This window comes from Amblyomma mixtum, chromosome 4 (genome assembly GCF_055824585.1).
Source record: "Amblyomma mixtum isolate Tamu chromosome 4, ASM5582458v1, whole genome shotgun sequence".
Lineage (NCBI taxonomy): Eukaryota > Metazoa > Arthropoda > Arachnida > Ixodida > Ixodidae > Amblyomma > Amblyomma mixtum.
The window spans coordinates 8,658,822-8,937,180 of record NC_143015.1 but is presented as its reverse complement, the minus strand read 5'-3'; the positions used below and the strand labels follow the sequence as shown (position 1 = coordinate 8,937,180).

The following is a 278,359-nucleotide window of genomic DNA, read 5'->3' as shown; positions in this document are numbered from 1 at the left end:
GCAGGCCGGAAAAGGTTATCACGCCTTGTTGTTTCAGAAGATGAACCCCGCACAAAAGTTGCGAAAACTCTATGGAAATGTTGGATATAAAGTCTTTTGCAATGAATAATTTGCAGTACATAATAAATTTTAGTGGCGAGAAACAGATTGCATGTGGTCGCCCTGCCAAAAAATCGAGAGACCATGGGGCACAAAACTCTCAGCATAGCACTGAATAGTTAGCGCGCGGTCTTTCCAGTAATGTGCGCTGTGCTTATAAGCATTCAAAGGAACACCAATGTACTTTGGTGGTGTATGTGTGCATTGTATACCAGCATATTTGGCAGGTGTCGTTCCACGCATACCAAACCAGATACCACAACTCCTAGAACAATTAATTCAAGCTCCTGACACTGAACTTCCGTTAAACGAATAACCTCATTGATGCTTGGTTTACCAGACCAGAAAAACGCGAGGTCATCCGCATAGGCTAACACCTTCAGTTTGTGACCCATAATACGAAAGCAATTGACAGCTGCACTGTTTATAACACTTAAAGTGCCTCCGAGTACAATGCGAACAGAAGCGGAGACAGCACAGAGCCCTGTTTCACAGAGGACTGAGTTTGAACTGGTTGTGAGAGACAGCCATTAACAATCAAGTGCATTGAACAGTTTTTGTAACAAAGGTGTATATCAGTAGGAAGAACTGAACCAAGATTGACGTGATTTAGAAAAAAGAAACGAATGGGACATCCGGTCGAACGCCTTTGCAAGGTCAATTTGCCGATAAAATTCCGATAGCCGATAAAATTCCAGCGCTCTTATCAGCATTTTCACTTGGACCTTTGCGGTCACGAGGGGTCGCACACGCAGTTAAAATCACCCATGAGTAAGACATACCGGTCACAGTCTAGAAGAGTTGCCATACCCGGAAAGGAAATTGCTCGCTGAACCCGATTATTTGAAGCATACACGTTGACGAACCTCCACAATTCACCATGCAACTGAAAGTCGCAACATTTCGTGAGCCCTTCTGTGTCAACCTGGTACATAAAGTCAGAAACAGAGAGACTCTTTTTGAAGGACAGAAAGCAGCCCGCCGAAAGGCCTACCGAGTGCGAGACACAGTCTACTGAATTTTATCGACCATATTTTCTTTGCGGCAACCGATAGCTCTTTAGTCAAATTACCGTTTAGCCAGCTGTGGTGCCAAGAAGTGCGGTAGAACATTTTAAAATAGAATTTATTGATGTGGGAACATCTGTATGAGATGGTAGTCTCATCTGGCAACCATCTGGATTTCCGCCGCGCGGCGACAAACATGGCGGCGCACGTCGAAGCCGGACCTCTCGCTTCGGACTGAATTCTCGTTGTTGCTGCCTTTTTCAGTGCGTTCACTGGCCATAAATGGGGCGCCGGTCTTTCGCTTCGTCTCATCTCGCCTATAAGAAAACATATAAGAGATAAATTTGCTTTATTTTAATAATTAGAGTGACGATTCTGACGCTCCTAGGCTTAAGTGGAGAGTCGGTTTGTTTACAGCAATGGTTCCCGTCCTGACAATCAGATGGCGCCACTATAGGCTGAGTTTATTTTTGCGTCTCTGCTAGCATACGCTGAACTAAAAGTGGGAATGTGCCTGCCTTTTGCGTACGTGTAGCTATAAATATTCATGTGATTCACAGAAAAAGCGAGCGGTACGCCTTCGACAGTTTACTAGAACAAAACGTGCGCGTCTCTGACATTGGGGCATACAAACGGTGCGTAGTATATTCACTTATGCTTCTACAAAAAAAGACTACCACCTTCTTGAACAAAATGGACGTTTGGGGTCGCCACCATGCATTTTTACGCGACTTTTAACGCCGAAATAAAATATAAATTCCTGCCTAAACCGGGAGCAGTTCCCTCGTTATTGATGTTATAGGGTGCCAACTACCAGAATATGCCATTTATGCACTCATCTCGGTGAGTAGACTGGCCCTTTAAGAAAGGCCGCAGGGCCACCTCTGTATCCAATTCACGTTCGATCTTAGTCTCTTGAGCAGTAACAATGTCTAGCCGAGTGCCTGTAAACAATCGGCGCAACTGGACCTGTTTCTGCCTAGACCGGTGCCCACAGATGTCGAGCGTGGCGACGATCAACTGCTGGACGTTCGCCATGGCGACCAACGTGCATGTAACTCAATCATCCGCGATGTCGGGTGCCAATCCGGAAGGTGAGACATCCCTAGAGAATATTTTCTCCTCGATCTGAAGCGCCGAGGAGATTTCTTCGTCTTTGACTTCAGACGGCGGGACCTGTGTTTGGATGCAGGAGCGGCGTCCTCCTGAGGAGGAGGCAGAACTCGGTGACACGCCACGCTTCCAGGACACAGTTGAACTTGGCACACAGCCCCACACTTGCCCTCAGGGAGTGAGCTGACAGGCTGGCAAGCAGCCACATGACGAGCGAGGCGCCTTAGCTTTCCCGCTGATTGATGGCAAACTCGCTTCACTTCACTTTATTACCTTAAAGGCCCCCCAGGATTGGGGGTATTACATAAGGGGTGGGTTACATTGAAAAATCAGATTGAGTAAATAAAGAAAAAACGTAAGGTACAAATATTATTCGCTGTTAAAGGTATCTACTAAACAGTTCGCGAATGTTGATGGGCAGGTGATTGCGGCGATGTCGTGTGGAAGGCCGTTCCAGTCCCTGGCTGAGCGTGGAAAGAATGACGATGCAAATGTAGTTGTACGCATACATGGCCGGGCTACTTGAAGGGGATGACCAATGCGAAGGGAAATGCGTGCCGACGGATTTATGTAGGGCGGACGACGAAGTGAGCTTCCTCTTCTGCGGGAATGAATGAACACGGTCCTAACGTACTTCCACCCCTCAGGGAAACGGAAGCACCTTGGTTACTGTACTTTTGACTTCGTAAATGCATCCGCCAGTCAGACCGCTGTCTCTTATATGCGGATCTGTCACGCGCAGAAATTGCAACTACATCCGTTTCATGGCCCATGGTGATTCTAGAGCACGTCAGCATTAAGTGCTCACCGTAAAAAACATGATCGCTTTCCACAAACTAGCGTGAATTTCTCCACAAGCCAGGAACGGCAATACATTTTCAAAGCTGCGAATTATTTATTTATTTAACCATACTGCAGGCCAATGCTTTGGCCCTAGCAGGAGGGGCATTTCACAAACAATGCAAGTAAGAAGGCTACAAAAACAAAAGAAAAATGTCCAGAAATTCAACACTGGTTTGGTTTGGTTGGTTTGGTTTATGGGGTTTAACGTCCCAAAGCGGCTAAGGCTATGAGAGACGCCGTAGTGGAGGGCTATTAAGTCTGGCAACAAATGAATACAACGTAAAGGGGCATTAATATAGAAAGAGTGAGAAAATGACATGGTACAGTGCAAGAATACAGTGCAAATCAAGGCGCCTCTACTTGGGAAAAAAAAGACATTCCAGTTCTGATAGAAAGTTGTTGGATTCAAAAATGCTCGGTGGTAGTTTGTTCCATTCATTCACTGTTTTGGGGAAAAAACTGTTCTGGTAAGAATTGGTTTTTGCAAAAATCGGAGCCAGTGTGTATTGTGTAGTGTGCCTTGTTCACCTGGTGGTAGCTTTCTGAATGCAGTCTGGAAGTTTAAACGGGACTTTACTTGACAAAAATTTATGAAGGAGCAGAAGTCGATTTATTTTCCGGCGTATTGCTAATGTTGGAATTTTATGTTCTTGCATGAGTAGTGAAGGAGAATCTAGTCTTCTATATTTTCCAAATATAAACCAGTCTCGATCTTATACATGTGTTATAGGCTAAAAGTTTTGTTCTGACGGGAGCATTTTTAAGCTTTCGTTTCAAAAAGCATAATTTTTGAAAAGCGGAAGCACAAATATCTGTGATATGAATGGACCATGATAGATTATTTGTGAGGGTTATTCCTAGATACTTATATTTATCAACTACAGAGATCACAGTCTTTCCTATTTCGTATGTGAATATGCTGGGGTGTTTCTTTCTTGTAACGCGGAGCAGAACAGTTTTTTCCCCGTTTAATTCCATGCCCCACTCTTGACACCAAAGATCAATAGCATTCCAGGCAGCCTGTAGAGAAGTGTGGTCTTCCGTGCTCGAGATCTTTTTAAAAACAACACAATCATCTGCGAATAACCTGATTGAAACATCATTCGGTAAAACATCTACTAGATCATTTATATAAAGTAAAAATAACAATGGTCCCAGAACACTTCCCTGGGGAACTCCGGAGGTAACAGAAAGCATGCCGGATGAGTAATCTTTAATTTGAACAAATTGTTGTCTGTCTCTAAGATAAGCATAAATCCATCCTATTATGTCAGACGGAAGACCAAGGCGCTGCAACTTGAACAATAATTTACCATGAGGCACTTTGTCAAAGGCCTTGCAGAAATCTAAAAACAACACATCTAACTGGCCAGAAGTGTCAAGAATACTCAAAAATTCATGAACTGTTGAGACCAACTGTGTGACAGTAGACAGGCCTTTTCTAAAACCATGCTGGTAAGCGGAAAGTGTGTTTTGCTCAGCAAGGAATTTCTGAAGGTAACTTGCTATAACATGCTCCAGCAACTTACAACATTGACTAGTGATAGAAACTGGGCGATAGTTCGTTACTAAGAGGCGACTCCCTTTTTTATGTATAGGTACAATGCGTGCCTTTCGCCAGTCATCTGGTATATCACATGAACTCACTGATAAGTTAAAAAGATCCGTAAGGAATCCAGAAACCTGCTCTGCATAGCGTCTCAGAAACAAATTAGGAATGCCATCAGGTCCACCAGATTTCCTGGTATTGACATTCAAAACCATCGCCAGAACACCCTCGCGCGTGATGACAATTTCTTGTGAAGAAACAGATGCGGGTGATCTATGCACAAATTCATCCGGTTCAGAGAATACACTTTGAAAGTAGCGATTAAAACTTTCTGCTATGCTACAAGGGTTAGTCAGTGTTCTGTCATCGACCTTTATTTTCGAAAGGTCTGTTTTAGTTTGCCCAAGAAATCGCCAGAATTTTGAAGGGTCACTTTTAATAAACTCCTCCAACCTGTAACTGAAAAAATTATTTCTGGCTTGCTTAATCATTGTCAATAAATTGTTCTTCAGAAGTTTTAGCCGCTCACTTTCTGTCTTGGCCTTCTTCCGCATTCGTTTTATTTTGCGCCCACAGTGAATTATCTCTCTCGTAATCCATGGGTTTGAGCGACGTTTACGCACTTTTTTTGATGGAATAAAATTTTCTACACAATATGTGACTGTATTACGAAACAACTGCCATGCGCTTTCAACGTTAGTCACCGGAACGCAAAGGTGAGTATCCAAATAGTCTATTATTTCCACATCATTGGCTCGATTAAAATCCTTAACGAAGTTTTCTGCAGAAGTGTTTTTCTGCTTATCAAGAGCCCTAGCCCACGTGAAAAAAATTAGTTCATGATCTGAAATTCCAGTCTCAACGGATACATTTCCACTGCAAAAAAATTCACTAACGAACAGAAGGTCAAGGACTGAATTCTCTCTTGTGTTTACTTTTACTACTTGATCCAGGTTAAGAGAAAGCATGATGTCCAGAAGCGCGTCCGAAGAAGTGGAGCATCCATAATTAAGGTCGTTCCAATTAATACTTGGCAAATTGAAGTCTCCGGTGATTATTAAATTTTTTCCTTGCAGCTTTACAACTTCATCATATAACTGAATCATGTAATCGTCTTTTGAATCAGGACAGCAGTAAACCGTGACAAGAACAAAAGTCACTCCCGACCACACCACTCTTAAGAATAAACTTTCGTGATTGTGGATTTGATCAAGAACGTCTATGTTAATTCCCCTTTTCGCGATGACTGCTACACCACCGCCCCGAGAGCCTCTATCTCTTCTATACAACTGATAAGCTGGTGGAACTATTTCATCGTCATGAATCCACTCGTTCAACCAAGTTTCAGTGATAACGCAAAGATGGGGGGCATACAGCAACAAAAGATTTTCAAGCTTATCTGCTTTATTTACGATACTGCGAGCATTTAGAGACAGCAAGCGTAGTTGGCAAGGCTCTGACTGCTAGCTAGAAGAAGATAGCCTTTTCGGTTTCGGCAGCTCTTTTCTGGTGTTCAACGCGTCATCCCAAAGAAAGGTCTTGTCGCCGATTCTAAGTTTATCGTATGCAAGTGACACCTTTTCCTTAGCGTCTCTTTCACGTTTAGAACTGTCCCAAAGCGACTTGCGTTTCCTTAACGTGTCTGCGCAATAATCCTGCTGAATATAAGTGTTTGTTCCCTTCAGTTTTTTTTTTTGCGTTTAACAAGACGGCTTGCTTCTCTCGGAAATCTTGGAAAGAAAGAATAATTGGTCGATTTGGTTTAGGCTTTCCAAGTCTATGAATACGAGCGACAGACGAACAGGTAACGCCCAGTTTATGCTCGAATGTTTCTGTTATAACTTTATTTCTTAAGTCGGCTTCTGTTTCGTCAGGTATATCTGCGATTCCGACAACAATTAAGTTCCATCTGCGACTTCTATCTTCCAGATCGACTAATTTTGCATGCTGCGATTGGAGAGTCACCTGTATGTCTGTTAAAGCTGAGCTGACACCCTCGTTCGAAATAATCTTTCCCTGCATCTCGTTTACTTTGCTCTCGAGGTCTGTCAAACGCACACCAAAACTGTGTATTAGTGTCTCTGTGTTCTCCAGTCGTGTTTTCAAGTCAGCTATGTCTGACCTAATAGTCTGCCTAAGAGTCTGAAGCATTTCCTCTATTGCTGGTCCAGGATTTTCTTCCACGTCTCCGCAAACAAGTAATTTCAAAACACAAAAACAGTCATATGCAATACTCAAGCACTTCTGTGGGCGCGGCACAACAATGAGAAATCGGTTATCGCTCCGTAGACAAGAACTATAACTAACCTGAAGGGTGAAAGCAAAACGCATGGTGAGCGTCCTTTGCTCGGCCCTTTCGCCGCGCCCACTGAAGATGTCCGGTAGCGGTGCAGTCTTTATAGGCAGGCTTCCTGATGACGTAAGAGAACCATGGCTTGATGCAAATAGCAGTGGTGCCTCGATGACGATGTAGTTCTGTCCATGATCCGCATTGATTCCTGTAGCCGTTGACGCTGGTGGCGGCTCGGACGTATGCAAGGACCACGTACCGACCTTCATAAACACGCCCTCTTGCTTAGTGCAGCAATATACTTATGATGGTGATGTCCAGGGTCACACCCCTTTGGAACGGGCGGTCACGTTGTTGTTTGCTTGCGAATCGAGGGCAGCGCGAGATGAGCGAGGACAGGAGTTTCTAGAACTTTCCCCGTCTTCGGTCTGTTGTCGCGTTCGGCACACCCCTCACGTGACCTTTCCGTCCGCGCTGCGGTCCGTCCTGTGGACAGTGACGTTCTAGAAGACCGTGGTTACCGCTTCAAACAAATACGGTCACGTGGTGGGTTCACCAATAATGGCATGGTTTCACCGCAAGATATCGTATCAAGAAATTTTCAGTGCCAAATTAAAATTATATATTTTTTCGTTTCCTCTGATATCGCACTGCTCTTTTTACAATATGGTACTTTCTTTTCGAATATAATTTCATGACACGTGTTTCCGCCGGTAATTAATATGTCAGTCCCTTTATTTGGTACAGACCTCGACGTTCCATATAAGCCGCACATATCTCCCAGTATCCAGCGACCTAAGCTCCGATTGCCAGTAACCTGTGTTCATACCAGCACTGTTTCGTTAATCACATATGGCACCTGGTGACGCAGTCCCAGTTGCTCTGGGACTGGGTATACTAGCGAATAACGACGAGTAGGGCCAGAAAGAAGAAAAATGCCAAAAATCCCCTTTATTTTGAAGAAAACGCTGGTGCAAGTCCCGACATACTGCAAGAGGCACAGTCACTCGAGGCGCAACGCTGGCACAGTGCAATCCATGAGGATTTTGCAGCCTTCCGATTTCCGTGGGTCACACACATGAAGGCATGCTGATGTTTTGCTCCATCTGATCGGCGGCCATGTCTTGATACAGCTCACATTACAGTAGTCGCGGGATCCATGACGGGTTGTCTATCAGTGACTTGACGACGTCGCATACCTTGAGAGCCATCTCTAAGCTCATGCCCATGGTATCTACCAGGTAATCCTCAGTAAAGAGAGACAAAGCTTCATTGGTTAGCTGTTGACGGAATTCTTCGGCACATCCTCCGCAGCTTGGAATTTTCTCGATGTAGGCCACAGCCTCCTCCACCGTCCAGCCGCTCGGTTTCTCGGCAGCCAGCAAAGCTAGATGCTCCAGCAGGTTTTCCACTTTCTTGGGGTCAGCCATCTTCCCCTCAGGATTGGAGTCGGCAGACATGTTGTCCGGGATCCAGACAACTGGCGTGGTAAGGATCCTGAAGCCATAGAGTTCCTGCGTAGAGTAAATATGCCGAGTCTAGATCTAGAGCTCCACATTCATGCAACAGCAGTGGCAGCCATTATGGCAACTCATCTCAGTAGCCAAATTATAGTGCCAGTGTATTCTAGGCACTATGTCCAAATATTGCAATAAAGACTAAATACAGGGTGTACTCAATAGCGTCCTCCAAATTATAGTGTCAGTATAATCTAAGCACAATGAAAAAATATTGCTGCGCAGACAAAATACTGTGCATACTCACCGGCGTCCTTCTCACAGTACGCGATCACGTGACCTAACTAGTACCGTGATAGCAGCGTTGATCACGTGGTGCTCAAATGGGCAAATTTTTATTCTCCTCAATTATACTTAAGCGGGAACCGTGCCAGAAATTTTTTCACTGGGGAGGCGCGGAGAATTAATCTTTGCACAGGCATATGATGGCTGCGTGACTATTAAGGCCTTTAATACCTCATACTGTCGTTAGCAGCCGTGTCGGCAGATGTGTCGGCAGATGTGTCCGCGTTTCGGTTACGTGCCTGATATGGGCATATGCCAATCTTTACTTAATCGATGCTTAATCGATGACATTCGAATGATATCGGAACGCGATTTAAGGCATTTTATGTTAATTGCATTATAATTAACGTTTCTAGTCAGACCAGATAAATAAATAAAAATTTGGCAGTGGCTTAGCTCGGTTAAGATTGGTTATCAGAAGCGCAAAGGCAACACCCAATGCATAGTTTCGTCGTCTTCACTCATTCGGCTGCTGCCACTGGCCGTGGACGCGGCCAAAAGCCGCTTTTCGGCTTCTTTTAAGGCAAAAGCCTTTTATGCTTCATACTCTCCTCACCAACACGTGTCAGCAAATGTGTTTGCGTCTCGGGTGCATGCCTTATATGGGCATATGCCAATCAATAGCCAATCGATACTTAATCGGGTGCAAATCAAAAGACATCGGAACATGATATAAAGGGATTTCGTGATTATATCATCGTACTTAATGGCTAAATGACTAATTGGTATTTAGTAGTAGTTAAAAAGTGGCATGTGGGACTGTGCACTGCGCCTGTACCTTAACACTAATTAATCAGTGTACTAGTTAAGGTCACATTAACTATCACTAAACATACATTAACTAGTATCACGAAATGTGGAAGTCATGCTTAACTATCATTAACATTCATTAATAGTTGGGCGCTTCTAGATGTCTAGAGAGTTCCATCACCTGTTAGGTGAGTGCCAGGACGTGATGGATGGCATTAGAACAAATGGTAAAGACCAATTAGCATAATTAACATTTCTAGTCAGACCACATAAATAAATAAAACCGAGTAGGAAATTGGTCGAGTTGGGGAATCGAAACAGGGTCTCCGGAGTGGGAGAGCAGCACGGAGTGGGAGACGAGCACGCTAACCACTCCGCCATGCCAGCTCGATGGTTTGGAATGAACAAAGGCGCGTCTAGTAGATACAGTGTCTTCGTTCACTCCCATTTCTCCCTTCCCGTTACGGCGAGGTTCAGGTTTCCAGCGAAATATGCGAGAGATACATTCCCTTCCCTCCAAGATTCAGGGGCTACTTTGACGATGTAAAGTGCGCGAGGCGAAAGCCTTTCCACACAACCTTGGCGGCACGGCCGTTGGCACACACGAGGCGGCTATGGGGCGACTTGGTTTGGCTAGCCATGACTAATTGGGTCATGATAAATGGCTTATTATTCATGATTGGTTGTTGACTAACTAGTCATGATTAGTTAATGACTAACTAGTCGTGACTAGTTAAGTGATGACTGGTTCATGACTAGCTAGTCATGAATAATTAGTTTATGACAAACTAGTCATGATTGGTTAATGATGAACTAGTGATGTCTGTTTAATGACTAGCTAGTGATGACTAACCAACCATGACTAGTCATGACTAACCAGTCATTAACCAGTCGTAACTTGTCATGACTGGTTAATGACTAGTCATGAGTGATTAATGACTAACTAATGACTAACCAGTCATGAATGGTTCGTCATCACTAGTTAGTCATTAACCAATCAAGACTAACTAGTCATGAGTGGTTAACGACTAGTTCAAATGCCAAATGAGTAGTTAATGACTTCAAATGCCAAAGGCCCTGGTTCGATTCTCAGTGTTGCGTGTTGTTGCGACTGAGAGAAGGATGAAAAGGAAATTGCACGGGCCTGCCAACTGGCTCCAGCCGAGCCACCACCGCTGCCACGTGCAGAGAGAGGTGGTGGTGCTGAAAAACATTTATAGTGCAATAAATATTTACAGAGAGGTGATTGGGGTAGGCCCTATTGGCCCTTTCCCCTAACATTACTAGGTGGAGCCCCTATTCCGGGACCCCATTGGCAAGCAACGCCGCTCGCGTCCGGTGAACTAAGCCCTCTTGGGTCTTTAGGTCCTGACAGCCGAGCAGGGCCGCCTCCCAGTCCTCTCTGGTGGGGTTGGGGGGGAATAGATGGGTTTGATTGACACGCCCAAACCATGTGGAAGGTGTCAGCCACCTCCCCACAGAACTGGCACGTGCCATCAAAGGATGCGTTGAAATGTTTAAGTACCGCCGGGCACAGTACAGTGTTAGTAAGAATTTTGATGAGGAGGCGCTCGTCAGTGCGATCCAATCCCTTACAAGGGGCCGGGTAGCGCCGGTGCTCCTCCTTGTAATAATCGGTGATGTGTTTGAATGTACGTAAGGGACAGATTGTCTGATTGGGAGTAGGCGTCCAAGGACAGGGAGACCGGGCAGAGTGTGCGCGGGCGGCCTGATCGGCCGGTTCGTTTCCCTGGAGGCCCTGGTGACCGGGGGCCCAAATCAGGTTGCTTGTAGTTGGATCTTCGCATCGGCAGCTATATTCCAATATGCGCTAGGCAAGGGGGGGAGCCCAGCCCAACTCATAGTTCCGACAGGCCCCTCGCGAGTCGGTGATGATGTGTTTCGACTTGGGAGTAGTGAGAGCCAGAGCAATGGCAATCTCCTCCGTGTGTGTTGCGCTGTAGGCTTTGAAAGTGAGCCCGTTAACTGTGTTTGTGTTGTGTACGACTGCGGCCGTGTACCACACCCCGTGGTGTGGGCCGGCAACGTCCACGTAATACACGTGTTGTTGGTTACCATGGTATCGCGCCAACGCTTCCGCGCGCGCCTGGCGACGACCGCTATGGTCTTCTCTGGACATGTTGCGGGGAAGGGGTCGGACCCGGAGGGCGCGTCTCCAGGGTTCTGGCACTCTCTCCCTTTCCTCAATATGGTAGTAATGTTTGATGTGTAGCCGGTCCAAGAGGCGGCGACCGGACGTGGTCTGTGCAAGACGCGTGTATTGGTTGACTAAGTGGGCTTCTCGAAGCTCCCGGAATGTGTTTACCACGCCCAAGGCCAGAAGTCGCTGGTTGGACGTGGTGACCGGGAGGTCGAGAGCCCGCTTGATGACTTTCCTGTGGATGACCTCCAGTTGGTCATCATCATGTTTGCGCAGGTGCAAGTAGGGGGTTGGGTAGAGGATTCTACTCGTTACGAAAGCATGGGCAAGCCGCAGTGCATCCTTGCTTCGTAATCCGCCCCGCTTGTTGGAGACCCGGCGGACCATGCGGCCCACCTGGTCTCCCAATGTGCGAAGTTTGGCTAGGGTAGTGTCGACCCTGCGTTGATGGTGTATGTAGAGACCAAGGACGCGGATCTCCTTGGACTCCCGGATCGGTCCCGAGGGGAGACTGATTCAAAGCGGAGTTGTGTCCCGAGGGGAGGGACGTATGTGCACAAATTCTGATTTAGATGGGGCGCACTGGAGTCCGCAGTAGGCCGCGTAGTCGTCGACTAGGGTCGCCGCTGCTCGCAGGCAGGATTCCATGTGGCCCAGGTTACCTTGCTTGGCCCAGGTTGTAATGTCATCCGCATAAAGCGCGTGATGTATCCCAGGCAAAGAAGACAATTTGGAGGGAAGATGAAGCATTGCCAAATTGAAGAGGAGGGGAGACAGGACCGCGCCTTGAGGTGTTCCTCTCGAGCCGATGGTGTATGGCCCGTGTTGCGCATCTTGTATGCGTATGTAGGCTTGACGGTCTGTAAGAAATTATTTTATGTAGTTGAATGTTTGGTGGCCACAGTTGGTGTTACTGAGGTGGTCCAGGATTACTTCGTGTTTGACGTTGTCGAATGCGCCTTTAAGGTCCAAGGCCAGAACCACCTTGTCGTTGTGGGGACATTCGACAGGATCTAAGATGTCGTGGTGAAGCTGCAGAAGTATATCCTGCGCAGACTTGTGAGGGCGAAAACCGAACATGGTGTCCGCGAAAGTGTGCTGTGTTTCGAGAAAATCGGAGAGTCTGTCGCGCACCATCGTCTCCATCAGCTTGCCGACACAAGACGTGAAGGGGATGGGGCGAAGGTTCTCCACATCAATAGGCTTGCCGGCCTTCGGAATAAAGGTCACGAGAGCCGATTTCCAATCGAGAGGGAGAGGAGTCTCTCCGCCCAAATGCTATTGATGAGGAGCGCGGCGTAGGCTGCGTCGGGAAGGTTGGCCAAGAGCTTGACCGTAACCTTGTCTCGCCCGGGTGCAGTGCCCCGCTTCATTTTGCTTAAGGCTGCCCGGAGGTTGTAGAGTTGGAAAGGCTTGTCCAGCTCCGTGTTCTCTTCGCCTGCATACGAGTACGCCGCCTGCCGGGGGTCCTTAGTGGTGCACAGGTATCGATCCCTGAGCGTGTGCGCTAGCTGTTTTGTCGTTCCTGTAAAGTTGTGCAAGGCCCTATGTAATTGGCGTTGGGTTTCCGTGCGTGTTTGTATTGGATCGATGAGAGCGCGGAACAGGCGCCACGTGTTGCGGCCAGACATCTGGCGAGCAGCCGCGTTGCACCGGTCCACCCAGTTAGTGTCGGCTAGCTGTGTAGCATATTCCGCTGCCTGTTGTGTGAGTTCGAGGATGCGGTTCTTTAGGCGTCTGTTATGTTTCTGTTTCTTCCATCGCTTCGTGAGGCTGCGACGGGCCTCCCAAAGGTGGAGAAGGTGGTTGTCCACGTCTGTTTGTGTTTCTGTGAGCTGTATCTGCTGTTCGTGTTGTGTGAGTGTAGACGTGAGCGATCTGGACCAGGCGCCGTATCCCGACTGGAGGGGGTCTACGATAAGTAGAGGGGTGCGGAAAGTCGTCCAGTCAGGGATACAAGCTTGTTTTAGTGGGCCTTTCATGGGACGCATGTAAATGGTTGTGTTGATTATACAGTGATCACTACCTAGAGTGTCCTCTGTATTCAGCCAGTCGGCATTGCGTATGTTACGTGTAAATGTGAGGTCCGGGCAAGTATCTCGTTGAATGGAATTGCCGACAGGTGTTGGGTTGGCGGGGTCAGTGTGCAGGGTGAGTCCAAGTGTGGAAAGAAGTTCCGCAAGCTTCCTCCCAGGGGTATCCCCATAGCCTGCTCGGGGCGTTGAAATCGCCGACGATTAGGGGGGATCCCTACCCGCCACCTGCATAGCTTGAGTGAAAATTTCATTGAACGTGACGTTCTTAGGTTTCGGTGGGCAGTAAATGTTTAGAATGTGTACAGGTGGGTCAGACCGCTTTAGGGGCAGCACTGAAACTATCGTGTATGGGAAAGACGGTGTTGTGGGAAGTGTGACCTCCTGCGCAGTGTATCGCTTGTGAACAAGTATACATGTCTGCGGGTTGTGTTGAAATGTAGTGTAGTTTGTGAGTTTGGCACCGGCGCCGGGTTCCTGAAGGGCAACCACGGCGACGAGGAACTCAAGGTTCTCAAGATAGAGGCGGAGATGAGTCCGCTTCTTGTGGTTCTTGAGACCTCGGCAGTTCCACTGCGTTGGTGTAAGCGGCTGAGTTGTTCTTGCTCGCGACTTAGGGTTAGGGTCCATGGTCGGAGGCGGAGGGTGGGGTCACGTTGTTAAGACTCCCCAGTCCGCTAGTGCCCGGCGCAGACGTGCAGGAGTCTTCCGAAAAGTCAAACTCATCGGGAATAGCTCTATTGAATTTTGAGGGGCGGTTAGCGTCCCTGATGGGTCCTACGCGTTTAAGGACGCGCGGATTGTCTTTTATCTAGGGGTGTGCGAATATTCGAAATTTTCGAATATATTTACCCCGGGATCACTCGTCCTTCTCTGGACGCCCTCTCGCAGCGTCGGTCTTTCCGAGAAGCTCCTTTCGCACTACCGTGGCCCTTACCGTGTCGTGCGCCGTGCTACCGACGTGAACTATGAAATTGCTCCCCTTGAAACCTCGCCATCGTCCTCTGGCGCCACCACCGACATCGTCCACGTCTGTCGCCTTAAACCTTATCACGACGCCCATACGTCGCCGCCCTAACGCCGAGACGGCGTTTCAGCAGCCGGGGGTCCTGATGCGGGTAGACGACGACGACAAAGAGCGATGGCACGAGTGGGAGTGGGAAGAGTTGAAGAGGACAACGAAGTTCGGACTGTGTTCTCGGTGCCGCTCGCAGCTGTTCTTGTCTATTTGTAAATATCTGTAAATATATTCTTTCCTGCAACAATATTTCGAATATTATATTTTTAGTATTCGAATTCGATTCGAAATCCAAGTATTCGTGTTGTTTCGAATATTCGATCCGACACGAATATTCGTATCTAGCCGAATATTCATTGTGAACACCGGCGTTCATTTCGGTCCGCAAGCCCTATCGACAGATATATAACAACATGGCGGCGCCTACACGGAAGGAAAATTCTTTCTTCCTCCAAGGGCCATGCCGTAGCTGACTGCGCTGGTGAGCTTTTTTGTGGCTATACCTGCGAAGCTGGTGTAGTCAGAGCTGTGCACGAAGTACCTTGCAATACGTGCCAGGTCAGTGCCAAGTGAGAGGCCATTTTCTGTGGCTGGAGGAGTCGTTTCAGTTAGAAGGGAACTACTTCTGTCTGACCATGTGGTGCAGCTGGTTTTCCTTCACGACAACCTTTTACGTCATCCCAGCAACGCACTTTTGTGCTCATAGCAAGCTAGCCTTAATCAATGCTGTGTACTAGCCATCTTCTCTGATATTTCCACTCTTCTAAGAAAAATGTTCGAGACTTTGATACTTTTTGTGCAGCCACACACACCTTTTGTGTTCATTTAATCATCGATAGTTGAACTGTGATGTTCTTAGGTGCCCAAATAAATGTTTTGTAGTGATTAAATGCGTATGTCCCTGATTATTCGATATTCGATTCGATATTCGGAACTAAGTATTCGTATTCGATTCGTATTCGAAAAATTTGATATTCGCACACCCCTACTTTTATCCATTTTTGGATAATGTGCGTTACGGCTTGTGTCACCTGTGCGATGACACTCTCCACCTGACGCGCGATGGTATCATGGATAATTTTGGGGAGGTCACCCGGGTCTCCATGGCCGCGGCAAGACTCTCCACAGGAGGAGGGATCTCCCTGTCTGTTATGTTTTCTGCCTCGTCGCTCGACGCGGGCGGAGTATGGAATTGGGATTTGAGCGAGTTAAGCTCGCTGGCTAGTTTTCCGTTTTGAGCTCGCAAGAGGGCGAGCTCGCGCTTGAGTTCCTGCGTCTCGGCGGTTCTGGTGGGGGAGGAGGGGAAGGAGAGGAGGCGACCCTCGCCCAGCTGCCTACCTAGGGTTGGTTGCAGTTCAAAGATCAGAGGAAACAGAAAACGGAAAGAAAAGACGCGCGTCGCAGCAACAACCGCTTCCGCCGAAGCGGACGCTGGCTGAAAAAAAAATGGCTGAGGCTTAACTTGGTTAAGCCTGGAGAATGCGAAGCATCATCGTGTCGCGTAATTTGGAGGCGCACAACCACAGCGACGGCGCGAGGTGGGCCCCCGTTTCTCCACTGTCGTGACGTCATCGTGTCACGTGGTGTGACGTCGTTGTCGTGACGTCATCGTGTCATGTGGTGTGACGTCGTGTCACGTGATTTCGAGGCGCACCACCACAGCGACGGCGCGAGGTGGGCCCCCGTTTCTCCACTGTCGTGACGTCATCGTGTCACGTGGTGTGACGTCATGTATCACGTGATTTGGAGGCGGATAACCACGGTGAAGGGCTGAAGTGGTAGCTAAAGTAGTATGCTTCCCATAAAAAATTCAGGGGGCACTTTGGCTCTCTAAAGTGCTGCAAGGCGAAAGCGTTTACTGGCGCACTGTTTGTTTTTATTTACTTTTTATTTTTCATATTTTGTTTTTTTTGCTCCTTTTGTTACTGTTATTGTTTTTTATTTTCACATCTTATTTTTATTCTGTTTTATTTTAGTTTTTTTCTTATTTTCATTTTTCCTTTTCTTGACTTTACTCCTTTTAGTTTATTTATGAAGCCCATGCATCCACTAGATGCGCCTTTATTCATGCTGGAACCTTGAGCCTTTTAAGCAGTGACGCCGAAAGGCGGACGAATCTGCCGACGCGTCTGTCGACACGGCTGCCGACGCGTCTGTCGACACTCCTGCCGACGCGTCTGTCTACACTCCTGCCGACGCGTTTGTCGACACTTCTGCCGACGCGTCTGCTAACGACAGTATGAGGCATTAAAGGCTGTCGCCTTAAAACAGATAAACGGCTGAAGCCGCGATTTGTCACCACCTCCCCCATTCGATTCTGAGCCTCGACACGGTTTTTTTATGGTAGTGACGCCGAAACGCGGACACATTTGTCGACACGGCTGCTGACACGGCTGCCGACACGGCTGTCGACACGGCTGCTAACGACAGTATAAGGCATTAAAGGCTTTCGCCTTAAAAACCAATTTACCGACGAGCAAGGCGTATACAGCCGAACGGACGACGGCGTTCTGTGAACTCCCTGGCAGCCTGCAAAAGCTGCGGAGAGTATGCTAACCTCAACCACATCATGCGGGCCTGAAGTAAGAACCCTTTCAGCGGAATAACCTGTGGCAACAAAAGTTGCTCACAGAGAGAGCTGACCAGGTCGCCGACATCCGAGAGATCAAGGCCCCCAAGCGACAGTAGCCCGCCTGCGCCAGAAGAGAGCCTTCCTCTTCAAAGGCTATAAATAAAGCTTATTCTCTCTTTCTCTCCCTGGCAGCGTTGCAGGACGCTCTCGCGTTCCACTCCTACTGGCGAAGCTTATCATCCTATCCACTCATCAGTGACACAAGCAGCAACACCGCGCTTGAGGCTTTCGCCTCACCGCACTTTAGGTCAACCAAGTGCCCCCCCTGAATTTTTCTTCCCTTACGGCGCGGTTCGGGTGTCCATCGAGACATGAGTGACAGGCGTCGCTTCCTTTCCGTGACATCACTCGGTCGCGGCATGCGGCATATGCGAAACTCCGCTCCAACCCTCGTAGTGAAGCTTTTCGCTTTAAACCGAGTAGGAAATTGGTCGAGTTGGGGAATCGAACCAGAGCCTCCGGAGTGCGAGACGAGCACGGTAACCACTCCGCCATGCCAGCTCGATGGTTTGGAATGAACAAAGGCACGTCTAGTGAATACGGTGTCTTCGTTCACTCAAATCTTCCTCCCTTTGTTTTTGATGTTGCGACTGAGAGAAAGAAAACATAATCTACAGCTGGTATGACGTCACAGTGGCAGTAGCGCCACAGTTGCGCGGCCCGGCGTAACTGCAGCCGGGCTATCTGGAGGAGCGAGTTGGTCGCCCATATTCACTCCGCTAAAGGTTAAACGTAACTGCGGCCGGGTCACGCATAGGCTTGAAAGTGCGAGTAGTATTAAGGCTTTTAATGCCTCATCGTTGTAAGCAGGAGTTCTCTACAGAAATGTCACGCTTTTAAATTGGTCGAAATGGTCGTGACGTCACAGTGCGCGAATTTCAAATGGGGCCAATTGCATTTTGGCTAGCAACTATGCAGCCAATTAAAGGGATGGTATAGTGATGCTCCCACTAAGTGGGACGGAGTTTTGTTAATTAGTTAATTGACCAATTAGCCTAATTAACCTTTCTGGTCAGACCAGATAAGTAAATACAACCGGGTAGGAAATTGGTCGAGTTGGGGGAATCGAACCAGGGTCTCCGGAGTGCGAGACGAGCACGCTAGCAACTCCGCCATGCAAGCTTGATGGTTTGGAATAAACAAAGGCGCGTTTAGTGAATACGGTGTCTTCGTTAACTCCCATCTTCCTCCCAACCCTGCAATCCCCCCTCACCCCAACCCAATCCGGGAGGACTGGGAGGCGACCCTGATCGGCTGCTCTGACCTGCAGACCCAACGGGACTTGGTCGCGCGAGCCCGGGTGGCGGCCGACGCCACTGGCGTCCCGAACAAGGGACCTCCACCCGGTATTTGTAACGGCTGGCCCCCTCTGGGTCAGCTCATGCATAACCTCCAGTAGTGTATGTGTAAATAAATGTTTTCCACCAGCATCCCTTCTCTTACGGTGAGGTTCAGGTGTTCAACGAGATATGTGAGGCATACATTTCCTTTCCTCAAAAACCAATTTACCGACGAGCAAGGCGTAGAGCCGAACGGCCGATGGCGTTCTGTGGACTTCCTAGCAGCGTTGCAAGACGCTGTCGCGTTCCACTCAGAGGCGAAGCATAAAACCTTAACCACACATCAGTGAGACAAGAAGCAACACTGCACTTAAGGCTTCCGCCTCACCGCACTTTAGGTCAACAAAGTGCCCCCCTGAATTTTTGCTTTCGCAATAAAAATTCATGGGGGCACTTTGCTGACCTAAAGTGCGGTGAGGCGAAAGCCTTAAGCGCGGTGTTGCTGCTTGTCTCACTGATGTGTGGTTAAGGTGTTAAGCTTCGCCTCTAAGAGTGGAATGCGATCGCGTCTTGCAACGCTGCCAGGGAGTCCACAGAACGCCCTCGCCCATTCGGCTCTACGCCTAGCTGGACGGTAAATTTGTTTTTCAGGAAAGGCAATGTATCTCTCGCATATCTCGGTGGACACCTGACCTCGCCTTAAGGGAAGGGAGGAAGATGGGAGTGAACGATGACGCCGTGTTAGCTAGACGCGCCTTTGTTCATTCCAACCCTGCTGAAAAAAGTTGTATGATGCAATAAACTCATACAGTTTATCATACAAATATCGTAGACTTATCATACAAATCATAGAAAATTGGCAAATGTCATACATTTCTGTAAAATCATACAGTCATCATAGAGATGACATAGAAATCACACAAATTGTATAATATATCATTCAGATTGAATGATATTCTATGATGAAACCTCTATGAGGTTATTGCTTCATAGAACTTTTTTTCAGCACGGAAACCAACGAGCTGGCATGCCAGTGTGGTTAGCGTGCCGGTCTCACACACCGGAGACCCTGGTTCGATTCCCCAACTCGACCAATTTCTTACTTCGTTTTATGTATTTATGTGGTCTGACTGGAAAGGTTAATTAGGCTGATTGGTCTTTACCATTGTTCCAATGCCATGCATCATGTCCTGTAACTCAGCTGTCAAGTGATAAAACACTCTTGAATGTTCGACACAATGTCTGTGAAACGTCTGGAAACGTCTGTTAATGATGGTTAGTGATAGTTCAGCATGACACACATTACGCGATACTAGTCAGTGCATGGTTAGTGATAGTCAACGTGACCTTGACTAGTACACTGATTAATTAGCGTTAGTTAAGGTACGCCCAGTGCAGAGTCCCACGTCTTAACTCCTGCTAATTACTAATTAATCATTTAGACATTAAATACAATGATATAATCATAGAATCCCTTTATATCGTGTTCCGCTGTCTCGAGTGCACCCGATTAAGTACCGATTGGCTATTGATTGGCATATGCCCATATAAGGCCTGCATCCGAAACGCAGACACATTTGCTAACACGTCTTGGTCACGACAGTATGAAGCATTAAAGGCTTTTGCCTTAAAATGCGTCTGCTTGCGAAACGGTAGCTCAGAGGCTGTGGCGGTGTTGCCGGCGATGCGATCGAATACTCTGGAAAGCGGGCCGTTACTGGTTACGCCGCTAAAGGCACGTCCTGTCGGATATCCTCTTTGTAGAGTCAGTATACTAAGCTCCTCGATTTACGCTATGGTCGCTTTAGCAAAGTGCATTGGAAGAAGCTCACCGGAGGGCCTTTGCTTGTCTCCGCCAGTGGTGAACAAAGCGGCGGCGTTCCTGTCGTCTGCTCTTGAACGCGTTGCTATAGCGTTGCTGAGGTCGTCTGCAAACTGCAGTGGTAAGTTGCGTTGAAACGAATCTTTAGTGCCAAAATATTTGTTTTCGGTTACTTATTCAGTCGGCTGACAGTGATTTCGGCGAAAAAATTCGACCGCTTGAAAACGTTCGTACGCCGTGGTGACCCACCCATTTCTGACGGCGCTGCGGTCGGAGATTCGGAAAGCGGCAGACACATGGGCGCATTCGTTTTTCAAGCGCGGACCGCCCGGGACTGCTTGCGGGCTCGAGTCCTGCATATGATTTTCTTGGTCAGCCCGAAAACTCCGCCCACCAATCAGAAAGCTGCCCGCATCGCCATAGCAACACGTTCGTTTTTCGCTTCTGCCTGTCCGCTGGCTACTTGGGGCTGCGAGGAAGTCAGCAGACGACAGCTGCCCGGAAAGTGAAGCGCAGCGCTAGCAGCCATATTGAGTTAGACTCTGTGTGCATTTTGTGTAATTTTCGTGTTCCTGGAGGACGATTTCGTGCGTTAAACCTTCACACGAGCTCTGCAGCTGCTCTGTGACCCACCCTAAGACTTTTTGTTCTGTCATCTTCGTTTTGTTTTCTTGAAATCCACCACACACGGACGCGCGTTCGGAGCTGCGAGCGCGTATTGCTTGCTCGTGTCGTCAAGAGGTTCCTGTTCGCTTGTTTCGCGACCAGGGGGGTAAAGCCAGTGGCGGTCCTAAGGGGGGGGGGGGGACGTCCGTTTTCGGAGTCTCATACGGCGAGATGTGATTTCTGACGCAGAAATGGTTGGTTGGTTGGTTGGTTTATGAGGTTTAACGTCCCAAAGCGACTAAGGCTATGAGAGACGCCGTAGTGGAGGGCTCCGGAAATTTCGACCACCTGGGGTTCTTTAACGTGCACTGACATCGCACAGTACACGGGCCTCTAGAATTTCTCCTCCAAAGAAATTCCACCGCCGCGGCCGGGATAGATAGAACCCGCGTCTTTCGGGTTCGATCCCGGCCGCGGCGGTGGAGAGCTTTTTTCTTCTGTGATGCGTCAAGTAGTCCCCTACTTTGTACGTTCATCGTGTTATCCGCTGCCTTATTTCACGCAATTCTCCGCTCTACAGGTTTATGTATTTATTTATTTTAGTACCTCAAATGCCCCAAAGAAGGGGCATTACATGAGGGGTGGGTTGTACAGAAATATCATCAAAAAACGAACATATTCTGTACAATGCCAACATAACGGTTCAAAATACAAATGAAACAGGCAAACAGCTCAGAAAAACACAATGCAGAAAGCTCAAATGCTTTCGGATACAAAAGAAAAAAGTTAGCTGAGTGATTGCGAAAGCAAGCCTGAGTGATTGCGAAAGCAATAGCTCCCTGGCTGCGCTTGGCTCTGCTGGTGGTTTGGCATGCACTCGTAGCCGAACGGATTGTTCGTGAAGCGTTTCTCAATCTCACGCGTATCAGACTCAAACTCGCCGACTCTCATCTCTTGTTCTTTCCGTCTTTGAGCCATAATGTCGCCGCATCGGTTCACCACAACGTTTTACTTCTCTGCATACGTCTTTCTTCTTTTAGCAAGACGTTCTTCTCTCCGGTCCGGTGGCTCTTCTACACGGCGCTTTCTTCTGCGGTAATTATATCGCTCTGCACTACTCATAGACGATTCTTCAGCATTCAGAGTCCATGAAAGTACTCTCGCTCACTGAACTTGTAGAACGCCGCCGGGCTCGCCATTCTGCGGCATAGGCGCGTTGCTTAGCCAACCGCTCTTGCCTTTCTTCATCTGTCTCCTCGGCACGGCGGCGGCATTTGCGCGCAGCACGTCGCTCCAGCGACGCCTTGTACAACTCCTCAGACATGAGTAAGCGGAGTGCGCCTGCGGCGCCCCGTGTATCCTCTCCTAGCGAGCGCCCTCACGCGGCGGGCCGAGGAGGCCGTCACGTGGTAGCCGCCGCGCCGAGCGAAGGAACGACTACGGCCGAAGAGACGAGTTGGGGTCCCTGCTCTGATGATGATGATGATAACTTTATTTTCCGCCAGATAAGGAAGCCCCCTACTCCCCGTCCGCGGCACGCAGGCCTTGGTGACGGGGTCCGGGACCTCCGCGATTAGAAGCAGGCGAAGAGGTCCTGATTACTCGCGGCTTCTTCCGCCAGGCAGATGGCTTGTTGCTGTGAAGCAGGGGCCTCGCTCCGCAGCAGGGCTTCCCAGGTTTCTCGACAATTTATGCTTTCGTTAGCCCCTGTGGAGCTAGCGCATTCCCAGATTATGTGGTCGAGGGTCCCTCTCGCCCCACAGTGCTTGCACTTATCGTTTTCTTTTTCTCTATGAACATGATATGCCCAGACCGGGTTTACGAAGTTCCCAGCTTGGAGGCGTCGCCATGCGATTGCCTCCCTATTGTTTAGACTTTTATCCGGTGGTGGCACCAGTCTCCTCTGTAACCTATAATTTTCAACAATTTCCGCATAATTTTGCAGACGCTCGTCCATGTTCTGGCAGTCGGGCGGCTCCACACCTACCCGGAAGTAGAGAGCTCGGGCTAACTCGTGGGCCGCGTCGTTGCCAGGAATGGACGCGTGTGCGCGGGTCCAAATGAGGCTAACTTTTCTGTTTAGCTGTCTACTGGCTAGAATCCTTGCCGCTTCCGGCGAGATCCCACCCTTTCCAAAATTATAGATGGCCGTTTTGCTATCGCTAAATATAAAATTGGCTTCCGTTCCAACGCAAGCGAGCGCTATCGCAACTTCTTCAGCTGTTTCCACGTTGCGGCTTCTAATGGTGGCTGCCGATACGGGGGCACCGCGGCCGTCGACCACTGAGGCGACCGCCGCACCCGACTTGCCACTTGCTGCGTCCACGTACGCAACGGACTTGCTGTCCATCGGATCGAAGCGTCTGATAAATGCTTGTGCCCTCTTCTCCCTCCTTTCATTGTTGAATATGGGATGCATGTTACGAGGGAGTGGGGGAATGATTAGATTTTCTCGGCAGTCCTGCGGAATGCCCGATTTGACTCGTAGTCCCCTATCTGTTTGCAGGCCTACCATTTCAAGGATGGCTCTGCCTGTGGTTGTTCGGCTTAATCTTTCGAGCTGTGAAATTCTGACAGCCTCCGCTATTTCGTCCCAGGTATTGTGCCCTCCCATAGAGAGCAGCTTCTCTGTGGAGGTGCTAATCGGTAAGCCCAGGGCCCTCTTTATGCACCGTCGAATGAGCGAGTCTAGTTTCTTCTTCTCCTCAGCCCTAATGTTTAAGAAAGGTGTGGCATAACTCACGCGGCTTATTACGTATGCTTGAGTTAGTTTAAGCAAGCTTCTTTCCCTCAGGCCTCGTCCTTTCAGCGCGACCCTTCTAAATATGCCAAGGGCTTGCGTGGCAAATCCCTCGAGCCTTTTGAGTGTCACATCATTACATCCATTATCCTGAATAAATAGCCCTAAAATTCTGATTTGATCTACCTTTGGAACTGGTTTCCCGTCTACTTTAATGTCAAATTTCCAGTTGCGCTTGCATCGGAGTGACTTCGGGTTATAGACGAATAATTCTGATTTTTTGCGGAGAGCATGAGAGACCCCTACTGGCCGCATAGTCGACGACAGTGTCCGCCGCAGCCTGCGGGCGCTCCTCGATACTCGCATCTAGAGTTCCTGTATATGCTCGGAGCAGAGTTGCGCGAAGGTCCGCCATCATGTTCTAAGCTGTGCGGGAAAGCCACTTCTCGTACGTACAGGGGCTGCGTAGCTTGCTGTGTAGGGCTCTTGGGCTTTTTTTGTTCTCCTTTAAATAGATTGACTTGATGGCAAGTTTCTAAACGTAACGCTGAAAACTAATCTGTGATTTGCCCAGGGTGTGCATACAGCACGAAAAAAAAATCGCCAAAGGTTAACAGCAAATCGTAATCATGACAAACTGACGAAAAAAGACTGGAAACGGCCTGCGAGTTTTTTTTTTTCTTTCTGGAACTAGTAATTTCAGAAGAACAAGCAGTTCCGTTCCAGATGAGACAGCGTCTGTCCCATCCTGTCTTCCTGCGTGCACGTCTTAAGAACAAAAAGAGTATAGCGATGAATTACTTTTTTTCACAACTAGCACAGCCGTGTGTTCTGTACGAGTTATGCGCGGAAAATACGAAAACGCATCTCTCTAGAACCACATTAAAATAATTGTGCAACTTGTAGGCAAGCAGACTAAAGCAATGGGAATGCATTGAACGAGGCGAGTCTGACATAACGAAAAAATTAACACTCAATTGCTTGAAGGAATCATATTCTTAGCGGTAAGAAACAGACACAACACCAAGATACACACACACAGGACACAGGTATCTTGGTGTTGTGTCTGTTTCTTACCGCTAAGAATATGATTCCTTCAAGCCGTTACCAACTAGCCCAACTTAATGTTTTAACTCAATTGCTTGCCCAACACATTTCACAAAATGTACCCAGTTGCTAAATGCAGTGATAGTTCGGATCTTTAAAGGACCTTGAAAGTACTCTTACACGTAGATCTTATTTAACTTTCCTCATTTTTTATCGAAAAGCACTATCGTTTCACCTTAGTTATTAAATTGCAAATGTTGTTGATTACTGTGGTAGGTTTTCGTGCCTGCTTCATCCTTATTGCTCGGAAAAACTAATTTAATGTTCCGCTTTGCATTTTTGTACTCCTTCTTCGTAGATTCGGCTTAGTTCGCAGTATCAAAACATTTCGCGACTCCTGGATTTTTTTAAAGCCGGGGTTATAGGCTGATTTGCTGTCTTCTAGCTGAAATTATTCGCGCCATCAAGATTTGCGACACTTGTTTACATGCCATTTTTGCCTATCCTATCGTCACATCTCTCACTTAATCCTTTTTTAGATTGTTTTTAAGGGCATTTTTACTAAGAACAATACTTTATAGCGTAGGCAGACAAATGGTTTAGGGGGGTTTAACTGCCCAAAGCGACTCAGGCTATGACAGGGAACAGTACATGGCCTCTAGAATTTCGGCTCCATCGAAATTCGACAGCCGCGGCCGGGATCGAACCCGCGTCATTCGGGTCAGCAGCCGAGAGCTATAACCACTAAGCCACCGCAGCGGCTGCATAGGCAAATTAAATGTTTATGCAGGTGAGACTGGCATCGAAATGTAGCAAAACTTTGCATGGAATTTGCTTCTTGAACATTCATTGTCCCTTATATTTCACCTCGAACCATCACTACAGAAGGCTCGAAGCAGCAGTAGAGTAAGCAGAGCCTGCCCTAGTGAAGGGCCAAAGAGTTGCAGATGCAGACTGTAAATTCTGTACAATTTTAATGCAGTGATATGATACAAATACTGCTTCGAGGGACAGGTATAGGCTCAAACTAGTATCCATAAAAGGACACTAAGTGAAAGATATAGACAAACAAGATTTTCGTTGCCTGTTCCTTATTTGATAATGTGTGTAAGTTAGAAAAAAAAACTAGTGATTTGTTCAAGGTAAACAAATGTCGACAGATGAAAAATGTTTTTACCAATACAATTCTGATCTCGCTGTCGAAACAGGCAAATGTTGGTTGTGATGGCACTGGTAGATCGTGAAACATGTTAGAAATTTCTATTTATTCATCAGTACAGTAAGCCTTTCAAAGCCGCAAACAGGAGAGGTTCATTCTCAAGAGCCACTTGAGGCGCCGACGCACTTCGGCCGCCGACCTTCCACATGGCACTGCGTAAAACGCTTTGCCGTTTCCCTGTGCGATTGCTGCAGTTTGGCGCACTGCACCCAGTCATAGCTGACGAGTGCATCCGTCACTGCCACTTCAGAACACCAAACCTGACGCCACAGGTGTGCACGGAAAACAAATGAATGTAGCCGACGGCGCGGGCACACATGAAGCGTGGAGCTGACAGCTCGCTCGGCGCTGCACCTGTGAAGTCAGCTTCTCCGCGGAGGGTAGAACACACGACGTCACGAAAATCATGTGACCGCCTCTCGGCGAATGGCGTTCGGAGCGGCGAGGGAAAACAGACGCGCAACTCTGCTACCTATGGTAGCATACAGGAACTCTACTCGCATCGCTCCCTTGGTTAATCGAGAGGTTGATGTCATCCGCATACATACTGAAATTTAGCCCCTCTAGGCTCCGCAGAGCTTCGGGGAGGGCCCTCATTGCCACGTTGAAGAGGAGCGGGGAGAGAACCGAGCCCTGCGGCGTGCCCCTGCTCCCTAACTTCAGTGTGCGAGACTCTATGTCTTGAAACTTCATGCAGGCACTTCTGCCTGACAGAAAGTCCTTGATGTAATCGTATGTTCGCGCGCCTACCCCAATTTCATGGAGACCTCGGAGGATTGCTTCGTGCTTGACATTATCAAAAGCCTTTGCCAAGTCTAGGCCGAGGATTACTTTGGCGTCTCTAGAACGCGAATCGATTATGTCATGTTTCAGACGGAGCATAACGTCCAACCTGTATGACATCAATCGCTTGCCGCCGTTCGCAGGTGGTTGACCGGCCGCGAATCTCTAGCTGCGGCGAACTGAAGAGCCGACTTGGTGCCCCATCTCTCGCTCTGGTATGACGTCAGTAGTCACATGACCGACCACCGACCGTGAAGGGTAGGCTGCGGTACCGCGAAGAGGCGACACCTGGCGTAGCATTGCTTTCGCAATAAAGCACGTGACAGCGTGCGCTGTCACGTGCTTGAGCTGAGGATCATAAGTGTGCCTCTTTTCCGTCTGATAAACAGTCGTATAGTGCTCATGTGTTGTCCTTCTTCTCGTGCCGTTGTCGTTGCGCGGCCGTTCATTTCAACAGTGTTAATTAATGTAACAGTAACTAAGGCCTCATACTGCCGTTAGCAGCCGTATCGGCAGATTTGTCTGCGTGTCGGCGTCGCTACTTAAAAAGGAACTGCGTCGAGGCTGGGAATCGAACCAGGGCCTTTGGCATTTGAAGTGGAGACGCTACCACTTGGCCAAAAAGGCTTTTTTTTCTGTATTTTCGAGACTAACATGAGCACAATAAAAACACTTGAGCTACACTTGAGCTGACACGGTTGAAGTTAAAATTTCTTGAATTTGACTAGATCACCTAGCAGTGTTACCCACTGGGGTTGGTCAGGCTGCGCCTGGTAACATTCCCGCAGATAAACAGCGCTTTCAACATTGTTCTCACGTGTACTACGAGTGTTAATATCCGCATGCCTTACTTGCATTCGCGTTTTCCACAAGCTGTGGAGGCCAAGTAGCATTAATAAGTCATAGGGTACCTCTTCGTGATCAACTGGTAGAAATCTGATACCATAAGGGTGCAGTGGTAGTTCTTTCTGGATGGTTCTCTGCAGGACACCCCAGAAAAATATGGCGTCCCAGCAGTCCAGGAAAACATCTTCAATTGTCTCGGGCTCCTTACAGAGTCACGGGACAAAGGTTCCTTTTTCATGAAGCCAGGTTTTAACGGGTAGTGTTTTAGAGTGGAATTTGAAAAAGAATGTTTTGACTGTCGGCCGAACCGCCATCTTTTTCACCCGTTTTAAACATCCTTCCCTGGGCCTCCACGGTAAGGTGCACGACACAAAGGTGGCGGCAGCATAATTTCAACCAGATCCTTATACAGCTTCTTTTTGGGAACATTACGCAGGTATTGTAGTGAAAAACGCACTTCCAACAACTTGAAGGAAAGAAGAACCTCGCGCAAATGTCCGTTTACAGCACCAGACATGTTTTCACATGATGACACTGTGATTCCGGGGAGCAGCCTTTGCAACCGAAATTGCAGTACAGTTCTCAAAAATATGTCATTTTTATCACGAAGGAAATTAAAGCGTAACGCCACTTGACGCAAAAACAAATTAACCATTCCAATGCCACCGCTTTTGACTGAAATAAATAAGTTTGTTCGCCCGTATTTCTCCCAGGTCGACGCCAAAAGAAAAACTGCAAACACTCGATGGATTTTTTTATTATTGCTACGCGACGCACAGAGCACATTCATGACGTGCCATATCTTAGAAATCAGGAAAACATTGCACACAAAGGCACGTGAAAAGATTGACAGCTCCCTTCCTTGCCACGCGTCCGCTTTCTCTCTTCCCTTAACGTCTCTTCGTTCCATTGTGTGCTGGGTTCGCGATAACATTTTAGGGGCACCCCAAGGTACCGCGTCCGCAAGTGTCAGTCTATTGCAGTCGAGAAACAAATTGTGGTGAAACATCCCATTCCCTATGCCAATATCCGGAGCTTTTTTCCCAGTTCACCTGTCACGAATGCTGTCTCTGCGCAAAAACTCGACCACGAAGGCTCAAGGTTTGCGCACGAATAAAGGCGCATCTAGTGAATGCATGGGTTTCATAAATAAAATAGAAAGAATAAAAAAAGATAAGAAAATAAAAAGAAACAAAAAGAAATAAGCAAAGGAACAAATAAAGAGTAAAATAAAAATAAACAATAAAATAAGAAGAGAAACAAAAATAAAAAATAAACAAAAACAGTGCGCCAGGAAAAGCTTTCCCCTTGCAGCACTTTAGAGAGCCAAAGTGCACCCCGAATTTTTCACGGCATTCGGCTTTCTTAACGCCATTGTCTCAATCTGCTTGGAAGAGTACAGATTGGTGCTACTTATAAAGAATGTAGGTGTTCTTGCTTAAATGCGTTTTTAAGGCGAAAGCCTTTACTGGCTCATGGTCGCAGTGTCAGTCCGTGCTTGCGGTGTGTAAGACTGTTGTAACTAATACTGTAAGGTAATACTGTTGTAAGACAGTATTACCTTACTAGACAATGTGACTTACTAGCTGCAGGAAACTGGTGTGACAAATGGTAAATGTGTGTAAATATTGCTATGTGTAAAGGTTGCATTTCCATAGACGCTCCAACTTAATACCACTAGCTATTTTATCTGCGGTTCTCGTTTACTTGATACTAAAGCACACAAATATCTTGGATTACACCTGTCTGACGATCTTTCGTGGTCAACGCATATCAAACACATCACTGCAGCATCAAGCCGATCCCTTGGCTATCTCTAACGCTCAATGAAGTTTGCCCCAGCACATGTAAATTTACTAGCCTATATCACGTTAATGAGCTGAAAATTAGAATATGCAGCCGCCATGTCGAACCCGCATGAGGAATACCTTTCTGAGAGCATAGAAAGTATCGAAATCACGCCTTTAGATTTGTTCATTCCGAATATTCATCCTACACAAGTGTAACCGATCTGAAGAACCGATCCAGCTTGCCATTATTAATGCACCGTCGAAAACTAGCCAGTTCAGCCATTTATCACCGTTTCTGCTATTCATTTTTGCTAAGTGTCTGCATCACAAAACACCCTGTTTTCAGCTCGTCACAAAAGCAGCCAACAGGTGTCATGCCCTTGCCCCAAAACACAAGCATTTGCGCTGTCTCTCTTCATCCGAACAGCAAAAGGTCGGAACGGCCTTCACAATGCCGCTGTCATCTTAGAAGACACGCTTGCACTCCACACACACGCGAACCCTTGTCACAACAACAGATACGCCCACCCTCGACACTCGCCTGGCCCACCTTTGGGAGGCCCACCATAGCATCCTAGAGCGCTGGAAGGGGCAAAAGCTCAATCGGACCCTTAAAAAGCGGCTGGCCGCGCTGCAAACACAAATTACTGAGCACGCTGAGGAGCTCTGCCGATCAAACTGGGGTCAGATTTGCGACAGTTTGGCTGGCAATCTGTCCTCCAAACGTAGCTGGCAACTCCTCCGTCACCTAATTGACCCCACGCAATCCAAAACAGCCACACAACACCACGTCACACGCCTTATACACAAGACCGGCCTTTCTCCTGACGCACTCATTATTATACTTAGAAACACACATACAACTCCCGGTACCTCAAACCCCCTGCCCCCCTATACAGGCGCCCCGAATGCCAACCTCGACGCAGAGATCACGGAGACAGAAGTCAGAGCGGCCCTCCTGACTCTCCGTTCTAACTCCACCCCAGGAGTTGACCGGATCTCTAATGCCATGCTCCGCAATTTGGACGATCAATCGATCGCCCAGCTCACGGAGTACTTCAACAAATGCTGGCAGGAGGGCACTCTTCCCCAATCATGGCGTCACGCCAAAATCATATTCATACCAAAGCCCCACAAACCACTTACACCCTCAAATCTCCGTCCCATTTCACTAACCTCATGCCTAGGCAAGCTTTTCGAACACGTCGCACTCGCTCGACTCACCCAACACATGGCGGAGCAAGACCTCTACCCGCACAGCATGGTGGGCTTCCGTCCCCATCTGTCAGCACAGGACGCCATGCTCCAACTCACGCAGGACATTTTTGACCCCCTCATTCCGGGTCACACAAAAGCTGTCTTAGCCTTGGATCTCTCCAAGGCCTTTGATCGCCTGGACCATCAAGCGATCATGGCGGCTCTCTCCCCCTTGAACATAGGTGAACGTATGTACACCTATATTCAAACATTCCTTACTAACCGCACGGCCGAAATTCACTTCGGTCCCCACATCTCCCCCCCATACACCCTTAGTGGGGTCGGAACCCCCCAGGGGTCCGTCCTCTCCCCTTTCCTCTTCAATGCCACTCTCATTCCCCTTGCCCACAAGCTACAAACCATCCCTCACCTTCGGCATACACTCTATGCCGATGATATCACGCTATGGACCACCCATGGCAGTGATGGAGACATAGAGAACACCCTACAGTCCGCGGCTATCCTCAACCAAACGCATGCGCGGAGTATCGGACTCTCCTGCTCACCGGAGAAGTCGGAGCTCCTCATAATCCGCCCCACAGCACGAAACTGTCCCACAGCCCCCATCACCGTGACACTGGAAAACCGGCCCATCCCGGAGGTAAACACTCTCCGGGTACTTGGCCTCCACATCCAGAACAACGGGAAAAACACACTCACCATACGGAAACTCAAGCAGACAACTGTGTCGATATCACACCTAATCCGCCGCGTTTCTGCACACCACCGGGGCATGAAGGAGCATGACCTATGTCGTCTCATTCATGCCTTCGTCCTCAGCCGCTTTATCTTCACGCTCCCCTACCTGAAACTCCAGGCTAGGGAAATCTCCACCCTGGATGCCATGATTCGAACAGCAATTAAGACAGCATTACACCTACCCCAAAATACCTCAACCGAAAAACTCTTTCAACTAGGCCTGCACAATACGATAGGGGAGCTTATTGAGGCCCACCGACAGACACAATACATACGTCTCGCGAGAACCACCACCGGGAGACACATCCTACACACCCTCGGTATACGCCTACCAGTTACCGATCCCACACAGCTCCAGGTACCCCGCCTCATTCACCGCGATTTATTTATTAAACCTCGACCCAAAAACATGCATCCCACCTACCACGAACCCCGCCGCAGAGCTCGCGCACGGGCACTCCACAAATACTATGGCACGGAACCGTATGCCGTTTGGGTGGATGCCGCATGCACGGGCGAGGACGCGGTTGTCGCCATCACGAACCCCTCCCTCCAACCCATTGCCACACTTCACATAACCCCTACTGCCACTTCGGAGGAGGCCGAAGAGGCCGCCATTGCCCTGGCCATCACCCGCACGGAGGCGCGATATATACTGTCAGATTCCAAAACTGCCATACTAAATTTTGCTCGCGGGAGAGTTCACGTCCCTGCATTTCGCATACTGGACTCCCTCGCCGCGCACCCGCCCCGCCATGTGGAGCTGATATGGGTGCCTGCCCACTCCGGGAATCCCGGAAACGAGGCCGCCAACGCTTTAGCCCGAGTTTCTCTCAACCGGGCACCGGCGGCCTCCGACCTGGGGTTCTCGCGGGAGCGCATGCACTCATTCAGTGAAATGACGCAGGCCTACAAAGCCGAGCGTCGGCTCTACCCCCCACCTCATCCTTCCCTCGACAATTACCATCAGACACTTTGGAGGCGGCTCCAAACACGCACTTTGCCCTCCCCTTATATACGCTCGCGATATCACCCAGTCCACACGAACCCTTCCTGTACCCTCTGCCACCACCCCAAAGCCACCCTCGACCATATTCTTTTCCTCTGCCCGGCGGATCCTCCCCCGCGGGGCCTGGAGCACCTTACCTCATGGGAGGCTTGGGAGACCCTACTGCGCTCCGAGGACCCGGCCAAGCAAGCCATCGCCACCGGCCGGGCTGCCAGCGTCATGAGCCTCCGGAACATGAACGTTTGAGTGCAGTGGGGCCGTGCGGGGGCCCAAGGACCGACGTGTCCAAAACTCCCTTGTTATAAATAAAGTTTTCATCATCATCATCATTCAAAGATAAGATTAAATCCTTAGACACATTTTATGTTTTCGTGTACCTTTCCCCTCTAACGTTGACCTATTGCACTTTGTTTTACTATGCGGTTTTTACTGTTCTCTAATCCGTTATTGAATTCTTACTTACCGTTCAGCGCTTCTTCCTGTCTTTTATTCGTCTCGTTTTATTGCGAAAGCAATACTGCTAGCACTTTTCTGCCGTCGGTGGAGGTCGTTACTTCACTCCGGCGCAGCTGCGGCGCACGACCACGTGACAGCGTGACGTCACGACCAGAGGAGAGGCAACAAAGACGCTTGAAGGGGACGATGCCCCAGAGATAGTTGATAGCAAACTGCTTCACATGTGGGAGGCAAAACATGGCATGGAGCGCAGACTAAAGATGCAAAAATGGAACCGTAATCTTAGGAGGGTCGCTAGACATAACAAGGAAATTGAAAATTATGCGAACAAAACTGGCGTAGCAGGTGTGACGAGATGGAAGGGAGCATGAGCCTTTCCAGAACGTGGGGTCTGCTGAGACACCTGTTATATCTGACCAATTCAAAAACCCAATCGGGAATCACATTATCAAAAGCCAGGCACGCATTTGAGGGAACAGATGCGGAAATTATGCACAAACTAAGCAACATGTACATTGGTGATACCCATAGTACCACCCTCCCAGAATACGACGGCGCTCCAAAGGAGGAGCTCGACGCACCCATCACGGAGGCTGAGGTCAGGGCAGAAATATTGGGGCTAAAAACGAAATGGGCTCCGGGTCCTGACGGGATAAGTAACAAAATTTTAAGAAACCTAGACAACGACTCCATCAGCGCTCTGACGGAGTACATGCAAGAAATTTGGACTAAAGGTCACCTGCCTCGACAGTGGAAGTCGGTAATCCCAAAGCCGGCTAAACCCCCTAAACTGGAAAATTTAAGACCTATTTCCCTCGCCTCATGCATGGGAAAATTGATGGAGCGCGTAGTCCAGACCAGACTGACGCTCTTTATGGAGCAAAACGATCCGTGGCCGCACGAGATGGTCGGCTTCCGACCGGGCTTGTGCATGCAGGACGTTCGGCCTAGTCTGGGAGTCTCAGCGAGCTCCTTGTAGGTGATGAGGGGGTCTATGTCTCCGGGTAGCGGGGTCTCTACGGCCGCTCGGGTGTATACATCTCGAGCGAGGCGATGGGCAGCCTCATTGTCTGCTAGACCCTCATGAGCTGGAACCCAGATGACTGAAACCTCCCGGTTTAACGGGTGCTTCCTCAGTAGACTGGTCGCCTGCCTGGAAATTAGGCTTTCGCCGAAGTTCCTAACAGCCGTCTTATTGTCTGAGAGAATAGTTTTGGCTCTGGTACCTGTACATGCTAGCGCTATCACAGCCCCTTCAGCTATAAAAGCGTTACGCGTATTAATGGACACAATCACCTTCTGGGTGTGGTTCCCATCTACCACCGCTATGACTGCGGCCCCTTCTAGCCAGCGGGCAGCATCGCAACAGGCTGATTCCTGAGGAGGGTCTTTCATTAGTTTACTGTGAATAAACTTTGCTCTATGGCCCCTTCGTTCCTTGTCATGGATCGGGTGCATATTCTTAGGAATCGGTGCAATTTTGGATAGTTTCCGCGTTTCAAGCCGTAGTTCTTGTGTTTTTCGGCCCGCTACAGTGGAGTTGAGCCGCCAGATCTGCGCCTCCGTGACCGCTTTGGCAATCTCTTCCCAGGTATTATGCACTCCCACAGCTAGAAGCTTCTCTGTCGATATATTGGGGGGGGGGGGGGGGGGGGGGTGATGCCTAAAGCCCTTTTGAATGACGTTCTGATCATTATGTCGAACTTCTCCGCTTCGCCAGGATTGAGATTTAGAATGAGAGTGGCATAAGCTGTCCTGCTGATTATGAAGGCACGAGCCAGCCTTATTAGGTTGAAATCCCACAGGAGTGGAAAATCTGCAAATATGTCCTTATTCCTAAATCAGGCAATACATTTACACTATCCAACATGAGGTCCATATCTCTCACCTCTTGTCTGGGAAAGCTCATGGAAAAAGTGTCCAACTAAGAATCTCTCGACATATGGAAACCAAGGAACTGTGGCCACTGGAGATGGTAGGGTACAGGCCGGGATTAAGTGCCCAGGATGTCATGCTCAGATTATAGCACGACATCCTGGACGCTCCTGAGGACGACAAATCATATCGAGCCATCATAGGACTTGATTTCGCTAAGGCTTTCGATAATGTTGAGCACAGAGCGGTTCTCGAAGGCCTCAACTCGGCTGGAGTTGAATATTTTGCACGCCGCACAATATGGTACTCTTAAGATGAACACGCGAATGCTGTCGGCGCGCATCGAAGCGCTGGTGCGTTCGAAACGGCCGTGGATCCATTTTCAGAGAAAAGTTGCACATGCTCAAAGAGACATGGAAGTGCTGCTTTGCGTTGTCTACCACGTCAACGCGCGAATGTGTCGGACACACTAGCGCTCCGAAGACCACGCCCGCGCACTCACGAGTTCACCCCAAACGCGGATCATGATGAATCAAAATTTATTGGGTCCGAATAAATCTCTCGAGCACGCAGGCACCAGACGGGGTGGTTCCCTAGTTACGCGACCCATATGTCCCCAGCAGCTCCTGGCCCCTGTCCGTCAGTGCGAGCTGAATCGGTGGGGCGGGGCTGGATAACAAGACTTCGTGCACAGTCGCCAGGCACGCAACTCAGTCACCTGAGTTGAAGTGAGGGTACGAGCATGTTATGTTCTACGCGCTGACCTCCATACCAGGCAGGTGGACCGCGAGGCAGTGCTGTAATAAATAAGTTGCAGAGGAGACGAACCTGGGGAGGAGTGCTTTATTGAAAGATCGATATTTACGTTCAGATTATGGTAAGTCTACACGCTCCTGTTAGGACCCCTTTTGTAAAAGGTTATTGGAATCCAGGCTGTAGAAGAGCGCAAACTTGCGATTCTCAAAACGTGTGAGAATCCAAACTTCATTTCAGACGCGGGGAAACCGCCACAGACTTCACATGCAAAACGCGTTGGGAGAGCGAGAAGCTCCCGTGGGCGGAATACCCCCGACGACCGCTGCCCACTTCACCTGCAGCATTCACACACACGTGTCTGGACGGGGCAGTGCACGTGTCCACAAGGCAATTTATGCGCGCACACCAAACTGCAAAAGTTTCGCAGCTGTAACGGTCTACGTACAAAGGTCTTCGGCTCACGCGAAGCGCGGTGTTGACTAGCCTAGTGAAGCTACTCGCTTCAAAAAAAAAAAAAGATCAGCGTGTGCATTAGTGCAAAGACACCAAATAGCTTCCCGCAACGAAAAAAAAGACAGCGTCAGCGGCCTACCCCTTTAACAGTAACACTTGAAGGCCACAAGTGCCCTGGCGGCGACGTTTCAATGCTGCTCCGCATCTCCATAGAACTCGCCCATGTGGTTTCCGCTTGAGGAGAAGGCGTAGCAGAAGGCCACGAAAAAAAGCCTGTCTTCCATGAGGCTCCATTTCGCTCAATAAATGTCAGGCTAGCGTCGGATTAAGCCAAGCCTGTAGGCCTTTAAGGCGGCCTGAAGAGCTTTTGTGCAGGGCATCGTCAGTCTCGTTGGCTTCAGTGACGAAGTTGTAACGAGCCACTTGGTGCTGGTGTTTAGGGGGCGCGTAGAAGAGTTCGCCGAGAACTTCACCTGCAAGCAGGCTCCCCGCACCGCCGTAGTTGACTGTCGGCGGCAGGCCCGGATGGTACACAGGGAACACGAAGTACTCTTCGGAAGCTGTTAGTGCGCCATGCACGCTCCATCTGTGGCTCAGCACGGACCTGGGCTTCAAGATGTTGCTCGGGTCATGCTGCTGCAGCCTCCACTGAACTTTCATCAGTTTCACCCAGCTGTTGAAAACGCTGATCCCAGGGGTGGGCTCGGGCAATACGCTGGCAAGATAGTTTTCCACATACAACTGAGAGGTTTCCTTCCTGGCGGTCATGTGGAGCATAGCACCGCTGCGGCGCATCGCGACACCAAGCAGAACGTCTCGGATGCCTTGAATCAGAGTGTCGGCTCCTAGATCTTTGGGAAGAAGGCTGGACCAGGCCACGCCGGTTCTGCTTTCAACCTCCACTAGGCTTCGGCGGGTGTGCGATGACCAAGGAAGACCAAGGAGTTGAAGTGTGGCTTCAGCGATTTCCCGGTGTGCCATCCAGCCTAGCTCGGTAACGACGCGAAGCCCCACGCTGAGGGTCAGCGCTTCCGCGTCTCGGACTTGAGCCCCAGACTGGAGACCATATGGTGGTGCTGCCTCCAGCCGTCACACACAAATGTGTAGAAATTTTCGCATGGGTCTTTAGGGCAGCTGAGGGAAGATTCTATGCCAGCGTTGTACATCAGGTACGCCGCATTGTCGCAGTCAGGGAAAAGGGGCAGATCCGCGTGGTCGGTCTGCAGCCTTGGGGTAGTGCCGCGGAAAAAATCTCTGTGCTGGACGCGAATCCACAGCTTAACTATCAGATAGATGACTGCAGTGACGACGTCTTCAAGTGTCGCTGTTAGCAGGGCCACCTTAATCCACAGGCTCGGACCGCAGTTTGTCTGGCGAGCGAACACTTCAAGAGCGCCGTGATCCTGCGTGCGAGAAAAACGAAAAGCGTAAATTTTCACTGCCTCATAGATGCCCGCGATAGATTAGTGGTGCGGGCGAGGCGCATTATCTGATTTCTTTAAAACGCCTCAAATTATGTTCTGCCCTGCCTCATCAGAGCTTGGAACTAATGGAATATCTTTCTATTTGATTCGTCGAATGAATCAAACAGCACATGTTCAAGATTATTTAAAAGAGGCTATTAAATTCGGAAATTTTCGAATAATTTCCAAATAATTGGCATGAAGTAGAAATAAGCCAAGCCGTAGTTTTCTTCGTCGACTGTTTCAACAGATGGGCCCACTCCTACGCCTCACAGCTCTCTGCCGCCATCTTTCTGCGCGGGAGGCAGAGTTGTCGCGACATGATCCATTCGATTGGCGGTTTCATAATGCTCATACATGGCCTCCAAGATTGGGTGACACAGCAGGGCTTAGGCAGGTTTAGCAAACCCTACTTTTTACTCCCGATCCCGGAGGTCATGGCTCAAATGTTGCTCTGGCTTCTCTCATCTACCTAGTTGTGGCGCTGTCATCAGTAACTAAAGGTAATTTTCCCATATGCATAACATGACGGTCAGTTATTGTACTGGCTTCGTGTAGTCTACCCCTCACTGGAGATTACTTTTGCATCCTTGGACAGCTATGGCTACTCCACAAGTTAGAGACGTACCGCAACTGCCGTTAGCACTTTCGCACGGTTATTCGTTTCGTACGATTATTCGCACTAGTAGGGAATATTTGTAATAATATTCTAATCGTATTCAATTAGGTGCTATCACAATTCGGTTCATATTCTATTCAGTTTAGCAATACTATTCGTATTCGACTTAATTTTTAAAAGTCATATCTGCACCCCCCCCCCCCCCCCCCCCCCCCCCGCGCCACGTATAGTAGGATACAACAAAAAAAAAAGAGTTGTTGACACTAGGCCACCGTTCGAGGCGTCCTGCATTTCAACAGAAAATGAAATCGTTTTAATGTTTGACTTTAGTAAAGAAGCCAGGTATCAGAATTCTAGACCCTGATAATTTTTTCTTTTGATTAGTTTGTTATCTAGGCAGGAAAAAAAATTGTCAATGAAGTACTTCTTTTGTCCAGAAGGATATCAGAGCAGCGGTCCTGAATGTGGGCGGAGCTTCACTGCAGACTTAAGTTGTATCCGACTATGGTTACCTTATTTAGACTCTTTGCGCAAAATTTTAAACACAACAATGGGCGAAGGGGCAAAAGGGGAGGGAATGATCCTATTTACACAAAGCATTTCTAGAAACATTTTTCCACAGAAAATAGGGCTTAGTGCCATTTTACGATTTAGATAATTTCCCGCTTTAGAAACTTGAGAAGGGGAGTGGTCACCCCTCCCAGCACCCTCCTCTTAATTCCACTCTTAGCGTTTTGCTAATGGCGGGCTCAATGGGAGTCAGAAGGCTATACGCTCTTGGGATCCTCCCTTCCCAGCTCTACAAATGCTGGTGAAATTCGAAAAGTAGTCCAGGAATAAGCCTTCTCTGTCCTGGACAGTAAAGTGCTCATTCAACAAAACCAGAGTGCTTATGTAGACAGCACAAGATTGCCGCAGTCGGATGCATGCCAACAGCGTCCCTATAGTCGGCAACTCCGTTTCGAATATAAAGCATGAACGACTGCACTGTGCCGATGATACGGTCACTTCACCTCCCGCCTTTTCGTCGATATGGTTCCCTGCCAAACAAAGGCTGAAAATGGCATCCGTTGCCGGGCGTCGCCGAGCACGATTTTCCTGTTCGGAACTCTCCAACTCGGACCGTCTTGTAATGGCTACATGGGCGAAGTGTCCCGTCACTTATTCGCTGTCAACCGTTCAAAGCACGCTGGATGAGCTAGAAATAAAAACTCTAAGTCGACCCTCGGCGGATCGTTTGAATGCGTAAGCAGCCAAACGTTCGTTATATTCGAAGCTGACACTAAAATTCCTTATATCCGAGGTGGCATACTTATGTTCGTTGTATCCGAGGTCAGCACATTAAGGTTCCCATATCCAAGGTTAGCACAAGAAAGGTCGTTATATCCGAGGTGGCATACTGTTGCTTGCCACGGTGGGACGATGGCACCTGCCCACCGGTTCGTGGGAATTCACCCTTCCTTCACCAAGCTGCTGAGAGACGGCGGTCGCCATTTCTGCTTGCACAGACTTGTCTGATGCTCACGCATTAGTGGTCTTCAGTGCCCTGACACGTGAGAAGAAATGCCGCCCTACCGAAAACACCCGCCCGGTCAATATTATCCTTGGCCAGAGAAAACGCGGAAGTTCTCGTTTAAGTCACACAATGCCGTCAACGACGCCTGTTACTACGGATAAGGCCCCTCACTCAGCTGACTAAGAAGTTAAAGCAGACGACGCTGTAACGACTCTCGGCCGAGCGGCGATTCTCTTCGTAGAGAAGGACGGCTGACCGAACTGTCATACCGGTCGCGATGAGGTCAAGAAATTGCCCGCGGTTTAGCTCTGGTTAAACCTGGAGGATAGCGAAAGCAACATCTGCGCGTAGCCATACATTGCCCCCAGTCTCGCCCGTTTCGCGTGCCCTTGCACCAGGGGGGTAAAGCTGAGCTCGCAAAGCGGTCCACGCATGTAAGTCGCCATCTTGAACGCCATCTTATAACACACTATTGTGGCCAGCACAGTTTTTTTCTCGCAAAGTCAAGGATGGGTGAAGTTTGAACTTGAATTCGGAAAACTGCGGTAGAGATAATAATTATATGTCACTCTTACGCGTATTTTCAATGTTTTAAACACATTTTGTAATCTTTAGCATACTTATTGTGGTCATTTCTTTTAATATCGGACGATTGCGAACATGTTCATGAGTGAACTGAATAAACGCTCTCGGAGTTTCGGTTTTAAACTTCGGCTTTCGAACTTGATTTCAAGGCACTTAATTCAAGGAGCTGCATACGATAAGGAGTCACTCGCGCTCTCGTTCACCGCGATGCCACCTTCGTGCGTTGATGCATGGCAAAAGCTCCAAAAGGATCGGGCACTTTGCATCATTTGTGAGTAAACTTTTGAAGAGATACATATGCACATTTCACGACAACTGTGTACTGTAAAGCGTGTGAATGAAAATCTTCCGCTCTTGGAACTCTAACGGCGGATGACACCAAGCGAATGAACCTTGCAGCCATTTACTTTTTCACGGCATTCGACTTTCTTAACGCCATTGCCTCAATCTGCTTGACAGAGAACACATTGGCGATACTTATAAAGGATGCAGGTGTTCTTGCTTAAATGCGTTTTATTACGATTTTCATCACTAATGCCTGCGGTATAATTAAGGTAACACTGTTGAAATGAACGGCCGCGCAATGACAACGGCACAAGAAGGACATGCGCAGTCTACCAACTGTTTATTTTACGGAAAAGAGGCACACTGATCCTCAGCTCAAGCATTTGACAGCGCATTATTGCTCCGAACACAGCCAGTGGCAGGAAATCCGCATGTAAACAAGACAGCATACATGTAATCGCAGGACCCTTCTTATCCCGTGCGTATAAAGTACTTGCGGCACTAGCTTCTCATGGGTTTTGAAATCAAACAGAGGAATAAAAAATATCTCAGCAAAAAAGCAGTGTCACACATTAGAAGCAAAGCAGTCATAAACCTAAAAAAACCAACACGAAAATAACAAAACCCCACCACAACAACCAACCAAGCACCCACAATTTAATGCGCACAATGCTGGACATGAAACGAAGGTTTCTCGAGCGGTACATGACGTTTCATGCATTTCTGCCTCCACCTTGTTTCACTCGTTCGTGATGAAGCTCTGAGCGTTGCTGCGTACGAAAAATCCCATTATGAGCTCGTCTCGAGCCAGAACAGACACGGCACCGTTTTCCTCGGCGAAGGAGAAAGATAAAAAAAAAAAACGCGAGAGGCCCGCGGTACTCTAACAAACCTTCGACATTTAATATAACAAAACGCTGAACATTCAAAACAAACCAGGCAGAGTAGTTGCTCCATTTACCTTGGGCATTCGTTTCCTTTGCGGATTGTGTTCGCCCTTTTGGGGCCAAAGCAAATTTCCGACGTGTATTTGCACTCGACAGCAGAGGACACGCAAAATCCCGTGTGCTCTACAGACGAAATACACTACAGCGCGTCACAATCGCGGTACTAGCCTTCAAATAACAATTCAGAAGTCACAAGCCACCTATATGAAATTACAGTCGGTATGCGACACTGCATACTATTGAGAACGATCCAAACGCGACGATTTTGCCGTTGTTTACAGCAGTTTAAGAGCAGTCGAGAGCTACTCTGCATACCGCCATCTTCCCACGGACTACGTTGCCAGGTTCCAACTCCGTTCTTTGCCCAGATTTAGAAAGTGACAAAACAGCTGGCAACACACGCAAACCGTTGTGTGATGGCTGCGTTCATGCGTTGCCCACTGGAATGCATGGGCTCAATGGGCAGCTTTCCCTCTAGAGTTGGTTGTATTAACTCTATGTCTTCAACGACCATGCGCGAGAAGCAAGCGACGTCACTACGCACAGCTGGCGTGCCTCGCCGCGCGCGCTCTCCTTCCTTTCCTTAAAAAAATTCAGGGGGCACTTTGACTGTCTAAAGTGCGTAGAGGCGAAAGCGTTTTCCGCACCATTTTGCCTATGTGACACTGGTGACGTCACCACTGGATGACGTCGCACATAATTGATGACGAAGTAATGACAAATTACTAATTAGTCGCTGAAACTGATAAATGCCTAAATACTAACTGCTAATTAATGACGCTAAAGCTTCGCCTTTCAGAGTGGAACGCGGCAGCGTGCTGTAGCGCTGCCAGGCAGTCCACGGAACGCCACCACCCGTGCGGCGCGATGGCTTGCCCTTTGAACGCAACGCTTTTTTGAGGGAAGGAAATGGCGCAGTAATTATCTGTCATCTCGGTGGGCACCCGAACCGCACCGTACAGGAAGGGAGGAACGCCACCACCCGTTCGGCGCGATGCCTTGCCCTTTGAACGCAACACTTTTTGAGGAAAGGAAATGGCGCAGTAACTCTGTCATCTCGGTGGATACCTGAACTGTACCTTACAGGTAGGGAGAAAGTGGGAGTGGAGGAAGAGAGAAAGGGGGGCCGTAATGATGAAACTGAAAATCGTATTTGAGGTAAGGAAATGTTATGTTTATCGCGCATATAGCATGAAAGCAATTCTAGATCGCGTATTCGTTCGCCGACGTGAACACATTTTTCACACTACGGAATGCTGTGTAAGCGACGAGTTCGTCGCGGTTAGAAATGCAAGCTTGCCTGCATTACTTGCGTACGGCATCGGCAGTGCATGAAGGGAAGTTTTCTCGAACCTAGTATCGTTCATAGCGCACTTGCTACTTGCAGCGCGTTCCTAATGCCTCTTGAGCCGCCGCAGTGGCTCAGTGGTTATAGTGCTCGGCTGCTAACTCGAAAGGCACGGGTTCGATCCCTGCCGCGGCGGTGGCATTTCGATGGAGGCGATATTCTACAGGCCTGTCTACACTGTGATGTCAGTGCACGTTAAAGAACCTCAGGGGTCAAAATTTTCGGAGCCCGTCACTACGGCGTCTCTCATAGCCTAAGTCGCTTTGAGACGTTAGACCCCATAAACCAACCAAACCTTGAGCCGGCCTCTCGTCCGTATGAGCACAGACAACGTAGCCAGCACAAGCATCAATTTCCTGACTTATAGACTTATCGACAGCAGCCACGACCTGTTCCATACCTCGTCTCCCGTTCGAAGCCCTCGCTGGTCACGCGCCGCGGATGAAGACGCTCCGGCGGCGACGTCACCCTGGGTTGCGTTCCGGGCCACAGGCCGCCAAGACCTCCATCGAAGACGAATCAGCTCACGGATGCTGCGATGACGGGGCAGGGGACACCTCTGCGACGTCATGATGCCCCGACCACCCCACAAGGCTTCCAAGTCAGAGTCCGCAGAGCCGGTCGTGGGTCCACTGCGTGCAGCGTTCGGCACCTCGTCGCCCAGGGGGACGTTGCCGAATCCAATCATTTCGGCGGTGCGCTTGGGCATGGCTCTCGCTGTGTTGCACCAACTCGAAGGTGCTCGCTCTCGGGAAGTGCCTCTCCAGCCTCTGCTGATCTTGCCCTCCCTCTGTCAGATGAGGTCAAGGTGCTGCTGCTGCTGCTTCGTGCGCCGGGTGCTTCGACGAAGCGCGTGGCGCCTGCGCTCTCGTGGTCTTCTTTTCTGCGGAATGATTGAGAATCCTCCTGGCGGTAAAATCAGGAGTTACAGAGACCTTGAAACCACAAGGTTTAAAAATGATGCCCTTTGCCTATGTGCTGCAGGTTCTCCTCTGTGCGAGGAAGGAAATGCAGGTGATGCACAGAAAAAATTCAGAGGGCACTTTAGCTCTCTAAAGTGCTGCAAGGCGAAATCCTTTCCTGGCGCGCTGTTTGTTTTTTTTTCGATTATTTTTTATTTTTCACATTTCATTTTTTAATTTTTTATTTCTGCCTATTTTATTAATTTTTTATTTCTTTTATTATAGATATGAAATCCATGCATTTACTAGATGCGCCTTTATTCACTCTGGAACCTGAGCCTTCGTGGCGGAGTGGTAGCGTATCCAGTTCAAATGCCAAAGGGCCCGATTCGATTCCTAGCCTCAACACAGGTTTTGTATTGCGAAAGCAATACTACGCTTATGAACCGCCTTTCACGTAGCGGCGGTCGGTAGCCACGTTTGACCTTTAGAATGACCTCTGACGTCATACCAGGGTGAGAGATGGGCTACCAAGTCGAGTCTTCGCGCAGTGGCGGCCGGTAGCCACGCGTGACATTTAGAATGACCTCTGACGTCATGCCTTGCCTTGTGACATAGCGTGACGTCATACCAGGAGCGAGAGATGGGCTAACAACTCGGCTCGTCTCGCAGCGGCATCCGGTAGCCACGCGTGACCAGCAGACGCGGCGCACTGCGTTCCTTCAGTAGGCCGCGCGCCGCGTTCCGTCCATTAGAGGCGCTGCGCTCGCTTTCGCAACCTACCAGGCTTAACCAAAGCTAAGCCCCCGCCAATCTTTTATTGCGAAAGCAATACTACTCGCACTTTCAACCCTTCGCGTGACCCAGGCGCAGTTACGTTTGACCTATAGCGGAGGGAATATGGGTGACCAACTTGCTCCTTCTGATAGCCCGGCTGCAGTTACGCCGCGCCGCGCACCTGTGGCGCTACTGCCGCTGTGACGTCATCCCAGCTGTAGATTGTTTTCTTTCTCTCAGTCGCAACAACATCAAAAAGAAAATATAAAAAAAATTACCGGAGACGCTTTGAGTCGTCGCGCAGCGGCAGCCGGTAGCCACGTGTAACCTGTAGACGCGGCGCAATGCGTTCCAAGACGCTTTCAGTCGTCGCGCAGCGGCGGCCGGTAGCCACGCGTGGCCTACAGACGCGGCGCACTGCGTTCCAAGACGCTTTCAGTCGCGCAGCGGCGGCCGGTAGCCACGCGTGACCTGTAGACGCGGTGCACTGCGTTCCTTCAGTTGGGGGCGCTGCGCTTTTGCTTTCGCAACCTACCAGGCTTAACCAAAGCTAAGCCCCCGCCAATTTTTTTCGCATTGATCGAACGCACGGCGTTGCTTCCGAGTCGCGGTGTCCATGGCTTGCGTCGTCTGCTAGCACATGACAGCGGCCTGGTACGGTTACCGAGGGGGAGCCCGGCTCCGGCGGCGAGTCCGCAAGCAGCCTGTACCATGTCACACCCGACAAAAGCACCAGGAATCCCATCAGCGCAAGTGTTTGGCGCCGCAGCCACACCACCGCCCTTTTCTTTCTTCGACCCAAGCGCAGGGCAGGAAGGCGCACTAAGAGCTTCATCACTGACGCAGTGCATTTCCGTTGTGTACTCATCCAGGCACTGGCGATCCACATCTGCAGACAGTTGCCCCGCCGTGGGAGGCTTACGCTGCAGATTAGGACCTGGATCAGACACGATGCGATGAGTTGGTGATTCAGCGGGTGCAACGGCTGACATGCCACGAGCAGCATCCAAAAATTCTGTCTCGTGCTCCTGCAGAGTGTCGTCCACTGCACGGGTGCCACTGCGGAGCTTATCGGCTTACGACACAATGCACTCCTCTGAAGTATGGCCAAATCGGCGACAATCATCCCACCGGGGAGTACGATAGTGACGGCGCATATGCCCAACCTTGTGGCAACGGAGACTCAAAGGAGGCCTGCCTGGAATTAACATAAGAAGTACTTGAAACTGGGCTTGTTGGTGCATATTCGTGAAAGACATGAGAGCGCAAAACGGGGACACAGACGAGGAAGGGAACAGGACGAGCGCTGCACTTTCAACAGGATTTATTCAGGGAAGAACGTTTAAATAGCCTTTGCTCTTATCCATGCTCTTGATCGCAGACAATCGCCTCTCACAGATACGCATCAAGAAACAGCATTTCACTGTGGCGAAGAACAACTGACGTGTCACTAATACAACTATCACCTCGCTTCTTGATATAGAAGGCTTCCACAAGCTCACGTTCAGTCCTATCTCGGCTTTTCAATAGCACTTTGCAATCATATAGTCGAGGCTTGCAGGCTACACGCTTCTCTTTCGAGCAGGCTTGGCAGTGGTCTGGAAGATGTCCTCTCTTGTTTAAAGAATTCTTGTGTTCAAGCAGGCGCTCATTAAGACAACGGCCGGTTTGTCCAACGTACACCTTGCCGCATGTAAGCGGGAACTCATAGACTACTGCTTTCTTGCAGCCAACATGTGGCATTCGGTGTCTGATGGTGCACTCTTCTACTTCAGACTCATAGGAACATAAGCTCTGGTTTTTCTATTGATGTAGAAGATCTTTTCTACTCTGTTCCGCATGTACATCTCTATTCTGCAGTGCGTAATTGCATTGACAGAAATGGAGCCACTGCTTTTCAAAACGCTACCGGTTTGAATGTGGACAATTTTTTGTCATTACTTGAGTTTTATCTCAAGGCCACTTTTATTGACTTTAATGACCAAACGTATCTACAAAAAAGGGGCATTTGTATTGGCTCGTGTGTCGCCCCGGTACTCTGTAATATGTTTTTATCTGAGATTGACCGCTCCTTGAGTGAAGAACTTGACACGGATTGTATAGTCCACGTTTTTAGGTATGTAGACGATTACCTGGTCCTTTTGGCAGATAACGATTTTACTTTTGACGAAGCAGTAGCTGATGTTTTAGGTACGTTTGGTCGGAATAGCATGGGTCTCACCTTCACACACGAACTGCCTAGCAGTAATAACAAATTACAGTTTTTAGATCTCACCCTAACCTTCCACCCTTCACACGTTTGCTGGCAGTACTGTCCACGCGCAAAGAAAGATTTGTTGCCTTTCCATTCGAACCATTCTAAGACCGTTAAGAGGGCTATCGCTTCCCAGTGCTTAGCTTCCGCACTAAAGAAGTCTTGCCACCATGCCATGCACGCAAGCTATGCTTCCCAGGTGTCCAGGCTGCAGAAAGCAGGCTTCCCGGCTTCCCTGGTTCTCTCCGTGGCGCAGACCTTGCTGAAAAAGCTGAAGGGCAGCAAGGAAAACAACCGACCTCAAGAAAAAAAGCAGGCAAGGCCGGAAGTTGTACCTTACGTACACCACACTTCTCATAACCTGAAGAAGGTGGCCAATAAGTATGGCGTCGATGTGGTATTTTCAGCGCCGCGAAAACTCGCCGGAATGTGTTCACGGATTGGAAGAACAAAAGTAGAAGAGTGCACCATCAGACACCGAATGCCACATGTTGGCTGCAAGAAAGCAGTAGTCTATGAGTTCCCGCTTACATGCGGCAAGGTGTACGTTGGACAAACCGGCCGTTGTCTTAATGAGCGCCTGCTTGAACACAAGAATTCTTTAAACAAGAGAGGACATCTTCCAGACCACTGCCAAGCCTGCTCGAAAGAGAAGCGTGTAGCCTGCAAGCCTCGACTATATGATTGCAAAGTGCTATTGAAAAGCCGAGATAGGACTGAACGTGAGCTTGTGGAAGCCTTCTATATCAAGAAGGGAGGTGATAGTTGTATTAGTGACACGCCAGTTGTTCTTCGCCACAGTGAAATGCTGTTTCTTGATGCGTATCTGTGAGAGGCGATTGTCTGCGATCAAGAGCATGGATAAGAGCAAAGGCTATTTAAACGTTCTTCCCTGAATAAATCCTGTTGAAAGTGCAGCGCTCGTCCTGTTCCCTTCCTCGTCCGTGTCCCCGTTTTGCGCTCTCATGGAATTAACATGACTGAATTAAAGACTAAACTGCGCGATTAAGACACCAGGGAGACACATTCACGACACTTAGAAGCGCACACTGACTTTTTTATTTTTTATTTATTTACTTAGATTTCTGCAGCGCCAAGAAGGCATAATTGCAGGGGGGAATATATGCATAAACAATCAATTGTACAGCATGTGCCAACCTTTTGTACAGTATAGGAAAGAATGGATGGCAGAGGATGAAAAAGAGCGTCAACAGAGCATTCACATCAGTCAGTTGGTCGGGAAAGGACAAGAAGAGGAAAAGCAGGAAAGCATCAGGTGAACATGCGTGTACATCACAGTTCCGACAACAGTGCTCGGAACTTTGCTTCCGACTGGCATTCAGCAATACTGTGAGACAGCTTATTCCATTAATTGATGGCGTGCCGAAAGAAAGAGTGTTTGAACACGTTAGTGCGGCATTTTATTTCACGCATTTTCCGGTCGTGGTCGCGCCTTCTGGATACAAAATGGGAGGGGCAGCAGATTAGTTTCGGGTTTAATAGCAGCTTTCTTGAAATAAATGCGGTAAAGGAATTCTAATTTTATTCGTAAACGGCGCTCCTCCAGAGAGTCCCAGTTCAGCTCTTTCTTAATACTGTTGCTTCTATAATTAAAAGAATATTTATTGGTAACAAACCGCGGTCCACGATTCTGCGCAGATTGTGCAGGCGTACTCCACATTTGGCCTGATGTTAGTGAAGTATAAAAGTTTTTAACCTTCTGAGGAGCGTCCTGAAAATTCCTTTTTAAAAAAATTACCATTCTAGATGCCTTTGCCGATATATATTTTTCAGGAAAACGCAAGCCGTATTTAAACGCTCTCTGTGACAAGCGGCTACATTGCACAAGATAAACTCGAGATTATGCCATCTTCGAATTCAACACTAAAACATGAAAAACAGAAGTGAAGCTATCAGTGGGCTGGCCCTCCCTATCAAACAAGTTCAGACATGAACCAACTAGCCCGAAAAATCCTTTTGGAAAAAAAAAACCAGGCTTTGTACACCGCAAACTATCAAGAGATAAGGTACGTCGTTGACAGTGACGCCATGAGCAAGAGTCAGTGCAATGTCTCTATTGAAAGTGCGCATCCCCTCCATTTCCGAAACTCTCCAGTGCTCCACTGTGATGGATGCAACTTTTCTGCAAGCCCGAAGGGCGTCACGAATGTAGATATCTTCTAGGTGTTTTGCGAGCCATAAAAGCTTTAGCTTGACGGTCATCTATTCTGGGTGGATGACCGTACTACGACGGTTTTTCACCAGTAACTCCCCGGAGTACACGAGCTTAGCTTAGGCTGACGCTGTCTTGCAGGTTGCCGTCACACGTGTGACATCTGGAACTGTCCAACGGAACTGACTTCACTTAAATCTACGACACCGGGTAAGGCATCTCTAAAGTCTTCGGCACGATGGGGACGGCTAGCAAGGTCGGCATGTAGAAAATGGGAGTTCAATACAAGCTTACCAGCTGGTAGACGGGGCAGAACTGTACGATAAATGATATTATACTGGCAGCAGACGCCGCAACAGTACCTCGGTCTGTGGCCGATTTATCCATTTCAGCGGACGTCATCATAAACGTGCTGTTGTTGATGATGATGATGATGATGTCCTCAAGCTAGCTTAATGGCACATACCCACGGCGGGGGATTGGCCAGGGTGCATAGCGGATACAAACGCACTCGTGTACAGGGAATGGGGTATTTTGATAATTTTGGGACACAATGCTAGAATTTCTACAAAACAATACGGAGAAGGAAAAGTAGTGAATTCACATTCTAGCGCAGGAATCTATCAGATGAAATTATATAATCGTGAATATAATCGCACACTGGTTTCAGGGTATCCCTTGGCGCTTGCCCCCCGAAGGATAGGAGAATCGGAATAGATAGAGGAAGCCCGAGCCGAGCGAGGGGGATCTCCAAGTAAATTATACGGAGAGCAGCGAGCCGCCGGCAGGAGAGGTAAAAATGTTCTATAGACTCAATTTCGCCACAAGACTCACAAAGGTTGGATGTCGAACACCCCGATCGGCATAAATAAAGATTTAGCTGCGGTATCCTGCAGCGCAAAAGGGTCATGGACACCTCACATTGCCTCGAACTGCACACCCGCACACTCCAAGGAAATGCCAGGTGTTGAAAATCAGCTGCAGCAAGGAGAGGCTCATGGTTCAAGGAGTGGAGACGCTGGTATCGCTGAAAGCGTGCTAGAGTCAAGTAAACAGTATTTGGGACGAAAGGGACAATAGGTCCATCAAGGGCAGACTTTGCTAAAAACTCAGCCCTCTCATTAGAAACAATGCCACAGTGCCCAGGGACCCAGTGAAAGCGTACTTCTGTAACATGTGGAGGAATAAAAAATTGAAGGGAACGGCTCATAGGAGTATCCCTCGAGTTTTCGAGCGCTGTCAAAACAGAAAGGTTGTCTGAGAGTATAATAACCCGAGTGATACTGCAGGGAATCCTTATTAAGGCCAACTCAATGGCCAGAAACTCTGCTACAAAAATAGGGGTATAATCAGGTGCCCGAAATGAGTAGCTCCAATCAAGAGCCCGTGAGCAAATGCCAATAGCTGCCTTTTCATTTTGCTGGGAGGCATCTGTATAAACGGCAATATGGTTAGGGAAATTGTCTAGGTACTTGTCTATGAGCCCATTGAACACATTGGCGGGCAGGTTCTTAGCATTCCTTGGGAGGGTGTTGTCAAAGAAGACTGCCGTACCAGCCCACCTGTGGTTGACTAGCACTAAAGATCTCATTGACACAGAAATATTTGGCAGCAGGGAATTAGTGAACACCACCTGAGGGAGCTTATACCGAGGTCAGGTAGTACCAAAGAAGAGAGTTGGGTTCGTTGTAAATATAGGGTTGGCCAACCCAGGAACAGACTCCAAAGACCTTAAAAATGTCCGCACAGTGATGAGCTCAAACTGCGAATTGAGATCAGGTATCCGCGCCTCCAAGTACAACACAGCATTAGCCACTGTTTTAGGCAGACCTAAGCAAAGGCGCAGAGCGCGTCGCTCCATAACAAACAGGGGTTCTCGCTTGTAGTTTGGGCACCCAGAAAAGAGAACGGAGCCGAATTCAAGTATTGGCCGTGCATAAGTCTTGTAAAGAAGGAGTAGAGTGTCCCGTCGCATACCGAATTTTTTGTTGCTGATCCTCACCAACCGGCCAAGGTGTTGGTTGGTTGGTTGGTTGGCGTCAAGTAGAATGGCACATACCGACTACGGGGGAGTGGCCAAGACACAGGCGGTGAACTGTTGGAATGATTAGGAGTTTTAGAGGAAAAGGAATATTAATAGGGTATAGGCTGACAATTTGGACGACGCAACGAAAGGGGTCCTGTTAGCAGGGAGATCGAAGATGGGATGCCGGCTTTATGTGCAAGTTTGAATGCATCATATGGAATGGTTCAATTTTGTATTGGCTGAAAGACAGACAGGGAAAAAAATAAAAAAATAAAATAAAATAAAATAAATAATAATAATAAATGAACTGTTTGATAATAAAAAAAAATGAAAACAAATAGAAAAGTAAATAAATAAAATTAATATTAGCATGGGAGTCGCTGTGTTTCTAGAAGAAATTTTTGAACTGCACAGCGCGCACTCCTGTTGCTTCGTCCAAGCGAAGTAGCGCCAAAGGAAAGAACAACCTCAGTGGACACAGGCAGACCCAGCTGGTGAAACGGAATTTCTAATAGGCGCCTCCTCAAAGAAGAGAATCGGCGGCAGAACAGCAGGTAGTGATCCACTGTCTCAGGCTCGGCACAAAATGGGCACAGTGGAGAAACCGCCAGACCAGATCTGTGAAGGTAGAAATTTAGCAGAGGAACTCGGCATCGCAAACGCGTGAAAGAGACCTCCAGTCTGCGCGAACTCCAGTCTTTGCTGCTCCAAGGGTGCAGAAGGTGCTGATATTCGGGAGATGAAGTAAGCGCCGAGGCTGAAAATTCCTGAAATATTGTGTAACTGCGAAACCTCTCCGCAGCTGTATATGCGCAGGTTGTCAGGACAGCAATTATTGGGCCACAGAGAGAGGCCCTTCCTAATGAATCAGCAACCTCATTTAACTGAATGCCCACATGACCCGGTACCCAAAGCAACCTCACCGAATTTAGATGGAGCGGGATCAGCTGCTTAAAGAGGCGTAATGCCCGAGACTCAGAGGGTGATGATAATGAAAAGCAAATAGATAGAGAGTCCGTCATAACCATGACTTGGGAAAGGGTGTTAGCCTTTGAACGCCGTCTTCGTCTTTCTCCCTTTAGGCTATGCGCTCTGAGGACATCATCATCATCATCATCTATGCGCTCTCCAGTGCACAGCGCGTGAGTGTCGTGCAGTTTATCACAAGTCGCCGGTAAGCCTGGTCGCCGCAGCCAACACGCCTCGTGATAAACTGCATCACACTCTCGCGCTGTGCACTGGAGAGCGTCGTCTTCATCAACTTTCATCTGCTCCATCCGGCGGCACTGCCAGCTCACCGTCGTCTTCTACGCAACACAAATTCGTGCTTTCACTCCGATTCGAATGTAGTAAACATTCTTTGTAGATTTTTGATTGTGTTTCTATGTCCTGCCTCTAAGGTCTAGAAACTGGAACGACACAACGCGAAAACACGTGACTACAGGGGAAAAAAAACACAGACACTGCGCTGGCTTACAACTGGGTGCATTTCATGTGAGAAAGCATTAAATACAGAAAGCACGCCCAAGAAAAAACAGAGCACACAACTGATCTCATTTGCTGGTATCAAAGAAAGCTGCTTCATTCTTTGACAAATGAAGAGACGGTTCGCTCAGGCATCCACCTCCTCTGTGGTGGATTATAAAGGCTTCATATCTGGCTGCCGTATGTGCGCAGCACTTTGCACTGCCCGAAATGAGCAGTTCATTTTTTCCCGACGCCATAGTGCTCTGGAATGGCCTTCCCGACAACATAATAACATGCTCCGATCGCCACCTTTTCCGCGAGAAACTGGCTAATCACTTCTCATAAACATATTCAAACTGCGACACCGAAGTGCCAACTGTTCCTTGTTTTCTTTTTGTATGTATATTTCTCGCTTTTAGTTTGTATATTATGGTACTCTTTTTGTACCCCGTGTATTTTTCCCCTTTCTTTTTTTTTCTTTTTTTTGTGTTCTCTGCCACTACCTTCCAACCTGTATGTACGCCCCCCCTTATGTAATGCCTTCGGGCCTTTAAGGGACAAATAAATGAAATGAAATGAAATGAGGAATGCAGCTGCATGTAGTCACGTGTTTGGAAAAGCAACAGCTTTGCTATTCCTCTAGTCATCTGCATGCTCTCTTTATGATTTGGAAAAAAGGTATTACAAATCAAAACAAAAATCACGAGGTGCGGCTAGATACAGCTACCTTTCATGATGTATAATTAATGAGTCGCACATTTGTGCTCAGTCTTACAAGTATAATAGGCCTCTGACACCTACTTAGTCAATTGGTTAGGATGCGGAACAAAATTGTCGTTTGATCTAAAAAAAGCTCACATCCTTTACATTCACTACAATGCTTTGCTAGATTTGAAGAAAGTTATGTTCCCAAATATACATTGGGCTCGTAGAAGCTTACAGGAGAGTGGAATTTTGCAGTGTACCTGTTTTCACATGTGGGGTACTGGTTTACGTGTTTCACTGCATTGCCCCTTGCCCTGTCGTGCACATTACTAGAGTGCAGGCCAACAGTAGAACAGTTTCCATTTGTGTTCAGTGTTGACATCAAGGGTCTTTTCTAAGAGATGATAATCATCAACACTTCGCTTATGCTTGTGGTGTTTCTGTGATTTTTTTTTAGAGCTGATATCTTTTTATCTTGCTTCGACCTTTGTCGCTTGGAGTAGCCGTTTGTTTATTAAAAAAATTGTTGCAGGCATTGGTTCAATAAGTAGCTCCAGTCATTAGTGCATTTTTCTCTTTAGTGTTTATAGGTGCATTGATAACAACTTAAGCTTAACTCATTGCAATGAGTACTATGTTTTCATTCTCTCATTACTCTTCTACAGTGACACATAATTTTTTTTTTGTATTTTTGACGACGAGTGCAATTGTGCATGCACATCCTGGGAGTCTGCAGCGATGGCCTAATTTCTTAAAGCGCCGGGAAAGGAAGCTGCCCTCTTTACGCCAGCTGTAGTGCAGTCCCGCTCAGGGATGTTTTTTTTCATCATCGCTTCGAGGAGCGACAGACCACATGGCATTTGGTTTTGAGCCAAGCACAATTATTGGTTTTAAGAGCGTTAGCTATTATTACTTACGTTTGTCAAGGACGCGTTTGTCTGCAACGAAGGTCAGAGTGACCAAAACAGTAACCACATGACCAGACTAGCAACAGTGGGTGCATAGCGCTTCACTTAATACTTACAGTTTTAGTCCGTTATATATATACGAGCTGATAAAACATTAATGCGGCCAAAGTTAGAGTACGCGTCTGCCATCTGGGACCCCACTCAACTTAACCTAACCAACTGTACTGAACTTGCCCAAAATCGCGCCGTTCGATTCATCTATTCAAACTACTCATACTCCACCAATGTTACTTCCCTCAAAAATAATACATGCCTACCTAACCTCATGCAACGCCGTACAGTTGCAAGGCTATGCTTGTATCACAAAATGTATCACAAATTTTCTTACAACTTTCCTATCCAGCCTGCTCAACGTTCTTCAGCCCGCACAAGCCACCACAAGGCCATTTACCCACCTCCTGCTCGCACCGTGACCCACTTCATTCCTTTTCATCCAAACAGCGTGTGGCTAGAACTGTCTTCCCACAAGTACCATCCTTCATACAAATCCGGACCATTTGAAGAAAGCCGTCGAAACAATGTGTTATTAACACAAGTTTGCTAGCCCACCCCTCATGTAATGACCTCACCCGAAGGCCCTTGAGGTATTTGTAATAAATAAATAAATAAATAAATAAATAAATAAATAAATAAATAAATAAATAAATAAATAAATGCGCCAGTATGGCAGGCATTGAAGTGGTACACCCCGCCCCGGGACCACCATTTGCATAAAATTTAGGGGCCACCCATTTGACGCAGAATGTTACAAGTGGTGTCAAATGACTTCGCATGTTCCTGAAGATAAAACTACTCATTGCAATGAAGCGCAAAATATGTGTGCGATTTGCAACGATGACCTTCAGCTGGCCATTACGGCCGAACCGTTTGTCGCAGGGGGTTCCGGTTGGCGTCAAACGATTCGTAGTGCTGTGATGCACACATTTATCAAATTTATAAAATGATATAACGAGGAAATGTACCGGTTATAGCGAAGGTGGCCGTAAATCGCAATAATAGTGCAAAATCCATGAGGTAGATGGCGCTGCTTGTGTCTAAGAAGGTTGGGAAGAAAATTGGGATTATAGTCAGTTGGAACTGCTCATCGCTACAAAAATGAAACAAGTGAAAGGAGTTAACCGCTGGAGAGGAAAGAGGAAGCCACGAAGCTGGTGGAATATGGAAATTAAGGAGGCCATCGAACAACGACGGGTGGCTTCAAGGGAACACAGAGAAGCAAAGAGGGCGCAGTTATCTGTAGAGGAAATAGGAAAAAAATGGGAATCTTATCGACAAAAGAAACAGCAAGTTCAGGTCCTAGTCCAGGCTAAAATAAAGCAGTCCTCTGATAAATGGCTGGCTGAAGTTCGCGAGGCAAATAAAGGGGGGCCAAGAAAATTCTGGAACCATATAAGCTGGTTGGGAAAAACAAATAAAAGAACGCAGGAACAGATGCTGAGGGAGAATGTTTAGAGGGAGACGATGCTGTGGACTACATTACGTCATTTATAGCTGCGTCTTTTAGCGACGCCAATGGGGTAATCTCCCCAAGTGAGGCGGCAACACAGGACAGCACAAAAGGGAACAGCTTAGAACTGACTAGTCTTAACTGGGAAAAGGCGGAAGCGAATATTTCTAAAACCACATCCGCAGGGATAGACGAAATTCCTATTAAGCTGATTAATGAACTTGGCCCAAGAAGCAAGGACGCGCTGATAAAAGCATTGGAGGCAGTCATAACAAATCAGCAAATTCCGCACAGCTGGAGACAGAGTAAAATGAATTTGACTTATAAAGGGAAAGGAGATAAGATGAACATAAAATCCATCCGTCCGATTACGATAACATCTGTTATGTACAGGCTGGCAACGCAGGCGGTGAAATTAAAAATGCAGTCATGGGTAGAAGGGAATATGATACTCGGAGAACTTCAGAATGGGTTCAGAAGGGGTAGGCGGTTAGATGATAGCCTGTTCGTGCTTACCCAATGCATAGAAATAGCTAAGGCGGAAAATAGACCTCTGTTTATAGCCTTTCTGGACATAAGCGGTGCATACGATAACGTGAACAGGGAACTCCTGTGGAGCATATTGAAAGATTTAGGTATTGGTGATGAGGTAATTGATTTTCTGCAGGAAATCTACCGAGATATTGAAGTTGAAATTACATGGGAAGGGAAAAAAAGTACCACAACTGTGGGGGTGCACAAAGGATTAAGGCAAGGTTGTCCTCTATCACTGCTGCTGTTCATGCTTTACGTGATAAATATGGAAAGAAGGCTAGAAGAAAGTAATCTGGGTCATAATCTATCGTACAGATTAGGCGGAAATGTAGTTGAGCAGCGACTCCCGGGTTTAATGTATGCGGATGATATTGTACTGTTAGCAGATAGCCAGGAAGATTTACAAACTTTGGTTAATTGCTGTGGAGACGAAGGAGACGCTCTAGGATTCAGTTTTAGCGCAACTAAATCAGGTGTGATGATTTTTAACGATACAACTGATCAGGTGCTTACAATACAAGGCCACGAAATACCCAAAGTGGTCGAATACAAATACCTCGGGATATGGCTAAACGAAGGGCAGATATACACGGAAAAGCATGAACAGGCTCTTAGGGCAAAAGGACGAAGAGACTCCGGGATAATGAAACATAGGGCATTATGGGGGTACAACAAATATGAAGTACTAAGAGGTATTTGGAAAGGAATAATGGTGCCGGGACTTACTTTCGGCAATGCGGTTCTGTGCTTAAGGGCAGAAGTTCAGTCGAGATTAGACGTAAATCGGAGAGCTGTTGGAAGATTAGCACTAGGTGTCACGACAAAACCACAAACGAGGCAATACAAGGGGATATGGGCTGGGCATCGTTCGAGGCACGGGAAGCTAAGAGTAAAATACTATATGAAGAACGCCTGAGGAAATTGGACGATAACAGATGGGCAGCTAAGGTATTTAAATATTTATACAGAAAAAACGTTGACTCACAGTGGCGGAAAAGAACTAGAAAACTAACCAGTAAGTATGCCGGTCATGAGGATGGAGAAAGAAAGAGCATTAAACGACAGGTTAAAAACGCGGAAGTTAAAAATTGGATGAATTCAATGGAAAAGAAACATAATGTAGAACTATATCGATTCTGGAAAAGGCAGATCAGGAAAGAATTTTTCTATGATAACTCAAGAGGCAGTGCCCTACTTTTAGAAGCTAGATCAGGGTGTCTTAGAACGCGCAGCTACAAAAAGAAATTTAACGAAGATGATGACACATGTGCAGTGTGTGGTAGATCTGTGTTAACAATTGAACACCTCATAATCAAATGTGATGGTATCCATCCGGATGTCGATGCAGGCACAGTCACTCTTTCTGAGGCCCTAGGGTTTAAAGATAACATTGGTCATGTAAATAAATCTGCAGTGGAAGTCAGCAAAAAGCGATTGGAGGATTGGTGGCTGAAAAGCAGAGATGTGGCATAAGGTTAGAATTGTAAGAAACCGTAGGCAAAGGTGATGGAGAATCTTAATGATAATTGCCAACACAGTAAACAAAAAAAATAATAAATAAAGAAAAGCTGAGCATGGTGGCAATTGCCACCACCCCGTTTCAAAGGGGGCGCTCCTATCCATCCATCCATCCATACATCCAAGGTTGGTTGGTTTGTTTCCGGAAAGGAAACATCCGTGGATGTTTGGATTTGGTCTCCACCATGTTTGCTGGGCATTTCTTGAGGAAAGAGAAGAGCATAATTATTCTCTCACCTCTCAGTGGTCGCCTCAACCACGCCTGGGGATGGGATGAAGGAGGGAGTGAAAGAAGGAAGAAAGAAAGAGGTGCTGTAGTGTAGGGTTTTGGTAACTTTATTTGTATGAATATTAAGCGGTGTCCTCGTCCAAGAGCATTGGAGGCTGCTGCCGCTTAGGCCCTGATGAGCGGGTTCCTCTGGTCGTCCAGGTCCAGGCTGGACGCACCTCCCTCTGCTCATGTGTCAGGTTTGATATTTTTTGTATTGCTTGGTTTTTACAATGAGAGCTGTAATAGCTTTATACGTGCCATTTTGTAAAAGCATTTATGGGATACAACGGCAGCCCTGTAAAAGCCGACCCTCATGGAGTGATTTTCCTGACAATAACTGGTGAGCAGCCACCCAATCGTCGGTCAAGCCAGGCTAGATATTGCTCATTCTAAAACAGCGCAATAAAGACACGGACGACAGGAAGAGACGTACAAACAGGCGCTGACTCACAACTAGGAATTTATTACAGAGGCACCCCCTTATATAAAGTGGGCGCGCAAAAAAACTGAAAGTATTGCGAAAAGACACATAAGCAGAGGGAGTGAAATAATCAAAGCATACTTGTCGTCAAAGGTTTCACAGATTGGCAGAAAGATACATCACTTCTTTGTCAGATAAAAACACTGATGGCACACTGACACATGTATCTTTATTGAATGCTATGTTAAACGCCTCAATCACTTCCCTGTTGAGTTTATCTGCATGCCGGGCTAAGAGGTTGCAGTGCTCTAATTCAGCCTCACATTTCTCAGATTCTGGGTGGCAGGCGCTACATGTTTTGCCATGTGCGGTGAGGTGTCCTTTTGAACCCGTTCTCATATCATTATTGTGCTCGCGCAACCGGTCATTCAGGCATCTGCCCGTCTGCCCGATGTACTTTTTACCGCATTTCATTGGAATGGAATTGATGACTTCTTTTTTCGTATGAAACAAACTGTTTTTGGTGTTTAGTTTTGCAAGTTCGGGCTTTGTTGGGTGCAGGGTTAACACGGGTGCATATCGTGGACACCTTTTCAGGAGCGGAGAAGACCACCTTCACTTTGGCACGATTCATAATCTTTTTAAGATTATGAGAGAGTGTGTGGCAATACGAGATGACGGCTACTTTTTGTTTGCTTTTTATTGCGAAAGCAATACTGCTCGCAGTTTGAGCCCTTCAGCGTCGTCCCGGCGGTGTAACCACCTTTGACCTTTAGCATGACCTCCGCTGTGACGTCACGCCAGACGGAGAGAGACAGAGCACCAACTCGTCTCGTCGCGGTCGTCCCAGCGTAACCACGGTGTGCCGAGCAGCAGCTGCGCGCCGCTGCCGCAAGGAGGCGCTCGCTGTGATGACGTCACTCCAGACGGAGAGAGACAGAGCCCCAACTCGTCTCGTCGCGGTCGTCCCAGCGTAACCACGGTGCGCCGAGCAGCAGCTGCGCGCCGCTGCCGCGAGGAGGCGCTCGCTGTGATGACGTCACGCCAGACGGAGAGAGACAGAGCCCCAACTCGTCTCGTCGCGGCCGTCCCAGCGTAACCACGGTGCGCCGAGCAGCAGCTGCGCGCCGCTGCCGCGAGGAGGTGCTCGCTGTGATGACGTCACGCCAGAGGGAGATATATCAGGCTGCGACCCGGCTCGTCGCTCGCAGCAACTAAGAGGGAGTATCTGTTCTCGTTTCGGCGAGCGCGGCTTCGGCCGCTTATCCGATTTTTTCAGCAGCGTCCGCTCCGGCGGACGCAGTTGTTGCTGCGACGCGCGTCTTTTCTTCCCTTTTTCTCTTTCCTCTGATCTCTTACCTCTCCTCTATCTGCACGTGGCAGCGGTGGTGGCTTGGCTAGAGCCAGTAGCAGGCCCGTGCAATTTCCTTTTCATCCTTCTCTCAGTCACAACAACAACAACAATTCGCAGTCGTCCCGGCGTAACCACGCTGTGCGTTTCAGCCAGGCCATGTCGTCTGACATACACAAGGCAAGGCTGCAACGATTCGCTCAAGCTAGGAAACGATGGCGGGCTGAAGAAACGGATGAAGTTGCTTTTGCAATTTCCGGGCTTAACCAAGCTGAGCCTCTGCCAATTTTTTCTTGCTGCTGAGCGAGGACAATTTCATTAGCTTTCGTTGCCATTTCATTGCTACGCGGAGGTCTCCATAAACAGTTGTGGAGGGCAGAAAGGCAGTCGACGACCTGAGGCTTTGTGAACGCACACACTCAGCGTCGTCGTCTTCAAGAGCACCGATAGTCACTTCTTTGTCAGTGGGTAACACTAACCCCACGGGGAAGTCACCGCCTCGATGAGGGCGAAGCGGGCGAGGTGGAGTGGGAATAGTATGCCTCCAGGCGGGCAACGTGCTCTATTTCGAAGGTGCAGCCGGGGGGTCGTGGGATGGAGCGGTGAAATCTCGTAGGTCACATCGGTCATGTGGCGTAAAACACAGTCAGGGCCCGTGTAACGAGGCACAAGTTTTGCGCGCAAGTCCACACGAAGGGAAGGGAGCCAGAGGAGGACGAGGGAGCCGGGAGGATAGTGCACATCACGATAGATGCTGTCGGTGCTTTTGTGAACATTGAGAGGCAGAGTCGGTGACGAGCAGTTTCTGCCGGGCGGCGGGGCGTCCTGAGGTAAGCAGACCGCGTGTGTGGCACCGGCGTGGGGGGCGAGATCAAGGCACTTTGGCAGTGGCAGCGGCGGCGTACAGACATTCCGTGACCGAGTTCGTCTATTTTACAGGAGCGCTGCCCGAGCTTTGGAAACGACCGCGGAGCCTACTCATCGGCTACATCGCTGTTCCAAGCGTTCAGGGCAACCGTATTTCAAGTCCTGGCGGGATTCTCCCCTGCTGCCATCTGTCTTCACTGAATTGAGCTTCGTCTGCTGCTTATCGGCTTCATCAGGGGGGCGTTCGTTTTCCAGTGCACTGCAGTCACTTTGGCAGTGGCAGCGGCGGCGTACAGACATTCCGTGACCGAGTTCGTCTATTTTACAGGAGCGCTGCCCGAGCTTTGGAAACGACCGCGGAGCCTACTCATCGGCTACATCGCTGTTCCAAGCGTTCAGAGCAACCGTATTTCAAGTCCTGGCGGGATTCTCCCCTGCTGCCATCTGTCTTCACTGAATTGAGCTTCGTCTGCTGCTTATCGGCTTCATCAGGGGGGCGTTCGTTTTCCAGTGCACTGCAGTCACTTTGGCAGTGGCAGCGGCGGCAAGGTCAATTGAAATAGATCGCGAAGCCGGAGCTCGAATGCGGTCCAGAACCAAGTGCTAGCGACATCAAATTAGGGGTGGAACTAAAGCGCCAAAATGAAATGAGTGGACAAACACGACTAGAAGAGGAAAATAATTAGGACATATTTTGTGTTTCAAAAGCATTCAAAAACAATTGCAGTGATTCCTTTTTAAAATGTTTTAGTTGTGTGCATTATGTTAGAAAGTATAGCGCTTGCTTAGTAAAAATTTATGACAGCGTTCGCTCAGAGTAGCGGCAATGGCAGCGGGACGATGCCAAGGTTGACGGTGCTCTGATGTAATACCCTGGTCATATCTTCCGACCATTCTGCTATAGTGCCTAGAATATGCAGTATTCTAGGCACTATAATTCTGCTTGCTTTTGTTTGAAACTCGATTCTGCTAGCCCTACTTTTTCCTCGTTGCTTGTTGCTCGAGTTCTTGGTGTGCATCGTTCGTGTACAGTTTCCGCTTTTCCCTTTTGCCAGCGCTTCTATTAGCTTCGTTCCGTTGGGTGCGGTTCTGTCGCTTTTGCCCCCAAAGGGCATCGTCTGTGGCCATGGCGCCCCCGTACGCAAAAAAGAGGTGTGCGGTTGCACGATGTGCGAGCGATAACCTGTCTGGCGGCGTCACATTTCATCGCTTCAGCGCGACACCTGCGACATTCAGCGCGACACCTGAGGTGAGGACGAAGGAAAAAGGCACAACGAGAACTGACTACCTAAAAATAGCGTTGGTGGTCGGCACTCGTCGTGTCTTCGTTCTTCGTTCTCGTGTCGGGTGTCGCGCTGAAGCGCCGCGGCGTTCAGCAGTTTATTTTCCCGCCAAGCAGCACCTGACGCTGACGTCCCGTATATGACGTCACTAAAACACGTGACTTCGACGCCGCGTTTTTGTTTTAATTATGACGTCACTTTTTAGTTGTCCACGCATTTCGAAGACAGCGCTGGCTGCGCACCACAAGCCGTCATGTTTTGAACGTATGGGCTTCTATGCAGCCTACGCTACCATAGTACATCTACCTTGGCGGCGGCGTACAGACATTCCGTGACCGAGTTCGTCTATTTTACAGGAGCGCTGCCCGAGCTTTGGAAACGACCGCGGAGCCTACTCATCGGCTACATCGCTGTTCCAAGCGTTCAGAGCAACCGTATTTCAAGTCCTGGCGGGATTCTCCCCTGCTGCCATCTGTCTTCACTGAATTGAGCTTCGTCTGCTGCTTATCGGCTTCATCAGGGGGGCGTTCGTTTTACAGTGCACTGCAGTCACTTTGGCAGTGGCAGCGGCGGCGTACAGACATTCCGTGACCGAGTTCGTCTATTTTACAGGTTGGTGGGCATTTATACTTATCACTGTTAAGGCTACCTATAGTTTTCGTCTTTGCTGCTGCTGCCGCTGCCATGATACTGTAGTGCGAGTGTCACCTTACTTCGTTGCCTATAGTACTTTATCCTCTGTTGTAGTCCCGAGCAATGCCGGAGAATACTATTTGTATTGCATGTAAAGAGAACCTTGATGATGGCGACGAGTGTATCACTTGTGACGAATGCAGTTGCAGTTACCACAATGGAAACTGTTCTGGAGGTTATGTAAAAAGTACAAAGGGGAAAGCCTCCAAGACCACATGGAAGTGTCCGACTTGCATACTTGCCAGAACCAGAGGGGGAAAGTCGAATGAAAAGTCGAAAAATGAACAGGCATGTGAGCACAAGGCTGAACTATCGCAAATCAACGCCAAGTTAACTGTTCTCTTGAAGATGAAAGAGAAAGTCGACGCTCTAAGTAGCTTGAAAGAAGTTATAGAAAGTCTTGAACAGTCAGTGCAGATGATGTCAGCCAAGTATGACGAGCTTCTAGAAACGCAAAAACGACACGATACGGAAATACAAAATCTGAACAAACGTCTTGAAGTCGTAGAATCGGTGGGATCTGAGGCTGAGGTGGGTCGATCGAAAAGGCAAATAAATGACCTTGAACAGTATGGACGACGCCAGAATCTTGAGATCCATGGTCTGAAATACACTGAGAACGAAAACGTGTTGGCTGTTGTGAACGACCTTGCATTGTCTTTGAGCCTTGAACCGGTCACTGAGAGTGAAATTGAAGGTGTGCACAAACTTCCTCACAGGAAAAATGAGGACAAAACGCCTCCTGTGCTGATCTGCTTTGTCAGCCGGAAAACAAAAGATCAATGGCTAGCAAAAGTAAAGGATCTGAAAGCTAAGCAATCAGACATACGCCTTTTTGACAACCTGACAGCCTTCAACAGGCGACTCTTGTGGCTGGCACGTTCAAAGGCAAAGCAGTGTGGCTACCAGTATACCTGGCAGAGAAGTGGCAAAATATTTGTCAGGAACAGAACCGGAGAGAATGCAATCTGCATTGCTTGCGAAGACGACTTGGTAAACATTCGGTAGCCTTAGGTTTTCACGCGCGCTGATCTTCTGTGGGAAAAAAGAAACCTATCATGACCTATTTTGATATTGATTCTTTCAATAAGTACATGCTGAATTCTGGAAAGTCTCTCAACAATTCTCTCAGTTTTTTTCATTTAAACGCACGAAGCCTGCAAAACAAAATAGATGAAATGGTTGTGTTGCTGTCAACTTTGAGGTTAAAGTGGGATGTATTAGTATTTTCTGAAACCTGGTTTAGCAATGATAATGATGCTCCTAACTGATAATTATAAAGGCGTATCTTTGGCGCGACAACAGAAAAGAGGAGGGGGCTTATCAATTTATTTGAGGAATGAAATCGGCTATCACTGTTAACCTGAATGCTGTGAAATGAATGAAGATGTAGAAGCTTTGTCTTTGTGCTGCGGAAAAATTGTTGTTATAGGTATATACAGACCGCCTTCAGGTTCGGTATCTGCGTTTTGTAACCTTGTTGAAAGAACTTTGGAATATGTCTCTCTTAATAATTATGAAGTGGTTTTTCTTGGTGATATAAATGTTGATATTCTGGGTCAAACGTCCGTTACGAGAAATTTGCTAGATTTGTACAACAGCTATGGATTTGTGAACTTAATTTCCTCACCAACAAGAGTTACTGACAACTCTGAAACGCTTATTGATGTGTGCTTTACGAATATTTGCACTAGTGATGTCCCGGATGGCGTTTTGACATTAAGCATTAGTGACCATATGCCTATATTCTGTATAGTTCCGAGTCAACCAAAACAACACAGGAGTAAACCGGAATCTTCCACATTTAGAAGAATTGATGAAAACAGCTTATCAGAGTTTCGACGTCTTTGTGCTAGCACAGATTGGAGTAATATTTTAAGACAGGAGGATGCATGCCAATCGTACACAAATTTTATATCTACTATTCAAGAACACTACAATACTGCATTTCCGCAAGCAACGCGCAGAACTCATAGAAAATCAAGAAAGCCGTGGATTTCAAAACAACTGTATGACCGCATACAGGAAAAGAACAGACTTTTTTTCTCGTTTTGTGAGAACAAAATACACTGACATTCTCCGTCAATTCAAAACGTTCCCCAATAAGTTAGGCGCTGACATAACAAAAGCAAGAAGTGATTATTACGCGAGAAAGTTCTCCATGTCTGATGGCTCGAAGGGAACATGGAATACACTTAACGATCTTCTAGGTAAAAATAGAACCAACGCACCCGTCTCACTCCACATTCATGGCGCGAACTATGATGGCGGTGACCTAGCAAATGAATTTAATGGGCATTTCTTATCTGTTTTTCCGCCAAAATCAACTGATGGTCCACATCAAGATGCCTCAGTCTATATAACCAGTAAACAAAGTAATTCCATGTTTTTGTTACCATGCACTTACTCAGAAATATTTACCATTATTCACTCCTTACGCAGTAATAGTGCTCCAGGTGTCGATGGCATAGCTCCAGTCCCGATCAAGAAAGTAGCAGATGTCATTGCGATACCATTAGCACATATAGTTAACCTAATGTTCACGACAGGCACATTTCCACATCAGTTGAAAATAGCTCGTGTCACTGCCATTCACAAAGGGGGTGACATTAATGATTTAAATAATTATCGGCCGATCTCCATTCTTTCAGTTTTTTCTAGGATTGCAGAACTTGCAATCAACACACGTCTTTCTCAATATCTCGACAAAAACCATGTCATCTCCAAGCAACAGTACGGATTTCAAAAAAACAAAACAACTGAGGCCGCCTTACTGGAAATCAAAGAAAAGCTAATTGAAAACATAGAAAATAAACTGCTAACAGTTGGCATATTCCTTGATATGAGGAAAGTGTTTGACTCGGTTAACCATAAGATATTGCTTGAAAAAATGCAGTGTTATGGAATACGCGGCGTTCCTTTAACCTTATTTGCTCGCTGCCTTGACAACCGATCTCAAACAACTATCATTAACGGTATTTCATCTGGGATCGGTCAGATTGTGTCTGGTGTGCCACAGGGCTCCGTTCTAGGACCAACGTTGTTCTTATTATATATTAATGATATCGTCAACCTTCGTCCAGCAGACAACATTATAATCTATGCAGACGATACTAACGTATTTTTTTCAGGACAAGAAGTAATATTTTGCAAGCAGCCTCCAATAGTTGGTTATCCCAATTGTCTGTTTGGTTAAAATCAAATAGGTTAGAACTTAATGTTAGGAAAACAAAGTACATACTGTTTAGAGCCAAAAATAAGGAAGTTCCGAACAACTTCCAAATTCACTTCGAACATAACTCGTGTCAGCTATAACTCGTGTCAGCTCTACAATGTTCCTTGAAGTCATTTTTGAAGAACATTTACTCTGGACAGATCATGTAAACTACGTTTGCACTAAAATGGCTCGCTCTGTTGGTATCCTAAATAAATTTCGCACAATACTGCCTCGAAAATTCAAACTACAAATTTATTTCTCTCTAGTCTTTTCGCATGTACAATATTGTTTGTTGATCTGGGGAACGACTACCTCAACCAATCTTGTGAAAGTACTTACTTTACAAAAAAGAGCTGTACGAGCGATTGATAATTTACATTACAGTGAGAGCACGGGTCCTTCCTTCCTCAACCATAGACTGCTAACCATCACGGCGGCTTACCACAAGAAGCTTGCTGTTTATATCAGAAACCTTATGAAAGGAAACTGGCAGACTTTCGAGAGCGCATATTTAATTGCCCAAACAGCATACAGTCTTAGGCACCCTCAATACCATGCATCAAAATCCCGTACAAACTATGCGTTCCAAAAACGAACTCACATAATTCCTCATACATTAAACACCTATCCATATTTAACAGAATTGTCACTACAAAATATGTCCGAGGTCAGATTTAGGAAAACTGTTCATGAATATTTTTGTTATAGCTAGTTGTGGTGTGTTTTTACCTAATCAGTTTTTGTCTTTGTTATGTTTTGATCTTAGTTTTGTTGTGCTTAGCTCTATGCATGCCTGATCTCTGTTTCGTTGTCAATATATCCGCTGCTTTTCTAGTTTCTGTTACTTATGGAAACTTTGTACCATTGCCAAGTGCCACTTTGTTTTTTTTTTACATGGGGAGGGCAGGCCTCTGTCAGGCGCTACTAGGCGCCTTTAGCTTGCTCTCCCTTGTTTGCAGTCTCTGTACTGGCCAAACAAAAACCAATAAATGAAATGAAAAGTTATCCAGTGGGGAGGGGGTGTCACTAGAGAGGCAAACACTACACAAACTACGTCGTGTGAGAGGATTGTTGTTGGAGCAGGCTACTCCTTGGAGCAGCGAAGTAGGTGGAGCAGGCTAATGCATTGCACACTCGCTGCAAAAGGGTGGTGATTCTCCAAAGATCGCTCCCGCCTCTGACCGCAGTGGACGGCCACGCTGCAGTCATCGGAGGCGTTGAGGAATGCAGGGTGCGTGCTAGGGGTCGCCCATTGCCGCGAACTGCACCGCCGCGAACACCGCTTCCAACAGCGGCATCAGTAGGGCCGTGAAGCTGCGCAAAAGACTTGCGATGCGCCGCCGCTGCAGCAGTTCCACAAGATGGTGTGGGCACGCCGAGGTGCGCGGGAAAGCTGCCGTGAATCCGTAGGTACAAAGTCCACGACAGCCCTTTGATGAAAGCAAGAGCTGGCTCGCGCTGTGGCTTGTGCGCGAACGACTGGGCGCTGCGCGAATAAGAGTACACAACGTGGCTTCCGTCCGGCGAGGAAGCGACGGGAGGCCATTACTGCACCTCTGGTAGACAGCGCCGCAGCGAGGACCGCCAACAGTCGGAGATGCCGGCAGGGACCGCCGCAATGTGCTGACGTTGTGCGGCAGCAGGGAAACCGCTAGAAGACGGGCACGCTGGTGACTGCCGCCTCCGGTGGCACGAAGAAAAGCACATCGCTGTCGCCTGCCTGCGGGGAGGAGGCAACGGCCCACGTGCGAGAAACGCATGCGCCGAGAGAGATGCCGGGTTAACCTCTTCCTTAGGCTGTTCGAACGAAACTGTTGTTTATCACTCAGAACGACGTGTGCATGAGCAAAACCTTCTTTCACTGCAGCTTGTGGCACGAGGAAGAGAGAAAAAAAGCGATCAATCGATTTTTATTTATTGTTGAAAATTATTGGTCCCGAAGTATTATACCCAGTTACCTTTCTGGGACCAAATTGCATGATTCATTTGTGTTGCTGCTTAGCACGCCCGAAAAAACGTTTCTATAACCCTCAGTGGGAGCACTGCCTTTTTGAAGCGAAAGCTTCACTATGGGCCCTCGTGCTTCAATCGCTGGGTGCCTAGTTTTGACCTTCACTTTAGGGGTCAAACCACGAAAAGAAGAAAAGGAAATTCAATCAATACCCGTGACTGGGAGTCGAACCTGCGGCTGCGCATACAGATCGCCTTTAAGGACCGCTCAGCGAGACCTCCAGACTAGTGGCACATCGACACACTAGTGGCAAATAGTGGCACATCGACACATCGGCACATCGAAATAGTGGCACATCGACACACTAGACGAGAAAAAAGTCAATTCGGAGGAAATAGCAAATACATCGAAAGTATTACGCTGCAGAAAAGGAATTCGAATCACAAGCTAACAAAACAAAGCGCCATTTTTATTCTGAAATTCTTCCGAACATGATGAAAACTAATCCTAAAGAATTCTGGAATACGATTAACTCAAAGCGCTCTCAGCCATTGAAACTGTACGACAGCCAGAATTGTCCGATTCCAGACAGTCAAGCAGCCGAAGAACTTAACACCGCATTTTGCTCTGTTTTCACAAAAGAACCTGATCATAATTTACCAGATTTTCCCCAGTGCCACCATTCATTCATGTCCGACATCACTTTTAATGCCTCCGGTATAGCCAAAATAATTGAATCACTAAAGCTAACATCCTCATCCGGAGTTGATGGTATCAACACTAAAGTACTAAAAAGCACAAAAACTGTTGTAAGTGTGATCCTATGCAATATTTTTCAGCAGTCATTGTAATCAGGAGTGGTGCCGGAAGACTGGAAAGTGGGCAAAATAGTTCCAGTCCCGAAAAAAGGTCCTTCACATTTATGTTCCAGTTATCGTCCCATTTATTTATTTATTTATTTATTTATTTATTTATTTATTTATTTATACAAATACCTCACAGGTTCCACACTTGGAACATTGTGTGAGGGGAGGGGTTACAATATTTAGCAGACAAAAGATGGTACAAGGTGGAAAGAACAAAAGTAAACAATATTAAATACATTGGACTGCAAACAATTATTACACCGTACTTAAACAAAAACGTAATATATTGACACAGAGGAAAAAAACAGCAAACAAATAGCGGCACTGCATGGATTTGACAACACATACGAACACAATTTATGTACAATATCATGGATGCATGAAGGTGGTCAATTCGTTTTTGAAGATTAATGGGTCACGTATGGTAGCAATGCAATCCGGAAGGCCATTCCAACACTTGATAGCACGTGGCAAAGCAGAAGAATTAAACGCGAGTGTTCGGCCGAATAGACGTTGGAAGCTAAGATTATTATGTAGGCGACGTGAAGTGCGCATTGGGCGTGTAAGTGGCAGTGTGGACGCGTGACGACTGTATATTAGTTTCTGTAGTAAGCAAAGAAGTGCGATATCCCTACGTGTCTGTAAACTTGTTAGCGACAAAGATAACTTGATGCTTGTTACGCTTGAATGGCGGTTGTAGTCGTGAGAAATAAAACGCGCTGCACGGTTCTGAATTGCTTCGAGTGAATGAATTAAATAAGCCTGATGTGGTGACCAGATGGCTGATGCATATTCTAGTTGGGGACGGACAAATGTTAAGTATGCTAGCTTGCGGGTAGAAACAGGTGCGCTATGAAGATTTCTTTTCAGGTAGCCAAGCGTGCGCGATGCTTTGGCAGTTATGCATTGAATATGTTCCGCCCAAGAAAGATTAGAGGTTAGATAAACGCCAAGGTATTTATAGGAAGACGTGCGGGATAGCGTGACACTGTTAAGGGAATAAGTGAATAGCGAGTTTGAATGCTTCCGGCTAACTGTCATGATTTTACATTTGTCAGTATTAAGTGTCATTTGCCATGATGTGCACCAGTTAGTTACACATTCAAGGTCCTGCTGAAGAATTGCATGGTCAGTGGTTGAGCGGATTTCGCGATAAATTATGCAGTCATCGGCGAACAGTCGGACTGATGATGTAAGATGCGATGGCAGGTCATTTATGAAAATTGAAAATAATAAGGGACCGAGAACACTTCCCTGAGGGACGCCAGAAGTGACGTCACTAAGGGGTGATGAAAAGTTGTTTGTTACCGTGAACTGCTTACGAAAAGATATGAAGTTCCGGATCCAGGAGACAGTTAGCGAGTCTAAATTAAGCGACGATATTTTAGCTATAAGGCGACAATGGGCAACACGGTCAAACGCTCTGGAAAAGTCAATGAATATGCAGTCAGTCTGGTAGTTTTCATCCATGTTCTTGAATAAATCACTGGTAAGTTCAATTAGCTGTGTATCACAGGAAAACCCTTTTCTGAATCCGTGCTGGCGTGGGAAAAAGAAATCATTGTTCTCGAGATGGCGCGCGACGTTAGATGCAACGATATGTTCAAGTAACTTACATGGAATACTCGTTAGTGATATGGGGCGGTAGTTACTAACTGTGTTTTTGTCGCCAGATTTGTAAACAGGGATTATTTTGCCAATCTTCCAGTCATAAGGAATTTCGCCGGTTGCTAAAGATTGCCTGAAAATATGACACAGAATGATACTAGAGGGATGTATGGTGTGTTTGAGAATTTTTGTATTTATTCCGTCTACCCCTGAGGAAGTTGATACCTTAAGACTGTTAATTAGAGATGCTACGCCTTCTGCTGTTATATCTATTGTAGTCATGAATGGGTAATTGAGTTCTTGGGGTTGAGGTAGGTTGGAATAGTCTTCGGTAGTGAATACTGATGTGAAGTAGTCATTAAACGTGACTGGACAGTTCTCTTGGGGTATTGGACATTTGTTTTCATCAAGCAATGAAATGGTGTCCGACGTGCGTGACGGGGAAATTGTTTTCCAAAATTTTGCGGGGTTATTTTTTATGAGCGATTGAAGGTCCTGTGATAAAAATTTATGTTTGGCCTTCCGGATGGCATGGCAGTATGATGCTTCACACAGTCTGTGCTCAGCATGCGCAGAATCAGTGCGCAATCGTTTCGCGGCTCTGAAAAGACGTTTATTCTTGTTTTTCAATGCTCGTAAGGAATTGTTGTACCAAGGTTTAGATATGTTGACCCGTAATGTTATTCTCGGAATGTGTTTGCGCACCAGTTTCGCTATTTTTTCTTTGAACAAAGTCCAGTTTTCGTTAACAGACCGGGATGAAAAATCACGCGCAAAAATTTCGGAGAAATGCTCGAGACAACGATTAATAGCGTCAAAGTCAGCCTTCCTGTAATTTAGAATCTGTTTTGGTTGGGTGCGGCGTGAGTAATAAGGGGCATTAATCGATAACTGAAGAAGCTGATGATCACTGAACCCGTCATTATAAGATATATCACTAACCCTCTCTGGAGCAGATGATAAAATAAGGTCTAAAATATTAGCATCGCGTGTTGGAGCATTGACTAGTTGAACAAAAGAAAAGTCGAGTGTTAGCTGCATGAACTCATTAGAGGCAGATGAATGTGAACATAGGTTCAGCCAATCAATGTCTGGGTAATTAAAATCCCCGAACAAGAAAATGTCAGATTTAGGAAATCTGGTTCGAATAGCCGTGATATTGTCATGTAGGTCAGCGACAAACGTGGCAGGGGAGTCCGGGGGCCTGTAGCAGATGCCTAAGACAGTGTTACCGAGGCGGGATGCTATTGCTACCCATATGATTTCCAGTTCACATGGAATATCCACAAGGAAAGACAAAATGTTATTATTAACTGCAATTAATACTCCGCCGCCCCTTTTGCTTATTCTATCTTTTCGGTAAATTTGAAATCCGTTGCTATCAGGCAGAAGTTCCTCGTCAGCGATATCTGGACGCAACCACGTTTCCGTTAAAAGTAGTATATTACAGTTGCTATTATCAAGATATGAGCAGAGTTCGGTGCGTTTAGGAAGAAGGCTGCGTATGTTAGTGAATGTCAAATGGAGAGGTGGGCTTGGAATGCTATCTATAGGCGACTGGATCGTGTTTTTGGTAACACGTGCATTGCTTCGGCATCTTAGCTATCGTGAGACTTCTATTACTTGGTCAGTGTCAGAGTCGTACATGTATACTGAATCACCCATGCGCAGTTTGTCTACGCTGAGCTTGTAGGCCGTTTTTTAAGATTTGGCAAATTCCAAGAGCTTTTTCCTGGCGAGCTTTTTCACTAACAAGTGTTTGTTCCAAGGTAATGGAACACGCCCTCTACTCTCACATAGTAAAATTTTTAATATCTGTTAATTTTTTCAATCCTAGACAACATGGCTTTCGCAAGGGCCTCTCATGTGATACACAGTTAGCTTCATTCATAAATGACTTAAGCTCTAACCTAGACCTGAACATACCTGTAGACGCGCTGCAGATTTCGAAAATGCCTTCGATAAAGTTCCCCATCAGAGGCTACTACTTAAACTCTCAAGATTGTGCATTAACCCCCTTGTATTAGATTGTATTTCTAATTTCCTTACGAGCCGAAAGCAATTTGTGTACGCTAACAACCGCTCCTCGTCTTTTTCTCCAGTTCTCTCCGGAGTCCCCCAAGGTACAGTACTCGGACCATTGCTGTTTCTAATTTATATTAATGACCTGCCTAGTAACATATCCTCTAACATCCGCCTTTTCGCAGACGACTGCGTATTTTATCGCCCCATCCACACCACCTCTGACTCTAGAATTTTACAGGATGACCTTAAACGAATTGAAACTTAGTGCGACAAATGGTTAATGTGCCTAAACACTAAGAAAATGTCTTTGCTTTCCTTTCACCGTCGGAAAAACTATCAGGCATCAAGTTACACCATTTGTGGCTCGGTAATCTCATCTGTCCACTCTTACAAATACCTTGGTGTCACCCTTTCAGATACACTAACCTGGTCAGAGCATATAATGAACATTACTAACGAAGCCAATCGCACTCTTGGTTGTCTCCGTCGAAACTTGCGCCTAGCCTCTGCATCCGTGAAAACACTTACTTATCTTACATTTATCAGACCTAAAATAGAATACGCATGCTCAGTCTGGAATCCCCATCAAGCTAATCTTTCTAACACCCTCGAGGCTCTACAAAATCGCGCTGCAAGGTTTATTTTCTCAGACTACTCCTATCATTCCAGTGTCACTGCACTCAAATCACGGGCTAATCTTACTAATCTTGAAAAGCGACGCTGCATCTTCAGGCTGTGCCTTTTTCACAAGTTCTACCATACGCCACTCAATGTTTCAGCAATCTTACCACTTCATCGACAGTCAAGCCGCACCAGTCATCCTAAAGCCGTCTATCCGCCCCCAGCACAGACCACAGCCCATCTTCGTTCGTTTTTTGTTCATACCGCTCGGGACTGGAACAAACTGCCTGTCTACGCTGTGCACCACTCCGACCCACATTCCTTCAAGACTGCCATCGAACCACTCTTCACTTGAACATTATGCCCATCCCTCATGTAATACCCCACACCAAGGGGCATTTGAGGTGCTAATAATAAATAAACATAATAACACAACACATCTAAGCAATAAAGAACTAGAAAAGATGCAGTGAACAACACAGCACTAAGAGTGAGTATATAGCACTCCAGGTCATACTCGCTCTGGGCATACAATTCTTTTAGGTGTACAGAAATGGTCTTTGGCAGAAACAACAGATTCATGATGTCGGTCCATCATGCGTGTTTTCCACAGGCTCTGTAATCCAATTAAAAATAACACATCTAAGGGCTCATCAACAAATGGTAGTGCAGTGAGGAATAGTACAGGATGCGGCGTCAAATTAAGTCTTTTTTTTCAGCGTCCATTGCATGATGTCCCAGAAAAGTATTGCATCTTTATAATGGATGAAACAATGGTCAATCGTTTCAGGAGCATCACAAAGGCGACAGTTCACTGTAGACACGAAAATACTTTTTTCTCTAGCCATGTTTTAACTGGTAATGTCTCAGTGTGTAGCTTAAAGAAAAATGTTTTGCACGTGGCAAGAGGGGCATTCTACATGCTCTCTTGAGGACGTCACGTCCCGGTAAACCAAAATACACAGAGCGGTACAGTGGCGCAGGAAAATGCATACAGATTAAGTCCTTATACAATCGTTTCCTCGACGCCGAAAAAAGGAACTCGGGGGGGGGGGGGGGGGAGGGGGGGGGGAGGAACAAGTAGGAAATGAACAGACAAATACACCTCATGCATGAATCCACACAAACACGGACGATCAGAAGCATTAGAAGACAGAGTGATACTCAGTAAAGCATGAACTAAATTTATTTGCAGCAATGCCCGCATTATTGGGTGTGTAGCGTCTCAGAAAAACATGAAACGTGAAACCACCTGTAGAGCATACAGGTGGACTAAACCGAGGCCACCAGTGCTCACAGGCCCGGGAAAGGTTATCGCGCCTTGTTTCAAAAGACGAACCCCGCACAAAAGTTGCGAAAATTCTGTGGAGACGCTGGATATAAAGTCTTGTGCAATGAATAATTCGCAGTACATAATAGATTTTAGTGGCGAGAAACAGATGGTATGTGGTCGCCCTGCCAAAAATCGAGAATCCATGGGGCACAAAAGTCTCAGCATAGAGCTGAATAGTTGCCACGGGGTCTTTCCAGTAATGTGCACTCTGCCTATAGCAATCAAAGGAACAGCAAAGTACTTTGGCGGTGTATGCGTCCATTGTATACTAGCATATTCGGCAGGTGTCGTTCCTCATATACCAAGCCAGAAACAACGACTCTTAAAACGATTAATTCGAGCTCCTGAAACTGAACCAAAGCCTTCCGTTAAACGAATAACCTCAACGATGTTTGGTTTACCAGAGCAGGAAAACGCGAGGTCATCCGCACAGGCTAACACCTTCAGTTTGTGACCCATAATACGAAAGCGATGGACAGCTGCACTGCTTATAACACTTAGACACAGTGGCTCCAAGTACAATGCGAACAGAAGCGGAGACAGCACACAGCCCTGTTTCACAGAGGACTGAATTTGAACTGGTTGTTAGAGACAGCTATTAACAATCAAGTGCATTGAACAGTTTTTGCAACAAAGGCATATCCCAGTGGAAGAAACTGAACCAAGATTGACGTGATTTAGAAGAGAAAAAAGAAACGAATGGGACTCCCGATCGAACACTTTTGCGAGGTCAATTTGCAGCAGTGGTGAAATTATATTACCAGCGGATATAGAGGAGCGACCCGAAGTCGCCCCCCGCTTAACGGCGGCCGCTATCACTTGGGCAGCGACGGCGTCTTCAGCCAGCTGGAGGAGCTTGATCTGTGTCCCCGGGTCGGGGCTGAGCAATAGAGCCTCCCCATGATCAGAGTCGGTAATGAATCGACTCGCGGGTAGGGACTGCGGGCAGTTCCAAATCATATGATTTAGATCGGCCTTCGCATCACAATTTCTGCATTTGTCTGAGTAGATTCCTTCCGAATAGAAGCTACACAATTGGAGATTTGGATAGGTGTTAGTTTGAAGTTTACGGCAGTCTTTGCCCTGTTGCTTGGAGAGCGTTTTATTTGCTGGGGGGAATCTGAGTCTTGCAAGCTTGCAGTGCTGCAGGATTTCTCTGTAAGAAAACAACCTGTCCTTGCCGGAGTATAGGGCGGGTGGGCTACACGACCCAGCTCGGCGGGACAGTTCTCGAGCTAGGTTATGAGCCGCCTCATTACGAGCAAAGGAGGCATGAGCAGGCGTCCAGAATAGGCGAATGCGCCGCGTGGGCTGATAATTTAGCAGAATCCGTGCTGCTCGTGGGGAGGTTCTTCCAAACGTGTAGTTACGTATCGCCAATTTTGAGTCGCTGACAATGGTTTCTACCGAGGATCCCGCAATGGCTAGAGCAATGGCTGTTGCTTCTCCAACATGTGTGTGCTGAGTGCGTATAGTGCCCCCAGTTATGAGTGTACCACGTCCCGTCGTGACCACAGCTAGTGCAACACTGTGCTCGCTATATGTAAATTAGATTGTATGGACCAACCGCTCAAGCCATATGTTTGATGAGGTCCAATCAAAGTAGCCATTGCAAGCTGTAGCCGATTTGAGAGGGCTTTAGCGAAGATCTTGCTATCAACATTAGAAAGCGTGATAGGTCTCTAGCCGTCTGGAAATCGTAGTAGTTTTTCCTTATCGTCAGTTTTCGGAATTAAGACAGTATAACTTTTGGTAACTGACTGTGTCAAAAAACCAACATCAATACTATGCCCGAAAATTGGAGTAGGACAGGGGGTAACACAGATTTAAAGGTCTTATAAAGTTCCCCTGAGAGGCCATCAGGACCTGGCGTTTTCGAAAGCGGTGACCGATGAATTGCATCTTCCAATTCACCCAAGGTTATAGGACCAATTATTATTTCTCAGTCATCCTCAGAAAGCGGGGAACCATACACACCCAGCGCACTACATGAACATCATCAGCAGTGCTTTAAAGCGGCAGCAAAAAGCGAGGTGTAGTATTTTGAAAACTCGGTTACTATTTCATCTCTACTTGTGACCACGGTACCCCCGCAGTAGAGCTCAGAGACTCGCTTGGTACTGATGTGCCGACGCTCATCAGGCAAGGCCTGTCTAGTTGGGTCCTCACAGAGCAAAGCACGATTACTGCGGGATCGTACACTGGCCTCTCGAAAGCATTCTGCATCAAACCATTGAAGGTGACACTTTACACTTGCAATTTCTTCTGTGTGCAACCCTGGAGCCTCGCCTTCAAGTTCGTGCAAATTCTAAAGGCTCTGAAGCAGCCGTTTCTTCTCACCATGCTTAAAGTAAGACTTCATATGGAGCCGATCTTAATAGCTACGCCACGAAATTCCTGCTTAAACACCTCCCAAGCTGAAAGTAATGGGACTGACCAAGCAAGATTCCAAAGCTGTCCTGACTCAGTGCTTGAAGTCCTCATTTAGAGTTAAGCTTCCACGGTGACCACTGTGGCTTAAGTTTAGGACGGGCACATTCTCCAATCCGCGCAATGACCATGGCATGATCAAAGAAAGAAACAGGCCTGACTTCGCACGAAATACGCCTTTTAAGTAGCTTTGCGGAAACGTAAATCCGATCTAAGCATGAATGCGAGGCTCCTCTAATAAATGTGAAGGCGGATGACGATCTGGCATCAACTAATCATCCATCATCCATGAGTAAGACATACCGGTCACAGTCTAGAAGAGTTGCCATACCCTCAAAGGAGATTGCTCGCTGCACCCGATTATTCGAAGCATACACGTTGACGAACCTCCACGATTCACCATGCAACCGAAAGTCGCAACATATCATGCGCCCTTCTGTGTCAACCTGGTACATAAAGTCAGAAGCAGAGAGACTCTTTTTGAAGAACAGAAAGCAGCCCGCCGAAAGGCCTACCGAGTGTGACACACAGACATTGTAATCTATAAAGAAAGGCCGCAGGGCCACCTCTGTATCCAATTCCCGTTCGATCTTATAGTCTCTTGAACAGCAACAATGTCTAGCCGAGTGCCTGTCAACAATCGGCGCAACCGCACCTGTTTCTGCCCAGACCGGTGCCCACAGATGTCGAGCGTGGCGACGATCAACTGCTGGACGTTCGCCATGGCGACCAACGTGCATGTAACTCAATCATCCGCGATGTCGGGTGCCAATACGGAAGGTGCGACATCCCTAGGGCATCTTTTCTCCTCGATCTGAAGCGCCGAGGAGATTTCTTGGTCTTTGACTCCAGACGGCGGGACCTGTGCTTGGATGCATGCAGGGGTGGCGTCCTCCTGAGTGGAGGCAGAACTCGCGTGACACGCCACGCTTCTAGGACACAGTTGAACGTGGCACATCCGCCCCACACTTGCCGTCAGGGAGTGAGCTGACAGGCTGGCAAGCAGCCGCGTGGCGAGCTTAGCCTTCGCTTTCCCGCTGATTGATGGCAAGGTCGCCGATGTCATTATCTGCGGGAATGAATGAACACGGTCCTAACGTACTTCCATCCTTCGGGAATACCGAATCACTTTGGTTACTCTACTCATCACTCCGTAAATGCATCCATGAGTCAGACTGCTTTCTCATATACGCGGATCTGTCACACGCAGAGATTGCAACAACATCGGTTTCATGGCCCATGGTGATTCTAGAGCACGTCAGTATTAAGTGCCCACCGTGAAAAACGTGATCGCTTTCCGCAAACCAGCGCGAATTTCGCCACAAGCCAGGAACGGCAATACATTTTCAAAGCTCTAAATTATGCTCGGACTCATGCAAGGACCACGTACCGACCTTCATAAACACGCCCTCCTGCTCAGTGCAGTAGGATACCTATGATGGTGATGCCCACGTTCACACCCGTTTGGAAGGGGCGGTTACGTTGTTGGGTTTGAGCGAGGACAGCAGTTCATAGAATCCTCCCCGTCTTCGGTCTGTTCTCGCGTACGGCACGCCACTCACGTGACCATTCGGTCCGCGCTCCGGTCCGTCCTGTGGACAGTGACGTTCTAGAAGACCGTGGTTACCGCTTCAAACAAATACGGTCACGTGGTGGGTTCACCAATAATGGCATGGTTTCACCGCAAGATTCCGTATCTTAAGCGATTTGCAGTGCCAAATTAAAATTATATATTTTTGTTCCCTCTGATATCGCCCTGCTCTTCTTACAATAAGGTACTTTTTCTCGAATATAATTTCATGACACGTGTTTCGGTCAGTAATTAATATGTCAGTCCCTTTATTTGGTACAGACCTCGACGTTCCATAAAAGCTTCCCAGTATCCTTCGACCTAAGCTCCGATTGCCAGTAACCTGCGTTCATACCAACACTGTTTCGTTAATCACATATGGCACCTGGTGACGCAGTCCCAGTTGGTCTGGGACTGGGTGTACTAGCGAATATCGACGAGCAGGGCCAGAAAGAAGACAAATGCAAAAATCCTCTTTATTTTGAAGAAAACTTGGCTGCGAGTCCCGACGTACTGCAAGCGGCGAAGTCACTTGAGGCGCAACGCTGACACAGTGCAATTCATCAGGATTTTGAAGCCCTCCAATTTCCGTGGGTCACGCATGAAGGTAAGCTGACGACCTGCTCCATCTGGTCGGTGGCCATGTCTTGATACAGCTCACATTACACTAGTGGCGGGATCCATGACAGGTCGTCTATCAGTGACCAGACGACGTTGCATACCTTGAGAGCCATCTCTAAGCCCATGGTATCTAGCAGGTAATCCTCATCAAGCAGAAACAAATCATTGCCGGTTAGCTGCTTACGGAATTCTTCGGCACATCCTCCGCAGCTTGGAAGTTTCTCGATGTAGGCAACAGCCTCCTCAACCGTCCAGCCACTCGGTTTCTCGGCAGCCAGCAAAGCAAAATGCTCCAGCAGGTTTTCCACTTTGTTGGGGTCAGCCGTGTTCTCCTCAGGATCAGAGTCGACAGACATGCTGTCCGGTATCCAGGCAACTGCCGTGGTAAGTAAGGTTCCCGAAGCATGAGGGCTCCTGCGTAGAGTAAATACGCGGAGTCTAGATTTACAGCTCCACATTCATGCAACAGCAGTGGCAGCCATTATGGAAACGTATCTTAGTAGCCAAATTATAGTGCCATTGTATTCTAGGCACTATGGCCAAATATTACCATGCAGACTAAATACCGGGCGTACTTAATAGCGTCTTCCAAATTATAGTTTCAGTGTAATCTAAGCACTATGACAAAATATTGCTGCGCAGACAAAATACTGCGCCTACTGACCGGCGTCCTTCTCAGAGTACGCGATCACGTGACCTAACCAGTACCGCGATAGCAGCGTTGCAAGGCTTTTAAGATCACGTGGTGCTCAAATGGGCAAAAAAATACTCTACTTAATTATACTTAAGCGGGAACCGCGCCAGAAAATTTTTCACTGGAGAGGCGCGGAGAATTAATCTTTGTACAGGCATATGATGGCTGCGTGACTATTACGGCGACAGCCTTTAATGCCTCATACTGTTGTTAGCAGCCGTGTCGGCCGATGTGCCGGCAGATGTGTCCGCGTTTCTGTTTCGTGCCTTATATGGGCATATGGCAATCTTTAGAATGATAGAATGATATCTGAAGGCGATTCAAGGTATTCTATGATAATTCCTTGATAATTAACATTTCTAGTCAGACGAGATAAATAAATAAAAATTAGGCAGTTGCTTAGCTCGGTTAAGCCTGGATATCAGAAGCGAAAAGGCCCCACCCAATGCGTAGTTTTCGTCGTCTTCACTCATTTGCCTGCTGTTTATGTCCGCGGACGCGGCCAAAAGCCGCTGTTCGGCTTCTTTTCGACGTCGTTCAGCGAGGCGTTCTTCCCGATCTTGGGGCGTTTCGGCCGCTCGTTTAGCTTTGAGCTTTTCATCGCTGCTTTTCAGCCAACTCCCGAGCTATATCTCCTGGATCGGCCGAACTCCCAGCTTTTCTGCGTCGTCTAGCAGCAGCCTCACTCTCTTCTTCCATGGTGAATGCGCACGCCTATTCTCTGGCAAGCGCATGCGTAGTAACCGTGGTAAACACGCGGCTACAGGAATGAACAAAGGCGCGTCTAGTGAATACGGTGCTGTCTCGGTCACGTTACGCTTGCTCCAAACGAACTCATACCCCAACCCCTGGCGCATGAAGAACATCGACCCAGACTACGACGGACAACATGTTTGTGACCAGTGCAGTGAACGTGTAGACTTGACCCATATGCTGCGTGGTTGTGCATCAAATGACGCCTACGCCGAGAACAAGGAACATTGGGACAAAGTACTCAAAAGTGCTTCACTATACACGACCAGCTTCGGGCTGTCCAGGAGGCCCGTAAGGCGGCGGAGAGCTTCGGGCTCTCTGTACCGACGTGGGAGCTGCCCTCTACACCTGGCGCCTAGCCGAGTGTCCTTCAGGACCCCTACTGTGGGACATGAAGTTTTACCACCACCAGAAGGGTGCTTTATAGACATGTACTGTGGTGTCCATTCCTTTCGGGTGTACACCAAGATACGAGAGATAGGCATTTCCTTTCCTTAAAACCAATTTTCATTTCATTTCATTTCCCCTTACGGCGCGGTTCGGGTGTCTACCGAGATATGAGAGAGAGACAGGCGTCGTTTCCTTTCCTTAAAACCAATTTTCTTTCCATGTTCCAAATTCCCGTATAGCGCGGTTCGGGTCTTCACCGAGATATGACACATGGTGGTTTCCTTAAAACCAATTTTCATTTCATTTTGAGGCGAACGCCTTTGACGCCTCATACTTTCGTTAGCAGCCGTTTCGGCGGATGTGTCCGCGTTTCGGTTACGTGCCTTACATCGGCATATGCAAATCGTTACTTAATATATGGCATTCGAATGATATCGGAACGCGATTTAAGGCATTCTATGATAATTGCGTGCTAATTAATGACAAATTTAGTATATATTAGTAAATAAATAAAACCGGGTAGGAAATTCGTCGAGTTGGGGAATCGAACCAGGGTCTCCGGAGTGCGAGACGACCACGCTAACCACTCCGCCATGCCAACTCGATAGTTTGGAATGAACAAAGGCGCGTCTAGTGAATACGATGTCTTCGTTCATTCCCATCTTCCTTCCTTCCCGTTACGGCGGGGGTCAGCGAGAATATGCGAGACAGATGCATTTCCTTTGCTCAAAAACCAATTTACCGACGAGCAAGGCGTAGAACCGAACGGGCGATGGCGTTCTGTGGACTCCCTGGAAGCGTTGCAACACGCTGTCGCGTTACACTCTTACAGGCGAAGCTTATCATCTTAACCACGCATCAGTGGCAATTCACCGACGAGCAAGGCGTAGAACCGAACGGGCGATGGCGTTCTGTGGACTCCCTGGCAGCGTTGCAAGACGCTGTCGCGTTATACTCTTAGAGGCGAAGCTTATCTTAACTACAGATCAGTGACAATTTATCGACGAGCAAGGCGTAGAACCGAACGGGCGATGGCGTTCTGTGGACTCCCTGGCAGCGTTGCAAGACGCTGTCGCGTTATACTCTTAGAGGCGAAGCTTATCTTAACTACAGATCAGTGACAATTTATCGACGAGCAAGGCGTAGAACCGAACGGGCGATGGCGTTCTGTGGACTCCCTGGCAGCGTTGCAAGACGCTGTCGCGTTATACTCTTAGAGGCGAAGCTTATCTTAACTACAGATCAGTGACAATTTATCGACGAGCAAGGCGTAGAACCGAACGGGCGATGGCGTTCTGTGGACTCCCTGGCAGCGTTGCAAGACGCTTTCGCGTTATACTCTTAGAGGCGAAGCTTATCTTAACTACAGATCAGTGACAATTTATCGACGAGCAAGGCGTAGAACCGAACGGGCGATGGCGTTCTGTGGACTCCCTGGCAGCGTTGCAAGACGCTGTCGCGTTATACTCTTAGAGGCGAAGCTTATCTTAACTACAGATCAGTGACAATTTATCGACGAGCAAGGCGTAGAACCGAACGGGCGATGGCGTTCTGTGGACTCCCTGGCAGCGTTGCAAAACGCTTTCGCGTTATACTCTTAGAGGCGAAGCTTATCTTAACTACAGATCAGTGACAATTTATCGACGAGCAAGGCGTAGAACCGAACGGGCGATGGCGTTCTGTGGACTCCCTGGCAGCGTTGCAAGACGCTGTCGCGTTATACTCTTAGAGGCGAAGCTTATCTTAACTACAGATCAGTGACAATTTATCGACGAGCAAGGCGTAGAACCGAACGGGCGATGGCGTTCTGTGGACTCCCTGGCAGCGTTGCAAGACGCTGTCGCGTTATACTCTTAGAGGCGAAGCTTATCTTAACTACAGATCAGTGACAATTTATCGACGAGCAAGGCGTAGAACCGAACGGGCGATGGCGTTCTGTGGACTCCCTGGCAGCGTTGCAAGACGCTGTCGCGTTATACTCTTAGAGGCGAAGCTTATCTTAACTACAGATCAGTGACAATTTATCGACGAGCAAGGCGTAGAACCGAACGGGCGATGGCGTTCTGTGGACTCCCTGGCAGCGTTGCAAGACGCTGTCGCGTTATACTCTTAGAGGCGAAGCTTATCTTAACTACAGATCAGTGACAATTTATCGACGAGCAAGGCGTAGAACCGAACGGGCGATGGCGTTCTGTGGACTCCCTGGCAGCGTTGCAAGACGCTTTCGCGTTACACTCTTAGAGGTGGTAGTGTAAAACATTTATTTATACTATATACAGAGGTATTGCTTGGACCGTGCTTGAAGGGCCCGGCCCTCACAATCACTAGGAGGGATCCCTAGTCCGGGACCCCTGTGGCCTGCGCGGCGGCCCGGGCTCTTGCACCAGGGCTCGTTGGTCCTGGAGAGTTGAGCAGCCGAGCAGAGCAGCCTCTCAGTCCTCTCGGGTGGGGTGGGAAAGCAGGATTGGCAGGGCATGCCCACACCACGTGATACGCGTCCGCAAACACTTCCCCACAGTGTGGACACTCGCCCGAAAAGGCCGAATTGAAATGTTTGAGCACTGCCGGGCACAGTACCGTGTTGGTGAAGAGGCGAAGTAGCCAACGCTCCTCTGCCTTCTTGAGGCCTTTACAGGGTGGTGGGTATCGGCCGTGAGCGTTTGGATACAGGAGAGAGATCTCCCGAAAAGTAATAGCCGGATTAAAATCAGTAGCCGGATCAGGCGGCGAGAGAGGCGATGCCCGGTGGTTAATCGCGCGGCGGGTAGTGTCCGCTACCTTATTTCCCTCTATCCCCTCATGTGCTGGGACCCAGATGATGGTGCGCCGGGTTGGAAAATCCCGGTACTCACAACTGTGTAAAATTTGTAAACCACGATCTGGAATTTGGCCCTGTTCAAAATTGCGGCAAGCTTCCCTTGAGTCGGTGATAATGACTCGGGACGCTGGATCCGCAGCTGCAAGTGCGATAGCAACTTCCTCCGCGAATGTAATGTTGGGGGCAAGGAAGGTGAGGCCCTGAACTGGGTTGTTTGGGTGGACAACGGCAGCCATGTACCAACCCCCATGGTGTGGACCGGCCGCGTCCGTGTAAAATACCCCTGGTCGAGCACCATACTGCTTAGAAGGGAATCTTATCATCTTAACTACACATCAGTGACAATTTACCGACGAGCAAGGCGTAGAACCGAACGGGCCGTGGCGTTCTGTGGACTCCCTGGCAGCATTGCAAGACGCTGTCGCGTTACAGTCTTAGAGGTGAAGCTTATCATCTTAACCACACATCAGAGACACTTTACCGACGAGCAAGGCGTAGAACCGAACCGGAGATGGCATTCTGTGGACTCCCTGACAGCGTTGCAAGACGCTGTCGCGTTACACTTTTAGAGGGGAAGCTTATCATCTTAACTACACATCAGTGACAATTTACCGACGAGCAAGGCGTAGAACCGAACGAGCGATGGTTTTCAGTGGACACCCTGGCAGCGTTGCAAGACGTTGTCGCGTTACACTCGAGAAGCTTAACGTGTTAACCCCACATGAGTGACACAAGCAGCAAAACCGCGCCTGAGGCTTTCGCCTCACCGCACTTTAGGTCAGAAAAGTGCCCCCATGAATTTTGTTTGTCCCTTCCCCTCGCGTCCCCTTGGCGGCGTCGCTGAATTTCAGCGCTTGTTGAGCCTCGTTTTGAGGAGGCATCGTAGAGGCTAACAAACACAACTTCCTCGCCGCGCTTTTCCACCATTCTTCCTGGGACACACTGGCAGCGACTGCATCCATTGCCCCCCGCTCCCCAAAGTACCGACTCAAGTGTAGGACTCACCGGCCTCGTCCGCGCCGTTGGAGCAGTAGCTTCGTAAGTGGGAGGGATGTGGAACGCAGTCAAGATCTTCAACCGCACAAGCAGTGTACGAAAATTCTACGGAATCCAGACTCTACACTTCCAGGCGAGGATCCGCTACGAAACTTGAGGGACGCGCTTCTTAGCCGGGTTGTGTGCCCGTCGATAACAGCACCGCAACTCGAGCGGACTAGCTAGCTGATTGGGTAGGTTAAGAAACAATGCGAACAAAGCTTGCATCCCTTGTTGCTACCGGCTATCCTGCGCAGTGTCCTTGACACTTCGATTAGCGTCCATGGCAGCGTGATGTACCCTTCTGTCACTACTCGTAAGCGCTGCCCTTGATAGCGACCTCTTAAATCACTGATAGGATATCATGATGTATGACTGGCAACCGCTCACGATCGGCCCTTAAAGTAGAGCGAACTAAACCATCACCAGGGTAGTTGTTGTTGTTGTTAGCCTTTGAAAGAATGCTAACAACTACTACTACCCTGGTACGTGTCTGCTGCATGGCACGCGCAGTGCGTGCAGTTTTCGTCCTCCTCTTAGTATGCAGGACCAACGTTCTGTTAATAACAATGACACTGATATGACAGCTTAGCGCAATAAATGCGATCATGAGTCCTATCTTTGTTCCCTTCGTAGGTGCGCATAATCTAGGCAATCAAACACCAGAAGTGGCTTTTTAGCTTCAGTGATTGCCAAGCGATTGGTGCAGGCACTTGGCAGTGTACAGTCTCTCCGTGCTACTGGTGAACGAAGCGGCGGCGTTGAAGTCAGCTGTAGTTGCCCACTCTTGAACGCGTTGCCGAGTCTGTCTGCAATTAGAGTTGCCTTAGGGCTGCATACCTGGTGCATCAAAACACAAAAAACATTAATAGTTTTTTTGTTTCCGCAACCAGTAGTGATTTAGGTAAAAAAATATTGGCGGGGGCTTAGCTTTGGTTAAGCCTGGTAAGTTGCGAAAGCAAAAGCGCAGCGCCTCCAACTGAAGGAACGCAGTGCGCCACGTCTACAGGTCACACGTGGCTACCGGCCGCCGCTGCGCGACGACTCAAAGCGTGTTCGGATTTTGTTTTTGATGTTGTTGCGACTGAGAGAAAGAAAACGTAATCTACAGCTGGTATGACGTCACAGCGGCAGTAGCGCCACAGTTGCGCAGCGCGGCGTAACTGCAGCCGGGCTATTTGAAGGAGCGAGTTGGTCGCCCATATTCACTCCGCTAAAGGTTAAACGTAACTGCGGCTGGGTCACGCGAAGGCTTGAAAGTGCGAGTAGTATTAAGGCTTTTAATACCTCATCGTTGTAAGCAGGAGTTGTCTACAGAAATATCACGCTTTTCAATTGGTCGAAATGGTGATGACGTCACAGTGCGCGCATTTCAAATGGGACCAATTGTATTTTGGCTAGTAACTATGAAGCCAATTAAAGGGATGGTATAGTGATGCTCCAACTAAGTAGGACGGAGTTTTGTTAATTAGTTAATTGACCAATTAGCCTAATTAACCTTTCTCGTCAGACCAGATAAGTAAATAAAACCGGGTAGGAAATTGGTCGAGTTGGGGGAATCGAACCAGGGTCTCCGGAGTGCGAGACGAGCGCGCTAGCAACTCCGCCATGCGAGCTTGATGGTTTAGAATAAACAAAGGCGCGTTTAGTGAATACGGTGTCTTCGTTCACTCTCATGTTCCTCCTTCTCTTACGGCGAGGTTCAGGTGTCCACCGAGATATGTGAGACATACATATCTCGAGACAAGCAGCAACACTGCGCTTAAGGCTTCCGCCTCACCGCACTTGACGGGGGCGCTGCGAGCGCGTGGTGTGACCAGATGTGCGGTGTATCGGCTCCTGTTATTTTCCCCAGGAACCGTGGAACTTTTCGTGTGACCCCACCGAAATCGCTACTATCACCTTCCCAACATCGAGAGGAACCTGCAAGTACTGGTCCTGAGCAGGTAGGCCCAAAACTGGCTGTTTTATGGCAATTTTTCATCATCGCCACGCCGCGGAACGCTAAACCTGCCGAAGGTTAGCCTCGATTCCGTAGGCGCGGGAACTTCCCCGAAGCCACCGCATTATGGCGACCACTACCCAACGCGGCTATGATCCAACTGCAATGGCTTGGACTGAAATCGACATCCAACAGCCTGAAGACAACTCTCCGCCCATCGAAGATGAAGGCCTCTTTACGCTGATTTCAATGCGCAAGCGGGCCCAGCGTCCCAAGACATCCAAGGGCGGCGCATCGATGGCGTCGCTCAAATCAACACAGGCACCCGGCAGCGATCGCGCTTCGCTGCCGCTGTATAACAAGACTGCTCTTTGGCGTCCGCAAGAGACGCCGAAAATGAACTCCGAAGACATCATTGTAGTTCTCAAGCCAAGGAAAACCATGGACCTTAAGGCGATTTTCCGGCACGGCGAGTTGGGAGCGGCTATTGCCCAGTATGTGGGAGGAGACGCTGGCGCCGCGCTCAGCATATGGCCAGTCTGGACCCAGAACCTCGTGGTTTGTGGAACTCAAAACATCGACGCAGCAAATAAGTTGACTAAAGACTTTGACCTCAAGACCGGAGCGGACTCCCATCCATTTCGGGGCCACGTGAAGCTTAATGGTGAGATGTGCCGGGGTGTGATCAGTGTGCGGGCTGATGAGACGACGGCTACCCTCAAGAATAAGGTGCAGTGGCGCGGAGGTGAGATAGCCTTTGTGCGCAAACTGGGAAACACAAATGTGGCGGTGCTCACCTTTGTGGGCCGCAAGGTGCCCCGCTACGTGCATTACAATTGTGAATGCACACTTGTGCGAGAATATAAACGGACGATCCCTGCATGCTACCGCTGCGGGACCATCGGCCACCGGGTCGACAACTGCCCACACCCGGACATCGGAAGATGTGGATTTTGCGGGAATAACGTAGGAGCCTCCGAGCAAGGTTTAAAAGAACATGACTGCACCCCATGCTGCATGGTCTGCGGGCAGGCCCATTTGACTGGCTCCGCGGATTGCAAGATCAAGTTTCGGCGTCTCCAACGATCGAGACCGCTAGCCCAGAAGCAACAAGCGGGTCAACCAAGCAAGCCAGGCAAGTCGCCTATGAACAAGACGGGAAAGTCCGACAAAACTGCCGGGCAACAAGGAAGCGGAAACCAACCACCTCCAGCTTCTAAAAAGGCAAAATCCGGGACCGGGGCCAAGCCGCCAGCTTTCCAAGCCGGGGATTCCCCCCCCCCCCCCTTGGCAACAACCCACCCTCAACATCAAAGGTAAGCAACTGGGCGGGTGTCGCCTCTATTTCCTCTCCCTCCCCTTCCCCTCTCGAACTTGAGCTGAGAAAAGAGCTAGCGTTTCTCAAAAATCAGAACGCGCAGCTACAATCCCAAGTCAACGCATTACAAAACGCTAGGGCAGAGCCACCTGTCTCTGAAACAATGGAGGACGCTGGTGAACCGGCGTCTGCGTGCTCGAGCGTCGCTCCGTCAAGTGCTCCGCTCACTGCAAATATGGAAAGCCGCATGACGGATATTGAGAAAAATGTGGCCGATCACATGGCCCAACTACCAGCGATTATTACACAAATTATCCAAACACAAATGCAGCAGCTGGTAACAACCATAACTCAGCAACTAACTGTGTCCATTACTCAGCAAGCACCCAAAACATTAAAGCCTGGATACAGACTAGCCCAAAATTATTTAGGCGCGCAGGACCCGTAAAGGAAGTAGGCCGCCCATCCAAAATTTGCCGCGACGCTATTGAGGAAGAGAATGAGGATAACCTCCTCGCTACGGTGCAGAACACCAATGCAGTGAGTGGGGTGAGCCAGCCAGCCTCTAGCCTTCATCATGGCTCAGGGCAGTAAACGGACACCTCATAAAACAAAACAGGAACCTTTGGGCGTAATACAATGGAATTGTAGAGGTTTTCGCGACCACGCGAAACGAGCACACCTACGCCTTTACCTAGAAACACTAGAATTTCTTGCCGCCATCGTCGCGCTTCAAGAACCTGGGGCTTCAGCAAAAATTTCTGGATATAACACATTTCAGCGGGACCCATCCACCTGTATCCTTGTACATAAGTCGTACACAGCACAGGAGGTAGACCTCGACATAGATATAACATACTCGTACACTATGGTCACCGTGTTACCCCTGCGACGCTCTGACCCCCTGTACACACACTGAATATATACTGTCCACCAAAGCTAAAACATATTACTTTTTCAGATATCTTCAGCCGGGCACTGAAGATAGCGGGTCGGGACCCATTATTGATTGTGGGCGATTTCAATGCCCCCAACCAATTATGGGGCTACAAAAAGGGGGAGGCGCGAGGTAGAAAGCTAGCGGAGCTTATCTCTACGCTAGGCATCACCCTCCAGACCGACCCAGCACATCCCACACGAATGGGAAACTCTGTGACTCGGGACACGTGTCCTGATCTCACACTTTCCAAACACATCCAACACGTGGAATGGAACAATACAGAAGACACGCTAGGCAGTGACCACTGCATCATTAACACACTAATTCACACGCGGCCTCTCAAAAGGCCACTCACACAGGCTCGACTCCCAGACTGGCAGGCTTTCAGAAAGTCCCTGCCCACAACCAGCCTGGTTAAATATGGATACGAGCAGTGGGCCCAAACACTTATGACAACACTCAAGAAACACGAAACACAGATACAAACTACGGAGGACTGCCCAGCGGTGGACAACCATCTACTCCACATCTGGGAAGCCCGCCGCAGTCTCACGAAACGTTGGAAAAGACAGAAACATAACAGAACACTCAAGAAGCGCATCCTAGATCTCACTCACAAAGCAGCTCAGTATGCCTCAAAACTTGCTGACGCCAACTGGATAGATCGCTGTAACAGGGCTGCCAGGCAGATGTCCGGGAAGAACACTTGGAGGCTTTTCCGCAGCCTTATAGACCCCGCGCAGACCCGGGGCGAAACACAGCGCCACTTACAACGAGCACTTCATAATTTCAAGGGCAGCACAACACAACTCGCAGACACACTCAGGGACAAGTATCTCTGCTGCAAACAGGACCCTTGTGGTCAGGAGTATCTTTACGCAGGCAAAGATAATCCTGAGTTAGACGAACCGTTCCAACTCTTTCACCTCAAGGCAGCCCTGGCTAAAATGAGAAGGGGCACTGCGCCTGGACGGGACAAGGTCACAGTCAAGCTTCTGGCCAATCTCCCCGACCAGGCGTATGAGGCCCTTCTGGAATACATCAACACTATATGGAAGGGCGAAACCCCGCTCCCTCTAGACTGGAAAACATCTCTAGTAACCTTCATCCCCAAGGCGGGAAAGGAAATCAACACAGACAACTTGAGGCCTATCTCGCTCACCTCGTGTGTGGGCAAGTTAATGGAGACAATGGTGCGGGATAGGCTCTCCGAATACTTGGAACAACGGAATACGTTTCCAGACACTATGTTCGGCTTTCGCCCACATAAGTCGGCACAGGACATACTCCTCCAACTCAACAGAGACATAATACAACCAGTTGAACATCCACATAATGACAAGGTCGTCCTTGCCTTAGACTTGAAAGGAGCCTTCGACAATATCAAACACAGCGTCATACTGACACACCTCAGTGAAACCCACTGTGGCCGCAACACTTTCAACTATATCAAAGACTTTCTCACCCATCGAACAGCATTAATCAAAATCCAAGAGGCAGAATACGGTCCGTATCAAATGGGTACGCGGGGGACACCACAAGGCGCGGTGCTATCCCCCCTACTCTTTAATTTGGCGATGCTCCATCTCCCGGACCAGTTGGAGGGTATTGACGGAATACGGCATGCGCTGTATGCCGATGATATCACGATCTGGGCCACAGAGGGAAACTTAGGGCGCATGGAGGAATGCCTGCAAACAGCCGCTCACGTAGTGGATCGCTACGCAGGGCACTGTGGTCTCCAATGCGCACCCAGCAAATCTGAATTTGTACACCTTAGGGCATCACCTAAGGACAATACCAAAATACATCTCTCCTTAACAAGTGGCCCCATACATGAGGCCAAAGAAATTCGAATACTCGGACTCTTCATCAATAGCCAAAGAAGAGTAGACACAACATTGCACAAGCTCCGCAAAATTGGAGACCAGGTGGGCCGTATGGTCCGTCGCGTCTCCAATAAGAGAGGGGGTTTGCGAAGCAAGGATGCAGTTCGGCTGGCCCATGCTTTCGTTATCAGCCGAATTCTCTATTCGGTCCCTTATCTACACTTGCGGAAGCACGACGAAGACAAAGTTGAGGTAATACTCCGTAAAATGATGAAGAGGGCACTTGACCTTCCTGTCTCCACCTCCAATGCGAGACTTCTTGCATTGGGAGTGGTGAACACCTTTCAGGAGCTCAAGGAAGCCCATCTCACAAATCAATACACGAGGCTAGCCCAAACGAAGTCGGGCCGGGACTTGCTAGCCCGGCTTCACATCCAACACGATTTCCACATTCAGGAGCGGGTCCGAGTGCCCGAACTCTGGAGACGCGCCGTCAGAGTTCGACCCCTCCCCACTAAGATGGATAAGGAAGACCATAGTGGTCGTCGCCAGGCTAGGGCGGAAGCCTTAGCGCGCCACTATGGCAACAAGCAAGGTGTCTACTACGTAGATGTAGCCGGGCCGACCAACGGGGGGTGGTACACTGCCGCGGTCATACATCAAGAAATACAGGTGGATGGTCTGTCCTTTCAAGCCCCAGGCACAACACAAGCTGAAGAGGTTGCTATCGCCCTAGCTGCTTCTGATACCAAATCAAAACACATCATAACTGATTCGCGTTCGGCGTGTAAAAATTATGAGACTGGCTGGATAACTCCACTAGCTGAACGAATATTAAGGAACTGCAGCCGAGACACCGATCCTACTCCCCGCTGCATAGTTTGGACTCCGGGCCATCAGGGCCTAGCAGGAAACGAAGCTGCAGACGCGGCGGCCCGAGCACTCATTCACCGGGCGTTCCCATTGGCTCCTGAGCACCTGAAACCTGAAGGTGGCTCTTTACTCTCGTTCAAAGACATAACATCTTATTATAAGGATAGGCACCGCGTGTACCCAGCCCCTGCAAAGGGACTGGGGAAAGCAAACGAACGCGTTCTACTTAGACTATTCACTAATACAATGCTGTGCCCGGCAGTATTAAAACATTTCGATCCCGCGTTCACTGGCAGGTGCAAACACTGTGGCGAGGTGGCTGACACCTACCACATGGTTTGGGCTTGCCAGCGCAACTCAGCTCTCTCCCCCCACCCCAACCCTACCAGAGAGGAATGGGAGGCGGCCCTGCTTGGCTGCTCGGACCTTCAGGCCCAAAAGGCTTTGGTCAAGAGGGCTAAGCTGGCGGCTTCGACCAATGGGGTCCCGGAATAGGGACTCCACCAATTGCGGGGCTCTTTAAGAAAGCCTCACCTCTTTTATTAAATAAAGGCTTTTCATCATCATCATCACCGCACTTTAGGTGAACAAAGTGCCCCCCCCCCCTCCCTGAATTTTTGCTTTCGCAATAAAAATTCATGGGGGGACATTGCTGACCTAAAGTGCGGTGAGGCGAAAGCCTTAAGCGCGCTGTTGCTGCTTGTCTCACTGATGTGTGGTTAAGATGTTAAGCTTCGCCTCTAAGAGTGGAACGCTAGCGCCTTGCAACGCTGCCAGGGAGTCCACAAAACGCCATCGCCCATTCGGCTCTACGCCTTGCTCGACGGTAAATTTGTTTTTGAGGAAAGGCAATGTATCTCTCTCGCATATCTCGGTGGACACCTGAACCTCGCCTTAAAGGAAGGGAGGAAGATGGGAGTGAACGATGACGCCGCATTAGCTAGACGCGCCGTTGTTGATTCCAACCCTGCTGAAAAAAGTTGTATGACGCAATAAACTCATACAGTTTATCATACATATATCGTAGACTTATACAAATCATAGAAAGTTATACAAAATCATACAGTCATCGTAGAGATGACATAGAATATCATACGTATTGTATAAAATATCATTCAGATTGAATGTTATTCTATGATGAAGGCTGTATGAGGTTATTGCATCATAGAACTTTTTTTCAGCTCGGAAACCAACGAGCTGGCATGGCGGTGTGGTTAGCGTGCCGGTCTCACATTCCGGAGACCTTGGTTCGATTCCCCAAATCGACCAATTTCTTACCCCGTTTTATGTATTTATGTGGTGTGACTAGAAAGGTTAATTAGGCTAATTGGTCTTTAGCATTGTTCTAATGGCATCCATCATGTCCTGTAACTCACGTGTCAAGTGATAAAAGTCTTGAATGTTCGACACAATTGAGAGTTTTAGTATAGCGTTAGCGTGATAGCGGACCTAAGGGAAATTACGTTAGCGTGCCGCAAGCAACTTACCCCACAGATAGTAGAGAGTTTTAGTATAGCGTTAGCGTGATAGCGGACCTAAGGGAAATTACGTTAGCGTGCCGCAAGCAACTTATCCCCACAGACAGTTTTAGTATAGCGTTTTGAAAACGTTAAACGCCATCTGCTTGACGTGGATGCGAATGGTCCTTCTAAAATAGTCGACACGGCCGCTAACTTGCCAAATTATAATATTTCCGAGTTTTTTATACGAATTATTAGTGCAGTGTTCATTTTCGTCTGCAAATTGACCCCGAAATTACAATAAAATGAAATAAAAACATAAAACAGTGGCGCCATCTAGTAAAGGCACTGTTAACTACAAGCCGTTGGAGCAAGAATATTTATTTTTGTTATTTATTTACATGACGTCTAATGTTCAAAAAACTTACGTAAATTTAATATAAACTCTTTTTCATAATTTAAGTTCATAAAACATCGCGAAAAACCTCCAAATCTATTTTTGTCTCGTTCCAGACGTTTTTGCTAGGTTTCTGCCAACGTTTTTAGATCCCGTTCAGTTTGCAAGCTCCCCCGCGCCGCGCCCGAGAAAGCGGCCCCCGTCCGCTTCCACTCACCACGCGGCGCTGCTGTCGCTGTCGGCCCGGAGGCGCCGGAGCGCTCGCGCTTGGCAGTTGCTGTGACAGCCTGTTCTCATCCGCGATAACATTGGGAGCGAACACGTCGAACTCAAATTTGCTGTACTTTTGGAGCTGTCACGTTGAAACTTCAGCCTCATGGTTAAAGAAATGTTTCACCTGGCTAGTAAGGGTGAGATAAAGAGCAGGCTGATGCCAGTTCGCAAAAAAACCAATCGTTTGCATTGCGCTTTATCGCATCACGTTTGCGACGTTTAGCGCTGATGATATGCGTATGTTGGAGTAGAGCTATCAATATTTCTTCGGGAGAATGCACGAAACATTAATGAAAGGATAAAACTAGCGATGTTCCGCTTCTAGATCAGTCACGAAATTCCGCGCTATATTATCAACGAAGCACCGCACATGCGAGCAGCATTTTGCACGTTCTTTAGAATTCCAATTTCCGAGAACACAAGTATAAACGCAGACACACTTAGCTGGATGCAGGGAGGGAATAACTATAGAAGAGCTTTTTATTTGCAGTGATAGCACAGACAGGAGCAGCGTACTGCACTTTCATTTTTAGAATGTTAATTTCATTGAACACAGACAAGCATTAAATGCAGACACACTAAGTCGGAAGCACGGAGGGAATGGCTACTTGAAGGCGAGCTTTTTTATTTGCAATGACAATATTTCTCTGTTCTCTAGCCGACGGTTCACGTCTCTCGTCTAGAAGTGGATGCGTGTCACTATGACAAAATGCAGCACTTGGCATGTAAAAGTGGCCATATGCTCTGCACATCCAAGCCGAACAAGGTTTTGCAATTCAAGCTCGTCTAGCAGCTCCCAAAAAACGTCCCTTTCAAAAACAGGACCTTCCTTCAAAGAAATCGGGATTGCTTTGTTTACAATGTTGGTAAACTCTAGCATCTTTTTGGTGGGATGCTTTAAGCACCCTTGCTTGAAGCTTTTTTATACTGTAAGATAAGCGTCACTGCCAACAACTGGCACAGGACAGCTGATATCTTCCATGCTGATATCTGCTGGCTGCTCCAAATCAGGCGGCGGTGACCATGGCGTAGACGCGAAGGGCCACGCCGGTCGGGCAAACAGCGTGGCGAGCGCCACCGCACGGAAGGAAACGGAAAGGCGACAATCCGCGCACCGCAGCTTTCAAACTGAAAGGGATCTAAAAACGTTGGTTTCTGCTGCGTTTCGGGCCGTTGCAGACGGTAGCAGTGCAGCTTGAGTTTCCATTAGGCTTGCGCGCTCCAGAATCGAGAGCGTATCTCAAAAACTGGGCTGAATTGCAGCTTAAACTTTATCGTCGAAGCAAGGTAAGTCATAGCGAAAACCAACAACACCAGTAGTTACCGGTAAACATGCCGACCGGAATCGCAAGAGCTGCTGAATCGGCTGAAGCGGGCGGCTCTCGCTTGAAAGGACGCCGCCATGTTTCCACGCTAAGGGCGCAAAAGCCGCAACGCTAAATTCTGAAAATTGCGTGCGTACGCTAACGCTATTAGACAGTTTTAGTATAGCGTACGCAAAACCTTTGCGTACGCAATAAAATAGCGGATGTAGAATGCGCATGCGCAGAACGCTAAAAGAAGCTTAGCGTTTAGCGTACGCACGCAATTTTCTGGAAATAGCGTAGCGTCTTTGCGGGGCTTGCGGAGACAACATGGCGGCGCCCTGTTTGCCCGCTTCGGTTCTAAAATACCTCGTCATTGAGTTATTCGGGCGCTCAACTGGCAATAAATGATGGTATTCGCTTCCGCTTTCTGTCGTTTCACTGGGACGCAATGCTATGTGCGATAACTTGCCGGTACTTTTGAGATAGCAGTCCGTTTTCAAGCCCGTAAGCCTAACGACAGGTTGTGTACACTGTCGTCATGGCAACGGCCATTTTTAGCACTTCTCAGAAGTTTTAGTTTCGTTTTCGTACACGTGACAACCATGGCCGCTAACCGCGCGCGCTTTTCGGTGGCGGATGACATAGAGCTTTTGCGCGAGGTTCACGAATGCAACCCATTCGCAAACCCGCTCAAGTGGGCCGAAATCGCAAGAACTCTTGGCGAGTATTCGGCAAAGGCGTTCACAGCTCGCGCTGTGCGCGAACGTGCCGAGCTGCTGCTGAGCCAGTACGCGGCCAACGATCGTGTGAACCTGCGCAAGTAAGTTGTTTTGATTGCATGAAAAGATAGTCGAAACGTGAAGAGTGCCAAAGTTTCAAGCTGTTCCCGTACACGCAGGTCTGGAACTGAAGAACAGTACAGCGAAAGGGAACAGTTATTGCAAGAGATAATAGATATAGTGAGGGAGGGCGGGCATAAAATTAGAGCGCCTCGGCGAGCAAGGCCTGAAACCCCAGTGCCAGCAAAGCGCATCCCTGGAGCACGGGCTCGGGATTTTGCTGCGGATGGCGTCGTATTGGATGTCACTGATGACAGCCTGTTGCAACCGAGTAAGTATGCGGCCATCTAGTCATTAAATTTACATGACATTTGGATTTTTGCGCTCCACTTCAGGCAGCCAAGATGACTCGGGCGCGTCACGGGTTCAGCTCTTCGTAATCGACGAAGATGGCAATATGAATCTGCAGCAGCTAGAGGGGCCCTTGGAGCAGTTTTCCCCCCGCGCCAGCCTACCGGACGCTGACGGGAGCAGTGATCGGGAGCCTGCTGCAGCAGCTTCTGAGAGCCAGTCTTCGTGCGAAGCCACTACTTCCTCACGGCCAGCTGCCCGAAGTGAGCTGCAGCGAGGTAAGCGGGGTCTACACATTTAATACTTTTGCAAGACGTGTTCTTATAGAAATAAACAGCCCTGCAAAAAGATGATGCACCTTTTCAACGCGAGGCATTGTGGTGCATCAGTTGCACAGAAATTATTAGTACAAGCTGGTTGCACCTATAAATATTTCCACGAACCAAAACTCCAAAGGGTTACATTATTGCAACTTATAACAAAATAACCACTTCACAATGAACTTCACAAGAAGAATAGATTTTATCTATTCTATTCTATTCTTATCTATTCTTCTATTCACAAGAAGAATAGAAGAATAGATAGCAGATTTTCTTGGACAAAACAATTGTCTAACTAATGCACAGCATGGCTTCAGACGAGGATTTTCCACTGCCACTCAGCTAGTACAAACTATACATGATTTTGCGCAGGCAATAAATGAAGGAAAGCAGACTGACGCTATATTTATGGACTTTAAAAAAGCATTTGATAAAGTTTCGCATAACAAGCTTCTTCACAAATTAGGTAATGTACTAAAAAATGACAAATTACTCGCATGGATTACAGCCTACTTAAGAAACCGTCGTCAGTTTGTAGTAGTAAATAATTCCCCTTCTCCTCCAGTTCCTGTTGATTCCGGCGTTCCCCAAGGATCTGTTCTTGGGCCACTCCTCTTCTTGATTTTTATTAATGACATTGTCGATAACATCTCAGTTTCTGTTAGATTGTATGCTGACGATTGTGTGTTATATGAAAAGATTACTACTACTGAGGACCAAGTACGGTTAAATGACGATTTCACTAAGATAATAACATGGTGTGACCAATGGCAAATGTGCGTTAATTATGATAAAACAGTGTTCATGCGTATAACCCAGAAAAAGAAGCCTCTTTTGTTTAACTATACTGCTAAAAACAAAGTTCTCTCTCAAGTGAATACTTACAAATACCTGGGTCTGCGGATCTGCAATAACCTCTCCTGGACAGAGCACGTTGACAACGTTACAGCTAATGCCCTACGCAAACTATTTTTCCTCCGACGTGCTCTGAAGCTCGGCCCCGCCAGTGTACGTTCACTTTCATATAACACTATTATTCGCCCTATGTTAGAATATGCCGTCATAATCTGGGATCCTTTCACTAAATCTAACATTGCTAAATTAGACAGAGTCCAAAAGAAAGCAGCACGGTTTATTTACAATTCATATAACCGCACATCTATCACTGCACTTCTTAATCAAAGTGGTTTGCTTCCAGTCTCTCACAGAAATCGCATCTGTCGTCTAAAATTTTTATTTCAGTTAATCAATGGTCAGTACAATATTGACACATCCGATATTATATCGTTCTCCTCAGGGTACAACACAAGACAACGCCATGATTTTACAGTAACACCATTAAACGCACGAATTAACACCTTTAAGTACTCCTTTTTCCCCAGAACGATTACAGACTGGAATAATCTAACTAATGATGCAGTAACCCAAACTTCACTAAAAAGGTTTGAAAGCCACCTTTAACTTTTTTTTATAATGTCGTACCGCTACATTTCTGTGTTTCATTTGTACTTTTTGCAATTGTGTTCTTGATCTTAAATTGTTGATCAATTGTTCTTGTAGGGTTTGCTTGTTCCTGAGGTCGTTTTTGTTGTTTCCAGAATTTATGTATTGTGTGCCCACCCTGCGAAGGTCTTGTAAAAGATCGCAGTATCAATAAATAAAATAAAAAATAAAAATTAATCAGCAAGGTCTTGGTTGTCATTGATTACTTGAGGTGGTCTGCACCACTTGTTTTTACTATACCAGAATTAAACTTAGACTAAGTTTTATTTATATCAATTAGATCAGAGGGCTCATTGTAGGTACTTAGAACTGCAGTGATACAGACAAGCTAGGGTTTCTGTGCAGTGGGCTATGAGGTGTAGCATGAATTACTAAGTTATCTTTCGCTGCCTGCATTCTTCTGCTGTGTGAAGTGAAAGTGCCACTAAAAATGTAGCATCTCATGATCTGCCAGAATCAATTCTTCACTAGCTGAATATGGATGGACTGCTGTCACTATGACTGAGGCAAAATTAGCAGGCCTTAATACTGATTGAAATATGCACTCTGAAATAGTTATTGCAAAACAGAACCAACTTGAGCAGGAAGTCATGCAGCTAGAGATTATACGAAGGCTTGATGCCAAATGAGAATGAGACAAGTGCATTCTTCTCAAGTGCATAGCAATACACTGTTGACTGTAAGCAATGCGAGGATTATATGGCACATTATATAGAGGTTCGCCACTCGAGAGCTTTTTTTTATTATCTCCAATATCAGCGTTGTTATTCTGGTCACAAACGTGTACACATGAGCCCTAAATCTTGCTCGACAACAAGAACATTGTTTGGATTTCCGAGAGACAAACACAAAGAAACACGGAAATTTGTAGGACTTTGGTGTTAGTTTGGCTCAATTAACCTTTCTAAAATCCCTGGAATCAAAAATTGAACACAAATCAAGGGGAAGTGAAAGCATAGCTCGTTTAATCACATACATGACACTGAAGGGTAACAAAATGAATGATTCTTTTCTCAGGAGTGATAACACCAGTACACCTGGGACGTGACAGTGAAAAACATTGAGGCATGCAGGCTTCACCACTTTGACCCAAAAAGCATTTACTACATTACTTTTCAAGTAAGAGGGATGTCAGCAAAGGAGCTGTATTCTTTGTTGCCTTTGATCCGCATTCTTCAGACCTTTCCGTGAGAGTGATGCCGACTCGTGAGGCATTCCATTTCACATTGGCCTCACATGCGAAGGGTTGCTCGTGTGCCAGCTATGTTAATAACAGTGGTTTCACCTGTGTTTCTAAATTTTAGCTCATGTGTATGAAGTTCCTGTGATGTAATTTGCATTAGTTGCATGCTTAACAGGTTTTGTGAATTGTCCTCTGCAGGGAAAAGGAAGCAAGACAGTATAGATTATGAGTTTCTAGAGAAGAGGATGAGGCATGATATGCTGATGAAAGAAAAAGATAATCTAATCGAATCACGGCGTTTGGCTCTTGAGGAGAGCCGGCTTGCGTGGGAAAGGGAGCGAACCCTCACTGAGGTGCGTTTGAAGGAGGCGGAAGCAAGCCGCAAAGCAGAAAAGCATGCAGCACAGCTTAAGATGCAAGAAGAACTGCTACAGCAGCTTGCAGAAGAACGTCATCGCTCTGCAGCCCAACATCAGGCAATGATGAACGTCGTGGACCGCCTGCTTACAAAAATAAATAAACTGTAGTCCACAAAGACAACTGTGGGAAAGTGCAATGTCCTACACAAACAGGTTCATTCTATACCACTCCTTATTTCACCTGCAAGACGTGTACTTTCATTACCTTCATTAGTGTGACTGCACATGAGGAAAAGACCCATTCACTTAGTCCCTTCAAGCACTGTGTCAAGGTTATGTGGATACAAGCTAAACATTGTTACAGTCGTGCCTCTTTAATATGAACACTTTGGTTCCCGAGCAAACGAATCGCAAAGAAAAAAATACGTGTTATGGTTAAGGTATGGTTCTGTGCATAATGGGGATCATTGAAGCCGAGATGAGACACAGTTTTGGGATTTCCAAAGTGTATTATCCTGAGTGCCATTACACTCAAAATAATGTACCATTTCACGTGTGTAGGGATATGTGTATATGCTTCATGGCGTCTCATGGCCAGACGAACTGGTTCCTTCTACATCTGTTCACATCCCAGGGCCTCACGACTCTGTCGGCTAAGAGCTGCTGAATTAGAATACCTACTTTCCTTCAGAGCCGTTTATGCAATATGGCAAATGGTAAGGGAGCGCAGACTTAGCAACCTTTCACTTTAAAGCCCCTATGGGCTCTGAGCATTTTTCTTTGTGCATTCACCACACAGCGAGTTTCCATATTAACAAGGTATGAACACATTAAAAAAAGTTTAATCCCCAGAAAAGTTGTCCATAATTCATGTCGTCCATATTAACAGGAGTCATATTAATGAGGCAGGACTGTTGTTCTCTCAGCAGGTTTGATTGGTGCTTGAAGGGATTAGAGTGGCATTTTATGTAGCAGATGGGGTCAAGTAAGTCTTCAGCAATGGAGGGCACAGGCCAAAGTATGAAGACACCTGACTGCCATACATGCAGGTGTGGCAGTTGGTGAGAATAGTCCCAGCTTTGTACATCTGTGCCACCTGTTGTCTCAGAAGCTTCTGGTTCTTTTTGAAATCTAAAAATGCGAATTCTGCGGCGACCTTCCCAAATCCCCATTCAACCGCTAGCCGAACTTGGCTCATCGCATGGTTAAACGCCTGCTGACGAGGTGTCAGGAAAGCACCTCCGTAGGGCTTCAGCAACAGTGGTTTCAACGGATACGCCGGATCTCCGTAGATAACAAAGTTCTCCTCGCTGGCAAGCTTTTCAATTTTGGAGTATGCACCACTTGCCTCCAGTATTCCTGCAACACAAAAACGCACATAAAGGCACGTGCACAGAAACCTAAAACTAGAGCCATTCCTGTAGTCAAAGTACATAGCACCCTTGCAATAAGGTTAGCTCTGAACACTTTTAGGGCTCCTGAAATCAATCTGGCTTTGGAACACGTCACTCTGTCACTAAGTGCAACTTGTAGTAGGATAGATTCTATGTTTTTGTCCGCCAGGTCATGAGTTTCAAAGCTGTAACACGTTGCAGCAGATTACACAACCATAATTGCGTAATCTAGCCCAGTGACTTACCTGCATCATGTCGTCTTCCAGGATAAGGTCCATCTAGTTGGCACACGATACCATTCGGACACATCAGTGATTGATATTTCACGCAGTGCATTCTTTTGTGTCCCGAAAAGTAGTCCTGCTGGTTCCTTTTGGGACGACATATGGCACGGGCAGTGCCATCAATGAATCCAACACAGTTTGACAGAGGTGCACCTTTGTTTTTGACAGCCTGTAGCAACAAAAAATGATTAATCAATAACCGTGTGGGGCATACATGAACCTTCAGACCATAACAAACCATAAATGTGAGCTTTTACAATTTTAGCACAACACACTGTGGTAATGGAACCTGCACGATAAAATCAGAAATTGCGTTATAAATTATTTCCTCGGCTCAGGCAAATTGCATGCGGCGATCCATACCGACTGATCTAATGCTTCATCTTTGGTTACAGCCAAAGAAAGATGAAGAGCGCACTGCTGCCCCCGCACCATATAGTAAACTCACACTGCTAAGGTGTAAGGTTTCTATTTAATTAATACGTTTTGGCGGGCTAATTGGTTAAGCATCTTGAATAAACAGCGCGAACGAAGACGAGCACAAAAGACAAGAAAACGGACGACACAGCGCTGATGTGATTGCTAATATTGTGTGTGTGTGTGTTGTGTTGGGTTTTATGGCACATAGGCAGCTAAGGCCATCATGCGCCAAGCACAAGGTATGGAAAATGTTTTCTGCGGGATTTAATAAATATGTGGAACGTGATCAGTGCTGTAAAGGGCCTAAAAAGTTTAACTACCTAGTAATAACAGAGAAGACGAGATCTAGCAATGGCTAATGGTAAAAGCTTTAAAAAGGTCAGGTAGCCTCAGCGGCCATCCTAATATTGTAGTGTCTCACATTTATGGACCGTTGCGACGTGGAACTATTGACACTTTCGCAATATGTCTAATTTTTGGAGTGATAAAATTCAAGGGGCACTTTGGCTCTCTAAAGTGCTGCAAGGCCTGGAACGGAGCGCCTTTCCTGGCGCACTGTTTGTTTGGTTTTTTATTTTATTTTTTTATTTTTATTCTTATTGTTTTTATATCTTACATTTAACATTTACTTTCTTTTTGTTTCTTTTCCTTTAGTTTTTATCTATTCTTCTATTTTATTTTTCATTTTATTATTTGTTTTATTATTTTTTATTCCTTTTATTTTATTTACGAAACCCATGCGTTCACTAATGCCAAAGGCCCTGGTTCGATTCCCAGTATTCCCAGTACGAGGCATTAAAGGCTTTCGCCTTAAAACTGACTTACATTAGCGAATTCCCTGAGAGTGGGAGAGGAAAGCCACTGATGGTTGTTAATGTCATTCAAAAGGTGCCCGAAGTTGGTGACGATGTGGTTGAGCATTTTCGATGTTATGCTCGACATGACCGAAGTGTGCCTCCCGAAGATGAGCTCTAGGTCGCACCATCGATTGGGGTACGCCAGCCGACGAAGGGTGAGGCAGAGTGCTTCGCGGCCAGGCACCTTGACGTTCTGGGCACTAATAACAGTGTCCGGCACCATCACAGCACATAGCAGTTCGGTAATGTCGTCTTTTTCAAACCGAAATTGCTGCTTGAATAAGGAGCTCTCGATGTTGTCTATGTCCAGCAGTCCGTGGCGGGAACGGTATCGCAGTAGCTCCGACTCCCGTTGGCGCCTCATTTCGTACTCCAAGTAGTCCACTGAAAAATCTCCTCTCAGTAACCATCGCTCCGCATGCGGCAACATGAGGTCGTCGATTTCCGCCCAAGTGAGCACAGAGAGGAGGCGATGATCGCACAGGATGCTTGAAGGCATGTCGTGAAGGCTGGGGAAATCACCCGAAATAGCAGAGGTTACAGACAAAAACGAAAAAGCGCGCGCTTTGAGAGTTTGGCTTGGTTTGGATCAAAACGACCTCAAATTTTTTTTTTCGATGTGTGGTGGCGCTAGGTACTTACCCAAACGGGGCTGAACCTGGATGTTGTATGTCTACTTAGCGCCTATTGCGGAACGGTCCGCAAACGCTCACCTAAAAGTGTTGATCGCGCTTTGAATTTAGCGTACGCAAACATCTTGCGTGTTGCGTACGCAAAAAACGGAAACGCTATACTAAAACTGTCTATTTCCCCGTTAGCGTTCTGCGCATGCGCACTCTGGACCCGCTATTCCGCTATGCACGCAATCACGCAAAGCCCGCAATACTAAAACTCTCTAGTTTTAGTATAGCGTTCTGAAAACGTTAAACGCCACCTACTTGACATGGATGCGAACGGTCCTTCTAAAACGGTCGACACTGCCGCTACCTTGCCAAAATATAATATTTCCGAGTTTTTTTAAACGAATTATTACAGTAGTGCTTATTTTCGTCTGCAAAATGACCCGGAAATTTAAATAAAATGAAAAAACAAACAAAGCAGTGGCGCCATCTAGTCAAGGCAATGTTAACTACAAGCCGTTCGAGCAAGAATATTTGCCATCGCATGACGTGTAATGTAAAAAAAAAGCTGTTTGAAATTTAATATAAACTCGCTTCACATCAGTTCAGTCCATAAAACACTGCGAAAAAGCTCCATATCTATTTTTGTTTCGTTCCGGACGTTTGTGCTAGGCATGGAGGAAAGAAGGAAAAGAGGAGAGGCTGCTACGTCACATTTTTTGAAGCCGGAAGCGAGGGCTCCGCCATGACACTTGGCCATTTTCTCAGCCAATGGCATGCGAGCGCCGCGAAGATCACCGCGAGCGGCGCGAGCAGACGATTTCGCCGCGCCAGGCTGTCGGCAGCTGTCAGACACTGCGGAAAGTGAGACTTCTGCTCCCATTGACAACAAAGACGCTGCGATGCCCAGCTGCTGCGTTCCTGGATGTTGGTCGCGCACGCCAGGACAAGAACCGGGCGTCACTTTCCACACGTAAGTATACTGCATTTTGTTTTCGTATTTAATTGACTGCGTAATGAGTAAAATGCATGCTCGCAGAACATAACGCACGACACGGCGTGAACGTGGTATTCGTACCGCCCCGGCCTTATTGGTGGCTCTTTGTCCGAGTGCAGTGAATAATTGTTTTCAAACAGGTTTCCGAAAGATCCAGAGCGAAGGAGGCAGTGGACTGAGGCCGTTAGACCAGGCCAAAGCGACTGGGAACCAGCAAAATGGACCTGCGTATGTTCAAAACATTTTCTGCCCGAGCACTTCGATCAGATGTCGCCGCTCGTAGTTCGTATACGTGCGGATGCCGTCCCCCTTCAGGTGAGGAACCACCTCGATAGATTCTCAAGATATTGGAAAGAAATGCTCTTATTGAGAAGGTGTATAGCTTGACTGCATGTATGCTTTCAATATGACGTTGTAGGTGTTCGTGCAAGAAATAGAATGATTTGCGAATAAATGGCTTTAGCTAGACGTTATGATCGAGTAGCGCGGCTACAGTATTCCCGACCTGATAAAAAGTAATTGTGTCATTACTGCTAAACTGGCTGCGGTTTATATATGGCTCTGATGAAATTCTGCTTACTGTACATGATTATTTATTTATTAGCTTACGCACTCCCTCATTAGAAGAAAATAAAAAGAGATACTTGTCATCTATAGCATCGAGCACACCACAGTTTCTTTGGGGCATCATTTCCATTTGATATTATTACTTGTAGTGTGCAAATGTTTTCGCCTAGCAGTAATCTGTATGGCGGTGCATATTTTTGTTGTTATCTCGGCCATAGCGCCTGGGAAGTGTCACTGTTTTATAACTAGAGAGCACTGTGATTCCTTAAAACTATAGTTCGTTTACAAAGGAGATCATAAAGAAGTTTCATAAGGCATATAGAGCACCGTACGTATTTGCTCGCGTAATTTGCGTACGTTTTTTCTTCAATTAGGGCTCCAAAAAGAGGGTGCGCGATTTACGCGCAAGCGAGTCATCCGAACACGTCCTAAAAAAAAAAAGGTTGGCACCCCTCGCTGGCAAACAAAAAGGTTGACTCGTCCGCCCCGCCCCCGCGGGGTGGCATGACGGCACGTGCTTAGCTCAAAGCAATAAACGCGCAAAGATTCAATCGCGAAGTCAGCAGTGGGAGGAGATAACGGGCAATAAAACGGGGCCCTTGCGTGTGGCCCGGCTGACTAGCGGCAAACCGTATAGCAAACGGTACGGTAGAGTTTTGGATTTGGGGCGCGCGCAGCTGTTCGTCCGGGATAGCGACCGCCAGCGCGAGCAAGCCGGGTAAACGGCGCAGAGTTCGCACCCGCGTATACATGCTGGTGGTCTGGCTCAGCATAGTGCGCAAAATATGCGAGTATTTTTTTAATCCGGTCAAATGTTTGAACTTTTTGGGGTGCACAATCTAAGTGCGAGCGCAAATTACACGAGTAAATACTGTAAATGTCTGACTTTGTCAAAATAAAATTCTATTCAAATGGCCGCTCACAATTTAGAGTACATTATAACCTGTCATACTGAGTATTGAAAAGAATAGCTTTGTAATGTGAATGCGTCATGTACGCCACCGACTTAGGCTCATGCTTGATGGCAGTCACTGTCAGTTTTTTCAAGAGTAGTCAGGGCTTTGATTTAGCTTGATTGCTACTGAATCAACCAGAAATTACCTGCTTCCTAAAATCAGATTTTTCTCTTTTGTGGTAAATGAACGATACGCGCATTTTCAAAAAGAAGTCAGTTAAGTAACATCAGCAGTACATGTCCAGAGTGCAAATGCTAGTTCTTGTTCATGAATCTATATGCTGTAGCTTCACAGATGGACATGTACTATTGGTCACTGATGTTCAAGAATAAGGGCTGCAGTTGGCAGTCTCCCAGAGCTTTCTTTAGCGTGCCTGCACTACTGTCCTTTATGGTACAGGGTGACTGAAGTATCGTACTTTGTAAAAATATGGAGTGCATGTTTTTCATACTATAGAAGCCGGAATAATCAAGAGAGTAATTAGTGTACCATACTTACAATTTTAGTTCTAAATATTCAACACAACTGAAGGTGATTTTGACCTTTCAAACTAGTAGTGTCAAAAGGGGGTGATCATCCCACTGCATGCAGCAACAGAGTAACCACTAGCATATAAGTTCTAGCATATAAGGGGATTCTTTACCATCCAACATTTTTAAGAGCAAAGATTTTGTGAAAGGACTAGAAAGCCAAATTTTGCATACTTAACATATCCTGTTTTCCTTCCAGAAGAGTTATTTGTGATGCATTTTGCATTCATATCATACATGAGGTGTGTTGTTGCCATTTATTACCCAATGTTAGTTTTATCATATAGTTGTTCTTTTAAGAAATGTGTTGTTTCCCATGGGTTCTTCCTCGCATTGTATATGTTCTTCTTGTTGTATGCTACATTTGTATGCCCATCCTGCTTGGGCCAAAACATTGGCCTGCAGTATATGTAAATAAATAAAAAATATAAGTTTTGCAACATGCAACAAATTCATGTTCTTAAATGATGAAAACACTTCCACATGCACTTGGTACATATGCATACAGAGGAAAACCTTATCATTCTACCAGCCGCAATTTGTACACTATATTAATCATTCTTTAGCTGTCATCATGCCTTAGTTGTGCACAGCTCAAATGCCCGTCTTATGTGCAGACTATGTTGGTTGGCTAGTGGTTTTGACAAGTATAAAACAGCATGTGCGCACAAGTACCACATAGCACACAACAAACAGAACAGAAAACTATGCTATTTCTATACTGTTCCAGGCTAGGCAGATAAGAGTCTAATACAACAATGCAACAATAGAAATAGTGTCAGCAGGGTACTCTCTTTCTTTGCATATATTACAGAAAGGAATACATGAAGCAGAAGGGAGGGAAATGATTCACTTTTTCCACCAGCTGGGACAACTATTACCAATTTTTCAAGTCACTTCCACACAGTGCTCCAATTACTTTGCATTTACATTGCTTAAATTTTATCAACTTTGCGATGCAGAAACAACTACCGAGAAATGAAAGCTTTCCCACAATTGGGAAAGAATGGTCCACAAATATTTTTCTGTCTCAAAGCCCTCATTTACTGCCTTCCTATGTTTTTACTCTCTCTGATCGAATAGTTCATGGTTGCAAAGTGATGTGATTCAGTTGTGCATTTCTTCTTCTTTCTAGTATATTTGTTGAATCCTTTTTATGTGTGTTCTCCTTCCATACACGAGTGTTATCACTTTTGTTAAAAGATTTTGCTTGCTTCACGTAGCAAGCTATGTTTTGTAATATGTGTTGTGCTGTATCAAACCTTTTTAAGGCTCATAATTTGATTTTCCAATAAACTACAAATTTTGGACTTCACTAATGCGTTTAATCAGCTGAATGCAAGAAACTGCAACTCGGCGAGGTGGTCGCAGGTCGACTCGGCATCTCGGTAAACGGTAAGTTGCGAGGTACAGTCTTTGTAAAAAGTTTAGAGCCCAGGGGGTTCACTTCCAAACTTTATAATGGGACTCCAGGAGCATTCATGTATCTACCTATTGCAGGAGGCAGTAGCAGAAATCTTCTTATGTCCAGGAAATTTGGAGCGCTAGATATCCATTAAGAACGACAGAGTGTGGCTAAAAAGAAAACCCTCCTTGGCTCCAAACTTTTGACAAAGGCTGTACACTCAATCTTACAATGGCATGGCCTTACACTTCACCACCCTTAAGCGCAAATGTTTTAAACCTAACACTGCGCATCCTAAACCCGGCTATGTGTCCTTACGCTCGCACAACAGCACTCGATCGAGACAGCCGCGCGGATCGGTCGATCCACAGGGTCCATATCGGAGAAAACTTGCACGCAGTTGACATGTCGCTCGCACAGCGTACAGTAAACAGATATGGTACGCTTCAGACTGCTTCGCGTATCGCTTTGCTGACGGATACCATTGGATGCGGCGCGGCTTTCCTGGCACTGCACGCTTCGGTGAGCACAGCGCGGCCCACGCATATCGATCGCCAACAATTGTGACCGTCATGCATAGGGGAATGTAGACGCAAAGGGTATACTTACAAGGACACGGTCTGGACGAGTTTGTATTTATTCGTGGTTAAAACAGCGCGGGAAAAATACACAAAAATGAAGGAACACGCAGAACACGTATACATACCCAAAACAAGCGCCGACTCCCAAATGGCTTTTTCTTCCCTCGCTGCTGTAACCATATAAACCAGCGTGTCACCGTCGTCTATCGCTTTATGAGCCGTCGGCACTGTCAATTTCTCCTTGGAACAAGACTAGCAGCGTTGAGGGACGCAACCGCACAAAACGCGAAGCCGAAAAAGAATAGCGAAGCTGCAGCGCCAAGCCTTTTCACAGAAAGCTGTCGCGGGCTTCCAAAACAACCGCTTTCGTCAAGACGGCATCCTGAATGAACTAAGCGCACATCAATGAAGACCGGCACCGACTACAGGCCTCTGGAACTTTGTGCCTCCCGCGGACCACAACGATTGAATAAAAATGCGAATTTCCAACTCTACTCGACCGGCTCTGCCGACATGGGTGATGCGTGAAGCAGACGACGCCGCTGCGCCCAACGCTGCTATTGGCTGCGCCGCTGGCCAAGGAATCCCAGTAGGCCTTGCGAAACCACGTGACTTCCTCCACGTTTTTTGTAACGCGGCTCGGATAGCGAGGGCCTCTCCTATGGTTTCCTTCCTCCATGGTGCTAGGTTTCGGCCAACGTTTATAAATAAAGACAGTTGGAAAACTCTCTCCGGGTATGCGGCCCCTTTCTGTCGCCGATTTCATCTCAAAGAGATGCGAGCGCCATCTCTTGGGTGGTGGGAGTACCGCGTTTGTTTTCTATGGCCTCCGTGACCAGCTCAAGCATCTAACACCGCGCTTAATCTCAGAGGCCACGATTTCTCTTCACCGCCGCGGCGCCCATTGACTGCGCTTGGTCACTGTTCGCTGCGCGAATGATTAACGTTAGTTCGCGCCTCGCATCGTCTGTGCCGGGGGCGGCTGCTTCTAGCCGCGCTCATCTACGAATTGCGAAGTCCGCGTGCGCTCCACGTCTGGGGTACGTGAGGACAGGATGCTCGAGGTTGAGTTTTTGGCTGTAAATATCGGAAAAAACTGGAAGCCCTTCTTTCCGCGGTTTAAAGAAACATGACGTACCGCTTGCCTCTTCGTAGTTTATGTTGATAATATTCCTCGGGCGGGTAATATTCCTTAGATACGTTATTTTTTTTAACGGACGCGAGCCATCTCCTTCCGACGCTCCTCAAGATGTGTAAACACTGCAATATCCCAGCAGACCTCCTTCATATGGTTTGGACTTGTCCACGACAACACATGCCAACACCCACACAACATACCCGGGAGGCTCGTCTACGCAGCTCTACCCTAGAAGACCAACGAACGCTCATCGGTCTCGCTCTAGAGGCTGCCAGATTCCAAGGAGTCTTGGCCGACCCCTAGATCTGGGCCTTCGGCCCCTTGACTGTTTTAATAAATGTTTACCAACCAACCAACTGGCAGTAGCAGACGACGCGCTCATCCTAAAGCGACCGCAGCGCCACCGCCTAGACGGCGATCGCGTGGGGCCGCTTTGCTCCCTGGCTCGCCGGCGCAGTTTCCCAACTGTCTTTATCTAGAAACGTTGGTTTCGGCTGCCTTTCGGGCAGTTGCAGACGGTAGCAGTGCAGCTGGAGGTCCCATTAGGCTTGCACGCTCCAAAATCGAGAGCGTGGCTCAAAAACTGGACTGAATGGCAGCTTATACTTTATCGTCGAAGCAAGGTAAGTCATAGCGAAAAGCAACTACACCAGTAGTTGCCGGTAAACGTGCCGACCGGAATCGCAAGGACTGCTGAATCGGCTGAAGCGGGCGACTCTCGCTTGGGAGGACGCCGCCATGTTTTCCCGCTAAACACGCAAAAGCCGCACCGCTAACTTCTGAAAATTGCGTGCGTCTGCTAACGCTATTTTACCGGTAGCGTTCTGCGCATGCGCACTTTGGACCCGCTATTCCGCTATGCACGCAATTACGCAAAGCCCGCAATACTAAAACTCTCTAATATCTGTGAAACGTCTGGAAACGTCTGTTAATGACGTTTAGTGAGAGTTAAGCATGACGCACATTACGCAATACTAGTCAATGCATGTTTAGTGATAGTCAACATGACCTTAACTAGTACACTGATTAATTAGTGTTAGTTAAGGTACAGGCCCAGTGCACAGTCCCACGTCTTTACTACTGCTCATTACTAATTAGTCATTTAGACATTAAGTAAAATGATATAATCATGGAATCCCTTTATATCATGTTCCGCTGTCTCGATTGCACCCGATTAAGTACCGATTGGCTATTGATTGGCATATGCCCATATAAGGCATGCATCCGAAACGCGGACACATTTGCTAACACGTCTTGGTGACGACAGTATGAGGCATTAAAGGCTTTCGCCTTAAAATGCGTCTGCTTGCGAAACTAACTCAGACGCTATGGCGGTATTGCCGGCGATGCGATCGAATACTCTGGAAAGCGGGCCGCTACTGGTTACGCCGCTAAAGGCACGTCCTGTCGGCTATCCTCTTTATAGAGTCAGTATACTAAGCTCCTCGGGTTACGCTATGGTCGCTTTAGCAAAGTGAAAGTGATTTAGAAGAAGCTCACCTTTCCTTGTCCCCGCCAGTGGCGAACGAAGCGGCGGCGTTCCTGTCGTCAGCTTTTGAACGCGTTGCAGCGTTGCCAACGTTTCTAGATAAAGACAGTTGGGAAACTGCGCCGGCGAGCCAGGGAGCAAAGCGGCCCCACGCGATCGCCGTCTAGGCGGTGGCGCTGCGGTCGCTTTAGGATGAGCGCGTCGTCTGCTACTGCCAGTTGGTTGGTTGGTAAACATTTATTAAAACAGTCAAGGGGCCGAAGGCCCAGATCTAGGGGTCGGCCAAGACTCCTTGGAATCTGGCAGCCTCTAGAGCGAGACCGATGAGCGTTCGTTGGTCTTCTAGGGTAGAGCTGCGTAGACGAGCCTCCCGGGTATGTTGTGTGGGTGTTGGCATGTGTTGTCGTGGACAAGTCCAAACCATATGAAGGAGGTCTGCTGGGATATTGCAGTGTTTACACATCTTGAGGAGCGTCGGAAGGAGATGGCTCGCGTCCGTTAAAAAAAATAACGTATCTAAGGAATATTACCCGCCCGAGGAATATTATCAACATAAACTACGAAGAGGCAAGCGGTACGTCATGTTTCTTTAAACCGCGGAAAGAAGGGCTTCCAGTTTTTTCCGATATTTACAGCCAAAAACTCAACCTCGAGCATCCTGTCCTCACGTACCCCAGACGTGGGGCGCACGCGGACTTCGCAATTCGTAGATGAGCGCGGCTAGAAGCAGCCGCCCCCGGCACAGACGATGCGAGGCGCGAACTAACGTTAATCATTCGCGCAGCGAACAGTGACCAAGCGCAGTCAATGGGCGCCGCGGCGGTGAAGAGAAATCGTGGCCTCTGAGATTAAGCGCGGTGTTAGATGCTTGAGCTGGTCACGGAGGCCATAGAAAACAAACGCGGTACTCCCACCACCCAAGAGATGGCGCTCGCATCTCTTTGAGATGAAATCGGCGACAGAAAGGGGCCGCATACCCGGAGAGAGTTTTCCAACTGTCTTAAACGTTGGCGTTGCTGAGATCGTCTGCAAACAGAATTGGTAACTTGCGTTGCAACGAATCTCTAGTGCCAAAATATTTGCTTTCGGTTACTTATTCAGTCAGCTGACAGTTATTTCGCCGAAAAAATTCGACCGCTTGAAAACGCCCGAACGCCGTGGTGACCCACCCGTTTCTGACGGCGCTGCGATCGGAGATTCGGAAAGCGGCAGACACTGGGCGCATTCGTTTTTCAAGCGCGGACTGCCCGGGACTGCTTACGGACTCGAGTTTCGGCATACGATTTTATTGGTCAGCCCGAAAGCTCCGCGAACCAGTCAGAAAGCTGCCCGCATCGTCATAGCAACGCGTTCGGTTTTCGCTTATGCCTGTCCGCGGGCTACTTGGGGCTGCGAGGAAGTCAGCAGACGACAGCTGCCCGGAAAGTGAAGCGCAGCGCTAGGAGCCATATTGAGTCAGACTCTGTGTGCATCTTGCGCACCTTTCGTGTTCCCGGAGGACGATTGTGTGCGCTAAAACCTTCACATTAGCTCCGCAGCTGCTTTCTGAGCCGCCGTAAGACTTTTTTCTCCTTCCATCTTCGTTCTATTTTCTTGAAATCCATTACACACGGACGCGCATTCGGAGCTGCGAGCACGTATTAAGGCGGAAGCCTTTAATGCAGCATACTGTCGTTAGCAGCCGTGTCGGCAGATTTGTCTGCGGTTCAGTGACACTACTTAAAAAGGAACTGCGTCGAGGCTGGGAATTTAGCCAGGGCCTTTGGCGTTTCAAGCGGCGACGCTACCACTCCGCCACGAAGGCCAAAGGTTTGAGCATGAATAAAGGCGCATCTGGTTGGTTGCGGTTGCAACTGAGAGAAAGATGAAAAGGAAAGTGCATGGGCCTGCCAACTGGCTCAGGTCGAGCCACCACCGCTGCCACGTGCGCCTCTTTCCTGTTCTGTGTTTCCTTCCTGTTTCGTCCTTTTTTGGGCGTACGACATTCTTTCAAGACGATGTACCAACTAACCCGTCAAAAAGTTCTAAGACAGAAGAGAGTTGAAAGATAAGAGGACAGAATAAAAGAGAGAGTAAACACGCGCGTCGGAACAACCGCGTCCGCCGGAACGGACGCTGGCTGAGAAATAGATACACGGCCGCAGCTCGAAGGCTGCAAACCGTTTCATCAATAGAATAAAAATAAAAATAAAAACAATAAAAAAATAAGAAAATAAACAAAAAATGGAAGAAATGATAAATAAAAAATAAAAACAGCAAAAAAAGGGTTATGAGAAACACACACAAAAAACAAACAGTGCGCCAGGAAACGCTTTCGCCTTGCAGCACAAGTGCCCCCTGAATTTTGCTCTCTGGTGTCATCAAGAGGTTCTTGTTCGCTAGTTTTGCGACGCAGGAAGGTAAAGCTGAGCTATAGTGGATAGAATTAGGCACTATAGCTGAGCTAGCAAAGCGGTCCACGCATGTAAGTCGCTGTCTTGGACGCCATCTTACAACACACTATTGGGGTGAGCACAGTTTTTTTTCGTAAAGACAAGGATGGGTGAAGTTTGAACTGGAATTTGGAAAACTGCGGCAGAGAGAATAATTACATATCACTATTGCGCGTATTATCAATGTTTTAAACACATTTTGTACTCTGCCCCGCCGCGGTGGCTCAGTGGTTACGGCGCTCGGCTGCTGACCCGAAAGACGCGGGTTCGATCCCGGCCGCGGCGGCTGAATTTCTTGAAGGCGAAATTCTAGAGGCCCGTGTTCTGTGCGATGTCAGTGCACGTTAAAGAACCCCAGGTGGTCGAAATTTCCGGAGCCCTTCACTACGGCGTCTCTCATAGCCTCAGTCGCTTTGGTACGTTAAACCCCAATAAACCAACCAACATTTTGTACTCTTTAGCATACTGATTGTTGTCATTTTTTTTTACTATCAGACGATTGTGAACATATTCACGACTAAACTGACTAAACACTCGCGGAGTTTCAGTTATAAATTTCTGCTTTCGAAACTGATTTCAGATTGCATAAGCTATGGGATCAAGACAATGCAAGGAACTGCATGAGAGTCATGTGCGTTCGCGTGCACCGCGATGCCACCTTCGTGCGTTGATGCATGGTAAAAGATCGGGCATTTCGCATCATTTGTGAGTAAACGTGGGGAGTGATACATATGCACATTTCGAGACAACTGTGAACTGCAAGGCGCGTGAACCAAAATCTCCCGCTCTCAGAACTCTCTTGCCCGGCTACAGCTTCCGTGAGACGACGCTTCCTAAGAAAGGTTGGCCTGCGATCGGACGTTGCAGACGACTATCGCAAGTGGACTCAAGATAATCGCTTTATTGCGAACTTTTGCCGCTTTTTAAGCGAGGCTTGTTTACACTCCTTTTTATCACTTTCTGTCCCTTTTTCATTATGCCTAATGGCAAACAAACCCGCCGCGGTGGCTGAGCGGTTACGGCGCTCGGCTGCTGACCCGAAAGACGCGGGTTCGATCCCGGCCGCAGCGGCTGAATTTCTTTGGAGGAGAAATTCTAGATGCCCATGTACTGTGCGATGTCAGTGCACGTTAAAGAACCCCAGGTGGTCGAAATTTCCGGAGCCCTCCACTACGGTGTCCCTCATAGCCTTAGTCGCTTTGGGACGTTAAAAACCCCATAAACCATAAACCTAATGGCAAACAGCTCGAATAATAAAAAAAAACTCTCTTTAAAGGCGAATGACACCAAGCGAATGAACCTTGCTGGCGTCTACTTTAGTTACCGCATGCATTACTGAAGAAAAACGTAATAAAAACTACCGAAAACACTTTGGAAATTCTAAACTGTGCTTGGCTAAGTAGTAGTAGTGAAAACATTTATTATTTTTTTCTTCAAAAGGAAGAGTTAGGGAGTAGGGGGATGGGGATAGATAGATGTGGAGCTTCAGTGGTCGGTCTTCCCTAGTCCAGGATCCCGTTGGCCTCCGCCGCTGCCTTGGCCCTCGTCACCAGCATAAGCTGTGTGCTCGGGTCGGAGTCAGCCAGGAGGGCCTCCCACTGCTCTAGACTAGGGCTATTTACCTTTGGTAGTAAAGGGCTTTTTTTTTCGCAGCTCCAGGTGGCGTGGTACGTTGTGGCGTAGCCCCCACACCACACGCACTCTTTCGCGTATCTGTTCGGCCACATTTTGTGATACATGGCTCTGCTTGGGTAGGTGTCTGTAGTCGTCTGAGCGTGGTGGCCTGATCTCTGTCGAGGATATCCGCCGGAGCCGAGTACATCTTCCGCGCTCCCAACAACGCCTTCATTGCCTCCGCGTAAGATTCTGGCGTGCTGAAGGGTTCGACCGGGAAACCCGCCCTCCGGTTCGTGAACCCTCGGACAACGGCGAAAGCCATGTGGTCAACCCACCGCCTCTTCCCCGAACCGCTTGGCGGGCTTCCCGCATCTGCGGTTTTTAAGGAGAAAAAACCTTTAATGCCTCATACTGTCGCGACCAAGGAATGTTAGGAAATGTGTCCGCGTTTCGGCGTCACTACTTAAAAGAACACTCTGTCGAGCCTGGGAATCGAACCAAGGACTTTAGCATTTGAAGTGGAGACGATAGCACTCCGCCACGAAGGCTCAGGGTTTGGACGTGAATAAAGGCGCATCTAGTGAATGAATGGGTTTCATAATTAAAGTAAAAGAAATAAAAATAAAAACAAAATAATAAAAATAATAAATAATAAAAATATAAAAAATAAAATAGCATGCGACAATTAAAAAATTAAAAAAAACAGTGCCTTGGGAAACGCTTCCGCCTTCCAGCACTTTAGAGAGCCAAGAGAGAGAGAGAGAGAAAACTTTATTTACAGAGGAATTCGGGGCACGCCCCAGGGTCCCCGCACGAACCCACTGCACTCAAGTGTTTATGTTCCGAAGGTCCATAACACTGGCAGCACGGCCGGTGGCGATGGTCTGCACGGCCGGGTCCTCCGAGCTCAGCAGGGTATCCCAGTCCTCCCAGGTCTTGAGGTTCTCTAGGTCCCGCGGGGGAGGGTCCGCCGGGCAGAGGGAAATGATGTGGAGGGAAGAGGCGAAGGGTTCTGGGCATAGAGTGCATGCCGGAGTGGGGAAGGAGGGATGATAATGGGCTAGGGTAAGGGGTGAAGGGAGTGTGTGTGTCTGTAGTCTGCGCCGGAGTGTTGCGTGTTTGTTATCTAGGGAGGGGTGGGGCGGGGGGTAGAGCTGGCGTAAGGCTCTGTGCGCCTGGGTCAGCTCACTGAATGAGTGCATGCGCTCCTTCGTGAATCCCCGATCAGAGGCCACCTGAGCCCGGTTTAAAGAACCTCGGGCTAAAAGGTTGTAGAGAGCCAAAGTGCCCCCTGAATTTTATTGTCTTTGGCGATTGCGGTCGCTTTTTTGGTTGTAGTGTTTTAGACCGCAGCTCTTGGCGCCCGTTTCGTGGCGTCGCCGTCGCCGTTGTCCGTTCGGCGCTCATTGTGTTCATTGCGTTGATTGCATTGCGCTTTACACTCCGATTATTTTAAGGAAAGGAAGCGCCCATAACTGGCTCCCTGGGTCAGCGGACGCCTGAAATGCGCTTTTGTGTGGTTGTTGCGGCCGCAAGGGCCGTTGCCTAGCAACCGTCGCGGTGTACACCCGAACCGCACCGTGCAGGAAGGGAGGAAGTGGGAGTGAAAAAAGAAAGACACAGAGGGGCCTTAGTGAAGAAAATGAAAATTCTATTTGAGGAAAGGAAATTACCACTGATCACTAGGTGGCTGGATGCCGCATTCCCGCTTTCCGACACGAGCGCGAATGAAGCCACCGGAAGTTGCACGGCTTGTCCCGGAAATCGGGTGTCGGCTGTGTATTTCAATGCAAAAAGCCGCGTCTTTCGCCCTTTCGTTCTCAGTTTCTTGCGTTGTTCTCGTGTAATGTCTGCTGTTATATGAAAGTAACAAGCAAGCTGAACGCGAGAAATGTGAGCATTGTGCGCAGAACCCTGTAATATCAGAGAAACCCAAGAAAACAGGCATGGAGATCTCACCCTGCCGCGGCAAACGAGTGCGTGCATTAAACACCATCTTCTTGTCTGGTTCTTGTCTTCCGAGCGTAAAGGAGAAGTGTTGGAATGACGATGAGGCTAGGTCGTTTTAAAACCGAATTTCCGTGTGTCAAAAGGAAAGACGAACGATGGCGCCGAAACCATTACAACACTCGAAGAGCCACTCGTCCTGCAGCTGCCGCAGTTTCAGTTTCAAGTTGGTGGCGGGTGATGACTCTTCTCATCGATGACAGGTGGTGTTTATCGCTTTAGGGTGTCGTTTACCTTCCTGACATGTTTCTAACCTAACTCAAAAGCACAGCCTCGTTTCAGCTGCACAGCGCGAGAGAAACGGCTGTCGAGAGAGACGAACGTGTGCAGCGCGTGTGAGAAGTGCTGTTAGAAGTTAATTGCACCAAGCATATTCGAACAAAAGCCATTCAGGCTTAACTTGCTACAGTACGAAACAGTACATGACACGCTCCGTCGAAAAAGCAGTACCATACCTTTTGAAGGTGCTAATGTGAACCAGCCGAACACCGTCGACACTTCACCAGATAGTAGCCTAGCCCTAGCTCCGGTTAAACATAATTCGGTAAAATGGTCACTGTGCTACGGTTCTTCAGTTTCAGTTTTGTTTTCCAACTTAGCATTTCGTCTTTTCGCCCTTCTCGTCTTTTTCCATGGCAATGCATACCTGTTGCGCCGTCAACTGAGCGAGGAGACCAGCAAAGTCTTCGGGAAAGAGGTTTCAAAATTAAGGGTCCATTGCATCGCACTGGGATGGCTGAAGCAGACGACAGGACGTCGCTACACACAGCGCGTATGAAGCCTCGTCTGCTCAGCTCTGTGTCGTCCCATGCCAACTCTGATCTTTACTGTGTAGCGCGTTCCCGCGCTCAAACCCAAATTATACTATCAATGGGGATAAATTTAAGAAAGAATGGGTGGGAACCTTCACCAGGCAGCCGATGTCCGATTTCGTGCACTGCCAAAGGCTGACTTCCGAGACAAGGCCGTTTACTGCCGGTGCCTTCACTTTCAGGCGCTCGATGCGCCATCCAGTTCCCTAGTGGAGATCAGTGGAAATTACGCAGTAACTGTCTTGCATATCTCGGTGGACACCCGTCATCCGTTTGCAGAGGAAGGGAGGAAGTGGGAGTGATAGACGAAATAGAAAGAAGGCCCGTAATGAAGAATTAAAGGAAAGGAAATTATGGAGGAGGTTGCGCCGCTGCGCGGAGGAGAGGCCACAGTTGGCACGATTCCAGCGCACGGACGGACACCGCGAGGATGAACGGACACCGCGAGCATGGTGCATTAAAGGCTTTCGCCTTAAAAACGCATTTAAGCAAGAACACCTACATTCTTTGTAAGTAGCACCAATGTGCACTGTGTCAAGCAGATTGAGGCAATGGCGTTAAGACGAATGCCGTGAAAAATTCGGGGGGAACTTTGGCTGTCTAAAGTGCTGCAAAGCGATAGCTTTTCTTGGCTCACTGTTCGGTTTTTGTTTATTTTTATTTCTTGTTTCTTTTCTTATCTTACTATTTTTTATTTCAAGCCTCATTTCTGTTTCTTTTCTTATTTTTTTGTTTCCTCATTTTTATTTTTATTCCTTTTATTTTATTTATGAAACCCATGAATTCACTAGGTGCGCCTTTATTCATGCGCAAACCTTGAGCTTTCGTGGCCGAGTGGTAGCGTCTCCGCTTCTATAGAGGGCAGCGCGAGATGAACGAGGACAGCAGTTCCTACAATTTTCCCCGTCTTCGGTCTGTTGTCGCGTCCGGCACGGTACTCACGTGACCTTTCCGTCCGCGCTCCAGTCCGTCCTGTGGACAGTGACGTTCTAGAAGACCGTGGTTACCGCTTCAATCAAATACGTTCACGTGGTAGGTACACCAATAATGGCATGGTTTCACCGCAAGATATCGTATCAAGCAATTTTCAGTGCAAAATTAAAATTAGTATATATTTTTGCTTCCTGTGATATCGCACTGCTCTTCTTACAATATGGTACTTTTCGAATATAATTTCATGCCACGTGTTTCGGTCAGTAATTAATACGTCAGTCCCTTTATTTGGTACAGACCTCGATGTTCCATAAAAGCTGCACATATCTCCAAGTATCCAGCGACCTAAGCTCCGATTGCCAGTAACCTGTGTTCATACCAACACTGTTTCGTTAATCACATATGGCATGTGGTGACTCAGTCCCAGTTGCTCTGGAACTGGGTATACTAGCGAATATCTACGAGCAGAGCCAGAAAGAAGACAAATGCAAAAAATCTTTATTTTTCAGAAACCTGGAGCAAGTCCCGACATACTGCAAGAGGTACAGTCACTCGAGGCGCAGCCCTTCCATTTCCATGGGTCACACATGAAGACATGCTGATGTCCTGCTCCATCTGATCGGTGGCCATGTCTTGATACAGCTCACATTACAGTAGTCGCGGGACCCATGACGGGTTGTCTATCAGTGACCTGACCACGTTGCATACCTTGAGAGCCATCTCTAAGCTCATGCCCATGGTATCTACCAGGTAATCCTCAGTAAGCAGAGACAAAGCTTCATTGCCGGTTAGCTGTTTACGGAATTCTTCGGCACATCCTCCGCAGCGTGGAATTTTCTCGATGTAGGCAACAGCCTCCTCAACCGTCCAGCCACTCGGTTTCTCGGCAGCCAGCAAAGCTAGGTGCTCCAGCGTTTTCTACTTTTTTGGGGTCAGCCATGTTCCCCTCAGGATTACAGTCGGCAGACATGTTCTCCGGGATCAGTGGCGTGGTAAGGTTCCTGATGCCAGAGAGCTCCTGCGTAGAGTAAATACGCCGAGTCTAGATTTAGAGCTCCACATTCATGCAACAGTAGTGGCAACGCATCTTAGTAGTCAAATCAAATCATAGTGCCAGTATATTCTAGGCGCTATGGCCAAATATTACAATAAAGACTTAATACAGGGCGTACTCAATAGCGTTCTCCAAATTATAATGTCAGTATAATCTAAGCACTATAACAAAATAATGCTGCGCAGACAAAATACTGCGCGTACTCACCGGCGTCCTTCTCAGAGTACGCGGTCACGTGACCTAACGACATATTTGACATTTTTCGAAGCGCTAAAACAACAAGGACGCAGAGGGAACAGACAGGGACGAGCACTACTTCCAACTGTTTATTTCGTAAAACCGCAAGTGCTTTAAACAGTTGTCGAACGCTTTTATGACACGGCAGTAAAGTGCACGTGCGAGATTACACAGTATAGCTACCGAGACTAACAGAACTCAGCGTCCTTGTTGTTTTAGCGCTTCAAAAAATGTCAAATCTGCACCACCTAGCCCGATCCGCTACCCTTCTAACCACATAGTACCGTCATAGCAGCATTGCCAGTCTTTTAGGATCACATGGTGCTCAAATGAATGGGCAATAAAATATTTTCCTTAATTATACTTGAGCAGGGACCGCGCCAGAAAATTTTTCACTGGGAAGGCGCGGAGAATTAATCTTTGCACAGGCATATGATGGCTGCGTGACTATGAAGGCCTTTAATGCCTCATACTGTCGTTAGCAGTCGTGTCGGCAGATGTGTCCGCGTTTCGGTCACGTGCCTTATATGGGCATATGCCAATCATTAGTTAATCGATGCTTAATCGATGGCATCAGAATGATATCGGAAGGGAATTTAAGGCATTCTATAATAATTCCATGATAATTAACCTTTCCAGACAAACCAGATAAATAAATAAAAATTAGGCAGTGGCTTAGCTCGGTTAAGCCCGGATATCAGAAGCGAAGAGGCAACACCGAATTAGTAGTTGTTTTGTCGTCTTCACTCATTTCGCTGTTCCCACTGGCCGTGGACGCGGCCAAAAGCCGCTTTTCGGCTTCCTTTCGACGACGTTCAGCGAGACCTTTTTCCCGCTCTTGGGGCGTTTCGGCCGCTCTTCTTACTTCGAGCTTTTCATATCTTCTGTGCTTTTCAGCCAACTCCCGAGCTGGCTCTTCTGGATCGGTGGTGGTGGTGGTGGTGAAAAACATTTATAGTGCAATAAATATTTACAGAGAGGTGATTGGGGTAGGCCCTATTGGCCCTTTCCCCTAAGCGAACTCCCAGCTTTTCTGCGTCGTCTTGCAGCAGCCTCACACTCCCTCTTCTCCAGGTGAATGCGCACGCCTATTCTCTGGCAAGCGCAGTATACAGCCGTCCTCGCGCATGCGTAGTAACCGTGGTAAACATGCGGCTGCAGGAATGAACAAATGTGCTTCCAGTCGCAATAGCAGATGCCGGGGCAGCAAACATTCTTTTACCTTCCATATAAAATGTCAATAAATAGCCACTACTACTACTACTATTAGCGAATAGGGAGCTGTCTTAGAAGGGTGCTTTAGAGACATGTACTGCACCCGCCACGGTGGCTCAGTGTTTGCGGTGCTCGGCTGCAGACGCGGGTTCGATCCCGGCCGCGGAGCCCGAATTTTGATGGGAGAGAAATTCTAGAGGCACGTGTGCTGTGCGATGTCAGCGCACGTTAAAGAACCCCAGGTGGTCGAAATTTCCGGAGCCCTTCACTACAGCGTCCCTCATAGCCTGAGAGCCTGAGTTGCTTGGGACGTTAAATCCCAATGAAACAAAACTTCATGGGGGCACTTTGTTGACCTAAAGTGCGGTGAGGCGAAAGCCTCAGACGCGTTGCTGCTGCTTGTGTCACTGATGTGTGCTTAAGACATTAAGCTTCGCCTCTCAGAGTGAAACGCGACAGCGTCTTGCAACGCTGCCAAGAAGTCCATAGAACGCCATCGCCCGTTCGGTTCTACGCCTTGCTCGTCGGTAAATTGGTTTTTTAGGAAAGGAAATGTATCTGTCTCGCATATCTCGGTGGACACCTGAACTTCGCCGTAACGGCAAGGGAGGAAGATGGGAGTGAACGAAGACACCGTATTCACTAGACGCGCCTTTGTTCATTCCAAACCATTGAGCTGGCATGGTGGAATGGTTAGCATGCTCATCTCGCGCTCTGGAGACCGGGGTTCGATTTCCGAACTCGACCGTTTTCCTACTCGGTTTTATTTATTTATCTGGCCTGACTAGAAAGGTTAATTAGGGTAATTGGGTAATTAAGCAATAAACTAAACTAACTTCCGGAGCCCTCCTTTACGGCGTCTCTCATAGCCTTACGAAACCAAACCAAACTCATTCCCACTTACTTGGAGCATCACTATGCGATCCCTTTAATTGGTTGCATGGTTACCAGCCAAAGTACCATTGGCTCCATTTGAAATTCGCGCACTGGGACGTCACGGCAGTTTCGACCAATTGAAAAGCGTGACATGTCTGTCGACAACTTCTGCTTACAACGATGAGGCATTAAAGGCTTCCGCCTTAATAAACCAAAGACATGTACTGTGGTGTCGATTCCTTTCGGGTGTACACCAAGATATGAGAGACAGGCATTTTAAGGCGAAAGCCTTTACTGTCTCATCGTTGTAAGCAGCAGTTGTCGACAGAAATGTCACGCTTTTCAATTGGTCTAAACGGTCATGGCGTCAAAGTGCGCGAATTTCAAACGCGGCCAATTGTACTTTGGCTAGTAACCATGCAACCAATCGAAGGGATCATAGTGATGCTCCGAGTAAGTGGGACTGAGCTTAGTTAATTGCTTAATTACCCAATCAGCCTAATTAACTTTTCTAGTTAGGCCATATAACTAAATAAAACCCAGTAGGAAATTGGTCGAGCTCGGGAATCGAACCCCGGTCTTCGGCGTGCGAGACGAGTATGCTATCCACTCCGCCATGCCAGCTCGATGGTTTGGAATGAACAAAGGCGCGTCTAGTGAATACGGTGTCTTCGCTCACTCTCATCCTCCTCGCTTACCTTCCGGCGAGGTTTAGGTGTCCACGATACAGTTCCTTTCCTGAAAATCCAATTTACCGACGAGCGAGGTATCAACCGAATGGGCGATGGCGTTCTATGGACTCCCTCGCAGCGTTGAAAGACGCTGTCGCGTTCCACTCTTAAAGGCGAAGCTTAACATCCTAACCACACATAAGTGACCACACTTAGGTCAAAAAAGTGCCCCCCTGAATTTTGACGGGTGTCCACCGAGATATGAGACAGTTACTGCATAATTTCCTTTCCTCAAATACAATTTTCATTTTCTTCATTACGGGCCCTCTTTGCCTTCTTTCACTCCCACTTCCTCCTTTCCTCTACGGTGCGGTTTAGGTGTCCGCCGAGATGACAGAGAATTACTGCGCCATTTCCTTTCCTCAACAGGCGTTGCGTTCAAAGGGCAAGACATCGCGCCGAACGGGTGGTGGCGTTCCGTGGACTCCCTGGCAGCGCTACAGCACGCTGTCGCCTACCACTCCTAAAGGCGAAGCTTGAACGTCATTAATTAGCAGTTAATTAGTATTAAGGAATTAATCAGTAATTAACCATTAATTAGTGATTTGTCATCGCTCGGTAATTAGTACTCAATTATGTGTGACGTCACCAGTGCCACAGAAGCAGCGAAAGTGGTGCGGATAACGCTTTCGCCTCTACGCACTTTGGACAGTCAAAGTCCCCTTTTCTTTCCTTAAACCCGATTTTCATTTCATTTTCTTTAAGGCCTTTACGGCGCTTTACGGGTGACCGCCGAGATATGCAAGAGATAGGCCTCGTTTCCTTTTCTTAAAACCAATTTTAATTTCATTTTCCAGTAGTAGTAGTAGTAGTAGAAAACTTTTATTTAGATCTTTTAAGAGATTCGCGGATTCCAAGCCTCCGTCGTCTTTCGTGGCGCCGGCGACTTGAGGCTTCTCTTCAGCAAGGTTGGGCCCCTAGTCCAGGGCTCCACTGAGTCGCGCTGCATCAGTAGCGTGCCGCACTAAGGCCCTTTGGGCCGCGAGCTCGCTGCCGGTGAGCCGGCTCTCCCATTGCTCCGCACTCGGGAATTCGTGTTGGTGGAATGCTTTATTTCGTTCGCACTCCCATGTGATGTGGTATAGTGTGGGTGTGTCGCCGCACCAGGGGCAGTTTGCTCTGTATTGTGTTGGTGACATCTTGTTATAGATGTACAAGTTGGGGAAGGAGTTTGTTTGTAGTCTACGCCAGCCGACTGCTTCCTCCCTCGTGAGGGCTTTGTGTGGTGGTGGGTACTTGAATCTAGTCCCTCTGTATAGTTGTAATGTCTCTGTGTATCCCCCCTCGCATGCTAGTAGCTGAAGCTCCAGAACATCTGACATGCCTGCTCGGTATGTAAGCCCTCGAGCTAGGCTGTCTGCTCTTTCGTTCCCCGCTACGCCTGCGTGGCCTGGGACCCAGATTATGTGTTGTATGGGTGTCTTCTCAGCAGAGGCTGCTGCCCAAATTCCCTTGCGGCGCTGTTCGGGTGTCCACCGAGATATGAGAGATGGTGGTTGCTGGTTGGTTTGTGGGTTGGTTTATGGTGTGTAACGTCCCAAAGCGACTAAGGCTATGAGAGACGCCGTAGTGGAGGGCTCCGGAAATTTTGACCACCTGGGGTTCTTTAACGTGCACTGACATCGCACAGTACACAGGCCTCTAGAATTTCTCCTCCAAAGAAATTCAACCGCCACCGCCGGGATGGCACCCGCGTCTTTCGGGTCAGCAGCCGAGCACCATAACCACTGAGCCACCGCGGCGGCGATGGTGGTTGCCTTAAAGTCAACTTTAAGGAGGTAGCCGTTAATGCCTCATCGTTGTAACCACGAGTTGTGTCGACAGAAAAGTCGCGCTTTTCAACTGGTCGAAATGGTCGTGACGTCCAGAGCGCGAATTTCAAACGGGCCTATTGCACTTTGGGTGTAACCATGCAACCAACTAAAGGGATCGTATAGTGTTGCTCCAGCTAAGCGGGTCAGACCAGATAAATAAATAAAAATTCAGGGGGGCACTTTGTTGACCTAAAGTGCGGTGACGTGAAAGCCTTAAGCGCGGTGTTGCTGCTTGTGTCACTGATGTGTTAAGATGTTAAGCTTCGCGTCTAAGAGTGGAACGCGATAGCGTCTTGCAACGCTGCCAGGGAGTCCACAAAACGCCATCGCCCATTCGGCTCAACGCCTTGCTCGACGGTAAATTTGTTTTTGAGGATAAGGCAATGTATCTCTCTCGCATATCTCGGTGGACACCTGAACCTCGCCTTAAAGGAAGGGAGGAAGATGGGAGTGAACGATGACGCCGTATTAGCTAGACGCGCCTTTGTTCATTCCATACCAACGAGCTGGCATGGCGGTGTGGTTAGCGTGCCGGTCTCACACTCCGGCGAGCCTGGTTCGATTCCCCAACTCGACCAATTTTAAGGCGGAAGCCTTTAATGCCTGATCGTTGTAAGCAGAAATTGTCGACAGAAATGTCACGCTTTTCAATTGGTCGAAACTGTCGTGCCGTCACAATGCGGGAATTTCAAATGGAGCCAATGGTACTTTGGCTGGTAGCTATGGAACGAATTGAAGCGATCGCATAGTGTTGCTCCAAGTAAGTGGGAATGAGCTTAGTTAATTGCTTAATTACCCAATTACTCTAATTAACCTTTCTAGTCAGGCCAGATAAACAAATAAAATCGAGTAGGAAATCGGTCGAGTTCGGAAATCGAACCCCGGTCTCCGGAGTGCGAGACGAGCATACTAACCACTCCGCCATGCCAGCTCGATGGCTTGAAATGAACAAAGGCGCGTCTAGTGAATACGGTGTCTTCGTTCACTCCCATCTTCCTCCCTTGCCGTTACGGCGAGGTTCAGGTTTCCACCGAGATATGCGAGACAGATAAATTCCTTTCCTCAAAAACCAATATACCGAGTAGCAAGGCGCAGAACGATCGCACGATGGCGTTCTATGGACTTCCTGGCAGCGTTGCAAGAGGCTGTCGCGTTTCACTCTTAGAGGCGAAGCTTAAGATCTTAACAACACATCAGTGACACAAGCAGCAACACCGCGCTTAAGGCTTTCGCCTCACCGCACTTTATGTCAGCAAAGTGCCCCTGAACTTTCTTACTCCGTTTTATGTATTTATGTGGTCTGACCAGAAAGATTAATTAGATTAATTGGTCTTTACCATTATTCTGATGCCATCCATCATGCCCGGTAACTCACCTGTGAAGTGATAAAACACTCTAGAATGTTCGACACAATGTATATGAAAGGTCTGGAAACGTCTGTTAATGATGGTTAGTGATAGCTAAGCATGACGCACATTACGCGATACTAGTCAATGCATGGTTAGTGATAGTCAACGTGACCTTAACTAGTACACTGATTAATTCGTGTTAAGGTACAGGCCCAGTGCACAGTCCCACGTCTTAACTAGTGCTAATTACTAATTAGTCATTTAGACATTAAGTACAATAATATAATCATGGAATCCCTTTATATCATGTTCCGCTGTCTCGATTGCACCCGATTAAGTACCGATTGGGGCCGCCGCGGTGGCTCAGTGGTTATGGTGCTCGGCTGCTGACCCAAAAGACGCGGGTTCGATCCCGGCCGCGGCGGCTGGAATTTCTTTGGAGGAGAAATTCTAGAGGCCCGTGTACTGTGCGATGTCAGTGCACATTAAAGAACCCCAGGTGGTCGAAATTTCCGGAGCCCTCCACTACGGCGTCTCTCATAGCCTCAGTCGCTTTGGGACGTTAAACCCAATAAACCAAGTACCGATTGGCTATTGATTGGCATATGCCCATATAAGGTCTGCATTCGAAACGCGGACACATTTGCTAACACCTCTTGGTCACGACAGTATGAGGCATTAAAGGCTTTCGCCTTAAAATGCTTCTGCTTGCGAAACGGTAACTCAGAGGCTGTGGCGGTATTGCCGGCGATGCGAACGAATACTCTGGAAAGCGGGCCGCTACTGGTTACGCTGCTAAAGGCACGTCTGTCGGATATCCTCTTTATAGAGTCAGTATACTAAGCTCCTCGGGTTACGCTATGGTCGCTTTAGCAAAGTTAAAGTGCATTAGAAGAAGCTCACCGGAGGGCCTTAGCTTGTCTCCGCCAGTGGCGAACGAAGCGGCGGCGTTCCTGTCGTCTGCTCTTGAACGCGTTGCTATAGCGTTGCTGAGGTCGTCTGGCATTGGTAACTTGTGTTGCAATGAATCTTTAGTGCCAAAATATTTGTTTTCGGTTACTTATTCAGTCAGCTGACAGTGATTTCGGGGAAAAAATTCGACTGCTTGAAAACGTTCGACCGCCGTGGTGACCCACCCATTTCTGACGGCGCGGCGATCGTAGATTCGGAAAGCGGCAGACACTGGGCGCATTCGTTTTTCAAGCGCGGACTGCCTGGGACTGCTTGCGGGCTCGAGTCCTGCATATGACTTTCTTGGTCAGCCCGAACACTCCTCCCACCAGTCAGAAAGCTGCCCTCATCGCCATAGCAACACGTTCGTTTTTCGCTTCTGCCTGTCCGCTGGCTACTTGGGGCTGCGAGGAAGTCAGCAGACGACAGCTGCCCGGAAAGTGAAGCGCAGCGCTAGCAGCCATGTTGATTTAGACTCTGTGTGCATTTTGTGTAATTTTCGTGTTCCTGGAGGACGATTTCGTGCGTTAAACCTTCACACGAGCTCCGCAGCTGTCGGTGAAGCCAGCGCCCGGGAAGAAGACGGCGCCTCCACCACCCAGCGGCAGAGACACTGGCCACTTCCCGGCCCTCAAGACAATTGGCGCTGCCGACGCCCGTGCATCAGCGCCTCAACACGACAAACAGGTGAGCAGCTGGGCTGAGATCGCCTCCTCTTCCTCCCATCCCTCACCCTCCCCCGTAACCGTCTCCGCACTCGATGCGGAGTACAAAAAACAGATAGACGTGCTCCGGGCACAGAATGAGCTTTTGCTCAACAAAATTCAAAAATTTAGAGTCAAAATTGGCGTCTGCCGCACCGAGCCCGCAGAACTCGGACGCAATGGAGAGCGACGCGGAGATCTCGCCTGCCCTCGTGACAGCCATCTCTGCGATGGAGGAGCGCTTAACCTCTAAATTGCGATATATGATCGAGACCGCCATGGACCAGATCTTGACAAAGGTCAAATCTGCCGTCCCCGCGCTGGTCTCAAAACACATCTCGGACAACCCCCGCCTCCTCCGTCGGACGGGACCCATTAGGGACGTATCCCGCCCTTCAAAATTCAACCGTCTGATTATTGATTCGGACAATGAGGACAGCTGCCCCGCTCCTTCCGTTATCACCCCCTTGATGGCGCAAGTAGCTGGCTCTGAGGCAGCCAATCCCTCCTCCTCCCCCCAAGAATTTTAAATCATGGCGAGACACCTTAATCAAAGGAGTTCCGCCATATCCAATTCGGCCATGTCAACTTCAATAACACAGTGGAACTGTAGAGGCTTTAAGGACCGCACTAAGCGGGCCAATTTCCGCCTCTACCTTGAAACTTTCGAGTCCTTACCAGCCGTGGTTGCCCTCCAAGAGCCAGGCCTGGGCGCCACAATTTCAAATTACACTACGTTCCAACAGGATCCCGCGTCTTGTCTTCTCGTTCGCAAAGACTACACAGCCAACCTAGTGGATCTCGACCTCCAACTAGAGTACTCTTATGTAATGGTGACCCTCCTACCAGTCCGCCGCAGGGACCCAACGTTGCATATACTCAACGTGTACTGCTCTCCCAAACTAAAGCGAGTGACTTTTGCGGACCTCTTTAGCCGCGCGCTAAGAGTAGCGGGCCGCGATCCCCTGCTAATTGTGGGCGACTTTAACGCTCCCAGTCAGCAGTGGGGGTATCGCAAGGAGGAGTCGCGCGGGCGTAAGCTGGCGGAGCTTGCGTCCACGTTGGGCCTCACCCTCCACACGGACCCTGTCCACCCAACCCGGCTAGGAAATTCCGTGACACGGGATACGTGTCCGGACTTAACCTTCACTCGCAACATACGACACGCAGACTGGCTCAACACCGAGGAGACCCTCGGTAGCGACCACTGCATCATTAACACTACACTACGCACACGCCCCCTCAAGCGTCCCAGAACACAAGCCCATATCCCAGATTGGACGAAATTCAGGCAAAATTTTAACTCATTTGATAATACACCCATTTCCGCGCAAGGCTTCACAGCATGGTCCCAACAGCTGCTGGCACACCTTTCCTCGCATGAAACACACATCCAGCTCTCAGAGGCGGTCACGGACGTGGATAACCACCTTCTACACCTCTGGGAAGCCCGTCGCAGCCTCGTCCGCCGTTGGCGACGCCAGAAACACAATAGAAAGCTTAAAGCTCGAATTGCCGAGCTTACCCAGAAAGCGGCAGAGTACGCGGCCCAACTCGCCGACTCCAACTGGGTAGATAGATGCAACACGGCCGCGCGACAAATGTCCAGCCGAAACACGTGGCGTCTCTTTCGAGCCCTAATCGACCCAACACAAACACGAACCGAAACACAAAAACATTTGCACCGAGCCCTGCACGCTTTTTCTGGCAACACGACTCAACAGGCACAGAAACTTCGGGACCAGTATCTGTGTACAGCCCAAGACCCCCGTGGATCTGCGTACTCTTATGCAGGCAGAGAGAACACGGAGCTGGATCAACCTTTCCAGCTCCATGATCTGCGGGCGGCTCTCGCCAAAATGAAACGGGGCACTGCGCCAGGACGGGATAAGGTCACCGTCAAGCTTTTGACGAACCTGCCCGACTTGGCATACCAGTCCCTCCTGGAATACGTCAATGCGATTTGGCGCGGGGACACCCCCCTGCCAATCGAATGGAAAACGGCTTTGGTCACTTTTCTTCCTAAAACTGGCAAACCAATTGACACAGATAACCTCCGCCCCATCTCTCTCACCTCATGTGTGGGCAAACTAATGGAGACGATGGTGCGGGATCGGTTATCTACATATCTTGAAAACAAACAAGTCTTTGCGAGCACCATGTTCGGATTCCGCCCACACAGATCCGCACAGGATGTCCTCCTGCAACTCAATCGGGAAGTCCTTGACCCCCTCGAATGCCCCCATAATGACCGGGTAGTACTCGCCTTGGATCTTAAAGGGGCATTTGACAATGTAACACATGAGATCATACTCACTAACCTAAGTCACACCGACTGTGGCCTCAATACATTCCAATACATAAGCCAATTTTTAATAGATCGTCAATCCTACATTCGAATTCAAGATAGAGACCATGGTCCTTACCTACTCGGCACGCGGGGAACCCCTCAAGGCGCGGTACTTTCCCCGCTGCTCTTCAATCTGGCCATGATGCACCTGCCTGCCCAGCTGAGTGGTGTCGCCGGCGTGCAGCACGCCCTGTACGCCGATGACATCACTCTGTGGGCCACGCAGGGCAGCACAGGAGACATTGAAACCAGCCTGCAAACAGCGGCGACGATAGTAGACCGCTACGCCCGCCGCTGCGGTCTTCAATGTTCCCCTCAAAAATCGGAATTTGTGCACCTCCGCCCCTCACAGAAGTGCACAACTAAAATATCTCTCTCTCTTGAGAGTGGTCCCATACGCGAAAGTGATGAGATACGGGTACTCGGACTCTACATCCACAAACACAGGCGGCCAGACACTACATTGGCCAAACTCCGTAAGGTGGGGGACCAGGTGGGCCGCATGGTCCGCCGGGTTTCCAACAAACGCGGAGGGTTACGAAGTAAGGATGCCTTACGGCTGGCAAACGCCTTTGTAACCAGTCGAATTCTCTATTCGACTCCTTATCTCCACCTACGGAAACAAGAGGAGGACGCCCTTGAGGTCGTCCTTCGCAAAATTGTTAAACGTGCCCTTGACCTCCCCATCACTACTTCAAACAGCCGGCTTATGGCTCTTGGGGTGGTGAATACTTTCCGGGAACTCCGGGAGGCGCACCTTACAAACCAGTACACGCGCTTGTCGCTAACGGAGTCGGGTCGCCGCCTTCTTGCTCGACTCCATATCCAACACACCCCTCCAATGGAAGACAGGTTTCGCATCCCGGAACTGTGGAGACGTGCCCTCCACGTGCGGCCTCTTCCAGCAAACATGTCACATGAAGACCATAATGGTCGGCGCCTGGCACGAGCGGAAGCGCTTGCCGGATATTATGGCAACAAAACAGGTGTATACTACGTGGACGCCTCCGGCCCTCACCACGGGGGATGGTACACGGCCGCGGTAGTTCACAACAGCAACACAGTTAACGGCCTAACTTTCAGAGCCCGCAGTGCAACACAAGCAGAAGAGGTCGCGATTGCTCTCGCGGCCTCACATTACAATTCAAAATACATAATCACCGACTCGCGAGGGGCCTGTCGGAACGTCGAACAAGGCTGCACTCCCTTCCTAGCCTATCGAATATACCAAAATTGCATACGGGATACGGACCCCGCACACCATTACCTCATATGGGCCCCTGCTCATCAGGGGTTGGCAGGAAACGAGGCAGCAGACGCAGCCGCCCGCGCGCTCTCTCACCGGGCTGTTTTTTCCTCCTCGTCCGATCAGGAACCCGATTTTAATCCGGTCTATACATTCAAAGATATTACAACATATTATCAAAATTGTCATCGCCTTTACCCTAGCCCATGTAAAGGCCTTAAGAAGGCGGATGAGCGGCTCCTTCTCCGCCTTCTCACCAATACATTGCTGTGCCCGGCAGCGCTAAAACATTTTGACCCCTCCTTTAGCGGCAGCTGCCCACACTGTAGTGCAGTGTCTTCTGACACTTATCACATGGTGTGGGCCTGCCCCTCCAACCCCGCTATTCCCCCCATCCCCAACCCAACCCGGGAGGACTGGGAGGCGACCCTGCTCGGCTGCCACGACTTACAGGCCCAACAAGCCTTAGTCGGGCGCGCCCGGGCGGCGGCAACCGCCACTGGGGTCCCATACTAGGGACCTCCACCTAGTGTTTGTAAGGATCGGTCCCTTACGGGCTGATCCAAACATACCTCCTGCTCATTCGCAATAAATGTTTTCACCACCAACACCTGTGACCCACCGTAAGACTTTTTGTTCTGGCATCTTCGTTTTGTTTTCTTGAAATCCACCACACACGGACGCGCGTTCGGAGCTGCGAGCGCGTATTGCTTGCTCGTGTCGTCAAGAGGTTCCTGTTCGCTTGTTTCGCGACCAGGGGGGTAAAGCCAGTGGCGGTCCTAAGGGGGGGGGGGGGGGGAGGGACGTTTTCGGAGTCTCATACGGCGAGATGTGATTTCTGACCCAGAAATGGTTGGTTGGTTGGTTTATGAGGTTTAACGTCCCAAAGCGACTAAGGCTATGAGAGACGCCGTAGTGGAGGGCTCCGGAAATTTCGACCACCTGGGGTTCTTTAACGTGCACTGACATCGCACAGTACACGGGCCTCTAGAATTTCTCCTCCAAAGAAATTCCACCGCCGCGGCCGGGATCGAACCCGCGTCTTTCGGGTTCGATCCCGGCCGCGGCGGTGGAGAGCTTTTTTCTTGTGATGCGTCAAGTAGTCCCCTACTTTGTACGTTCATCGTGTTATCCGCTGCCTTATTTTACACAATTCTCCGCTCTACAGGTTTATTTATTTATTTATTTTAGTACCTCAAATGCCCCAAAGAAGGGGCATTACATGAGGGGTGGGTTGTACAGAAATATCATCAAAAAACGAACATATTCTGTACAATGCCAACATAACGGTTCAATATACAAATGAAACAGGCAGACAGCTCAGAAAAACACAATGCAGAAAGCTCAAATGCTTTCGGATACAAAAGAAAAAAAATTAGCTGAGTGATTGCGAAAGTGATTGCGAAAGCAAGCCTGAGTGATTGCGAAAGCAATAGCTCCCTGGCTGCGCTTGGCTCTGCTGGTGGTTTGGCATGCACTCGTAGCCGAACGGATTGTTCGTGAAGCGTTTCTCAATCTCACGCGTATCAGACTCAAACTCGCCGACTCTCATCTCTTGTTCTTCCCGTCGTTGAGCCATAATGTCGCCGCATCGGTTCACCACAACGTTTTACTTCTTCTCTGCATACGCATACGTCTTTCTTCTTTTAGCAAGACGTTCTTCTCTCCGGTCCGGTGGCTCTTCTACACGGCGCTTTCTTCTGTGGTAATTATATCGCTCTGCACTACTCATAGACGATTCTTCGGCATTAAGAGAGTCCATGAAACTACTCTCGCTCACTGAAATTGTAGAACGCCGCCGGGCTCGCCATTCTGCGGCATAGGCGCGTTGCTTAGCCAACCGCTCTTGCCTTTTTTCATCTGTCTCCTCGGCACGGCGGCGGCATTTGCGCGCAGCACGTCGCTCCAGCGACGCCTTGTACAACTCCTCAGACATGACTAAGCGGAGTGCGCCTGCGGCGCCCCGTGTATCCTCTCCTAGCGAGCGCCCTCACGCGGCGGGCCGAGGAGGCCGTCACGTGGTAGCCGCCGCGCCGAGCGAAGGAACGACTACGGCCGAAGAGACGAGTTGGGGCCCCTGCTCTTATGATGATGATGATAACTTTATTTTCCGCTCGATAAGGAAGGAAGCCCCCTACTCCCCGTCCGCGGCACACAGGCCTTGGTGACGGGGTCCGGGACCTCCGCGATTAGAAGCAGAGCAGGCGAAGAGGTCTTGATTACTCGCGGCTTCTTCCGCCAGGCAGATGGCTTGTTGCTGTGAAGCAGGGGCCACGCTCCGCAGCAGGGCTTCCCAGGTTTCTCTACAATTTATGCTTTCGTTAGCCCCTGTGGAGCTAGCGCATTCCCAGATTATCTGGTCGAGTGTCCCTCTCGCCCCACAGTCCTTGCACTTATCGTTTTCTTTTTCTCTATGAACATGATATGCCCAGACCGGGTTTACGAAGTTCCCAGCTTGGAGGCGTCGCCATGCGATTGCCTCCCTATTGTTTAGACTTTTATCCGGTGGTGGCACCAGTCTCCTCTGTAACCTATAATTTTCAACAATTTCCGTATAATTTTGCAGACGCTCGTCCATGTTCTGGCAGTCGGGCGGCTCCACACCTACCCGGAAGTAGAGAGCTCGGGGTAACTCGTGGGCCGCGTCGTTGCCAGGAATGAACGCGTGTGCGGGAGTCCAAATTAGGCTAACTTTTCTGTTTAGCTGTCTACTGGTCGGAATCCTTGCCGCTTCCGGCGAGATCCCACCCTTTCCAAAATTAAAGATGGCCGTTTTGCTATCGCTAAATATAAAATTGGCTTCCGTTCCAACGCAAGCGAGCGCTATCGCAACTTCTTCAGCTGCTTCCACGTTGCGGCTTCTAATGGTGGCTGCCGATGCGGGGGCACCGCGGCCGTCGACCACCGAGGCGACCGCCACACCCGACTTGCCACTTGCTGCGTCTACGTACGCTACTTACTTGCTGTCCATCGGATCGAAGCGTCTGATAAGTGCTTGTGCCCTCTTCTCCCTCCTTTCATTGTTGAATATGGGATGCATGTTACGAGGGAGTGGGGGAATGATTAGATTTTCTCGGCAGTCCTGCGGAATGCTCGATTTGACCCGTAGTCCCCTATCTGCTTGCAGGCCTACCATTTCAAGGATGGCTGTGCCTGTGGTTGTTCGGCTTAATCTTTCGAGCTGTGAAATTCTGACAGCCTCTGCTATTTCGTCCCAGGTATTGTGCACTCCCATAGAGAGCAGCTTGTCTGTGGAGGTGCTAATCGGGAAGCCCAGGGCCCTCTTTATGCACCGTCGAATGAGCGAGTCTGGTTTCTTCTTCTTCTCAGCCCTAATGTTTAAGAAAGGTGTGGCACAACTCACGCGGCTTATTACGTATGCTTGAGTTAGTTTAAGCAAGCTTCTTTCCTTCAGGCCTCGTCCTTTCAGCGGACCCTTCTAAATATGCCAAGGGCTTGCGTGGCAAATCCCTCGAACCTTTTGAGTGTCACATCATTATATCCATTATCCTGAATAAATAGCCCTAAAATTCTGATTTGATCAACCTTTGGAACTGGTTTCCCGTCTACTTTAATGTCAAATTTCCAGTTGCGCTTGCATCGGAGTGACTTCGGGTTACAGACGAATAATTCTGATTTTTGCGGAGAGCATGAGAGACCCCTACTGGCCGCATAGTCGACGACAGTGCGCCCCGCAGCCTGGGGTTGGTCAGGCTGCGCCTGGTAACATTCCCGCAGATAAACAGCGCTTTCAACATTGTTCTCACGTGTACTACGAGTGTTAATATCCGCATGCCTTACTTGCATTCGCGTTTTCCAAAAGCTGTGGAGGCCAAGAAGCATTAATAAGTCATAGGGTACCTCTTTGTGATCAACCGGTAGAAATCTGATACCATAAGGGTGCAGTGGTAGTTCTTTCTGGATGGTTCTCTGCAGGACACCCCAGAAAAATATGGCGTCCCAGCCGTCCAGGAAAACATCTTCAATTGTCTCGGGCTCCTTACATAGCAGGCAATTTGTTTCCACGGGACAAAGGTTCCTTTTTCATGAAGCCAGGTTTTAACGGGTAGTGTATTAGAGTGCAATTTGAAAAAGAATGTTTTGACTGTCGGCCGAACCGCCATCTTTTTCACCCGTTTTAAAACATCCTTCCCTGGGCCTCCACGGTAAGGTGCACGACACAAAGGTGGCGGCAGCATAATTTCAACCGGATCCTTATGCAGCTTCTTTTTGGGAACATTACTCAGGTATTGTAGTGAAAAACGCACTTCCAACAACTTGAAGGAAAGAACAACCTCGCGCAAATATCTGTTTACAGCACCAGACTTGTTTTCACATGATGACACTGTGATTCCGGGGAGAAGCCTTTGCAACCGAATTTGCAGTACAGTTCTCAAAAATATGTCACTCTTATCACGAAGGAAATTAAAGCGTGACGCCACTTGACTCAAAGACAAATGAACCACTCCATTGCCACCGCATTTGACTGAAATAAATAAGCTTGTTCGCCCGGTTTTCTCCCAGGTCAACGCCAAAAGAAAAACTGCAAACACTCGATGGATTTTTTTATTATTGCTTCGCAAGCACATAGCACCTCATGACGTACCATATCTTAGAAATCAGGAAAACATTGCACACAAAGGCACGTGAAAAGATTGACAGCTGCCTTCCTTGCCACGCGTCCGCTTTCTCTCTTGCCCTTAACGTCTCTTCGTTCCATTGTGTGCCGGGATCGCGATAACATTTTAAGGACACCCCAAGGTACCGCGTCCGCAAGTCAGTCTATTGGAGTCGAGAAACAAATTCTGGTGAAACATCCCATTCCCTATGCCAATATCCGGAGCTTTTTTCCCAGTTTACCTGTCACAAATGCTGTCTCTGTCTGTGCAAAAACTCGGCCACGAAGGCTCAAGGTTTGCGCACGAGTAAAGGCGCATCTAGTGAATGCATGGGTTTCATAAATAAAATAAAAGGAATGAAAATAAAGATAAGAAAATAAAAAAGAAACAAAAAGAAATAAGCAAGGAAACAAACAAAGAGTGAAATAAAAAATAAAAAAACAATAAAATGAGAAGAGAAACAAAAAAATAAAAAATAAACAAAAAACAGTGCGCCAGGAAAAGCTTTCGCCTTGCAGCACTTTAGAGAGCCAAAGTGCACCCTGAATTTTTCACGGCATTCGGCTTTCTTAACGCCATTGTCTCAATCTGCTTGGCAGAGTACAGATTGGTGCTACTTATAAAGAATGTAGGTGTTCTTGCTTAAATGCGTTTTTAAGGCGAAAGGCTTTACTGGCTCATGGTCGCAGTGTCAGTCCGTGCTTGCGGTGTGGAAGACTGTTGTAACTAATACTGTAAGGTAATACTGTTGTAAGACAGTATTACCTTACAATGTGACTTACTAGCTGCAGGAAACTGGTGTGACAAATGGTAAATGTCTTTCAATATTGCTATGTGTAAAGGTTGCATTTCCATGGACGCTCCAACTTAATACCACTAGCTATTTTATCTGCGGTTCTCGTTTACTTGATACTAAAGCATACAAATATCTTGGATTACACCTGTCTGACGATCTTACGTGGTCAACGCATATCAAACACATCACTGCAGCATCAAGCCGATCCCTTGGCTATCTTGAACGCTCAATGAAGTTTGCCCCAGCACATGTAAATTTACTAGCCTATATCACATTAATGAGCTTAAAATTAGGATATGCAGCCGCCATGTCGAATCCGCATGAGGAATACATTTCTGAGAGCATAGAAACTATCGAAATCACGCCATTAGATTTGTTCATTCGGAATATTCATCCTACACAAGTGTAACCGATCTGAAGAACCGATCCAGCTTGCCATTATTAATGCACCGTCGAAAACTAGCCAGTTCAGGCATTTATCACCATTTCTGCTATTCATTTTCGCTAAGTGTCTGCATCACAAAACACCCTGTTTACAGCTCGTCACAAAAGCAGCCAACAGGTGTCATGCCCTTGCCCAAAAACACAAGCATTTGCGCAGTCTCTCTTCATCCGAACAGCAAAAGGTCGGAACGGCCTTCCCAATGCCGCTGTCATCTTAGAAGACACGCTTGCATTCAAAGATAAGCTTAAATCCTTAGACACATTTTATGTTTTCGTATACCTTTCCCCTCTAACGTTGACCTATTGCACTTTGTTTTACTATGCGGTTTTTACTGTTCTCTAATCCGTTATTGAATTCTTACTTACCGTTCAGCGCTTCTTCCTGTCTTTTATTCGTCTCGTTTTATTGCGAAAGCAATACTGCTAGCACTTTTCTGCCGTCGGTGGAGGTCGTTCCTTCGCTCCGGCGCAGCTGCGGCGCACGACCACGTGACAGCGTGACGTCACGACCAGAAGAGAGGCAACAAAGACGCTTGAAGGGGGTGATATAGTTGATAGCAAACTGCTTCACATGCGGGAGGCAAAACATGGCATGGAGCGCAGACTAAAGAAGCAAAATGGAACCATAATCTTAGAAGGAGGGTCGCTAGACATAACAAGGAAATTCAAAATTATGCGATCAAATTATGCGAAGAAAACTGGCGTAGCAGGTTTGGCGAGATGGAAGGGAGCATGAGCCTTTCCAGAACGTGGGGTCTGCTGAGACACCTGTTATATCCGACCAATTCAAAAACCCAATCGGGAATCACATTATCAAAAGCCAGGCACGCATTTGAGGGAACAGATGCGGAATTTATGCACAAACTAACCAACATGTACTATTAGCGTCAACTGAAACGCGAACAAGCCAATTGAAACGCGAACAGCCCAACTCGCAGATATTATACTAGGGAGGCAAAATACATGAGCAGTTGGTTTTCCCATCGAAGCCGGAAAGACCGCTCTTCTGAAATGTTAATAGCCCACGCCTGTATTTCATCTCCAGCCTCTAATATGCTTGTTTTTTTGTGCTCGCGTTCCAGTTGTTTTGTTCGCATTTCATTTGACGCTGATAGTACATTGGTGATACCCATAGTACCACCCTCCCAGAATACGACGGCGCTCCCAACGAGGAGCTCGACGCACCCATCACGGAGACTCAGGTCAGGGCAGAAATATTGGAGCTAAAAACGAAATGGGCCCCGGGTCCTGACGGGATAAGTGAGAAAATTTTAAGAAACCTAGACGACGACTCCATCAGTGCTCTGACGGAGTACATGCAAGAAATTTGGACTAAAGGCCACCTGCCTCGACAGTGGAAGTCGGAATGTAATTCTAATCCCAAAGCCGGCAAAACCCCCTAAACTGGAAAATTTAAGACCTATCTCCCTAACCTCATGCGTGGGAAAATTGATGGAGCGCGTAGTCCAGACCAGACTGGCGCGCTTTATGGAGCAAAACGATCCGTGGCCGCACGAGATGGTCGGCTTCCGACCGGGCTTGTGCATGCAGGACGCTCGGCCTAGTCTGGGAGTCTCAGCGAGCTCCTTGTAGGTGATGAGGGGGTCTATGTCTCCGGGTAGCGGGGTCTCTACGGCCGCTCGGGTGTATACATCTCGAGCGAACCCGCGGAAGTAGCGAGGAAGACCTCAAGGAGCACAACGCAGGAGATTGACGTAGTGGCCGCGTCGCGGTAAAAGCTTGTCCTCCCTGCTTGGAGGGAGCCTAACCGACTCTGCAGACTTTCTAAATAAAAGTTGTTCTCTCTGTCTCTCTCTCTCGAGCGAGGCGATGGGCAGCCTCATTGCCTGCTAGACCCTCATGAGCTGGAACCCAGATGACTGAAACCTCCCGGTTTTACGGGTGCTTCCTCAGTAGACTGGCCGCCTGCCTGGAAATTAGGCTTTTTCCGAAGTTCCTAACAGCCGTCTTATTGTCTGAGAGAATAGTTTTGGCTCTGGTACCTGTACATGCTAGCGCTATCACAGCCCCTTCAGCTATAAAAGCGTTACGCGTATTAATGGACACAATCACCTTCTGGGTGTGGTTCCCATCTACCACCGCTATGACTGCGGCCCCTTCTAGCCAGCGGGCAGCATCGCAACAGGCTGATTCCTGAGGAGGGTCTTTCATTAGTTTACTGTGAATAAACTTTGCTCTATGGCCCCTTCGTTCCTTGTCATGGATCCGGTGCATATTCTTAGGAATCGGTGCAATTTTGAATAGTTTCCGTGTTTCAAGCTCCTGGGGTTCAGCGGCATAGGGTGGTTCTCCTGACGGAAGCCATAATTCTTGTAGTACTTTTCGGCCCTCTACAGTGGAGTTGAGCCGCCATATCTGCGCCTCCCTGACCGCTTTGGCAATCTCTTCCCAGGTATTATGCACTCCCACAGCTAGAAGCTTCTCTGTCGAGAAATGGAGGGCGGGATGCCTAAAGCCCTTTTGATTGACGTTCTGATCATTATGTCGAAGTTCTCCGCTGCGCCAGGATTGAGATTTAGAAAGAGAGTGGCATAAGCTGTCCTGCTGATTATGAAGGCACGAACCAGCCTTATTAGGTTGAAATCCCACAGGAGTGGAAAATCTGCAAATATGTCCGTATTCCTAAATCGGGCAATAAATTTACACTATCCAACATGAGGTCCATATCTCTCACCTCTTGTTTTTGAAAGCTCATGGAAAAAGTGTCCAACTAAGAATCTCTCGACATATGGAAACCAAGGAACTGTGGCCACTGGAGATGGTAGGGTACAGGCCGGGATTAAGTACCCATGATGTCATGCTCAGATTATAGCACGACATCCTGGACGCTCCCGAGGACGACAAATCATATCGAGCCATCCTGGGACTTGATTTCACTAAGGCTTTCGATAATGTTGAGCACAGAGCGGTTCTCGAAGGCCTCAACTCGGCAGGAGTTGAGGAATATTTTGCACGCTGCACAGTATGGTACACTCTCAAGATGTACACGCGAATGCGTGGCGGCGCGCTTCGAAGCGCTGGTGCGTTCGAAACGACCGTGGATCCATTTTAGAGAAAAGTTGCACATGCTGAAAGAGACACGGAAGTGCTGCTTTGCCTTGTCTACCACGTCAACGCTCGAATGTGTCGGGCGCTAGCCCGCGCACTCACGAGTTCACCCCAAACGCGGATCATGATGAATCAAAATTTATTGGGTCCGAATAAATCTCTCGAACACGCAGGCACCAGACGGGGTGGTTCCCTAGTTACGCGACCCATATGTCCCCAGCAGCGCCTGGCCCCTGTCCGTCAGTGCGAGCTGAATCGGTGGGGCGGAGCTGGATAACAAGACTTCGTGCACAGTCGCCAGGCGCGCAACTCAGTCACCTGAGTTGAAGTGAGGGTACGAGCATGTTATGTTCTACGCGCTGACCTCCATACCAGGCAGGTGGACCGCGAGCCAGTGCTATAATAAATAAATTGCAGAGCAGACGAACCTGGGGAGGAGTGCTTTATTAAAAGATCGATATTTACGTTCAGATTATGGTAAGTCTACACGCTCCTGTTAGGACCCCTTTTGTAAAAGGTTATTGGAATCCAGGCTGTAGAAGAGCGCAAACTTGCGATTCTCAAAACGTGTGAGAATCCAAACTTCATTTCAGACGCGGGGAAACCGCCACAAACTTCACATGCAAAACGCGTTGGGAGAGCGAGAAGCTCCCGTGGGCGGAATACCCCCGACGACCGCTGCCCACTTCACCTGCAGCATTCACACACACGTGTCTGGACGGGGCAGTGCACGTGTCCACAAGGCAATTTATGCGCGCACACCAAACTGCAAAAGTTTCGCAGCTGTAACGGTCTACGTACAAAGGTCTTCGGCTCACGCGAAGCGCGGTGTTGACTAGCCTAGTGAAGCTACTCGCTTCAAAAAAAAAAAAAAGATCAGCGTGTGCATTAGTGCAAAGACACCAAATAGCTTCCCGCAGCGAAAAAAAAGACAGCGTCAGCGGCCTACCCCTTTAACAGTAACACTTGAAGGCCACAAGTGCCCTGGCGGCGACGTTTCAATGCTGCTCCGCATCTCCATAGAACTCGCCCATGTGGTTTCCGCTTGATGAGAAGGCGTAGCAGAAGGCCACGAAAAAAAAGCCTGTCTTCCATGAGGCTCCATTTCGCTTAATAAATGTCAGGCTAGCGTCGGATTAAGCCAAGCCTGTAGGCCTTTAAGGCGGCCTGAAGGGCTTTTGTGCAGGGCATCGTCAGTCTCGTTGGCTTCAGTGGCGAAGTTGTAACGAGCCACTTGGTGCTGGTCTTTAGGGGGCGCGTAGAAGAGTTCGCCGAGAACTTCACCTGCAAGCAGGCTCCCCGCACCGCCGTAGTCGACGGCCGGCGGCAGGTCCGGATGGTACAGAGGGAACACGAAGTACTCTTCGGAAGCTTTTAGTGCGCCATGCCCGCTGCATTTGTGGCTCAGCAGAGACCTGAACTTCAAAATGTTTCTCAGGTCATGCTGCTGCAGCCTCCACTGAACTTTCATCATTTTCACCCAGCTGTTGAAAAAGCTAGTCCCAGGGGTGGGCTCGGGAAATACGCTGGCAAGATAGTTTTCCACATCCAACTGAGAGGTTTCCTTCCTGGCGGTCATGCGGAGCATAGCACCGCTGCGGCGCATCGCGACACCAAGCAGAACGTCTCGGATGGCTTGAATCAGAGTGTCGGCTCCTAGATCTTTGGGAAGAAGGCTGGACCAGGCCACGCCTGTTCTGCTTTCAACCTCCGCTAGGCTTTGGCGGGTGTGCGATGACCAAGGAAGACCAAGGAGTTGAAGTGTGGCTCCAGCGATTTCCCGGTGTGCCATCCAGCCTAGCTCGGTAACGACGCGAAGCCCCACGCTGAGGGTCAGCGCTTCCCGCGTCTCGGACTTGAGCCCCAGACTGGAGACCATATGGTGGTGCTGACTCCAGCCGTCACACACAAATGTGTAGAAATTTTCGCATGGGTCTTTAAGGCAGCTGAGGGAAGATTCTATGCCAGCGTTGTACATTAGGCCCGCCGCATTGTCGCAGTCAGGGAAAAGGGGCAGATCCGCGTGGTCGGTCTGCAGCCTTGGGGTAGTGGCGCGGAAAAAATCTGTGCTGGACGCGAATCCACAGCTTAACTATCAGATAGATTACTGCAGTGACGATGTCTTCAAGTGTCGCTGTTAGCAGGGCCACCTTAATCCACAGGCTCGGACCGCAGTTTGTCTGGCGAGCGAACACTTCAAGAGCGCCGTGATCCTGCGTGCGAGAAAAACGAAAAGCGTAAATTTTCACTGCCTCATAGAGCGCCCGCGATAGATTAGTGGTGCGGGCGAGGCGCATTATCTGATTTCTTTAAAACGCCTCAAATTATGTTCTGCCCTGCCTCATCAGAGCTTGGAACTAATCGAATATCTTCCTATTTGATTCGTCGAATGAATCAAACAGCACATGTTCAAGATTATTTAAAAGAGGCTATTAAATTCGGAAATTTTCGAATAATTTCCAAATAATTGGCATGAAGTAGAAATAAGCCAAGCCGTAGTTTTCTTCGTCGACTGTTTCAACAGATGGGCCCACTCCTACGCCTCACAGCGGTCTGCCGCCATCTTTCTGCGCGGGAGGCAGAGTTGTCGCGACATGATCCATTCGATTGGCGGTTTCATAATACTCATACACGGCCTCCAAGATTGGGTGACACAGCAGGGCTTAGGCAGGTTTAGCAAACCCTACTTTTTACTCCCGATCCCGGAGGTCATGGCTCGAATGTTGCTCTGGCTTCTCTCATCTACCTAGTTGTGGCGCTGTCATAGTAACTAAAGGTAATTTTCCCATATGCATAACATGACGGTCAGTTATTGTACTGGCTTCGCGTAGTCTACCCCTCACTGGAGATCACTTTTGCATCCTTGGACAGCTATGGCTACTCCACATGTTATAGAGCCGTACCGCAACTGCCGTTAGCACTTTCGCACGGTTATTCGTTTCGTACGATTATTCGCACTAGTAGGGAATATTTGTAATAATATTCTAATCGTATTCAATTAGGTGCTATCACAATTCGGTTCATATTCTATTCAGTTTAGCAATACTATTCGTATTCGACTTCATTTTTAAAAGTCATATGTGCACCCCCCCCCCCCCCCCCCTGCGCCACGTATAGTAGGATACAACTATAAAAAAAAAATGAGTTGTTGACACTAGGCCACCGTCCGTGGCGTCCTGCATTTCAACAGAAAATGAAATCGGCTTTTTAATGCTTGACTTTACTAAAGAAGCCAGGTATCAGAATTCTAGACCCTGATAATTTTTTCTTTTGATTAGTTTCTTATCTAGGTAGCAAAAAAAAATTGACAATAAGTACTTCTTTTGTCCTGAAGGATATCTGAGCGGCGGTCCTGAATGTGGGCGGAGCTTCACTGCAGACTTAAGTTGTATCCGATATAGTTACCTTATTTAGACTCTTTGCGCAAAATTTTAAATATAACAATGGGGCGAAGGGGCAAATGCGGAGGGCATGATCCTATTTACACAAAGCATTTCTAGAAACATATTTCCACAGAAAATGGGGCATAGTGCCATTTTAAGATTTAAATAATTTTCCGCTTTAGAAACTTGAGAAGGGGAGTGGTCACCCCTCCCAGCACCCTCCTCTTAATTCCACGCTTAGCGTTTTGCTAAAGGCGGGCTCAATGGGAGTCAGAAGGCTATACGCTCTTGGGATCCTCCCTTCCCAGCTCTACAAATGCTGGTGAAATTCGAAAAGTAGTCCAGGAATAAGCCTTCTCTGTCCTGGACAGTAAAGTGCTCATTCAACAAAACCAGAGTGCTTATGTAGACAGCACAAGATTCCCGCAGTCGGATGCATGCCAACAGCGTCCCTATAGTCGGCAACTCCGTTTCGAATATAAAGCATAAACGACTGCACTGTGCCGATGATACGGTCACTTCACCTCCCGCCTTTTCGTCGATATGGTTCCCTGCCAAACAAAGGCTGAAAATGGCATCCGTTGCCGGGCGTCGCCGAGCACGATTTTCCTGTTCGGAACTCTCCAACTCGGACCGTCTTGTAATGGCTACATGGGCGAAGTGTCCCATCACTTATTCGCTGTCAACCGTTCAAAGCACGCCGGATGAGCTAGAAATAAAAACTAAGTCGACCCTCGGCGGATCGTTTGAATGCGTAAGCAGCCAAACGTTCGTTATGTTCGAAGCTGACACACTAAAATTCCTTATATCCGAGGTGGCATACTTATGTTCGTTGTATCCGAGGTCAGCACATTAAGGTCCCCATATCCAAGGTTAGCACAAGAAAGGTCGCTATATCCGAGGTGGCATACTGTTGCTTGCCACGGTGGGACGGTGGCACCTGCCCACCGGTTCGTGGGCCTTCACCTTTCCTTCACCAAGCTACTGAGAGACGGCGGTCGCCATTTCTGCTTGCACAGACTTGTCTGATGCTCACGCATTAGTGGTCTTCAGTGCCCTGACACGTAAGCAGAAATGCTGCCCTACCGAAAGCACCCACCCGGTTAATGTTATCTTTTGCCAGTGAGAGCGCGGAAGTTCGCGTTTAAGTCACTCAACGCCGTCAACGACGCCTATTACTACGGATAAGGCCCCTCACACAGCTGACTAAAAAGTTAAAGCAGGCGACGCTGTAACGACTCTCGGCCCAGCGTCGATTTTTTTGTACAGAAGGACGGCTGACTGAACTGGCGTACCGGTTGCCATGGGGTCCAGAAATTGCCTGCGGTTTAGCTCTGGTTAAACCTGGAGGTTTGCGAAAGCAACGTCTGCGCGTAGCCATATGTTGTTGCGTGAGCTACATTGCCCCCAGTCCCGCCGCTTCGCGTGCTCTTGCACGACCATGCTGCGCATGCGCGAGGAGGAAGCAACGTCAATACGCACAGCTGGCGTGCCTCTCCGCGCGCGCTCTCCTTCCTTTCCTTAAAAATAAAATTCAGAGGGCACTTTGTTGACCTAAAGTGCGGTGAGGCGAAAGCCTGAAGCGCGGGGTTGCTGTTTGTGTCACTGATACGTTGTTAAGATGTTAGGCTTCGCCTCTATGAGTGAAACGGGACAGCATCTTGCAACGCTGTCAGGGAGTCCATACAACGCCATCGCCCGTTCGGTTCTACGTCGGTAAATTGGTTTTTGAGGAAAGGAAATGTATCTGTCTCCCATATCTGGGTGGACACCTAAATCTCGCCGTAACGGGAAGGCAGGAAGATGGGAGTGAGAGAAGACACCGTATTGACTAGACGCACCTTTGTTCATTCCTAACCATCGAGCTGGCATGGCGGAGCGGTCAGCATGCTTGTATCGCACTCCGGAGACCGGGGTTCGATTGCCGACTCGACCAATTTCTACTCCGTTTTATTTATTTATCTGGCCTGACTAGAAGGGTTTATTAGGGTAAATGGGTAATTAAGCAATTAACTAAACTCAGTCCCAATTACTTGGAACATCACTATACGATGCCTTTAATTGGTTGCATGGTTGCTAGCCAAATACAATTGACCCCGTTTGAAATTCGCGCACTGTGACGTCACGATCGTTTCGACCAATTGAAAAGCCTGAAATTTCTGTCGACAACTTCTGCTTACAACGATGAGGCATTAAAGGCTTCCGCCTTAAAATTCAATTGAGTGTCTAAAGTGCGTAGAGGCGAAAGCGTTTTCCACACCATTTTGTCTATGTGACACTGGTGACGTCACCACTGGATGACGTCGCATATAATTGTAGAATTGATGATGAAGTAATGACAAATTACTAATTAGTGACTAAACTGATTAATGACTAAATACTAGCTGCTAATTAATGACGCTAAAGCTTCGCCTTTCAGAGTGGAACGCGACAGCGTGTTGTAGCGCTGCCAGGCAGTCCATGGAACGCCACCACCCGTTCGGCGCGATGGCTTGTCCTTTGAACGCAACGCATTTTAAGGCGGTAGCCTTTAATGCCTCATCCTTGTAATCAGGAGTTGTCCAAAGAAATGTCACGCTTTTCAATTGGTCGAAATGGTCGTGACGTCACAGTGCGCGAATTCCAAACGGGGCAATAGTACTTTGGCTAGTAACCGTGCAACCAGTTAAAAGGATTGTATAGTGATGTTCCAACTAAGTGGGATTGAGTTTAGTTCATTGATTAATTAACCAATTAGCCTAATTAAGCTTTCTAGTCAGATCAGATAAATAAATAAAACCGAGTAGGATAGTGGACGAGTTGGGGAATCGAACCCCGGTCTCCGGAGTGCGAGACGAGCACGATAACCACTCCGCCATGCCAGCTCGATGGTTTGGAATGAACAAAGGCGCGTCTAGTGAATACGGTGTCTTCGTTCACTTCCATCCTCCTCCCTTCCCTTAAGGCGAGGTTCAGGTGTCCACCGAGATATGCGAGACAGACACATTTCTTTTCCTAAAAAACTAATTTACCGACAAGCAAGACGTAGAGTCGAACGGGCGATGGCGTTCTGTGGATTTCCAGGCAGCGTTGACCGACAAGCAAGACGTAGAGTCGAACGGGCGATGGCGTTCTGTGGATTTCCAGGCAGCGTTGCAAGACGCTGTCGCGTTCCACACTCAGAGGCGAATCAGAACTGCCTACAAGAAGGCCCTGGGACTCCCTCTTGCGACATCGACGGACCGGCTCTTACGACTGGCTGTGCACAACACGATCGATGAGCTGATAGAGGCACACCTTACGGCGCAGGTGGTACGGCTCTCCACAACTCGAACTGGCCGACAAGTCCTGAGTTATTTAAACATCAATTGCCCCCGACAGCTAGACACCAAAACCCTCATCCCAACCTCATGGAGAGGACAACTCAAGGCAGCTCCACTACCCAGGAATATGCACCCTGATTTTCACCAGTAAAGACGACAAGCACGAGCCGAAGCCATGAAAAGACACTACGGCGGGCGCGAGGGCGTGTTCTATGTCGATGCAGCGGGTCCCGAGCATGGAATGACGGCCGTCGCGGTAGTGCACCAAAATACAACAGTCGACGGACTAGTACTGGCTAGCCAGGCCATACTGGCTGCGGAAGAAGTGGCGATTGCTCTAGCTGCAACACACACTAGCTCAATATACATTCTCACAGATTCAAGCGTATCGCAATTACCTCAGGGGCAGGGTCGCACCTCTAGCAGCTAAAATCGTGCAAGATAGCTACATCCGTGGCTACCAACCCACACACAAACACTTAATACGGGTACCAGGTCACCAGGGCATCCCAGGGAACGAGAGCGCACATGCCTCAGCCCGAGCATTTCTCCCCCGGGCACCCAGGGCGGATGCCGTGGAACCTCCAACCCAACTACTAACTTACAATGACATACTTCAGCACTTAAGATTATCTCGTCGGGTCTACCCTCCGCCGGCTAAGACACTAGATAAAGGGGAGGAACAACACCTCCGAAAACTACAGACCAACACTTACAACAACCCACGAAGACTACATGCCATAGACCCGGAGTCATTTGACACACAATGCAAATTCTGCGGGGAGAAGGCGGACCTGTACCATATGGTATGGGCCTGCCAACGAAATCAGGCGATCACTGTTAATAACCAGCCAACGCAGGAGAGGTGGGAGGCAGCTCTGTCCAGCTCGGCCGAAAAGATTCAAAAGCAACTCATCGAAAGAGCCCGGACAGCAGCCTACGCCAATGGGGTTCCGGACTGAGAGCTCCAACCACCGCTACAACCTCCTAAACCATTTCATTAAATGATTTTCACCACCTAACATCGTAACCACACATCAGTGACACAAGCAGCAACGCCGCGCTTAAGGATTTCGCCCCTCCGCGCTTTAGGTCAACAAAGGGCCCCCCTGAGTTTTTTGGTTAGTTGGTTTGGTTGGTTTGTGGGGTTTAACGTCCCAAAGCGACTAAGACTATGAGGGACGCCGTAGTGGAGGGCTCCGGAAATTTCGACCACCTGGGGCTCTTTAACGTGCACTGACATCGTACAGTACACGGGCCTGTAGAATTTCTCCTCCAAAGTAATTCAACCACCGCGGCCCCGAGTTTTTTTTAGTTTTTTTGAGGAAGGGATGACGTTGAGGAAAGGACGGCGCAGTAATTCTCTGGCATCTTGGTGGACACCCGAACCGTACCCTACAGGGAGGGATGAACGCCACCACCCGTTCGGCGCGATGCCTTGCCCTTTGAAGGCAACGCGTTTTGAGGAAAGGAAATTTAGCAGTAATTCTCTGTCATCCCGGTGGACACCCGAACAGCACCTTGCTGGAAGGGTGGATGTGTGAGTGAAGGAAGAGAGAAAGAGGGCCGTAATGAAGAAACTGAAAATTGTATTTGAGGAAAGGAAATGTCATGTTTATCGCGCATATCGCATGACAGCAATCTTAGATCGCGTATTCGTTCGCAGACATGAACACATTTTGCACACTACGGCAGGCTGTGTAAGCGACGAGTTCGTCGCCGTTAGAAATGCAAGCTTGCCTGCATTACATGCGTACGGCATCGGCAGTGCATGAAGCGAAGTTTTCTCGAACTTAGTATCGACCATAGCGAAGTTCCTACTCGCAGCGCGTTCGTAATGCCTCTTGAGCCGCCGCGGTGGCTCAGTGGTTATAGTGCTCGGCTGCTAACCCGAGAGATGCGGGTTCGATCCCTGCCGCGGCGGTCGCATTTCGATGGAGGCGATATTCTACAGGCCTGTCTGCACTGCGATTTCAGTGCACGTCAAAGAACCTCAGGTGGTCAATATTTCGGGGCCCGTTACTACGGCGTCTCTCGTAGCCTAAGTCGCTTTGAGACGGTAAACCCCATAAACCAACCAAACCTTGAGCCGGCCTCTCGTCCGTATCAGCCCAGACAACGTAGCCAACACAAGCAGCAATTGCCGGACCTAGACTTATCGACAGCAGCCAGGCCCTGTTCCATACCTCGTCTCCCGTTCGAAGGCCTCGCTGCTCACGTGCTGCGAATGAAGACGCTCCGGCGGCGACGTCACCCTGGATTGCGTTCCGGGCCACAGGCCGCGAAGACTTCCATCGAAGACGAATCAGCTCACGGATGCTGCGACGACGGGGCAGGGGACACCTCTGCGGCGTCATGTTGCCCCGACCACCCCACAAGGCTTCCAAGTCAGAGTCCGCAGAGCCGGTCGTGGGTCCACTGTGTGCAGCGTTCGGCACCTCGTCGCCCATGGGGACGTTGCCGAATCCAATCATTTCGGCGGTGCGCTTGGGTATGGCTCTCGCTGTGTTGCACCAACTCGAAGGTGCTGGCTCGCAGGAAGTGCCTCTCCAGCCTCTGCTGCACTTGCCCTCACTCGGTCAGATGAGGTCAAGGTGCTGCTGCTGCTGCTTCGTGCGCCGGGTGCTTCGACGAAGCGCGTGGCGCCTGCGTTCTCGTGGTCTTCTTTTCTTCGGAATGATTGAGAATCCTCCTGGCGGCAAATTCAGGAGTTACAGAGACCTTGAAAGCACAAGGTTTAAAAATGATGCCCTTTGCATATGTGCTGCTGGTTCTCCTCTGTGCGAGGAAGAAAATGCAGGTGATGCACAGAAAAAATTCAGAGGGCACTTTGGCTCTCTAAAGTGCTGCGAGGAGAAATCCTTTCCAGGCGCACTGTTTGTTTTTTCTATTAAGCATGAAATGCTTTTAGCTCCCGTTGTCGGCAGTGGGGTGACGTCACGCCGAGATCGAGAGCCAACATCCGGGCACTGAATTCCACTCATCCGGGCACTGAATTCCACTTATCCGGGAACTGAATTCCACTCATCCGGGCACTGAAACGAGAACATCCGGGCACCGTACGAGATTTAATGAGATTTAACAAGACACTCTAAGCCCTCTGATAGGACCGGCATACAAACGCCGGTAGCTTCGCGCCGAACGGGTGGTGGCGTTCCTCCCTTCCTTTACGGTGCGGTTGGGGTGTCCACCGAGATGACAGAGAATTACTGCGCCATTTCCTTTCCTCAAAAAGCGTCGCGTTCGATGGACATCGCGCCGAACGCGTGGTGGCGTTCCGTGGTCTGCCTGGCAGCGCTACAACACGCTGTCGCGTTCCACTCCTAAAGGCGAAGCTTAAGCGTCATTAATTAGCAGTTAATTAGTATTTTGTCATTAATCAGAAATTACTCACCAATTAGTAATTTGTCATTACTTCGTCATCAATTATGTGTGACGTAATCCAGTGGTGACGTCACCAGTGTCACATAGGCAAAGTGGTGCGGAAAACGCTTTCGCCTCTACGCACTCTAGACAGTTTCGAACGCGCTGCAGATACATTCTTGTCAGGCCTGCGTCTCGTCATGTCCGCGTACGCTTCTGCATCGTTCTGCATTTCATGCTTACCCTACTCTCGGTTACGGGGGAGGCACAGATTTTTATTTTTTATTTTTAATATTTTATTTTTATTTTATTTTTTCTCTTTATTTTCTTATTTTTATTTTATTTTATTTATGATCCATGCATTTACTAGATGCGCCTTTATTCACTCTGAAGCCTGAGCCTTTGTGGCGGAGTGGTAGCGTTTCCACTTCAAATGCCGAAGGCCCCGATTCGATTCCTCAACACAGGTTTTTTATTGCGAAAGCAATACTATGCTCCTGAACGGCCTTTCGCGTAGCGGCGGCCGGTAGCCACGTTTGATCTTTCGAATGACCTCTGACCTCATACCAGGGTGAGAGATGGGCTACCAAGTCGAATCGTCGTGCAGTGGCGGCCGGTAGCAACGCGTGACATTTAGAATGACCTCTGACGTCATGCCATGCCTAGTGACATCACAGCGTGACTTCATACCAGGGTGAGAGATGGGCTACTAACTCGGCTCGTCGTGCAGCGACGGCCGGTAGCGACGCGTGACCTGTAGACGCGGCGCACTGCGTTCCTTCTCTAGACGCGGCGCGCCGCGGTCCTTCCGTTAGAGGCGCTGCGCCTTGGCAACCTACCAGGCTTAACCAAAGCAAAGCCCCCGCCAATTTTCTTGGCATTGATCGAATGCACGGAGTTGCTTCTGCGTCGCGGTGTCCATGGCTTGCGTCGTCTGCTAGCAGATGACATCGGCCTGGTACGGTTACCGAGGGGGAGCCCGGCTCCGGCGGCGAGTCCGCAAGCAGCCTATGTCACATCCGACAGAGGCATCGGAATCTCATCAGCGCAGGTGTTTGGCGCCGCAACCACGCCACCGTCCTTCTTTCTTCGACTCACGCACAGGGCAGGAACGAGCACTAAGAGCTTCATCACTGACGCAGTGCATTTCCGTTGTGTGCTCAGCCAGGCACTGGGGGTCCACATCTGCAGACAGTTGCCCCGCCGTGGGAGGCTCGCGCTGCAGGTCGCAGGTCAGGACCAGCATCAGACACGATGCGATCGGTTGGGGATTCAGCGGGTGTAACGGCTGACACGCCACCAGCAGCATCCAAAAATTCAGGGGGCACTTTGGCTCTCTAAAGTGCTGCAAGGCGAAAGCGTTTCCTGGGGCACTGCTTGCTTTTCATTTATATTCTTATTTTGCATAGTTTTTTATTTTTTATTTTTGCGCCTTCTTTATTTTATTGTTTCTTTTAATTTTTATTTTCATACCTTTGTTTATTTTGTTTTTATTTTTTTATTTTCTTATTTTTATTTTTTATTTTTCCTTTTCTTGACTTTATTCCTTTTATTTTATTTATGAAACCCATGCATTCACTAGATGCGCTAGATCTGCGAATTCACTAGATTCACTAGTACTGCGAATTCAACACTAAAACATGAAAAACATAAGTAAAGCTGTCACTGGGCGGCCATGCCTATCAAACAAGCACAGAAATGAACCAATTAGGCCGGCAAATCCTTTTGGAAAAAAAAAAACAGGCTTTGTACACCGCATACTGTCAAGAGATGAGGTACGTCGTTGACAGTGACGCCATCAACGAGAGTCAGTGCAATGTCTCTATTCAAAGTGCGCATCCCCTCCATTTCCGAAACTCTCCAGTGCTCCACTGTGATGGATGCAACTTTTCTGGAAGTCCCAAGGGCTTCACGAATGTAGACATCTTCTAGGTGTTCTGGGAGCCAAAAAAGCTTTAGCTTGACCGTCTTCTGTTCTCGATGGATGACCATACAACGACGGTTTTTCACTAGTAACGCTTCGGAGTACACGAGCTTAGCTTAGGCTGACGCTGTCTTGCAGGTTACCGTCACACGTGTGACATCTCGAACTGTCCAACGGAACTGACTTCATTTAAATCTACGACACCAGGTTGGTTGGTTGGTTTATGAGCTTTAACGTCCCAAAGCGACTAAGGCTATGAGAGACGCCGTAGTGGAGGGCTCCGGAAATTTCGACCACCTGGGGTTCTTTAACGTGCACTGACATCGCACAGTACACGGGTCTCAAGAATTTCTCCTCCAAAGAAATTCTAGCCACCGCGGCCGGGATCGAACCCGCGTCTTATGGGTCAGCAGCCGAGCACCATAGCCACTGAGCCACCGCGGCGGCTCCGACACCAGGTAAGGCATCTCCAATGTCTTGGGCACTGTTAATAAAGGATCTATAAACGATGGTCTTGGGCACTTTGGGGACGGCTAGCAAGGTCGGCATGCAGAAAAAGGGAGTTCAAAACCAGCCTGCCAGCTGGTAGACGGGGCAGAACTGTACGGTAAGTGATATTATACTGGCGGCAGACGCCGCAGCAGTACCTCGGTCTGGGGCCGATTTAGCCATTTCAGCGGACATCATCGTAAACGTGTTGTTGTTGTTAGCCTTCTTCTTCTCCATGGTAAGAATGGCATATACCCACGCGAGGGGATTGGCGAAGGTACGGTGGTGAATGCCAACGAGGTATATGTGCGGAGAAACAAAAAACGAAATCAAAGTAGAATAGTAGAATGATTGTGATTAGTAAATATATTAAGTGGTGAAATTTTAAAAATAAATTAAACAAATTAGATATACCAGGAATAAAATAAAACGCGCTTTTTGGGCATGCGGTGGAATTTTATACGGAGTTAACAGGGTAAGCGGCCAGATGCAATAATGTAATCATGAAGGTAGCCGCAAATAGTGCTTAACGAGAATCCCGTGGCGCTCGCACCAAACGAGAGCAGAACTGGTAGAGACAAAGGGCGTCCTAAACTCGAAAGAGGAACCTCCAAATAATGTTTTCTCTGAAATGCGAACCGCCGGAAAGAGGAAAAAATGGTCTATTGTTTCAACTTCTGCGCATGAGGTACAAAGGTTTGTCGTAGCGAACCCGCATCTGCATAAGTAGAAGTTGAGGTGGGGAATTCTGCATGGCAAAAGCGTCATGGACACTTCACACAGCCTTGACTTACACGATCGGACATTCCATGGGAACTTTAAATGTTGAAAATCCATGGTATTCAGCAACGGATCACCTAAGCTGGCTAATATATGTTGGGACCGCTGGAAACGGGAGGTCTCGAACGGAATGGGGTTAGGTACGGGATAGATTACTGGGGCAGTGAGAGCTGACCTTGCCAATAAATCAGCCACCTCGTTGAAGTAGATTCCCGAATGGCCAGGTACCCAGACAAAGCGGACCTTCGTTACTGTGCACGGAACAAAAAACTTAAGGGAACGCATCAATGGAGAGGAGCCGGAAGTTTAGAGAGAGACTGAAACATGAAAGCAGTCTGCAAGGATAAGTACCCGTGCTACATGCCTCAGAATTATTAAGAACAACCAAACCAAGAGCAAAAAACTCTGCAAAGAATACAGGAGTATAATCAGTGATATCAACGGAATAGCTGAAAGCCAGATCCTGTGAATATATTCCAATCGCCGCCTTCTCACAGCTCCCGGAAGCATGAGTGGAGAGAACAACATGATGAGGTAAATGCTTTAAGTGTTCAGCAAGGAGACCATTTAGGATATTTGCGGGCATGTGTTTTGCATGCGACGGAGAGATATGGTCGTAATAGAAGACGGGATCAGCCTGCTTGTCAGCAACTCGTTGCAAGGAGGTCAGATCGACCTGAAGTGGAGCTAACACGTTCTGCGTGAACCGAACTTGCGGAAGGTGATAACGTGACCAATGATTAGAAAAAAAAAACAGATGTGGTTGGGATAGAAAAATGGGAGTATTAATGCCAGGGGCAAGGTCAAAGGACCTGAGAAGTACGCAGCGTGAGTAGTTGGAAGCGGGAATATAGATCGGGAGTACGGGCTTCCAGATAAAGGAGAGCATTTGAAGCTGATTTTGGGAGCCCCGAGGCATAGCCGTAGGGCAGGCCTTTCCAGTAACGCTAAGGGCTGCAGCTTGTAGTTTGCGCTACCAGAGAACAGGACGCAACCGAATTCGAGCATCGGTCTCACATAAGCCTTATAGAAAGTCAAAACCGTGGCGCGGCGCACGCGAAAGTTTTTATTGCCGACTCGTGTAAACTGGCGCAGAGCATGTTCCCCTTTGATAGCAGTATTCGTAATATGCTAGCGCCAGTCCAAACTTGGGTCATAGTAAGGATCACCTAGGTATTTAAGCGACTCCACCTGCGGAAGTGGGCTGGAGCAGCCGACTAGCGAGATGTACAAACGGGTGTCTGGCGGGAATACCAGTGTGCCACACTTGCTGATGAACTAATATGGACCAACAAATCTTCAAGAGCAATGAGGTATGCCTGCAAAAGCAAGATTATTCTTTTCTGAGGCGAAAAAAACTATATCGTCGACGTATACAAACACTATATTGTTTGGATGAATCTGTAATGTTTGTATGAATGGGGATTTCCCGAATCAATGCGTTAAAAAGCAGCGCTGACAGAACAGATCCTGGCAGCACATCTCTTGATTGAGCAATGGTATTAGAACAGAAAGATCTGTCTTTGTAGAAAATGATCTGTTTTTTAAAAATTGACAAATTGAGCCGTAAATGTTGTATGGTGGATGAAGCTAAGCAAGTTTGTTAAGAAGGACCATGTTCCCCACGCTGTCTTAGGCTTTAGCAGCATCAAGTGGCACCAGCGCCGAAACTTCCCTCTTGCGCTCGGAGAGGCGGATTCGCCTTTGTAGATCCACATGCGCGGACCATATGAAATGACCGTGACAAAAGCCAGCCTGTCCGGAGCTGAGTCCGCTAACGTCATGAGCAGCTTGTTAGGCGACTGCGTAGTACTCTATCGATCAACTTTACTCAATTGTAGGTTGAGGTAATTTGTCATATGTTGTCATCAACCAAACTTCATTAGAACGGGAATTCTTTCCATCAACTAAGATATTTAAAAAATGTATGAAAACATATTTGGAAGAGAATCCTGTATAGTGTTGTGGCCTATACTCGCTATAATATATGTTTTTGACTACTGGCTATGTTTCCATGAAAGCGTCCTGCGGCATAAAATTTGTCACTGATGCATATGCATTACTGACTTCACTCTAATAGATATATGTACTGCTACTTTATTTATATTTTCTGAGTGAGGTATCAGGTAATGTATTCAATTCATGCTTGTTTGTGTCATATTGTTGTTATATTATTGGGTGTCATTGTTTGTCCTGCATAGGCGCTAAAGGTGTGCGCTGCCGCCTGTATCAGGGAGCCAAGGCCTAGTCAGGCCTACCGCCTTTTGCTATGGCTTCCCCTTTCATTTTGAAAGAAAATAAACACCAAACCAAACCGATTGAAATCCATTCTCTGCATTTTTCATAAGGAAAATAGTTTTCGAAATATTCCGATTAAGAAGAATCCACGTTTTTTTCCAATGGCGCATTTACGATATCCAGAAGGTGAGTTGCGAAGTCTTGCGCTAAAATCTTCAATAACACACAGATCCTGGGGCAGCAGACTGCATTGAGGAGATATTTGGTCGGAGCTCCGATGCGTCGACCTCAGTGCAATCCAAGCTGGGGCTAAGTGTGTGTAAAGGTTCCATTTTCTGCATCTGGAAGCGTAAAGCCAACCCCAGGGCGATACAGTCATGGTTTTTCTTAGCCTGCTCAGGGGACAACACTATTGATTTTGAGGTGTGGGAGAGTTCTTATTCTGAGCCATGAATCTATTCCCTTCCTATTCTGGAAACTAAAGAGATACGTATTTAAATTTTCATTATACTCCTCCTTTGCTTTTTACAACTATTTTGAAAGATGCAAAGGTGAACATAATTTATCCAACTAACTGGGCTCTGATTGGAAGAAAGGCTTTCCAACCTGCTTTTGTAGGATGATAAGCTTGCTCAGATTCCACCGTCCACCGTGGAGACGGCTGTCTGGCAGGGGCTGTAGCGCACACGGAGAATGCAGAACGCTCAGCTGCACCATGCTTAAAGGAAGCTGCTCGCGGAGCTCTTTCTGCTATACTCGAGCTAACTATAGAGGGAAGTGAGGCAGACATCAATTTTTTTACAGGAAAGCTGATTTACAAATTTCATGGTTGCACCACTTTTTCTCAGGGGAGAGGATAGAATAATAAAGGTTACCAAAAAGTGGTCAGTAGATGTACCTGAGTCCTCTGTTGACCACGCAGCTGTTCACCACGCCGATACCCCAACCCCACGAGTTCCTAATGTTAAATCAATGACTGAACGAGAAGCTCCCCACATAAAGGTTGCTCTTCCGGAATTGCAGCAGCGCACCTCATGTATGGACATCAATGACCAGAGAAGCTGGCCACAGGACTCTGAACTAGAGCACTGCACGGGCCTCAATCTGAGGCCCAAGCCCGGCCCGGGCCCGAAACTTGAAGCCCGAGCCCGGCCCAGGCCCGCGGCTTCAAGCCCGGGCCCGGCCCAGGCCCGCTAAATTATCGCTCTAGCGAGCCCGGCCCGACCCGTGAATCCCGGAGTGAAGCCCAGCCCGGGCCCGGCCCGTTTCACAGTAACGCTTGAGGTATACTGCTCACTCTGAGCAAGTAGACGCCTACTAGACCGATAAGCAACTGGCCGACAAAGGTTCTGAAACCACAGTTTGGGTTGCAGAAAGTTGGTTCTTTTTAACCCAGAAGGAAGTGATTAAGAGTAGTGGTCATTAGGCCCTCTTTTGGACCGTGATCTCGTGTAGGTGCGCAAAGATAACTGGGAAGCAGTGTTGCCACGACACATAAAAAAATCGTAGTAGATTTTTTCGCGAAAAATCAGTAGAAATCAGTAGATTTTTAATTTCAATTTTTGTACTCAGTTTATGAGCCCACGAATTCAGCGCTTATATTAGTACTCTGCTGTTGTACTGTAGCGTCTAAGAAATAGTACAAAAATTGGCCACGATTTTCTTAGCGATACTTTTGAAAAACCTGGGGATCCAGAGAGCCATTGTCAAGCACGAAGTAAAAACCAGTGAAGCCCTCTGATGGCATATTCAAAGGCGTGAGATGGTAGTTAGTACCTGAAATCTTTAGAGTATAGTATCTTCCGGGGGATTCCGCTAGGTGGCGCCGCCCTGGTTAGCTGGCTGCCTACCGCGCTCTGCTTTAACCTGCCCCTGGCCTGGTCCAGGGCCTCGCCCGCCCCTGGATTTACACTCCATCGCTTCAGGAAGGCTCCCGGAGCACGTGAAAACCATCGGCATCACGGCCCGCTGCCGAACTGGCCCTCCAAGCGACTCCAAAACTGTGAAGCGGCGCGGCGCCTCGCTAAACCTAACGCGCCGCGCCTCCACCGCCGCAATGCAGCGTCTGACCAAGCCCCTGCAGCCCAGACCCACCGATGCCGCCACCGCGGGTCCTGTTCCAACCACGTCGACAGCCGTCTCTCAAACGGGTACGTTCAACGCCGCCCACGCAACCGATCACATTCCTGCCGCACTGCACGCCTTGAGCGACGCTGGGAGCACCGGATCGACGGCCGCGGCGCAGCCGGCAGCGTTCGTCGGCGGCGCAGCGTCCACACCTAGCCAACTCCACGCTACAAGGGACGCCAAGGGCTTCGGGGCCATAGACGCGTCGCAGCCGGCTGCGTTCGTCGCCGCCGCTGGAGCCGCTGCACCTACTCCAGCCAAAGGTCCCACTGACACCAAGACCTCAAGCCCGACACCCGCGTCGCACACTGAGACTCCGGCTGAGGACTCAGACATGGACCTTACGACGTCCCCGGCAGACGACACTCCTTCCCAGGAAATCGGCTGGACCACCATCGGTGCAAACCGTAAGCCTGCCACCGCAGCCCGACCCCGCGCCGAGCTCATCACAGTTGCCATCCAGCTTCCCCCTGGAACCCTCACCCCCAAGCTACCTCTCTACGACGTACTCGCCGCAGTCGCCTCCGCTGCTCAACTTTCCTCGAAGACCAGTGCCGACATCACCCTTCAGGCCAAGCCAGCCCAAAGCCTTGTGTTTCTAAAGACTCATTCTCCTCTCACCGCCCACCTCCTACTCTCTGTCACGCATCTTCAGATTCATGGTAAGCCTGTCACCATCAAAACTTACACCCCCCATCCTCCCATCTCATGCCTCGGCGTCATCCATAACGTCGGGGGCCACTTCACTCCTGATGACCTCATGCATGACCTGGAATCTTTCAAAACAGATATTCTCGCTGCTCGCATGATGGGATCCACTCAATCAGTGCTCATAACGTTCGCTGGCACCGTCATCCCCCACTTTGTTTATTTCAAACGCGTTGCCTTCAGGTGCGGTCCTCATAAACCTAAGCCTCCCACCTGCACCCGTTGTCTCACTCTAGGCCATCGCGCCCACCAGTGCCCCCAGCACAGCGTTCCGGCCAAGTGCCGTCGCTGTGCTGCTCCTCTACCCGCTGACCCTTCCGCTCATGTGTGTGCCCAGCCCTGGTGCGTTCATTGCCAGGTGAACACCCACCCCTCCCTCGACCCCACTTGCCCCTTCATCCTTGCTAAGCAACGCGAGTGTGCTAAAGCTGCATACCTCCGACGCCTAGCTTTGCGCCGGGCCACTCAACCCACCAACCCTCCCCCCTCCTCCTCCTCCTCCTCCTCCTCCTCCTCCTCCTCCTCCTCCTCCTCCTCTAATCATGAATCTCCATCATCTCCGATCACGTCACCACCAGGCTCCTATGCCGCCATAGTTAAAGGATCCTCGGTGCCAGCGTCCCTCTCTTCCACTACACCACCCTCTCCATCCTTGACTGACGAGAACCGCTCCTTCGACCTCCGGCTCGCAATGCTGGAACGCCAGCAGCGAGAGCAGCAGCGCATTTCCCACGATCTACAACAGCAGATACATGCCTTGACTCAAACCCTCCAGACAACCACCTCCTCTCTTACCTCCCAGCTTAGCAAGCTAAATGAGCACCTTGCCACGTTCACCACTCCTTCCTCCAGCGCCCAGGTCGCCCCTTTGGCTGACCTTGTAGAAACCACCACACAGGCACATCACACTCGCTTGGTTCAGCTGGAAACTTCGGTTCTCCAGATCCTTACCACCCTCCAAGCACAATCAAAGCAATTGGAATCCTTTGCATCTATGCTTCAATCCGTCCATGAGTCACTGCCCCCGGCAAAAAAGAAGGAACGCGTACCATCGCGTTCCTCTCCTCTATCATAATGGCGTTTGGCGAGGACCTCGAGATTGTGCAGTGGAACTGCCGAAATCTTTGTCACAATAAGACCCCCCTCCACCAGTATCTACTCACCCGCCCCTCCCTACCTCATTTTCTCCTTCTCCAGGAGACCCGGACGGCCCGCAATGTCCCAGGCTACCGCGCCTACCATGCCACTACGGCCACACCACTTGCGTCTATTTATGTACGCAGTGACGTGCTCGTAGAGGAAATTGACATCCCCTCCACCCTCCTTAAATATTTAGTTGGTGTGGTTTATTACCACCCTTCTTCCCGCATCTCACTCGTCCTTTTGTCTTTTTACAACCCCCCTGTCACTTCCTCTTTATTCTCTGCTCTGGGCAAATTCCTTCACTCTCTTTCTTCTACCTCCCATCTCCTCTTTGGTGGTGACTTTAATGCCCCTCACACACTCTGGGGCTACCCACAAACCCTCAAACCCGGCCGCCTCCTCCATTGTCTGGCCCAGGAACGCCACCTCACCCTTCTTAATACTCCTGGCTCTCCTACTCGAGCGGGCACTGCCTCACAACGCCCTACGACACCCGACCTCACTTTCTCTCGGGGTTCACTTTCCTTTCACTGGCAGGTGACAGCCGAAACTCTTCTAAGTGACCACTTTCTCATCCATATCACCACCTCTCTCTCCCACATCCCTCGCTGTCATCCGATTATTCACACTGACTGGCATGCTTTTCGCACTAATCTCGCCTCCGACTCCTTTCAATCCTACGACGACTGGACGTCGCTCATCTCTGCAGCGCTCACGTCCAGTAGCCGTCGCGTTCGCTCTCGTTACCCAATCCAAGACCCAGATCCTCACCTTCTCCGTTTATGGCGTCGCCGTAAACGTCTTCAACGCTCCTTTCGCTCCCAACCACACAATGCCCAACTTTCCTCCCGGATCACTGCTTTGCGGGCCGAGATCGTCGCCCACTGCGCCTCCCTCGAGCACTCTCGTTGGAGTGCTCTTTGTGACCGTCTTGACTCTGCATTGCACTCGCGATCCACATGGTCTCTCTTCAAATCCCTCCTTGGCACTAAGCCTGCCCTTGCTCCCACTCTAGCTAAAGCCCTCACTCAAGGAACTCCCTCCGATGTTTTTGATCAGCTCGCCTCTCTCTATCTCCCGCCCCCTCTGGCACCCTCCTACCCGGTGTACTGCGGTGGACCTAACCCCGATCTGGACCAATCCTTCACTCTCCGGGAGCTCGAATCGGCTCTGGCTGCTAATGCTACACGCTCGGCTCCCGGTGAGGATGCCATTACATACACCACACTTCGCAACCTTCCTGACTGCGCCAAAGAATTCCTCCTTAAAACCTACAATGATGCATGGGACAGCGGCTGCCTGCCCAGCTCCTGGACCTCCTCCCTCATTTCTATGATTCCAAAGCCGGGCAAGCCTCCCTCTCTCTCTAACCTCCGCCCAATCTCCCTGACATCATGTGTTGGTAAGACCCTTGAGCGAATGGCCCTGACTCGCCTCTCTAATTTTCTCGAGACGAGGGAGTTCTTCCCTCATTCTTTCATCGGCTTCCGACGCCACGTCTGTGCACAGGACATGTTTCTGGTTCTCCAGCACACGTTTCTGTCACCTACCCCCACTCAAATTCACGCCCTTGTGACCGTCGATGTTCGCAAAGCCTTCGACGGTGTTTGCCACGACCACATCCTTTCCCAACTCGCCTCCCTAGACTGTGGCTCCCGCATGTACTGTTATATCCGCTCATTCCTCTCTAAACGTGTCGCTCGCTTTCGAGTCGACACCTATCTGTCCGACCCCCACAACCTCACCCGAGGCACTCCTCAAGGTGCGGTTCTATCTCCTACCCTTTTCAATCTTGCTATGGCCCCTCTCGCCTCCCAGCTAGCTGAAATTCCCGACCTGCATCATATATTTTACGCCGATGACATCACTCTCTGGTGTTCATCTGGATCTCCCGGTCACGTACAGGACACCCTGCAACGTGGCCTAGATCTCATCGACTCCTTTCTCACCACCGCTGGCCTCTCTCCTGCTCCTGAGAAATCCGAGCTTCTCCTTCTCAGCCATTCCTCCTACCAGCGCTCACACAACCACTTCGTCTCTCTCCACCTTTCTGGCTCTCCCATTCCTGTCGTCACACAGTGCAAAGTTCTTGGCTTCCCTTTGCATGCGGCTAAGAATGTGCAATCCCTTCACCGCGCTGTCACCACCTGCCACTCTGTAACTCACCTCCTGCGGCGCGTGGTCACTCGACGCTCAGGTCTCCACGAGGCTCACGCGTGCCGAGTTGCCCACGCGCTGGCCCCCAACAAGGTCTTGTACTTTGCACCCTACGCTTCCTTCACTCAGACTCAACTTAACGCTCTCGAGACTGCTCTTGTGGGCCTCTACAAGGCAGCTCTCAACCTTCCTATCACTACCTCTACCACTAAGCTCTTTGCCACAGGCCTCTTCCATCCTCTTCGTTCTCTTCTCAGTCTCCATCGTGACTCGCAGCTTGCCCGGCTTTCCCTTACCCGTCAGGGTCAGTGGTTATTGACTCAAGCGGGTATCTCGCCCATTCCAATCTCCCCGTTTACCTCTCCTATTCCCACCCCCACCCCCAATCTTCGTATCCTTCCCCTCCCGACCAACATGTCCCCCGTCCTGCACGCCGGACGTCGTCATGCGGCCGCACAGCACCATTCCCCTCTCTTTGATACCCAGGGTGTAGCTTACACGGATGCCTCCTTCGTGGCTCCTCGAGGTTCCTGCGGCTACGCCCTGTACCATCCACACCTCCCTGCTCCTGAAACCCACACCAGCGGGCCGTATCTACACCCTCCAGACGCATTGTCCCTCGAGGTCCTCGCCATTGCGCATGCCCTCCAGTCATTTTCCCTCCTTCCCTCTCTCCAAGAGTACACAGTCTATTCGGACTCACAAGCCGCTATACACCACATACAGAAACGCACCCTGACCCCTTCTCTCCAACAGGAGGTCGAACGAGCGGTCTCCGCACTGCAGCCTTCCATCGTTTTCCTCCGCTGGGTCCCTGGGCATTCAGGGATTGACGGCAATGAGCTGGCCCATCAGCTCGCCCGCGACACACTTTTCCGGGCACCGTTGATCCCCTGGCCCAAGCCCTCGGAGGACGGTGGGAGACTCACCCTTCGCCGCACCATAAAAGAGGTCTACCTTGAGCTCCGCCTCGACAAACGCCTTTACCCTCCCCCTCATCCATCACTCACGGTGCCGGAGTCTCGCCTTCTTCGGCACATTCAGATGAATGCAGTTATCACCCCGTCCCGCCTCTTCCTCTATCGCTATCGATCGGACCCTTCCTGTCCCAACTGCCCCTGTATCTATGCGGACCTGGCCCATTGCCTATTCTATTGCCCGGCTGCTCAGCAGTCGGGTTCCTTCCCCCCACCCTCTCTATCCATCACCACCTGGCTCGACTGGCTTGGCGCTGAAGGGGAAGAAGAACAGCGGCTTCTGGTCGCCCAGGCGGTCGAAATGCTCGGCCTGTAAATTATGGTTGATTAAAAGTCTTTTACTACTACTACTACTAGTATCTTCCAGACAGGGGTGATTGGGAGATCGCTGGGAGAGGCCTCCGTGCTGCAGTGGACATAAATATAGATTGATCACGATGATGACGATCCAGAAATAAGAATTGCGCGTGAACAGGCAACTTCAAAATGGCCATGTATATGACTAGATATGCTGTGAAATTCCACAAGTGGCTGTGCTAGCAAAGCCAGCAAAGCAGCAAAGCCTGTCAATGTTGAAGCTGTGACGTGCTGCACAAACTCGGTCAATGCAGGAAAAGCGACGCTTCCATCACAATGTTTTTGAGAAAACACGACTGCCCAGAACTCTTGCAACGAGGTATCTTCGCTTGTAGGGATATCAGCGTTTCTTAAATATCGCCATTCGGTATCCAAAGATTGCAAGGTTTTGCCGGAGACTAAATTCGGAAAGGCTTGCGCCAGTGGTGCAAGAGACGCTGCCTTCCCCGTCATGGACACAGTAGGATCTAGGAGTTCGAGATGTTTTAAAACCGGCTCTTGAAAAGGGATACGCTTCAGAATTTGGTCGACACTCTCAATGTAAAAATCAAGGCACCTTAAGCGGAAGAACTGACGTTGCTCAGTGGTAACTGAACATTCTCCGAAAAGGTAGCAGCTTTTGCTTTCGTTTGAGTAGAAAAGCAAGAAAATCAGTAGATTCAAGTGCCTTATCACTGAACCAGCAGAAAAGTTTAAAAATCAGTAGATCTACTGATAAATCAGCAGCCGTGGCATCACTCCTGGGAAGTTCCCAGAGCCAAATGAAAAGGGGTGCAAACGCCCGTAATAGACTACTTTGCATTAACCCATGATTTTAATCAGTTATATTTTGCCTCCCGCGAAGTATAAACATTAAAGCTGCCTAGCAAGCAGTAGGATGACATTTTTTTAGTGAACGCGATCTCACAGGCTGAACTCATAACCGAACTGGTCGCCTTTCTGCAGAAACGAAAAGCTAAGAGTCTTGAGTATTTCATGGTGTGTGTTTTGAAGACTATAAGCATCATATACTAATATGTCCTTCCCGAATGCATTTCTAATAGTGTTGTAATGGGTTTTTCGGGCACAGAACGCAAAAGACAGCACGGCACAAAGCAATAAGCGCGGAGCGGCGTTTACCGACATTCAGCGGTTCCAACAGCACCAGCAGGAGGCACGCGCTCGCCGAGAGCAGTCCCGCAGCCGCGCGGGAACTTCTTCGTCATTACAATGGCCCCCGGCGAAGGAGGGGCCATCCTGGCGACTCACGGCGTGGTACACATCACGGGTTCGTGGTAAGGCTTGAGACGGCTTATGTGAACGGTTTTACGGCCACAGCGTCGGTGGTCAGAGGAGGGTGTCAACGGTTCCACAACGTAGTTCACGGGGGAACTCTGGCAGACAACACGGTAGGGGCCGTGATATTTGGTGACGAACTTCCACGACAGGCCAGGAGGACCAGAACGGACCCATAGCCAAACAAGGGAGCCGGCAGGTAGGGGTCAAAGGGTTGACCTGAATCACGGCGTTCTTTCTGAAGATGTTGATCGTGGGACGTGAGAGATCGGGCTAGTTGGCGGCATTCTTCGGCATACTGGGCTATTTCAGAAGCAGGCGAGCAGTCAGAGGCGTCAGCATGGTAGGGGAGGATAGTGTCAAGCAGGCAGGTAGGTTCGCGTCCATAAAGAAGGAAGAATGGCGAAAACCCAGTAGTAGACTGGACGGCGGTGTTATAGGCGTATGTCACAAATGGGAGTACTAGGTCCCAGTTGGAGTGGTCGGGAGTGACATACATGGCGAGCATGTCACCGAGCGGCCGGTTAAACCTTTCGGTCAGCCGAGCATGTCACCGAGCGGCCGTTTAAACCTTTCGGTCAGCCCATTCGTCTGAGGAGGGTACGCCGTGCTTGTTCTGTGAACTATGCATTCTTGTAGGAGCGCCTGAACAACGTCTGATAAAAACACGCGGCCGCGAACGCTGAGAAGCTCGCAGGGAGCACCGTGGCGAAGAACGAGGTTTCGAAGAATGAAGAAAGCGACTCCTCTGGCTGTAGCCGCTGAAAGAGCGGACGTCTCGGCATAGCGCGTAAGATGGTCGACGGCTACGACAATCCAACGGTGACCAGAAATAGAAGGCGGCAAAGGCCCATAAAGGTCGATGCCCACACGATCAAAAGGAGGTGCAGGGCAAGGTAAAGGCTGCAATGGTCCGGAAAGGCGCAGCGATGGTGACTTGCGGCATTGGCAGTCGAGGCATGAGCAAATGTACTTTCGTAGAAAGGTGTACATGCCGCGCCAGTAGTACCGGTGCCGAAGTCGCGTGTAGGTTTTTAAGAGACCAGCATGAGCGTTCTGGGGTTCGGCATGAAAAGATGCGCAGACTTCAGTGCGTAAGTGGCGAGGTATGACAAGTAGCCATCTTCGACCATCTGGCATGTAATTCCGGCGATAAAGAAGACCGTCTTGCAGAGTGAAGTGGCGGGCTTGACGACGAAGGGAGCGGCAGGGCGTTGGTGTAGTGCGGCCGGACAGGAGATGCACGAGAGAGGTTATCCAGGCGTCTTTGCGCTGCTCCAGATGCATGTTTGGAAGGCGTAACGAAGAGAGCACGGGGTGACTGCTAGCGAGGGTCGCATCGTCGGCAAGTAGCGGTGACCGGGAGAGGGCGTCGGCGTCAGAGTGCTTGCGTCCGGAACGGTAGATGACTCGGATGGCGTACTCCTGAAGGCGCAGAGCCCAACGACCAAGTCGGCCTGATGGATCCTTCAAGGAAGACAGCCAGCATAAAGCTTGGTGGTCGGAGACTACGTCGAATGGATGGCCGTAGAGATATGATCGAAATTTGGTTATGGCCCACAAAATGGCCAAACATTCTTTTTCGGACACACAGTAATTGATCTCGGCTTTGGACAACGTGCGGCTGGCATAGGCGACAACATATTCATGAAATCCAGGCTTCCGTTGTGCAAGCACAGCGCCGATGCCGATGCCACTAGCATCCGTGTGGTTCTCCGTTGGAGCATTCGGGTCGTAATGGCGAAGTATTGGTGGTGAAGTAAGGAGCCGGCGCATTGTAGCGAAAGCATCATCACATTTGGAGCATCAAGACGATAAGGAACTTTGGGCTTGAAGTCGCGTCAAAGGAGAAATGATGGTGGCGAAATTCCGGATGAAGAGCCGAAAATATGAGCATAGGCCGATGAAACTGCTCAGTTCTTTGGGCGTGGACGGCTTCGGAAACTCGGCAACCGCACGAAGTTTTGTGGGATCCGGAAGGATGCCATCTTTTGAGACGACGTGGCCGAGGATGGTCAGTTGGCTAGCTCCGAAATGGCATTTTTATAAATTTAATTGCAGCCGTGCGGTGCTGAGGAAAGTCAGCACTTGGCGCAAACGAGTCAGATGAGCCGAGAAGTTGGCCGAAAACACGACGACGTCGTCAAGATAGCAGGGGCAGGTCTTCCAGCGGAGGCCACGCAGAACGTTATTTATCATTCTTTCGAATGTTGCAGGGGCATTGCAAAGCCCAAATGGAATCACGTTAAACTCATATAACCCATCATGCGTGACGAAGGCTGTTTTTTCGCGGTCATCTTCGGCCATGGGTATTTGCCAATAACCTGATCTCAGATCGAGCGAGGAAAAAAATTCGGCTCCTTGCAGGCAATCGAGGGCGTCATCTATGCGTGGCAGAGAATCAACGTCTTTCCGAGTTACAGTGTTCAGCCGTCGGTAATCCACGCAAAATCGGATAGAGCCGTCTTTCTTTCAAACGAGAACAGCTGGAGAAGACCATGGGCTCTTCGAGGGCTGTGTAATCCCGCGCTCTCTCATGTCGTCCACTTGCTCGGTGATGACTCGACGCTCCGGAGCTGACACGCGATATGGTCGCTGGTGCAGAGGAGGATGGGTGCCAGTATCGATGGTATGTGTAACAGCGCAGGCACGGCCGAGTGGAGTTTGGCACGCATCAAAAGACGAACTAAATTCGCAGAAAAGGGCGAACAGCTGGTCACGGCACGTGGAATGAAGGTCTCGATCGATGGCACTGTACAGGACATCAGAGGGTGATCGGCGTGACGGGGGAGCTAAGCTGAGAGCATCGACCGACGGTTTAGAAGCGGCCTCGACGTCGTCGACGACTTGTAGGAGTTCAGCCGATGCTACGTAGCCAATGCATCCACCACGAAGCAGAGTTAAAGGAGAGGGTAGATGATTGCTGATGAGCATGGTTGCTCTTCCGGAGGTCACCGTGAGGACAGCGAAGGGAAGCGGTTGGTTTCTGCGGCGAACGAACTATTCCGAGGGAGTAAAGAGAACAGGTGTGTCGGGTGGGTCGGCTGGAGAGACACAGGACAGGGAGATTACTACGGACGAGGAAGCAGGAAGTTCGACATCATGAGAAAGAAGAAGCTTGTCCAGATACTCGGGTCTTTCAGCTCTGGAGTCGTCGGGTAGGACAGAGAGAGTAACTTCAGCACGGGCGCAGTCGACGACAGCATAGTGTTCCGACAGAAAGTCCCACCGAAGAATGACGTCGTGCGAGCAGGAGGAGAGTACCACGAACTCAATTGCCTAGATGACGTCTTGAATAGCTACTCGTGCAGTGCAAGCTGCAAGCGGCTGAATTTGCTGGGCGTCATCAGTACGGAGCAAAATATCAGGAAATGGCGTCAGAACTTTCTTGATGCGGTGGCAAAATTTTGCGTCCATAACTGATACGGCTGCTCCGGTGTCAATCAAGGCACACGTCACAACATCATCTACTACTACATCAACGACATTGGCGGGGGACGTCAGAGGCCTTGTAAAGTTCGCCGAAAGCGCAGCTCTTGCCTCGGGAACTGCGCTCACTAGTTTTCCGCTTCGTTGGGGCTGACGCGGCGGCGTATCGGGGAGATACAGTCAGCCGTGAAGTGCTGTGGACGTAACAGCGACGCGTTCGACGCAGCCCAATCTTTCCGGCCCACTCACTGTTCCCAAGCTTTCCTTCTTCTTCAGGGTCCCGAGGGAGCCATTGAGGACACAGTGCTGGCCGCACTTTTCGCGCTCCTGCACCCGACAGCTACGCACGGGCAGTGGGGTGGCATTCTGCCCGTCGCAGTGCTCGCAGGCTTCCTTTTTTTCGCTCTCAACTCAAGACCAAAAGCAATGATCAAACGGTATAGCTAGCAACAAGGACAGCCTCTACGGAAAAAACAGGCAAGAGCAACCGACCCTCTGGCCTTGTGACGTCATGACATCAGCACTCGCCAGTTTTGGTCGAGCAAAAGCCGCTCGCTTTCCTATGATTAAAAATTCCTTTGCTAATTACGGACCACATGAAATACGCTCAGATTTTGTAAAGCTGATGTGGAATGCACAAGCGACAAAATGTCAGTTAACATTCTGGGCCTGAAAATTTGCTGTCGTGACCCCTTTATACACTTGTCAAACCTTTCCCACTGTTCAATCTCCTGCCAGGTTGCTCTGATATCGGGTTTTTTCCAACTCCCTCCCACACTGTCGGGACCTGGCTAGACTGGCTTGGGGCTGAAGGTGAAGACGAACAGCGCTTACTCGTGTATCAGGCCATCGATGTTTTAGGTTGCAAAATTTTGTGCTCGAACAAAGTCTTGTTTTAATACTACTATAGAACATCTCCAGCGAACCGGTACTCACCTATGAGGTAGAAACGTGAAGGCTAACGAATCTTTAATTGAGGGCAGCGCAGCCAGCTACCGAAAGAAAATTAAAGGTGCACTGAAGAGAATTCTGAGCTCGTGTTTTTGGAGCGGGAACTCGATCTGAACGCTCCGAGAATTCTTAGAAAGCTCGAATTATATTTCCGGGGGCAGATTTTCGTGTGAAATCGAATTAAACGTGTCTGTTACCGCCTTTTCTTTTTATCTCACTTTTTAAAAGAGGACGCGTCAGCCAACGCGTGAAGTGCCTTTCAGCCAGCCGCGTGGCGGCTTGCCGCTCTGCTATCGGCGGAGTGATGCGAAGCGATTGGCGAAAGCAAAGAGCCGACGCGTGTTTTGATTTCTGTGGGCCTAATTAGTGGTTATGTAGTCTGCAACTTAAACTATTTATTCACAGAAACCTGAAGAAACAAAATAAAAGCGAAGGCGGAGCCACTACGCGTCTGGCGGAAAGGAACTCCATGCGTTGGCTGACTCTTGCTCTACTCGGAGGTGAGTTAAAAAAAAAAAAAACGCTGGAACCGAGACGTGTAATTCAATTTAAGAGGAAAATGGGCCACACAGGGCAATAATTCGAAGTTTCTAAGAACGCTTGAAAAGTCTAGGTCGAGTTCCTGCGGTAAAAAAGACGATTTCAGATTCCTCTTTAGTGCACTTTAAGGGGGAGGAAGAGGGCAGAGTGGGCGAGGGAACAAACGTACGCGGGTTAATGACTTCCTAGTCGAGATCAAGAGGAAGAAATGGGCTTGGGCAGTGCATGTAATGCGAAGGCAAGATAAGTGATGGTACCTAAGGGTAACAGAGTGGATTAGAAGAGAAGGCAAGCGTAGCATGGGGCGGCAGGAAGGGAGGTGTGCGGATGAGATGGAGACGTTTTGCTGGGATAGGGTGGGCACGGATGGAAAGTGACCGGGTCAGTTGGAGAGGCATGGGAATGGCCTTTGCCCTGCAGTGGGCTTAGTCAGGCTGACGGTGACGGTGATGATGATGAGGATTTTACCGTTAGTATGTCCGGAAGCGTTATTTTTAGAAGGTCGTTGCTAGTTAAAATAGGATGGCATTTGTACAGAATATCGTTTGTATTGTAGACTGCAATCAGACTGCCCTCTCTCTACCGGAGACAACCTTGTAAGTTCGTCGCAAGCACTCTTCAAAACCGCAGATAGTTCGCTGCCTGAAGAAAAACTGGGTGTGACCGCTTATAGGTTTTTTCCGGCGTACAGCACGAATAAGTTCTCGGGTATCTTTTATATTTTATATATGTCATTAACACCGCTCAACATGATGACGAAGATGTCACTTTGAAATGGTTTGCCGACGACTGCGTCATTTACTCTCTAGTTAGAAATACTTCTAGCCAGCTATTACTGGTTAGGAGCAGAAGGGACGATTGTTGGGTCAGTTGGTTCATGCTACTGGAACGAAACAGCGCGAAACCTCGGGACTACAGAAAGGTAGAACACAGACACAGCGTTGACTTGCAAATGGGTGTATTTCAATCAAAGAAAGAAGGAGCTTTCTTAGATACTAGCAAATGATATCACTAGTGCATTGCGTGTTTCCTTTTTCTTGTGCTTGCTTTCTGTATTTAGTGCTTTCTCCCACGAAATACACCCAGTTGTAAGTCAGCAATGATTAGCAATCTGTTTAAACTGGCAGACTGGTCTGAACAAATGGCGATGAATATTAACTTCTGAAATACTTCGTCAATAGCAATTGCGGTAAAGAAACATCCCTTACACCATGTTTACAAGACTGGACATCAGTGCATTTAACGAGTCCAAACCATTAATAGCTATGTCTAAAAAGTTCTACCTTTTTTAAATTGAATATGAAGCTTCAAAGTAAATGAACGAAATAACTGAGGAAGTCGCGCTACCTCAAAAAGAAATTGTAAAACTATATGTGACATGTGAAACTTAATGCTCGCCGCCAATAGTGCACCTTTCTTGGGGGAGATGCGCACCATGCCAAATATGTCGAGCACGTGGAGCGCATCCAACAACATGCCTATAGATAAATCTTATGTCATTAACGAAAGGTTTCGTCTGTTACTATTATGCTGAGGCAGCTCGGCTTGGAGCCGCTCCAGGTGGGCTGGTAGATCGCCAGGTTTAAATTTTTGTGCATTCTGTAACACATCAAACGGGGAATCTCATGTGATTTAGACTCATTTTCTGCACCACAAACACCATCAAGATTGAAAGAAACAAAAAAAGCATACGAAACTGCACATAACTTGCCTAGGCTAAGCAGTGGAAAATGTCTTCAGGCAAGCGAACATTGTGGCCAACTTCTTGCTTTTATTGTTGAATGCACTGATGCAAAATGCTTTTGAGCGTTCTGTGCTCACTTATCTTTTGTGACCCTCTCCTGCTTGAGCAGAACTGCTTCCCCCAGTATTTGCAAAACAGTAGATAAATAAAAAGTGATTGTAAATCGTTCTTATGCGTACATCTTTCTTGCCGGGTGACTGTAAACGCTCCCCTATAGGCCAATTTTTCTGTTTCCGGCCGTATTCTATCACTGCTTACGACATGGTGTAGAGACAAGAGTTCCTAGTATGCGAAATTTCATTTTTTTCTGGCTTGATCGTTAGCCCTCATGACTTCATCGGATCCAGTACTGTCCGAAGCCTATTCAGGTATTTCTCAACCTTGGAAGCAAATATGTTGACATCATTTATATACGGGATAAAAGTGTAACTTCAGGCCTACCAATAATGTGTCCATTACAAGCATTACAAGCGTTGCGCTCGTCCCGTACCCTGTCGTGTATGTGTGTGCGTTTCGCGCAACTGCCGTGTCTGAAGTACTGAACCAACTAGCCCGACAACACGTTCTACTTTACAGGAACATCACCTTGATATCACCTTGAACTTTAAGAGACTGTCGGTTGTGATGAAGGCGGTCTTCGCCCCGTCTCTTTTATTTGTCAATACCCGCTCGTTAGGTTCATGGGCGGGAAATACTTGCAGTCGTAAATGTGGTGTATGATATCGTCGATACGGAATAGACGTTTTCTTTGGTTACACTGTTCTACGGGCCATTATCAATGGAGATTGGGAGACTTTCGTCTTTCTGTCTGAAGAGGACGGCCGACGCTGCCCGGCGCCCTGCGATGGCTGGATGACATCGTCATGCAGCAGTTTCTCGACTTGTTCTGGGCGTTTGTGTATCGCACACATTTGGAGTGTTGTTGGAGAAGGAAAGTGTCTACATCAAATATAATGCGAAATTTGGCAACAATATCAATTTGCTCACACGCTCCATATGAGCAGGGGTGTACACACACCCTTGTTTTTCGGAAGTCAGCTCCCTTAATAAAGAATTCCTTCTTTAATAATTGACGGCGAATTTTTTTACTAGCGCGCAAATAAAGGCATGTTCGGGAAGGGCACATCGTCCACCGCTGGCTTTCAGGAGAGAAAGCTTGACTTGTTGTTGGCAACAGCACAGAGCTTATACAACGCTTATCAGGTCATCTGTTGAATAGGTTTCTGTTATATGGAATCCCTCCCACGCGATTTTTACAAATGCTCTGGAAGCAGTGCAAAATAAAGCCGTAAGATTCATACTGTCATCCTACTCACTTCATCAAACCGTATCAGCACTGAAGCAAGCCATGAATCTTCAACCTCTAGCTACACGTAGAAAGTTCGCCCGGTTGTCATTATTTCACACCTTATACTATAGCGAAACGCCATTCTCCCGAAATCATATCTTTCCTGCACCTCATTGTTCAGCTCGCCTGGATCATGCGCATAAGGTACGTCCGATTTTCGCTCGCATACTAAAATACCAGAAGTCACCGCTCGTTTTGTCAATAAATGAATGGAACTCATTGCCATCCAGCATTGTCTGCCATACTGAACAATCATCTCTTCAAACAGCTTTACTAACATTTCTGAACACGGAAAATGCGTCATAGAGTGCTAGATGATTTACCATGTTATGACGACCGTAACTTTTTGGCGGTCCTTTTTTGCTTTGCCATTTCTTGTGTGCTCAACAGCTCCGGAGCCTCTTTTGTGTGCCATTTTATTTGTAGTTACTTATTTTGCCCTAATTATTACTCACTTGTTTGAACGTGTTGAATTTTGCTGTTTCAGTGTGTTATACTGCACTTAACCAAATGTTACCCAAACTCTGCCTTCTGTATATTGACCATCATTTGTTATGAGTTGATTTGTTATGTGTGCTTTCTTTTAATCATTCCCCCCCCCCCCCGTATGTAATGCCCTCTTCTGGGTCTTTAGGGTAAATAAATAAAGAAATAAATAAAGAACGCACTTAGGATGCGATGACCGCCCAGGCTGCAAAGTGCCAGGTCCCAACGCAAGCATGGGAAGCCTGCAGGAGGTTAGCGACGGTGTATATTGACAGTTAACGAATACCTGTGGCGTGTTGTCTGGCGGGGGTTTTGAACAACGCGCTTGCAACGTAAGGGATTCGCTATGACTGACATGAATTGTTCCCTAGTATGTTGACAGTTGACGAATTCCTGTGGCGTGTTGACAGGCGGTGGTTTTGAACAACGCGCTTGCAATTGTAAGGGGCTCGATATGTCTGACATGAATTGTTCCATAGTATGTTGACAGTTGACGAATTCCTGTGGCGTGTTGTGTGGCGGTGGTTTTGAACAACGCGCTTGCAATTGTAAGGGGTTCGCTATGTCTGGCATGAATTGTTCCGTAGTATTTTGACAGTTGACGAATTCCTGTGGCGTGTTGTCTGGCGGTGGTTTTGAACAACGCGCTTGCAATTGTAAGGGGTTCGCTATGACTGACATGAATTGTTCCATAGTATGTTTACAGCTGACGAATTCCTGTGGCGTGTTGTCTGGCGGAGGTTTTGAGCAACGCGCTTGCAATTGTAAGGGGTTCGCTATGTCTGGCATGAATTGTTCCATAGTATGTTGACAGTTGACGAATTCCTGTGGCGTGTTGTATGGCGGTGGTTTTGAGCAACGCGCTTGCAATTGTAAGGGGTTCGCTATATCTGGCATGAATTGTTCCTTAGTTGGATGGACAGATACTTAGCGAAGTGCCCTCCGTGTATGAAATTTTACCGTGTTGCAATAAGGTCGCGCTTCTAAGACCAGCGGGAGTGTTAGGAATTTCAGCGTATACGTATCATAAGGTGCGGGCTTTTGTACCGTCATAAGGATGTGCGCCTGTGCGCGCTATGAAATAGGAATCGTGCTTGTGTGTTGTAATGCAGAGCAGACGAAACAAAGTGGGAACCGGTGATATGGTCTCCGCAAGGTGCGACACCCTTTCCATAATCTAAAATGCTGGGGCACCCCTGGGAAACAGAACTTCATCGATGTTTGACGATGCAGAAGAACTGCGTCCTCAACATCGAAGAAGGTTCTGCAGAGGGTGCTCTTTCTGCTGAGCTAAGGCCGGGTTAATGCCTAATTTTGAAATCTCGATTTGAGACAGTCGGATATTTAACTTCGGATTGGAAAGTGTCTATATACTGGTAATCTCAGCCATTCCTTCAAAGAAGGCGATGGTCATGTTTTTTTCTTGGGTATTCACGACAGCAGTTTGTTACTAACACGGAGCTTAATTCGTTCTCGAGCTTAGTGGTGACGCTTGCGATGCCGATGCCTTCGTCAAGACGGTAGCTCCATGTTCCCTTCGATGACATCAATATTTTTGGCAGTATAGACGGGTACGGTGATCAGATTTCTGTAATGAGATCTGTTCTCGCTGAGTTTTGTTAAGTGGCCAGCGAATTTTTTTAGTCGCGCACTTCTTTTTTTTATATGAATGAAGCTGTAATCGACGCACAATATGGATTTACTGACTGACTGACTCTCAAGGAATTCTTGCCAGAAAATGGAGAAAAATCTGCTATAATTCTGGTTATAAGATAGAACACAGCCATTGAAAACAGAGGGAAAATCGTGTAAATGTTTCTTTTTTGATGATATTGATCATAGAGATGTTTCTAGCATAACCTGCTTTTGTGTGAAATGAAATTGAATTATGTAACCCCAGAAGGTCTTTGATTGCTATAACCTTGTTGAGCGATGCAAGCAAAGTAACTTAATTTTTTTTCAAGCAGACACACGCACGCGCTGCCTTTCCGTTCATTCCTTATCATTTCTTTCTACGTTTATCATTTCCAAAAGAACTGCAACAGTGTACAAATCTTCAGGCAGAATGATCCAATGTTGCTTATCTGCTTGCACTCGGTTCTTTCTTTAGGAGGTTCAATCCGACGGCATTTCCGAACTTCCCGCTCTTCCTGGACCTCGGCCCCAGTAAATACGGCCGTCTTCCATACTTCCCGCTCTTCCCGGACCTCGGCCCCAGTAAATACGGCCGTCTTCCATACTTCCCGCTCTTCCCGGACCTCGGCCCCAGTAAATACGGCCATCTTCCAAACTTCCCGCTCTTCCCGGTTGTCGACCCCAGAAAATACGGCCCTCTTCTGCTTGAGCTGTTTGCAGGCAGAACGCTGAAAATAGATTCAAAAAGGCACCTTGAGTTCTTTATACCCTGAATCGTCAAAAACTGGACCATACGGACCAGATGATCGTTTACTAGGAATATACAGATATTACATCATTCGAGGGCCTCCATCCTAGTTTGAAATCTGTCATTGCAAAGATGCAGCGTACAGGGAGCGATGACTTCCCTGCAGCATAGTTCTCACTGCCACTTCTGTTACTTGTTTTATTTCAGAAAAAAAGAGAATTTCGCATTCAATTCCCCAATAAAGAACTATTACCAAAGAATCAACATTCGCTTTGTTGCATTTTAAAAAAATCCGAATTTCGACTTGTGATTTGAAGTGACAAGCGCATCCAACAACGAGAAAGGAGGTTTTCTCTCCAGCTAAGCAAATAGATTGGGTATGTTTCGAGTACCTCATTCTAAATTTAAGTGGCCGCTGTAGTTTATTTAAATGGCCCGGTAACCAGCCCCGCTTCCTCCGAATGTTCGGAACAGCTGTAATATTTCTAGAGCTGACAAACCTTGCTGGCTGCATATGAATTCCACGCATGCTGGCTGTGTTGGGCACATGATATGTAATGACGTTCAACGGGCTTAAAAGAGTACGAAAATCAATACGAAGATACATAGGGCATTCTTAAGTAGGGTACGCCGAACTACGTTCCAGATCAAATACGAAATGCGCGTCCACCACTCGGCTGCTGCAAATTTCTAAGCTTCATCTACTTTGGCACTAGCACAGCTCTAATTTCATATGCAAGGAAGTTTTGTTGTCTTAGCTTCTGTTTTCAGGGATTTGAAGCACGCTGTTAGGCTTAGAACTTCTGGAGGTTAGGTGAAATGTAGCGGCACAATCGGTCTCACACAGCACAGGGGCGCCGGCCACCGATAGCGACGATACCGAGGAGATTTCAAGTTGGGATCCCACCGGGGCTTGCTCTAGTCTTTTTCGGCTGGCTCGAGCGGCATATCGTTCATTTGCACTAGAGTAAATAAATCTGCCATTGCTTTCCTCGTAGGGGCCTTACACTCGTTGACATGGAAAGAATGTCGTAGTTCGACGGCCCAAGCGAATTTTTGTGCCATATGCTTTAACTGTTGGGCGAATATACAGGAAGTGTCTCTCCTAACAGTGTAAATATTAAGCCCTATCGGCGTTGTTGGGTAGGTTTTTCCGGTGTTACACTAGTAGCCGGGCCTACATTTCGACAGTTACAGCAAACACTTATTTTGGGTTGGGACTTAGTTACATAGCGTGTAATTGGTCGTTCTATTGTCTAAAATATTTGAACGCCAAATGATATCTCGCATACATACCCATAAGCAAAGCCGCCAGAATTATGAATCCTGAAAGGCGTACCATGGTTATCGAACCCTGCAAAGAAGAGAACAAAGCTTCGTTGCCGAAGTTGTCCCCGGCATAAAGTGTGTTGGTAATACAAGTGTACGAGTTGTCTTCCGATTTGGAGGTTTCTTGAGTTGAAGACGCAATATTGTTAGTTTTTTATATCCATACCGACGTTCCTCTATGGGGCCTGATCAAGAAATAGTAATCTTATTTTGTAGCATTTCTTCCTGATCATTGATGAATAAGACAATATTGGTTGTTTTCACGCCACACTCATGTAATGCTTACGTACCCCCTTTGCCAAAAGTAACCGAGCAGCAGGCTTTTCCTTCTCAACCGTATGACGGAGACTTTACGGCACCCCTAAAGACCGAAAGGTGTCAGAACGTCAGGACAAGGGTTCACCTCACTTTGCACAGATTCGGCGATTAAGGGCTGCCATAGGTGCTTCGCTACATGCTTAGAAACAAACCATAGTGGCCGGGTTACTTTTGGCAAAGACTGTACTTCGCCGAATAAATGATTCTATTATGTGCAGTTGACCCTTGAATTGTGATCGTGTTTTTTACAGAACCCTCTGATAAATTCATGTGACACACTGCATCACTCCCCCTCTGTAATGCCCTCTTGACCTAGAGGGTAACTTGAAATAAAATAAATAAACCCGAACGAGCCCCCAGCAGACTAGGAATAATACATTTCACCGCTTTTCCCCCACCTTAGAAACTTGGCTATCAGGCGCGGTGATACCAGTCTCAATGGTGCTTTTTGGCAGGTGAATGTTCAATAAATGGAAAGTCGGGAAACTATATTAAAAAGAAAATTCAAAAGACATGCAGACTAACACGACTCACCGAGAGGCAGTTTAGGTGGCAGTGAATGGCTCCAGACCTGGGGCGTCCACTGTTCTGCTCGCTCTGTGGATCGCGCCTTTTATTGAAAAAAACGTGCGCTGTACCACTGCAGTAATGAAGAAAAAAACGTTAAAAGAGGCAGTGGTTTGACAGTGTGAATAATGTTGAGGTTCGTCCATTATGTTCGAAACAGCTGGGCTGAGCCAAAGGGGAGGTGTCATGTGGTCTGTTTTGATTGACGGCCGGTTTTGACGGTCCAAGCTACGATGTCAATCTTTGTAAATTAACTTGGCTTCGCTTGAAGGGCCCGTAATATCACTACCCTGTGTTTCAAATGAGGTTGGTGGAGTGCGTCATTTTGTAGAAGGTAAGGATTGGACGTTGATTCGCTATGCAATTAAAGAAATTATACCACAGCCGGCGACAAACTGTTTATGAATACATACCACTGTGAAATTCCGTCGCTTTCTTTACGCTATTTTTATTTTGTCTTCAACGTGTTTTGGTCGAAAGTTAATTCTGAGCAACATAGCTTCCAGTGAACAGGGAACCATGGTCCCGGAAAAAAAAGTTTTGTTTCGAACTTTGAGATCAAGGCTGCATTATATCGACAGTATTCGTACAGGTGTTCACAATCGTTTTCACAACGTCGAATTAGCGAAAAACGTCTATTTCCCCGCTGACGCGAAACACAACCTGGCACTGACAGGTAACGCTGGGAACAACAAAGCACACTATCCAGTTCATAGCTGCATGCTTAGGCTGGCCAGTAATTATGCTTTGCTGTACTTTTCGTGCCCCGAAAAAGTTTCTGACACATGTACTAATGATAAAGAAATGCAAAACAGGCCTCCGTTACATTCAGTAAGGTGTAGGAGCAAGATAAGGTACATTACAAGACCAAATGCTGAAATCGCAGCTACTCTTTGTTCAATAATGACCGCTATCTATGGCTGATGGATTGTCGACGTATGCCTATTTGAAAGTTTTGAACCCGATAAAACAGCACCTACAAATCACACTCCGAAAACTATATCCCCATTCCCTCACAGCCAAAAAGTGAAAACCGCAATGCCCAGTATAAATACCTGCTCATTTTATTTTCAGTTGCGGATATCTTCCCTGCATTTCTTATGTATTTCCTTATCAGCTACCACGTTTCGTTCGTGCGAGAACTGCTGATATACGCTAAATACATAAATTTCCTGTGCGGATGCGGGAAAACTGTTATTTCATCACCATCATCACCATCATCATCAGTGATTACAAGAAAAAACTGGAACATCCGAATGTCAACCTTCGTGTTATTTCGCAGCCCTGGCCCGAATAGGCGGTTAGTTTATCGACTGAGTTCCCTTCGCTTACAACATCTTATATTAATATATATTGTGAGGTGCTCCATGCACACTGTTGAAAATCTCGTTAGTTTTCGGAGAACGAATGTTTTGGACAACTTTTCTCTATTTCTCCCCATCCAGGGCACCACACGCCTCATGTAATTACGGAGATAGTAGCATTGGAGTGTTTATCTCGTTTTCTGAGGCACGTTCAGAACGCAGTATAATCATTTTTTCTGTGGTGTACTGAGGACTCCGTGCAGCCCATATAGACATATCTGGAAACTTTACATTTATCCCCATCTTCAGCCTGGCACAACAAACTTCATACGACGACTTTGGGTTATGTAATGCGAAATGTTTTCTCGTAATCTTAGAAGACTATAAATGGAAGCTCTTATAACGGCTCAGTTTCCTGTAATCTCACTTATTTAAAGACAATTTGGTCAGATAGCATCCACCTTGACAAAAATTGGTCCCTTGCTTCGTTATAGTTGAAGGCTCATCCAACTGTTGTAGTGGTTAAGAGACCGTGAGCTGGCGGAGTGGGTGAGGGAACAAGCGCAGGTTAATGACATCCTGGTCGAAATGAAGAGGAAGAAATGGGCGTGGGCAGGGAATGTAATGCGAAGGCAAGATAACCGCAGGTCCTTAAGGGCAACGGAGTGGATTCCTAGAGAAGACAAGCGTGGCAGGGGACAGCAGAAAGTTAGGTGGGCGGATGAGATTAAAGGGACACTGAGGAGAAATTGAAGTTGGCTTGTATCGACCACGGTGTAAGAATAATTTAGGTGTTGACACTGCGGCCGGCGCACCGTCCTGGTTGTGTTCGCCGCCGGCACTGTTTCCGTTTGGCGGCGACAGGTGGCGCTAGTAGGTGGAGGCTCTCGAATTCGCTCTGCGTAGGTTATCGATGCTAAGCGTTGCTCGTTTGTCGCGCTCGATATCGGGGTATATAGAAAAGTATGCACAGGCATGAATACACCGGGATTCTGCAGTAGCAAGACTGATTATCTAAATGAATGTGCAACTGATTTCTCGACGACGCTTTTGTAATAGCTCTGATAGCTAGCATACGTTGAAGCCAGTATATCAATCGTATTTTCTAGTTGCGCCCGCCAATGTTAGCTAATTAAAGCAAAAATAAATAAATTCTAGCAGGATTTTCGGGGAAATAGCCTAAGGACAGCTAGCCAAAATGCCGTTCCGAGCTTCGGTCGTCAACCCAGCGATCTCGCGCTGTGCGCTGGCGGCGCGGCTGCCGCCGCTGCTCATCTTCCTCTTTACAAAATAAACGTCCTCAAAGCACCTTGAACCATTGCCCCTCTAGCTTACACATGTACTTGGTCACAAACTTCGCTCGACACGCGACCCCTACGCAGACTTCTGCTCAGTGTTAAGCCGATGGCGGTTATACTTTGCGCCAGTACACCAAGCTGTGTGCAGTACAGCTTGATGAAGGGCATGTCACACGGTTAAATCCATCGCAACTCTCAAAGCAGTATATCTTGTGCTAGTTGCCCATGAATGGGCATAATTTTTCTATCCTACTCTGTCATTTCAAGAGAACAATGCGCGCTCTTATACCTATTAGAAAAAAAATGCCCGACCTGAAGTAGGTCTGGTGGTGTGTACAGTGCTCTTACATTTGTGTAGAATATTAGGAATGGTATGCTGAAAGGGGGGCTGAACATATACTTTATTCTGTCACAAAACTATACATTACACGGCACAAACTGTTTAAAACATACATTCACAAAAAATCTAACAAAAATTAGTACATTCTGTAAACTTGGCAACAAGATTTAGGATGAACAAAGTTTTGCAAGCTTTTTTTTCTCTGGAGCTTGTTTTTTCAAGTTCATGGTTGCAGCTTTGCAGTGCTGCCTCATTCTCATGGTTAAGAAATAGTGCAGAACTTGTGCAATGACCTCTTATTTGTGCTGAACACATGGAAAAGTCAAGGTCTTTGTGTCAAGCACATGCTCCACCGTTTCCCAGTATGCAGACTGACTGTCGGCATTTTTTTGCAAAGTGCTCCTCAACTGTTCTCAACAGCTCAAAGAGATTCACGTTGGGGTGCAACAGTCCACCCGTGCTCTTTGTGTTGGTCAGGGATGCTTCAGCAGAGCTGTTTTCCGGAATGGTAAAAGCAGACCAGCAACAATCGCACGTGGTGGCTTTCATCAACTTTCGGCTCAAGAACCCAACCACATAGTAAAGTATGCAGTCAACGACTTGCGCTGTATCCTTTCCGTTTACTGTGATAACATCCTCACATTCCCGGTCCTCAACAAGAATCAGTTTATCAAGCTTTTCTTTTAGCTGATCAATGAAGCCAGGCGAAGAGTTGTTTGCACTGCCTAGTTCGATAAGGGCTCTGAAGTCTGATGCGTCTAGTAATGGCTTCTCATCGACCACGCAGCAATTCCCAAACTTGGGAGGCCTAAGAAGGCTGTAAATGGACATTGTATTGCACAGTTGCAAAAATGTTGGCATTGAAGGATGGTCATTCTGGCTTCCAGCAAGTCTTATCTTGCCAAAGAATCTTTCGATCGGATCTTGGTTCAATTTATTTTTAAGAACTTATCTGAACTCGTACTGATGCAAAAGAACCTCACAAAACTTTTAGTTGATCTCAAGGTAACTCGGAGCCCTTCAGAGGTGCTTTTTGTAAGGAACATATCTTTCGTGATATTTCCACTCTGCAGCTCTTTTTCCCAGTTATCCAACCATTCTACCCCACGTGACAGAATGTCTAGGTCAGTGAGTGAGTATTCTTGCGTGGCTTCAGTGTCTTCCAGACTGCGCACACCACGGTTTCTGTAAAATTCAATACCTGCTGCCATCGAGCGACTGAACAGTACCAGTTAGCCAATTTGCAGTTAGCCAATTCTTGTTCAAGATTATGTTTTTGTTTTTGAAGCCGCACTTTTGACTTGTAGCAGGAAATCCTGGCGCGCCGCAACGTTTCAATGCGTGTTTTTTTTCGATGGACTGGCCGGAATGCGAATGTGTTTCAGTTGAGAATTCTTTTTCTTTCGTGCAGCATGAATACGAAGTACATCTTTTAACTTAGCACACGCATTGCAACTTGTACTCTCTGTCACTAGTAGGCAACTGTTGTGCCGCCAGGTTCCACATTTGTCAATATATGCGCACTCGGGGCGTATATTATTGTACATTTCACCACTGGGACCACCTGCACACAAATGCATTTCATGAAAGACCCGCACTGCACACTCTATATCAGCTAGGGAATTCATGGGCAAACCAGAATTCATGGTCTGTACGTTAACAATACGGCCATAAACAAAATATTTCACTGACAAGGAGTCATTATGTGATGTGGTTATTTCTAGTACTTTTCTATGAAAAGGCGCTTGGTTATCTTTCGGCAATTCTAGCTCACTGAAAACAACAGATTTAACCCCAAATCTGTCAGAAAATGTTCGGGAAAATGCTAGGCACAGCGTCGGGTGAGAGCACCGTTTTTTTTTTTGTGCGTGTAGAAGGACGTTCCCCTTGTATTCCGCGTGATATGTTGCAGAGATCACTTCATTCGGGAAATGCTTCGCGCACACGTGGTCGGTAGGCTGCAAAACTGTCTGCTCTCGGAATCGCCCGTCGCCACTTTTCTAAACGTTCGGGTTCACGCGGAGCCTTGAAAAGCGACACACGCTCCGTACATGTCCGATACCCCGACTTGAAATTCGGTACAAAGCACTTCTTGTCCATTTTGAAGCGCAGCAAGCCTGAGCGCAACTAGTTGCACTCGGCGTCACATGCCGCGGCGTGGTATACGTTGAGTGAATCCCAGCAGAATACCAATCAGCCGAACAATGCACTCACAGGCACAACCAAACAATTTTCGAGAACCCGGAGAAGCCTTCACACACACACACACGAGTTTCAGGAAATTTCCGAACGCACGCGAGCGGGCAGCGCGGGCCCCTGGGCTCCCATACTACAGCGCCATCTGTACTCTTGCGGCGAAAACTACCGCTGACTCAAGGTCATCTGCGAACACAATCTGCCCGCGCCTTCTCTCTACGGGGAGCGGCGAGTGTCAGCACCTAAATTATTCTTACACCGTGGTATCGACAGAATACCAGCTCCTGATTACAAAAACGCCACTCATACTGACAACAAAGCTCTTGTAACGTAGAAAAGAGCAAGAACCAAAATACAGGTATCGCCGCCACAGGCCAAACTCGCAAGTACAAGCGTGATGAGATCATAGAACAAAACAGTGTTGCTAGAACGAATGGTTCTAGCAACACCAGGAACCGAGAAACCATGCATCACTGAGGCGCAGCCAATGCATGCGCAAATCTCCTTGACGTCGCCAGATGGCGCCACGTGCCCGGCTGCTACGCGCGCTCCTGAAGCATCGGGACAAATCAGCGCCTGTTTTCCGGCGGTAGGCGGGCTCCCGGTATTCCGCTAGCGGTAACAAGGTACACGGTATGCTAAAGGTGTCTATTTGCGAGAACTTCGTTGACGACTTCGAGAACGAGATCCATCGTAACGCTGGCAAAACGCCAGTGCAAACGTAATCGAAGCGACTGTAGCGACGGCCGCAATAGCCGATAGATGCCTTCAACGTGCGGCCGGCGGTAGCTTTCTTTTCGGCTGCTGCTAGGCCGCACTGCTGGCAGCCAGAAATCACGGAGTCTGCGTTACGTCATGTGCACGTCATGTTTCACGTCTCTTAGTCCTCTGTCGTCATAGACGAATCCCAAGTTTGAATCAGAGCGGCGGGAAAAACTTTTTCAACTTCGAATCCAAATTTCTTAGAAATAAATGCATCTTTCGCTGCCGGCCAAGTGGCAACAAAGCCATGACATGCCGAACTATCGGATTTTACTATAAAAAAAACATTAATAGTGCTCTCCTCAGTGTCCCTTTAAGAAGTTTGCGGGGACACGGTCGGCACAGCTGGCTAAGGACAGGGTGGCAGTGACACGGAATAGGCCTTTTCCCTGCAGTGGGCGTGGTCAGGCTGATAATGATGAAGATTCCAATTTAATCGCTCATCTTGAATCATTAAATTACTTTTACCCGCATCAACATGGCTTTCGAAAGCTAATATCATGCGAAACACAGCTCACCGAATTCACTCCCGACATCCTTAAGTACATGTACAATCGCTCACAAATTGATGCCAGATTTCTCGACTTTTCTAAGGCTTTCGACCGAGTTCCCCATAACCATCTGCTAGCTAAACTTGATTTACTTGAAATCCCGCAAGAACTACTTATCTGGCTCGAGCACTGTATGAAAGGGCGCGTGCAATTTACATTCGTCAACTGTGGTAGCTCGCCGCATACTGACGTCACATCAGGTGTCCCTTAGGGCGCAGGATTATCACCGTTGTTATTCTTAATCTACATAAATGATCCCCGAACTAACAAAAGAACCAAACTTCGGCTTTTTGCGGATGACTGCGTCGTTTATAACATCACCCATGCCCCTGAAGACACCATTAAGCTACAAGCCTTATTTATGAATTAATAAACAAAATGATATAGAGACAATTGCATCATGTTGTGAAAAATGGCACATGCCACTTAACCTAGGCAAATGCCAACTCATGTCAATTCTCTCGTAAACAAACCTCTATTAACTGCCCATACCATTTTATTTCATCTCCTATTGCCCGAACTTCCTCTTACAAATGCTTTGGCGTTCACCTGACATCATCCTTATCATGGGTCACTCATATTAATTCAATATGCCCCCAGGCCTCACGCACTCTTGGTTATCTGCGACGGAACCTAACATCAGCCCCACCTGAAATCAGACAACTAGCTTATCAAACATACGTACGCCCAAAGCTCGAATACGCCTCATCCATCTGGCACCCTTCAAAAGCATACCTGAGAAATGAATTAGAAACCGTTCAAAATCGAGCTGCGCGGTTCATCACGTCACAGTACTCGCGTGATAGTAGTATCACTCCACTAAAACGAGCCCTTTCCCTCCCAAGTCTCCAATCACGTCGCATCGTATCACGCCTATGCTTCCTTCATTCCTTCTTCTACCCCCCTATTAACAGGCATCCGTTGCTACAGCCGCCATCAAGAATATCCCCTCGCCTAAACCACAGTCATCCCATAGCTCCCATGAAAGGCCGCACGTCAGCGATGAATGATTCATTTTTTCCAGGTGCAACAGCCCAATGGAATGCCCTGCCTGATAATATTGCTTCTTGCACAAATCGAGCAATTTTCCGCACTAAATTAGCGAGCCATTTGTGTCTTACGTGATGTTTTCGGCTTTACCAAATAATCTGATCCTGTGTTACTGTCTCCTTTCATGATGTTTTTGTTAGCTTTGTTTCGTTTCTTTGCTCTTTTGTTTTTGTTGAGCTGGTATCATATGTTGTTACACACTGTTCTTGCCCCCGCCTTATGTAATGCCCACGGGCCCTTAAGGTTTCAATAAATGAAATGAAATGACATGATGACGGTGGCAATGAACTGCGAGATGGAAAGTGTGTAACGAACCTGAATTTATTTCATTCTCAGAAGCGAGTTCCCCCTTTACATTGCATACAATGCTTCTTTTTTATTTCTGGGTTTGTTTTCACAGGATCTTCCAATTAAGTTGTTGCGCTGTCTCTGTGAGTAACGTGATGCTTAGGGGAGAATGAGGCAAAACGCGAGTGTAAAGATTAAAATTCTGTTCCTTAGCCGCAGGTAACTTTATATCCGAAAATATATTATGTGGATATGTAGCTGTAATTACCAGCTACATGTCCACTGCAATTGCCCTTAATTGTGACGAGATTGATGGGTCTCCAGGAAAGTTAAAAAGCTGCAAAGTGAGACTTCGTTAACGAAGACCCGAGCAACCACAAACGAATTTCGGCAAGGCGCGTTTTTAGTAGTGTGCAGCACAAATAAAAAAGCGAATTACGGTTCTCTTAACCGTTTTTAAGCATAATTAGTCGTATTTCCTATCTTATTTAAAATTTAGGAGAGCTTTTGCTCCGGTGATACTGGAAATATTATTTTAAACGCAGGCTACATGTCAGTGAAAGGCGACATCGTGGTACTCATCTGCATTTAAAGTAATATATTTTGCATCCTGCTCGGAAGGACTGCGTTTCAGTTCTCGCTATATTGAGCGACCAATGCACAAGGAAAAAGAATGATTGCTAATAGCCGCTATGGATACGGCACGAATTCCAACGAGGACCGGAAGCGGCAAGAATTTTAAGGAAAAGTTAAGACTCCCTGCTTCCCAGGAGAATGAGAAGCAGTTAGAAGGGCAAGAACTACATGATATTTCTGTGCAATCTAAACTAAGCATTTTTTCAGAACAGCAAGGAAGGCCACTTCTGAGTGGCGTTGTCACGATCGAGCATGCAATAAGTCAAAGACCTTCTGGTCTAGGAGCGGATAATTGTTGAGAAGGCCATTGAGTGTGAGCACCAGAAAAATTAGAAAGAAGGTGATAACCTCAAGCCTTATAAGCTGAAGTAATAAGAGCTTAGTATTACTTTAGACATATCAGCGCCTGTGTACGTCCTTCCTTGTTTCTTGTGTCCCGTCCTTTGCGCTGCTCCACCACGATGATTTAGACAAAGGCCTATCTCGTAAGCATTTGTTTTGATAAGTTTCTCGAAACTGAAAGTGGACATTAATTTATTTCGAGGTTGAAGTCAGACTTGGAGCGCATGTTATTACTACAAGCGGCAATGTTTGCAGAGAACACTTGTAACTCGTCATGTTTTAAATTTAGTGCCTGTCAATTGTGATGTTCAGAGTGCAATGACCTCAGTGCACCCAACATACATGTGTCGTTTCTATCGTGTCGCAAAATATATTTCCGTTTTGCTTCAGTGCTCAGCCTTTTTCTTGGTGATTTTGATGAACTGCATTGCGTAAAAAAATGAATATTCGGAGCAGGAGGCGTTTCTTCTTGCAATCAGAAATAGTTTACTATTGATACCATTTAAATAGCATCGGAGATACGGTAACTACAGCACCCGATAAATCAGAACGTACAAATCACATTCCGCAAACTGCATCCCCATTACCTCTAGAAGAGTGCGGTGAGGGGCTAGTCGGTACGACATTATGAGAACAAAAGTAACTGCGCAAAAGGACGGGACAAGAGAAAGGAACTGCGTTTGTCCCGTGTGGTTCTCTTTCTCTTGTCCCGTCCTTTTGCGCAGTTACTTTTGTTCTCATAACCCCATTACCTCACAGCCAAATTATGAAATCTGCAATTCCCAGCATAAATATCTGCTCATTTTAATTTCAGTAGCGGATATCTTTCTGGAATTTTTTTACGTATTTCGTTACTTTCTGTACTTTTTGGGATTGGAGTTTTTCTTTCATTTTGTACTTCTGCAAGTCACTTCATATGAAGAGTCTTCTAAGTTAGCTTTGTTTTTTTGTTGTTTTTTTTTATTTGAAAACAGAAATAAATACAGCAAACTATGTACAATGGTACTGGACCCATAGCCAAGGCTAGTGTCGGGTCCAACACAATGATAAATTGCAAAAATGCGGCAGGTGGAGAGAACACTTCTCACATAATTTCAAAATATTAAAATCACAACATACATAGCTAATATATACACTTGTTACCATGCATACATTCTTTGTACGCAGTAACCTTAAATATTAACAATTTTGCAGTCATTTGGGTACAGAATTTACAGCTCAACCGGCGGAAACTTACAGATTCAGTAAAAAAATTTTAAGAGATTGTGAAAAATTAATTTTTATTTTAACATCATTAGGGATGCCATTCCATATTTGTGCACCGTTGAATTCAATCAACCTTTTCCCGTAAGTATTGCGGCATATTGGTAGGTTAAAATGATTTGCACTTGCAGCTCTAGTGTTCCTTTTAGGAGTTATAAAGATACCGTGATGAAACGGGTCATTGAATTGCAGTATTTTATGAATTGCCTGTGCTGTTTTTATCGTGTAGATAGAATGTAAAGATAAAATATGTGCCGACTGAAATAGTGGCCTGCTGGGGCAAGTGTAGTTTAGTTTAGTTTAGTTTATGGGGTTTCACGTCCCAAAGCGACTAAGGCTATGAGAGACGCCGTAGTGGAGGGCTCCGGAAATTTCGACCACCTGGGGTTCTTTAACGTGCACTGACATCGCACAGTACACGGGCCTCTAGAATTTCTCCTTCAAAGAAATTCTAGCCGCCGCGGCCGGGATCGAACCCGCGTCTTTTGGGTCAGCAGCCGAGCACCATAACCGCTGAGCCACCGCGGCGGCGCAAGTGTAGTTTGAGTATGTGATAATTCTTAGAGCTCTCTTTTGTAATCTGACTATGGGTTCAAGATATGCAGGGTACGTGTTGCCCCAAGATTCTATGCAGTAACTTAACTGACTGTGTATAAAAGCAAAATATAGTATACAGAGAACGGAGAATTCAAAACATTCTCGCGCTTTCAGGAGAATATAGCATCCATACGCAAGTTTTGAACAAACTTGTTTTGTGTGATTTCTCCAGTGAATATCAGAATCAAAATGCACACCTAGGTATTTAAAACTTGTTACATGTTGTAAGGGCTCATTATTTACATGCAAGGTGATAGCATTGCAGTTTAAACTTTTTCCCCTGGAGCTAAACACTGTATTTTGTTTTCTGAATATTAACAGTGAGCTGGTTGGTAGTAAACCACTTTAGGACCCTGACAAGTTCTTCGTTTATTTTGCTGTTTAGTTCTTCTATTGATTCTCCTATGACTACCAATGCCGTGTCATCAGCATACATTAATGCTTGAGCATATTTTAAGGTTGACGGAAAGTCATTCACATATAGCGAAAAAAAGATCGGTCCCAGTACTGAGGCCTGTGGCACTCCAGTCAGGACGGCCTGCGGTTTAGATATCAAGTTATTCATTACAACTTGCGGTTTGCGGTTGGAGAGATAACTGGTGAATAAATCTGCTATTTTCCCTCTAAAACCGTAATTACGAAGTTTATCAAGTAATATGTTATGATTAACGGTATCGAACGCCTTCTTAATGTCTAAATACACAACTATGGCTATCTTGTTTTCGTGAAGGGCTCTATTTAAAATTTCTGTTAGGACCAGGACAGCAGATCCTGTTGATCTCTGTGATGTGAAGCCATGCTGACTGGCGCTCATTATACTATATTTGCTTACGAATTTCCTGACATCTGAACACAGACATTTTTCAAAAATTGTGTTAATAATACTGACGACGGAAATTGGCCTGTAATTACTTGGTTCTGACTGCTCTCCCTCTTTATGAATAGGCACCACTTTAGCGACCTTTAGCTTTTCAGGATATGTTGAGCTCTGAATACAGTGATTAAACAGGTGTAATAAATGCGCGGCTAGTAAATCAATATTATCTTTAATTATTTTTACAGGAATTGTGTCGAGTCCCGAGGCTTTACATATTTGAAGTTCATTAACTACATTTATTAATTCATTTAGCTCGAGCTCCTTCGTTACGAAAGTGTTTATAACAGGGGTTATTGGGCTTGTGGGATCAGATATGGAAGTTAGTTGCTTTGCTAAGAGAGGCCCTATGTTTGTAAAGTAATTGTTGAACGTGTCCACTGCATCCTTATCGATTACATCAGGTAATATGTGTTGCTTACACCGAAGGCCAATAGCATCATTCACTACACTCCACATTTTTGCGGTATTGCCATCAGCTTGCTCGATAAGAGAGCAAGCTGATGAGCGAGCACGTTTTGTTCGTGCGATAACTGCTGATGTACGCTAAATATATAAATTTCCTTTGCGGATGTGTGAAAACTATTGTTTCATCACCATCGGCGCCAGTGATTGCAAGACAAAGGTGTAACGTCCGAATGTCAGCCTTGCAGTTATTTCCCAGTTGCAGCCCGAATAGGTGATCACTATATCATGTGAGCTGTCTTCACTCACCACTTCTTATATTAAATTCTATTGTGAGATGCTCCGTGCACACTGTTCAAAATGTCGTTAGTTTTCCGAGCACGGATGTTTTGGACAGCCTTCCTCTATTTCTTCCCATCCAGCGGCCCGCTCACCTCATCTAAATACGGAGGGAGTAGCATTGGAGTGTTTGTCTCGTTTAATGAGGCACCTTCAGAAAGCAGTGTAATCATTTTTTTCGTGGTGTACTGAGGACTCCGTGCAGCCCATATAGACATATCTGGAAACTTTACATTTATCCCCATCTTCAGCCTGACACAACAAACTTCATATGACGACTCTGGGTTATGTAGTGCGAAATGCTTTCTCGTAATCTTTGAAGACTATGAATGGAAGCTCTTATAACGGCTAAGTTTCCTGTAACCTCACTTATTAAAGATAATTTGGTCAGATAGCATCCACCTTGACAAAAATTGGTCCCTTGCTTCGTTATAGTTGAAGCCTCATCCTACTGTTGTAGCGGTTAAGAGACCGTGAGCTGGCGGAGTGGGTGAGGGAACAAACGCAGGTTAATGACATCCTGGTCGAAATGAAGAGGAAGAAATGGACGTGGGTAGGGAATGTAATGTGAAGGCAAGATAACCGCAGGTCCTTAAGGGCAACGGAGTGGATTCCTAGAGAAGACAAGCGTGGCAGGGGACAGCAGAAAGTTAGGCGGGCGGATGAGATTAAGAAGTTTGCGGGGACATGGTCGGCGCAGCTGGCAACGAACAGGGTTGCTGAAGAGACATGGGAGAGGCCCTTGCCCTGCACTGGCCGTAGTTAGGCTGATGATGATGATGAAATTAATGAACAGCAAGACTAAATGTTTGTAATGAGCATGAATTTATTTTATTCTCAAAAGCGTTTTTCCCCTTTACATTGTATACAATGCTTTTTTATTTCTAAGTTTCTTTTCACAGGATCTTCCAATTACGTAGTTGTGCTGCCTCTGTGAGTAACGTCATGGTTAGGGGAGATTGAAGCAAAACAAACAGTGCAAAGATCGACTTTCTGTTTCTTTGTGACAGGTAACTTTAAAAGTGAAATGATATCATGTGGCTGTGTAGTTGTTATGACCAGCTACATGTTTACTACAATTGCCTTTAATGATGACGAGATTCTGGATCTCCGCAAAAGATGAAGTGCTACATAGTGAGATTTCGTGAACGAAGAGGTGGGCAAACGCCAGCGAATTTCGTCGAAGCATATTTTTGATAGTGTGCAACAATAAAAATGGCTGAGGCTTAACTTGGTTAAGCCTGGAGAATGCGAAGCATCATCGTGTCGCGTAATTTGGAGGCGCACAACCACAGCGACGGCGCGAGGTGGGCCCCCGTTTCTCCACTGTCGTGACGTCCTCGTGTCACGTGGTGTGACGTCATGTATCACGTGATTTGGAGGCGCACAACCACAGCGACGGCGCGAGGTGGGCCCCCGTTTCTCCACTGTCGTGACGTCATCGTGTCACGTGGTGTGACGTCATGTATCACGTGATTTGGAGGCGCATAACCACGGTGAAGGGCTGAAGTGGTAGCTAAAGTAGTATGCTTCACATAATAAGAGAGCAACCTGCGGTTACCTTCACCAATTTTGGAGCATAATTAATCACAGTTCCTAATTATTTAAACTTTAGGAAGAATTTTCCTCGGGTGGTGCAGGGAAAATTGCTTTAGTTGCAGGCTGCATTTCAATAAAAGGTGACATCGTGGCACTCTTCAGTGTTTAAAGTAATTTTGCTTTATTTCCAGCTCGGAATCCCTGCATTTGAATTCACCATATCTACAGCTGCTAATGCATAGCGGAAAAACAGTGATGGCCATTCGGCGCGACGGAAACGGAACGGATTCCACGAGAGTATCAAGGAGACCAGATACCGGCAAGGAGTTTTAGGAAACCGCAACGATGCCCTCCTCCCCAGAAGAAACCGAAGCAGAGCAAGGATTACATGAAATTTCTGTGGAATCTAAGCTAAGGATTTTTTTTAGAAACAGCAGTGAAGACCACTGGGCGGCGTTGTGAGTATCGAGCATGCAATAAGTCAGAGGTGCTCTGGTCGAGGCGTGGATGATTTTTGGGAAAGCCCATGATTGACAGCTTGCGACAAACTAGAAAGAAGGGGACAGCCTCAAGCCTTACAAGCTGAGGTAATAAGAGCTTAGTATTATTTCAGAGTAAGGCCTGTCTCATCAGCATTTGTTTTTTAAGTTTCTCGAAATGGAAAGTCGACATTCATTTGTGGCGAGGTTGCTGTCAGACTTGGAGCACGTGTTATTACCACAAGCGGCAATGTTTCCACAGAACACATGCAACTTTTCATGTTTTAAATTTAGTGCCTGTCAGCTATGACGCCAGAGTGCAATAGCCTCAGTGCCTCATACCCGTATGTCATTCCTATCGTGTAGCAAAATATATTTCCGTTTTTCTTCAGTGCTCGGCCTTTTCCTCTTTGATTTTGATGGACTGCATTGCGTAAAAAGCGAATAATCCGTGCAGTTGGCGTTAGAAAAGTTAGAAAAAGTTTACTACTGATTACATTTAAATATCCGCAGAGATATGGTAACTACAGCCGGAGAAAACAAATCTAAGGAGCTTAAAGAGCTTCTCAACAGACCGCCTTTTAGATAAATACACAATATTCTGAAAATTCATACACTGCGAAAAAATAGTTAAAACTGTTCCACGAAATATTTTGCATTATTTTAAAATATTCAAAACTAGGGAAGAATTTCTTTATTTAGAGTCGAAAATAAATCTATTCTATTTATAGAGAACAAAGACACCGGTGGGCAATCCTATTTTCGTGCTCGTAAAGGACCTCAAGGTTGTTAAAAAATCTTCTGGAGAAGTTCCATAGAGCGTTCTCGTTAACCAGCGGAGACATTCGGGACGTAAACCCACCCAGCGCCTTATACAATGCAAAGCCGCCCACCTAAAGAGTTCAAGTAGCTGTAGGCAAAGATTGGTTGATTTTGGATATCAGGAATGATAGAAAAATAATAAGCAGTTTTGTAGCAGAAATTAGCAGGTACGCATTTTGCTGAAAACTGTGCGTAAAATGACAAAATTACCATAAAAACCTGCAAACAAAATATACGCAGTGGTCGTAAGATTGCAGTGGAGTGCAGCGATTGTAGTGGCATATAAAAACAAAAAGAAATGCGGCCGAGGATGAATAATATTAAACTATTTTGCTTCGGATATTTCAATCACAAGCATGTAATATCCTATACTGATACCACAAATGTCAGAGCCTGCAATAACTCCCAATTTTCACCACAGTGAAGATTCTCTTCTCGTTGTTTATTCGCATTCATTCACAGATGGCTTCGAACGTATGATTTTTATTAGATTTCGTTCTTCTCGGCTTTGGTATTCTAATTTCCGAGATGTACAGGTGCAGTCAAAAGTAAATGGAAGGCAACTTTGTCAAAAAAATTTAATTTCTTTAAATCTACACCATAGTGAACCATGGTTGTTGGTGCACAGTGCAATTCGCAAAATCACAATCAGGCTGCAGATATGTATTCAAGGATGCATGAATTGGGAGGCCAATGATCAAATTTTTTCGTGAATATTGCCTTCCATTTACTTTTGACTGCACCTGTACAGAAGAGCAGAAGTTAAAAGATGTTCTAAATAAACATTCCTTGTTTACTTTCATGATTTCTTTAAGAATGCTCTTTTTTCATATTTAAGGGCCAGAAATAGGCGCTCAGAGTGTATTTTTACACTTGGTGATGACAACAGCTTAAAAGCATGCTTAAACAGTCACTTCAAGTTACATGAGAAAGTGTAACACACACAAGCTTTCAAAAACGTGACTGCAGAATGCTGACATCTTGATGGAAGTGCTCAAAAAATTTAAGGTTGAAAGTGGAGCACATGAACCAACCGTCGTAACTTTGACGACGAATGCAATAAAGAGCACGCACTAGATCCATCAACCCAGCATATAATAGGCCCATTGAAATACTATGAACGTCCAATGTGGGCGCACATTCAAATTTTTTAGCACTGTAGGTTTTACGGGAAACGGTGGTCTCAGTTGATAAATTAATCCAATGCACAATATATTACAGCATATTAGGCTGGCCGCGATAACTGATAAAGGCAATAGCTGTAGCGAAGCATACTTAGTGTATCATGACTGTATTCAACACTGCGGCGAAAATACGAAATATTACGCGATACTTAAACCAAGCTGGGGTCTTCATTGGTATCTGGCATCGAGACCATTAGCGGACTCGGTATAGATGAACGAAGAGCACGCTAGAGCCAGTGGCAATGGTTTTACTTTTGTTTACCGTAATATACACGAAAAGTAACGCCTAACCTCAGCTTGCCTTTCAGAAAACTAGTGTTAAGCTATTCCTTCTGTATTTGTTTAAAATGCTGTTACCAAGAGGCTCAAGAGCCACTTCGAATGGCAGGCATTGGTCTATGGCTCTCCTCAAAGCTCTACTAAAGGCATTGAATACCGAGCATACTGTAATATACTAGTGAGCGCTACGAGTACATACAAGTTTCAGAGCCGTCCTGCGAAAAAAAATTGTGCTCTCGAGCCCATTGGAGAAGGAAGCTACCAAGTCCACTAATAAATAGCCAATTCTTTCACAACTATGTATTCAATTATACTTGCAATATTTTATAGCCTTAATTTAGTTCACAGCGGCCGCCACAAAGTAGTTCAGGTAGTGGTTGGGTTAGCACGCGCAAATTGGTGGGCATATGTGTTCAGCAAGAGAGACTGGAATTTGTCTCTTCGAGCACTGAGATGGGAAGATTATATCTAATCATTTTATTCATATATTTATACTGTCAGCCTCTGCAGGATGTTGCAGGGTACTTCTGGTGTCTTTACAGGGCTGAGCGAAATGAAGGACTTAAATCTTCTTGGGAATAATGTCCGATATAAATGTCCACTATTGTTTTCTTGGTACCACACGACAACACTTTGCCTTTGTAACAGTCTAGAGTAAAGTTCGTAATATGTAAATAAACATGTCAACAGTTTCGTTTTGCGTGCAGTTTTGATCTGCGAAATGCTTTAACAACCGTCCGTTTCTTTCCAGCAACCTGTCTATAGTGCGCCAATTCCTGGTTTTCTGCCAACTTCTTCACCTTAATTGGGATTGAAATCACCATTAAGTGCTGTACATTGCGTTATTATTTGACTGATTCCTGATTTTACGTCTTCATACAGTCTTTAGGCTATCTCTTCATCATGATTGGTTGTAGGCGCGTAGTCCTGAGCGAACTCCAATATGTAGTCTAAGAGTACGTGTGCGAACCCGGATGTGGTCCTTCCTTGTGTAAAGAAGAGAGGCGTCATCCAAAAAAAAAAATATTTCCTAGTCAATGATTCTTGGAAAGAAATTTAAACTGTGAGAAAACAGGAGAATTACAAAGTACCATTATAGAAATATTGAAGGTAATGTCCCATTCTTCTGATGCGTTGCGATATATCTGTTTTAAAATTTCCTCACCGCTCGCATTCAATACATAAGACTGCTATGAAAAACGAAAAGGAATGTTTTTGTAAATAGGAACAACTTCAATAGCAAAGAAATACAAGCCTACTAAGCCCAGCTCTGGGAACGAAGTGATTGTTGCAGTGGAATCTTGGTATATTGCTTTCATAAATAACCTAGCTCTGCTTGGAAAATGCGCGTGTGCTGTATTTCTGTTTATGATTTATGTGTGTTTAACGTCCCAAAACGGTTCAGGCCATGAGGGACGCCGTAGTGAAGGGCTCTGGAAATTTACACCACCTGAGGTTCTTTGACGGGCAGTGACGTCGCACAGTACACGGGCCTCTGGAATTTCGCCTCCATCGAAATTCGACCGCCACGGCCGAGAAGGAACCGGCGTCATTCGTGTCAGCAGCCGAGCGCCGTAACCACTGAGCCAACGCTGTGGCTGCGCAGTAGAACTAGTTATCGTCTCCACTTAACGTCTTTACGTGCTGTGAAGGTGAAAACATCCTTTGAGCTCAAGGGCTTTACACTAAATGCATTAGCTATAAATGCCTTTAGAAGGTCTTTACCATTAATGGCATTGGCCTAAAGCCTTAGTAAATTAAGATCTTAATCCTCATGAAGGTCACCATAAGGCCTTGACCCCAAAATCGTTTGAGCTAAAGCCATTTGACCTAAAGGTCATTGCCACAAAGGCATTGGACCTAAAGACCTTTACTCTGAAACGATTTGCCTTGAAGACCTTCACTCAGGTGAAGACCTGTCAGGTGTACACTCGTGTCAGATTGCCCACAAACCGGTGGGCAGGTGGGCCGGCTGCTACAAAGCAGACTTCAGCATCGTACTACACACGTGCGTCCCTAAAGTCGGAACATTCGCTTAGTAGTGCCACTGCACGAAAAAAAAAATCATAATGCCCCCCAAAAACACAAACTTAACACAGATGTGGGCACACGAAATCTTACCCAGCGGCATACAGATAAATATAGTACGTTGCTATTTTCATTACGTCAAGTGTATCCAAGATGAGCGACGTGTGTTCATTTTATTTCTGTGGAGAGAGAGAGGTGAACTGTGTGTGCTCTAAAATGTCTTGCAGAGCTTCCACGATTGGGTCCTCATTCTAGATTCCCGCTTTCTTTGCTGCCCGGATGGCCCGTTCAAAAAGCCAAACGTGGTCTTCCGATTCCCAGCTGGACAGTGGAGCCTCCCACTGCTCCGGCTTGGCGTTAAAATTGTAGGTACTGCATCTGTTTTCTAACAGGCACATCTGATGTGGTAAACTGCTAGTTCCTTGAAAGAGACAAGAGGCTGTTTGTAGCTGCTGCCATGGAATTGACTGATTCGTGTTTAATAGGAAGTGCTCCAAAATGCATTCGTAGGTAGTGGTCACCTCCTCAGTCTCTCCGGTCTCTGACCTTGCATCGTATCTGGCAACCAGGGTCCTCAAGATTGGCAACCATGCTGTGCAAGCCAGCCAGCCGGGTTGCTGCTATAAGAGCGCAAGCGCCCAATAAAGACCGCTGTTACAGTACACCTCGAGCACGGCGGTTGTCTGCGTTGCATGCTATCTTGAATGACACAGACCTTGCTCGACTAGGACAACCTCGAACTATGAGGTGGGCCTGGAGATTTTCGCTGACGCTGTCATGCTCCAGAGTTAAAGCAATTGGTGTTCTCATTTGCTTTCGCCACCGGTCTTTTAGTTTCTGTAATAAAAAAAAACTATAGCACCACCAAGACGAACTCAAGAAAGGACCACACAGGACTAGCGCTACAACTAGCACCATCTAGCCCTACAAGAAGTTCTTCCGAACCATATTTAAGAATGGGGCGACTTTTTTGCCGAATGTACTGTTTGTGAACCCCCTGGCAAACGTCTTTAGAATATGTGATAATTGCTAGCGAAGGCCCAGACCTGTTACCTGTGGCAACCGTGAGAGCAGCGGGTGCTTCCTCAGCGTCAGACACGGTGCAGTTCCTTAGCGATGCGCCGACTCCTCCTTAAGGTGGGAGTCGATAATTGTCCCCACTGCATCTCCGTGCATTGCCGCATCAGACTGTATTCTTTTGGTTCTTGCGGGTCTTGGTTATGAATTCGCCCTGGCCGTACGCCTACCTTGAAGAACGACAGGGCGCATGCGCTTGCGGATATTCGCTATCATAAATAGATATCTCGTATCGTCCGGTATATCTGCCGTCTGTTCAATCTCCTCTTTGCTGTGATGACATCCCAGTCTCCGAAGGATAGCTTGTTCCGTCGTTTTGCGTTGCAGCCTCATATTTTAGAGGAAGGTTGCGTTTCCCTTGCGTTCTCTTTGTACGTGTTTGTTAAGCCAAGGTCCATCATTTGTGGTTGCCGTTCTTACTGGCAGCCCCAGCGCTGTCTTGCACTTCCTTCCTGAGCATGGCCTCTACTTTTTCTCTCTCCTTTCTGGTTCACGTGGGGACAGGCAGGGCTGCCCGCGACCAGTTCCCTCACTAACTTAAGGTAGGTAGGAAAGACTTTTATTGCTCTAGAAAGGTGCTAGTAGCAGACAAGAAAGAAGAGGTCCATCTTCCTTCTCACAGCTGGGGTCGGCTCCCCTATTCCAGGGCTCCGCTGAGCTTCGCTGCTCGTTGGGCGTGCTGGATCAGACCTTGTTGGCAACCCAGATCGCCGCTGGAGAGCCAGCTCTCTCACTGTTCTGCACTCGGGCCTTTGCGAAAGCTGTCGTTCTTACTGCATTCCCACGTGATGTGGTACAACGATGGTTTGCTGCCACACCACGGGCAAGTGTCCCGATATTGCGTCGGGTAAATCTTGCTAAGGATATGCAGGTTTGGGAATGTTCCTGTCTGCAATCTTCGCCAATACACTGCCTCTAGTTGATTTAGATCAGGATGAGGCGGCGGATAGCGGATCCGTACCCCCTTATAGTAGTTGAGAATGTCTGAGTACGTAGGGTCGACTTGGTCGGGTAGATCGTCCGATTGGGAGGAAGCTCGGCTCGTATACCCTCGAGCTACCTCGTCGGCGCGTTCGTTCCCCGCTATGTCGGTGTGTCCTGGCACCCAGTAAATGCTATGTGTGACTTTTGGTGGGGTCGCGCTCTGGAGGAGCCGGAGCGCGGCGCGACCTATGTGGCCGTTCATGTAGTTACGGCACGCTTCTCTCGAATCTGTAAGGATGGTAAGGGACATGTTGCTTCGATAACCGGCTACCGCCGCTAGAGCTATGGCCAGCTCCTCCCCTTCGGTTACCGTGCAATCCCTCACTGAGGCGCTAGCTAATTCCTTTAAGTTCGAATCAATAACTACCGCCACTGTGCTGTTATGTGAGCTTCCTGTATACGGAGCCGCGTCCGTGTATACCGTTGTGGATTTTGTAGCTAGATTTTGTTGTACATACCTCGCCGGGCTGCCCTACGGGCCGCGTGCAAGTTGGGGTCCATGTTCCGGGGAAGGGAGCAAACCTTTAGCGTCTGGCGAATCGCGTCCGGTATGCTCGCAGTACGATTCTCGAATTCCGCAGGTCCGCCTAGCCCCAGTCGCCTAAGGAGCGAGCGCCTCGTAGGAGTCTGCTGGAGTCTAGCTAACTGCGTGGCCAGTTGGGCTTCTTTGATCTCTTCGAAGGTGTTGTGAATTCCAAGAGCCAGTAGTTTTTCGTTGGAGGTGTTCATTGGTAGATGCAGGGCTGTCTTGTAAGCTTTGCGGAGTATGGTATCTGCACTATCCACTTCTTCACCTTCATCACCTTTCTTCTGCTTGTCACTCGTGTAATCATTCTTCTCACCTGTGCTGCAGATCCAGACGGCAGCCTAGTCGTTAGGTACTTCCTCTGATTGCAAGGAACCGGATCTTCAGGATTCATAGCACTGGTACTTCTCGCATGCGAGACCCGGCTAGTGGGCTTGGTGGCACCGTGAAGACCGCCATGGGTAACCGGTTCTTGGTTCTTCAAATGCTGCTTGGGCTGACCAGGAATGCGGACAGTCAAGTACTTGCAACAATGGGCTACATCTTCCCCGGGAACGACGTTGATGACAACGCTCGAGTGCAACGCGCTCACCGCGTTGCGGTCTTATCGCTGCCTTCGACGCTGAAAAATGCTTCCGTGGACAAAGCAACACACATGGCAAGAGCGGCCAGCCGGACTGATTGGTTCAGATTTGCCGCATTGTCAGAGACATCAATCGGGCCATATAAAATGGTCTGCAAACTGTACACAACCTTCAGTGTGCTTGGTGGCACCGTGAAGACCACCATGGGTAACCACTTCTTCTTTGTTTTCAGGTTCGTAACAAATGGTCGCCTGTCAAAGCTCTCTGGAGGAATTCTCTTTGCTGAGTGGTGCTGCAGAGCCATGGTTGCGTCCTGTCCTGTTCTGTTGAGTCTTGCCGAGTGATTCATGTACATCTCTTACTCCGTGGTGACATCGATGTAAACCATGGCCCCGACAAAATTGCCGAAATTCTGGCTGTGGTTACAGACATAGAAGCCTCCCAAGGTACGCTGCATACTAGTTTTTAGTGTTGAAACAAAGCTTTTTAAAGTTGAAGCAGCGCTGTTGACAGTACAGGAGTGTGCTGAGAAGCTACGTAAGTGTGAAGACACAGCCGCTGCCCTACGAAATTATCTAGTGCAATTAACCTCCAAATTGGAAAACCTCGAAAACAGAAGTCGCTGGAATAACCTTATTATTTATGGCTTAAAAGGAAATGATTACGAACAGAATGCAAGTTTGGAACGACGAGCTGTGGATAACATAATTAGAGATGTTCTTGGTGTGAACGTTAAGTCTGTGGAGCGCATCCAACGAATCGGCAAAAAGCGCGAAATGCAAGACCGTCCATTCATGCTAAGGTTTTATGATTTCGCGGATAAAATGCTAGTTCTACGGAACTGCTTCAACCTTAAGCATGAAAGTATGTCGCTATCCGAAGACTTCTCGGCATCTGTTCGTGATGCGCGGCGTAAACTTTGGCAGTCATTGAAAACCGATCGTGACAACCGATCGTGACATTTTATGACGCATCAGCCGCAGAAATTTTGGCCTTGCCTTTCAAAGCTTGACATCACTGTTTCTAAAATTAAGATAGACGACTTCACCATTGATGATGACCACATTGTGGTGAATGTCTCCAATTCATACTTTCATTCTGTTATTTCACGCCTCAATACTACGTGTCAGTAGGCTCTGTAGCCGGCCTTATCAATGCTTACGTTGTGATCATTGACCGTGGGATCCTTAGCTTGCCGCCTAACATTGATATCCAAAAATCTGCAGGTCCCGACAATATTTCTAACACATTCCTTAGGCGCTATGCAAAACAATTACCTCCTTTCCTACACGCAATTTATACCTGTTAGCTTGAAACGGCCACCTTGCCAGACGACTGGCGGAGTGCAAAGGGGATACCCATCCATAAAGTCAGGGATAGACTGCTTGTGACTAACTATAGGACAATATCGCTCACGAGTTGTTGTTGTAAATTATTAGGACATAAAATCAATAAGGCAGTCGTCAGTTATTTGGACGACAATCACTGCACTGAAATCAACATGAATTTCGCAAGATCCTCTCAACCATCACTCAACTTTTTCAAATAACTCATTATTTAGCCACCATAATTCAAGCTGTAAGCCGACGCTATTTTCATTGCTTTTTCGAAGGCTTTCAATAAGGGTGCCCCTTTAAAACATATTGTAAGCTAAAATTCCTTCGTATTCATCCCATTACAGTATCTTAGAAAGAGACGTACTTGACTAACCTTAGCCAATACGTTAGCGTGAAGAAAACCGATTCTGATCGCTTGGAAGTTTTTTCCGGGGTACCACAGAGATTTGTTCTTGATCCTACTCTTTTTCTAGCATACGTAAATGATATTTGCACTTGAATTGCTCCCGGAGTAAGCATTGGATTGTTCGCTGTTGGTGTCGTCATGTGCACTAGTGTACGCCGTCATGATGATCAGTTAAGACTTAATACATGGCTCATAGGTGTGACGAATGGGGAAGGCACATATATATTGCGAAGAGAACAGGTCAGAGTTTAACTAAGAAAAGGGACCCTCTTTGTTGAGCTTATAATATCAAAAGAATGAACATCAGCAATGCAGACACAGTCAGTTATGTTGGAGTAACATTTAGGAGAAAGTTTAAATGGGACGTACATGACTCTAACTTATGAATGAAGGCCCAGAGACAATTACAGTTTCTGCGTAGAAAAATTTAGATTGCACCGTCTAACGCCAAACATGCAGCGTATATACCCCTTGAACGATCGATCCTGGGTTTTGCAAGTCCCATCTGGAATCCCCACCAGGCATATCTCGCTGATAAAGTAGACAAAATACCGCGCACGACCTTTCGTTTCACCTGCTCGAAATACTCGCGGCAAGAGAGCGTGACATACGCATTCAAGCTGTGATCGCCTCACTGTCTAATCGTCGTCGTATTTTTGCTTTGAAATTTATTTCCCTTCTGTATACAGTCGGATTAAAATAGATAGAATCACATGGATGAAACCACATTACCATCACTCGCGCAGGACTAATCACAAATGTATCAGGCCGTTTGCATTTCGCTGTAACACGTTCAAATATTCATTTTTACCGTTGAGCATCGAAGAGTGGAATAGACTGCCACATGATTGCACCAATGCGGGTACAGTTTAATTCAATTTTAAATAAACTGAGAGCTTGATAAGTCAGTGAAGCCTTGAAAGTACTGACTAAACCTTTTGTTCGTTGGTTTTTGTAACAATGTATATTGTCAATTGTTGTTGTCAGTGCACTTTCCGTCGCTTCACAAAGGTCTCTCTGCTTGGGCAAAACTGTACAACCCACTCCTGTATAAGCCCGGAAAAAAGGCTTACAGTACATTTAAATATATAAATAGATAACGATGAGGTGAAGATTACTTTCGTGTCTGGGCCTATGAAGTCTGCCCAGTTCATACATTTCGGGTGAATTCAATAGCCGCGCTGGACTTGCGTAGCAGTCGACAGAGTCTGTGGCCGCTTGGAGCATCTCCTTCTTGCGGCGAGCTTCTTGTGACTACCTCCTTAAGACCCAGTGAAGCCTCCATCGGACAAATAGTTATATCGTCGGCGTACATTGCGTGCCGAAAGCCCTATATGTCACTCCATTTCTCCGCCAAACTGACCTTAGCGATGTTCAACAAAAGCGGGGACTTTGCGGATCCTTGGGGCATACCATTGTTAGGCATCCTCATCTTGTCCTACCTAAAGACCCTCATTCCTATAGTCGTGGTCCTGTCCGCAAGGAAGGCCCTGACGTATCCGTGAATCTTCTGCAACCTAGATTCCTGAGATCCGATAGTATAGACTCGTGGTTAACGTTGTCGAATGCCGCTTGCAGTCGATGTCGCTATAAACTTCTTCATTCAGTAGGTGAACAAGGACGTCTTGCGTCAGCAGCTTATGCTGGAAACCAAACATGGTGTGTGGGATAAGTTCATTGCCCTAAAATAGTTTTCAAATCTGATTACCGATTCTCCAACCGCACGCTCGGTTTCTTACGCGGTCATTTCACAGCTGCAGACAGTTCCATTAAGCTTCCTTTGTACAGGACGTTAATAAGACTGAAACTAGAATACGCATGTTCTATTTGGGATCCTAATCAAATATCTCTAATTAACACTTTAGAGTCCGTTGAGAACCGCGCCATCCGCTTTATTGTTTCAAATTACTCACGAACAGCAAGCATATCTGCACTAAAGTCAACCCTTGGTCTTCCAGCTCTTTCTTTGCGCTGTAAATATTTTCGTTTATGTCTTTTACAACGGATTTATCATACTAACCCTATTCTCAAAAATCAGTTGCTGCTTGTTCCCTCTTATATATCCTTGCGCACTGATCATAGTTTTAAGGTAAGAATCCCGCACTGCAGAACCACCCTTTGCTTGAATTCATATATTCCTCGAACTGCAAATGACTAGAACCCCCTCCGTGCCTTCATGGCTGCAATCACCGATGGCGTATATTTCAAGAAAATTACTTTTGATTTTTTATGCCCTTCCTCTCTGTAGTGCCTCCGCGTCTTCAGAGTGTTGAAAATAAATAACTTAATAAATAAATAAAGTTTCTATAAGCGCGAGGTCAGTGATATAGGACGCAGATTCTACAAACTTCGACGTCCTGCTTTGCTTAGGGATGCTGATGATATCTGCATGCCGCCTCTCCTGCGCACAGTCTCGGCCTCCCAGTGGTCATCCAAAAATTGCGTGATGCTCTCAATGTGTTGCGACCTTAAATTTCTTATAATGGCGTTGCCGATCTTGTCTTCTCCCACTGCTGTGTTCTTGACAGCTATTTTGACGGTACCGCTCTTTTTTTTGTAATGGGATGGTGGAGTTTCTCATTTTCAAGGCCTCGATACGCTACGTGAAGCCAACGACTCTTAAAAACGCTGTGGAAAATTCTGTCAAGCTTTGATGTGGCTCACTGAGTGAGCAATTTCTGGTTTGTCTCACCTAGAATTGAGTTCAGCATGGCATTTATACGTACTGCGAAATGGGCCATACTGTGTTTTCAGTCAATAGAGACGAAGGGCAAACACAACAGCTCTGACACTAACACTGAAAAGGTTCCGAAGACGGTCAAAAATTCAAAAGGAACGCAAGCCTGGCTACAGCAGCGGACAGCAGGCTTTAGTAAGACATGCTGTGGGCTAGCTCGCTCTGCATATTCACTTGCGAAACAAGCCGCCACATTAACATGCTCAATAAGACAGGACGACAAGAATGGCACCTGTCCTTGTCGTCTTGTCTTTTTTTGTGTGTGAATGTAGCGCCTTGTTTCGCCAGTTAACAGAAGAGCAATCAACGAGGCTTCTCGTAGCAACATTTTTTTAAGCTTCTCGAACTGGAAAGTTGACATTCAATTATGGCGAAGTGGACGTCTAACTTGTAGCGCGTTTCATTATTTTTGCTCGCCAGTGTTCGTATGGAATAATGAGTTCTTTTCATGTTTTAAATTTAATATCTGCCAGTCATGATGTTCTGAGTGAATAAACCTCATCCCTCTACTTGTCACATTCCTGTCGCGTAGCACAAAATATTCAGACAAATGCCGGTCTGTCTTCATGAACATCCAACCCCCCCCCCCCCCCCCCCCCTCCTTATTATGATGAACTTACCCAACCACTAGCTTAGCCATGTTGTGGCGGCCGCTCTGAACCCAATTACGGGTATGAATTGTCTCAAGTATAATTGAATACATGCATGGTATTGGCTATTCATTAGTGAACTTGGTAGCTTCCTTCTCGAATGGGCTCGAGAGCACAAATTCTTTTCGCAGGATGGCTCTGAAACTTGTATGTACTCGTAGCGCTCACTGGAATATTACACTCCGCTCGGTGTTCAAGACATTTGGTAGCGCTTTGAGCAGAGCGATAGACCAATGCGTGCCGTTTTGGGCTTGCTCTTGGTAAAAGCATTTTAAACAAATACAGAAGGAATTGCTTAACAAAATTTTTGAGAAAGTCAAGCTGAGGTTAGGAGTTGCTTTTTGTGTATATTACGGAAAACAAAAGTAAAATCACTGACACTGGCTCTAGCAGACACTTCGTTCATCTATACCGAGTCCGCTAATGGTCTCGATGCCAGATACCAATGAAGACCCCAGCTTGGTTTCAGTATCGCGTAATATTTCCTATTTTCGCCACAGTGTTGCATGCAGTCATGGTACATCAAATATGGTTCGCTGTAGCCATTGTCTTCACAAAATAACGCCGCCAGCGTAATATGCAATAATATGGGATGCATTGGATTAATTTAGCAACTGAGAGCCCCATTACCCTACAGTCTTAACCAATTTGCATCTGCTCCCAGCTAAATTGCAACAATGCTGGGTTGATGGATCCAGTGCGTGCTCTTTGTTCTCTGCATCGCCAGAGTAACGATTGACTCACGTTCTCAACTTTCAGCTGTTAATTTTTTGAGCGCTTGTTTCAAGATATCAGCATTCTACAGTTACGTTTTTCACAGGTTCGGTGTGTTGCACTTTGTCATCTTATTTGATGTGACCCTTTAAGGAAGATTTTTAGCTCTTGTCATTGCTATGTGGAAAATTACACTCCGAGCGGCTATTTCTCGCTCTTACATGCGAAAAAAGAACATTATTAAAGAAGTCATAAAAGTAAACAAGGAATGTTTCCTTTGCCCATCTTTCAACTTATAGCTCTCCTGTACATCAGAGACTTTAGAATACCAAAGGCGGGAACAATGCAATATAAAAGGGAATCATACGTTCGAAGCCATTTGAAAATAACATCGAGTATACAAATGCTTTAAATCTGCAATACAGAAAAATAATGTGACGAAACAACGAGAAAGGAATATTCACGGGAGTGAAACATGGCAGCTATTGCAGGCTCGGACATTTGCGGCATCGGTAGAGAATATTACAGGGTTGCGGTTGAAATATCCGAAACAAAATAATTTAATACAACTGGTCCTCGCCCACATTTCTTTGCTTTATTAAAAGCCACAACAATGGCATCATTCTGACCGCAACCTTTGAACACTATTCGTATTTTGTTTTTCCCGTTTTCTTGGTTTATGACATTTTACGCGAAGTTTTCAGCTAACGGTGTACCTCTTAATATTTGCTACAAAATTGCGTATTATTTTCCTACTATTCCTCATATTCAACATCAATCAGCCTTTGCCTACAGCTAATCAGGATAGTTACTCGAACTCCGTTTGCGGTCGATGGGTTGCACTGCATTGTATAAGGGCTGGGTGGGTTTACGTCCCGAAGGTCTCCGCTGGTTTATGAGAACAGTGTATGGAACCTCTCCAGCAGAATTTGACCACCTTGAGGTCATTTACGAGCACGAAAATAGGATTGCCCACGTATGTGTGAGTTCTATATAAATAGAATAGATTTATTTTCGACTCTCAATAAGCATACGCATTGTTGCGAAGATGACGAAGCTGGCAGTGGCGCGGGACGGAGCGCTCGTACTAGGCCAGCGGCCATTAAATAATCTCTTTTCCATCGTTCATAACGCCTTTTTCTTCGGCTTGCCGCCACGTAACACTATTCTATAGTAGCTTTGAATATTTTAAAATATTTTAAAATATTTCTTGGAACAGTTTTGTTAATTTTTTCGTCAGTGTATGAATTTCCAAATTAATGTGTATTAACCTAATATGAGGTCTGTTGAGAAGCTCTTTAACCTCTTTGGGTTTGTTTTCGCGTGATGTAGTTACCATATATCCGCAGATTTTTAAATATTGTAAATAATTAACTTCTTCTGATTTTAAGAAGAAATGCTAACTGCGTGGAATATTCAGTTTTGGCACAATCCTGTTCATCAAAACCAGAAAAGAAAAGGTCGAGAACTGAATCAAAATGGAAATATATTTTGCTGCAGGATAGGAATGACATGCTTATGTGGGGCACTGAGGCTATTGCACTCTGAACCTCATAGTTGGCAGGCACTAAATTCAAAACATGAAAAGTTGCAAGTGTTCTCTGGAAACATTGCCGCTCGTGATAAGAACACGCGTTCTAAGTCTGGCAGCGACTTTGCCATAATTGAATGTCTACTTTCCATTCCGAAAAACAAATGCTGAGGACACAGGCCTTGTAGCTTGCTGTCTGGTGCTGTAGCCTGGCTTCACGTTCCCTTTGAAATTCCTCGCGCCTTTTGAATCATTTTAGTTTTGAATTTCAGAGCTCAGGCTTTCAAGCCTCATCCCTGGCGAATGGAAACACGATAATGCTCAAATTGCAGTACATCGTCAAGCGATGCTCGACCTAATGTTACGTGAGACGAAACGGAATTTAATTGTTTACTGTCCCACATTAAACATTGCCAAAATTGTTCACTTCGTTTTTGAAAGACATTGATTCCGTGCAGTAATGAAAAAGCAAACACGCTGCTGACTTTGGATGCACTTTAAAAAGACAAAATGAAACCAGACAGTTTTAGTATGAAATCATCCTGTGTGTACATTTCTGAGCATGATTTCGTGAGCCCCCGACTTTGTTTTTTTTTGGAGCCCTCAATTATAGGGGGCATACAAGTGTTATTTTTTTTGTTCTATCTCCACTCGAGCGGCCAAGGGTTTTTAGACATGTTTGTTCTCTAAAAAAATACTAAGGTCATATTACCTCAGCTTATAAAGTTTGAGGTCATCCCCTTCTTTCCAATTAGTCTTATGCTTTGACTTAAGGGCTTCTATAAAAATCATCCACTTCTAGATAAGAGTGGCTTTTACTTACAGCATGCTCAATTGTCACAACTATACGCAGGAGTAGCCTTTCTTGCTGTTTCCAAACAGTCCTTAGCCTATATTCCACAGAAACTGCATGTAGTTCTTGCTCTTCTCACTGCTTCGCTTTCTTCAGGGGACGTTACATTTCATAAAACTCTTGCCGGTATCAGGCCTCCGTGATTCTCTCGTGGAATTCGTTGCGTTCTCTTTAAGCTCTTTAAGTACTTTAGATTTGTTTTCCCCTGATTTAGTTACCGTATTTCCGCACATATTTAAATGTTATCAATCTAAACAATTTCCGATTCTAAGAAGAGATGCCAAGTGCGCCGAATGTTAACTTTTTGCACAAAGAAGTTCATCAAAATAAGAAAGGAAAAGGCCGGGCACTGAACCGAGACGGAAATATATTTTGCCAACCGATAGGAACGAGATACGTATTGGGGGTCTTAGGTGATTGCTCTCTGAACATGATGGTTGACAGGCACTAAGTTTAAAACACGACAAGTTACAAGTGTTCTCTGGAAACAAACCCGCTCGTGGTAACACTACGCTCCATGTCTGACGTCGACCTCGCAATAAATGAATGTCAACTTTCCATTTCGAGAAACTTTAAAAATCGAGAAACTTAAAATCAAATACTGATGAGACAGGCTCGTAGCTTGCATGCCCGATCGTGAAAACCACTGGAAGAACTGGCCTTTTTTGCTGTTTCAAAGAATTGCTTAGCTTAGATTCTACAGAAACTCCACGTACTTCTTGCCCTTCTCACTGCTTCGCTTGCTCCTGCGAAGGAGGGAGTCGTTGCGGTTTTTTAAAAATTTTTCCGGTATCTGACCTCCTTGATGCTCTCGTGGAATTGGTTGCCTATGCGTGACGCCTATTGGCCATCACTGTCTTTCTCCTGTGCATTGGCAGCTGCAGATAGGGTGAATTGAAACGCAGAGACTCCGAGGAGGAACTAAAGTAAATTGCTTCAAACACCGAGGAGTGCCACGTTGTCGCCTTTTACTGAAATGTAGCCTGCTGTAGTTGATGTAGTCGACACAGCAAACGTCCAGATAAAACAAATAAATGGGCAGGTTTATTAGCCTGCGAAGGTTACATAAGAACACAGAAAAGACGGAGCACAGCACGCATGTCCTTTTCCGCAAGCGAGTTCGTACGGCACTGCCCGTGTCCCTCCCTCCGACCGGATGTCGAGGGGGCCACGGCAACCGGCGAGCGGTGTCCAGATGTGGCTCCGCGCCTCTTGGGCCTCCCGCTGCTCTTCCAAGAAGGGGAGCGTGGTCGCCGGTGCTCGGAGAATGGCGGCCGCTGCAGGACTCGAACGGCCGGCGTCGCCTGTGCACTTGTCTCAAGAAACCGGAGCGCCTCCGTCGACAACAGTCGGCCATCCTTTTCCTTTCCAGCCGCCCTCGGTTGGTAGCTCGGCGCGGTCTTTCTTCGTTTGTTGTAGTTACTTCTCTGCTTTTCTTGGTCCCGGCGTATGTTGTCGATGGCCTTCTCTCTTAGTTTCAGCATACTGGCGTCCAGCTCCAGTGCGATTTCGTCGTCAACTGAGTCCCCTGTCACGTTCCGGGGGCGAAAGTTGAAAAGCAGAGTGAATGGAGTCGTCTTCGTAGCTCGGTTTACCGTGTTGTTGATTCCCCATTGCACCTGCGTGAGCGTTTCGTCCCAGTCCTTCCCGTCGCTTCGTTCGGATAAGCTGGCAATCGCAGGGGTTATCATTCTGTTGTACCTCTCGACTTGTCCGTTGGCACGAGGCGTGCAAGTTGCGTTTTTCACGTGGATTATGCTGAGAGTCTTACAGTAGTGCTCGAATTGTCGGCTGGTGTAGGCAGTTCCCTGATCGGTAACCAACCTTCGTGGGGCCCCGAATATGGAGACGATGTCCCTGAGAAAGCTTTTGGCGTAGCCCGACGCGGTGCTTCGCACGGCCCGAATGAGCACAAACTTAGTGAAGCCGTCCACTGCCACAATCACGTGTGTATTGCCACTCTTGCTGCGGATAAATGGGCCCAAGTGATCCATATGAATGGAGTCGAATGGCACGGCCACTTTTTCGATGCTGTGCAGCTTTCCAGGTTTTTTTCCGGACGGAACCTTTCGATACAAACACTCTAAGCAGCACGAGATATGTCGCTTCACGTACCGGCGCATTCTTGGAAACCAGTATTTGCTTTCGAGCAAGGCCATGGTTTTGTCAACTGCAAAGTGACCCACATCGTCGTGGCATCGTCTCACGACCTGCCAACGTGCCGCTCGTGGCACTACCCATAGCAGACGCTCGTCGCCGTTGTTGCCACACGTTCTCCTGAAAAGCCTGCCTTCAACCAGGACATATTCTTTTCTGATGCGCTCAGCTTCTTTCGTCTCTGATGATCCCTTTAGGGAATCCACGATCGACTGTAATGTTGCATCCGTCTTCTGTGCTAGCGTTAGCCAGTCTTCGTTGGAGAGCTCTGTTACAAAGACATTAATGCCACTTGCAACGTCAACTTCTTCAGCTTCCGATGCAGGAGCCCTGCTGAGGGCGTCGACGTGGCTCATTCTAGCTCCTGGTCGATGCTCTACATCAAACGTATACTCTTGCAACTTTAGATACCACCTGCCGACACGTGGCACCAGGTCTCGCTTTGACAAAGCAGTTCTCAATGAGTTGCAGTCCGTAACAACAAGAAACTCGGTTCCGTACAGGTATGGTCTAAGCTTCTCAATTGTCCACACAACGGCTAAAGCTTCCAGTTCGTATGAATGGTAGCGTTCCTCGTCTCGCGTGGTGCTACGGCTAACATACATAACGGGGTGCATGAGGCCGTCTGGTTGCTCTTGCAACAACACTCCTCCGAGGCCGACCTTGGAAGCGTCGGTGTGCACTTCCGTTCTCGCTCCGTGTGCGTAAAGTGCCAGCGTTGGCTTGCTCATGAGCTGTCTTTGTAGCTGCCTGAATGCAGTCTCTTGAACGTCGTCCCAGCGCCATCCTTCTCCCTTGCACAGCAGGATCGTAAGTGGCTTGGCTATCATGGCAAATCCAGCCACAAAACGTCGGAAATAGCTGCAGAGGCCCAGGAAGCGTCGGAGGTCGTGGACGTTTGCTGGTGTAGGAAAATTTGCAATTCCTCTCAACTTGAGGCTGTCGGGGTTGATGGTCGATGCGGAAATTTCATAACCCAAGTAGCTAATTTTCTCTTGGAAGAAGGAGCACTTTTTCAAGCGCAGCGTGAGACCAGCCGAACGCAGGAGCTCGAGTACCTCGCCCAAGCTGTCTAATCCTTCCTGAAACGAAGCCGATGGAATCAGCAGATCATCCATGTAGGCCATGACCTTCGTGTGCCTAAAGGAGCCGAGGACGGTGTTTATCATACGCTGGAACACACTCGGTGCGTTGACAAGTCCGAATGGCATGCGGGTGAATTCGTAGTGTCCATCCGGAGTGACGAACGCTGTCTTCTCTCGGCTCTCTTTATCAATTTGCACCTGATAATAGCCGCACGCAAGGTCTAGGCTAGTGAACAGTCGTTTATCATGTAGCCTGTCAAGTTGGTCATCAATCAACGGAAGCGGATACCTGTCCTTTTTCGTTATTTTGTTGAGGGCTCGAAAGTCTACGCAAAGCCGCTTCTCGCCATTCTTCTTTGAAACAAGTAGGATAGGGCTCGCGTAAGCAGAGTTAGAGTCCGTTACTACTCCAGCCTCCTTGAGTTCGTCAATCATTGTTCTCACAGCCTGCCTTTCGGAGTAGGCTAGGCGGTATGGGCGGTACGTTACAGGAGCGTCGGTGGTCACCTTAATCTTCATTTGCGCCGCGACCGTGCACCCGATTTCTGAAAGACACGTCGCAAAGCAGTCGCGGTACTGGTTAATCACTGCGACGAGTGCCTCTTTCTGCGTGGCAGAAATCGTTGTGCCAACCGTCAAATCATCAGCCGAGATCGCCTTTACCAGTTTTCTTTCGTTGCTGTTTGCGATCAGGGAGGGTTCGGTATTTTCTTCTTCCATGCACAACGTTCCTCTCGCGATCTTCTGGTTTTGAGCGACAATCAGAGGAGATTCGGATACGTTTGCCACGGGCAGGCATATCTCGCCCAGTTCATCTTCTCTTAATACGCAGCTTGGCACATACTCGCCGCTCGTCTCGTGCAGCCTGCCGCGAACGAAGATGTCGCTGTGCGTAACGTTGTCACTACCAAGCGCAATGAACTCGACGTAATTAGGAGGTATGACAACGGCCTCCTTCGCCCACAAGTTCACACGTCGCGGAGGTAGGGCCGGTATAGCAAGATTGGTAAGAGTTCCGTCTTCGTCCTCCGACCCGTTACGCTCCTCGAAAATGCGCACGGTGTTCTTACGGCGCACCACCGTAATGTGAGGCTGCTCAGTAAAGGGTTGACCGACAAGCAATGGGACAGCCTGCACTTCGTCGCGGACAACGTGTACCTTGACGTCGGCCGTAGCCTGGTCCACCGTCAGCCTCGCTTCGAAGCTTCCCAGGGGTGTTGTTTTTCCCATTCCGAACCCTCTGATAGTGAATGGACGGCTGAGTGCTTCATAAGAGAGGTGTAACTTTTCCGCTTCGCTTTCTCGTATCGTTAAGCATTGGCTGCCCATGTCGATGTACGCTTTGATCGCCTTCCCATTCACGCTGGCATCCATGAAGTACTTCTGATTTAGCACCATGCTGCCACTTGTACTGCTGCTTTCTTGGGCTAGGACGGCTGTTTTAGCTGTGTCGCTGGCTGTCGAGCCTTTCCTCGAATAGCAGTCTTTGCTCTCATGGCCTGATTTTCCACAATTCGTGCAGCGCGGTCTACGCTGAGGTTTTGGACATGCTGCCGAGAAATGTCCATATGAAGAACAATTAAAACAAAGTGGCTCGCCTTTGTCGTTGAATTTGCGTCGGGGAGCCCTCGTCGATCCGTTGTCTCCAGCGCAGTGTTGAAGCTGAGGCGCTGCTGGTGAAGAATTGTTTCCTCCTAAGACGCGTTGAGGGTGCCGAATAGCTGGCGGTTGATACAGCGTCTTGGCTCTAGTTTCCTTTATGATTTCTGTACGCTCGTAGAGCCGCTTCATGCACCTGAGCAACTCGTCGGGGCTGGCGTAGTCTCTGACGCTGAGGGACCACACAAGATCTTCATTGTCGAGTCCAGTGATCAGGTATTCCATACAGGCCGTGTCCCCGACATTGCAGCGCCTTGCTTTCGCCAGCTTGTCGTATAAGTACGCCTCTATATTTTCATGGCGCAGTTTCTTGCGTGCTTCCATGTCCCGGAAGGTGTGCTGGAAACTGGATGCTGACGGAAATGCCTTCTTCAACTCGCGTTTCCACTCTGCCCAAGTGCGCTGGACATTCGTCAGGCCGTCGTACCACGTCTTGGCAACACCTTGCAGCTTTGTGAGTGCGAAGCACGTCGTTTGCTGGTCGCTCCAACCGTACGCTGCAGCCAGGTTGTCTACCTTGTTCAGCCACATTTCGACTGTTGGCTGGTCGTTAGATGACGGGTCATAACTTGGCACCAGTTGTGCGCTTGCCGTGGCCAGTCGTCCATCCACGACGCTTGATGTTCCCGTCGGTGGGTGGTGTGGCGTTTGAGCCGCCTGCAGAAGCTGGGCTGCTCCCTGCAAGGCCTCACGTACTGCCGTCTGCACCGCAGCCTGCATCAGCGCCTGGAAGTCCAAGGCCCCGGGCGCTCTTCCGTTGGGGTTGTCCAGTCCGTGGCCGTCTACCGTGTCGGCGTTCATGGATCCCCGCCCTGAATTTGACTGCCCCTCGTCGTTTCGTCGAGTATCGCTTTCGCTGAGTGCCGCCTCCCTTGCCCCCACATCGTTGGGCGCGTCGCTGTCCGTTGAAAGGCCCGGTCGTGGTGCTACCTTGCTCGCAGGACCTTCCGTCGTTGGCTTCGATCGGAGCATCATCGTGGCTTACGTGGTCGAAGCTCTCGGTGAAGGCGCCAGTTTTGCAAGGCAGTCTCAATCCCACTTCTGAAGATGTAGTTGATGTAGTCGACACAGCAAACGTCCAGATAAAACAAATAAATGGGCAGGTTTATTAGCCTGCGAAGGTTACATAAGAACACAGAAAAGACGGAGCACAGCACGCATGTCCTTTTCCGCAAGCGAGTTCGTACGGCACTGCCCGTGTCCCTCCCTCCGACCGGATGTCGAGGGGGCCACGGCAACCGGCGAGCGGTGTCCAGATGTGGCTCCGCGCCTCTTGGGCCTCCCGCTGCTCTTCCAAGAAGGGGAGCGTGGTCGCCGGTGCTCGGAGAATGGCGGCCGCTGCAGGACTCGAACGGCCGGCGTCGCCTGTGCACTTGTCTCAAGAAACCGGAGCGCCTCCGTCGACAACACTGCAATTCAAAACAATTTTCCCAGCACCGCTCGAGGAAAATGTTTCCTGTTCTTTAAATAATTAGGAACTCGGGCTATTTATGCTTCACAAATAGTAAAGCTAACCGTAGGCTGCTCTTTTATTCTTGCTGCACACTATCAAAAATATGCCTTGCTGAATTTCGCTGGTGTTTGCCCGAGTCTACGTTCACTAAATCTCACTTTGGAGCTTTTTACCGTTCCTGGAGACCCAGTAACCTCGTCATCATTAAGGGCAATTGCAGTGAACAAGTAGCTGGTCACTACAGCTACATAGCCACATGATATTGCCGCGTCTACAACAATAGCCGCTCGGCGGCTGTTCGGCACGCAGCTCGTGCGCCACGCGGTTCGCTGCTGAAGAAGACGAAGCTCGACGTTCCATCCTGGCCGTCTCGGTGTGCGCTGGCATCATCTCGGTGTTGGCGTTCCTCTGCCGTCTGGACGCGGCGCTACCTGTACCAACTGCTACGTGACACTGGTGGAGGTTGCGGGCTCGACGTCCCATGTCCAACACCTCTTCAGACAGCCGCTCATCGAGTCCCGACCAGCTACCCCTTGTCTGCACGCCCGTTCACCGCAGCAGCCGCCGCCTCCTGGGACTGGTCCCAGAGTTTGGTCTTCTCCCAAAAGAGGCACGCACTCATCGACCTGGTGAGCATACCACCATGGCGCAGGCTAGCGCTTCACACTTGACGCTCCAGCAACCCCGCGTGCCAGCCAGCTTCCATGGCGTCACCTTCGAAGACGTTGAAGACTGGCTTGACCAGTTTGAGCGGGTTGCCGATTTCAACCAATGGAGCCCTGCGCAGAAGCTGCGGAACGTGTATTTCGCCCTCGAAGACGGAGCCAAGATTTGGTTCGAGAACAGGGAGGCCGATCTCCAAAGCTGGGATACCTTTCGCCAGCAGGTCCGGGACACCTTTGCTAGCACGGACCGCCGGGATCGTGCGCGGCGCCTCCTGGACGCCCGCGTCCAAAAGCCTAATGAGAGCGTTGCCATGTTCGCCGAGGACGTGACCCGTCTTTGTCGGCGCGCTGACCCAGATATGGCGGAATCCACGAAGCTCCGCCACCTGATGCAAGGTGTGAAGGACCAACTCTTCGCTGGTTTGGTCCGCAATCCCCCGCAGACGGTAGCCGACTTCATCAAAGAGGCGACCGCCATTGAGCGGGCCTTGCATCAGCGCTGCCGCCGAAATGACTCCTTGTGCGGTGAGCCAAGCGCCAGTGCGGCTTCTTTGAGCGTGTCCAGCGACAATGCGTCGCTGCGTGAGCTCATACGCGCGGTGGTCCGTGAAGAGCTCCAGAACCTGACCCTTGCCTCTTCTGATCCGACGGCTGCGGCTCTTACCGAGGTTGTGCGCGGCGAGATTCGCCAAGCATTTTCACCGCCTCCTCCAGTCATGCCGGAGCCACGCCCCATGAGCTACGCCGCGGCTCTCCGTTCCGAGTTGCCACCTGCGCAACGCTTGCCGTACCACCCGCCGCCGCCAACCGCTCCGTCACCGTCATTCTACCAGCGGCCTCAGCGAGGACCTGCCATGCGTCCACCGGCCCGGAAGGCGGCTGTTTGGCGCACTTCTGATCAGCAGCCGCTCTGTTACCATTGCGGGGAAGCCGGCCACCTGTATCGCCGTTGCCCCTACCGTGAAATCGGCCTCCGGGGTTTCCCACGTGACGCTCCCTGTCCCCGTTTCGGTGAGCGACCCCACGAAATAGAGGAGTACCTTGCTGCCCATGACACCACCTCTACCTGCCGACCCCGATCTCCGTCTCCCGCACGCATCACGTCGCCCAGCCGCCAGGCTTTCCCAGATGGACGGCGGGGCCGGTCTCCAAGCCCGCGCCGGGGAAACTGAAAGCGGCGACCTCAGGGGGGAAGGTTGCTGACAGCGGATATAACGAAGACCCCCGAACGCCGCCGGAGCGCGATGCCGAGATCCCGATGCCGCCGCAGCCCGATTCTGTGAACCCGAGTTTCCCTGACACCGATGCAGTTAGCGCCGACCTCCGCATTCACGTTGACGGGCACCCAGTGACTGCTTTAGTTGATACAGGCGCGGACTTTTCGATAATAAGCAAGCACCTCGCGGATCGCCTCAGCAAGGTAAAGACAGCATGGGATGGACCTCAAATTCGTACTGCTGGCGGTCACCTCATGACGCCTGTCGGAAGATGCACTGCTCGAGTCACCATTGCCAATTCTGCTTTTGTTGGCACTTTTGTTGTTCTGCCGCACTGCTGCAAAGACCTGATCCTCGGAATGGACTTCTTGCGTGAGCATGGTGCCATCATAAACCTTCCTGATCGTCTGGTAACATTTTCGACCCCTGGAACGATTTCAGCCGACACCGAACCACGCAGAGTGGCCCTGCGCATAATCGACGCCGATGTGACCGTGCCTCCGCGATCCTGTGCCCTCGTTACTGTCATTTGTGACGACCGGTGCAGTGCTGACGGCGTAGCAGAACAGAACACTGCGCTTGTGCTCTCTCATGGGGTCTGCATCGCGAGGGGTATCGTCACGCTACGGAACGGCCTGGCAGATGTCCTTCTAACGAATTTCGGGACCGAACGACAACACATCGCCAAGGGCACTGCGGTCGCATACTTCGAGGGAATCGCTGAAATTAACGACTGCCTTGCCCTCCAGAGCGAAACGTGCAATTCTTGCACACCTCAGCTGATCCTCGACGTGAACCCAGACTTACCCCCAGCCGATAGGGAGAGCCTAGTCGGCCTACTGCATCAGTTCCAAGACTGTTTCTCGTCTACGTCGGCAGTCAAACAGACGCCTCTCGCTAAGCACCGCATCATTACGGACTACAGTACCCGACCAATTCGACAAAACCCATACCGTGTCTCACTGAGGGAGCGTGAAGCCATAGCTGAACAAGTCAAAGAGATGCTGCAGGATGGTGTTATTCAGCCGTCGAGGAGCCCGTGGGCTTCGCCTGTGGTTTTGGTTAAGAAGAAGGATGGTAGTCTGCGATTTTGCGTTGACTACCGGAAGCTTAACCAGGTTACCAAGAAAGACGTCTACCCGTTACCACGCATTGACGACTCTCTTGACCGGCTGCGGCACGCGCGCTACTTTTCTTCGCTGGACTTAAAAAGTGGTTACTGGCAGATCGAAGTTGACGAGCGGGATCGCGAGAAGACAGCGTTCGTGACGCCGGATGGCCTTTATGAGTTCAAGGTCCTTCCTTTCGGTTTGTGTTCAGCTCCGGCAACATTTCAGAGAATGATGGACGCTGTTTTGTCGGGCCTGAAATGGCAGACGTGCTTGGTATACCTGGACGACGTTGTTGTATTTTCGCCAACGTTCGAAGAACACCTCCAGCGCCTCTTGACCGTGCTACAGGCTATAAGATCTGCCGGCCTGACGTTGAAGCCCGAGAAATGCCACTTTGGTTATGAGGAGCTCCTTTTCCTGGGCCATGTCGTCAGCCATCGTGGAGTCCGGCCGGATCCTGCTAAAACAGCTGCCGTCGCCAACTTTCCCACTCCTTCGGACAAGAAAACGGTCCGGCGTTTTTTGGGCCTTTGCGCGTATTACCGGCGGTTCATTGCCAACTTTTCCCGACTTGCTGCACCGTTGACGCATCTTACAAGAGAGGACGTCCCATTCGCGTGGACAGAACAGCAGCAGCAGGCATTTGATGAATTACGGCGACGCTTGCAATCCACGCCTGTCCTTGGTCATTTCGATTCTCGTGCGGAGACTCTCGTCCACACAGATGCCAGCAACGTGGGTCTCGGTGCTGTACTCGTCCAGTGGCAGGACGGTGCTGAGCGTGTAATAGCATACGCCAGCCGCACTCTGTCTCGTGCTGAATTTAATTATTCCACGACCGAAAAAGAATGCCTTGCCGTGGTATGGGCTGTGACAAAATTTCGACCTTACCTGTACGGCCGGCATTTTCAAGTTGTAACCGACCACCACTGTCTCTGCTGGTTGACGAACTTACGGGATCCCTCTGGCCGCCTTGCGCGTTGGAGCTTACGCCTTCAGGAGTTTGACATGTCCATCGTGTATAAATCAGGGCGCCAGCACAACGATGCCGACTGCTTGTCCAGATATCCAGTCGAAGCTGCGCTCGACGACGACGAACCGGACTTTCCTCTCATCGCAGCCGTAGACGCAGCGACTATTTCCAGTCAGCAACGTGAAGACCCGGCGTTGAAACCTCTCATCGACTTCCTGGAAGCACGTACCGAGGAGGTTCCCCAGCCCTTCGCAAGAACCCAGTCCTCCTTTTGTCTGCGCAACAACGTGCTGTACAAAGCCAACTTTTCTCCAACCGGAAGCGACTACCTCCTCGTCGTTCCAGCGAATCTCCGTGAAGAAATCTTGCAGGCGTGTCACGACGAGCCCACCGCAGGTCACCTCGGCTACGCCCGCACTCTGGCTCGGATCAAAAAGAGCTATTACTGGCCTAAGCTTGCAGCGACTGTACGACACTATGTGCGCACGTGCCGTAATTGTCAACGAAGAAAAACACCCCCTGTCAAGCCAGCTGGACTTTTGCATCCCGTTCAAGTGCCCAGACTCCCGTTTGAGCAAGTTGGCATGGACCTTCTCGGCCCTTTTCCAACATCATCTTCGGGAAACCGGTGGATTATCGTTGCCACCGATTACCTTACGCGCTACGCTGAAACCAAGGCCCTCCAGCGCGGCACAGCAGCCGAGGCTGCGAAATTTTTCGTGGAATGCATCGTCCTCCGCCATGGCGCTCCAGAACTAATTATCACAGATAGAGGCACCGCTTTCACTGCCAAACTCTTGGAATCCCTCATGCGGCTGAGTGGCACTACTCACAGGAAAACAACCGCCTACCATCCCCAGACGAATGGCCTGACCGAGCGCCTCAACAAAACTCTCGTCGACATGCTGTCCATGTATGTTGACGTTGAGCATCGATCTTGGGACGATATCCTGCCATATATTACTTTCGCGTATAACACGGCTCAACAGGAAACAACGCGGAGGACGCCCTTCTGTCTGTTGTACGGCCGCGAAGTGTCGACAATGTTGGAAGCAATGCTGCCCCATGATGGCCGCGACCCCGACGTTGGCGCCCAGGAGTTCACGCTTCGCGCAGAAGAAGCTCGACAACTTGCAAGAGTGCGCATCATGAACCAACAAGACCGTGACGCCCGACGTTACAACCGCCGCCACAGACTGATGACGTTCGCCCCGGACGACAAAGTGTGGGTATGGACCCCCATTCGACGCCGTGGTCTTTCCGAAAAACTGCTCAAGCAGTATTTCGGCCCCTACCGAGTTCTCCGTCAGCTAAGTGACGTAACCTATGAAGTTCTCCCGGATGGGGCTTCCCAGACTACTCGCCGTCAGCAGAGACCAGAGATTGTTCATGTAGTGCGGATGAAGCCCTATTTTTCGCGAGACATTCAGTGACTAAGTGCTGTGTGTTACTGTGTTTTTTTTTATTTCTTTCTCTCTATTTTCTTGTTAAAGCATCGGGCCGATGCTCTTTCCGAGAGGGAGGGTAATGCCGCGTCTACAACAATAGCCGCTCGGCGGCTGTTCGGCACGCAGCTCGTGCGCCACGCGGTTCGCTGCTGAAGAAGACGAAGCTCGACGTTCCATCCTGGCCGTCTCGGTGTGCGCTGGCATCATCTCGGTGTTGGCGTTCCTCTGCCGTCTGGACGCGGCGCTACCTGTACCAACTGCTACGTGACAATATCATTTCACCTTTAAAGTTACTTGCCGCAGACAAACCTAATGTCGATCTTTAAATGTTTTGCGTTTTGCCTCAATCTCCCCTAACCATGACGTTACTCACAGAGGCAGCGACACCCCCGTAATTGGAAGATCCTGTGAAAAAAAAAGCTAGAACTAAAAAGAAGCATCGTATACAATCTAAAGGGGAAACTCGTATTCGAGGATCAAATGAATTCATGTTCATTACAAACATTTAATCTTGCTGTTCATTGATTTAATGACCATCATCAGCCTAACTACGCCCACTGCAGAGCAAAGGCCTCTCCCATGTCTCTCCAATTTACCCCGTTCTTTCTAACATGCGTCTGCCGTGTCTCCGGAAACTTATCTCATCCGCCCGCATAACTTTCTGCCGCCCCCTGCCACACTTGCATTCTCTTGGAAACCATTCCGTTACCCTTAGGCACCAGCGGTTATCTTGCTTTCGCATTATATGCCCTGCCATAGCCCATTTCGTCCTCTTGATTTCGCCTAGAATGTCATTAACCCGCGCTTGTTTCCTCACCCACTCCGCCCGCATCCGGTCTCTCAACGGCTACAAGAATAGGATGAGGGATGAACTAAAACCAACGAAGCGGCCGATTTTCGGTCGGGGTAGGTGCTATCTGCCCCATTTTGCCTTCAATAAGTGAAGTTACTGAACATTGCGCGGTATATAACAGCCTACATATATAACCTTGTGAAATTGCGAGAAAGCATTTCGCACTATAGAACCATCAGTCATCGTAAGAAGTTTGTGTAGCGAGGCTGAAGATGGGAAAAATGTAAAGTTACCAAATATGCCGATATGAGCTACGCAGATTCCACAGTCCACGACAATAAAAGTGATCACACCGCGTTCTGAAGGTGCCTCAGAAAACAAGAGAAACGCGTCAATGTTAGTCCCTGAGTATTTGGTTGATGGGTGCAGGTCGCTTGATGCGAAGAAATAGTGAAAGGCTGGCTAAAATATCCGTGCTCGAAGAACTGACTAAATTTTGAAGAATGTGCACGGAGCATCTCGCAAAAGAAGTTATATAAAAGATTTGGTAAGCGAAGGCAACTCATTCCATAAGGTGACCGCCTATTCGGGCCAGGGCTGCGAAATAACACGAAGGCTGACATTCGGACGGTGCGCTTTTGTGTTGTAATCACTGATGATGATGAAATTGCAGTTTTCCCGCATCCGTGCAGGAAAATTACGTATTCAGCGTACATCAGCAGTTCTCACGAGAAAGAAACGTGGGCGCTAATTTAAATACAAAAGGTTTGTTAATACATCACTGAAGATATGTGTCAATAAAAGTAAGATGAGCAGACATTTGTGCTAGGCAATGCAGTTTCCATTTTTTGGCTGTAAGGGAATGGGGATGAATGTTGGAGGAGTGTGATTTTTAGGTGGCGATTTATCGGGTTCCAATCTTTCACAGCCATTGGTCGACAAGCTGTCAGCCGTGCAGGCTGACAGCTTGTCGAAGAAAGAATAGCTCCGGGCTTCAGCATTTGGTCTTCTTTTGTACCTCATCTTGCTCATTTACCTTACTGAATGTAAAGGAGGCATTTATGAATTTCTTGATCAGAGGTACACGAAGGGCCCAAGGAAGTTTTGGGGACACGAAAATTACAACACAGCCTAATTACTTGGCAGCCTAAGCATGCAACCACGAACTGAATAGCGTGCTTTGTAGTTCCCGGTGCTACGTGGACAAAGCATCCTTCAGTACCAGGTTTCGCTTCTAGTAAGCGAAGAAACTGACGTTTTTTTTCAGTGTTCCGAAAACAATTGTGAACACCTCTAGGAATGGCGTGGATATATTAATGCCCTGATTTGAAGGCTCCAAAATAAACTCCTTTTTCCGGAACCACGGTTCCCCGTTCACTGGAGGCAGCGATGTTCAGAATTGAGCCCAGTCCAAAACACACTCAAGACAAAATAAAAATAGCGCACAGAAAGCGATGTAATCTGATAGCGCTATGCATTCTTTATTTGCTTTATTTCGCGCCGACTGTAGTATATTCTTTTTAATTGCATAGCGAATCAACGTCCAATCCTTATCTTCTATAAACTGACACACACACAAGTAACCTCATTTCAAACAGATGGTAGTGAAATGACGGGCTCTTCAGGCGAAGCCAAGCTAACTTACTAACAGTGACATCATGGCTTGGACTGTCTAAAACCGGCTGTCAATCAAAACAGCCCCCTAACACTCACACTTCCCCTCTGACTAGCTGTTTCGAACATCTTGGACGAACGTCAACATGATTTACAACGTCAAACCACTGCCTCTTTTAACGTTCTTTCTTTATTACTGCCGTGGTACAGCGCACGCGTTTTTGAATAAAAGGCCCGATCTACAGAGCGAGCTGGCCAGTGCACTCCTCTGGTCTGGAACCCTTCACTGCCGCCTGAACTGCCTTTGGTGAGTCGTGTTAACCTGCGTATCTTCTGTATTTTCTTTTAAATAGTTTCCCGATTTCCCATTTATGGACAAGCATAGAAGTACCCTTGAGAGTAGTATCACTGCACTTGATAGCCAAGTTTCTAAGGTGGCAGAATAGCGGTGAAATATATTACTCCTTGGGTGCTGCCGGCTCGTTCGGGCTACGAAGATGTGTCTTATGAACTTATCAGAGGGTTTTGCAAGAAAACACAACCGTAATTCGGGGGTTTCTTGCTCTAAAGAGAATCATTCATTCCGCGAAGTCTATAAGGATTGCATGTGCTGCGTGAAAACAACCAGTACTGTGTTTTTCACCCACGTTCGGGAGCGCTCCCAAGTAACTCTCAAAACACAGCGGCCGATAACACAGGAAAGCACCACGCGTACGATAAATCTCAATTCTGAACGCACATCTTTCTGAATTTCATGTTTCTGTGTCGAAATAAGGACTGTTGCGTTCTCACCTCTTGCTGGCGAAGACGGGGCTGGTGTACCTCATGGCTAAATTTCTGAGAGTAGTTTTCATCGGTCCAAAGTAACACCAGGGTAAATGTACTGCTTTGCATCGCTTTTCTTCTTTTTCGAAGCACAAATACTGTTTTCTTTATCTTTTAAGCGTACCAGCCCAATAGAGAAACGTCGGTATGATTATAAAAAACTCAGTTTCATCCCAGTCTTGAGCGTGATTTCAATGTTCACGAAACACTAATCGGCTCTCAGATGTCTTAAAATCCGAAGAAAACCTGAGCATTTCTAATCCCAGCAGAGTTTATGCCATGAAAAACTTCGGCAAAAGAATCTCCGTTCTTTTGTTTGCAGGGCTAGGAAATCATGGCACGACTTTCGGGATGCATAATTCTGGCAGCTTTGCTTATGGGTACGTATGTTGGATATCTTTCGGTGTTAAATATTTTTGAAATAAAAACGACCACTTAAATCTTATGCAAATAAGTTCCTCACAATATAGTGTTTGCTGCAGGTGTCGCAATGCAGGCTCAGCTCCCAGTGGATCACCATAAGAACCGTCCCAACAACGCCTATAGGGCAAAATGTTTATACCGTTCGGAGAGAAACCGCCTCTATATTCGCCCAACAGTTACAGGATAAGGCAGAAGAAATCGGTTCGGTCGTGGAACTGTTAATAACTACGACATTCTTGCCGCGTCAACCAGTGTAAGACCCCTACGAGGAAAGCAATGGCAGATTTATTGGCTGGAGTGAATGGGAACGGCATTCGGCTAGAGCCAGGCGAAAAAGTCTAGAGGGAGCCCTGAGCTTAACTTGGGAGACCAAAGCGGCAGCTCCTCGAAATTGCCGCCATTAGTGGCGGGCGCCGCCTATGCTGCGTGATAGGGGTGCTGCCACTGCATTCTCCAGAAGTTCTAAGCCGAGCAGCGGGGTTAAAATCAATCACCCTAACAAGCAGAAGCTGAGACAACAAAATGTGCTTGCGTATGAAATTAGAGATTGCAAGCCTAAAAGCAAGACGAGGCTTAGAAATCTGCAGCCTAGTGGTACATACGCATATAGGATTCGATCTGCTACGTATTTATGCGTGCCCACCTTAAGAATGCCGTTTGTGTCTCCGTACTGAGTTTCATATTCTATTAAAACCTCGTAGCACGTCAGTACATATATTGTGGCCAACACAGCCAGTATGCTCGAAGTTCATATGCAGCCAAGCACGGTTGCTCGCTCTAAAAATTAGAGTTGTTCCGAACATTCGTAGGGAGCGGGGCTTGTCACTGGGCCATTTAAATAAACTACAGTGGCCACTGACGTTTAAAATAAGGTAGTCGCCACGTACCTCATCTTCATATTTAGCTGGAGAGGAAATGTCATTTCTAGTTGGGCGCGCTTGTCTGAGTTCAAATCACACGCAGAAATTCGGCTTTTTTTTTTAATGGCAACAAAGCAAATGCTGATTAGTTGGTAATAACTCATTAATGAGAACTGAGATGCAAAATGTTTGTGCTTTTCTGAAATAAAAGAAATAATTGGAGAAATAGCAGTGAGAACTATCAGGTAGGGACATCATCGCTCAGTGCTAATTAGCTGCTCTTTTGCACTGATAGGTTTCAAACTAGGTTGAAGGCATTCGATTGATGCAATGTCTGCATTTTCCTAGCCAAGGGACATCTGGTCCATATGGCTCATGTTTTGACGAATGAAGGTATCAAGAAATCAAGGTGCCCTTTTTTATGTATTTTCAGTGGTCTTCCTGCAAACAGCTAAAGCAGAAGTGGGCCGTATTTTCTGGGGTCCACCTAAGGGAAGAGCGGGTACTTCGGAAGAGGATCGTATTTACTGGGGTCCACCTACTGGCAGAGCCGGAAGATCGGAAGAGGGCCGTATTTACTGGGGTCCACCTAAGGGCAGATCGGGAACATCGGAAGAGGACCGTATTTACTGGGGTCCACCTAAGGGAAGAGCCGGAAGTTCGGAACAGGACCGTATTTACTGGGGTCCACCTAAGGGAAGAGCCGGAAGTTCGGAACAGGACCGTATTTACTGGGGTCCACCTACAGGAAGAGCCGGAAGTTCGGAAGAGGACCGTATTTACTGGGGTCCACCTAAGGGAAGAGCGGGAAGTTCGGAAATGCCGTCGGATGCAACCTCCTAAGGAAAGAACCCAATGCAAGCAGATAAGCAACGTCGGCCCATCCTGCCTGAAGATTTGCACACTTTTGCAGTTCTGTTGGAAATGATAAACGTACAAAGAAATGCTAAGGAATAAACGGAAAGACAGCACGTGCGCGTGTCTGTGACAAAAAGAAAATTACTTGCGTTGTACTACAGGAGTGTGGCAATTACAGGTCTTCTTAAATAAGACAAATTAATATTATCTCACACGAAATGAGGGTTAGGCTAGAATTTACCTATTGATCAATACCACACAAAAAAAAAACATTTACTCGTGCTTCTCTGTTTTTCAATGACTATTAACTATCTTCAAACTAAAATTATGGCTGATTTTATAAATTATGTGGCAAGAATTCCTTCGTAGTCAATAAGTAGATAAATCTATACTGGGCATCGCTAACAACTTCATTCATATCTAACAAAGGCACAGCACGATTAAAAAAAAACTTCTCTAGCCAATTGACAAAACCAGGGAGAATATATATCGGTCCGTAATTTGAAATCAAATCCGCAGCCTCCTTTATATATATTTTAAAGCGTAGGTTTCATCATATACAACATATTCAAGTCTATGAAACACGAATTTAGAGATCAGCTAAGACATGAAGAATTAGTTCGTGAAGATATTCCGCTGGTTATGTCGATATATTACCGCGAAACTTTGTATTTTTTTTATGCACAAAGCCGCTAGCACGAGGCTAAACAGCTTTGTTTCTGACGCGAGATGAGATCAGATTTATGTCGAATAATCGAAACTATGCGGAACCGCTTCTAAGTTGTGCGGGATAATCGTAGATGTTATTCACACCTTATAGCGAAAATTCTTTGTCTACTTAAGAACTACGGCGCGGCGGCTAAGAGCGGCGGTGATTCCATTTTTCAACGATCTTGGAATTCTTCGGTTCTTTGCGGACGCAAGTCAGCGCAATAAAGAATTCGTTTTACCACCATTTCTGTCTACTCTTCTGTTATCTAGTGTGTTGTCAGCGCAACGCAACATCTGATGGAGGCGCTACATTGACAACCCGGCTAGCTTGCAAAGATCGAGTCAAGCGCTCAGCCTTCGTCGCCTGCGGTCCAACGATCTCGGCAGCCGCCCATTTTCAACGACATACCCCACGAACTGTGTTGTATTGTTGTGTTGTAACGTTGAGCAGGGGCGATGTTCAGACCAGACTCCGCTCCATTTTGGTCTCATTGGATAGCCCAGCATGAATTAGGCCCGAGAATCGCGAGACCTTCTTGTCAATCGAGAATGTCTTTCTAGAAGACTTTCGCAAAGCATTTGACACAGTGTCGCAAAGCTTACTTCTTTACAAACTGAGTAAACTTAATATTGACCATAATGTACTAAGGTGGATTGAGTGCTTTTGTCTAACCGATTGCAGTATACACGCTAATGGCTCTAACTCGTCATCCATTCCTGTGACCTCCGGCGTCCCACAAGGTTCTATCGTAGGTGCTTTGCTGTTCCTTGTATATATTAATGACCTGCCTAACAATGTAACACCTTCAGTAGGACTCTTTGCGGACGATTGTGTCGTCTAGCGCGAAATAAAAAATATGAATGAGGTTGAATTACTTCAGGCAGACCTAACCACTATCTCTAACTGGTGTTCACAAAGGCAAATGACTCTTAATACGACTAATTGCAAAGTAATGCGCCTTTCCCGTCGCGCAAATTCAAGTCGCGTTGCCTACACTATTTCTACTTTTTTGCTAACACCCGTGGAATCTTATAAATATCTCGGCGTCATTCTAACATCAGATCTAACTTGGAAAGCGCACGTAAGCTCTATTACAGCTTCCGCTAACCGCATGCTTGGATACCTTAAGCGCAATTTTTACTTAGCAACAACCCCTGTAAAGCTTCTTCTGTGTAAGTAACTTGTGCGCTCAAAATTAGAATACGCTAACTCTGTATGGGACCCTTTCACTAACACACTTATTGACGCCCTAGAAGCTGTGCAGAAGAGAGCAGCGCGTTTTATTGTGCGCAACTATGGTCGTGCTTCGAGTGTCACAGAAATAAAAAAATAGTTCATCGCTAACCCACCCGTCTTGCTCTGCGCAGAAAAGTGTCCCATGTGTGTCTGTTTCTTAACATTTACAGCATGAACTCTACTCTTAAAGATGCATTGATCACAACACCAACATATGTTTCATCCCGCATCGATCACTCACGTGAAGTTGGCGTTCCTCGTTGCCGGACAACATCCTGCATAAATTCCTTTATTCCCAAAACCTCGTCGGAGTGGAACCACCTGACACTACATTATGTAGCTGCAAAGGACGTTAAAGTGTTGAGGACACTGTTGTCATTACAATATGGTTTACCATAGCCTCAATTGCTTCACTTCGTTTGAATATTGTGTATTTAGCTCGGTTCTTTTTTTCGTCTGCACTTTGTTTTATTAATAGCCTTCTGCCATCGTACGCGTTCAATGTTTCTACGAATAGTGATGTTCTAGTTTATATCTTTGTGTTTATTTGCAACGTTTTTCGACTGTTTTTGTGAATTTATTCGTTTTGGTGTTGGTATTCCTAATTACTGTATTGTTTCGCTTTTTGAATCATGTATTTTCTTGCAGCTAGCTTTCTTTTTGCAATCATGCGTATCATTTTTTGTAGGCATGTCTATGTAGACGTTACCCCCCTTTTTGTAATAGTTTCATTTTATATCTATGTTCCACACCCCTCAAAATGCCCCGTGGGGCATGAGGGTATCAGAAATAAATAAATAAATAAATAAATAAATAAATAAATAAATAAATAAATAAATAAATAAATTCAGGAAATAACTGCTGAAAACATTCACCAATACCTTTCGCGTTGAACGAGCTGGGCTCCTGCTTCGTACACGCAGTGAACACCAGTGTGAGATGGTAACTGCATATATCGAAGAAATTACTGAACTCCTCCGTCGTGCCGACCCTGAAATGGAAGAAGAGAAGGCAGTCAAATTCTTGATGCGAGCTGTTATGGATGCAGCTTGATTACTGGCCTACTTCGAAACCCACCGAAAACTGCTGCCGAAATCGCCACGGGAGCCGTTACCACAGAGAGTACCGTGAGATTTCTTTTATGCGCACAGAAAGACGACACTATAAGACAAGGTAGAGAGGACGGAGCGCAAACTTTCAACTGTTTTATTCCGAAAAAGTACCGGTATATTACTGGAGTACCGTGAGGGTTACAGCTAGCCAATACGAGGTGCAGCGACACGTCTTCTCAGACAGGTACCTGACGCCAGGCCACCGACCGATGGAATTATACGCGAAGGAATGCGCGAGATTTTACAGGAGAAATTTTGCCAAATGTCTGCTGTTGTTAGTTTGCATCGCGTCACTGACAGATTTAGTTTGAGAAGTACGCCAGGATTCCGGCTTTCCCTCAACAGACACTCTCGGCCTCAGAAGAAGAAGCCATGACATAGTAGCCACAGTTCGCAGCCAAAGGCGTCCCGCCTGCCCCCCCCCCCTTCCCCCTCCCCATGAGGGGCGGGGGCTAGAGCATGGCACGGCCGTAAGCACCACTCTAACCACTCAAGTCATTCGCTTATACTTGATCAAGCCAGGCCATGAACGCCAGACTTCATGAGGACCAACGGCCAATTGTGCGTTCACTGCGGTCATCACGCCCTTGCCTTTCAAAACTGCCCTGGAATAGAATGGGCCTGCAGGGTTTTTCCTACGACGCACCACGACCACAACCCGGGCAGCGACCACGGGAGATAAAGCAGTACTTGCGTCACTCTTACTACTCAAAAAGCCACCCATCGATGTCCTCATGGCCATTCCCTGAGTTGCCAAATCACCACGTAGTAGCTTCGAAGCAGCCGGTTGAGAACGGTCCCGCAGCCCACGAAGGAAAAACTAAAGGCTCCAACATTTGCAGGTGAGGCTGCTACCCGTCAAAAATCAAAAATCCTCCCCCGACCAGGCCGCACGAAGACAGCCACGGGCAGTACGAAGGCACCGCACAAAATGAGGACGCCCGCCAAAAATATCTCTATGACTTGCCTGAGCCACGAGTCACATATTCGCAGAAGCAATAGCGAGGTCCAGGTTTAATTGGGCAGCAGAGAGAGAAAGCGAACAGCCGACATTGAAGTCACATTTGGCGGCCGGGAAGTAGGTGCCATGGTCGACACGGGAGCAGGATACTCAGTCATCAACCAATCCTTACCCTTCCGGATGAGCAATAGCAAGGTGATTCGGGACAGCCAAGAAATCCACCACGCTCGAGGCCATGTTAACACGCCGCCGGCACGATGTGCCACAGTCGTGACTGTCAGTGGCCGAAGCTGCCCCGCACCCTTTGTAGGGCTGCAGCAACGTCGCCGCAATGTAACTTTGGGTATGGAGTTCGTAACTGAATATCAAGCAATCATCCACCTTCAGTCTAGACCCATCACGTTCTCGACGGACGAATCCCTACCATGACATCGACGCAAATGTAGCACACTGCCCTCGTCTGCTAGTTGAACAATTGAAAGTCCCGCCTCTCCCCGTGTATGCGTTCCGATCCTCGTAGCCATCAATGCTGCTGAGCATATTCATGTTGTCATCGTAGGGAACGTGGAGCAAGTGTCGGACGAAGGCATTGGCATCGCAAGGTGCCCCACCAAACTCCGGAACGAACAAACTCCGTGTTAGTAACAAACTTCAGTCGGGAATACCGGCACCCCAAAAAACACATAAAAACAGGACCATCGCTTTCTTGGAAGGAATGGCTGAGGTTAGCAATACATAGGCACTCTTCATTTCGTAGTCAACGATCCGACTGACTCAAACCCAGATTCGCAAATTAGACATTAACGCGGCCTTGTCCCAGCATAAACAACACCTTCTGCAGAACCTTCTTAGATGTTAAGGGGACAGTTCTGCATCGTCAAAGCTCGGTGAAGTTGTGTTGCCCAGGGGTTCCCCCAGGAATTTGAATTAGGGACAGGGTGTTGCTCTTCGGCGAACCCACATCACCGGTTTCCACTTTGTCCTGTCAGCTCTGCATTACACATTTGAACCATGACTACTGTTTCGTATCACGCACGGGTGCACTTCGTTATGCCCGTACAAAAGCCCCGATTATACGAGAGGTATGCGCTGAAATTCCCAACGCTCCCGCTGGTCTTAGATGCATGGCCTTTTTGAGAAACGGTGAAATTTCATGCATGGAGGGCACTTCGCTAAGTATCTGGCTATTCGGCGTTGGAACAATTGATGCCTCGCATAGGGAACCCATTCACATTGAAAGCGCGTTGCTCAAAGCCACCGCCAGTCAACACGCCACATGCTTTCGTTAACTCTCACCACACTGCGTCTGTTTTTCTGTATTCTTCGCATGCTTGCCCCGGGCCCTGACCTCGGCGCTTTAAAGTGCTGCTGGGCGCAGCATTCATCCTCTCTGAAGAGCAGGCGGTCGCTGCTTTCATCCTATTTTCGTTCGTGTGGAAGTCATGGTATCTTCCATTGCAAGCCAGCTGTGAGCCAAATATCATTAACCGTACATGCCCGTCTTTCGACGCTATGAAAGGGAATTTTCCAACTTCTGCTAAAAAGAAATTCGTTATCAGGGAGAGCCTTTAGAAAAACAAGATAGTGTGTACACAAGATGGGGGCGTGAACAAAAATCGCCGTTGCTGCCAAATATCGGATTATAACGGGTGACGACAACTTCCCTCTCGATCCGAGCTCCTGCAGTGCGCGACGCATAAACCCCAAGGTGTCCGAGACCAAGTCAACAAAATTCTGCGAGACAATATCATCCAGCCAAAAAAAGGGCGCCTGTGCAGTGCTGGCCGTTCTCGTCAGAAAGCAAGACGGACGTGTCCGAATCAGCATTGATAACGGCCGGTCGAACAGTGAAAGCAAGGAAGACGTCTACCCCGGATTGACGACCCCGTATACCAGCTTTTCGACTGCAGGTACTTCCCGTCCTTGAACAAAAAATAGTGGATATTCATAAATAAATGAGACCGGGCGAAGAATACCTTCATTACAACCGACAGCCTGATTTCAAAGTGAAACCATTTCGACTTTTTCCTCCTCCAATGTTCGTGCTTGCAATGGACACTTTACTGGAAGGCCTGAAGCGACAGTTTCGTCACGCATAATGCTGTCGACTTGTTTGCTTCCAGCGTTGAGAAACACCTGAACAGGCTTCGCATTCTACTGAAACCGATCAAGTCGTCAGGACTTACAATCAAGCCATAAAAATGCAATTTCGCTTTCCAGGAAATGTTGTTTCTGCATCATGTCGTAAGCAGCTATCAGATATGGCCGAACACACTGAAAAATGTAAATGACGTAGTTTCTACAGTCGGCCGAGAAGAAAGTTCGTACGTATATGAACGTAGATTTACATTGTTATTTCCTTTATCTACTGCTTTACAAATACTGGAGGGAGATGTTCTGCTCGAGCAGAAGAGGTAACACAAGATAAGTAGCACTTACCGCTGAAACGTGGTTGCATCACTGCAATCCACAATAAATGCATGCAGATGGTTACAATGTTCTCTTGTCTGAAAAAAGTTTCTTTTGCTTTACTCTGGCAAGTTGTGTTCAGTTTAGTATATTTTTTTTGCCTATTTCAGGCTTGATTAACGTTGTGATCAGGAAGTAAGCCTAAATCACGTGGCAATCCGCTTTTGATGTGTTATAGAAAACAGAAAAGTATAAACCTGGCGATCTGACAGCGCAACTGGAGGGGCACACAGCTGGCAGAAGGGCACTCCAGACGTTGGCTGACTCCTCCACTTTTCGGAGGTGAGTTCGAAAAAGAAAAGACGGGAGCCTAGACGATTAGTTGGAGTTTCTAAGAATGCTTGGAGCGCGCTCTGATCGAGTTCCTGCGGCAAAAAGACGAGCCTAGAATCCTTTACAATGCACCTTTAACTTTACTCATACCACTTTTCTTTCCATAGCTCGCTGCGCTGTCCTTAACTGAAGCCGGCCCATTTCATCAACCTTCACATTTCTTCCTCATAGGTGAGTACCGGTAAGATACAGCTGTTCTATAGCAGTAACAGTGCAAGATTTTATTCGGGCACAACATTTAGGCGTCTAAAACGTCGGTGGCCTGCTGCACGAGCAGAAGCTGTTCGACTTCACCTTCCGCCCCGAGCCAGTACATCCAGATCCCGGCAGTGTGGGAGGAAGTGTGAAAGAAACCCAAGTGCAGAGCAACCGGGCAGGAGAATAAACAGTGGTTGTGGTATGACAACTGTATTAAGTTGTGTCTCTCGAGGGATGTGGGTCTCTCACCTAGAAAGATTAGGATGCGGGTCTGGGTAGAGTTTACAAATCATACGGGAAGCGTTGTCATAATTTTTGATGGCAGCGGGAAGGGACGATCTCGGGTCGCCCTCGGAGGGCCTTGAGCATAGAATCAACGGTGTCCGGGGCAAGAGTTCCGCGGTAAAGCTGGTTTGCCAGCTCATTGCCGTCAATCTCCAAGTGTCCACGGATCCATCGGTGGAAGACGCGGCAAGGCTGCAGTGACGAAAGTGGGCATCGAGTTCCGTGGACAGATGTGGAGGGAGTGTTTTTATTTGTTTTAACGGAATAGCATGATTCGCTGCCTGGGAGTCGGTATAGATGGTATAACCAGGTACTGTGTCAGTCTTTCTTGTGCTACGTCTTGTTGCAGTGCTATTACCACTTCTGTCTTAAACCAGGTACCGGTGGCAGAAAATGAACATTTTGAGTGGCGTGAATGATGAACAGGGCCTCGAGGGAGAGAATGTCTGGGTAGTGCAGGAACGGTTTGCTAGTGTGAGTGACAAAGGTAGAAGAAAGAGGATGAAGGAGGACTTGCTACCGGATCCATGGGGAGCCACTTGAGAGGTATCTGCATGCGCCACTCTATGAGTATTGCAAGGGGAGACTAGGATGAAAGGCACCAGCATATCGGCGTCCCGCATGCAGGACTGGTGACACATTGGAGGGAAGAGGAAGTGGTCGGTCGGTCGGTCGGTCGGTTTATGGGGTTTGACGTAGCAAAGCGACTAAAGCTATGAGGAACGTCGTAGTGAAGGGCTCCGGAAATTTCGACCACCTGGGGTTCTTTAACGTGCACTGACATCGCACAGTACACGGGCCTCTAGAATTTCTCCTCCAAAGAAATTCAACCGCCGGAAGAGAAGTGTATGGAGGTTAGAAGACTCTGGCGGGAAGGAAAAGAAAGGAGGGCTGTGTGTGGGTGGGACTAGTAGCCTCTTTGAGAAGCGAGCGCCCATGAGCTTTGCTAGAGAGGCGAGCCAGTTCCTTACACCAGTAAAGAAAAATCAGAGTGCGAAGATGAAGGCAGAGAGCAGTGGCATAGTTTAGATGATTATGGTGGTTATGGCAAGGCAAAGAGCAGCTTCATAGAGGCCGTGGAGAGCGCAGGCGAGAATGTTCAACTGGCTCTGGTTGAAGGAGAGATATGGTCAGAAATAATGAATTTTATTAGTAGGCAGCGCCTCCAATCGAAATGCGTGTGTTTCTCGCAGGCCTGAAGACCGCGGCACGACTCTTGAGGGATATTGCTAAACACGCAATTCATGATCTCAGAGAACGTCCGAGATGAGCTCCATCATCATCATCAGCATGACTACGGCCACTGCATGGCAAAGGCCTGTCACATGTGTCTGCAATTACCCCTACATAGGCGTTTCTTTGAGATAAGGGACCACAATTTGTAGGTGCTGTTAAGTTTATTAAAAATTGTTTTATTAAAAACAAGAGCTGCTTTGCAGCCATTGCCACGATCGGTTTCGGGTGGCTGCCAAAGTTTCCGGCGCGCATCACGAACAGATGCAGAGAAGTCTTCGGATAGAGATATACTTTCTTCGTTAAGTTTTAAACAGTTCCTTAGAACTAACATTTTCTTCGAAAAATCATAAAACCACACTGTGACCACGAGGTCTTGGTTTTCGCGCTTTTTGCTGATTCGGAGGACGCGCTCCACAGACTTAACGTCTACATCAAGCACATGTTTAAATATGTCAACCACTAAACCACAGCTTGTCGTTGTAAACTTCCATTCTGTTCGTGATCACTTTCTTTAAAGCCATAAATTACAACGTTATTCCAGCGACTTCTGTTTTCGAGGTGATTCAGTTGGGAGGTTAATTGCACTAGGTCATTTCGTAGGGCAGAGACCGTGTCTTCACACTTAGGTAACTTCTCAGCGCACTCCTGTATTGTCAACCCCGCTGCTAAAATTTTAAAATGCCGCGCTTCAATACTGTCAAAACTCGCTTGCAGCGTACCTTGGGAGGCTTTATATCTGTAACCATAGCTAGAATTTCAGCCATTTTGTCGGGGCTAGGGTTTCTATACATGTCACACGAAGTAAGAGAAGTGCACAAATCATTCGGGAGGACTCAACATTGGACAGTACGCAACCAGAGCTCTGCGGCACCACTGAGCAAGGACAATCGCTCCGGATAGCTTTGACAGAAGACCAACCTGAAAAACGAAGAGGTGGCTACCCATGGCAATCTTCACGGTGCCACCGAGCACAGGGAAGAGTGTTTGCGGCTTGCACAGTATCTTATAGAGTCCGATTGCTGTCGCTCACACTGCCGGAAATCGGAACGAATCAATCAGGCTTGCCACTCTTGCCACAGGCATGGGGTTGTCCGCGGAAGCATTTTTCAGCTTTGAAGGCAGCTATAAGAGCGTAATGCGGTACGCTCTTTGTACTGGCATCGACGTCGTTCCCGGGGAATGATGCCGGCCGATGCTTGCGAAATGTAGACATTCGGCGTTCCTGGTGAGCCAAAGCAGCATCTGAAGAACGAAGAAATCGTTACGAATGGCGGTCTTCACGGTGCCACGGAGCTCACTAGTCGGGTCTCGCATACGAGGAGTACAAGTGCTAGGAATCTTGGGCATGTGGTTCATTGCAGTGAGGGGAAGGACCTCACGATCAGGCTGATGTGCGGATCTGCAGCACAGAAGAGAAGAATGATTACACGAGTGACAAACAGAAGAAAGAGGATGAAGGAGGAAGAGACGCTTAAGTTAGTGAGGGCACTAGTCGCGGGCAGAGCTGCCTAGTCTTCCCTGTCAACACCTGAACCCGAAGGAGAGAAAAGGTAGACGTCATGCTCAGAAAGGTAGTAGAAGACGGCGCTGGGGCTGCCTATAAGAACGGCAACCACAAAGTTCATGGACCTCGGCTTAACAAACACGTACGACGAGCACAGGGAGTCGCAACTTGACTCTAAAGAGATGAGGCTGCAATGCAAAACGACGGAACAAGCTTTCCTCCGGAGAGTGAGATATCATGACAGCATTCAAGAGACTGAACGGGCGGCGGATGTACAGGACGAGGTCAGATCTCCATTTGTGGTAGCACCTACTCGCAAGCACATGCACCCTGTCTTCTTCAAGGCAAGCGTAGGGCCTGGGCGAAACCGTACCTGCAAAGACGAGAAGAATACAGTCTACTTACGTGCAGCAATGTACGGAAACGAAACAGATGCGGTGGTGATGATGATCGACTCCCTGCATAAGGAGAAGTTCGAGGTTAAGCTAGTCGAGCAAGGTCAGAGGCCGAGGAGCCGAGGTGGTTACCCTTTCCTGTGAAGCCATTTGGGTGCACTTACTATTAAACACGAAGGAGTCAATGCTATGGTAGCAGCTACAGACGGTCTCTTGTCTCCTTCGAGAAACCAGAACTTTACCACACCACATGGCCCTGTTAGAAAACAGATGCAGTACAAGGCCTTTATATCAAACGGCTTTAGGACTAAGGATTTTTGGGTAAAGGCCTTATGGTAAATTTCTTCCGGGTAAAGACCTTAATTTACTAGGCTTTTAGGCCAAACACCTTTGTGGTAAACCCATTTTGGCCTCTGACCTTTAGTTCAAAGGCATTTATGGATAATGCCTTCAATGTAAAGGCCTTGAGTTCAATGGATGCTTTCGCAGTCACAGCACGTAAAGACGTTAAGTGCACACAGTAATTAATTGTACTGTTCGATATTCCAAGCCAAGGTATGCTAAACCATCTGAGAATTTTTAATGCAGGATTGCATTTAACGGCTGGATCGCCATCTATCATTGTCCGTCATAGTTCCGTCTACCAAGGCTACAGGACATCCATAGGGCACAGCTCCCTCAGTTTTCAGAAAAGGGAAGGAGCATATCTACACAATGGATTCTCAAGCCTGAAAAGACGAGCACTCGGAAGAAAAGCCATACACGACAAGGGAGATAGAGACATTGGAGAGGCCTTTGCCCTACAGCTGGCGTAGTCAGGCTTACACACACAAAAAGGGAGAGGCCTTTGCCTTGCAGTGGGCGTTGTTAGGCTGATGATCATGATGATTCCGTTATTCGCACTGTTTATGGGAAGAGAACATGGGTCAGCATGCATGCATTCCTGCAGTGCAATAATCTAGAAGCACGGAATAGACAAAAATCTTTTTCCTAGTATTTGCGCACAAGCGGCGAAACGTTTTGATATACGTTTTTCTGCGGAGGGATATTACGCAGCTGGTAAAGGACAATATCAATTGGAGAGGCCTTTTCTCTGCTTTAGGCGTAATCAGGCTGGTGATGTTGATGATGACGATGATGACTGCATTATCAGCACTGTTCGCGGTTATCTCTTTCACTCCTGCTTGTCTCATGCTTTCACTCACAGGTTTGCATCAAAATGTTCAATATGTCGAGCCCGAGCAGCAGTCTTGTTGCAGTTTGTTCCATCCACAGAAACTTCATTAGGCTTGTGCTCTTTTCACAGCTTCGCTTTGTTTTTGCCGGCACCTGGCCTTCTTGATGCTTTCCTGAAATTTTTCATGTCTCCTTCGTGCGTATTAACAATCAGTGCTCTTTCCTTGTACATTGGTCGCTCTAGCGAACATGAAGGCAGTGCTTCGGAGCTGGCAGTAAAGTCTGTATCTTTATCTCAAACACTGAAGATAACCACTTTATCGCGTTTGGCCGAGCGCGTTGCAATAACTTTCCCTTTACGAACGAAAGACGACATCCTCCCAAAGTTTCCATAAATTACGGAGGGCTAATTGTATAAGACAACTGCATTAGACAAGGCCGCTTTTCATTCGTGCTGCGCAGTACTGAACACATATTTATTTATTTATTCAAATAGCCTAAAGGCCCAAGCAAGGATTACATAAATGGGAACAACAGAAAAAACAAAGCAAGAAAAATTTCCGAGCAGTACAAAGTTCGTTGGCCGGGAACACATTATTGAAAAGCGTCAAACACTCAAATTATGGACACACATGACAAAAAACATTCACGTTTCCTTCAAAAGCAGTGCTTCAACAAGAATGCAAAAAAAAATGAAGGTTACAGCTCGGAGTGGCGTTTTAGGGCGGTTACAAACGCTTCGTAATCATTGGCAGACGCAATGGTGCCAGGGAGCAGATTCCACTGACGGATGGCGAGGAGGAGAGGCGAATGAAAGAAGAGATTCATTCTGGCAAAGACGGGTTGGACTTTCAGTAGGTGATCAATTCGTGGGAATATCCGATGAGCCGGCTTGATATGGTACAATGCAAAGGAAGAATGACTGTGATATAATTTGTAGAACAATGACAGAATGCAAAACATCCTCCGTTTTTCGGGAACGGGTAAACTGAGAGCTTTCTTTATTCGAGTTACACTCGCTGATCGCGAGTAGTTCTTCGATATGAACCGGACGGCTTTATTTTGTAGGGACTCCAATTTTGTTACTAGGTATGTTTGATGGGGGTTCCAGATCAAGGAGGCGTAATCCAATTTAGAGCGCACTAATGTAGTGTATGCTAACAGCTTTGTGTCTGGATTAGCTGAACGCAGGTTACGTCTGAGGAAGCCGAGTGTTTTGAAAACTTCGTTAATAACCGTATCGATGTGAGTGTTCCATGAGAGATCTGCTGCTGCATGCATCCCTAGATATTTTATGATAGGTGCCGATTCTACGCGCACATTGTTCAATTTGTAACGACAAGGTTCAGCGTTAGATATTGTGGTAAATCTAAAAACTTTTCTTTTTGAGGTGTTAATCTTTATTTGCCATTGTGTGCACCAATATAAATACCTATCCGTTCTATGCCGGAATTCCCTCGTTCTGCCCGCTTTCGCGTTCCCCAATGCTCATTCTGGAGTTTTTCTTTTCCTTGAGGCAGAGCAGGCCCTATCTGCTACATATCCACCTAATATGATAGCACATTTGAAAGTTAATCATCATCATCAGTCAGATTCCGTCCACTGCAGGAAAAATGTATTTCCTATATATCTCCAATTAACCCTGTTGTGTGCCAGCTCCGGCCACCCCATCTCCGCAAACATCGTAACCTTATCCGGCCACCTAACTTCCTGCCACCCCCAACTACGCTTCCCTTGCCTTGGAATCCACTCCGTTATTCTTATGGGCCATCGGTTATATTGTCTTCGTTTTATATGCCCTGCCCTAGCCAATTTCTTCCTGGGGATTTCGACTAGGCTATTATTAACCCACGTTTGATCCCTGGCCGAAACTGCCTTCTTCCAGTCTCTTAACGTTACACCTACATTTTCCTTCCGTTTAGTTTCGTTTTGTTGCCTTAAACACCGTTTTTGGGGCATTGTATAAGGGGCGAGATTACAATTCTCTGATATAAGAAGGCACTGCGGCCGGAAAGGTCGATGAACAGCTGATGGCAGCAATAACGTGAAGAAGGCCTTTCGAGTCTATTGCTGGTCGGAGAAAAAGTTACTCGGCAAGCATAGGTATTCTACTAAGTGTTAGAACAACATGAAATAGATGAGCTGTAGATTATGCGTGGGACATGCATGAACCTGGTGTTCTCCATGCGGGATGATTGAGTGCCCTCTGAAAAACATTATGAACGAAGGAAAGGCTAGTGATGCGACAACGAGTGCAAAGATTCAAAATTTCGGACCTAAGTTTTAATAAAGTTACGCTGGTATTGAAAGAGTGGGAAGAGTGAATGAATCTTGAAGCACGGTTCTGTAAAGCTTATAGGGCGTTAGCTAGAGGGGGGTCGGCCTGATGCGATTGCATTTGTTTTCCTGCTGCTGTTGTGTTCTTATATCACACACGAATGAAATGTCTTTGGTTTCCTTTGCACGTGTTGAAAACGGTTGTTGTGTTTCGTTTTATGTTTTCTTAGGCCTTTAAAGGTTCCTTTCCATGAATAAAAATTCAGTTGAAAGTCTGCACTTCTGTTGGGCCCCCTCGTTCGCGTTTGTCCTCGTGTTTTGTGCTGCTCAGTATGTAACTATATAAGATTGAATGCTATGAACTACCCCAAAAAACTTTCTGCTGGCTAATTGTGAAAGCAGTATCACAGAACTCTTTCCGACGGATTCGTTACCGCCTCTTCGAACCGGCGAAAAGTTCAGCTGACCACTCACTGTGTAAGCGTCTACTCCTCATACCACGTACTCAGACCGCACTATACTTGTCTAATCAAGTGACAGAGATGAGAGCAAAATTTCCGGTCTAGTTCAGCGACCTAAGAAGAGCAGAGCACCCATTTTGCATAAAGATCCCGGAGGGAGCAATGCTTGTTTTGTGGCTGCTTGATGTGTGCCACAGAAAGAAAGAGTTTTGCATAACAAACGAGAACACAGAGAGGGCTTCATTGTAAAGATGGGGAAGCCACAAAATAAGTGAGTCCACTAGTCATTCTCGATACGAAGACGCACGGAGTTGGAATCTGGAGATGCGTCTCCAAACATCTGGAACATCAGGCACGAGCAGTGGAGAGGGGTATACCCCAAGGAGTGGTGCTCATCCCTCTCTTGCTCAATATTAAACTTATGGACATAACAAGAAACCTTCCGCAAGGAATACGCATAATGATTTATGCAGATGGCATGCGCATCTGGAACCCGTAACATTCGCGCCATATTGCCCAGCAACGTCTTCAGAGTGCGCTACTGCACATCTCAATGTACCTGACCCCCGAGACCTTCGTCTCTCAAAAGTGTGCTGCCTTGGTTATTACAAGAAAAGCTGTGACTCGATATCCGCTCCTCTTGGATAGATGGCCACTATGTTATGGACGATCACAGCGAATCCTACGGGTTGCAATAGAGAATAACCTCTCGTGGTCACCACATATCAAGAAAACATCGCGAGAGGATCAGTGCAGCACGGCAAGTTTTCAGGTTCATCCCGGGAACACGGTGGGGCAGCAACTGCCGTTCAGTGTTTCTACTTGAAAAAAAATCTACGTTGAAGGAACCTTGCGCTATTGTCTGTCAGTGCTTCAAACGTTATCTCCAACAACCGAGAAGATTGTCGAAGCCATGCTTAACAACTGCCTGCGGGTATGACTTGGCCTCCCAAAGGGTTCCTCTGCACCAGGAACAGTAGCGGAAGCAGGCCATCTCCCGCTAGATGTGATTGCTGCCCGGGAAACCCTGCGTACCCACCTCCGCCATGTCATCCAAGGGAAGAAGCACTTCGTATACTGCGTCCACTTAACTCTGGCTTTGGCCAAGCTGTACAGCTCCTGACCCTCCCCAATATTAATCCGCCTGAGAAAGTACTGCGTCTGCCCTTTCCACCCTGGCCACTTTTGTCTCTAAAGGTGAACCACTCTCTTCCAAGTGTGAATGCAAAGACCCGCATGCCAGAGGCACCGCTTCTGCAAGCTACTCTAGCTTACTTAACCGAAGAATGTACGCAACAAACCCACATCTTCCCCAACGGTTAAACTACTCAAGAAACCTCTTCATCTGGCCTTTATGTGCCCTCAGCAAGCCATGTACTTTGTTACCGGCTGCAGCAGGAGACATCTAGGGCAGCTGAGCTCCACGGCATTAAGGAAGCTGTTTCCTATATCCTGCGCCGAACCCCCGGTTGATGGGTTATCTTTACCGACTCCAAATCATCTCTGCAGATCCTGTACAACCTGCCGAATAACAACAATCATCAACCCATTTTCTTTACTTACCAAACTTCATTTTATTTTACAAATGTGCATACAGTCTTTAGGATGAGCCACAGGCCAAAAGCTAAAGAAAATAGCTTGAAAATGCCTGTGGCTCATCTAAGAGCCATTACAAAATAATAAAATAAACACATGCATACAACGGTGGCAGATCGCATACGAGCACACTGTAGAAAGAATTTATAATATTTACGATTAAACTGATGGGTACACAGAGATGTAGTTTGAAACTAGAAAAAAAACAATTAAAACTGAACAAATGCATTTGAAAGTTATACACTGCTGGGTTTATTACAAAGGGGAAAAGGACACCGATACATACACAAACTACAATATATGAAAAGAAGTTATGGAATATTATTTACAAAGTACACTTTTAAATCATGTGGTCGGAGGTTATACATGCTCAGCTGGTTAGATTCGTAGCTGTTTAGAACATTAGGTATAAGGAAGTTAAGTGCTTGTTTACCATAGTTAGTTCTAGCTCGTGGAAGTGTCCATTTTGTAGTTGATCGGGTTTGAACATACTTTTCTATGGGCTTTAACAATGCGATATTAAGCAAAAAATTACATATTGATGGTGAAGAAAATTTGAGATAGTATAATAGGCGGTACTCAAGAAAAACATTGACACAAATTACTTCATACTTAGTAAACAATTCAGCCGTATGGGCAGTAAAACTGGCACCTGCGATAATCCTGATAGCTTTCTTTTGGAGAATTAGAATTTTCTGTAGATTTGTTTTGGATGTGGTAGCCCAAACTATGTGGCAATAGTTAATGTGTGATTGGAATAGGGCATGATAAATCATTCGTTTTATACAGGGAGGAAATTCAGTGCGGTACCGAGCAAGAAAACCAACGGAAGGAGCTAATTTCTTGCGAAGATGTGTTGCGTGTGCGGTCCAGCTCATACAGGCGTCAAAAATTACACCGAGTGATTTGAAGGTGTCCACGATTTCTATTTTATAATTCCCAAGTTGAAGATCATCGTTTAAGTTAATTTTGACGTTTTTAGGCCTGAAGAAAACAGCTTTAGATTTATTGGCATTAATAGACAACCCATTTTGAACGGACCACGCATGCAAAGTTTTAAGAACAGCATTACCGCGATTTAATAACTGATCTGTTGAGGAGCCCGTTAAGAAAATACTGGTGTCATCTGCGTACAGAATGAATTTAACGTTACTGTCAATGTTTACGAGATCATTTATGTATACGTTAAAGAGAAAAGGACCTAAAAGGCTGCCCTGAGGCACGCCACAGTTTATAGCTTGAAGAGCGGATCCATGTCCATCACAGAAAACAGCCTGTTTTCGATCAGTGAGGTATGACCGTAGAAGATGGAGACACATTCCTCGAACACCATACATTTCTAGTTTAGCAAGCAAAATAGTGTGGTTAAGAAAGTCAAAAGCCTTACTGAAATCAACAAAGATACCGAGAGTTAGACATTTACGTTCAAAATTTTGCAAGATAAATTCTTTTTGTGAGAGGAGAGCAGATTCGGTAGAGCGTCCTTTTCGAAACCCGAACTGTGAATCTGTTAGCAAGCTGTGTTTAGTAAAAAAGCTATCCATTCTTTTTAGAATAATCTTCTCATATACCTTCGAAAAAACCGGAAGTACGGAAATCGGGCGGTAGTTGGTTAATACGGCTTTATTACCTCCTTTAAAGATAACTGTTACTTTGGCATTTTTCATTTCATTAGGGAAAATAGAGCATGAAAGGGACTGATTAAAAATGAAAGCTAGATACGTGGCTATTAGGTCTGCAACAAACTTCAGTGGTTTTATTTGCAGCCCATCATAATCCACACAGCGTGTTGATTTCAGATTCATTAATACTGAGAACACTTCTGCCGAATCCGTTTGATAAAAGACTAGTGATTCATTAGGCATATTGCTAATTGTACTAGTGGCAGGTTTTACATCTCCGGTTGGCTTAAAGGCAGTAAAAAAACAGTTAAATTTCTCTGCAAGGGAGGCCCCGGATAAAAGCTCATTTTCGACAAATAGTTCACCTAGTGTTTTGTTATGTTTTTTGTGGACAAAAGCTTCATTCAAAACTTTCCATAGCTGTCGGGGATTGTGCTTGTTATTACTAACTAAGCGCTGCTGGTAAGCTTGCTTAGCGCTCCTTAGCTCACTTGTTAGATTATTACGATATTTTTTGAATGAAACTAAATCAGCAGGATCCTTAGTGAGCATAAAACGCTTGAAAAGCTTACTTTTGCGGTTCATCATTTTCATGTGAAGGGGGGTTACCCATGGTTTTCGGATCTTAGATTTTTTAGTTTTTGTCTTCCATGGAAAGCAGCGCGTGTAGTGTACTTTTAATTTATTAAGAAAGTGCTTATAGCAATCGTCCGGCTGAGAGTAATTGAAAATCGAGCTCCAGTCTTCAGAAATTATTGAGAGCCTAAAACGGTTAAGGGATTCTTCATTAATGCACTGGTAAGTAAAGACGTTATGTTCACAATTGACAGCAGGTGTTTGGGCAACAACAGAAGCAAATACAGCGCAGTGATCACTAATATCCGAAACTATAGTTCCACCACAATTGACATACGAAGCGATGTCAACAATCAAAAGATCAAGTGTACTCGAAGAAGTAGCTGTAAATCTGGTAGGTGTGGTTATTAAATTCAAAAATCCATTGGACCAGACAGCTTCTAAAAAGGCACTGCTGTTACGACTATCATCTTCAATGTTAAGATTAAAATCGCCACCAATAAGCGTAGATTTTTCCCGAGAGCAAAAGTCAAGAAAGGCATCAAAAAACTCAATAAAGGTATCAGTGCAACCTGACGGGGGCCTATATACCACTGAGACAATACTGTCAGCAATTTTGACTGTAAGTATCTCAAAATCATCCTTCATAACAGAAAACTCGGGTAGCAGGTCTGCTTTAAGACCGCTTTTGACATAAATGGCTACACCGCCACCACGCGTTTGAGAAATGCCATGAAACTCCAGGTTCAACCTTCGGCTTCGCCATTCAAGGTCATTCAGTTCAGCTTTTAGTTCTGCTACTTCATTTGAATCACATTTGTTTTCCAAGGTGCTTACCCTATCTTTCAACTGCTTCGTTTCTTTTTCTTGAGCATCAAGACGTGTAGCAAAGTTGTCGAACTCCGCAGAGAGCGACTCAATAGAATTCTCAATCGAATCAACTTTGCCTGGTAGGCAAAGGAGAGAGTTCAGTTTGCCATTTATGTCTAGAAGTACTGCATGTATGTCTGTTTCCAGCGAGACAGGAGACTCAGCACAGTTTTCTTTTGACCCACCTGGCTTGCATGAGCTGCACTTCCAATTTTTCTTGAGTGACTCTCTTTTGTTTTTAGTTTTAAGTGCTCCCTCAGCAACCCCGGAGCACTCCCCCACATGGAATAGGAATGCGCATTCAGTGCAAGCCAAGCGAGCAGAATCACCAAGAAACACACCCCTGCAAGCACAGCAACGCGACATTGCAAGATACGTCAAACAGCAGCCACTGAACGACAAAACACTTCACATTGGCAGCAGCGGCGGAAAGTTGATACGAAAGAGGTGAATTTGAAAACTAACCTGCAAAAGTTCAAGAACGAAGGATCAAAACAGCGTCCCTCAGACGAGCCGCCGCCGCTGCCAAATGAAGTGTTCCGCCCACGCCGGGAATCAAGCAGATCTTGTCACAAGGAGTCGCCGCTGTTGACGAACGGTATCTGTCGATGATGCTGGCCCTCGAAAAGCGATGTAATCACTGCATTGCACCCGTCTTGAGCTTGAAAAATGCAGATTGCTGTACGGCCAAGGACCAAGTAGAAAGGCAGCACTTTGGTGATGCACTCCTTGGGTCCACTGCAAAAGTTCAAGAACGAAGGATCAAAACAGGATATCTACATTTGACTACTGTCGCAGGCCAATGCATAACATTTCAGTGGATACCAGCACACTGGCATTCTGGCCAATGAAAGAGCAGATGAAGCAGCCCGTAAAATCCAGCAACATTGGAAATAGATACGGACTGTCTTCAAGAAATCTCATGCCTCTAAAATGGCTAAAAGTTTAACTTCCGAAGAAACGTATCGGTCCTGGAGCTTGCCGACACAACACTACCACTTTCTTTAGTAAGTAGATCCACATCTCAGATCAAGACTCCCACCCAAAATTCCTCGCCATCCGGAAACAGTTTATCATCGACTTCGCCTGAACGCTGCATTTACAAACAGCTTGCGATACCGTTTCGGTCAAATAAACAGTCCGCTTTGTTACAACTGCCGTTCGATCCAAACCAGGGAACATATTTCCTGCTTGAGTGCCCTGCGTGCGTACTATGAACGTTTCATGCAGAAGCTGTCCCCAGTGCTCCTAACAATGGACAGTGTTTTAGGTTCCTTAGCCTGCCCTAGCCAACACAGACATGCAATGAACTTTTTGTTTGCATACTTAAAGCACACTGGACATCTTCACAAGTTCTAATTACTCCTTGCATGTTATCCTCTACCATTCTTCATGCAGTGAACTTTGTTAGCTCATATGTCGGGCAATGCACTTCATCATTTCGTATATAACATTATTTCTCGTCGATGCCTCTTAGTACACATTTAATGGCCGCATTTTATGTTCTCCTCTTTTTCTTTTATTTTACCCTTTACACGCCGCTCTCCTTGCGCTTTTATTTCCCAAATTCCATTCCCCACGCAGAGTAACATGCCAGCGATTTTTAGATGTCGGCCAAATCCTCTGTTTTTTCATTAAAGGGCTTCTCTCTCTCTCAAGCACGAGTCGCACCAGGTCATTAGAGGACAAAGCATGGTGGATATTTTGCTGGTGAGTTTCAGTCCAGGAATCATAGTCAAGCGCTAAACGAGAAATTTTCCCAAATTCGCACAACCTGTACGCTTTGCGGGTGCTGCTCGTTCTTTGACTGGTCAATGAATTGTCGTACAGTATTCCTGGAGAAATGTTTGTATATTGCACGACTTCCCAGAGGATAATCAAAAGTTCAACTTGACATCCAGTTGAGGAACAGTATGTCTCCGGGCTGGTAAGAGGAATGCTATTTTGGTGGACCAGGGTGACATTCAAAACACGGACGTACATGAACAGGACATATCACCATCATCTGGTTGGATACGCCCACTGCAGGGCAACGCCCTCTACCATCTCTATCCAATTAACCCTGTCCTGTGCCAGCTGCGGGCACCGTATCCCGCAAACCTCTTAATCTCATCCGCTCAAGTTTTTGACTTACACTGCCACGTTTGCCTTCTCTTGCAATCCACTCCGTTGCCCTTAAGGAGCACCGGTTATCTTGCCAACTCTTTACATGCCTTAACACGCCTATTTCTTCCTCTTCTTTTCGACCAAGATTATCAACCCGCGTTTGTTCCCTGACCCACCTTAATGACGCCAAAAGAAACCAAGCGGAATAAATTACACAGTTACCATTGGTGGTTGCAGGTTATGGTCATGAAAGAGTTTCCAACACGAGAGCAATTATGGCAGAAGTGCGGCCAATGTAAAGTCGCTTTGCGCGTGTATTGGGGCTCCACCAGAGGACAGTTCTCTAATAGTGAGGAATCTATCTTTGGCGTGCCATGGAATTATTTCCTCAGTAGGGACGAGATTTGTGAGATAAGATATAACGCCGGGCGAAGGACTCTCTTGAGTATCGCTATCTCCAACGTCGAAGCATAATATGCAATGACGCTGGGTAGACGTGGATTGTTTGTAAATGTTTTATAGTTATATGCAAAGTGTTGAAAAGTTATGCTGGTTTTAGGCGAAAATTCAGCCTTTGTTTAATGAGTTAAAGCAACCTAGGAGCTCGTTGTAAACATGCAAAACACACAGAATCCCACAGAAATACTGGACAGGCGCATTTTTCAAGCAGAAGTTATTTATGAAAGAAATATTTTATATATTACAGGATTGCGCTGCAAAAAGCAATTCGCCCTCAGTGCTGGGCTCGGTAGACTAGCAGTTTTTTGCTATAGACGTTTTCATATTGTCGAAACATTTATTTTCGTTTTTTATAGCAGTCAAAACTACTCAATGGGAGCGGTGAGAAAACTTGGAAAGAAAGATTTCGCAACGCATTGAAAGAATGGGAGGTTACCTTCAATATTTCTATAACTGTACCTTATAATATTCCTGTTTTCTCACAATTTAAATTGCTTTCCAAGAATTACTGACTATTAATTTTTTGGACGACGCCGCTCTTTACACAAGGAAAGACCACATCCGGGTCGCGTATTTCCATTTCAGCGTACGTAGACGCATCTGACGCCTGATTGGCTGGGACTGGCTGAGATGTCACATCCGGCGTTGTCATGACAACATTGGAACGCCGCTGCTCGCGTGCTCGCAGTCGATCGGGCCACTCGGCGCCTTCGCTACCTTCGCTTTGCTTGCCCTTTTTGTGCACAGAGCCAGTTTGCCCTGTAATCTCGTTTTGGCAAAAAATAACTTCTGTTCTGAAGCCCTCCACTTTGGCGTGCCTCCAGAAGCGGAGAAAGGGTACAAGCGAGGGAGATGCCGTTTCACAGGCTGCTGCAGACAGCGATGTGGCTCGTCTCCTTTTCTGCGGTTGAGTGACAACCGTTTGTTGCTAAAGGTTGGTTGGAACTTCATACTTTTACGATGACTGTGTATCGCGGTTAACTTCTGATCCAATGCAAGGAGGAGAGCAGTGCATTTGCCCTAACTGGCAGGGGTAACGACATTAGATTACCGCTCTTGCTAGAAGCAATACGTTTCTGTTTAGTGAGCTATTCCTGTGTTAAGAAATAATACAATGGGTTATGGATAACACAGGAAAGCGTGCGACTTCTTTCGGCGGTTTTTGCTTTCGGCTGCTTTAGCGTTTCGAGTCCTGCAGTCCGGATCGCTTCGGTTTCGCGAATTGACAATCGTGCCTGCATTCAGTTACAGCGAAGCTTTTGACGAGCAGATGCAAGAGGAGCCTGTGGCAACGAATGGCCGGATTGCGGTGAACTTGTGCAGCGCATTTTCTAGCCGGTGATGTTGACGATAAGATATGCAAGGTAATGATTTTCGTTACTTGAAAAGAACAGATAATCTCCTCTCTGCAGACCAGGTACAAGAAGCCCCTGTGAAGCTGGTAATTGTAATACGCCTGTTCGTGCGAAAGGAAGTCTGAGGGGCTCGGGAGACCTGCATTGCCGCGTATTTTTATGCATTTTTTTATATTTGCACACAGCTCAGAAACATGCTGACAAGCAGTATTAACAGGCCTGCAGTCTAGACTAGACAGGTTACTGGGGCCAGCCCGACACTGCTAGAAAAACTAGCCTAAAGTCCGAGCGCATATTGCTGACTTTATTTACACTGTGAAGCAGTCAATGAGGACGCTAGTGTCATTTGCTAGTTGTGGTGAGCACAAGTAGCAGGTTACCGATCATTTTCCGCTGTGAAGCCGGACTTTCCGATGCCGAACAGCTATACTAATGTTACAGTAAAATGTGGCATTCAAAGCAGAGAAAGGCCCAACCGAGTAAGGTGTTCGCGCAAAGCTGTGTGCGTCTTGGCCAACACTGCGGCTGCGTTCAGCTAGAGCATTGGCGTTGAATGACATCAGTGATTGTACTGAGGCTGTTCAAGAAGCTCATTTCCTGCGTTGTTTAAATGTGGCAAGTGAACGCTATAATGGCTCCTCTGTCTCGATGCCATTGTGAATGACAGGCCTCTCACATTGAAGAAAATTATTGAAAATTTTTACTTTCCATGTCATGCTTTCAGCAATTCCGTCAAAGTGCTCGAAGAGGTTAATTCAAATTGAGGCAGGTGTAACCATTCAGTTCACCAAGTGCAAAACAGCCCTGGTGCTATTTTCAGTTCGAGATGGTTTACTACCTTATTTGGCGAAAAGCTTTCTGGTGCTCAGTGCTGAACCAATGCTATATGAAAGCATTTGTTCCTAACCTGGTCGTCATAAAAATTCCGACTCATGTCTTGAGTGATTTATTTGTGGATGGCCTTGATACCTTATAGGTGTAGGCACATCAAATTTTTCTTAATGTATTTGTGCTTTGGATTTGTGTAAGGCATCAGTAAACATGAATCACTGCACGAAATTTGCCTACGCTCAGTAAATAGTTTCTGATTGAATTTCTCTTGCCACACAGTTCCTGTATTGGTTTCAGGTTGCCGAACAATGGTTGCAACGTCACAAGTGAGTATAAAATGACGTGAGGCCCACAAAAACTGCTCTATATTAGCTCCTTGTCCAGTTGCTGTCATTCTGGCTTCTGAAGCAGCTTAGCATAAGTTTACAGGAATTAAATTATACAAAGCAGTGAATATATTGCAGCTTTTGTATACGTCATTCGATTTCATATACACCTATGGCGACAGAACCTTCGTTCGGCAGCCTGGAACGGAAGCTGCAGGACAAAAGAAAATCGATTAAAAATTATTTATGGAGTGCTGGCGATTTCCATCCTATTACCCATGTTTGCTAATGTCATATGCACAGTTCCAGTATTTGCTATTTCCTTCAAACTATTTGCAAGGGAGTTTATTACAATCCGAGAAAATTTCAGTTTAGTCGGTCCGGTAGTCAGTTATTGAGAAAAGGATCAAAAATTTTCAAAAGGGTGATTTTGAGAAAAACGCAATTTTATGTTTGCCCATATACTACAGCAGTTGAGAATGCACCAGTAGAATACATGCACTTGTTGACTTTATTGGCATCTCCTCCGAAGCCTTCATGTTTATTCTCTCCGACGTTTCTTGCTCTCGGAGGAACTTCAGAACTCAGCAACAAGCTCCTTGGCAGCAGCAAGGCAACACGCTGCTTGACAAGCCGGTTGAGACAAACTTCTCGGCTTACACTTGATTGGATGCTATGTGTATTTAAAACTTGCACTTTCTGCTGTATCATCACTAGGACCCGGAAATTTAGGCGATAAAAAACCCCGAAATAGGCCGGCATCTAGGCTCCAAAAAACATTGAAATAGGCTCTATAAAGCAAAAATAGGCACTTTGAATATAACTCTTTTGTTAGTACAAGATTTGTCAGTCAAGCACGGAGCGTATGCAGTCTTCAATTGAAGCAGTAAAACGCATTCTCAGGTTTTCGAACTTGAAGCTCCTTCGGTTTTCGCTAAGCATAGCTTTGTACTTTGAAAGGCTTCTTTCGACGTCACATGAAGCTAGTACCGCGAGCCTAAAACATGAGAGTTGATAAGGGCTCAGGCCTTCGGGTGGTATGGCTGTATCCTCTCCGCGTAGAAAGTCTCTGATTTTGGAAATTGTTCCTAGGCATCTATTTTTTTCTGCAAATTGTTGCATCTTCGTAGAAGCAGTAGCGCCCTTTCCTTCCATTGCCCGAAGTGCTGCTGTTACTTCTGCCACTACCTCCAATGATTCATCTATTCAGAGTCCAATCTTTTCCAACTTTGGGATCCCTTCCGTCAATGCTGAGAAGATTGCACTAATGTCTGTCAGCTCTCTTTCCAAACTAGCCTCTTGCTACACATCGAGAAAAACACTTCGGTACACTAGGTTCAAGTTACTCTTCGAGAAAAACGTTCGGCGAGACCCGCACCTTTTGTGGGAGCATCGGCGCGCGCCTTTCGTCATACATAGACAGATGCGTCAAAATTGAAAAACAGCACCAAGGACCGAAATGCCGGATTTAGGCATTTATAGGAAACTAGTGCTGTTAAATAGGTAGTATTTCCTAAAAAAAACGGTAAAAAGGCAGGCAAGTGCAAAAATCCCCCGTTTAGGCATTTATAGGCATGTATAGGCAAATGCCTAAAGTTCCGGGCCCTAATCATCACCATAGATATATTACATCATTGCAAGTTGCAGTCTTCAACCTGTCAGTCCCAAGAAATGTTGTTTTAGGACAGCGGTATCAAATCAGCTGATTCATTTATTCGGTGGCTTTGAGTGTCCTGCCGTGGAGTCACTTTCTTAGATGACCTGGCAGTGATAAAGCCACATACACTGGCTTAGCTGCTTGTAGAACAGCAGTTGGCAGGCTGTTTCTGTGGTAGGAGGCCTCCGGATTGCCTTCCCTGAGGGCTCGGACACCATTTTTGCGAAACCAGCACTTCGACAATTTGGCTTGTTGTTGTGAAACTTCCTCCTTCTCATCTACTATGTAGGCACTGTCACCGTGATGAAGCAAAGTGATCACAACAAAAACCTGTGACGACTAGGTTTCAGTGCTCTACAAAAGCATTCCTTATGATAAAACTTTCAATTGAAACTGATAAAAAAGTACAGAGCTTGAACATCTATGTTGTAAAAAAAAAATACATGTCCACAAAGAAGATGTTGGAAAACAACATGTAACCAAGATGCTTTTTTAAATACTATGAGGTGCAGTTTTCAACACGGTGTCGAACTGGAATTTTTTCGGGTTCGGTTCAGGTTCGGGTTTACACTTTTTGGGTTCAGTTCCGGGTTCGGCTCCAGAGCGACATTGCATTCCGGTTCAAAACGGTTCGGACTATATTGAACCGGTTCAGACGGGTTCAGGATAAAAAAAATTACAATGTAGATGAGTTTTAATCAACCAAGCTTGCTATGCTGTTTACTTTTTTCTGGCACATCAATATATAAAATAAAAAACGCAAAAATTTTTTAAATGCGAGATGTTCTTACTTTACACACTTTATTTATTATCCGCGGCAAAAAGGCGTATTTACGGCAAGAGCCGCAAAAATAAATGAACTCCAAATTAATGCAAATTATTGCTTCCTGGTCACCACTATTGGTGCTTATAATTTTTGATCGGTGGATATACATTAGTGAACAAAAAAATTTATTTCCATTTTTTATAAATTCAGAATATCATGAAAACAAGCTACCTATTTGCTATTTCTGAGTACAGTTTGATGCAGTAATGTCCTTTTCATCAAGCAGGAGTTGCATGGTGCACTGCCTCGTTTCAGTTCCTTTTTTATGTTTGTCCTTTCATGGGCTGTTTCCATTTCATTAACTTTTGATATGTTCTAAATTATTATTAACTTGCTGCCACTTTCAAGTGTTGTGGTGTGTGGGAACATGGACCACTGCATATGTTTGTAAGAAATGGCCTAGACGTTAAGAGTTGCCACGACTGCTCAAATGGTAATTATCCCTGGCCACAACTCTGGGATTGTCATCTCTGAGTGGTTTTCAGAGTAACGGAGTTGACGGCTTTTCAAGTTTTGAATGGATATAGATTCAGAGGAGGTTTAGTTTTTGGTCTTCATCGGAAGAGGCCAAATCAACAAAGTAAGTTGTTGAAAAAGAAATTGTTCGCATGAGCCAAGAAAACTCTCGACTCTATGCTTTCAACTTTTACAAAGTTTTTTTTTCTCGTACCAGGATCTAAAATGGTCGTATGAACTGTGAAATGTCATGTGCCATGTGCTAAGCTAAACGACTGGAGCGCAGCTTCATACCTACACGCGTGCAAAAAGAATCGGATTACTGTATGATATAGGCTAATGAACACCTGGCGTGGATAGGTGTCGAATGTAATACAGTGCTTTTATTAGAGCAATCGAAGTTCTCGTCATATGGAAATGATAGGATTTGTTGTATACTCAGGCCAGATGCACTTTATATGAACCTCATTATCAAATTTTATCATTAAATCATGGAGGCGGCAACGGCACTGCCACAGGCTGATTCTCCTTTTGTACAGTAGGCCTCCTTGAACAAATTCAAGGTGTAATGAACAAAAAGATCTAATACTTTATTGTTGGAAAGATTATGGTTTCATAGGCACACAATATTCTGGGCTTTAGATAAGAGTTTAAACAGAACGGTGACTCGAAGCACTCTTCTAAGCTTCTGAGAACTTTGTAGAAAAGGAGGAGGAGCTGACATTATAAGTTGCCATGCTGACCTGCAGAAATTATGTGCATTGAAAATTTTTTTATTTGATCCTGTATCCATGGGTTCGGCAACCATGGGTGTATATGAGCTCGAGCCGTGTAGGAGGCATGTAAAGAGACATCTGCCTTTGCAACAGTGGCAATGTGAAATTCGATAAAAGGAGCTGACAAAACTGCACCCGCGAATTTGGCCTGCACCCATGCCAACGGTGAACTAGTACGGTGAACAGCAACGAAAGGTTGCCATTCGTGTGACGTTGTAATCCTCTGCTTCGGTTGTAAATAGACACTGGCATGATGCCTTATGCTGCCTCGAGAGCCCGTGAATATTTACTTCCCTCAACTGTGAACATGAAAATAGCTTAGCACATGCGTCAAACTTCGCTCTCGCCTGAAGTTTGCCGCCACTCACAACCACTCACCCATGTCCTATCACCACTCGTCTCTCACACTCACATCCACTCACTTGCACTCAAACTCATGACCACCCACACATACATTCACTCGCACTCACAACCACTCACTCACACTCATGACCACCTACACTCGCATCCACTCACTCGCACTCATACTCACTGGCGTAAGTGTGAGGCGATATGAGTACACTCATGAGTGAGTGTGCCGACCTATGCTGTTAAGAGCCAGATTCTTCTAGGCGTCCGTGCTGGGCAGTCCCAGGGCAAGTGATGAGTGTTGGCTTCAATATCTTTGCATTGGCATGTTGGAAACCCAAGTCGAGGGAGGAGATCTCGAAACTGAGGCTATTTTTGAGTCACAGCTGGAGTGACGGCGACCCCAACCCAGATCCTCCGAAGCACAACCTCCTCTGCAGAGGAGGGTTACCGCACAGGCTGAGAGCACGTTTTTGGCACAAGAGGTGTTCCTTTCATGATAAAAGAAAGGTACACTGTAGTAGCTTCGTTGCTAGGCCCTTATGTCTTAGTCAAGGTTTGAAGGCGAAGCTCTAGACCCTCCGCTACTGGCTGTGAACACCTCAAATACTTATCGCATCCCTAAAGTGGCTTGTCCACGGCCAGAAGGGCCTCGGCCAGAAGCATATGACCAAGCTTGAGAGCTTAGAAAATTGGCTTGATAGGGTCTGCTTTGAGGGAACAAACGTGCACAGTGCACTTTTCAAAAACTTAAACGCTGCTTTTATCTGACATTGTCTTTTGACTGTAATAAGACAAGTCCACTTAGTACAGATTTCAGATACAATGAACGCAATCCGTGACTGTCAGGTTCGTTATAAGTAGGCTCAACTGTATTCAAAGCCTCAGTTAGCTGCTAGCTCTTTAGAGTGTGCAGGTCATCAGCAAACACAGATTGCGACAGGGAATTCGCCTCAGCCAGCTCACATTTCGGTTTCACGGGCCGCCTGTTGGCTATGGTTACCGAGATCGCTTGAGACTTAATACTACAAGAAGGTTAGAAAAGTGATGTGCTGCCTCTTCATTTCTTGTCTTGCCACTTTTGGGGGCATGCAGGCAAGAGTTGGAACAAAAGAAGCTCGCAAAGAAGCATTTGATTTAGTTTTTAGCATTATCTCGACTCCTGCAGCTGCTGAAACAGAAGCAGCATGGGATAACCAATTGAACTATAATTTTATTTCAGAGTGGATAACCAAGTGAACTATAATTTCTTTATTTCAGTGAACAGATGGGCCAAAATTTTTGGTCCCTACTCATTTAAAAGTTCCCACATGCTGCTGAACTGCTTTAAGTGCGAAGAAAAACAGTTGGTGACAGGTTTTCTGCAGACATTTGTGAGCCTGCCGAGTGCTCTTTTGTCTTCCAAACTTGTAGAAATGCTTTCTGTAGAACTAAGGCTTGAAAGGGCATATTTACGCCTACCATCCCATTCCTTCTTTGATGGCAGTGCTGTACTTGGTGCAAAAGTAATTGTGTGCTTCAGTGGTGAGTGACAATCCCATTGTTGGTGTAATAAAAGGGACCAAATGTCACCTTCTCAAAATGCAAAAGTATTGACGCCAAGACAGTGCAGATATTTGCTACATGTAAGCATGTTTTCTGGTTCTACAGCGGATTTTCATCGTCACCAAAATATTATAACCAGAGGGTATTAAACGTGCACTAAGGCTAACATGGTGAAGTCTTATTCACAGGTATGGATAAATGTTGACTGTAGCTCACTGTACTGTTCATTTTCTTTTCCAGACGTACTTGTACCCAAGAAAAGCACAACTATGTTCAGTCAACAACAGCATCCACAGTAACTGCCTTAGATGTAATGAACGATTTCCCAGTTTCGCGACGGTTGAGGTGAAGTAAATAATAGACCACTCGACATTTATCATTATGTGCCTTACTTTTCTTGTGGTCTCATCTACGTGTTTGGATGGATAAGTCTTCTTGTACGATCCCAGCACAGCACTCTTCCTTCGTGGCACGAAGCATGCAAACTTGATCCTTGACAGTCGTGCGGTCCTCGTCGTTGAACGTGTTATTAATGCACTTACTTTGCTCCCGCTATCTCCTTGTAAACGAAAAGGAACGCGTCGCAGAGGCAGTTGTGCCAGCCAGAGGTCACGAAGTAGCCGAAGTGGCCTGAGCGGCAGACGGCGCGAACGGCGTTGAACATGTTAGTAATGCACTTGCTGTACTCCCACTATCTCCTTGTAAACGATAAGGAACGCGTTACTGAGTCAGTCGTGCCAGCCAGACAGCAAAATACGAAGGAACGCGTCACAGAGGCAGTCGTGCCAGCCAGAGAGCACGAAGTAGCCGAAGGCGCCTGAACGGCTGACGACGCGAACGGCCATTTGCAAGCAAAGTGCGAACAGTGGGCGCATTTGTTTTTCAGTCCCGGACTGTCCGGGACTACTTGCGGACTCGAGTCCGGTATTTGTTTTTCTCGGGCAGCCCGAAAGCTCCGCCCACCTGCTTGCATCGCCATAGCAACGCGTTCGTTTTTAGCCTATGGCAGTCCGCGGGCTGCTTGGGGCTGCTGAGAAGGCAGCAGACGATAGCTGCGCGCCGCGCTGGCAGCCATATTAAGTTAGACTCCGTGTGCATTTTGAGTGCTCTTCGTGTTCCTGGAGGTCGATATCATGCGTTAAACCTTCACATGAGCTCCGTAGCTCCTCTCTGAGCCATCGCAAGACTTTTTGTTCTTGCATCTTCGTTTATTTTCTTGAAATCCACCGCACACGGACGCGCGTTCGGAGCTGCGAGCGCGTATTGTTTGCTCGTGTCGTCAAGAGGTTCTTGTTCGCTTGTTTTGCCACATGCTGTCTGTACGCTTACCTGAAAGCGTCGCAGGTGAACCACTCGTATACTGGAGCAGCTATAGAGCTTGTTGTCAACATTTTTGCGGAGGCTTTCGTCTATCCGCCTTTCCGCAACGAGTTGTGCTACTTTGTGCGAACTTCGCCGCAAGCAGTAGCGGCGAGCATACCTCCGAAGCTGAGTTCTGTAATGCACCTACGCTAAGCTGACAGTACAGTCTTTAAATCGACTCAGTATCATGATCGAGCGCACGGTGTTGCTTCGGCGTTGCTTCGGCGTCGTAGTGGCCGTGGCTTGCATCGTCTGCTAGCAGATGACAGCGTCCTTGTACGGTAACCGAGGGGGAGCCCGGCTCTGGCGCCGTGTTCGAAAGCAGCCTATGGCAAGTAGGTCATGTGACCATGACGCTTTTCCTGTCCGAGCGGAAGCCGAGACCTGCCAGCAAGTAGTCCGGGACTGGAAAAACAAATGGGGCCAGTGGCGTCTCAATGTTGTCATGACAACGCCGGATGTGACGTTGCAGACAATCAGCGCAACTAGCGGCCCAATGCGGCTACGTACGCTGAAATGGAAATACGCATCCGGGTCCGCACATGTACACTCTGGCCCCTCCGAGTGCGGAAGCCCTCTCCTTGTCCACGGTCTCAAGCGTGCAGAGGAGTTTTCACTTCGCAAGATTCCATTCATCGTTTCCTTCACCCTGGCCGTCAGCCGTGCGTGGCTTGTCTTCCAACAATTTTTCCTCTTCCCACCCGCAGCCCCTCTTCGGCCCAATATTGGAAATGTATCGAGAAAGGCCGGTCCTACACAGTACTGGAATAAACCTTCCATTTACAATACTGGGCCTAGTCCATCAAGTCGAAGCGCACATTTGTAATCTACTCTGGGTGTGCTTCGCTTTCACACCGACGGGAATTCGCCACCTCGATGCAGCGCTTCTTTCCCCGAACACTTCTGCATTTTAAGGCGAAAGCCTTTAATGTCTCATCGTTGTAAGCAGCAGTTGTCGACATAAATGTCACGCTTTTCGGTTGGTCGAAAAGGCCGTGACGTCACAGTGCGCGAATTTCAAACGGGGCCAATTGTACTTTGGCTAGTAACTATGCAACCAATTGAAGGGATCGTATAGTGATGCTCCAAGTAAGTGGGTCTGAGCTTAGTTAATTGCTTAATTTTACAAGTCGCCTAATTAACTTTTCTAGTCAGGCCATATAATATAAATAAATAAAACCGGGTAGGAAATTGCTCGAGCTCGGGAATCGAACCCGGTCTTCGGCGTGCGAGACGAGCATGCTATCCACTCCGCCATGCCAGCTTTTTTTTCTTTATTTTCGAGATTGACATGAAAACAATAAGACCACTTCAGCTGCACTTGAGCTGATACGGGTGAAGTTAAAATTTCTTAAGTATCACCAGATCATCTAGCAGTGTTACCCACTGGGGTGGGTCACGCTGCGCCTGGTAACATTCCCGCAGATAAACAGCACTTTCAACAAAGTTCTCACGTGTACTACGAGTGTTCATATCAGCATGCCTTACTTGTATTCGCGTTTTCCACAAGCTGTGGAGGCCAAGAAGCATTAATAAGTCATAGGGTACCTCTTTGCGATCAACTGGTAGAAATCTGATCCCATAAGGGTGCAGTGGTAGCTCTTTCTTGATGGTTCTCTGCAGGACATCCCAGAAAATTATGGCGTCCCAGCAGTCTAGAAAAACATGTTCAATTGTCTCCGGCTGCTTACATAACAGGCAATTTGTTGTCCATGGGACAAAGATTCCCTTTTCATGGAGCCAGGTTTTAACGGGTAGTGTATTAGAGTGCAATTTGAAAAAGAATGTTTTCGCTGTCGGCCGGACCGCCATCATTTTCACCCGTTTTAAAATATCCTGCCCTGGGCCTCCACGGTAAGGCGCACGATACAAAGGTTTGGTTTGGTTTGGTTTATGGGGTTTAACGTCCCAAAGCGACTGAGGCTATGAGAGACGCCGTAGTGAAGGGCTCCGGAAATTTCGACCACCTGGGGTTCTTTAACGTGCACTGACATCGCACAGTACAAAGGTGGCGGCAGCATAATATCAACCAGATCCTTATACAGCTTCTTTTTGGGAACGTTATACAGGTATTCTAGTGAAAAACGCACTTCCAACAACCTGAAGGAAAGGACAACCTCGCGCAAATATCCGTTTACAGCACCACACATGTTTTCACACGATGACACTATGATTCCAGGGAGCAGCCTTTGCAACCGCATTTGCATAACAGTTCTCAAAAATCTGTCATTTTGATCACGAAGAAAAATAAAGCGCGACACCACTTGACGCAAAAACAAATGAACCAGTCCAACGCCACCGCTTTTGACTGAAATAAACAAGTTTGATCGCCTGGTTTTCTCCCAGGTCGACGCCCAAATAAAAACTGCAAACACCCGTTGAATTTACTAATATTGCTGCGCGACGCACAGAGCACATTCATCACGTACCATATCTTAGAAATCAAGAAAACATTGCACACAAAAGCACGTGAAAAGTTTTTTTTTACTCCGCCATGCCAGCTCGATGGTTTGGAATGAACAAAGGCGCGTCTAGTTAATAGGGTGTCTTCGCTCACTCCCATCCTCCTCCCTTCCCTTCCGGCGAGGTATAGGTGTGCACCGAGATATGAGAGACAGATACATTTTCTTTCCTCAAAAACCAATTTACCGACGAGCGAGGCGTAGAACCGAATGGACAATGGCGTTCTATGGACTCCCTGGCAGCGTTGCAAGATGCTGTCGCGTTCCACTCTCAGAGGCGAAGCTTAACATCTTATCCACACATCAGTGACCACACTTTAGGTCAAAAAAGTGCCCCCCTGAATTTTGACGGGTGTCCCCCGAGATATGTGAGACAGTTACTGCATAATTTTCTTTCCTCAAATACAATTCTCATTTTCTTCATTACGGGCCATATTTGTCTTTCTTCTTTCACTCCCACTTCCTCCCTTCCTCTACGGTGCGGTTCAGGTGTCTACCGAGATGACAGAGAATTACTGCGCCATTTCCTTTCCTCAAAAAGCGTTGCGTTCAAAGGGCAAGGCATCGCGCCGAACGGGTGGTGGCGTTCTGTGGACTCCCTGGCAGCGCTACAACACGTTGTCGCGTTCCACTCCTAAAGGCGAAGCTTAAGCGTCATTAATTAGCAGTTAATTAGTGTTCAGACATTAATCAGTAATTAACCGTTAATTAGTGATTTGTCATCACTTAGTAATTAGTACTCAATTATATGTGACGCCACCAGTGCCACAGAAGCAGCGAAAGTGGTTCGGAAAACGCTTTCGCCTCTACGCACTTTAGACAGTCAAAGCGCCCCCTGAATTTTTTCTGATGCTTGGACGCAGGGACCCCATAACCGAACGTGTGTCAACTTCCCTACACCTCCAAATCTCTGTTCATTTATGTAGACATTATTCTTTCAAAAGGGCCTTTGGACCGGCCAGTTGGTGGATAATGCTCGGCTTTAGATACCATGCTAAAAAAACGAATGCACTAGCGCCTGTGCGGTGTCGCCCCTTCCTTCGTTTTAGCTATGTTTTCCTCATTGGCCAAGTCTCTCGTTAAACTCATGCAGCCATTCTTTTTCGTTTCCTGCTAGATTAACCCCCCCCCCCCCCACACACACACACGCGCACACAAATATACGTGTCATGTCTGGATGGTATTTGTTTTAAAGCCGAAGGAGCGACATGAGGTTCTCTTCGGAGAACAGCGGAAAGATCGGAGAGGAAAGGAACGATTCACGTTCCCCTTAGAAAGCCTGTCATGAACACAGCTTTTTTTTACCAAGCACCATGGAGCGCTGTGTAAACTCTACGTGTGAGGTGCTCTGGAGAAAGACGCACAATTTAGATCGGTAAAACGTGAAGTTACAACTTGCGTGGTGGCTGCGATCACACTTCGCACACAACACCCTTAAGTTACTCATTGACAGAGCACACCGTTCTGTTATCGATTTTAGAAACGCAGAAAGTTCCGTACTGGCTGGCGAGTGTCACATAATTTGTTATCTGGGAATCCGCACCTCAGTTCGGGCGACGAAGTGGCCTGAGCGCAAATTTGTACTCTTCATCCGGAACGGTAGAAATATACGGTTCCGTTCGGTATATAGTAAGTCGAGCAAAGTATTCATGTCTGCCTACTTACACTAAACGCAAAGAACTTCGAATTGTTGTTTGTTTTACTAAAGGAAGGAATCAGAAGGCAACTTTATCATTGAGTCCTTTTAAGTATACCAAGCGTCGACAACTCCTGTCTGCCTATGCGACCAGGAACTCTGCTGAGACGTACGCCCACTTGAAAATGCAAAATTGTTGCTCCAAATAACCTGAAGCAAGTTCCTCACTTTGAACTCCATCATTTGTTCTCTTTTTGCTCGTAGAACAGTGCATTCTATATGCGACCTCAGAGAGCACCAGATTCTCCGACTTGCAAGGGCATCCCATGCATATCTGGAACCAACATCAAGATTTCACTGCTGTTCATCGATATGGGATAGCTCACACATATATGCAAATCCTGTTACCTTTTCATCAGGGCATCAGATCCCCTCAACATGCAATAAAATGTCAATATTTTCAGCTGTGTTCATTCCAAATTCTAGATACTTCACAGAATTTTGTGAGGATTGTAATAAAAATGGACATTTTAACAAATAATGTCTGCATGGAGCTTACACGGGTTTCGTTTATTCTAAGACCCGGATAACTGTCCGGGAAAGGCCTAGGTCGCCGCAAACTCGATGGATAGTGCTTCGTAGCGCAGCTTACAAATGGCGCTCTAGCCCACATGAAGCCACGTGACCCTTAATCGGACTTAATTCCTCAAGCATCGTCGAACACATCGGTTACCCTACAAGTTAGCTGCGGCTTTCTGACGTCACGCCGGTCGAGGCGATCCTGTGTGCTTTAGTATGCCTGGCCAACATGTTCTGCGGCGACCGGCATGCTCAGCCACATCCGCCTCGCAGTTCATACTTCGTTCACACAAGGCGCCGTATTGGCCCCGTCCATTAAAATGCACACCACCAGTCCCACACTGTCAGGCTTTACCACGAACACTCTTCTTCCATGGTTCCTTTTCAACCAAAAATTGCTCCTATAGCAATCCTTTCGCCGCATGCTCCGCAGTGCATCGCCACGCCACTAGCCTCAGATATTCTATCTATGTCTTATCTTTGTATGCGCCAGAGTGTTGAGGCATATTAGCGCCGTCCAGCGCCGATGGGCATATCCAAGACTAAGTTGCATCTTGTGAAATCGGGGACCATATCCTGCAGACGTCGAAGCAGGCGTGACCAGACTTCTGCCAATGATGCGGCCACTGCGAAAGTTATTCGAGCTCCCGCGGTTGGTGTTCGTGCTTCGAAGTCGACCGAAACTGTGCTCACTGCAATGGAAGGAGCTCTAAAGTGCTGCAAGCGAGTGCGATGCCTTTCGCTATCCTTCTTGGTTTTTATTCGTTTTCGAAAAAAATAAAATTTCACTAAGGAAGTGCAAAAATGTGGGACAAAAATCCTAAAAATTAAAAAATTATAGGACACTGTTGATGAAAAATTCAAGGTAATCGTTCATTCTTCTTATGTTTAGCAAAATTTTTCTTTCAAAGTGTTTCCATCGATCTAATCGAACAGTTAAAACTTATGGGGAACGCTTTTGACGCAAAAAATTCTATTTGCATGTGCTGCCACATTAGACATTCAAAGTATTTCAATTGACATGTTATATTGCTGGGTTGATGGATTCAGTACGTGTTCACTTTGCATTCATCCTCAAAGTTACGACGATTGATTCATGTTATCAGTATTTCTTGAGCCCCAGGTTTTTGAGCGCTTCCTTGAAGATGTCAGCATTCTGCAGTCATGCTTCTCAAAGGTTGGGTTTCTGATATTACTTCAAGCGACTGTTTAAGGACCGTTGTAAGCTTTTGTCATAACAAGTGGAAAGGCACACTCTGAGCGGCTATTTCTCGCCTTTAAATGCCAAAAAAGAACACCCCTAAAGAAATCATAAAAGTAAACAAGGAATGTTTATTTAGCCCATCTTGCAACTTCTGCTGTGCTGTGTATATAGGAAATTAGAATACCCAAGAGCAAGCAATGCAATCTCGAATAAATGATACGTTCGAGGTCGTTTGAAAATCAAATCCAGTTTATAAATACTTTTAATGTGCAATAAAGCAAAACAATGCCAATGAATTACGAGAAAAGTCTTCATTGGGCATAACTTTGCGGTATCGGTCTGGGATATTACATGCTTGTGATTCAAATGTCCGAAGCAAAACATTTTCATACAACTGATCCGCGACCACATTTCTGTTCTTTTTTATATGCCACAAAATTACTGCACTCTCACGGCAGTTTTAAGACAGCTACTTCTATTTTGTTTGCAAATTTTCATCGTAGTTATGACATTTTACTCACTGTTTTCAGCAAACTGCATACCTACTAATTTTTGCTACAATTTTTTTTATTATTTTGCTGCTATTCCATATATCCAACATCAACCAACCTTTGTCTATAGTTAGCGAGGCTAGTTAGTCGAACTGCGTAGGCGGTCCATGGGTTGATTGGCATTGTAGAGTATGCAGCGTTTACGCCCCGAAGGTGTCTGCTGGTTAATGAGAACGCTGTATAGTACTTCTCCAGAAGAACTTTGACCACTTTGCGGTCCTTCACGAGCACGAAAATAGGATTGCCGATGGGTGGCTTAGTTCAGGATACATAGGAGATAGTTATGTTTGTCGCTCAATGAAAATATTCTCCGGTAGTTTTGAATAGTTTAAAATATTGCAAAATATTTCATGGAAATTTTTTTCTCTTTTTCCCGCTCTCTATGAATTTCCAGAATAGTATGCATTAATCTAAAATGAGGTCTGTTGAAACGCTCTTTAAGCACTATAGTTTTGTTTTATCCTGCTTTAGTTACCATATCTCCGCACATATTTAAATGTTATCAATACCAAACTATTTCTGATTCTAAGGAGAGATGCCAAGTGCGGTGAATGTTAACTTTTTTATCAAAGAAGTACATCAAAATCAGAAAGGAAAAGGCCGAGCACTGAACCAAAACGGAAATATATTTTTCCACATGATAGGAACGACATACGTAGGGGGGGAGGGGGGGGAGATCTGAGGTTATTGCTCTCTGAACATGATGGTTGACAGGAAGTAAGTTTAAAACACAACAATTTACAAGTGTTCTCTGGAAACATACCCGCTCGTGGTAATAACACGCACTTCAAGTCTGACTTCAAACTCGCAATAAACGAATGCCAACTTTCCATTTCAAGAAACTTAAAAAAACAAATGCTGATGAGACAGGCTCGTAGCTTGCATGCGCGATCGTCACAACACCGAGCAAAGTGGCCTTTCTTGCTTTTTAAAAAAAAATGTCCCATTGGGAATTCGTCCGGTATACATAGTTCCTATTGGCAATCATTCTTTTCCCCTGTGCATTGGCAGCTGCAGATAGGCTCAATTCAAAGGCAGGCATCCCGAGCAAAAAATAAAGTAAATTACTTAAAACACTGAAGAGGGCCACAATGTCGTCGTTTACTGAAATATAGCCTGCAATTAAAACAATTTTCCTGGCACCACCCGAGGAAAATAGTTCCTAATGTTTAAATAATTAGGAACTTGGGCTAATTATGCTTCAAAAATGGTGAAGGTAACCATCGGCTGCTCTTTTATTCCTGCTGCACATTATCAAAAAATATGCCTTGCCGAAATTCCCTGGTGTTTGCCCCAGTCTTCGTTCACTAAGTCGCACTTTGGAGCTTTTCACCTTTCCTGGAGACCCAGCAGTCTCGTCATCATTAAGGGCCATTGCAGTAGACATGTAGCTGGTCATAACCACTACCTAGCCACATGATATTATTTCAGCTTTAAAGTTACCTTTCGCAAAGAAAGAAAATGTCGATCTTTACACTCTTTTGCGCTTTGCTTCATTCTCCCCTAACCATAACGTCACCCACAGAGGCAGCGCAACTTCGTAATTGGAAGGTTCTGCGAAAACAAACCCAGAAATAAAAAGAAGCATTGAATACAATGTAAGATAAAATAAATTCAGGGTCATTACAAACAAACATTTCATCTTACTGTTCATTTACATCATTTATTTATTTATTTATTTATAGATACTGCGATCTTGTACAGATCATAGCAGGGTGGGACAAAACAAAATACAAGCATATAAACACACACAAATTCACAACATTTACAGGCACTTTTCAAACAGGAGTAAAGAATTTTGATTAACAGTCTCGCTATTAAGTTTGTTCCAATCAGTAATAGTCCTCGGAAAAAAAGAATATTTAAAGCAGTTATTTCGCGCGTTCAAAGGGGTGATTGTTAGTGCATGCCTTTGTCTCGTGTTATAACCTGAGGAGTAAGAAAAATAATTAGAGGTATCAACTTTATAATGTCCTTTTATAAGCTGGAAAAAAAACTTTAATCGACAAACACGATTGCGCTCAGTGACGGGGGGTAACCCACTTCGCCTCACGAGCTCACTTATAGATGCACGGCCATATGAGTTAAAAACAAATCTAGCCACTTTATGCTGTATTCGCTCTAATTTCTGAATTTTTGTTAACGTGAAAGGGTCCCAAATGATTACGGCATATTCTAGTAACGGACGGATGAGGGAATTGTACGCCAATAGACGAAAACTAGATGGGGATGACTTTAGGGAGCGCCTCAAGAAAAATAGTTTCCGCATTGAGTTTGCTACTACAGCGTCTATGTGTTTTGACCACGAAAGGTTGTTAGTTATCCATAGGCCCAAATATTTATACTCTGTCACTTCTAATAATGATATGCTGTTAGTACCGTACACAAAATGAAGAGGCATTTTCTTGTTTGTAATTTTCAAGAACACGGTTTTTTCAAAATTAATGCACATCTGCCATTTGTTGCACCACGCAACCACCTTCGCTAGGTCATTATTTAGACGCACCTGGTCGTCAACTGAAGACACCATTTGATACAGGACACAGTCATCCGCGTACAGCCTCACGCGAACTGAAAGATCTGCCACAATGTCATTAATAAACAACAGAAATAAGAGTGGTCCCAAAACAGATCCCTGGGGGACGCCAGACATAACCCGGACACTGCTAGAAGAAATATTGTTCAGAGTGACGAACTGACATCTGTTCGAGAGATAAGCTTTAATCCATGCAAGTATCCTGTCGTTTTTAATGTAATAACTTAATTTATGAATTAGTTTGTTATGTGACACCTTATCGAATGCTTTACGGAAATCCATGAATATTGCGTCTGTTTGTTTTCCCAGTTAATCGACTGAGCAAAGTCATGCACAGTTTCAACTAACTGTGTACTTGTGGAAAACCCACGCCTGAAGCCATGCTGAAAATCGGTAAGTACTTTGTGCTGTTCCAAGAAACCTAATATATGTTTATGAATTATATGTTCTAAAATTTTACATGACGTGGAAGTTAGAGATATGGATCGGTAATTCTCGATGTGTGCTTTTTTTCCGGTTTTGTGCAGAGGTTTAATCTCGGCTGTCCTCCAGTCATCCGGTAAAGATCCGTCATGTAAAGATCTGTTGAATATTACTGTCAAGTACTTGGCGCACCACTCCGCATAGCGCTTCAAAAAAGTGTTTGGTATGTTATCGGGACCTGCTAATTTTTTGACATCAAGGTTCAAAAGCAAATTACAAACACCAGTCTCTGAAATTACAACATCAGATATGGCAGGGAGTGCTGCAGAAAAGTTGGGCAGGCATCCATTATCCTCTGTGAATACTGACTGAAAAAATTTGTTGAACGCAGAACAAACAACAGCCTCATCACGCACACATTTGCCTTCTACTATGAATTCGTTCATGGAAGAAGATTTGGGCGTATTTTGGCGCCATCATCATCATCATCATAATCATCAGCCTGGCTACGCACACTGCAGAGTAAAGGCCTCTCCTGTGTATCTAAATTAACCCTCTTCTTTCTCAGCTGCGTCTACCGTGTCCCCGCAAACTTCTTAATCTCATCCGCCGACCTAACTTTCTGCCGCCCCCTGGCACGCTTGCTTTCTCTTGGAATCCACTCCGTTACCCTCAGCGACCAGTGGTTATCTTGCCTTCGCATTACATCCCAAGCCCTTTTCTTCCTCTTGATTTCGACTAGGATGTCATTAACCCACCTTTGTTTCCTCACGCACTCCGCCCGCATCTGGTCTCTTACGCCCTACAAGAAAAAGGATGAGGCTTGAACTATAACCAAGGAAGGGGCTGATTTTCGCGTGAGGTGGGTGCTACCTGACCAAATCGCCTTTAATAAATGACAGTGCAGAACACTGCGAGGTGTATAAGGAGCCTCGATCTATAACCTTGTCAGATCTCGAGGAAGCATATCGCACTACAGAACCATCAGTCATCGTAAGAAGTTTCTGCAGCCAGGCTGAAGAAAAGAAAAATGTAAAGCTGCAAGTTATGTCTATATGGGCTGCACAGAGTCCATGGAATTTCTTGTGAAACAGCGCAACGGCACAAGGCCAGAGGAGAAGAAGGTACAATACACATGTCATGTCAATTCATGTCTGACCAACGTGCCCATCAGTTATTGTTGCACAGTTTCGTTTCTTGTATAATGGGCTCTATTTTCTCGTCAGCGCTGTGTATCGTCCTTTCTTGTCCTCTGGCCTTGTGCCGTTGCGCTGTTTCACAAGAAATTCATGTCTGACCAACGTGCCCATCAGTTATTGTTTTAGAGAGTCCACAGTCCACCACAACAAAAATGATCACACTGCGTTTCGAAGGAGCTTCGGAAAACGAGACAAACACTCCAATGCTACTCCCTGTGTATTTAGATGAGGTGTGCGGGTCGCTGGGTGGGAAGAATTAGAGAGAGGCTGTCCAAAATATCCGTGCTCCAAGAACTGACCAAATTCTGAACAGTGTGCACGGTGCATCTCACAATAGAAGTTGCATATATAAGATGTGCTAAGCGAAGGCAACTCAGTGGATAAAGTGATATTCGGGGCAGGGCTGCGAAATAACACGAAGGCTGACACTCGGACGGTGCGCCTTTGTCTTGTAATCACTGATGATGATGAAATAGCTGTTTTCCCTCATTCCTGCAGGAAAGTTATGCATTGAGCGTACATCAGCAGTTCTCACAGGAACGAAACGTGGGCGCTAATGTAAATACAAAAGGTAAGGAAACACATAACGAAATCATGGAGGATATATGCCAATAAAAGTAAGATGAGCAGACATTCATGATAGGCATTGCAGTTTCCATTTTTGGCTTAAGGGAATTGGGATGAGTTCTTGAAGAATGTGATCTTTAGACGGTGATTTATCGGGTTCCAAGCTTTCAAAGAAGCATTGGTTGTCAAGCAGTCAGCCGTGGACACGGGACATTATTGAACAAAGAGGAGCTCCGGGCTTCAGCATTTGGTCTTCTCTGTACTTCATCTTGCTCGTTTGCCTTACTGAGTGTAAAGGCGGCATTTTTGGATTTCTTGATCATAGGTGCTGATAGGGGCCCAGGAAAGTTTTCGGAACACGAAAATACAACAAAGCCTAACTACTCGGCAGCCTAAGCATGCAGCCATGAACTGAATGGTGTGCTTTGTAGTTCACAGCACTACCTCCACAAAGCACCCCTCAGTGCCAGGTTTTTCTTCTAGTCAGCAAAGAAATTGACGTTTTTTTTCAGTGTTCTGAAAACATTTGCGAACACCTCTACGAATGGTGTCGATATATTAATGGCCTGATTTGAAAGTTCCAAACCAAACTTCTTTTTCAGGGGCCACGATTCCTTGTCCACTGGAGGCAGTGATGTTCAGAATTGAGCTCTGACCAAAACGCAGTCAAGACAAAAGAAAAATACAGCACAGAAAGCGACGGAATCTCAAAGCGCTATGCATTCATTGTTTGCTTTATTTCTCACCGACTCTGGTATATTTTTTTTATTTGTATAGCGAATCAACATCCGATCCTTATCTCCTATAAACTGACATCATCCATCAATCTCCCTTGAAACACATGGCAGTGGAATGACGGGCCGTTCAAGCGAAGCCAAGTTAATTTGCAAAGAATGACATCGTAGCTTGGACCATCAAAACGAGCTGTCAATCAAAACAGCCTCATTACACCTCCCATTTCCCTCTGACCAGCTGTTTCGAATATGTTGGACGAACCTCAACGTGATTCACACTGTCAAATCACTGCCTCTTTTGAGGTTGTTTCTTCATTACTACAGTGATACAGCGCATGTTTTTTTGAATAAAAGACCCGCTCTACAGAGCGAGGAGGCCAGTGCACGCCTCTGGTCAGGAGCCATTCCCCGCCGTCTGAACTGCCTCTGGGTGAGTCGCGTTCGTCTGCATATCTTTTGCATTTTCTTCTTTTAAAAATTTAGTTTCCCGCCTTCTCATTTATGGAACATTCACATGCTTAGAAGTACCATTGAGAGTAGACTAGTAGAGCAGAGTAGAGTAGTATGAGTGCATCTGTTAGCCAAGTTTCTAAGGTGGCAGAATATCCACCTCCTAGGGTGCTTCCTGCTTGTTCGGCGTACGAAGATGTGTCAGATGAGCTTATCAGGGGATTTTGTAAAAAAACACAACCACAATTCAGGGGTTTCTTGCTCGAAAGAGAAGCATTTATTTTGTGAAGTCTATAAGCATTACACACTTTGCGTGAAAACTCCAGTACTGTATTATTCTCCCACCTTCGGGAAGAAACGCTGCCAAGAAGCTCTCAAAACACAGCGGGCGATAACATAGCAAAGCACCACGGGCACGATAAATCTCAATAATAAACGCACATCTTTTTGAATTTCATGTTTCTATGTCGAAATAAGGACTGCTCCGTTCGCGCCTCTTGCTGGCGAAGACGAGGGTGGTGTACCTCATAGCTAAAGTAATTTTCATCGGTCCAAAGTAACACCGAGACAAATGTCCTGCTCTGAATTGTTTTTATTCTATTTGAAATCTAAATACTGTGGTCTTTATCTTTTAAGCGTACAGGCCCAATAGAGAATGGTCGGTATTATTATAAAAAAACTCAGTCTCATCACAGTCTTGAGCGTGATTTCAATGTTCAGGGAACATTCCTCTGTTCTCAGAGGCCTTAAAGTTAGAAGAAAAGAAGAGCATTGGTTATCCCAGCAGTTTATGCCAGGGACAACTTCGGCAAACGCTCCTTTCTTATTTTGTTTGCAGGGCTCGAAAACCATGGTCCGCCTTTCAGGATTCATAATTCTGGTGGCTCTGCTTATGGGTACGTATGCTGGACATCTTTCAGCGTTAAATATTTTCGAAATAAAAAACGACCAGTCACATGTTATGCAACTAAGTCCGTCACAAATCAGTGCTCGCTGCAGGTGTCGCAATGCACGTTCACTACCATTGCATAACCATAAGAACCGACCCAACAACGCCTATAGGGCAAAATGTTTACCCCGTTCGGAGAGAAACTGCCTCTATACTCGCCGAACAGTTAAAGTATAAGGCAGAAAAAATCGGTTCGTTCGTAGAACTGTTAATAACTACGATATTCTTGCCGCGTCAACCAGTGTAAGACCCCTACGAGGAAAGCAATGGCAGATTTAATGGCTGTAGTGAAATATAACGGTATTCGTCTCGAGCCAGGTGATAAAGACTAGAAGTAGTCCCGAGCTTAACTTGGGCGCCCAACTCGGCAGCTCCTCGGTATTGTCGCCATTTGTGGCGGGCGCCGCGTATGCTGCGTGAGACGGGTGCTGCTACTACCTTCTCCAGAAGTAGTAAGCCGAGCAGCGTCACCCTAACACAGAGTCACCCTAACAAGCAGAAGCGGAGACAAGAACATCTGCTATCCGTGTAAAATAAAAGATTGCAAGTCTAAAAGCAAGACGAGGCTTAGAAATCGGCAGCCGAGTGGTGCATACGCATATAGGATTCGATCTGCTACGTATTCTTGCGCACCCTTCTTTAGAATGCCCTATGTATCTTCCTATTGAGTTTCATATTCTGTGAAAGCCTCGTCGCACGTCAGTACATATACTGTGGCCAACACAGCCAGTATGCTTGAAGTTCATATGCAGCGAAGCACGTTTGCCCGCTATAAAAATTAGAGTTGTTCCGAACATTCGATGGGAGCGGGGCTGGTCACTGGGCCATTTAAATACACTACAGTGGCCACGGAAGTTTAAAATAAGGTAGTGGCCACATACCCAATCTACATATTCAGCTGGAGAGCAAGGGTATTTTCTAGTTGGACGCGCTTGTGTGAGTTCAAATCACAAGCAGAAATTCGGCTTTTTTTTTCAATGGCAACAAAGCAAATGCTGATTCGTTGGTAATACCTCATTATTAAGAAATGGGTTGCAGAAGTCTGTCCTTTTCTGAAATAAAAGAAATAATGGGAGAAGTGGCAGTGAGAACTATCAGGTAGGGCCATCATCGCTGCTCGCTAATATGCTGCCTCTTTCCACTGATAGATTTCAAACTGGGGTGAAGGCCCTCGAATGACGTAATTTCTGCATTTTCCTAGCTAAGGGACATCTGGTTTATACGGTCCAGGTTTTGACGAATGGAAGTATCAAGAACTCAAGGTGGCTTTTTGAATGTATTTTCAGCGGTCTTCCTGCAAACAGCTCAAGCAGAAGAGGGCCGTATTTACTGGGGTCCACCTCCTGGAAGAGCAGGAAATTTGGAAGAGGACCGTGTTTACTGGGGTCACCGTCCGGAAAGAGCGGAAAGTTTGGAAGAGGACCGTATTGTCTGGGGTCCACCTCCGTCGGATTCAACCTAAGGAAGGAACTGAATGGAAGCTATTAAACAAGATTGGCTCATTCTGCCTGAAGGATTGTACACGCTTGAAGTTCTGTTGGAAATGATAAAGGTAGAAAGAAACGCTAAGGAATACAAGGAAACACAGCGCATGCCCGTGTCTGTGCGAAAACGAAAATTCCTTTACTTGCGTTGTACTACAGGAGTGCGGCAATTAGAGGTCTTCTGGGATAAGATAAATCAATTTTATCTCACACATAAAGAAGGTTAGGTTAGAACTTTCTGAATCGTCAATACCACAAAAAAAAAAGAAACATTTACTCGTCTTTCCCTGTTTCTCAATGAGTGTTATCTATCTTCAAACTAAAATTGTAGCTTTTTTTATGCAGTTCGTGGCAAGAACTCTTTCATAGTCAGTAGGTAGGTAAATCGATATTGGGCATGGGTTACAACTTCATTCATCAGGCTTTATTCATCATTTTTTGGCAGACCATAATGTCTTGTCTCCATTACAACATGGGTTTCGAAAGAGCATACCTACAGCAACCCAACTCGTGTCACTTGTTCATGACATCATCTCAGGTGCTTGACGCGTCCGGGCAAGTCGATATGCTCTTTTTTGATTTTCGTAAAGCATTCTATAAGGTTCCCCATGGAAAATTACTTCACAAACTGGAGCAAATTGGTTTTCCTACAAATATTGTAACATCGATCTAGGCCTATCTTCGTCACAGACATCAATTCATAGAAATAAACAAATGATCTTCCAGCATCCCGCAGGTAACTTCTGGTTGTATCGCAACGCAGCGTATTAGGGTCTCCTTTATTTTTGATCTATATTAATGCAAGGAGTGCTTCATGCTCATTGCCTCCCTCGTAAAATCGGCCACTGTCCTTGTATGGTCACGGACATGTCCAGCAAACACTCGCATTAGGTGCCGCACTTTCTTGGCCTCGGCCATAGCAGGGTCGGCTCGATTGAAGAGGCGCATCATGTCCTCAACGAACATGGCGACGCTCTCCTTTGGCTGCTGCGACCTCGAGTGCAGAGCGACTTCCGCCTTCTCTTTTCTTTCTATGGTGCCGAATGTCGCCAGCAACCCGCGACGAAAAACCTCCCAGGTGGCAAAGAGGTCTCGTGGTTCTCGTACCTGATCTTGGCCGAGTCCTCTGGCGCGAAGTAGACGTTCCTAAACTTGCACTCACCGACCCACTGGTTGAAGGCTTCCACATGGTCAAAACTGGCCAACCAATCTTCAACGTCCTCGAACCTGCCATCATGGAACAGCTGCGGTGACCGGGGCTCGTGAAGTACGAACGGAGCGTCAGATCCGAAACGTTAAATGGTCTGGCTACCAGTTGTTGATATTATCTCCCTAGGCAGTTTTGTTAGGCCGCTGAAATTCTGGCTGCAGGCCTCGCTGACGGCGGCTCGCTTTATGGACGGGGGTTGTGTCCACGCACTGAGAACTGGCTTCGAAGGCGTATTCGGAGTCAGTGTACATGGGACGTTACCCGGCCCCTCCACCAAATATTTGTTTTGTTTTGTGAAATGCTGCCTTTTGTTAATTCTGTTATTGATTTTATACCAGTGTTTGCTGTAACTATATTCAATTTTTTTAGCTGCTGTTCTGTTTTTGGTACTTGCCTATATTCCCACTCCCCTCTGTAACGCCTAACGGTCCTGAGGGTAAATAAATAAATAAATAGATGAATAAATAAATGTCACGGCTCGACAGTCGGGACAGCCAGGACACGTTTTACTGGGACGCGCCAGGCAGCAGCGAAATTCCGAGCGGAACACAAAGAAGCGACAACGAAGAAGAAGCACTGCCTGCCACCATGGCTAAGGCGAGCCAGAATAGCGGTTAAGGCAGTTCGGCCGGGAGACGGCGCCACGAGAATGCCCAGGAATGCTGCAGGCGTGCAACGATGACTCTTCCTCTGGTCACCTTGGTTTCTCCCGAACGTTGGCACACATACGGCAAAAGTATTACTGGCCCAAGCTCGCGGTGGTTGTGAAACGCTACGTCCGAACTTGCCCCGAGTGTCAACGTCGCAAGACGTCGTCGACTAAGCCGGCCAGACTATTGCAGCCTATTCATCCACCACAAGTTCTTTTCTACCAAGTCGGCATGAATTTACCAGGCCCCTTTCCGGCGTCTTTGCTGGGAAACTGGTACATTGTGGTCGCCACCGGCTACCAAGGTTGATACTGTGAGACGAAAGGTCTTCCCCGTTTAACAGTTGCGGAAATTGCCACCTTCTTCATGCACAACATCGTGCTTCGTCATGGGGCACCCACGGTCGTTATAACTGACAGAAGAACGGCCTTTACCTCGGCTCTGACAAAGGAAGTTATGCGACTCAGCGGCATCAGTCACCGACGAACAATAGTTTATCACCCGCAAACCAATGGACTCACTGAGCGCCTAAATAAGACGATCGCCGACATAATTTTCATGTATGTCGACGACGGGTGTAGGAAGAAATGTCCCAGGTAAAAACGTCCCCGGAAGATACATCCCCGAAAAAAGGTCCCCTGAGGAAGCACCGTCCAAGAAAAAATGTCCCCAAGTGAATAAACAAATTTCTTCCGTAACCCACTCGACAGAAAATTGCCCTCTTTATTAGACTCTTCTTTGGATTTCAGAATAGGTGTAAGCATGAAATATTTCGCAGTACACGACCGCGCCATGGTCATGCAGTCCAGTCATGCAATGGAGCCCTGAGGCAATCAACATCGCTAAAAAAAAGCACTTCTGCTGGTGACTTCGCAGAAGCGCCGACTGATCCAGAGACGCACTTGCTCTGGACCACTTCCCTTTCACCGCCATCATTGTTCTTCATGGACGCCCCGTATCTGTTCGTTGTTTAGTCGCTTCAGTGCCAACATATGTAATCGTTGTAGCTTGCAATGTTTCAGCTTGCCAAGAAGAAACGCAGCACAATCCTTGATATCAGGAGAGCAAGCTGCCGGGCTAGTTGGTGAAGCATGTTAAATTGAATTCAGCGCAAAAAAAAAACAAAAAAAAACAGACAAGGGACAAAGAGAGACACACTGAGACAACACGAGCGCTAACTACCAACTGTTTATTCATGCTGAAGTACAGGCGATATATAGGAAGGGAATGAAGAGCATGCGCGTAGCGAGGTACAGATAATGCACATCCGTCAAGCAAACGAGTTAATCAAAAAACGAATCTAAAAAAGCACATTCAGATGAGTATATGTGTACCGACGTGTCACTGACACAACGTTCGGACAGCTTTCTGATATAATAAGCTTCTAAAACGAGCCTTGCCTTATCATTACCGCTCTTGCCAAGAATCGTGGTCTTCTCTAATCCCGCCCTACATTTACACGAAGCAAGGTGCCGCACAAGATTCACATTCGTGTCGTTATTTTCTATGTTTTTGGCATGCTCCCGTAGCCGGTCATTAATACAGCGGCCAGTTTGGCCAACGTATGAAGCCCCACATGAGAGGGGGATGCAGTACACCACACCTATTGCACATTTGGCGTAGGCGAACCCATGTTTTTTGTTGCAGCCCCTGCCGGCACAACCAGTAATGCGAGGGCATAGCTTGGACAGCTTGTTTGGAGCTGAGAATACCAAGGGCACGTGGTGCCTGCCAGCCACTTTTTTGAGGTTGTGAGAGAGTTGGTGTACATAAGGGACCACCACCGGCTTAGAAGGAGGGGTTTCATGTCTTTTCTGGGCGCCTTTATGCTTCTGCAGGAGGGTTTCGGCAACAGGGAAGCCTGCTACTGAAAGTCGCGAAACCTGATCATTCAAACTCTCTAGCATTTTATGTGGGCAGGATTTTCGAAGCGCAGATTCCAGGCAAAGCGACGCAATAGCTCGCTTTACCACCTTGGAATGAGCGGAATCAAAGCTGAGCAACTCTTTGTTGGCTCGGGGGGAGTACATCCAGCAGGTATGGTCTCGGCAGAACGTGAGCTTAAGGTCTAAAAAACGCAAAGTCTGACTTTCAGGTAGTTCATGGGTAAAAACTAAACCTTTCCCCAGTTGATTAAAAGTAGATAAAACCAGTGAAACAATATGGTCAAGGGATGTAAAGTTCCCTGACCTTAAAATAATTAAAAAGTCATCAACATATCTAAAAACTTTAAAAACTGGCCCCCCTTGAAAAGTCCGTGCAAGAAGGCGGTCAATTGAAGATAAAAATATGTCACATAAAATGGGAGCTACACATGAGCCGATACATATGCCCTTACGCTGCAGAAAAAACTCGTTGTCATGAGAGATAAAAGTTACCTGCAGGTAGTATTCTGGTAATTTTAAAAAATTGTCTACCGAGATACCAGCTGAGTTCTGAAAAGCCACAGCCCCCGAGCCTTCAATGCTTTCTCTGACCGAAGCTAACAGCTCAGCATGTGGAACAGAATAGAACAAGTCTTGGATGTCAATGGAAAAGGCTAAATCCATCCGATCGTTATTCTGCACAAAATCGGCAACTTCTTGTGACTTCTTTATCAGAAAGGGGTCATCAACAGGAATGTGCTTAAGCTTGGTGAGCAAAAAACGACAGACGTTGTGTTGCCATGAACCCTTCTCGCTAACAATGGCCCTGAATGGCATATCCGGTTTGTGCGTTTTTGCCGCGAAAAAAATATCCAAGGAATTCTTTGAGCTGGCATTGATGGCAGTTGCCAGAGAAGACAACTGTAGGCTGCTACAAAAAGCAATGAATTTAGTTTTCACCCTGGTTTGGCTTCGTTTGACAGGCATAAAATTTTTGTGAACCGCTTGGAGCGCTTTTTCTTTAAAAAGGCCGTTCGGCATGACAACAAACATGCCTTCTTTGTCAGATTGCAATAAGCTTAAACCATGGTCCTTAAAATATTTAACAACGGAAAAGACATCAATGGAACCAGTCTTACAGTACATGGGATGTTTAGCACACCTTTTTAAGCAGTCCACGCCATCCAGTAGGCAACGTTCCTGGTCTTCGTTTATCGCCTTTGAGGCTATAGTCCTGTTGATGGCGAGGAGTTCATGGGCGGGCACCTCAGGTTGAATGCCGAATTTGGGGCCTTTTTCCAGGACGCGTGAAATCCTTTCAGGGAGGCTTGCCCCACCGGTGAAGACTACACGCTCCTTCTCGTGGTTCGGCCTTTTCTTGGAGTGGGTGGTTAGAAGATGGCCTAGGACAGCTCTCCATCGCTGTTCAATAAGTTCGATGCTTGAAGCTTCGAGTCCATTAGCTTCTTATCTGCCACACCCACAGGGAACAAGCTTTGGCACAAAACCCTCAGCCAGTCTTGGTAAAGCCGGATCTGTCGCCACAAAGCCGGATCTGTCGCCATGGTTTAAGCTTATTGCAATCTGACAAAGAAGGCATGTTTGTTGTCATGCCGAACGGCCTTTTTAAAGAAAAAGCGCTCCAAGCGGTTCACAAAAATTTTATGCCTGTCAAACGAAGCCAAACCAGGGTGAAAACTAAATTCATTGCTTTTTGTAGCAGCCTACAGTTGTCTTCTCTGGCAACTGCCATCAATGCCAGCTCAAAGAATTCCTTGGATATTTTTTTCGCGGCAAAAACGCACAAACCGGATATGCCATTCAGGGCCATTGTTAGCGAGAAGGGTTCATGGCAACACAACGTCTGTCGTTTTTTGCTCACCAAGCTTAAGCACATTCCTGTTGATGACCCCTTTCTGATAAAGAAGTCACAAGAAGTTGCCGATTTTGTGCAGAATAACGATCGGATGGATTTAGCCTTTTCCATTGACATCCAAGACTTGTTCTATTCTGTTCCACATGCTGAGCTGTTAGCTTCGGTCAGAGAAAGCATTGAAGGCTCGGGGGCTGTGGCTTTTCAGAACTCAGCTGGTATCTCGGTAGACAATTTTTTAAAATTACTAGAATACTACCTGCAGGTAACTTTTATCTCTCATGACAACGAGTTTTTTCTGCAGCGTAAGGGCATATGTATCGGCTCATGTGTAGCTCCCATTTTATGTGACATATTTTTATCTTCAATTGACCGCCTTCTTGCACGGACTTTTCAAGGGGGGCCAGTTTTTAAAGTTTTTAGATATGTTGATGACTTTTTAATTATTTTAAGGTCAGGGAACTTTACATCCCTTGACCATATTGTTTCACTGGTTTTATCTACTTTTAATCAACTGGGGAAAGGTTTAGTTTTTACCCATGAACTACCTGAAAGTCAGACTTTGCGTTTTTTAGACCTTAAGCTCACGTTCTGCCGAGACCATACCTGCTGGATGTACTCCCCCCGAGCCAACAAAGAGTTGCTCAGCTTTGATTCCGCTCATTCCAAGGTGGTAAAGCGAGCTATTGCGTCGCTTTGCCTGGAATCTGCGCTTCGAAAATCCTGCCCACATAAAATGCTAGAGAGTTTGAATGATCAGGTTTCGCGACTTTCAGTAGCAGGCTTCCCTGGCCCGGTCATTTCAGCTGTTGCCGAAACCCTCCTGCAGAAGCATAAAGGCGCCCAGAAAAGACATGAAACCCCTCCTTCTAAGCCGGTGGTGGTCCCTTATGTACACCAACTCTCTCACAACCTCAAAAAAGTGGCTGGCAGGCACCACGTGCCCTTGGTATTCTCAGCTCCAAACAAGCTGTCCAAGCTATGCCCTCGCATTACTGGTTGTGCCGGCAGGGGCTGCAACAAAAAACATGGGTTCGCCTACGCCAAATGTGCAATAGGTGTGGTGTACTGCATCCCCCTCTCATGTGGGGCTTCATACGTTGGCCAAACTGGCCGCTGTATTAATGACCGGCTACGGGAGCATGCCAAAAACATAGAAAATAACGACACGAATGTGAATCTTGTGCGGCACCTTGCTTCGTGTAAATGTAGGGCGGGATTAGAGAAGACCACGATTCTTGGCAAGAGCGGTAATGATAAGGCAAGGCTCGTTTTAGAAGCTTATTATATCAGAAAGCTGTCCGAACGTTGTGTCAGTGACACGTCGGTACACATATACTCATCTGAATGTGCTTTTTTAGATTCGTTTTTTGATTAACTCGTTTGCTTGACGGATGTGCATTATCTGTACCTCGCTACGCGCATGCTCTTCATTCCCTTCCTATATATCGCCTGTACTTCAGCATGAATAAACAGTTGGTAGTTAGCGCTCGTGTTGTCTCAGTGTGTCTCTCTTTGTCCCTTGTCTGTTTTTTTGCGCTGAATTCAATTTAACAAAATCCTTGATATCACGGTGAAAATGATGATGTAACATAAAATCAGTGAAACGCGACGACAGTAAAAGGAAATGAGTTGCTGGGTGAAAACCAATACAATTTAGCTTGTATTTAGTTTGCGTATCGAGATGTCCTTCTCATCATGTGTTTTCTTGCAAACCTTCCAAGCGTTGAGCAATGAACCACTGCTACACTTGCGTTGCCCTGACCATGCCGTTGCGCTTCGCAACTCGGAACATTTTTTCTGGGGACGTATGTTCCGGGGACATTTTTTCCAGGGACATATCTTCCGGGTACGTCTTTTCCGGGGACATTTTTTCCGGCTCCGGTCGACGACCACCGCAACTGGGATGCAGTACTCCCTTACGTTACATTCGCATATAACACTCCGCTGCAGGAGACGACTCATTTCACATCGTTTCGCTTAGTCCACGGTCGCGAAGCCATGACTACGCTCGACGCAATGCTGCTTCCTGGTAGTGTAAACTCCACTGTCGTGGGGGCCGACCGCTTTGTTCACGAAGCCGAGGCCGCCCGCCAACTTGCTCGGCAGCATATCCGGCATCAACAAGAAAAAGAAGATCACCGTTACAACCATCGCCACAGGGATGTCACATACCAGCCCGGAGGAAAAGTTTCGGTGTGGACCCCAATCCGTCAACGAGGGCGCTCTAAAAAGCTGCTTCGGCGGTGCTTTAGCCCCTATAAAGTGATACGCCAACTCGCCGAGGTAAACTATGAAGTGCTCCTTCAAGGAACTGCTCGTTCGTCTAGACGACAAATGTCCGAAGTCGTGCATGTCGCACGAATGAAGCCTTACCACGCCCGCTAGGAGCTCACTCATCTCTACCTTCGGGGCCGAAGACTGAGGTCTTCAGCGTGCGCACCCGTCGAGATGGTGGTCGGCCAGAAGCGCCTCATGGAATTCGGCAAGGTCAATGTCGATCGCACACTAGCCGTGCTGTCCAACCACAACACGCTGCAGCTTGAATATATCGTCGGACAGAGTACCCACGCCTCGGTTTTGGGAACGCTCAAGGACCGCGTGCTGCTCGAACTGGAAGTAGCCAATGACCAGACGACTGAGAGCGTAAAGGTCATGGCTTTCGCCATCCTGACCGCCATATGCTACAGCTATACGCATATGAGATGATTGTGTTTCAGTGCCTCTCCCTCCTCGCGTACGAGATCAAGACGGCCCAGAGAGTGGATTCCGCGCCCGTCGCCGATAGCTGCTATATGCACCAGGACTACTCCGCCTTTGCACGGGCACTCCAGAACAGCAGGTGTTCGTGCCCCAAAATCTCGTGCCCGG

At 47.4% G+C, this 278,359-nt stretch overlaps 6 protein-coding genes and 1 long non-coding RNA gene across 9 annotated transcripts; 2 read left to right on the top strand and 5 right to left on the bottom strand.

The window, feature by feature from the left end:
- Window positions 1–7,979: 7,979 nt before the first annotated feature.
- On the bottom strand, window positions 7,980–20,474 carry LOC149345641 (polyhomeotic-like protein 3). Its single transcript, XM_089585264.1, has 2 exons — window positions 20,410–20,474; window positions 7,980–8,415 (listed from the first exon to the last, which is right to left on the bottom strand). Exon 2 carries the CDS (start codon window positions 8,359–8,361, stop codon window positions 8,041–8,043), a length of 321 nt encoding a protein of 106 aa, XP_089441390.1. The 5' UTR covers window positions 8,362–8,415; window positions 20,410–20,474; the 3' UTR covers window positions 7,980–8,040.
- A 14,849-nt stretch (window positions 20,475–35,323) lies between these two features.
- LOC149345640 (uncharacterized) lies at window positions 35,324–43,817 on the bottom strand. The gene is made up of 2 exons (XM_089585263.1): window positions 43,099–43,817; window positions 35,324–37,338 (listed from the first exon to the last, which is right to left on the bottom strand). Exons 1-2 carry the CDS (start codon window positions 43,405–43,407, stop codon window positions 36,958–36,960), a joined length of 690 nt encoding a protein of 229 aa, XP_089441389.1. The 5' UTR covers window positions 43,408–43,817; the 3' UTR covers window positions 35,324–36,957.
- Window positions 43,818–78,433: 34,616 nt separating this feature from the next.
- On the bottom strand, window positions 78,434–84,355 carry LOC149345639 (polyhomeotic-like protein 3). The gene is made up of 2 exons (XM_089586150.1): window positions 84,258–84,355; window positions 78,434–79,011 (listed from the first exon to the last, which is right to left on the bottom strand). The coding sequence occupies exon 2, from the start codon at window positions 78,951–78,953 to the stop codon at window positions 78,639–78,641; it is 315 nt and encodes a 104-aa protein (XP_089442276.1). The 5' UTR covers window positions 78,954–79,011; window positions 84,258–84,355; the 3' UTR covers window positions 78,434–78,638.
- A 1,748-nt stretch (window positions 84,356–86,103) lies between these two features.
- LOC149345638 (uncharacterized) lies at window positions 86,104–88,235 on the top strand. The gene has a single exon (XM_089586146.1). The coding sequence runs from the start codon at window positions 86,356–86,358 to the stop codon at window positions 87,547–87,549; it is 1,194 nt and encodes a 397-aa protein (XP_089442272.1). The 5' UTR covers window positions 86,104–86,355; the 3' UTR covers window positions 87,550–88,235.
- An 8,156-nt stretch (window positions 88,236–96,391) lies between these two features.
- Window positions 96,392–110,428, bottom strand: LOC149345637 (uncharacterized). Of its 2 annotated transcripts, XM_089586148.1 has the most exons (5): window positions 110,371–110,428; window positions 107,858–107,902; window positions 102,045–102,460; window positions 100,761–100,968; window positions 96,392–100,480 (listed from the first exon to the last, which is right to left on the bottom strand). In XM_089586148.1, exons 3-5 carry the CDS (start codon window positions 102,438–102,440, stop codon window positions 100,086–100,088), a joined length of 999 nt encoding a protein of 332 aa, XP_089442274.1. In that variant the 5' UTR covers window positions 102,441–102,460; window positions 107,858–107,902; window positions 110,371–110,428; the 3' UTR covers window positions 96,392–100,085. The 2 variants fall into 2 exon arrangements, with proteins under 2 accessions (XP_089442274.1, XP_089442273.1); XM_089586147.1 differs by lacking the exons at window positions 107,858–107,902; window positions 110,371–110,428 and having other exon boundaries at window positions 102,045–103,037.
- A 2,412-nt stretch (window positions 110,429–112,840) lies between these two features.
- Window positions 112,841–269,756, top strand: LOC149345635 (uncharacterized). The gene is made up of 3 exons (XR_016292021.1): window positions 112,841–112,866; window positions 151,726–151,794; window positions 269,693–269,756. It is a non-coding gene; the product is annotated as an uncharacterized LOC149345635 (long non-coding RNA).
- LOC149345636 (uncharacterized) lies at window positions 139,195–148,980 on the bottom strand. 2 transcript variants are annotated; one of them, XM_089585262.1, is made up of 2 exons: window positions 148,487–148,980; window positions 139,195–141,828 (listed from the first exon to the last, which is right to left on the bottom strand). In XM_089585262.1, exons 1-2 carry the CDS (start codon window positions 148,772–148,774, stop codon window positions 141,616–141,618), a joined length of 501 nt encoding a protein of 166 aa, XP_089441388.1. In that variant the 5' UTR covers window positions 148,775–148,980; the 3' UTR covers window positions 139,195–141,615. The 2 variants fall into 2 exon arrangements, with proteins under 2 accessions (XP_089441388.1, XP_089441387.1); XM_089585261.1 differs by having other exon boundaries at window positions 148,487–148,656.
- Window positions 269,757–278,359: the final 8,603 nt, after the last annotated feature.

Excerpts from the sequence above, each read along its gene's own strand:
- LOC149345637 (XM_089586147.1), bottom strand. The coding sequence starts at position 102,575 with ATGCCTTCAAGCATCCTGTGCGATCATCGCCTCCTCTCTGTGCTCACT. Across the intron at positions 100,969-102,044 it reads CTCTCAGGGAATTCGCTAAT|GCTGTCAAAAACAAAGGTGC; the intron begins GTAAGTCAGTTT and ends TTGTTGCTACAG. Across the intron at positions 100,481-100,760 it reads TGGAAGACGACATGATGCAG|GAATACTGGAGGCAAGTGGT; the intron begins GTAAGTCACTGG and ends TTTGTGTTGCAG.
- LOC149345641 (XM_089585264.1), bottom strand. The coding sequence starts at position 8,361 with ATGTCTGCCGACTCCAATCCTGAGGGGAAGATGGCTGACCCCAAGAAA.
- LOC149345639 (XM_089586150.1), bottom strand. The coding sequence starts at position 78,953 with ATGTCTGTCGACTCTGATCCTGAGGAGAACACGGCTGACCCCAACAAA.
- LOC149345638 (XM_089586146.1), top strand. The coding sequence starts at position 86,356 with ATGGCGACCACTACCCAACGCGGCTATGATCCAACTGCAATGGCTTGG.
- LOC149345640 (XM_089585263.1), bottom strand. The coding sequence starts at position 43,407 with ATGCCCAAGCGCACCGCCGAAATGATTGGATTCGGCAACGTCCCCCTG. Across the intron at positions 37,339-43,098 it reads GGCTTCGAACGGGAGACGAG|GATCACGGCGCTCTTGAAGT; the intron begins GTATGGAACAGG and ends TCTCGCACGCAG.
- LOC149345636 (XM_089585261.1), bottom strand. The coding sequence starts at position 141,593 with ATGTACAACGCTGGCATAGAATCTTCCCTCAGCTGCCTTAAAGACCCA.